At 41.5% G+C, this 288,358-nt stretch overlaps 2 protein-coding genes and 1 long non-coding RNA gene across 4 annotated transcripts; 1 reads left to right on the top strand and 2 right to left on the bottom strand.

Annotated features, from left to right (window-relative positions):
- Window positions 1-20,334: 20,334 nt before the first annotated feature.
- Window positions 20,335-23,926, bottom strand: LOC130146784 (uncharacterized). Its single transcript, XR_008821011.1, has 2 exons — window positions 22,084-23,926; window positions 20,335-21,321 (listed from the first exon to the last, which is right to left on the bottom strand). It is a non-coding gene; the product is annotated as an uncharacterized LOC130146784 (long non-coding RNA).
- A 51,634-nt stretch (window positions 23,927-75,560) lies between these two features.
- Window positions 75,561-201,749, top strand: LOC130145788 (cytochrome P450 7B1). 2 transcript variants are annotated; one of them, XM_056331140.1, is made up of 6 exons: window positions 75,561-75,811; window positions 179,398-179,534; window positions 185,864-186,460; window positions 186,920-187,126; window positions 193,232-193,410; window positions 197,412-201,749. In XM_056331140.1, exons 1-6 carry the CDS (start codon window positions 75,717-75,719, stop codon window positions 197,706-197,708), a joined length of 1,512 nt encoding a protein of 503 aa, XP_056187115.1. In that variant the 5' UTR covers window positions 75,561-75,716; the 3' UTR covers window positions 197,709-201,749. The 2 variants fall into 2 exon arrangements, with proteins under 2 accessions (XP_056187115.1, XP_056187116.1); XM_056331141.1 differs by lacking the exon at window positions 75,561-75,811 and adding an exon at window positions 176,088-176,113.
- Window positions 201,750-209,173: 7,424 nt separating this feature from the next.
- BHLHE22 (basic helix-loop-helix family member e22) lies at window positions 209,174-211,144 on the bottom strand. The gene is given in 2 exon segments (XM_056333648.1): window positions 209,174-209,829; window positions 209,831-211,144. Coding segments are annotated over 2 exon segments (906 nt in total). The 5' UTR covers window positions 210,220-211,144; the 3' UTR covers window positions 209,174-209,312.
- Window positions 211,145-288,358: the final 77,214 nt, after the last annotated feature.

Here is a 288,358-nt window from a genome sequence, read left to right on the forward strand (position 1 = left end):
AACTTTCAAGGTGGGCTTAACAGCTGTAGAAAAGCAATTCTTCCAGAAATGAAGACTGGAGACCTTATGCAGAACTGCCATTGTTTTCCAGATCCACACTCTCCCAGTTTTCTATTGGTTCTTTATACAGGTCATCCTTTAGCTACATAAATAGGGTTATGAAATCTGGGGAAGCAAATTTCATTATGAATTTTTTGTACCTCTGCCTCCACTTTCAAACAAGTAGGAATTCTAGAAGAAATAAAAAAATTAAGCAGGAGTTTGTGCAATCTTTGCGGTCTGAAGTTTGACTATTCATGTGCATTGATAGCAATAGTGTTGCTACCATTTGGTAAAGAATGAAAAAAACATTGAGTTAAACAGACTTTCAGAAGATTTTATCCATCAAATTTCATTTTTCTAGGTTAGTACTTTTTTTTTTTTTTTGGGGGGGGGGTGGTGGGGGAGGGCAGTGGGGTGGTGGTTGCAGTCCTATATGTGTGAAATAAGGCATGTAGCCTATACCTAAAATTGCTTTTTAAAGGCAAGTATAAGCATTACATTTCTTAATTTCATCGAGTGTTTAAATGGCAGTGGAAAAGCTGAAAGTTTGAATGAAGGTATATCACTTACAAGAAAACATTTCTGAATATTCATTTTGCCTTTCCTTCTGATTTGATAAAGCCACTGAAAATCACAACAGGGGTGATTTGCTTTTGGAGCTGTAGGAATGCGCAGCTGAAGAAATCTGGGCTGTACAGATTTCTTTGCACTCTATATTCTTCTACTGCTTTCTTAATCTTAACATCTGACCAGCATACAACAGCACATGATGAAGCATGTCTGGTGTGCTGTGTTTGTTCTCTCCCCCTCTTCCTAGAGGGTGAAGCTATAGAATATTTTTTATTTTTAGAAGTAGCAAGAATGGTGATATATAATATGCATTACACATCCTACCTTTGTACTTCCACATGGTACCTTGTTTAGTTCTAAGCATGCTTGCATGTGTGTGTATTCAAGAGAGAAATAAATTCAGATGCAATGCCATTCAGACCTCACCTGAGTACACCTATTGCTGCTCTGAATGCAAGGAGTTGCATTTGATGCTCCCTGGTCTCAGACAGGCTCCAGAGAAGGTTCTCCCCTGCAAAGACGATCTTTATCCTTTCTGTAGAAATTGTTATTGTGCTAGAACACTGTGCCACACACTACCATAGAATCTACCTAATTTATATAATTTGTATAATATTGTTGTTCAGATGCCAAGGCAAAGTAAGCTGAACAGTTGCACCTTTTATGATTTGTACAAGAACCCATGTTTGAACACAAATATCTGCACTGGTGTGGCGGTGATCCTCACCTTTAACAAGGACTGCATCACAACGGTGACAGTTTATTTAAAGAAATTCAGAAGACACAGACAAAGTCTGCATGCAGCTAAATCTTCTGGAATTAATTTTAGGGGTTTTGCTTTCTAACACAAATTCAGGCTGCCGTCTAACTTCTTATTACATACTTCCTACCCAATCTATTTTAGACATCTAAGATGTAATTCAGAGCAACTAATATCTTAAATTCTTTTTACTATCAATGGAAGAGGATATTACCTCTTTCCAGCAATATTACAATATGCTGGAAAGAGGTAGATTTGATGCTAAAGTTAGGACAGATTCCCATAGCTCTGAAACAGTGGAAAATAGATATGCTGCAGAAAAATGTGAAGTATCCTAACATGCTGGCAAAATATCCTAGGGATCTTGGCACAGACTTTTAAACAGCATAATACTGGTAAAATAACACTAGTCTTTGTTTGCTGTTTTCCAGTAAGCCTTCTATATTTTTTTTCTAGTATCTTAAACTGTCCTGCTAATCAAAGTGATAGAAAAGATGCTTTTTATGCAGTGGAGCCACTGCAGCCAGACGATACTTTAAATCTTTGCATTTCTGATAAAATAAATTGAATATTTAAAGGACAATAAATAACATAAAGTTATGTTTCAGTCTGTCACAGTGATATAGAAAACCATTTTGAATTATAAACTGATTTTTAAAAAAAAAGAATTAGGCATTTTTCTATTATAGCACACATTTTCAGCTGGTAATAAACAACTAAAAGCTATTTGTCGTGGGTTTAACACAAACATGTTTGAGGCTCATCTGACAACAGGACGCTGTCTTTATTTTATTCTAGGGGAATTATGTTATTAATTGTTTTGAGGGCAAGAAAAAATCTAATTGGGTAGCTATGTTTGTTATATAATAAATCAAGATGTTACAGTAAACTTACAGTATATCTAGAGATGTATGCTCGGAAGCAGATCTGGCAGTCATAATCCAGGTTGCACACACCCTTTGTTTGTGAAAATCACAGGCCATCAAAAAATTGCCTATTATCAAAGCCACTTATCAGCTGATTATTTTCCATACTACTATTTCTTACACTGTTCCAGCCACCAATATTACAGAAATATTGTCAAATATTTCTTAAAAAAAAAGCTCACGCTGTCTCTGCAGGTTGATCAGATGAGCTCTCTCTCATACATCGGAAAGCTGACTACTTTCCAACAACTTGATTTCACAAATGGAAAAACAGCATCTGTTTTCCTGCAGCTCCACATATGGCTCTCACTGTTGCCGCGTGGAGCTGAAGCAGGTAGCCCCCGTGAGCACGGTCCTCCGGAGCCCCACAGCCCCCCGGGACCGGCCAGCACCGCTCAGCTGCGAGGGACACCGGCTCCCCAGGCAGTTGGAAGCCCATACTTCATCAGCACATGCAAAGCATCCCTCCCAATGTCAACTTGTAAACATTCAAACGTGTATTTAGAGCTCCCGCTTTGCCTTTTTGGTGTGGAGATTTCAGTGTATCTACTCCAAGGCATGATTCCTTTAGAAAATGTCTTCTAAAGTGCATGAGGGGACCTCAAATAATTTTCAGGCAGAATGGTGTGCACATATGAAGAAAGGAAACAGACCATCTATGCTAGAATTAAGATTAAATGCATTTATTTTTTTCTCCATGGCACATGATTATTTTTGGCTCTCTAATGTATGCTATCCAGCAGCTCTTGCTGGTCCATTTGGAGGAGTTTGAAGCTGAAGTCAGATAAAAATATCCGGGGGGGGGGCATTTGGTTTTTTTGTTTTCTTTTCATATGTTTTGGTAAGCATGTGTGCTTGTGAAGGTCACGGGACTGGCAGCATCAGAAATTGAATTTCTGAATACATCTGCAGTCCAGGTATATTTCAGACAGATGCTCTCATTCTCAGGCTGCCCTGCCAATGACCTTAACCCTGATTTGGAAGGACAACTCAATCTACTATAAAGAGGAAAGGTGATTTAGTCTCCAGCCACACTGACAGAGTCTTGGACCTCTCTGAACACAGTTTGTCATTCATGCTGAAACATCAAATCATTTGATAATGTGAACTATCTCCTGCTAGTGATTAAACTGAGACTAATCACTAGTCTTTCCCTCTAAAATCTGGCTCTGAAAAATCCCAGTGATAAAATACTCTGTGTTTTCCCTCTCCATAACAAAGTGTAATGCATAACATCTATGTAATCATCTATCTATACTGCTGTTTCAGACTTCTTGAAGGCCAGACTCAGGAAAAGATGGTTTTCTGTGGCCATTGCTGGAGACACATTATAGCAGGTTATAGCTTGATAAAAATCTGATTTGTTCAAAACTATCATTCCTTTCTTCAAAGCATTTATCCACATCTTCAAACCCACCAGCTGGGCCCCAAAATCCTGAAAGCAATTTAGATCAAACCTAACAACGCTAAATAACTGTACACCCTCTGGTGAGGCAGCATCTCGGCTCACAGCATCAAAAAAGCACCACAATCCAGGAGAAACGCTGACACATGGCTTCAGCAAGGCATCTTTAAAAGGGAATAGCACAACCCTGAAAACTGGATGCAGTCTACCTTTGGGGCAGGAGGAAGTAAACAAAGCCCGTGGCTGTAGTCACCATAGGAGAGGGACAGCCAGCAGCACCTTAGAAATTACTTCAGAGATACAGGACCAGCAGGTAGGTCTGGAGAAGCTGAAGGTAATCAGGTAAGGGATAAAGAAGGAGTGAACATGAAGAGAAAGTGGGAAGAAAAGGGAAGGGAGAAGGAAAGAGAGGAAAAGAGAGGAATTAACATCAGTGAGAAGATGGGTAAGGGGGAAAGATAGTGCCAAGCATGGTATTTCGAAAATTAAACATCTCCTCTGATCTCTTACATATCAGCTGAAGGGAAAAAAAAAGCTTAACATAATTTCATTTCATGCAGGGAAAAGAAACATCCTGCTACTGAAAACTGTGACAGGGTACAGCATTATTCCACTTTCCTATGTCAGGAAAGAGCTGCTATTGCTTAATCAGCCAGGGCAGACATCAGCCTGTGAGGGAGAGGGAGAAAGAGAAAAGAGACATGGCAGCTCAGCTGCTGGTTTGCAGGATGGTAAAACTCTTTGTTTTGCAGTAAAATAGGGAGCTGAGATAAAGCAGGTCTTGCCATGGCTGGCAAAAAGCCAGCCGGACTGCTTTGCTTGGCCTCTTGTGGCTTTGGTCTTGCTCTGACTTAGTGAATCCTGTGTTGTGAAGCAAATATTCTCCGCATGCGCTGCAGAACTGGGGAAGATGAAAAGTCCACAGATGCCTGAGTCCAGAGGGAGAGAGAGTCTGAGTTTTAGGGAGTTTCAGCCTCCCATATCTAGGAGGTGGCAGAGTTTTCCTATCAGTGTGTAGATATCTGGGTTCCTCGTTTGGAAAAATACTGGGACTTACACAGAAACTGAAAGGCCAGGAGGGGAGCAGAATCAGCATGTTCTGTGCCTGCCGCGGACAGGCACTGTGGCAAACAAGCCTCAGGTGTTTGCTTTGCATGGCTGCTGAAAATCTTCTCATGTGCTGAAAGACTGATAGATGGAAAATTCTGTTGGAGTCATTTAATAAACTTCAGCACTTAGAGAGTCAATGCACTGTAAGGCAATTACGGAAATCCAATGCTTTCCAGAAAATTTGCAGAATAGCACAAACAATCATTGTACAACTTCCCTTTAAGTGCCAAAGTTTCTGTTTGTTTGATAACCTCAGTGGTGAACGTATTAGTAAATACAAGTTTTTATTTGCCCTGTGGTAGAGGTGGCAAAGGGAGATCATTCTTTCTGTCAGGCTAGTTTATCTACACATAAACCTCTTTGAAAAGAAAATATCCAAGTCCTGTCAAATATAAAAACTGCTTATAGGAAAAATAGTGAAATATAAGTGATGCAAAAACAAGCATTAAAAAAATCCAATCCCCCTTTAACACCAAGGTCTGTTTTTTATGTTGAATCAGGCTTCCATGCAGCACTCCATTTCACCCAGTGAAATGCCACGGTTGTATTCAAAATGAAGAGCAAAATTCCTCCCTCACAGAGTAGTAAATTTTCCAAGTGTTTGCAGTTTGTTCTTTTCAGATGGATGAAAAAAGGAGGGAATCCACCTCAGAAATTATTAGAATACTGTCATAGTATCATTCCTCTTGGCAAAAGTTGACTGAGCAGATGATGAAGATCCACTTAACTTGGACTCAATCAAAGGTTTTGCTATTTTCATTTCACAGGCCAGATGTAGCTCATCACCAGTTGGAGCTGATTTCAGAAGAGGTGTTAGAATTTGCTGGTCCAAGAGAGGATCTGATCCAGGCATCAAAGGGAGCCATGAGAGAAGTGTGTGCTCTCCCCCCTGCTCGCAATTGTCTGCAGCACTGGCTGCTCACTTCTCACAACCCTGTGCCACTGTCCTGGAGCAAGGGCTCCCGTACTCCACTTCTCAACCCTTCCCTGCCCATCACAACCTACCATCCTGCCAGCAGCCGGCTAAACAGTGTGGAATTTGTGCCTGCACAGAAGTGAGGAGGAATTGCTAATAAACACAAGCCTGTGCACTGGGAAAATTAGGAGCCAGCTTCCTGCTGTATGTTCATTTGACTCATCCACGCCCATACACTGAGCAAGGAGGTAGCTATCTCCATGCCACTTCTCTTGGTGGCTCTTAAACTTTTCTCTGTTTTGCAGGGAACTCATTCTGTGTTATCTGTGCAGCATCTGTTGACTGGTCTTTCTGACCACTGCAAGAAGCTTTGTTATTCTAAAATGACTGAAATGGTTTATTGGTGATGTCCACAGCACTGAAGATGCAAAAGGTTCAACAACACTCCAGCAGGATGCAAAATCTGTGAAAATTTTTCTTATTCTGTCTTATGCCCTTAAAAAAAAAAAAAAAAAAAGTGTGCCTGAAACATTATTGACACCTCTTCTCCCCTATTTCTACCACTAATTCTAATCAGAGTTCAGTACATCTCTTGGAAACAAAAGCCCTTGCAAGCAGTAATGAATATATAGTGTCAGTTATTGCGGTATTCATGCAGTACAGCTTTGTTTCGTTAGGTTACAATTCAGCCTCATACACAGGGTCCACCTGAGACCCAGGCATGACATTGTGAACTTCAGAACCTAACTGGCATTTCTCTGGGTTTTACATTTTTTCCTGACTCTTCACAGAGTGACTTTTCTCTCTCTCGTAGGTTTTCTGTGAGTGGGTCATGGGATTACCCAACACATTTATAAAACTTTGTCAGCTTTATCAACTTAAAGCTTTCTATCTATTAATGTTTCTTCTACTTCAGATAGTAATTGTAGTAGTAACTACAGAGTTACTACTCTGACTGGGTAACCGCAAAGTGACTAACCATCAGAGCAGGAAAACTTTGTAAGGATGTTGCAATCAAACAAACTAGTGAAATAGTTGTTTGGGTTTTCCAGCGCATTTCCAGCGCAGATCTATACTGGGGTCAAAAACTATAGTCCAGTCACAGCCGTCACAAGGTCAAATCTCTTGTCTGTTCATGAAAACAGACTGCATGTTGGTTGCTTGCAATGTGCTGTTCCAACAAAGACTATGCAAATTCACCTTCTCCAAGAGTGTAAAAGGATGAACCAATTGAAATTCCCATTGTAACAATATATTATAGGATATTAGAACAGTAAACATATTTATCAATGTTAGAAAAGATGGGCTGTCAGTTTTGTGCTTCTCCTTTTACATTTCTTCATTTTCTTCCTTACCATCATGCCAATGACAGCAACCAATAAAACATCTAAAAAATGGAGGAAAAAAAAACCACCATTGCCCCAGCAATCACCATTTGGAACACTTTCATAAATGTTCTTTTCAAGACATGCCCTACTCAATGAAATAGATGCCTGAAATCATGCATACTTCAACGTATTTCCTTTTCACATTCCTTCTGGACGTGTATTTATATGCCAACTCGTCTTCATAAATTTCATACTGGCCTTATAATAGCACAAATTAATGATGCCACTAGAAAAGAACTCAGCTGCTTTCAAAGGAGCAATAATCATGTCAGAGGTGCAGTTGGCATGAAGATGATTGAGTTGCACCTCTTCTCTGAGATATTCTCGGGGATGAATCATCCCTTACATAACATATAGCAATGGACAAATTTTCCATGTTACTCTGATACCTCATGTCATCACATTTAATTGTGTAACAGTCAATCACTATCGCATAAATTTGCTTCCTCAATGATTTGTTGTAAGACTGGTAGATGTGGTTTTGGTTAAGCTAGCTCAAGATTTCAGAAGACATGTGTCTGACACTACGCTGAATTACAGGAACTGCAGGATAGTGATACACCTTTCTGGAGACAAACTCTCCTGACTTTTTGATGTGAGCTAATTGGAACTCCTGTCTCGAACATTAACTCCTCCATTGTGAACAATTAAAGGGGAAAATTATAGACAATAAAAAGTCACTTTACTGTAAATAAAAGGACCTTATTACATACTTTGCCTAACAGACTTTTTCATATCCTCATATATCAAAGATCTGCTTTACTGCTTGTGATATTTTTCAGGTTATGCCTTGCATCTCTCCTTTTAAAGAAGTTTAGATTAATTCATCTAATTTTGCAAGATAAATATGCTCACCAAAAGCCCCATGATTTTCCTGTGCCACAGTACAGATACAGCATTGCTGATGTGATGCAGACTATTATCAGACTTCCAAGCCAGTCTTACAGAGCATTCTTTGGATTATTAAATATTTTAATAAACTAGAGTTTATTTTAACAAAATTAATACCTTACTGAAGTTTTTCGTTTTGGACTTCGTTGAAGAATGCAATTACACAGGAGTCATTTAAAGCCAGTAGATTTATATTAAAGAGTTGTTATTCAAGTGGGTTCCAATCCTGGAAAGGCCAGGAACGTTGGCCTTCCTCAGAAAAATGTTTTCAGTAGAAAGGTGTAGATCTGGCACAGTGCACCAGGCTGCTGTTTCACACAGTGCTCCACAGAGTATAGAATATCTATAAATCACTCACTCTTCAGGGCTGATAACATCTCACATCAGCTTAGTACATGACACTCGAGTATGCCAGGGAGTGGTGAAGTGGGTTTATATCTACATTTTTAGCCTGTCTGAGGGTGATTCATCCCATTTAACCTTAGACATGTAACTGAAGTGACTGTTAGCAATCTAGGTGACCTACAACTTAGGCTGATTGGGTTTTGTGCTGGTACATTAAGACTCACATCCCTGAGCTGCCTCTCTCTCCTTCCACTGAGCCTAGCTTACCCCAGTGAGGTGCCAAAAGCTACATGGGATAAATTGAAATTAAAATAGAATGATATTCTGAAAAAAAAAAAAAATAAGACCTGCAACTATTAAAGGGGAATCTCTGTTAACAACAGAAATATTAGATCTTAGCTCCTGTGATGAAGAGGACTGTTGATTAGGCTGTTACTAACACTGATAGTTCAAAATCTTCAATAGATACCAGGTTCTTTTCACCAGAGGAGAGGGATGCATACACACATGTTATCTCACATACTCCACCCCACTGACACCTCCATGAAAGACCACAAATGTCATCTAGTCCTGGTAGACATTCATTCTGTGATAGTGATTTTAACATAAATCTTTACTGAATGAGTTCTCCATAGGTTCAAAAGAGGGTTTATCTAAGCCAGAGCAATCCCAAAGAAGGAAAAATCAACCTATGTAACATAACATGCAGATAAGGAAAGGACCATAAATTTGGAAACAAGTCATACGTAGGATCTTTTCCCTTTTACAGAAAAACTAATTTCAAGCCAGAAAAGTCTTTAAAATTCACTGAAAACATAACATTTTAAATTATATTTAGGAACTGAATTCTGCTAGAGCATAGTTCTCCTTCCACTGCAACGTTTCAAACTCTGCAATACATTTCCCTCCTCTCCAGTTACTCTTTCTACATATTCAACATGCAGTTTAGCTGCAGCCTATGTGATCTAAGCCTCCATACAGAAAGTCATACTGTTTTTAACTGGAACTATATGAAATGCTACTGTATATTGAACTTTTCCCTTGATACACTCTCTTTTCCTGCCAGAGATTTTGTCCAGATAGAGTTTAAGGATCTTGAAAATCTGCCTAGAAATTCCAGATATTTGGCAGCCTGTCTGGGGTAACAGCTCTGCCTGGGACACACTGAACATTCAGAAAACCTGATTGTGTCTGGTTTAGACATGCACATCAACCCTGAAAGATATGTATGATATGGCCAAGGTTCTGGAAACACATCCATCAGCTTGTGCTCAGGAGACAAGATAGCCAAACTGCATCCCACCTCAGTCTCCAGAGCTTCCTCTTGTACTTCACACTTAAAATGACCTGTGCAATAAACCTTGTTTTACCAGCCTTCCCTACGGCTCGTTTGTTACAGCACTGTCAAGGGGATGTAGTCTGATTCCCATCAGTTTGGGGAACTCAGGTTACCCATTGCGCAGAACCTGTTCAAGGCTGCTGACTTTTCAGTTTGGCCAGTCTGCCATGCCCTTTTGGGTTGGCATGTCCAAATTGCTCTGAACACAGCTACTGGACCTGACCCTCCAGGGGCTTCTTCTCCAGTCTGCCCAGCTGGGCTTCAGAGGACACTAGCTGGTAAGGCAGTTCTTAGCACCCTCAGAAACAGAAAATGTATAAAACGAGGTTATTTCTGAATGAAAAGGGAAGTGTCTAGCCAACACAGACCTCTCCAGTTTAGACCCTTTGCACAGCAGACTAATATCATCTTTATATCTGCATTTCTCAAGACTCTTTAGACCTAGATGTTCCAGCAAGTACTTCTAGAGTCTGACAGAAGTAAGAGAAAAGTCTGCTATGAATGACACTGTTAGTGAGAAAAGGTATTTTGTGTTCATATTTTCTGCAGGATCCCTTCCGTGTCAATGAATTGTACCTTCGGGTGAAGCGGCTGAAGAAGGCTCTGGCACCGCTTTACACCTACTGTCTGAATTCACCCCTTATTTGGTATTGTGGCAGACCCATGAAAGTCAAAGTAATTGCTCATGTGTGAGCCAGAGTGTAATCCAGGATGTGGATGTCCATTTTGAGGCACTGTATAAAATTTTTGACTGATTCAGTCCACAAGATTTTGGACTCGTATAAAACATTCATTCCACTTTCATAAAGATCTAAGCATACAGATTTACCCACCTTTTCCAGTACCACTTTGCAGAGCAGAACATCAGACTTAATCTTACATTTTTACAAAAGATCTTAGTAAACCCAAGTTGTTCAATGTACGTGGGACCATATGTCAAATCTTTTATATACGACTCTGGATAAACAGAGAGAATCAAGGTGAAAACTGGTTAGAAAAGACATCTGACTCATGTTCTGGGAAGTTAAATAAATCAAAAAGCAAGCCAGGAAAGAGTTTCTTCACTTTGAAGATGTTTCAAAATTAATAGACAATAGCCTTGGCTGACCAGAGATGGATTTCTTTGGTAGCTTGGCCACAAAAACACTCCAAGAACAATTAGTGCAAGTAATGGACAATATTTTTCTAAAAATTATTACTTGAGTGAACAATCATGCTTCTTTCTACAAATGATCAACATGAGTTTAAGTTCCCTGTTTAAATAATCTGGTATTAATTTCCCTGTTTTTCATTCTTTCAGAGTGTTCTTCAGTGGCAGTCCTCTCCCTGCTGATGGGAAGCTCACATATTTCTGTAACTCTGTGAATAAAAATAACCTTTTTTAATATAATAAATTAGAACAGGATTCTTTATTTTCACTGTAGTGCTTTGGCTCTGTAGTGATGTAGTGAAACTCAGTAACTTTTATTTTTATGTCTTAGTGGATGTTACTGCATGCAGAAAACTTCCTAACTTCTAAATATTATGGGGTTTGCTGTCCTTTAGTGCATTTCTTGACAATGCAATCAATCTTTCATCCAGTTTTCTTTTTAGCAAGAAATGGAACCTTTTTAAAGGAAAAAAAAAAAAAAAACCCCACACCCAAACCCAACCTGATTTGAGGTCTGGATTCGCACAATTTTCTTTGGGGTAAGGGTGAAGAAAGACATACAGCCTGAGTGACATCTACATTATCAGTTGTGTGAAATGGGCTGCCCTTGCCAGACTCTTCCAATCCAACTGTTAACCTCCCATAGCACAGAAATTGAACATTTGTATGTAAACAAAGGGGGGGTTATTTGTTTCATGTATCCTCTCTTCCTGGACACTCTATTTCTTTGATTTTTTTTTTTTATTTCCTTTTGTTCTTTATAGTTTGTCAGTTTAACCAACAAAGGAATTTGTAATAGCTTCTTTGCATATATTTACCAAAAATTCAGGTGTTTTTTTTTTCCTTTATTAAAAAACTATATCTCATTAAAAAGAAAAAACATAATGCCCTTTGGCATTCCAGCCTCCTCATGCGGCCTGAAAGATGTCAAGTATTTCTGTCCCTGGCTTGTGTAACTGCACAAACTGGGAAGATGGCACTCAGGATCTGATGTGAGGCACCTAGTCTTTATAGTTTTAACCACGTTTTAAACATTCCAAACTGATTTTAGGGTCTTAAACCAGAAAGGATTGCTTTGGTGACCTATCAGCTACACTTATTCAAGCAAAAGTACAAAATTTTTATTCAAGGATTGGAAAGAATTGCTTCTTTTTCTCTTTCCAGAGAAAATTTGCATTGACTCTCCAATGCGAATCTTATTCAAAAGAGCTGATTTTATTTCCTTGGAGAAGTAAAATTTCCTATGAATATTTGTCACATAGTAGATATTTTCCCCTCTATGGTTGGTTGACCTTGGCTGGATGCCAGATGCCTACCAAACCCACTCTATCACTCCCCTTCTCAGCTGGACAGTGGCAGGAGAAAAGAAGGTGAAAGGCTCATGTGTTGGTATAAGCACAGGGAGATCATTCAACAGCTACCATCATGGGCAAAATAGGCTGGACTTGGGGAAAATTAATTTAATTTATTACCAATCAAATCAGAGTAGGATAATGAGAAATAAAGCCTAAATCTTTATCTTTAAACACATTCCCACCACCCCTCCATTCTTCCTGGGCTTAACTTAACTCGTAATTTCTCTACCTCCTCCCTCAAGCAATGCATCGAGCTCCCTTAATTCATCACACATTGTGCCTGACACTCCTTCCTCCTTGGAGTAGGACTCCTCACACTCTTCCCCTTCTCCAGCTTGGGGTGCCTCCCACAGGAGACAGTCCTCCACAAACTTCTCCAACATGAGTCCTTCCCATGGGCTGCAGCTCTTCACAAACCACTCAAGCATGGGTCCCTTCCACCAGGGTGCAGTCCTTCAGGAACAGTCACAAGTCCTGCCAGCAAACCTGCTCCAGCCTGGGCTCCTTTCTCCCCACAGGGCCACAGGTCTTGCGAGGAGCCTGCTCCAGCAGTGCCCATGGGGTCACAGCCTCCTCCAGCTGCATCCACCTGCTCCACCATGGGGTCCTCCACCATGGACCTCCATGGGCTGCAGGGGACAGCTTGCCTCACTGTGGTCTTCACCATGGGCTGCAGAGGAATCTCTGCTCTAGTGCCTGTGGCACCTCCTGTTTTTCCTTCTGCACTGACCTGGGTGTCTGCAGAGTGGTTGCTCTCACATATAGAATAATAGATAATAGAAAGGTTTGGGTTGGAAGGGACCTTAAAGGTCATCTAGTTCCAACCCCCCTTCCATGGGCAGGGACACCTTCCACTAGACCAAGTTGCTCAAAGCCCCATCCAGCCTGGCCTTGAACACTTCCAGGGATGGTGCATCCACAGCTGCTCTGGGCAACCTGTTCCAGTGTCTCACCACCCCTACAGTAAAGAATTTCTTCCTAACAGCTAATATAAATCTATCCTTTCTCAGCTTAAAGCCATCCCCCCTTGTCCTATCACTACGTGTCCTTGTAAAAAGTCCCTCTCCAGCTTTCTTGCAGGCCCCTTTAGGCACTGGAAGGCTGCTATAAGGTCTTCCCAGAGCCTTTCCTTCTCTGGGCTGGACAACCCCAACTCTCTCAGACTGTCTTCATAGGAGAGGTGCTCCAGCCCTCTGATCATCTTCAGGGCCCTCCACTGGACTCACTCCAACAGGTCCATGTCCTGGTGGCTTCAGATGAGCTCTCAGGGGAGTGGAGTAGAGGGACAGAATCACCTCCCTCAACCTGCTGGTCATGCTTATTTTGATGCAGCCCAGGATGAGATTGGCTTTCTGGGCTACAAGTATACATTGCTGGGCCATGCTGGGCTTCTCATGCATCAACACCCCCAAGTCCTTACCCTCAGGGCTGTTCTCAACCCATTCTCTTACCAGCTTGTATTTGTGCTTGGGATTGTCTTGACCCATGTGCAAGACCTTGCATTTGGCCTTGTTGAACTTTATGAGGTTCACACGGGTTCACCTCTCAAGCCTGTCAAGGTCCCTCTGGATGGCATCCCTTCCCTCCAGCATGCCAACTGCACCACACAGCTTGGTGTCATCGGTACTCAGCAGGGCACACTCAGTCCCACTGTGTATTACCAACAAAGATGTTAAACAGAGCTGGTCCCAATACCAGCCCCTGAAGAGTCCTTGGCCAGTGGTGGGTTATCTTGGAGCCGGCTGGCATGGGCTCCATCTGACATAGGCTAGGAAGCTTCTTTTGCAGCTTCTCACAGAAGCTACCCCTGTAGCCCACCACTACCAAAACCTTGCTGTGTGAACCCAATATACCCTCAAAATTCTGAAATAAACCTGCTGTTATTAAAGGCTTACCAAAGTAAAAAAAGTGTTCAGTTATTTTCTTTTTTTAATTGAAGGCTAGAACTTGGCATGGAGTGGATAGTACAGTGTGGAGTTTTTTGAATTAGGTTTTTGTCAGAGATTTGATTCAGACAGCTAAGGGCTGGGCAGTTAACTGCTTTTGATCATATTATTCTCACAACTTGTGTCAGCATTGCCTAGAGCTACAGAAAGCTGCTCAGTATTGTAGAGATTGAGATTCTAATAAATAAAAATCAGTGTAAAATGTAAACAAAACCACACCAGTGTAGATTTAGCCAAAGGGAGGTGGGCAAGGGTAAACTCTCACTTACCTTCTACCCCTAATCTGCAAATAAGAGGGGGAAATGGATGTAACATGGGCATCATTAATGAGCAGAAGTGTGTATGATTTACAGAAGCAAAGGTGAATGGAGGTAGGGGGGACATGGTAGCAGGGAAGACAGGGAAGCCAGAGCCCAGCTGCTGTGTAACCATGGGCAACTACAAGGACTCACAGGGAATTTCAAAGGTGCCAGCACAACTGTCTTTGGGGTCTGCCAAAGAGCCAGATGCTGGTGCGGAGTGAATATTTTAGACCATTTGCCATACTGTTTTCAGAATTCTACCTAATCATCTTCCCATCTCCTTTGCAAAACCCAGCAGTGTGCTAATTACCAACTTCATAAAAGAAAAAAAAAAAATCCATAGTAAGCTTAGTGAGTTTACAGAACTTTTGCTGAAATGCAAGGGGGAAAAAAAAGCACATTTTTACAATCAGTATGTTAAAATTCATGGGCAATGTATAACATTCATGTCCTCTTTGATTAAAAATTAAATTCCTTCTTTCTGTAGCAACTTGGGATTTTTATTAAGCAAAATGGAGATCTTAACTGTGGTTACTAAAAGCAGCAGCTGACTTTTCTATTGGTAGAACTGTACAGTCTGTGACTTGTTCTTTCCCTACTTCTCACTTCCAGTGAGGCAAAACATACCTGCTCCATCTTCCCTTCTTCTGAAAACCCTCTGACCACTGGAGAAATATGAGAGTCCTGTAATAATTCGTGATTAAGTTGTTCTGATGAGAATGGTAAGCTGAAGGTACAGATTTGCAATCGGTAGATGCCTCTCTGTTGATAAGATATAACTGTGTTTTTATTTCCTTCTCTTCCAGATTAAAGGATATAAAAGCAGTCACCTGTCAACTCAATCCAGCAATGAAATTCAGCAGCCTATTGTCCCAATCACTGCTTTCAATCACTCTAAACGGTCTCCAGAGACAATCATTATTATAGGACATGTTCCTAAGAGTAGATAAATGGAGCTCAACCTGCCAGCCTGCATAGGGAAAGATGGACAGTCTTGGCCAAAAATATGAAAGGGCCTGGAGCTTTATTGACATTTACATCAAAAATAGTTAGCAATGAAAGCAGCTGTTGTGGAGCGCTTTCACCACAACGTGTTTGGAATATGCTGTGAATTGAAATACAGACCTCCTGACAAGCAATTTACCTTCTGTCATTCTCCATGTGCTTGCAGCATTACTGGCTACTTGCTGTGATAGCCCACTTAAAGCTGCACATGTGTACAGTTTGGATGAAAGATTAACTGCAATTTGAGGCAGGAAGTAACGAATTGTGGAGTGTCATTCATAATGGCCGACATTGTCATCTGCAGGGTGACACCACAGCAAGAAGGTGCCTCTGTTGTGACGAGCTTATAGATTCAGATGTCATTCATCCTAATGAAGATCTGCCTACAGTTCTAATAAGCAGAGTGTGAGACAGCTCAGGATTATAAGCATTAATCTGCCTTGTTTGTTGACATTAACATGATGACTAAAATGCCATTATGCAAGAAATTCATTCTAAAGCTATTAAAAAGGGGCAATATTAATATGAATATTACAGCCCAGAACAAAAGATGTGCCAGGAGTTAATATCCCTGTTTACTCTTGTCATTTTCTACATCGTATTGATTTTTTTTCTCCTCAAAATAACTTATGCTGCACAAAAGTTTTTGCTATTTCATGAATATAGTACCACTTATTGTAGCTGAAATACAACCCACATGCTGGTTTCCCCTAATGCAAAAGGTAAGTCTGTTAACCCCCAGTGCCGATTGCAGGTTATGTTAAATACAAACAACAATGAGATAAATATTTAGCTGATATTTTGTGAAAAATAACAGAGCCAGATCATTCCAAGCATACTTAAAAGGAAGACTTATTATAATATTTATTTAAATAATTGACCTAATATGTACATAGATTGAATTCTCTTTTCAGCCACACAAATTAGCCATTTTCAAGCTGATATGGTGCTCTTGACTATGGGGGTCAGTGGAGAACTGACAACGCTGATTTTTCCAAAGACATTGAGATTCTTACAAGTCATTATCAACTGAAATTGAAATAAATCTGTGTGTAAATCTCTGTTTAAAGAGGGCTAGTATTAGGATATTAAGGATTTTGATCATTATCCATGCAGAAGTGGATGACAATATAAAAATGTATTTGTGTGCCTGCCTTCACAACTAAGCTTAAATACCATTTGTATCTTAAAACTGTACTCACTAGCAAAGTCCAGACAGCAATATAGCATACTCAGACATGGGATAAAACACTTTCTAGATGCACCTAAGAGATTCAGGGGTCAGGTTTCAAAGGACAGTGATGCAGGTGGGGGATCTCTTTGCACTTTCAGATGCCTCAGCATCTTTCTTTTTTTTTTTTTTTCTTTTTTTACGTCTAGTTCTTAAAACCAACATGAAAATTCTTAGTTCTTAATTTATGTAGGGCACATTTCACCAGAACATAGATTTTTTTGCTGTCTGGATGTGGAACAAATTACACTCAGCAGTAAGAGATTTGGGTTGGGGGCAGGTTAGCAAAAGATCTTCTAAAAAGGTTAATCAAAATCTAGTGGCAGCTGTTATCTTTGTAATGTGTCAGTGGAGGACAAGGTGAAAGATTTATCTTGACATATGTTTGCCTATATATCAATGGATGTGGGTGAAGCAATTTAAAAACAAGGAGGACCTGGGAGACACATTGAGGAACAAGGAGAATATGCACTGTGTCTTCTTAGTCTTTTATATCTCTGCAAAATGGACAACACTAAATAGTCATACTTACTAGAGTCCAGCAAGAAAAAGGTGGGAAGTAAGTCCATGCTATGTGTGGGACCAGGCAGTCTGCTTCTACTGAGAACCAGGATGTGGGAGCCTTACTGTAATTCTGCAAGTTAGTGACTGAAAACTACATGCTACAGCAAAGCTAGGCATGGATTTTCATTTTTCTTCTCACAAGGACTCTTTCTACTGCTAAGCCATGACACCTTTAGAAAGATCCTTTTGTTACAGTAGCCTAAGCCCATCTAAAAGGGAAACTAAACTTGCCCAAGGGTGCATTTATTCCATGGGAGATCCAGCTTCCTTCAGGAAGGAGGTAAAAGAAGTTCCCATTTAAGGAAGGGGAAGGATAAACTGCCAGTTTATGTCAGGTTTATACTTCTGGCCTACAGGCCGAGCGTAGTATTGCAGCTAAAAATGATAGAGGCCTTCAGACTGGGAAGCCACTGGGTTCCAAATGCAGTAAGCGGGATGAGTTAAATGTCTTGGAGTGGAGCTCAAAAGGGATACTACTAGAAGTAAGGAGCTGCCAGAAGCCAGCAGGGGCATGGCACAACATTTGAAGCCCAGACAAGTAAGGGAATATCACTGACAGGAATAATCCTAAGTATCAGGTCACAGCAATCTCTCATGAAAACAAGGATGTGGTCTCCTTTCAAGCAGTCAGGTAGGGCACAAGTTTATTAAATGACAGGACCTGGAGAAGGTGGCAATTCCCTTCTCCCCTGCTTCTGGGGTGGAGTCAAAGCTGGCACGTGGGGGCTCAGGTTCATCACATATCCTCCATTTAGTGGGTCCCTAAATTCCCCCTAGGCCTCTTGGTAGGTCAGGACCTCTGGTGTGGACTCCAAGTCTCCCTGTGGATGCATGGGCTTTTTCTTAGCAAGTGAGACCACCATTTTAAAGGAGAGGGTTGTGCTGAACGGTCTGAGCTGCCAGGCACGAAGCTCCCTTGTGCCAAGGACTAGCAGCAGGGCAATGAGGAATGCCTGGGGGGCAGGTGGGGGCTGGCCCCTGTTGTCTACATGGGCTATGCTCTGAGGGTCTGCAATGCAAGGCTGCACTCACACAGAGGCATCCTGCACTGCTTGTTGTCTTCTCCGTCCCTCTGTGGTGTGACTCCCCTGGCAGTCCCTGCTGGCTGTTTCAGCTGGGTGGAACTTCTGGTTGAGCTAGCACTAACTCCCTGACATATTTCTGACTAGAGATATGCTCAGTCCCGAGGGGAACGTACCTCAGAGAGCAGCTGTTTGCTGCTCATCCTACCCCCTGCACCAGCTGCACATCTCTGGAGCACCAGATGCACACAGGAGCTTTCACGGTGTCTACGCAGTGGGCTGAAACAGCACAGTACTGAATCATTTTCCTGCTCTGTTTGAACAAGTCTACTATTCATTTCTTAAGCCTGTGTCAGGTAGATGAGGACAGCACAGATTTATAATTTCAAGTCCTTCTGAGCCTATCTCCTTCTTGTAAAACACTGTGCTGCTTCGTGGTGGTGCTTGGCTGTTCCATGGGAAGCGTCGTGGAGGTAAGAGTGAAATGACAGTTGTAAGGGTGCTTCTAGACCTTCTCAAAAACTGTCTCAATTACTCACCATGAGAGTTATTGCAGCCCTTCGAAACCCTGCTTAGGCTGCATGTAAAATGAGACGTAGGTGTATGCCCACACCAGGGTTCTAGTCCTCTGAGCAGGGAGGAGCTTGGAAGCACACGGCCTCTGCACACAGGTAGCCTTTCTGTGGAAGGAAACAGGCTCTGGGATGGTGAGGCAGAGAAGATAAACCCCCTGAATTTCACCCAGACAGAGCCAGCTTGCTCCTGGAAACCACCTGCATCCCACAGGCTAGGCAGGGGGCTAGGCAGGGCCTGGCTGAGCCCAAACCAGCTCTGCCTACATCGTTCCTCCAAACAGCAGGCCCAGTCCAAACCCAACAGATCCACAGGATCTCGATGCAGTGGGAATAGTACCTGTGAGATTCAAAATTCTGTGAATATTTTGGGGAAGCACATGGTAGAACCTTTTTTTTTTTTTTTTTTTTTCCAATTTATCACACGTTTGTAATCATTTGAAGTCAGTATGTACTTAAGTTTGTTTGTTTTTTTCCAGGGAGCAAAATGAAGCATTCCAACAATCCAAAACCAGCTGAGATTTGGGTCAAAATAGATCTTTGCTGGGAAGAGCTTTTGCTTGTGACATGTTTTTATCTTCTAGTGGAATCTAGCTGTAGAGAGATGTCCACAAGCTCTAAGTGTAGAAGGACAGAGTCTACAAGAACTGGGCTCTCGCCAGGCTATCAATTCTAGACTTGGACAGCAAAAACATAGCTGATTTTTTAGACATTTCTAGAAATGTGTGATAGTTATTTGCAGCTAACTACAGGTTTTAGTGGTGTAAATGCTCCACAGATCAGACTGATTGAAGAGATGTGAACAGGTGAATAGTGTCCGAGTTACTGATTACTTTCCATATTTAAAATAAGAGAGTGGAACTTTTCTATAAGGCAAATGAAAGTGATATCTGAAAGTGTGAGAAGAATTTGAAGGAGGAAAAAAACCCCCAAAACTGGGAGATATTTTTAAGATAAAAGTTGATAAAAAAACGAAGTATATGTTATTGAACAGACCCATAGTATTTTTAACTAAGAGTTTCAGCTGTTTTGAATTAATTCACTGAATAAAAACATTGCCTTTTCTAAGTAAATTCTGATGCATATTTTTCACAGAGCTTGGTAAAATTTCCATCAGATGACTTGTGGCTTTAATTAGACCTTGTGCTGGGAAGAAGCTGACTGTGACATTAGGGGTCAAGATGCAACTTCTTATTTTTAAGAGAGAATAATAGTGGGTTGCTGAACTGCTGGGTAAGTGTTCAGAAAACAGGAGTATTTGATTACCTATGAATCTTCTATTTGGATCTAGGAGTAGATCAGAAAAATTCCATGAGCCTGGATGGAAAATCATCAAAACTTGTTGCAATGTTAAGGGAAGCAACCAAGATAACTTCTCCTGGTGATCAGACTGACCTGACAGAAATTCTGCAAGGGCTTTTAGTCTGTACTTTTGGGTTTTTTCACATCAGAGAAAAGTACTGGCCTTAATAATGGAAGGAAAGAAAATCAAAACTAAGGTTTGAAAATTGTTTATTTTCCCACAAGTATTAGGAGAAGCAGCCAAATGAATACACTGGAGGATTATTTTTTTTCTTTTCAAACTGAATTAACTTTCAGCCACAGCTATACAGGCTTATTTCTAGCTCAGAAGCTGGACCTACTTTTGCTGCCTCTAACACTGTCATTAAACAGTAACACTATCTGGCAGCAACAAACAGCACAAAATAAGTCTAAGATTATCCACCAGCACACACAGCTGAGAACATTCAAAACCAGCTGGCAAATGTTTGGAGTTACTCCAGATTCTCATAGTTGTCTTCTTTAATGCAGACAAAGGTAACAAATGTGTAAGAGGGGCCAAAGATCCCTGGTTTGCTCCCACGCTGAGCTTTAGCCATCAAACTGATTATTGGATGATCTTTGTTAACAAGGACACGCTGTGATTTTCTTTCCTTAAATCCCCTGAATTTTGCAATTTCAGCAAGTGATTGTAGAACAAAGTTTAAGAAAACAACATCCATGAGCACAATGTGTGACAGAAAGGAAATACCCTTCCTACATATGCTATCAAAACCTTGCAAACTGGTTATGTTGAGTATGACTTTTCTTCATTCATCTCAAAAGACTATGCAAAATCAGTCCTCTAAAACCTGAAGTCTTGGCTTATTGCCATCAGAAAAATCCAGACTCAGAAAACAAGTCCTCAAGCAATGGACTTGTCTCTTTCATACAGCTCTTGCAGGAGAAAGAAAGACTTCAGTCAGGCATTGTCTGACATTAAAACCTGCTTGTCTGCCTAGTGGTAAATCTGTGCTTGACACACAGATACTGATGTCCCTGTGCTTGCCTTTCACTTGAGACTGTTCATTGCTTGCAGCTGAAATTCAAACCAGGAAATAGAAGAAAAGCTCAATTGTCCCAAATGCACCGAGCATGGGCTCCAGTCCCCACTCTGCAGTACACCTGTGCTGCTGGCAGCAGTAGACGGCTCCACATGACACTGGTAAAAGAAAAATTGTTAATGTTGTATTATTATGTATTTCTACTCTTTCTATTGTATTATTATTTCTACTATTTCTATTTGTCCTCAGGGGAAGGCACGCTTTTGAGCTCAAGCACAACTGCTTCTCAGTCTCCCCAGCCCTACCAAGTTCCTCCCACACACTTGGGAGCTGCAGGAATCACATCCCCTGTGAAACACCGAGGTTATCAGATATTATGAGCTCCTGCCATTCAGCCAGACAGTATATTTTCTCTGTGAGTAGTCATATATGAACATAATTTTCTAGCTAAGTTCAGCAGTGAGATGTTGTTAGAAAGTGTAGGTGAATTCTTGCACCTCCAAAGAGCAGAGGTGAAATGTTCCCTGGTCACAGAGGTCTTGCTGCTCTGGAAAGAGGTGTCCTATTCGGCCTGGCTGAAGGACCTTTGTGGAAACACCTGTGCCCCTTTCTGAAGGCAATCTGGTCAGAAGTCACTGATTCCTGGGAGGGTAACACTCCACTACAAATGGTGGGGGAAAAAAAGGGAGTGCTGCTTATTTTGATGTGTGCCTTCTCTGGACTCTAAGTGCGATCAGGGGCCCTGTCTTAGCATCTGCATGGGCAAAAACTCTGAGAGGAGCTGTTTATTTCAAGACAGAGGAAAAGCTAAGCTGTTGTTTAATATTCATAGTATGGCAGAACCCAGGAGCCTACGTCAGCCTCAGGACTCCCTTGTGCTAACCTTCATTCAAACACTTATTGTCCTTTATTCTATTTACCTGTTCATAGGGCTTCTCTCTGCTTTTTACCTTCTTACAACTTTGCTTTTTTCCCTTTCTTTCTCAGGGGCTTGTCACCCCTTTCTTGTTCTTGTTTCTAAAAATCAGTGGAGAAAGCAGAAAAAGTATTTAATTTAATGGGCTTACTAGATTTTATTTGGTGACTGTTACAAAGAAACTCCCCTGCTAGGGAAAATTTCCTTTGAGGTCTTCCTTTCTCGTAATAGGAACAGTTTGAACAAGCAGTATTCTTTGTTTCTTTTTAAAGGCATTTTCTGAATAAACAATTTTAGTTGGAATTGTTTTGTTTTACTCCCTTATGACTTTAGGAGTACTGATTGCAAAAGTTACCCTCTAAACCAATTAATAACTTATTACTCTGTTTCGCAAACACATCATTCTGTTGCTGTTTAGCCACAGTCAGCAACTCAGTACCACGAAGCTGGTCAGTCACTCCCCTCTCCTCTTCAATGGGATGGGAAGAGAATCAGAAAAAGGTAAAACTTACGTGCTGAGATATGAACAATTTAATAACTGAAATAGAGTAAAATAAAATAATAGCAAGAATAATAATAACAACAACAACAACTGGGGGGGGGGGGGGGTGGGCACGGAGGAATAAAACCCAAGAAAAACAAGTGATGCACAATACAGTTGCTCACCACCTGCAGACTGATGCCCAGCCAGTCCCTGAGCCATGACTAGAGGCTCCCAGCCAGCTCCCCCCAGTTTATATACTGAGCATGACGTTCTGTGGTATGGAATATCCCTTTGGCTAGTTCGGGTCAGTTGTCCTGGCTATACTTCCTCATGGCTTCTTATGGACCTCCTCGCTGGCAGAGCATGGGAAACTTAGAATCCTAGAATTATAGATTCATTTAGGTTGGAAAAGACCTTTGAGATCATCAAGTCCAGCCATCCTTGACTAAGCACTACTTAGCAACCACTAAAACATAAGTGTGTTATCAACATTATTCTTATACCAAATCCAAAATGCAGCACTGTACCAGCTACTAAGAAGAAAAATAACTATCCCAGCTGAAACCAGGACAACTGGTAGCTCAGCTGTCTCCACAGACAGGTGAGGGTTGCCTCACAGCAGGCACAAATTGCCCCAAAGATGAGTGAGAAGGGGACTAGGAAAGACAGCAAGAAATGGGCAAGAAAAGAGGACTAGTCATAAATTTGGCTGAGATATCCAAGAAAACATAATTTCCAGGCTTTTATTCTATGGTACAGATGCACAGACTGAGAAAAACTTGAGTGCTGTGGAACCAGTCAGCTCCACTGAGCTCTCATTTGATTATAGCTATAAATTGACAAGCCTTTAGGAACAAAACTTTTTAAGGTAAATACTGTCAAAGAAACAACTGACAGTCTGTGATGTCCGTTAGGCAATCACAGCTGGGAAGGTGCAGATCCCTGGTTTTGCTCTGGTGAGATGGAGGTGAAACCGAAGTGCCGCCTTCCAGACCCGGCCCCCTCCTGCCCCGAGGTCAGAGTTTGCTGCCATTTTATGTTGAGCAAACAGATTGAGCAGCAGCTCTGGATGGCAGGGGGCCAGCATGGACCCAGTCTCTGCAAGAAATGACCCAATGATGCAGAGGGCTGGGAAAGCCCTTGAGATGTGCTGAGGCCATACTGATTCACCCAGCAGTGGGCTTCCCAGCTGCATCCTCCTCCTCCTCCTCCACAATTTTGTCCTGTCCCCCTGCCCATCTGTACATAAACCCCAATACCTGTGTTCTTTTTGCTCCAGACCCACTGGTGTTTTAGGCCCAAGCTGTCTCTCTTCCACATTGTCAGACAGAGCCTTGTTCCAGGCATAAATGACTAATGATAGCAATTGTGGCGTGAGGCAGGATCTGGGTTTCAAAGTCTAGAGTAAAGCTCTGTGATAAGGGAAGTTGTGGTCATTTGAGCAAACAAAATATTGTACAAGTAAGGAAAGTTCTGGAGAGAACAAACACATGAATAAATAAACAGATAACGTGCCCATGTGAAGTCTTAACTAAAGAGTCAGTTGCTCCATAAAAACAGGAAGCCTTTAAAATATGATGAGAAAGAGGCATTTGTTTTCTGTGTGCAGAAAACCAAGGCCTTGCTGAGATGGGGAGAGCAGTGGTTTGAGTCTGGGTAATTTCATTTCCACTCTTGCTGGACATGGGCATAGGAGCAGGTTTCTGCTCTAACAAGGCTGAGAGAGAGAGTGTTTAAGCTTGTAAGCTGAGAAAGTCCCTACGGACAAAGGGTATAGCTGTGTGGGGGTTAAATGCAACCTGAATCAAGCTTCAGGACTACTGAGATCATTCCAGTTTCCCTTCATGCCACTAGCTTTTTATTTTTGCTTAATTATTTTTTCTTGAACTGAAATACTTTTTAGTAGCCGGACTGGTTATAAATGGCTCTGAGTGATCAGTCTGGAGGAGCATGAAAAAAGGAGAGGCATCTGCATTATCTGCTTTTGCATTTCACTAGTCTGTTTCTAGTTCAAGTTCAACATAATTCCCAGTTTCTCATTCATACAATAGAAGGAGTGTCCTCACACTAGGATAGTTCAAATATTGATATAGATTCAATATAGACATATTGATATGCCATTTCTGACATGAAATGACATATTTCTTCACTCATTTATTCACCAGAAGAACAAATAAAACTTAAATTGTGAAGTGTGTTGCATTAAGAGATCATCCCAAAGAATCTCTTTAACAACATTCACAAGTGTTCCCTGTGAACAAAAGTTTATGAAACATGTTTAAATATTTATGGAATGTTAAAAATTAGGCATTAATTGGCAAACAACTTAATTAAAATGCTTTCTCGAGTAATTAGGAGCAAATACTTTCCTCTCTGTTTTGCATGCCATTTGTCTTGTTCTCTGTTTGATAAAGCCTGCCTGTCAGTCAAACTTTGCTGCAGGTAATTTTTTAGCTCTGTGGGGAAAATCTTCAAAAATTACATCTGAATTTAAAATATTTTGATTATCATTTTTGTCTAACAAATTCTCCTTTTTTACTTCATCTTCTATATGTCCCAGTAAAGCAGCATCCTGGGAATTTAGGGCCTGAAGATGAAATTCTGCATCAAGGCATTACTGAGTTTCCAAAAACACTCTCCTGAGAAAAAACTGAATCAATCTAGAATCAACAAACAGTGCAGTTAATTAATGAGTACACCATAAGGGAGCTTTTTTAAACAATGTTGACTGCTGCTGCCTCAGGACCAATAGCACCAGAAGTTATTGCTGGTTTCAAAGAAGTGATTCTTAGGGTTCCCCCAAGGCACCTTTTGCTTACATTAGCTATTTACTACAACTTTTCCTCTTATTTGCACCCTAGGGAAAGTATACTTATTTGCTAAATTACTTTTTAAGTGATGCTTCTTCATGCCAGTAGCCTGAGGTATATGAGGGAAGATGCTACAGCATAAATAATAGCAGAAACTAAGCTGCTTTACAGCAAAGTGCAAAGAAAACCTTTGAGCTGGACACCACCCAAGCAGTGCTTCCAAGCCAAGCTGAACCTGGAGGGCCAGGGAGAGCCACAGGGACCGACTGCCCACCCAGCCAGCTGCATGCTACCAGTCGACACAGACCCACAGAAGTGCAGGGCTCCCCAGTGGGAGCAGCCCTGCAGATCACTTTGGAGAACCAACACAGGATAACTGAGAAAAAAACCCCACAGACTTCCAGCCACTACAAACCAGGGAGGCTGAATCAGTCTTAGGAGACTGATGCCAGTTTGTACCAGGTGAGATCCTGGCTACCAGATTGTCTCTAACAATAACCAAAATGTGCTGAATATTCTAACTATAGCCTTCCATGTAGAAAAATCCAAAGAAAAGAATTTTTTTAAATGTGACTGTGGTTTTTTTTAAGGTCACAGTGTTACACAATGGCAATGCAGTGATTGTTTTTCTTGTGTAAATTTTGGAATTTCCCTTTTGGGCCACTCTGTAAGAGGAGAAAAAAAAAATCTAAAATAGGATGCTGTGTTTACCAAACACCCTTCAGAAAATAAGCTGGGTAGATCATCATGTTCTTGCAAAATTATGTTTTCTTATTTCAGCTATGAGTTTAAGATTATTAAGTAGGGTCAAACCACCACTGGCCTGGCGTAAAGTTATATTTGTGTACAACAAATTCAAATGTTGGATAAACCGATGAAATTCCTTTTTAAAGACCCTGGACATCAATTTTCCCTACCCCAGCCATGCTTTGAGCTCTTTGAACTGTAACAGCACCTGTCCTTCACCCAATTTAAAATGTCCCATGAAATGAAAGTGTAGAAATACTAATCTAAATCTGAATGGCAGCATTATATATTATTAGGTCCAAGAGCCTGTACAAGCATTGGGGATAGCAATAACAGTTGGTATTACTGATTGGATCTTACTGGAAGGCATTTCCAGTCTTCACATGCTTTTAGTAACATTTACTTATAAATTAGCACTACCATAAATATTTCAGTGGGGATTCACTGGTGTAATATAATCCCTAAAAGTTAGGAATGATTAATGTTCAGGTTTGTTGCTGTTATAGCATTTTAGCCAGATTTTTGTAGGACCAAGGAAAGAGTGATCACCTGCAGGATGAGGATGAAGCTGGAGAAACCTTCATGTTTCTGGAGGGCTTTCTCTGCAAAGGGTTCAGGCAGATCTGAAAAGGATCCTGCTAAATGCAGCCTTTGCTCCCAGAGAAGACAGACAGTGAAATCTGCTGCCAAGAGGGCAGCTGCTATCTAAACCCAGGAAGTTAAACTCAGTCATTTAATTCTCTTATGTTTATGTCTAGTTGTGTTAATTTACTGCAAATTCAAAGGGACTTTGCAGCACAGGCACCATGACAGGGTTTGACCCAGGCAACAATCATCTGCTGGGAGGGAACCAGACCTCTCGCTATCAAGGCTCGAGCACATGGCGTGTGAGACTTGTGCAGCCATTAGCTGAGCATGAGGATGCCATTTTGTTGAAGCTCCTCCTGGCATTGCCACTATTTATTTATTTTTAGGATCCAGTTTCCCAAAGCAAGCGCTGCCATGTGCTGCATACCAGAGCAGCTTAGCTCAGGAACTGAGACCAGAGGTGGAGTGTGAGGTGGCCCCAGGCTCTAATCTCAGTGGGCAGGTGCTCCGGCGGGTTTGGCTGCAGTGAAATGTTCACAGAAGTTGCCATTTCCTCAATGCTATTTTGGGGTCAATTCTGCTTACTTCAGACTGCAGTCACTTTCATCTTGACATCAAGGAGCAACTTCTAATTGTGTTTTTGATGCTAAACAATTATACCTGTTCAAAAACATAAAGCAAAAGCCATTGCTTAAATATGAAAGAAAAATGGAATAAAAGTGCGTAGTAAGGTGGGAAGCTGAAGTATTTCTGTTAAAAACAAACAGGAAAACACCACCAGATTTGTACTGTTACTTCTGATGGTTCTGGTTTCACCCAGCTCTCAGAGCACCTTTATGAAGCAGCTTGTACACGCTGTTTTAAATTTCTCAGTAATGTATGTTGCTCCTCCCCCCAAACCTCAAGTAGAAGGTTTATTATATTTGAAGGATGTGACTTCAGATTAGAGGTGTTCATACCAAGTCTTTTTATAAACAGTATTTTTTGTATCAAATAGAAACAAAAGCAATTCTCAATTGGCATTGACACATTGAATACTGCCTCAGTAGAAAAAAAATGGATCATCTCTGTATCTGTTTCTTCCTTGATGTGTAGTCAAAATCTGCCTTAGACATGTGTATCAGAATGTGTCATGCAAAAGATGGAGATGTTTACCTGCTTATCTTATGTAATATTCCAGTAATGTAAGTCATCAAAATCCTGGGACAGAATTTCTGCTTTGCAAAAATTATTGTCAGTATCTGCTTTTATTTGTGTCGTTACTGCATAAGGTAAAGTACAGTATTGACTGAATATCCTGATTACCAAAACCCATGTCACGAACTAACAAATGATGGTTCTTATTTCAATAGATTAAATATTTTAACAGAAAAAAATAAGTCTTTTCAGCTCATGGCTATAGTTTCATAGAAGCGGGTCTAGGCAATGCAACCCTGACAAAGTGAACCAAGATGATGTGGTGAAGTAAATGTTCTACCATGATCTGTACTCACACTACACATGCAATTTTTCTTATGGACCAGCCAACCACAAGTACAAGGCACTGGGCTTGATCCTCCAATGTGGATGTGAAAGACTCCATATTCGATTATCAAATCACTCAAAATTTCTAGTATGTGAAGAAGACTGTTGACAACATGTTTTGTGGCATCCCTTGCTGTCCTGTCTGGTCTGTTTATAACAGCAATCCCACCTCAGCTCTCCAGGCTTCTACAATGAACATGATCTATTTGTGTTCCCAAGTCCTTGCCTTTCTCCCACTGGATATGGGACACTGTCACCTCCTTTGTAATGGCTCTAATAGGTTGACTTGTTCGCAGGGCTACGAGCACTTCTGTACTTCTGCCAGGCTGTGTTCCTTGGCCTATGCTGACTGTACAGCCTTGTAAAAGTATTTATAATATGTGCAATTTGGCTAGCTGATTCAAGTTGCTTTGTAATGGATCTGGTTCTCAAAATTATCTATTAGTTTACAGGGATGTTTTCCTCCCTAATGTTCTTACCAGCACACTATCTACTACCAGTAGACCTTGCTTGCACCATCCACTCCAGAAACACAGTATCTGCTCTTCCCTGTCCACAGTAACTCTATCTGGCATGCAAGATTCATCTAATACTTCCTGAAGGGTTTGGACTTAAGTACTGTTATTAACCTTGTTATTAATGTTATTAATACAAGGAGTATATCTAAGGTTTCTAGATAGACTTCAGTATAAATACTTGGTAGGGCCAAATGGTAGCTCTCTCTGGACTGCTCTGCTTCTGCAACACTTAGAAAAGTGTGAAGCTCTCCACATCCTCATAGAGGAGATTTCATGCAGAAGAGAAAAACCTGGATTTCTGACTCTGCAGGTCAGGTACCTAAAAGTTAGGTATGATGCTGGATCCAACACCAGATCCTATACGGATTGATAGTGCTTCGCCAATCTTTGAGTGCCTAAGGATTTGGTTCTTGACTGACCCCAAATCCTGAGTCCTCTACAACTTTAGAAATGCTGGCCTAATATGAATTCATTCAACTGGTTCAAACCCTTTAAAACTTTTTTGAAGAGTTGTCTTTGTACAGCAGGTTTTATGACAGATCAAGTACTGTCTATACATGCAGATGTAATTGCTTGCTAAATCAGGCATCACCTAGCCTCCCCCGGCTGACACAGAGCTACATAGAAATATATGGACAGAATGAAATCTGTATTCTGACTAATATGACAGTTACGAATCTACATTTCACCTTGAATCAATCTTGTATTGCCGTTGATTCTATCATGAAGATGGCTGGCATGAAGGACTATACAACACAGTCTCTGACCTGTTCATGGTGAAGTTTAGAAAAAACATTTACTTTTTCTAATGCCAGTTTGTCTGAATTAGTGGAAGATGATGTCTAGTTTAAGCTGTTTGCTGAACGAACAATTTTAAGTATCAATGTAAGTGAATATGAATACTGACACACAGCTAGGCTCTGACTAGACCCTAAGAATTCCTGAAAAACCTGATCTTCCAAGCACCATGACATTTCTGGAACATGTATCATCATTGCCTGGGTTCTGGAAGAGGTGTTACAAAGCTGGATCAGTTGTGGATAATGTAGCAACAAGGTTTGGGACTGCTAGATTCCATAAAGTCCTTTGCTATAATCACTTGGCAAAAAGACCCTGGGTGGTGCTGTTGCTGCTTAACCGTTTATTTTTTTTAACTCGTACAACATCAGAATGCTTAAGTATTAAGCATATGGCATGTGCAGGACAACCAGGTGATCAGGCCCAGCCCACATGGGTTTATGAAAGGCAGGTCCTGCTTGACTCACCTGATCTCCTTCCATGACAAGGTGACCTGCTTAGTGGATGAGGACAGGCTGTGGATGTTGTCTACCTGAACTTTAATAAAGTCTTTGACGTTTCCCACAGCATTCTCATGAAGAAACTGGCTGAGCTCATGGCTTGGACTGGTGTACTCTTTGCTGGGTTAAAAGCTGGCTGGGTGGCTGGGCCCAGAGACTGGTGATGAATGGAGTTAAATCCCGTTGGTGGCCACTCACAAGTGGTGTTCCCCAGGGCTCAGTACTGGGGTCAGTCCTGTTTATATTTATATCAATGATCTGGACGAGGGGATTGAGTGCACCCTCAGTAAGTTTGCAGATGACACCAAGCTGGGCAGGAATGTTGATCTGCTTGAGGACAGGAGGCTCTGCAGAGGATCTGGACAGGCTGGACCGATGGGCCAAGGCCAGTTGTGTGAGGTTCAACAAGGCTCAGTGCCGGGTCCTGCACTTGGGTCACACCAACCCCACGCAGCGCTACAGGCTGGGGCAGAGCGGCTGGGAAGCTGCCCAGAGGAAAAGGACCTGGGGGTGCTGGTCGACAGCCGGCTGAACGTGAGCCAGCAGTGTGCCCAGGTGGCCAGGAAGGCCAGCAGCCCCCTGGCTTGTGTCAGAAACAGTGTGGCCAGCAGGACCAGGGCAGTGACCGTCCCCCTGCACTGGGCACTGGTGAGGCCGCCCCTCGAATGCCGTGTTCAGGTTTGGGCCCCTCACTGCAGGAGGGACATTGAGGGGCTGGAGCGTGTCCAGAGACGGGCAGCGAAGCTGGTGAAGGGGCTGGAGCACAAGGCTTATGAGGAACAGCTGAGGGAACTGGGGCTGTTTAGCCTGGAGAAAAGGAGGTTCAGGGGACACCTCATTGGTCTCTACAGCTGCCTGGAAGGAGGTTGTAGGCAGGTGGGTGTCAATCTCTTCTCCCAGATAACAAGCAACAGGACAAGAGGAAATGGCCTCAAGTTGCACCAAGGGAGGCTTAGATAAGGTATGAGGAAAAATTTCTTCACTAAAAGGGTAGTCAAGCATTGGAACAGGCTGCCCAGGGAGGTGGTGGAATCACCATCCTTGGAGGTGTTTAAAAAACAGTGTTTAGGGACATGATTTAGTGGTGGACTTGGGACTCCTGGATTAACAGTTGGACTTAATGATTTTAGAGGTCTTTTCCAACCTAAATGATTCTATGATTCTAGCTGCAAGAGTTTGACATGCTGTTTGCAAGTCAAACTGTTTCAAAGTAACCCTGAGGGGAAGGAAAACAAATACTCCCTTAACCTTCATTCTAATTATATCAGTCATTAAAATACAAGTAACAAAGAACAGTGTTTATTAAAATCCCTTCTGTTGATAGCTCCTCTTTATAGTGTGGTTCATACCAGCAGATGTTTAGTGGAAACATTGTTGTGGAAAGGAGGAAGAGAACACTTATACATTGAGATCAGTTAACGAAATATTTCAAAATATTCAGATACTCTCTATAATCTTTTAGACTATCTATAGGCAGAAGAATTCTTTTAAGAACGCATTTCCATTACAGTTTTCTCTGTGATTGTTCAACTTAAATGTACAATCCTGATGAAATGACAGCATTTCATAGCTGCTGACTATGATCCAGAACTGGCATTGTATGCTCTTCAGATAAGCAAACAGGAAGAATAGAAATAGCTGTTTCTCGCTGAATACTTAATTTCCCTTTGCTATGAGAACTCTTGATTCCGCAATCATAAATTAATTAGGTTAATTTTGAGGTTATTAGTACAACTGCCACCTACTTCAAACCATAAAGCCATCTGCTTTTATAGTGGCTTTGGAGAGGTGCAGACTTCTGCTCTAGATCATTTACTCTCTTCCTAGGTCTGTCTTTTTTCCCATGCTGCAAGTTTCAGAGGGAGCTTCAAAGCAGGTGCAACTATCCTGAGTTTGTGACCAAGGTGACTACTGCATTGCATTCAAAATACACTATGCTTTGGAAAGATTGATTTCAGGCTGTCTGGTGATCCATAGGCTGTCTGGTGATCCATAGAAACTACTAGAAGAACAGGAACACTCTGCTATTTAGCCAAAATTTGCACCTGAGTGGATGCTTCTCTGTAAATTCAGTGGCTTTTCATGATGATGACTAGAACAGGCTGTTGATCTCAATTTTTTTATTATAGAAGTTAGATATGAAACCCTTTATTGGATTCAGTTTTTACTTTTACATCCTAGATGATATATTCCTTCTTAAATTGGTTATAATTAATGGTTTTAAAAATCCTAACAACTTCAGATTTTACTCTGCAGGTGATTTCTGTTTGCTTGCACTTTTGCTTTCATAATCCACAGAAATGAAAAGTCATAAAGCTTTAAAAAAAAATATTTAAATATTTTTAAACAGTATGTACGACTGGAAAAATGGAAGTTTGGTATGGTGTGCACTACTAGTCTGATGTAGATAGCAATAGTTCACTTTCCTTTCTTGGTATTCATACCACAGGGCCTCCAAGTGGCTTACAAGATGATTCTGGTATACTCAAAAGCAGTCAAAGCAATCAACATGGGACTAAGGGACTCTATCTCTCAGAAAGGTGTTGTGTTGCACATCTCTACTGCACAATACCTGTCTACCTTCATAGGGAAATACATGCTGCTTTTGATGAACATGATGGTGATGGTATATGCTATTGATGTGTTCCTCCTAAGTTGGGGAATTCTAACATGCAAACTAGGTTCCTGAGGCTTGTATGAAATTCAGGTCACACCTGACATGAGAACGACAAAGGAGATGACTTCTGGGAAATTGCATATCCCCGCAGTAAAAGAGAGGCTAGAACAAGCTCCTTAAGTTGAGTTCTTGAAGCTCCATGGCATAAAAGTGTCAGCTGGTATCTTGAACTCTGTCATGTTTTGTGGCTGTGAGTATGAAGACCATTCAGAGTGAAAAGAGCACAACAGCACCAAGCATAGGGCTGATGGTATGAAAACAAGCTGTTCAGGGAGCAGGTGGGAAGCAATGGGGGCCAAGCACCTTAACCCCACTTCAAGCATATCTACTGCCTCAGCAGCAGAAGGCAGCTGTAACCAGGGTGGATCCCGAGGCTGCTCGGAGCTACTACAGTGACTTGTAGATCCCTTATCACTGGAGTATAGGCTGAAACTGCCAAAGCATTTCTGTTACATTTTAAAATTCTTCTTCATCCAATAAACATATTAAATTATTTCCTCTATTGTGCCTATGATATCAAAATATGCAAGAAGTGAGCCTACAACAGCAGAATTTTTGCTTTGCTATCTGCTATAGAGGTATATTGAGACAGAAATGGCCAGAAACTAGTTTCAGTAGCCAACCTTCCAGAGTTCTTCAGTAAATTTATCTTATGTCATTTAAGAAAGCAGTGTTGATTCATTCTTTTTTTTTTTCTTAATCTGTACCTCATTTTCTTAGCTAAAAGAAAACCAATATCTGAATCTGTATTTCTGTTTTAAAAATAAAACTGGCAGATAGGTTAACACTAGTATTATTGGTATCTGTTTTGTATGCCCAGTGAACTTGCTTCTGAAGACTTTTATTGCCTAGAAAAAGGTAATTCTCAATCCTCTGTGAGGAAAATCTGATTTGCAGCAGCCTGTTCCATGTACTGCTGCACCACTGTGTCTTTTGCCTCTAAAATCTGTCCCTTGTCTTTTTCTGTAAAAGGAAAAGCAAAGGAAAGAAATTGGTTCTGACAGATTTTTATTTTACTGAAGTGCAAAATTATTATGTAAGATATGGAACCACACAAGTATTTTCCCATCCTAATCCATAAAAAGTGTTCCAAGTTTCCAAAAGTCAAAGTCTGACTGAATGGATGAAAGGAGAAGCCTCATGGAAGAATCCAAAACTAAGAGAAAAGTGTTACAAAGACAAAATGCTTGAGGTTATCAACATACACAACTTGCTTTCAGAAACAAGTTCCCACATCTTGTTGAATCATAGGTAAAGAATTTTTGTTTTAAACAGGTCTTAGCTTCTCTTAGCATTTACACAGATATTGGTACGCTCAGCTCTGGCTTTGCTTTGTGCATAGCAATACAGGCAATAGAGTGACTTGTTCTTCCCAGATGAGGGGCCTAATTCCTTAAAGGTAGATTTCCATAGCATTCTGGAAGATACTGCCTTACACATGCAAGTCTGATGGCATCCTAAAAAAATAAAAAGATATGGATATTTAGAAGCCCTACACAAGCTGTAACTTTTTTCCCCTGAGGCTGTCATGCAAATAAGGTTTTCAGTGGGGTACTATTTTATGTAAAACTAAATGCATAAGGATTGCAAATCAGTGGTTCAGATTCTGTTCTGTGATACTGTAAATGTATTTAAATTAAGGATAATGCTTTCTACTTACACACATACAAGAAAAAGCAACTGTGGGGTTTGCTTGTTGCTAGATCTTATGGGAACAACATGCAGTAAGTCATGTACACTCTGGTTTTATTTCTGAAATATCACAGACAGTATCTGCTTCATTCTGCTTGGAGACTTATGTAAAAAAACACTTCAGTTTTTAAAAATCAACAGCAAAATTCAAATAATCCAGTATTACAAGTATTTTGGAAAATAAATATGACCAAATTTAAAATGTGAATATAGAGGTAAAAGCACCAGTTGCATTCAGTAATTGCCAGCAGTCAATGTTATTGCATGCAGAAAATTGACTAGTACACCCAATATAAATTATTGATGCACTCATATTGACTTATTCTGACTTTGATGGATAGAAAATGTGACACTACTGTAATATGCATATTGTATTAATAACACAACTAATCAAAGATAATTTTTAACAAACTATGACATAACAGCTTAAATTATTGATGGAAAACAGTTTAGAGATGGTTAGTGCATTAGTTGAATGTGTTCATTTCACTGACCATTTGGTCTGGTCCCATCTGCCACAAGTTAGCTTCCTCGTCTCTCTAGTACCCATTCAGGTGCATTTGGAGCAGCTGGGATATTAGTTCTCTATGGAGAAATAAGATCTCACCATGACTCGCCAATGCTTCCTGCAGTTCCATGCTCCCCAGTAGCCTCTTCAACAATGGGACAAGGCCCCTCTCAGTTCCAGGTCTAATAATTTAATCTCATAAAACAATGTAACTTAGTCCCTTGGAGAGGCTTGCCTTATTAATAAAAAATGCAGGCATACAATTTACATTGTTACAGTGACGTTCCCCGTACTGCTTTTTTTTATTCTGTCAAAAGCTTCTGGAAAAACCTTATTGAGACTTATTCAAGGAAATAATGTGGCCATTTTAGCTAGTTGGCCTACGATTATAGCATGAAAATGAAGAAAATGTGGGGGCAGGGGTGGGAGGGATATGAGAGATGGAGGAGTTACTGCATTAAAGGAGATTGGTTTCTTTAATTCCTCAGTTTGGCAATGCCAAAAAAAAAAAAAAAAGAGTATGGATTACAAAACAAGAAATGCTCGCTTTTGATCCACCTTTGCAGTTAAATGCTGGAATAGCAGACAGACTATATTTGCTGAAGGACTCTTCTTAATACTAGTAGCATCATTTAGCAATGTTGGATAGTGAACCTGGACAATGCATAATGTGGATAAAAGCCCTAAAAAAGAGTGGCTTCCCTTGACTCTTAAGTTTTGTGGTACTAATTGGCCATCCTGTAGCATGCAGTGTTTGCAGTCTGTGTCCATTTCCACAGATGTTTTAAGTCTGAAGTTGTCCTTTGCTGTTAACCCTGAAATAGTATCTCAAGAGGAATGTCAAGAAAAAGCAAACGTTTGGAAGCTTAGAGAAAACATTACCTGATGGCAGGCATCTTTTGAAAGAAAATAGTCTTCATTGCCAACCTTCACTGGGGGTGGTGGGAAATAATGCTCATTAGCAGGCAGCTTAGTAGACCTTCCAAAACTCCCCGCCTCACCCATCCCCACACTCTGCTGATTTTCTGCTGTATGCTGACTTTGAAAAAGTCTACATTTTCTGAGATCAGTTTTTTGACAAGGCAAGTCCTCTTTATGCTAGACAACTTGCCATACTCCTACATGGTCTTCTAGATCAGATCAGCTTGCCCTCGTAAGCAGCACTCTGATGCTTACACTGGGTCTCTGCCTTAGTTAATCCAGAGTGTGCTAAATGGGCTTCAGTAATTACCAGCAGCAATCCAAGGCTTGAGTCAGAGGATGAAGTCAGCCTCTGAATGAACAAAAAGACAGGTCAAAGAACTCTTTGATTAATGTTGCCAAAAATGTTCTTACTTTTGTGTTCCATAATCAGAAATCGTATGATTTCACTTGTTCTTCCTTTATGTAAGCTGCAGTTACTGCCCCCATCAAAACAGAATACGGCAGATCTGAAAAAAACAGAGAAATTTCAGGAAGTATTCATATAGCAAGCCACTGTTTGCTGTAACAACATGGACACAGGCGCTAGCGCTGAAAAAGTATCTGGGTTATCCATGTGGCTCCAGAGAATCAAGACAGTGTTTCTGTCTCCATCCTCAGCTCACTTGCCTCCTCACTCTCTAGAAAGAAGCTATGAAGGACTTCTTCAGAGCTGGATTCTCTGTTCTAGTCACAGGTGAGAAGTTATTAAGGGCCACTGAGAAACATCACATCCCAGCTGCAGTATGATTTGTCTTATGTGACTAACATATAATGAAGGAAGCTGTGATGAAGATTCCAGCTTTCCAGCTCTGGTGGCACACGCTGAGGATGTCTGTGGCTCTCCAGCACAGTCATTCACCAGGGGAATGCTTGGGAACTTCCAAGAGCCCAAGCAGGACTATTTCCCTTTTACCCAAAAAACTACATTTGGCTTCCCCATCCTTGCCAGACATGACTAACTCTCAGGACTCATAAAAGCACTTCTGAAGAACTGTTTTCTCCAAAGTATATCAGTTGTATAAAATGAGATGAGCTTTCTATTTTTTTGTCTTTCTAAATGATACAAAGAGGCTGTGTCCCATGAGACAGCAGAACCATCAAATTTTAGCTCAATTTACTGCTCAAATCTCACAGGTTGAACACGGCTGTGATATCAGTATGTGATTTTAGGAAACATGGTACAAAGTACAGAAGGGACAAAAAAAGTGTTTTCCTACTGCTGCTGGCAAAAGGAGTACTTATTTTGGTATTCTAACTGCTAGAGAGCATATGATCTCCAACTGTTTCTTCCAGAAGAATTAAAAATTGTCAAGTGGCATTCTGCTTTCTTCCTGGGTTTCACAGAAACAGCTGGCTAAACTTCTGTGCTCACTCACCCTTCTGCTGGAGCCTGGTGTTTCATCACTGGCTCACTTTTTTGCCCTTCTATTTAAACATTGTTTATGCATTATTACTCTAGGCAAAGTAAGACATTCTGAAAGGTTTTGAAATGAAGGACAAAAATTGTGTGGTAGATTTGTCAAAATGCACTGGAACAAGGACTGAGGTCTGACACACCTGGTGTAAGTCAAAGGTCTCATCCATATTGACAGAAGTTATTAAATCCCCGTTTGATTTTACAATGCACATGAACAGCTTAATTCATGAAAAGAAGCAGTAAAAGAAACTGCATTTTTTCTGAACTATGTATTTTATGATTGTTTGTTCCCATGCCAGAGAAAGCTGTGGCCTCTTGACTGTCTATCTGCATGCTTAAATCCTCACTGTAATGCAGATTAGTCAGCAGTTGGGGCTTGATGTATGTTCCTGCTATTTGTTCACAGTGCCCTCCTCAAACTACAAAACCCAACGAATTTGTGTTCCTGTCATTGGTGCCTGAGTGCAGTATTCATAAAGTAGTTTTCTAATTGGAGCTAAAATGCTGTGCAGACAGGTTCTTGCAAAACAAAGTTGAGGTTAGTTTTAAAGGGGACTTTTTTAGATACTGAGATCTCTCCATGCAATTTTACTTATTCAGGCTTAGTGAATTGAACAGTACATTCCACACACATTCAAGCTGTCTCTCAGTATATGGACGCAGCTTTTCTGTTGCCCATTTTCTCTATAGATTATTACAGTTATGAAAAAGTGAATAAGAACCCAACTCCTATAAAGACATGATACTGTCTCTCTTTGGAGGTGGCTTGGAACGCTTTGCATAGACAACAGAAGGCAGAGGTTTAGGTTGTACCATGCAACATCTCAGAGACTGCGGTGTCACAGGCCGTGCAGCAACATGAAAACCTATATGGCTTAGGCAATGTCTAACCTATGTAGAGCATACAAATCAGAGTTAAAGATATCCCAGGGTGGGATTTATTTACCCATACAGACTGTCCAAATTAAAGCACCAGAACCTTATTAGAGACATTGGCTGAAGTGGTCTGCCCTGCCAGGACGAACAATATGAGCTGATCACATTTCAGTGGAGGTCTCAATTACCCTTCCCACCCACACAGCACTGACAAAACCATCCTGCCCATCAGCATCGCCTTGCTTCAGGATGGTACATTAAAAAGGCATGACTACAAATATGCTGTGGTTTTATATGCAGATTTCTGAGCCTTTCTAACATGTTTTCTAGAGGGACTTGGGTTTCATTGGCTATAGCTATGTTATAATGAGTCTGTGCTTAAGCCCAGAGCATATGGACACAAGCCCAGGCTGTGGCATGGACATTCAGTGAGTTGCAGTGCTTGTGGAGAGAAAGCCTGATCCCGCCTTCCCCCTTACAGAGAAGCCATGTCCTTCCTGCCCGCAATGTGAAGTGGCTTTGTGCAGTCGTCCCAGTCACCAGCCTGTAACATGCAATGCCTTATAGCGACTGCACCTGGATGAATTCAGGCAGCAAAGTCAGGACAGGGTCATTGCAAGAGCCAATACCACACGTAGTAAGGACTGAAGAGGTGCAACAGGCAGCCAGCGTGGCTATGGGCAGGTGGGAAGGGTGCTGTGCCGTGCCCTTGGTGGTGGGCTGGCCTGTGCTCTGCTGAGCAATGCAGTCCCTTCTGCTGGCTCCAGCAGGGCTGCAACCCTCACACTAAGGGTACAATCACTTGGTACCAGCTGGACATGCAAGCTAGATCTTTAATAGCAGAGAAAAATGTCCTGTTTCCTCTTTAAATTAATAAATATGGTGCTTTCTCCTGCTAAATAGTATGCAGTTATTTCATCTACTCCTTCAAAAGCATTTGAAAATTGCTACCTGTACTATTTGGTCAACAGAGGTGCAAACTTAGAAGAAAGCCATGATATTTTTTGTGTATTTTGCTCAATGTAGCAAGGTGATGCTCAGCTATGGAGCTAAGGAATTGCACTGTGTCATGAAATATATGGGAACAAGATTATATCTACACTTACTGCAATCTCAAATTACTAATTTGTTTTCATGAAATTCAACTCCTCTCAAGATTGCCCCAGAACTATATAATGATTTGAAGTGCTAATGCTTGCACTGGGATCTTTACATTAGCAAATAAATCTGGGAAAATAAATGTATCCATTTGTCTGCCTTACAGGGATATTCCTGAGGAGGCAGCTGCACGCTGTTTCGTTTCATTGTGTTGTTTTGGTTTTAACCAGCTTGGCTTTCTTTTCAGCCATGCTGCAGGACAGGAAGGCTCCACGTCAGTGGTAAAAATGTTTCTTTTTAGCCAAAAAAATAAATGTGTCAGCTCCACCACAGAAGCTGTATGGCCAACACAGTGCAGCTCTATTTACACTAAGACAGACTATAAAAGCACACCACCGAGAGTCAGTGTCCTTCACAACTTCATTTCTGAGTACAACCCCTGAAAACACCCTGTAAGACCAAGGTGTTTTTTATTGTGTCAGCCTTTCTGAAAGTGCTAAAAACCCATTGCAGAGTTGAAGTTTCCCAGAAATAATAAATACAAGTAACCAATGTGCATCACATGGATATCAGATCTTCAGAGACAGCTGAAATTAATTGCTCAGCTAAATCCCACACTGAAATATAACTGCGGAATTCAACACTCAAAATATACAAATAAAAACATTGGGAAGTCTTATGCAGATGATGAGATTCTTTCAGCAGATAAATGATGTACCCCATGTTAGGACCAAGCTTCAGACTTCAGTGGGGAAACCGGCAGAAAAATGTCAGAAATATCTTAGATAAAGTAGAAATGTGAATTAATTTTTAAACTGAGAACCCATCTTTGAAGTTCAGCAGATTTGGGGGTTAGCCTAAAGACTCCCTTCTTCAGGAAAAGTATCACTCACCCAATCACGTGAGACATATAGAAATCAAGATCTGTAAGCAGCTGAGAATGTTGTATCTGACTTTCTTTAGATATCAGCTAAAGTGTCCGAAACTATTTGGCTCAAAAAAAGGAGGTTAATAATAAATCCTGTTTGCAAGTAATTGTTTGACCAACTCCAGATGAGGACAGACCTTGGGAAAGAGATTCCACAGCCGCAAACACGTGTATAACTACTACGCATCTCATCTCTTGACTTTGCCAAGTAATATGTCTTTCTCTCCTGTATCAATCTTCAGAAATGGACTCTCCCTCTCTCCCTCTCTCCCTCTCATTTTTCACTTGGAAATTGGAGACTGCCCCCGTTCTTACTTCCATTGCTTCAGATGAAGACGCACCCACATAAGCTGTTACATTTTCTTTAAAGGATATCTACCCTAGCAGGTGCCTCACCTAGTTTTTATTTCAAAATTTATGCTGTTTTGAAGAGGGAGAGACATAGTCAACCCCTCCTAAAATCAATCTCACTTCTCCAGGCAGTGAAAAGTTCAATGCATCTCTAGGTAGCTAGTTTAGATTTAGGTATGTAACCTTTGGTCACTTAGATTAAATGAGATTAATCCCATCCTCAGTGAAGCTATGCTGCCAATTGCAGATAAATGAATGTTTTGTCTAAAATCTTCAGTGTGAAGATAAACTGGTGTTTGGAATGTATAGGCTTCTTTCCTGTTTTTTCTGCTCACCAAAATAATGGCTGTACCTGTCACCCTGCAAATAACTTGGGATATATAAATATATACATTTCCCATTTTGTGTCTAACTGCCATTACTGCTAGTAGGAGATATAGGTGAGTAGTGACAGCAGAATATACCCAGTTTCAAGTAACTGAATTATTTTTACTTTGCATGGAAATATGATTAGTTGTAATGAGAATTCAGGATTCAATGAAGGTAAGGTAGCTTAATGGTGAGAATTTAGTGCACTTTTACAATCTGATTATCTTAAAATGTCTCAACTTATAGCTTTTTCAAGCAGATATAATGGACCTTATTCAATAAGTTTGCTTAATCAGGTGTTACTTGTGAAGAAATATTACCATTCTTCTAAAAATAAAATATTATGCTTCCATGTGTTACTGCTGGGCTTTTTCCTTTTCTTCCTATAAAAGCAATTTCTGATAGCCCTGAAATTCTTGTATTAATGTCTTTATTTCATTGAAATCAAAACAGCCTGTAGAACTGACTCCCCTGTGTTTAGGTTTTCATATATATCTTATGATGGCAGTAACGCAGAAATATTTTACCATCTATAAGTATTTTTTGTCAAAACCAACATAATTAACAAACAGTGGCTTTGTAGGAACCAGGAGATCCATGGTCTTCAGGGCTGAGGCACTGAAGAATGGGCCTCCTAGATGTGGCTTTGCCACTAACTCATTGCATTATTTCAAGCAGCTCATCACACCTCTGCCTCATGGTCTTCATCTGTAAAATGGAGGCAGCAACACCTCCCATATTTTTTAACCAGTGTTTTACCTGCTGCTTGAACAAGCTGCATGAAAAAGCTTAGCTAGTGTGTTACAGGCATCGTCCGTGCCTTTCCCCACAGAGAGGGCACAGACTCTTTGTTTGTGCACAGAAATGAGGTGAAGTTTGTGAAAATGACTCAGTACGCCTGCTGAAGGGCACAGACTCTGTCCGCTTTCCTTTGCTCCTTTGGGAGTGATGCGCCTAGCATTACTAGGCCTAGACTGAGTTGGGAACACTCCATTTTGTGGTTGTAATAATTCAATGTTTTTCCTAGGTGCAGCTTGTGCTTATGCTGGCATTAAGCAGTCTCAAGTAAAAAATGTACTTAGGAAGGCCACAAGGTCACCTACCCAGGGCTGGTTTTTTTTTCATTTTAGATATATTGTGCATGTATATATATATATATATTTATAAGCATATGAAACACCTAACAAAGAAAACATCCTGCATCCTTTCCATGTTTAAATATCAAGACAAGCAAGAACCCAATACCTGCCATGTTACCAATGCAGGAGGGTATGAAGAACCAGAAAAGTGGCTTCCACATGTGTTGTCTTGTGGTATGCTGTGTCGAGCTGGATACTTATCTGTCTGTGTTAACTTAAGCTGCTTAAACATAAATTTTCTAGTCTAAGACAGCTGAACCTGAACACAGCACTTCCTCTGCTCTGAAAATCAGTGTTTAGGAAGGTATAGTATATTGTCCTTTGGAAGCACTTATCTTTCCACTGAGTATATAGGGGCCTAGATGACCATTTTATTCTAAAATTAAGGAATAAGTCACAGTAGTGTTGAGCAAAATGAAACCAGTCTTCAGGTTGCTTGAAAACATTAAAGATGTAAAAATGATGTAAGAACTGTAAATACACAGAACGGTTTTAAATATATTCATAATTAACTTTCAGTCCCATCAAGAGAAGGTTGTTAATGTTACGGAATATCTATGGATATTTTTGAATGCCTGGTTTTTAATAGAAAATAGAGATATTGCTGATGAAGGTATGAACCATATAGATCTCTGGCTGATGTCGTATCATGTGAGAAACCCACTATCATTGAACAGACTGGTATCCTATGAAGAAATACTAGGGCAAACAAATTACTAACATGTTAGGGATGAGAAAAATCTGTCATCTCACTCTATCAGCATCCCAGCATGGTTTTTCAGTGCTGCTATTTAGTATCAAACAGAAAGTCTATGGAATATAGAAGACTAAAACAGAAGAAAAATTTTAAATTTTTGAAAGAAGAAAATTATTCTGAAAATATCAGGACAGGGCAAACTTATAACAAAATTTCCCCTTATTTTTCAAGCTGTGAAAAGAGCTACTTTAAAAAAAAAACAAAAATAACGCATAACTTCAAACACGTGAACCCATTTTAAGTCTTCTGCATTAACTGTACAAAGGATTAAATCCTGTGTCCATACTCCAACATTAAAACTGATTGAAGTTCTAGGTAAGTAGGAAAGATCGCATCTTGACAGTACTTGCCAGGTGGAAGTTTTTACTGACGAATATAGGAGATTGGCTGTACCATTTCAGCCTGTCGATTCTCAGTCTATGTATCAGAAAGAAAAACTAGTCTGGGACTGAAATGATAAAACCATTGAAATACAACATAGATCCAAAAAATGTGGAAAAGACTGAGAAGCAAGAATTGTGGTGAGTGCTTTAACTGCAGCAAGAAAGTGCTAAATGGCAATGTGACAGAAGTAGTTTAAAGAATATGCCAGGACTCTTAGTGCTTGAACAAGTTTAGGGCTATTTTGGACCGCGATCCAGAAGGTCATTCCTTATTCATATCTAGAGAAGTCACTGGAGCAGTTCTGCCCTCACTAATGATGTCAGTGGGAGAAGAGTATCACCCCCATCTTTAATTTCCTTTACTTGACGTTCTGAGTTTTCCTTTGTCTCACGTACATATACTCACATTGTTGCAAACAGTTGCCACGAAAAAAGACAGTTGGTGGAACAGGCATTTTGGGTGATATCTGGGGTACTGTTATGATATTGTTGTCCATTTTGAAGTCTGCCATAGCCTGTGAACCTCCATGCACATTTAGAGAAAGTCACTTTCCTATTTCCCCTGTGCCATACACACATATAGACACGTATATGTTTTTGGAACTAGAGCTTTTAGTGATTGGCTCCGCTAGCACCATCCTTAACAAGCTTGTTTTAGTCTATTACTTCAAATTAATTTTTTAAGACTAGAGCATTAGAGAGTATGTCTGCTGAGGCTACAGTTGGAAAGACAAGTCTGAGGGCTAGACTATGAAATAAAAACAGCACATAAGGGAAGAAAACTGCCTAAATGAAACATGCTGCTGTTTGAATAGCAGGCAAGAGGTGGGAGGCAACCAGTTGAAATAACCCTTGTTAAAAAAAAAAACAAAACTGGGGAAAAGGTCCAGATCCTCTTTAATATCCCAAACTCAAACTGAGGCTTTGCCAGTTCTAGCTTATCCTACACATTTTTCTTACCATAGTGGTTGACTTTTGAGAAGTGTTGGTAAAAAATCTTGAAAATTGCAAGTGCTTTATGGATTGCACCCTGCGTGTTGGCACTGCAACAATGAGGGGTAAAGGATGCTGTAGTTGCCTTTTTAGCATTCCATTGTTTGATACATCTTGTAAGGCGTGTGGCAGGGAAATGTAATTTTGTGTATAGCTTTGTGCACCCATTAAACTGTGCAAGTCAAATGCTGAGTTCCCAGAACATTCCCGAAAGGGGAGAAGCTTTATTTGTAAGATAAAAAGATAAACAAAGCAGATATGACAACCAGGAGATTGGTGTAAGGACTCTGAGATCACAGAATCACAGAATGGATGGGGTTGGAAGGCACCTCTGGAGATCATCTAGCCCAACCCCCTGCTACAGCAGGTTCACCCAGAGCAGGTTGCACAGGATCACATCCAGGTGGGTTTGGAATATCTCCAGAGAAGGAGACTCCACAGCGTCTCTGGGCAGCCTGTGCCAGTGCTCCATCACCCTCAAAGTGAAGAAAAGATTGCATGTGAGGCTTCTTTTCCTTTTCCTTTTCCTTTTCCTTTTCCTTTTCCTTTTCCTTTTTTCCTTTTCCTTTCCTTCTGATTTCTGGACTTTGAAAGCTCACTTTTTAGTTTATTTTTATAAAGTAAATTATTTCTTAAAGAAAACTGAGATTCTTCTGAGGCTCCAAGATCTGGAGCTTAAAGAAAATACCTTCTAATAACCATGAGACTTGTGCTAGCAAGGAGAAACAACGAAGTTGGGTCTAAAAGTCTGTCCAGAACCTGTAGCTCTGACTACACTCAAAACCTGAGTCCCTTTGAGGAGCTCCCTAATATTAGTCAGGTGCAAGCAGAGCAGGTAGTACAGGACATTCCTGAACAAGGTCTTTCTAATAGAAATATTCATCTAGGACAGAGGAGACGATGCTGTTGCCTCAGCCTCAGATGTCATTTGATGCCCATTCCAATTCCTTGTGCTTGTACTGTGGATATTTAATACCCGCAGCTTCAACAGCCTTCCCTGGCTCCTGAGGCACCTAAGAAATCCAAGCCTGAATCCTAATGCAACTTCAGGGACAAATAGGAATGGCCACATTGATGTGATTATCACATTGATGAGATACATATCCTAAAAACTGTGTCTGACAGACTACCATCAGTTGAGATTTTTGGACTTATATGTAGCTAAATGGCTGTCAATACAACTTCAGCTTTCATCTGGAAAAGGGTACCTGTAATATTATGCTTTACACTCCAGATCCCATATTTTTTCCTCTGCTGAGCACTTTGCCTGTAGTTCTCCAGGATTTGTTTACATTGGAGATCTCCAACCTTTAAATTTATGCCCGCATCCTCATATTAAACTTGTTTTCTGTCTAATAAATTTCCCACTAAATTAGCTCATATACATCATGCATGTAATTCTTACCAGAACAAAAGCAATAATTAAGACTGAATAATAGTTAATATGCCACTCCTAACTAGCTCTCTTCCAGAGCAAAGAGAGGCAGTTTGAACTTATATAGCCAGAAATTAAATATGAAAACAGACACCATCAAAATGACCAGAAACTGGTAAGATTCCTATTTTAATTTGACAAAGAACTCCTTCTAGAATAACAAAGCCTGAAAAGCTGCATCCATCCTGCATCATGTAATCCTTTGTGGGAGAATCAAAGGAACTCCATACCACCTCAGAATTAGGTATGTGCCTACGTGCATATGTGTAGAGTTACTTTAAGTGTATGCTGCTCTCTCTCCCAAAGGAAAAATGGGAGTCAATTGAATAGTTTGCTGTTAATTGAGTGATATTCACATTTAACTCCTCTACAAACTAACTCTGTTTAAAGCAGGACAGAAATATTTTTCCTAATGTGATTTAAGAAAAAAAAATGCTGAAAATTGCCATTATATCCATTTTTCAATTATGTTTAACAACATAATTCCTGCTAAGCCTCCTTTTCCTCCACCTCCCACCCCCAAAAAGAAGTACATTTGAGGATACAATATGTCATTGAAACACTAGGAAAAAAATTTTATACTGTTCTGTTGCTAGCATAGTATGGCTATAGCAAAACACATACTAGTGAGTTGGAATCATATCATCCCGAGCATCTGCACTACTCCTCCTTGGAGAGTGCATACTAATCATCTCTCTTCATGGTCAGTAACCACATAAGGACAACACCAGACGATGCCAGTGGTTTTGGTCCTGTAGCATTTATATGCTTTCCTGCAAAGATAGTCATGCCAGATAATATTCGTCAACCTTGTCTTTGGTCTTCTCTCTTGATTGAGGCAGATGTTTATTTTCCATCTGCACTATATGTCAGTGCAACTGCAGTCTTCATCTGGCAAAGGGTGCCTGTAATATTATGAGGCCATCGCATAAGCTGCTGGAAAGATTACTCTTGTGAATAAAATCAGTTTATGGCTAAAAACATTTATTCTTCATTTTGATAAGCCTTTAACAAATGAAAATTTGCTTCCTTACACTTTTGCCAAGCATAGGACCATGTTTATTTCTAGCTATATGGGTCACGAAGGATTCCCAGCTGTTAGATAGAGTCAGTTGTGCATTGCTGCACTCGACAACATCTGTTTCACAAAAACAGTATCCAGCTTTTAGCGCTCAAATGGAGGTTATACCATATGCCAGCAGACCACTTAGTTTTTACCTTGGGAACCAACTTTACACTAGTCAAGGTAACAGAGGAAGTACTGAGTATTTAAATGCTACCAGGCTTCAGTCACATCTTCATGTGCTCTTGTCATTTCCAACTATATATAGTAAAATTAGTTCCAAGCATATACTGCAAGCTGTTCCTCTGTTTAATTATTAACTGGAAGAAAGTTTGTTTGCAAAACAGTTAAAATGGTTTTTGTGATAGACTCTGATGTTGCAAGCGGTGCCATAAGATGCTTCTGCAAATACAGAACCTTGTTAAAATGTCAAATAATATCAGCTATCAACAAAGGCAGATCGGGTTGAATACCCTTTAACTACTGAGCAGGATGTTAAAAAGCCATACTACCGTGGAACTCTTCAGAGCCTCACAAACCATTCAAAATGTCTGGCGGTGTTATACTACCAGGATGGTTTTGATTATGATTTATGTTGTTCTACCAACTGTCTTTTTTCCTCTTATTTGGTTTTAATCACTTAATGGTTTTCTAGAAATAAAGTTTTAAAAATACATATCTTTGACAGCAACAGATAAATTAGATTAAAGGAAATGCCTCTGATAGGTGAATCAATTTCTAGGGAGCTTGATTCTCTTTAATACCAAAGAATTTTATGCCATTACTAGTAGTAGGAGTACCAGTTGTCGCTGGTAACATTACATGGTATTACGTTGCACTTAGTGATGTAGTAAAGCAGATTTGTTTGCTGATGATTCATTTCTATCATAAATGTTTGGTTGCAAAATACGTTCCTTAATGCCCAGTTAGATGTTTTCAATAGCACATGGATTAAATTTGGTGTGTATTCCAGAATAGCTACAAGATTCACATTGTACTTGATTCTACCAAATTGCATCACTGAAAATGTGGATTATGCAGGTGAAGCGAATGAGTTAGAGTCTGTTAATACAGACAAATTTTACTTGTATGTAATTCAATTGACTGCAGTGGAATTATTATTCATTGAAATGATGCAGAAAGCCAGTCATGATATTACAGGCCAGTTACTACAAATCCCATCCTGAGTTTGTAAAACTGAAGAACAAGATGAGTCAAGCTGCACTACGTAATTGCTTATATCTATTTCCCTGCCATTGCACAACCAAGTAAGTAACAGGTTCATATCACCAAACAGATACTATCCTGCCAACTTCTGGGGAGCAGTAATAACTAAATTCACTTGGTCCATTGTAACTCTTCTGTGAGCATCACATCTACATAGTACAAGTTGTATCTTCCTTAGGCTGTCTCTTTACTTACCTTCTGAGTTGCACTATGGGCATGCTTCAGGCTCCCCTTGCTCTCTTCTGCTGGCATAGGGACTAGACCACCATGCCTCTTTCCTGGCTGTTCATGTTTTTCTTTCAGATTAAAATGATGCGGTGTTCACATGCGGGTATGGAGTTCATATCTTGATATGGAGCAAGCTATAGCCAGAAAAACATCCACCTCCAATAACAGATGCTCTCACTTCCATATTACAGACATTGCCAGAGCCTTACAAAACTGTGCTTTGGGGAAATTGTCAATAAATCTACAAAAGGCAAACCAAGATTTTTAGTATGCCAAGACATAAATTATATTAAGACTTCAGGGGATTTTTCCCCAAAAGGGATACTGAGAAGAACAAGGATTCCAGGGCAGATCAGAATATCAGCGGTGGCAGATTTCTGAACAGGATGATGTGACCTTATGGTTTAGTTTATGTACCCTTTTGCAGAAAACACATGTTGAAGCTTCAGATAGCTATGGAAGAGGAATAAATCTGCCTAGCTTTTAAATTCAAGTTAGGTACTTGATAGATAGAAAACCTTCCCAGATAGCTAAGTCCACACTGGCTTAGCAAAACAAGTCAGACAGTTACATCCGTTTGTACTGCATCAGGACTTGGCCTCTTAACTATGGCTTCTTTGTTGCTTTTTCATTTTGCTTACTGTAGTAAGTATGTAACTGAGCTACTCCTGCAAAAACATTTACTCAAATCATGGGTGAAAATCTGAGGTTTCAAACCTGTTTTCAAACCTTAAGGAAATCATCCAGCTAAGAATGATCTGCTCCAAGAGCAATGTAGAATACTTCACGCATTGTAAAAACCTGACAAATTTGGGTTTGAATTTATCAGTTCTGTCTACTTAGGATGGAAGAAAACCCTCTTTCCTTATACTTTGAATATTTTTTTCTATCTTCATCAACATTAAGTTCCTTGGGGTAATGATGCCTTTTTCTAAGTGTGTATCATGCCTTTGTTTGGCTAATTCTGTATTACAAATAGTAATAATTTAGTTTGGTTTTCCCTCAAGGGCTAAAACTACTGAAGTTTTGGGTCTCCCATTTTTGTCACTAGCAATTGTCTGAATAGTCATGCCCTGCACAAAATAAAGAAGGGATTTTATTTAAAAATAATCTTTGCAAAAACGAAAGGTATACTATCATTTTATAGATTTCATCTCAGAATGCACCTTATTTTCCAAAGAAGGTGGGAAGTGTTAGTGTTTCTATTTTTCAGTCTTCAGAACTTCATAGGTTGCTGGAAAATCTTCCCTTCTTTTCATTATCACTTGCCATCCAGCTCAGTTTTGAAGTGTTGGCCCTCACTCCGCTTGGAAAACACGAAGATTCATGGGAATTAAAATAGTATTGAGACAGCTAGAGTGCTGGGAATATTTGCTGTCCCAAATCAAACAACAGCAAAAAATGTTCCCTCCTCAACCCGTGACCTTATCACAGAATTTTTTGCAATATTTCCCACCAAGCATGCCAATCTTATAACAGTAATGCTGTACATACAGCATTCAGAGGTGCTCCTGCTCCCATTGATTTGATAGGAAAGCTGTTAAGCACATTAGACTCATTCCGGACTTTGAAACTTTGCTCTCCTAGTGAATCACTGCCAGGAACAAAGGACCCCTCGGTGACCCTTTTCAGCCCCTTCATTTCTACCACACATCTGTACAGTCTTGCTCCACATGAGAGGAACTGCATGGGTATTTTGAAAGCCAGTCTTTGGCCGGGAGTATTTATGCTGCTGCTGCCGCAAAGCCATCATGTCTCACAACTATCATCGAAAAAAAGCTGCTCTTCATTTGTCAGCAGAAGACAAAATGTCAATATTGAATCTGTGAACTTGACTGAATGCTTAGTCCCAGGCCGTCATTTTTCAGTCTGGCGTACTTCTGCATGGAGTCCCACAGGCTCAGCAGGGTAGCAGAAGTGTAGCGGGCAGGTGTCCTTTCCAGACAAGGCAGAGAGGTCAGACAAATTCCCGTGCAACCTTTTGGTGGTTCCACTGTCATGTTCTCCACTCTTTATACATTTCACCTAACAAATCAATGCTGACTGGCAGCATCCACTTCTGACTGCCCATGAACTGTCTGTCATCTGGTCTTTTTATTACAGTTTTGTGCTTAGTGCCCCTTTCCCCTCTCCCTCATTTAAAACTCTTCACTGGTTTTATTTAAGTTCTCCCTAAGCCTACAAGTTTGGTGAGCTTTTCTGAACAAAATATATTAAAAAACAAGCTGGTTTTCCAGGTGGGTTTTCCCAAGCTCTCACAGCTCTCATTAGAGTAAAGTTTTTACAGTTACATCTGTGCAAACAGTGAAAACAAATACAGTGTAATGGTACGGAGCTGAAGGAAGTTAAGTGCACCTCTCCACCTGCCAAGGCCCAGATGTGGGAAATAACATGGCACAAAGACCCCAAATATTGGGACACGGCAAAATTACTGCTCAGAAGGCTTTGGTACTATGTTAGTTTAATTTCTTGAAGCATAATGTTCTCTACAACCATTGTTTCCCCATTCCTGCTGCAAGCAGTTTTAGAGCACTAAGCATGAGGTAAGATTTATAATGTCGCTAAAACCAGAAATGTGCAAAATGTTTGTCTGCAATGAAGAATGCCCATCATTAAGAGAGACCATAAAGAGAGATGTTTGTGCCTATTACCAGACATAGGTAAGACATGAAACTTACAGCAGGATGTACTGCCTTACAGAGTTTGGTTGTGTATTAAGAGTGAAAGAAAAGTCTGTTTGATGAAATTTCTGAGATTTCCTCACCTCCCTCCAATCCCACAAATGAGGCCAGTGATGCTCACACTGAGTCTCTTTCTTTTCATAAATCCTCTTATTTATTCTTACCAAGTGATGCTATGTGGCACATAAAGGCAGTGTTGTTTCTTAAAGTTGTTTCACAAACAGAGAAATCCCCTGTTAGTGCTAGATGCTTATATCTATCAGACAGGCACAGACTCACATTAACTACTGATGGTGAAAGCCTGGAAAGCTTCTTAGATGTGCTGGACTCATCTTCTCATACTGGGCCAGGCCACAGTTCTATTGTATCCAGTAGCTGACCTTTAATAGCAAATATGACACTGCTAGAGCACGCACACCACAACACCCTCTCCCATTTTGTGCAGTCTTATGGACTTTATGGGCTGGACATGCCAGCCACATCTTTCCATTTAAACATTCCTCTTGTTACACCAATGCATACATTCTATGATATCCTCAATATCATATGAGCTCTATGATTTAATTACCATGCAAAAAAAACAACCTCTTGTTTTGCTGGCCATAATGCAATTGTTTTCCTCTTGATTTTCATATTAGAAAAACAATTACTAGTTGTTTCCAGTTCTTACCACGCCATTTGTGACTTTACAGACTTGCCCTTGACCTCTTCTTTTCCAAAGGGAGGGGAGCTGGGTCTATTTAATCCCTGTTCATGAAGGAAGCCTTTCTCTGTTCTTCTGATTGCCATTTTCACACTCTGCTGCTGCCATAGCCTTCCTGATATGGAGGGGACCGAAACCGCATGCAGTGCTCATGGAACACATGAGGGGCTCATGATGTTTCTGTTTTGTTTTCAATCCTTTTCCCAATAATTTCTAACAATCTCTTGGGGGGGGGGGGGGGGCGGGGTTGTTGGAGTTGCTGGGGGTGTTTGCCTCTGAGTTTTGAGCTGACATTTTTATACCCACAATGAGTCAAGATCTCTTTGCTGAGTGGTATTAGCTATTTTAGAGAGTGTCACTGTGTATCTATAGTTTATAATTGTTTTTCCCTATGTGCATTATTTGGCATTTACAGATATTGAATTTCCTGTATTATTCTTAGTCATTCAGTACTGCAAGAGCCTTTTGTAAGTCTTTGTAGACATTTACTACCATGAATGGTTTTGAATCATCTGCAACTCTACCACCCTTCTTTCCCGATTATTTATAATTTGGACAGCAGAGGTTCCAGCTCCCATCCCTGCAAGACTCAGGGTATTCTCCTCTCATTGTGACACCTGATCTCTTCTTGCTACAACTTGTTCCCTGTATAGAAAAATTCCTGTACAGGAACCTGTGTGTCTTCTTCTAGAGCAACTACCAATATAGAGAATCTATTCAGCTTTTCTGCTATGACTTTATGATCTTTGACGTCTCTTTTCACACTTGAGTGATTTGTTAGCCCTCAAAACTTACTTCACATAATTTCTTCTCTGCTATGAAAAACATTCTTGTTATTGGTTTTATGCTTTTATCAGATTATTTGTAAGTATTTTATTTTGCTTTCTTTATTAGCGTTTACATTTACAGTGCTGGAATTTATGCTTTCTTATTTTTTTCCTTCTTTGGACAGTTGACCAGAAGAGTGTTTCTCTGAAGAAGGTATTTTGTTCCTACTTGCCTTTCCTATTCAGTTGAGTCTTCTCCCCTGATTCTTTTCCAGTCCTTCAAGACAATCTACGTCTTGGTGCCCATAGGTTTGTTTCTAAGTTAACAATATAATTATATATTCAATAATTCAGAAAATCAAGAAATCTGTAGAGCGATAGGAAACTAATTGGCTTGAAAAATCACAAAATTACAGCTGTAAGTAATACAAGACAGAATATAGATTGTACTGTAATACACAGCTTCCTTTTAAATGTTACCAACATCTGGACTAATTGGGATGAATGGAAAAGGCCAAATGAAAATATAAAAATGCCTTGTATTTACCTTCAGACAACACAGATGGCCCACATCTGCCAAAACAGGATTGGGAATAAGGCCAGGTACCCTTGATTTCTGAAGGGAAAGCTTTGTTTGTTTTATTTTTTTTTTCCAAATAGTTACTATATTTCAAGTATTATCAATGGGAAATAATTTGTTGGTCTAGTAAGAGTGAAATCCCATGCTTATTCAAAAGCCTGGATTCATCCTTTTGTTAGCTTATGGTAGTTGGAAGAATTGGGACAAGAAGGCTGTTTAGATTTCAAGTGTAAAGATTTGCTTTCTGTCATGTTATATCAGTCTTGGGATCTTTTTAAGAAGAGGTATTTATCAAGTTGCCATGTAAGTTTCAATCATCTCTGTCAGTGGAGGACAGTGGAAATTGATGAAATGTGAACAGAAGTGTGGGAAAAATATAGAAAAGACCTTCACACAGATACTGATGTGTCCAAGTTACTTGACTCTTCAACTAGCCCCAAAAGCTGACTTACTGCAGTAATTTTGCATGTTTGTTCCTAACCTCACATGAAGCCTTTGTTCTTCGCATGTGATTAGTGTCTCATATATGATCAAGTAGTGTTGATATTTATCAGCAAGAGATTAATAGTCACATGGACTTGACTAATAAGGAGTATATTCCACAAATAATAAATTGATACAAGAAAGGTTATTTGGAGAATAGGGTGCCCCTAAATGTACATTAAAATGTGGCCTTATATCAATGGGTAATGTGCAACCAGCCAAGTGTTCTCCATTTGTATTTAGCTCAGAAGTTACCCTTGTCTGTTTGAAAAAGGAGATTTTTTTAGAGCTGGGAAAATGTTTGTATGCCTAAAAGCTTGTAGCTTTCTCAATGACTTCAGTTGTTCTGATGGCAGATACTATCTCTACCTGCAAGCCATGACTTGTGCATGTTCTTAAAATCCTTTGGGTAGTGATCAGCAGTAATTCTATCATTTGTTTTGATTACAGTTTCTGAGGTTGTTGATCCCCCCACTGCAGAAAGACTCAAGACTAATGAGACTCAAGACTAGTTTATTTGTCTACAACTTCTCTGGAAAGTCTGAGACTAAGTCTTCCTTTGAATCCTGATATTGCACACAGGAATAACTGTTGTCAGCTAAATGGATGTGTAAAGACTGTTTAGTTAGTTAAAACCTTCTGTTTGGGTTTTGTGACATGCTTTGAGTCTTCAGCTTTTGGGTTTGCAAAGTCCTAAAAATAACCTTCTTTTTGCCATCCACCTGCTCCAGTGCCACTGCCTGCATGCTTGGGGTATTTGCTCAGGCATGTTAAATATGCTTTTTTGTACCTCCTCAAAAACAAGCTCTTTAGGTCAAATGCAAGAACAAGGGGAAGAACATAGATCTACCTGATCTTGACAGCAAACTCTATTGTCCAGAGCTAGTATCAACCAGCAAAGTACCAGCCAGGAAATTAGGAGACAGGGACTTACTAAATACGGATTTGCACTCGTGTCTTCTACTACCTTGATACAGTTTTTCAATGCCAACTAAGACCTTTGTCCTAATTTTGCAAATAATCCATGGTTTAGCCCCCAGTTGTATCAAATTTGCATCTACGAATCCTGCTGCCAGCTGAGCTCTTCAGAGACTACGCTGACCACAAAGCTAAGAGTGAAGCTGGGGATGCAGCATTCTGCATTCAGGGTATCTGGCTAAGGAATAACAGTCCAGAGGAAAATAGCTTTAGGAAATGTTGCAAAAGCCATGTGAAAGCCTTTCAGCCCCAGAGATTGCAATACACCACTTGAACATCTTTCACTCTCTCCATCTCAAATTCTTCTCTGAGAAAGCCATACCCCAACACAGCTTTGGCCTTAAAGGTATTGGAGATTCCCTGAATCCCTCTGTGCAGTTTGCTGTTGAAAATGCCTTCATATAGTGCCAGGACTTCTGGCAGCAGTATAAAACCCTTAGATGTACAGAAAAAAATATTGTGCTTCCCAGGACTATAGCCATTGAGTGGGCACACGGTGCAATTGCACCAGGACCTGCAGGTTGAAGTCAAGGTGAGCAAAGGTGGAGGCAAGTACCACACAAGTTGGTCAGCTATTTCATTTTCCTCATGCCAAAGACCATGCCAGCCCCTGGTGCTTCAGGTTACTTAGGGAAGACAGTAGTCTCGTTGCCTGTTGAAGAGGTTTACATTATGCGCTGTTCAATTTCCAGGGGATGTTACTATGTGCCTGGCAAGACTAGAAGACAGTAAAAGGATTAAAAATGCAACTTTCCTTAAAACATTCATGCAAAATCTGTATCTACATAGTTGAATGCCTAAATTACCTTGACTTTCTGAAGATTATATAACTATACATTTTCCATACACAACACTATATCAAGGAGATTACCTGAAAAGGCTGGCTATCCAGAGCCCCCCACACAGAAGTGTTAATATATTAATAGCATCTCTTTGTATAACTGGGGAAAAAAAGCTGCACAGAGTTATTCAATCAAGTGATACTAGACAAGTTAGAAAATGCTTGTGGTTTCATTTTGAAATGCTCTGATTACAAAAGTGTTCATAATGTAATGACAGTGCCATTAAATCCTGGGTTCATACCACTGTCACACAGATGCCCTGGGGGGTTCCAAGAGCTGTTTTCTGCAGGCAGTGAGACCTCACAGGTACTCAGATCGGTTTTGTTGTCTTGAGACTGCCACTGATTACTAAGGAGAAGAAAAAAGTCTCTTAAAATGCCCATTATTGGTGGTGTCCTATTCATTAAAGGTTCCCAGCCACTTCGTTAGTGCGGAGATGCACAAGCAGTGGACATGAAGTCTGTAACAGCTGCAAGGGTAGATCTCACAGAGCAAAGGTAGGATGGAGGAGGTGGCTGGTGAAAGAAACTCTGGAAATCTATGTAATAAAAATGTTTCCAATCATAACCTTAAAATAATAACTACCTTGTTCATCAGGCATTTCGGCCAATAGCTCATGCTCTGTCCCATTGCATCATACATTTGCATCCCACTGGTAATGACTTGTTCTCTGAATTGCAATTAACCTATTTAAGACCAATTAAGAAACAGATCTTGAATAGACCCGCAGTATTACAGCTCAGTACTCACAGAAGATGACAATGATGTTTTAATTAAATATGGGAGCAAAAGGTCTCAAACTGAAGCTTACAGCTAACTAAGCAGCAGTCATTTGGTTACTGAACAGGCAAGAAGCTTTATGGTCTCCTTCCACATGGTTCAGCCTCCATAGCTCTCAAGTTTGCTTAAGGCTAAATAGCTTTCCTAATCTATTATTGCACAGAAGAAGTCCCTCCCGCCCCCATTTTCCAGATCACAGTTTGGTATGTTTTAACAAACTACGATAATCCCTTGGTTTTTGCAGGGCAAGAGTATTGCTGATAAAGTGATTTCATTTAGGCAAATTAACTCTGTTAGTTACATGAAAGATTGAACACTGTTATCTTATGCCGGTATGTGCAAAGTCTCATAAGTGCAAAATACACATCAAGGGCCAATTTCACATGAAAAACTCCTGATAGTATAAGAGCTGGTTAATATTTCTGAATTATTAAGTCTGACAGCATAATCATGCTTTTTTGTTGTTTAGGCTGTTGATACCAGATGTTTAATGCACAGTAAAATGTGATAGTGTAATAGGAAGCATTTTAAGGAAGTGCAATTTTGGAAAATGAAGAAACTACTTGGGGTAATTTAAAGCATAAAAACAGATGCTGGAACTTGGAGCTGCTTTAGTTTCAAATAAAGTGGAATCCTTCCCTTAGAAACCTACGGATATTCACCATCATTTGCTGTTCTCTCCTGGACGCAGACCTGGCTGATATTGCTGTGGCCATCTTAGGCCGGGAAGTCAGGTCGAAGTGTCCAGTCTCAACTATCATGCAGTGTTCAACACTGCGCCTTGGCTGTGGTCCCTATAAAAGTGAAGGAGGGATCGCTCCCGCTGGGTTAGGGCTGATTGTTCTGCCTCTGCTGGTCATTTAGCCTGACGAACACAGGACTGAACTAAAAGCTTGACAGTAACACCCTTCCCGATGTAGTACTGGATTCTAAGAAAGTCTTGCAGGTATTTCAGGGACACCAGATTTAAATGTGGATGTGTTACAAATCACAAAGGTGGATGAATTTAGACCACATGATGCTTTTGTTAACCATTATAAATTGAGATTATTAAAAAATGCTGCACAACAGGATAAAATGGTATCTATGGTTATATATTTATTTTAAATATCCATTTGATAAGATATATCTATGTATAGTCAGTGAGTTGTGCATTAAAGACTCGCTTCATATGGAAGCAGCAGACAATGATGAGTGCTGATCAGTATTTTGGGACTGCTGAGTGTAATAACATAATCACACTTCCCTTCTCCTTGCTGCTTCTTTTGGCACCAGATGTTTAAAGCACAGTAAAATAGAACCTTAATGTTCTCTGTAATTAATGGGTGAAAGCACAGAAGTATATACAAGCGGGTTGTGTTTCTATTAAGATGTTGTCATATAATTTATGAGAGAAAACAGCTGTTCCTTTAAACAATTTTCACTTGATGTGCCTGGAATTCCCCTTGAGAAATGAGAAGCTGTGGGAATTTTCCATAACAAAAAGGAGTGAATTTCATACTTAAAAAATAATTGTTATCGTAAAGAAATTCTACACAGCTGGAGACTTTGTCACAGCAAGAGCCATTCCAGCTTGATTATACAACTCTTTGCATGTTGCAGGAAGTCCAGACATCTTAGGCAAGGATCCCACAGAGCTCAGCTGAAGGAGAAAGCTTACCTACAGGAGAAGACAGGGTGTCTCCTGATCTCTATTTAACATGTTGATTTGGCATTTTTTTCTTTTTTCTTCTCTTTGGTAGTTTTGTTTGGTTGTTTGTTGGATTTTTTTGAAAGTCACTGCTTCTCATTGCCTCAAGTAAGCTCTGTCAGATCTGCTTTGATACCCATCTGAACACAACTGGTACTGCCAACGTCTTCAATGGCTCTGATTTTCGGAGATCAGCTGCTGAGATCTTTCTAATGACTGGGGCTTTTTTAAGCTGTCACAATTCAAACACCGAAAAGAAAGCACCCAGATAGGTCTTAGTTCAAATAGGGTTTGGGTCATGGCACAGTTAATTACATCCTCAAAGCACCTTGCAAGTATTAGCACAACATCCTTCACAAGTGAAGAAATTCTTTTCAACTCATGAAAAAGTGTGTCAGAAATGAAAAAACGCAGTGAGAAGCTACACAGGTAGAAGCCAGGCTCAAATCAGAACTCAGGGCTCAAACTCAGGACATCAAATTCTTGCAGCTTTCCTATTTGTCTCACATCAGCTGAAGGGCAATAACCATCTATGAATACATGCTTAGTCCATGGCAAATGAAAGCTTAATTTGCCTATCTCAGTCCCTGGTGAAAGAGGTGTAGTGGCTTAGATCGTGCACAGCAATGTTTCCCCTTGTCACCGGTCTTCAAATCTTGTGCTTAGGTTTCTCAATAACGACTTGAAAAAATCATGAATTTGCTGTTATAAATTGGGAGAAATGTTTCATTGACTTGTCTTCTGATCACTGGTTTCCCCAAGCTTCAAACAGGTGTGACCAAAGGCTGCTGCCATGTGGTCTAGCCTGATAGGCAGGAAGATAACGAGCATTACCTGCTCAGCACTGTTTTTCAGAGTAAAACAGAGACTCAGGATCAAACCCTGGGTTTAAGATTGTCCCATTATCTCATTTCATATTAAAATAAGCTTCCCTAATCTTTCATTGCACAATTTGCTAATATTTTTTGTGAACAGATGTGTAGTAGACAGCTGTTTTGTTTAACAACCAACTGAGAAAACCAGGCTCCTGCATGTAGTAAATAAACAGATGAAATGTTCAATTTAGAATTGCTTCTTTCAGAAATAGCAGCCTGAAAATACTGAGGAGGGCACAGCTACCCATGTCTCTTCTCCTTAGCAATTCACATTCCTTTTCTGGAAGGCAACGCCTCTGTTGCCAGCACATGCAAATGAAAAACATAAGCCACCGAGTTTTCCGGTCTGTACATTGTTAGTTTAGCTTATACAAATATGATTTAAAATAAAACAAATTCGGGGAGCTTTGATGCAAAATTGCACTAATGGGCTACTTGTAAACGTGGATTACAGCAGGAAGTACAAAAAATAGTATCCTCATCCGAACCAAGAACACCCACCCCTCAAAATCCTACTGACTCACCCCAAGATTGCAAGGGGTTTTCCTGCTTCCAGTCGCTTAGCACAGTCTTGTCAGGACTTCTGAGAATTATAGTTGATACCTTTGGGAAATCCTCTTTTTTACCTTCTCTAGGGGGAAAATCTTAGAAGAAAAAACAATTTTTGTATGGTTTTCTGGATTTGACATTTGCTTCCCTCATTTTTTGTATTCCTGGATTGCTAGAATGTCCAAAACATCATTCCACTATGCTTCCATATGGCCAAGATTAAAAATGAACAACTATCAAAAGTAACTTACTATTTGATGAGGAATCAGAACTCCAGGAGGAAAAAAAAAATCTTTGTTCCTTTCTTACAATACAAACTTATTTCTCCTGGCAGACTGGTCAACTGGGCATTGTTCTCATTAATTCGCATGACTCCCAAAGTGTCAATGAATTATTTGAGATGCCCAAAACAGAGGAAAGAAATATTTTCTGAGATTTTTACACATGCATATGCATATATTTATTTGCATAACATAGTAACTAGTAAGATAAAGAGTCCCACTTCAAAGTTCAGGACTGCTGGAAATAATTTATACAGGGGTACTGTACTAAGGAAAATTCTTGAAAAGCATGGGAAATCTTCAAGTATGTTTCACCCTTTTTAAAGAAAAATTTCAAAAAAACACCTACATCTCACCATAAGCTCCATGCAAATCAATAGGTTATGATAGAACCCCCCCTCAGGAGGAAAGGAGCACTAAAAATACCCTGAAACTGAAGTCATGCTGATTCCTTTGCTCGGAGAAGCACATCAGTGTAACAGGAGTGTTCTCTGCAGCTTCCCTAACCCCAGCTGTACTTTTCAAGGATACGGAAGACTTTGATGATAAGCCAGGCTGGCTCTACAGAGCACTTTGTTCATTCCCCGAAAGATCTGCTGCTCGAGGACTTGGTGTCAAGATAACTTACCTTGCTTTGCTTTGCTATGCCCCGGGAGACTGAAAGAACTCCTGCTCCCCAGAGGTTTCATGAAAGATGTATTTTTTAAAAGTCTGTTTAAAGTCAGGTGTTTTTTTCTGTTTCCTTGCGAGAGGACTATTCTTGACAGTATTTATTTATTTCCAGAAGGTTTAGGTCAATATGCCTACTGTATTGATTACATGAGCAGATCCTGATCTCAGTTAGGCTGGAGTAAAGTAAATCAAATCACTCCAGATCTAAACCAGGGCAATGAAGCTCAGAATATAGCCCACAGTTTTGTTCTGTGTAAGCTAGTCTTCTCCTACTTGTTCAGAGAGAGAAATTTGAGGAAATGTGAGGGTTCTCCAGTGTTGTTGTCATCCTTTGTGCATTGTGTACAAGCTCTACTCTTTGGTTGCTTTACTGTTGCCATGCTATTCATATAGACACAGTCACAAACCACCATAGAGAAAACCCATCACAGAAATCAGGAGACAGATTAAGCTTCCACAGCTCCCATTGATTTTAAAGGCTTGTAAACGTCAGCATGCCTGAAGACCAGGCATGTTAACAAGACTGTAGGCAGTGTTTGTTTAGAAATGGTTAGCTAAAACACTAACTAACCAGTCATGACAAATTCACTTTTCTTCAACAGAACCTAAATTTTATAATCTCCCTCTCTCAGAAAACCAACCAACCAAACATGTTTGTATGTTAAATATGAAACAGAGGTAAGAGGATAAATGATTTGTGTTAAACACTGTCAGGAGGAAGAAGTCGTGCTATCGGAGCAGCAGTTAAACCAGGTATGAACAAAGGTTGTCATTAAAGAGCAGATTTTTAATACATTGTTCCAGAACAAATGATGGCATGAGACAACAAAACAAGGAATTAAACAAGACATGTAGGAGCAGAAGAACAGAAATGGAAAGAGATAAAAAATGAATGGGATTTTTTTGGAGACAGTGCTGCTGGCAATCAGCCAGGGTGGGATTCAGCTCCATATTGAGACACCTTAAGCTTAAGCGGTTTTTTGTAGGGGTCTGCATCTGCTTTAGGTGTCCAACTCCCTTTGGTGCTCACTGGAGAGCTACACTACATGCAGCCCAGAGCTAAGGACAGTAATGTCTGTCCATTGGAGGGTAACTGTCTCCATTGACCGTAATGGGAGTTTAACTACCTACCTCATCTGTAGATACCTACATATTCATCTTTGCATATTAAAACACATCTAAGTGGCCTGATCTTGAACATAATAGGCTATGTTGAAATGGCAGGTAATGATGTGGCAGGAGGCAAGCTGAGAGTCTGGCAGTAGAAGCCAAGCAAACATGCCATTAACCAGAGGAAAGAGGTGGATGGAGAAGGCAGCTGTAAACTTGAAACTGGCTGAACACATGTAGAAACTGTTCCTCCTTTTCTTCCTCCCCACCCCTACAGTGAATAAATTGGAGAAAAAATCAGATGAAGTAGCCTACAGTAAGGAAAGTGAAAGTGATAGTAAAATGTTCATTTAGTGTGGTTTCAATTCACAAATGGATATATTTCAGTTTGTGTATATATGGACCAGTTAACTCTTAGAAGCATTTGTGCTGCTAGATATTAGGGAAAAAAAACCACCCCAAATCTAATGTTTTCAATATGGAACAAAAATATAAACATGGTGTGACTTTCAAATCTTAGTGCTATTCCGACTTGTTATTCCTCATTTGCAGTAGTGCCTGTGAGAATAAGGGAATGGTACACATTCAGAGGTTGATGATAAACAGAGAGGATAGTCCTCAAGGTTCTTCATTAGTGAAGAATACATCACATTTCCAGATAGCACTTTTGCTGAACATGCTAGGCCATCTGCTCATGAGGCTTTTGGTTTCATTTCAGACACAACTGGCTTCAGCCCATCTCTAGCAGTCAATAAAAAGAAAGTTTCTAAAAAATGAATTACTGTCCCAAAACACAAATCACTTTTTGCAAATGTTGTGATAAAGTTTCCAAGCAATGCAAAGTGGGCTACCATATGTGCAAACCTCTGTGGGCTGGTGCGGAGGGAGATACTCCCATTGTAGCTCTCTGAGGTCATATATTTTAATTTTAATATATCAATATTAGAATCTATATTCATTCCCCTTTTTTGTTAGTCATTGCTGAAAAAAACTTTTGTTCAGTTTAAATATCCAGGTTTAACAATTGCTTTTCTTTTCCAAAGCAGAATGTTAATGTCAGTAAAAAAGGGCAAATGTTTCATGTTGGTTGGAAGGGATTTATGGACATTTTTTAGTGCGGCCTCTCACTTGAAACAGAACTATCATCAACTCAAGATCAGGCTAAATGTGACTTCTTCCAGCCAGCTGCTGAAAGCCTCCAAGGGTGGGCTAAACCCTGATTACTCTGGGTAACCTTTGCCACTGCTGCATTACTCTCCTGGTGATGAATTGTTTCCTAATGACCAACCTGAGCATCCCAAGACACAGCTTGAGTTTACTGTGGTTTTTATATTATTATTACAATATTAATTACTATTTGCATAATACTATGTAACATATTACTATATTAATAATACTGTTATATTATTATATTACAGTATAACACAGAGATCCAGCAAAGGCTGTAAGAACAATTCAAGTATCAGATGAATTTGATCAACAAAAGTCAGGTAAACCTAAGGGGACACAGGTTCTGTCTGCACATTAGCACTAAAGGCTGAACCTTCTGCATGCAGCACTTTGTTAATATAATCCTGTGCCCCCAAGCATTTTCATCCTGCAAGCAGTATCAGAAGGGAACATCAGAGGAAATGAACTATCTGCTTTTGATCTAGTGTTAGTTACTACTTTTCAAAATGCCATACATCAAAAAGAGAGGCTGATTAAGACAGTGAAGATGTTAGGGATCAATACCTTGCTTGCCACAGGAAGGACTGCAAGGAACCACTGGGTCTGTTGCTGTGGAGTATTACCAGTAACTTGTTTTAAAAGGCAGGTTTCCTGCATGCCTTGGCAGACTAAGTACTCACTGTTTCATAAGTTTACACCAAAAATTTGACATAGCTGATTTCAATTTCCCATATAGTAATCTGTACATAATTAAAAATGGCATTTATGGTTCATCAGTGGTCTCCTGACACTGGAAGAGCAGGTGTTTTGTTGACATTTTAAGTTCGGGATGGTCTTTGAATTTGAATTTCTCTCTCAGTGCAATAACCTGCTGACTGCCAAGTTGCAGCACTGAGAACCTTTCAGCAAGAGAGGAGGACAGTGCACACTGAGCTTTGGAAAGATACAACTTGTTTTGATTGTTCTGGATAGTCTGGAATCTAGTGCCACGTTTTATTGAAACTCTATTACCTCTTAGTCAAAATAAGCACTATCTGGGCTAGGCAGCTGTTCATAGAGCTGTTAAATAAATTAGTGGACAGCTTGGTCTAAGCTGAAGAATTGAGGCTCTTGACTCGTTGGATCAAGCCGAATGACCCAATGGCTGAAGCACCTTCTCAGGGCTGACATAGCTCCTGCACAGCACTGTTCGCTAAGATGTGTGATAAACCTTGCATTGCTACTGTCCATGTTGTTGCTATTTTGTGAATATACAGAAGATTTCAGCCTTGAGGACCACTGATCTGGCACCTTTCAAAAGGACAACACTTAGAACATGTCAAATGGACCAGACCCAAAGATTTAAGGTGGAGCTGAGGCACCCAGTCCCCAGGCTGGAGCAGCTCTATGCCAAGATGCTGGAGCCAGAACATGGGTGCACTTTGGACTCACATGCTCAAAGCTAAATATGAACACAAAATTTTTCAAGATGAAGGCTAAGGGTCAAGTGATTAGCAGGATCAGACCTTTTCTAAAAACAATCATCAGGTATTTCACGTGAGCAAAATCTATAAAAGCGTATGGGGGGCATATTAATAGGGTAATAATAACAACTATGTCCATAGTTGCAATACTATATATTACGGTAAAATCAGGTGTTTGGGAAGGACTGCACTTTCTCATTGTTCCAAGCAGAAGCAAAATTTCCCTTGGGAAAAGAAGGAGGCTTAGCTCTCACACAAATTACTCTCCAGCTTCTGCAAGGATCTTGTTGCTTACACTACTGCCTTTGATGCCAACCACTGCCTAGACAAAAAGAGCAGGCCACCCATGACAGCCAGTATAATGATACCCGAGTTTCAGAGTTCTAGGTCATATCCTCAGCTGATGTAACCTGGCATAGCTGTAGTGGAGACCCCAGAGAGACACACCCATCGGTACCAGATCATGAAGGACCTGATCGTTGCCTCACTCCATCTGCTGTCATCTAGAGCAGGAATATTAATTTGGAAAGAAAAAAGTTACTTTTGCAAACAATTTCAATACAATTCCTTATTTTCATATCTGCAATAACTAACATGAATTGTTACACAGTTAATAAGTGAGAGGTACCACAGTTATTCACATCTGAGTGTACTTTCAGAGTGTCTTTTCTCCAGGCTGTTCTAGAAGACAAAGAGTTCACTTGAAACTCAACATGTTGCATTGCCAATAAATTACAATGCAAAATGCTTTGTTGTACTGTCAGTTAACATTTTTTTAAATAAAAGTGAATTGAGACATTTAAATTTTATTTAGTAGTTTGTCATTAATATCATTCCCTGAGCTTTTGCTTACAAAAACACTGTGTGAGAAGATGGATACCATTGCAGTGGAGAAAATATTTCCCTCATATTTGACTTTCTGTAAACTTTTAAGGACAAAATTTCAAGATTCAGAAAAGAAAAAAATACTTAACAATTCCTGCACATATTTTACTGCTTTCAAAGTTGTTGAGACAGAAACTTGTAAAGGTATCAATTTTATTTTAATAGGTGATAGAATAATATGCCATCTTCCAGCAGATGAATAATTACACTATTACACTTTTCTGCTTCATGAAGATTTCCCCTGACTTTGGTAGGAGTTCTAAATGTGAAAGACTTACAGGCTCAAGTCCTTGGTGCTGTTTTCAGAGCTTAAATAGTTATCTGTTACAAGTGCAAAATTTCCAGCAGATGCTCCTCACTATGTCATTGAACTTAAGTAGTCTCTCAGTTTGAGTTCAGTGACACTGTTCAGGCTTTTAAAGCTAAACATGTGCTTAAGTGATATATTGGAAGAAGACCAACTTTTTTCTAAAACATATATATACTGAAAAATACAAAGTTTTATAGAATGAAATGATTGATAGGGATACTTAAGCAAGTAACTGATATAAACAGATTCTTTAAGCAAATTAATTTTTATTCTCCTCTAAAGTCCTGGGGTTAGAAATCTAAATGCAAGTCGAAGTAAACTTTAATTTTGAGAGAAGCTCAAGAAAAACAGAATTTATCAGGAATTTGGTACCACTAATTAGGAATTTCTTTTACTTTTTTAAAGGTTAATTGTAATTTACCTAGAAAAAAATGCATGGAATTCTAGGGATAAGTCCAATGTAGTATTAGAGAAATGTAATTAGATGTAACATAAATTAATACAGAATTCAACAGAAAATAATCACACCATCATTATGCTATGTAATATAAAATTGTGTCTGAGGCGATAGAGAATTCTGTAAGTTATCACAAAAAGCAATAGGAAAGACCTGTTTTTCAATTAAATGGAACCTTTTCCAAAATAAGGAAGGAAATATGACAATTTACATTCTGAATAGATACAATTTTGAAATTTACAGGGGCCTGTTAAATATATTTATCACCACTTAGTGTTTGTGAATAGAATAGACAATGGATGCAGGGACGACAAGTCTTTGGTTGCTGACCTCCACAGGGCCTCCTCCTACAAGCATAGGAGCAGTGATGCTTCTTATCTGGAGTAAGGGGAAGGAAATGAAGCCACAGCCTAAAACACAGCTCACCCAAAAACTGGAACTGGGGAAACTGGGCAGGAAGATACCATTAGGTGTGTCTGGAAGCAACAGCCACCTCTGATCTACAGAAGAGAAACAGTCTGAAACATCAAGCAAAGAGCAAAAGCAGGAAGTGGTAGACCCGGCAGAAGAAAAAAATAATGGCTGGAGAAGGGCTTGGAAATGCAAATGAAGGAAACACCCTGTTTTAGTCTGAGCTGGAGATCAGGCCTTTGCTCTCTGTAAAGAGATAGGGCTGCATCAAGGAAATGTCTGATCCCACTCACTACAAATTTTTACTCCTGGAAGGAAAAAAAAAAAAATCACAGGATGATGAATGTCTTTTAAGGTAAACAATTATTTCCCTTTTTGAAATACTTCTTTTCCGGTTTAGGAGTTTGTTCAAGTGTTCTCACTTGCTTACTATTGGCAGCAGCCATTTGTTTAACTGGTGTTTGTGATCTCCATCTCGGCCTACTTTTGCAGTGTGTGATATGACCAGGAGAACCTGTTGCTTTGGTTAAACCTCTGACATCTGCATCTGATAATATATTATTGCAGCTCCTCCAGCCTTTGCAGAGTATAATTCAAACTATGAACTGATCATTTAAATTAAAGTATGGACAAGCCCACAAATTCAAATACCTTGCCCCACAGGCAGAACACTATACTTTTTTACAGGTTTTAACTAGGCCTTGACTATTAAGCCAGAAGCACGCTTCTAGAGAATATTTTTAAAACCAGAACACTTTTCGAAGACAAGGTTTTCTAAGTGCAGCCATTTTTAACTGGCCTTAGAAAGTCTGTGTTATCAGGGCAAAAGACACATAGCGATAACCAATGAGTTCCACACAGCTCCGGCTCACAGCTTTGATAGAAACTGAATGGATTCAAGCAGTTTTCGTTTTTCAAACTCCTTTTCCCTAGTAATCAAGCATTCCCTTGGCTGTGCTATAGACATAAAGCAGAATAACTTTCAAGTGTTCCTTCCATCACTTCAACATTATAATCAGCTCAAACTCCACCATTTAATTTTGGTTATAGCACAAGTGTCCACACACAAATGAACCACTGAAAAGGTGTCTCTGAGTGGCTCTAGATACCCAGAAGGGTATAAATGTCTCCACCTCCTGCTCCCTTCCCTTCATCAACTACTTAATGTGATGACCCACAGACTGCATTACATGCTGATGTGTGGAGATTTTTTAAGAGGTTACGTGGTCAGCAGGTGGGTGACCAAAATGCCACGTTGCTTTTACCATCACACTTGCAAGTGTGTATAGGCTAAAGAACAAATCCTAATCCAACTCAGTATTTCTGCTTGGGAATTACATGTTCTCTCCTATTTTGAAAGCCCAGTGCTTGAAGTCATAGGGCTGCATGTACTTTCTATTCCTCTTTTCTATTCCTACATCTTAGCAGCATCAGTTCTGTCTATGGAGATGACACCCAGGAAAGTATCATCTCCCTTTGGAGGCCAGTCTGAGTACATGTGTAGAGGGGAGTTCCAGTGCCTTCTAATATCATTATAAAGTGCACATACCTGGAAGGTAACTCCGGGCATATGCTGGCTGCAAATATATTTCCCGCTTCCCTTTTTAAAGGATCTGTGCTGGCTCCACTCTTTACTTGAGGGAGAAATTAAGATGAAGTAGCTTCTGAGGTCTGATTTTAGACCTGCCTGAGCTCAGTCTTTATCCAGCTACAGAAAATTTAATGGAGCAAAAGTATCTATTTAGCATAGAGGCCGAAGTACAGACTCCACCCCACCCCTTTCCTAATTCTTTTAATAAAAACACCTTCCATAGGTGTGCCCCATGCACAGCAACCCCAAGAGCTTCACCGGCCAACTTCAGGCTTTGACGGATTTGCAGCACAAGATGAAAATCAGCTGACTGACATAATTATGGGTCATTAGTGCCTGCCTCAGCTTTTCTATGATGTCTCTGGGGCAAGAATGTACATGTCCCCATGAACGAGCAGAGCATTGCTCATTAAAAGGCCTAACTCAGATTTGGTTTACTTTAATACAGACAACTGCAAACTGATGCATCAGAGGCTGATTCATGAGCAAATCAAATCTCTTTGCCTTAAGAGTGTAAGCACTGGTTAGAGAGGTCACAGACAGGTGGAAGAGAACAGCTCCAGATTTTAATCCTCGGGTACACTGCCATCAAAACCCTACACTTTGAGACTCAAAACACTTCTGTATTGGCTTCAAATCAAGAGAGTTCTCAGAATAAACAGTAAAGGTAATAAACCCAGAGACTAATGGAAAACAAAGAAGCAGCATACAAGTCATCTTGAAGTACATCTGTTTTGGGTTTTTTTAAAGTCAATCATAAGAAGTGCTGAGCAATTGTAAGGGCCCTTTCTGAGAAAAGGCTTTGTTCATTGTCTGGGTGCCAGGTTGCAGAGTGAGTATGTCTTAAAATGTAGTGCTCTGAGCTTACCTGCAAATCAGTTCTGTGCACACCTGTCTGCAGGGAGGGGCGTGCCCAAGTCTTCCCATATCTTAAGTATTGGGGAAGAAGAGACCTCCTCAGAGGAACACAGAGGGAGTAAACAGCTCTGTGGAGCGTGAACTGGCTCCAAAGGTGCTTTGCTCCACATAGGCACATGCCAGGGCAGAACTTGGGTGGATAAGCGATTGTCTATAACCAGCACTTATGTATGCAATGGGGAATCTCACTTGGGGTCCATGCCTTCGTATGCCACAAGCAATCTCGAGTACCTTTGACTTAACTGGTCACACATTAACTCTGAAAAACTGGCTTGCTAAGCCAATTTTTAGATTCTCCATACACTGTTCAAATTTGCTGTGCTATGATATTTGATCTTTGTTTTTCAGTTAGGTTTAATTCAAATTATTCAGTACAATAAAATATAAACCCAAATCCTTTAAATAATATCTTAATCATGACATGACTGATCAGCAAGACCACTAATGCAAAGTAATAATCAGTTGAACAAGCAACGCAGTAAGTTAACAAAACTCAAACACAAATTTATCACATTTAAAGGCATGGTTTTGGTTTAAAAGATCTGTAGCACTAATGTATTGATAAACTGTAGTCCAGAAGTGACTAATAAGAAAAAAAAAACTGATTGTGCAGGAGTATAGTTAGCACCTTGGAATCATTATCAACTCTAGATTTAGAAATCCTCTGAGTCAAGTTGTTCAAGTCACATTTCAAGCCTATATGAGTTTTTGTTTCTTGAAACTTTACTTGTTAACTGCATTTGTTTTCAGTGTGAACACGAACACACAAGCATGCATTCAGAATTTGTGTGTATCTCCATTTTTTGACATAAAATGTGATTTTAGTTGATAATTACCCTGTATTTTATTGCTAATTAACTTCTATGTATGCAGTAATTCTTACCACTGCTCTTCAAAAATTTTCTTTGCACTTTGAACTGTTCAGCACTGCTCCACCTTGCTTGCTCTTGCCAAGACAGCTCACAAGTTGTTGAGTGTACTACTGACTTTGTTTCGGTTTAGAAGGTCTAGTCTCCTTTTTAAACATTTTCTATTTTTTAAATGTACCTGCTATATGTATTTATTTGCCCTGTTTTGCAGCAGTTAGCATTCCTGACACAAAAGCTTGATTGTTTTAGAATGGCACCCCAGCCAGTGATTTTTCTTTTGTTTGTGTTGTATATTTCCTGCATTTCCCTGTGTGGGGTTTCAGAAATTGTGGGTGGATTCCCAGTTGCATTGAAGCCAGGAGTATTATCATCCTTGTTGACAAACCTGTCGGGATTTTACAATTTGGCTCACATAACATGCTTACATCACAGTCCATCAGTAATACACTTGCTAATCATTCATTCTTTTCTCTTGGGGTAACTGTGTACTCTTAAGACTTTCTCTTGAACTGTTCATGTTTGCAGATCAGGGTATTTCACCCTGTAGCTGATTCTTTCTTATAACGGACAGGACTATAAGAGCTGAAATTTTATGTTCCCTTCCCACCCAATCCTTTTTCTCTCTTCTCCCTCTCTTCCTATTTGTGCTGTAGCTATGTTCAGTACTCCAGAGAAATGAAAACTGTCCAGATGTTGTTTATATATGTACACCTGCCAGTTAATGAGTTTATACATGATACTTGTTTTTATAGTAGTACAAACATTCTTTATTTGCCCCAAATATTTGTTGCTAGCAAAGACTGTACTACTCCCAAGGCAAATATAGCTGAATTATAGCAATGAAAAGTAAAAAGCACATTTTGAAGGTTACAAAGTCAGCTATTAGAAAGTTAGGAAATCCCAGAATTTTAAGCCTTTAATGAAGGTAAGTATAACATAGTTTCATTTATTTTTCATCAGAACTTTGACAAATTCTGTCTACATAATCCTGTGCAGGGAATATGTCATTCTTCAAAATTTTGGGGGGGGGGGGGGGGGGGGGGCGGGGGGCACACCAGTTCTAATATTTTCATCCCTGCTCATCAGTAGGGAAGCTAAATGCTGGGTTTTTTCATGCTGAGAGGTCTTTATGGGTTCAAAGGGCAAGTCCCAAAGGCACCACTGCTGTTTACATCTAGATATGTACAGATACATGTCTCTTTTGATGTGCTTAGCACTTTGGCAAATCAAGACTCAGGCTCTCAGGCTGAGCCTGCAGAAGATGAGGGACTATCGGATAATTAGCCTATGAGTGGTATGGTGTTATATGATTTACACTAAAAGGGGTGGAATATAACTCTCAAGGACAGTCTTTAGTGAACTTAGCCAGGACAGCCACTGCTCTTGCAATCACTTCCTTGCCTCACCAAGTTTCCAGCTACAAGAAAAAAGCAGGAGCTCTCCACCCTCGTCTACATAATCTAGATTTATCTGTAAAGCTCATTCTTAAATTACTTCCTTATAAATATGCGTATATATTAAAATTTTCTCATTTAAAAGTCGGAGTGAAAATGTGAAAATTCTCCCACATGGGATCATATTAGCATCCCTCTGAGCATCACCAGGGCTGAGAACCTTGATGCTGCAGCACAGCTCCCTTTCATTTAACTCCCAGAACAGGATGTCTCATTTTCCCATAGTCCACACGTTGGAATGCCAGCCCATCTCCTTGCACAAGCTAGTGACTAATGGCTTCAGGATGAGTTGAATCAATGGCTTATCTGGTGGCATGCTACTCCTCCTTCGGTGAGTGACTTCTCTGCCATACTAGGAAGTAACCAGTCCTACATGACTGTTAGATACAAGGGAAGATTGCATGACTTGTGGCACAGGTTGCAGCAAGGAGAAATGTGACCATGTCTTTTGAGGCTCTTTGCAGTCGTACCATCTTAGACAAGATAAAACTGCAGCCAGGAAGATGTAGCCTCTTCTCTCGGTCCCTTCTTCTCTTGAGCCTCTTGCCCACTGCTTTTATCCTTTCCCAGTATCAGTTTTTGACCCAAATCCCTTTCTTCTTTCCCCCTGAGACCCAGCCTGCAAATTGTAGGAACCATCCCAGTGGTTTTGACCTCAGTCCTCTCGGCTTCAGCTCTCCTGTACTGTCACTCCCACACACTTCCAGTTCCATCTCTCTTCTTTGATTTTACCTCTGAGTCATATGGCAATTCCACATCTTAATTTCTACACTGGGGCGGTGTCAGTTCTGTCACACTCCTCCTCAAAATCTTTCCTATTCTTACTCTCCTCTCCTTTGGTTCCGATTTCATCTTGCTCATTCATCCCCAGTTTCCACTCATCTGTTCCTAATCCTCTTTTCTATTTCCCTCTGTGGCTCCCATTCATGATCTCTTTGCCTATTCAGTTCCCCAGCTCTACCAGGCAACTCCACCACCCCGTCCCCGTAGACCTCTCAGCTTCTTTTTTTCCCTGACATGATACAAGTCCATGTGTTGGTGCATGTAACAGGTATGTGTTTGGCATGTTGGTACACACAACAGTGGGAAGTAGGACTACAACTTTTGAAGTGCAGGGGCAGATGAGTGGGACTCCTTGCCCCTCTCAGCATGGGGACTTGCACAGAGCTCAGGCCGATTGGCTGTGATTGGCAAAGGAGGCTATGGGAGAGAGGCTGCAGCACTGTCTTACACAAGCATTAAATGCAGATTGATCTGTTCTCGGAGAGAACACAAAGTGAGAATCACATGTATCAGTCTTAAATCTAGTGAGTGAGATTTGAGAGGTCTGTAGCCTTTTCATCCTACACTTAAATCAGTGCACTTCTCTTTGCCTGTATTCTAGCAGGAAGGGAGACTGAGAGCAGTGAACAAAAAGGCTTTTAGTTTCGTTGCCCTGAATTCAGCCTGATCTCTATTAGCTCAGAGTTTCACTTTTAGAGAAAATAGCTGCTGAGCTAAGAGCTGGAAGCAGACCCAGTTCCAGTGGCATCTTCACGGAATTAAGCTCCAAAGGTCCAGCGGGTCACTAGAGTATACAAAACCTCTCTTCTTGTGGGGCTTATAACCTAAATAAATTTGGACAGATTATCTTTGACAGAGAGGTTAATTTGTTGACCCCCATTTCAAAGCCTGATGCCACTGTCGTTTCTCAAAATCACTAAAAATGTTACCACCGGGTATTTTTCCTTAGCATTGTTCACATAAGTACATAGACGGTTTTGGTTGAAATACTTCATGTGCATTTAAACTGAAGGCAAAAATGGACTTGCAGTATTGCAAGTGCAATGGTTACAGCAGAGCAAAGCTATAAGCTGTTGAAACTAGCCTTACAATGAGTAGCACTGGGTGAGTAGAAAAATAAGCCTTGTTTCTGCCGTCACTTATAACACATATGTCACTGGTGTTTCAGTGATGGAGAATCTGCTCTTGTCTAAGCCTGGTAGTTTAAATCCTTGTGCACATGAAAGCTACCCAGCAGAACAGGCATTTGTCCATGTGCTGCATATAGCAAAATCACACTGTGATGTGTAACATACAGTACAGATTGCAGTATATACTGTTCGAAGTTTATTTTGAGTCTTCTGCATTTTCATAAGACAAAAAAATATGATCTATATCATCTTACAACATTGGCAGTATGAAACATACACACAGTATGCATTTTGAACTGTAGCATATGTACAGAATGTTCACAATTTAAACAGGAGAAATGTAACTGAGCATCTATCTATCTATCTAGGCTTACGACCATGGTATTAGGAACCTCTCTGAAATCTTTGGTGTCTTCCAGCTGAAAAGCCCTCCGAGCTTATCTTACGAATTTTCCATCCCTCCCCCCAACCCAGTGTAGATATGCAAATGCCTTCACCTCTCTCCACCCTGCAGTTGTTTCTAGCAGCTTTCTAAGCATGTGAATTGCACTTCCAGAAATTTGCAAAGGAGCCAATACTACTGCCATGGAACAACAGCCATTACACCCCAGCACTATGGATAACAGGACACAGTAGTATTCAGCTGGAGAGTAATGTTATCCTTTTCCAAATGTAACAACATTTGCGTTCTTTCTGCTCACTTATGACCATGCTGCAGTGAGAATTCCATAAAGATCTCATGACAGCTTGAAACTGAAAATCCCCCCAGTTCTTAGGAGAGTCATTTTTCAACAGGAGACCGTATAAGACTAGGCTTGCACCTCCTGAAAATGAAATAAATACCTTCTTTTCTGCTACAGTTGTGTTAAAGGGGACTGCTCAGCCTCCCCTTCTTTCCCCAGTTAGCTGAGATGCCAATATGTACAGATACACCTATTACAATTTTAACTGTGTACACGATGTGCAAATATCTTCCAGCTAGATCTGCACTGAGGTAGTTCATACTACATATGACACCAAACTTCAACAGGTTTGGGATTCTGACTCTTGGAGGTTCCTTTACTAGTTTGAGGAGAAATTAATCCATGCTCTTGAGCTTTTTAAAGGCTTGACAGAGAAGAATACACAGCACTCCTAGGGTACTTAGGACTTTTCAGGTTGTGTTCCTTGTATTTTAAGATAACACAGTCTTGCTTGTGGTGTGGTGCTTTTTGGTGTGCGTGTGGGTTTTTATCTGCAATTGATCTGAGTAACTTTCAGCAAATATGAAAAGTGCAAACTGAAAAATGTAACCCTCTTCACACCCTCTGCCAGACCTACAGTGATTTTCTTGATGTTTTGAGTCTGGATGAGAGCTTACTCTAGCTGCCATAGCTATTTAATTGTATGTGAACAGTTATTTCTCAGTATACTGAAGTGAAACACTAAATTTTCACAGCAGAGGTCACTTGTAAAATGAGTCATATTCTACACTGTGTAATGTCTTACAGCACAATGCTTTTCAGTCCTGTATTACTCCTTTTCCAAGAATTACCAGTACTAGTAGCTAAGAAACTCCTTGGGATTCCCACGCTGGGGATTTCAAATACAGTTCCCTGTAAAAAGCCTGACAGAGCTAGAAGTAAAACATGAAGTTTTTCTTACGGTTTCCTTCCGTGCATCCTATTGTGCAATAGCAGTGTCTGATCTTTTGATCTCAGGAGGCACAGCTGATGGTTTTAAGCAGTAGTGACCTGATTCTGAGACACTTTAATATTAGACATGTTAATTAGATTTCCTAACTAATACAATGGCATTTCTGAGTATTTAATGGAAATCAACAGGAATGTTTAAGGAAAAAGACACACTGCACTGTCAGCTGCACACCCTCAGCTGTGAGTCAGGCCCCTAAAAATTATGAGACCTGCTGAAGTCAGGAAGGTTACTAGCAAACTAATTCTTTATGTTCTAAGAAATATTTGGGTCTCTACAATTCAGAGAAAACTTACAACAGGGCAACTCAGAAAACTGAGCGTTGTACAACTTGTTTCCAAGATGAAACCACCAAATATTGTGAAACACGTAACGTGTGATACTGCATGCAGCTGAGAATGAGTAAGGTATTGAACTTCTGTCTTCACTCAATCAAACCACACAATTCCAGAGACTGAAGCATCTTACTCCATCTTTCAGCGTGAATTTGCGCCGAACGGTACAGTACCTTACCTAGAGCAATACTTCTGAGCGTACCTTGTATGAAATGGCAGCAGAGCTGTAAGGTACCACTGCTGTCCCGGGATGCTGTTAGCCCTCCGCCCCACCATGAAGTGCCAAACTCCCCACAGCTCTGGCCCTCTCCACCCTGCCAGGCTTCCTCAAGCTGGGGATCTCTCCATTGCCTCAGTTTTGGGTTTCTCACCTCTTCCTCTCTTGCCCTTCTCTGTAACACGCCAGAGGGGCTGGCACGGTGGGAGGACTGGACCCAGCTTCTCACAGGGCACAACATCAGGAGCCAACCTCCACTATTCGTGCCTCATCTAGCCTACATCAGGTTAAGCTTTACGAAGCTGGGTTTGAGGGGTGGGTGAGGTGGCTTCTTGTTTTTTAAGCAGGGGATACACATCGGGTATCGGTACCAAAACCCAAGTGTAAGTCAAAGGGCTGCCGGAGCCACTGCCGGCCCCAGCCCAGCACCGTTCGCGCTGGGGACAGGCCATGGCCGCTCTGCCACCCGGGGCCGCGTCTGTGAGGGCACCGAGCCCCCGCCGCCGTGCGGGAGGGCCGCTTCCCGGCGCGGCGGCACGACCCCGAGGCCCCCCTCCCCGGGCTCCCTCCTGGGACCTTTCCGCCGCATCGCAGCCCTCCCGCTCAAGCCGAAGGCCGGGGCTTCTCCTCCGCCGCCGGGAGGCCGCGGGGGCGGGCAGGCGCCGCCGTCCCCGCGCCGGGCGCTCCCCGGGGAGGAGCCGGCCGGGTCGCACCGGGCCCGCTCGCCAAGTCCGGCTCCGAGCAGCCAAACCCAGCCCCCTGGACTCGGGGTGGGCGGGGAGGGCCGGCCGGCCGGGCGCCTCTTCTGTGGGGAGCGGGAGGACGGGCGAAACTTTCCTTCCCGGCGGCGACGAGGCACCAGCGGCCGCCGAGGCGAGCGCTGCTGGCATGGGCCCCGACGCGCTGCAGCTCGGCACCTACGGCGGGGCGGCCGCCGCCGCCCTGCTCCTCTGGGCCGTGTGCGTGCTCTGCAGGAGGAAAAGGTACCGGGGCGGCGGGGGTGGCGGGGGCGGCCACCGCATTCCTTCACGGCCGCGCCGGGAGAGCGGGGCTGCGAGGCGGGAGCCGCGCCGCCGAGCCGCGCATTGGGCCGCGCTTCCCTCCGCCCGCCCCTCCGCGCTGGGAAGCCCTATCAGCGCCCGCCGCCGCCGCCCCGCCGGGCTGGGGGCGGCGGGGCCCCGGGGGATGGCGGCCCCGGCGGCGGGGGCGAACGCGGCGCCGGGGGGCTGCCGCTCGGCGGGGCTCCGGCGCCGCGGCCGGAGGCGCGGTGGGCCGGGGCGGTGCGGGGCGGCCGCTGCTCTCCTCTCCTGGCCGGCGGCGGGGCCGCCGCTCGCACGTGTGTGCTCGGCGCGGCCGGGGCGCCGCGGGGGGCCGGTCTCGCCTTTCGTGGGTGCGTGGAGGAGCAAGGGGCGGACGAAGCCCACAGCCCGGCCCCTGGCACTCTGGCGTATGCGTATAAGCGACCCTTAGGCTGGCTGAAGAGCTGGATGTCGTGCGTGCCGTGTGTGGCACCAGGGAGCGTGTGCAGCCCCTGCCAGCCTGCCCCGGGGTGCTGGCGGTGCCGACCCACCTGCCCAGGCGAGGTGGGCACAAGCTGCGGCGGCTGGGCTGCAGCATGAACGGCGCTGTGCTGTGAGTCCCTGGCAGGGGTATAGCAGAGCCCCTAGAACTCCGGTCATGGACGTTTTGGTGACTTCTCCGTAGTGTCTCCCACGGTGTTGTTACCTTTAGTTTCTAAGGCTTCACAGGAGGTAGACACAGGCTTTGGGACAGTTGCAGGGTTGATGGGGGAAAGAAGCGCTCTCTGGAACCGTTCTTTCTGTTTCTGAACAATACCTGCTTCTTTATAGGCCAACCTTTTCCTGGGTATTTTTCACTTACGTTGCCAACACTTGGTGCTCTTCAGTGTCTGATGAATAAACGTGTGTAAAGGCTTGGTGGAGGAGGAGTGAAGAAGGGGAGGGATCAGTATTCACTGTATTGTTTGCTCTTTTTTTTTAATTTGCATAATGAAATGCATAGCAAATACTAAATTTAATTCTGAATCGTAAACAGTTACTTTTGCTAATCATTAAAAGTTATTTTTGGAAGGTGTAGACATACAAATTCAAAAAAGAAATTGCAGTACTAGTGTCTAAAATGAAGAGTCAGAAAGCCAGTCTGGCAGTTTTTAGACCAATAACCCTAACTTTGGGACCATGTATAGAATGAATCAAATAACAGAAAAACAGTGAAAGTTCTTGTTTTGATGCCAGAAGGCATGTGGTCACTGATTGTAAACAGAGATGGATTATTTCCATAATGTCTGTTTTGGAACTGTTATTAGTGTGGTTTGAGTTAGAAAGCCCAATCCGTCTCTTAAGCGAAGGCATCTATCCCAGCGTTCCGGCGGGATGTGGATTCGTGTTTCAGCTCAGCTTATGGAATGGATAGCTGCTGCTCCTCAACTCCTCCCTGTTGCTTGTCTGACCCCCTGTGAGCTGCTTCTGGGAGTTAAACCAGAAAAAAAGTACTTACTTTTTTTGATAGGTTTAGTTTCCTGCCAGTTTAGTTCCCTAAAAGAGGTCAGCACAGAAAACAACAGGGGAGCAGTGAGGCCAAGTGGGATTGAGTGTCATTTTAGGGCTGGAAGCTGTCATACTGGCCCAACCATATTCTAAAATTGTACCTGTCGTTAGTAGAAATTCCAGTAGAATTGTAAAAGGCTGGATTTCTGAAAATGGAAACAGGCAAAGCTGTTGCATTTAAAATTTTCAGCCAGATGTGAGTGGTAGGAAAAAAGGACTGAAGAACCCATTTTGAGTTATATTCATAACCCTTGTGGCTATAGAGTTTAAGTGCGCTTTTTAGAGTCCGCAGCAAAATTGTTTGGACATTTGTGCCACAACGGAATGATATTACACAGGAGGCCACAGCAAGAAGGCTGTTGTCTTGCCCAAAAACCCCAAACTGCTGTTTGATTAATAAACTACTTGTTTAAATCGTGTGCAAACTTGCAAAGCAACTGAAAATAAAATGGAAAAACCCATCAACCTATGTGTAGCACAGCCTTCAGCATAAGGTGCTGGTGTTGAAGTGCTATCCTGCTCCAGTAAAATGTGCAATTAATTTCTAATTTTTTTAGCATAAAGGAAGAAAAGAAAATGTACATGGTCTTGAGAGGTGCCTGGCAGCCTTCAGCAGCCAGTTCTGATCTGCAGGAAGAAAAGCCATAGTAAGGGTGCAGTGGATTAAAACATGGGGATAAGGCTTAGTTCATGCTCCTCAGATTTGCTGCAAGTTTGTGATCTCCTCTTGCTTATCTGACCCTTATCTGTTTATCCCATGTGTCCTCCACATGTCGGATTTCTTTCCCTTGCTTTTATTTGAACCTGACAAACCCAGCAGCAGGCGGTGCTACCCTCCCCAGGAATCCACAACCACCATGTGGGAACCTGGTGACACAGAGGCTGTTGGTAAATCGCTGCCCCAGTAAATGCCAAAGACAAAGTTACATTCCTGGTCCCGGAACATACCCATTTGAACAGAAACATGAACAATTCTGGTTTTGTAGAGCTTGTCTCTGCTAGAAAAAAAAGTTGCCACTTCACCTATGCACATTTTTTATAGAACTTAGTATGTCGCCCTAATGTTGGTATGCTTGCACCAGTGTGCAGACTCTGTATAAGTGGATTGTTGTGTTTATGGTACAAAGATAAGCCTTACCAGAATAATCAAATTTAATAACCACAGCCATGCATGGATTCCATCAGGATAGCAACAGTAGCCGTGTCTGTATATGTATAAATGAAGAGTTTAAGTAAGTAAATATACACCACAAAGTGCTAACTTGTACTTCAGAGTTCGTTAAGTTTTCTTTGCTGGATGATTCCTGCTCAACTGAGGTGAGGCATAAGCACCTACGTGGCTCTGAGAGCTATGCATCCAGCATGTAACAAGGGTTGTATGTCCCAGAGAAGAAAACTCCCCAAATCCACCCCTAATGTTCCTTAAACAGGTGTTACAGGTTTTTACCTTTCCTCACGTGAGATGCTTCTGCTTTGTTTCCTTTCAGGCTGAGTGCTCATTACTGGACAAAAGATTTTGTTAGGAGGGGTGTTGCATTGGCTTAATATGCTGTTGCATTTTTCTGTAGTACAATTGGTGTAATCTGGCATAACAAGATTTCAGGGTGAGTTCAGTGCAGGTTTTCTTATCAAAGTATTTAGATCTACTCTTTGGAGACTGCAAAGAAAGGAAGAGGAATTTCCTTTCGTATAAATGTTTATCATTTGAGTGCTGGTGGCAGCAATAACACAAAGGAAACTAACTGGAGACTTTGCCAGGTTTTGTATCACAGATGGTGAAGAAACAGAAGTAGAACAAAAGTTTCCTTAATCACAGAAAATTTTATTTTGAGTTAAACTTCAGTGTCAAATGAGGCTCAGTGCCTTCTGCATGCTACAGAAAGATCTCCCTTGTACTGTTTAATGAAGAAAAGCCTATATAGGCTAGAGCAAGCTTCCTTTGTGCCACCACGTAAAAGTATTTTTGCTATGGCAAAACCTGATGAGTTCCTAGTCCCGAGGTTGCACAGATTATTTGCTTTTGTCTTTGTAAAATGCCTAATTCGGCTCCAGCTTTATGGCTTTTTTTGTTTTCAAACCGTTTTTCCATTAGCTGTGCACAGTCTCACAGAGCAGGAGGTGAGACGGCAGGTGAAGCCAACTCCTGCTTGGCTTCTGCAAGTAATGCTGTCAGGGAAGAGCCCTCGAGGTCAGCAGGGGTTGGCTCCTAGTGACTTCTATAGGTGTGGTACTATTCCACTTTTTCTTGCTCAAATTTATGCTTATTTTTGTCTGCTAGTGTTTATTGCATGTCCATGGCTGAAACTGATCACAAACTGTAACCAACAGTTTGGAGACAAGTCTGGGACACTCTCTGCCTCCCTCTTTGCGGGGCAGATGCTGAAAATTAGCAGGAAGAGGAAGAGGTTCAGGCTGACCACAAATTAAAACCACCAGTTTTGGGGAAGGAAACAGCGGAGAGAAATGGAACAAAGATTGTTGTATCTATCCATTGAAATTGGATCCCGCTGTCCTGAGGTTTGCATCCCAAAGTTCTGTCAGATAAAGAAGATACAGACCCAACCTGGAAATACTCATCAGAGGTTTATGTCTGCTTGGAAAGTTAACACACGTCCTATGTGAGCTACACCAATGAAGGAGTTTGTAAAAATTATTCCCTCTGCAACTCTACAGGTTGGTAAGGTTGGTATTTTAATTATTATGTATGGGCTTCACAGTCATTGCTTGTGAGGAATGAATACACTATATGGCACATGTAACCTGTGTGGGTTTTACTGTACAGCAGTGTAGGAATTCCCACGCTGGGTTGGATGGGGCACATATGTTCTAATATATTATTTCTGACCAGTTTCTAATGTGTCAGAACAAGGTATAAAAAAGGCTTAAACAGTATAATCATAGATTAAAGTCAGCATAAGAAGAATTACTTGATAAATTTCTCAGGAAGGATTTTGCTATGGCCTGAGTTACAGATTTAAAGCCTTGTTGCAGCAAAGTATCTTTAATTTTTCTCTCTTATTCTATCCTCTAAAATAGCTCCAATCTATACAATCACATTAATCCAAGATACTTTTCCAAAAAGTTGCTCTTTTGAACCCAGACAGATACTCTTGAAAAGAATATAGATTTCGTCTTTGCCTTCAAGAACATCTTATCCTTCTCTGTGACAAGCTGTGAGCTTGCTAACAGCTCTCTTACCAAGCGAATTGTAGTTCACAAGATGTCATCAGCCTGTCTTTTTTACCACTTCTGCTAATTTAGGCAATATGTTAAGGTAGTTTTCAGTTGGAGGGAACATCAGGAAGGACAGAGAGAAGGATACCAGAAAAATCTAGCCTCTCCCTTCTTACCTTGGCTGTCTGCAGAGGCCTTTTTCTCCATCCTTTTGGTTGGAGTTCTAGGAAGCGCATGCGTTTTCATGACCTTCTTATGTTCAATGTCATTGTCCACTCTTACTCCACTGTGAAAAGATTAAGACTGGAGACTGAAACTGTTATAAGGGAGAAAAGTAATAGTTCTGTTTCTTAAGTTGCCTTAAAAAAACCTTTCTTGCCACCACACTTGGGTTTTCTGTCAGCTGTTGACTGCTGTGCCAAAATGTGGTGGAAGCTTCTCCTGGTAAGAGCATAGTGAAGGTCAAATAAAACAAAGTAAGCGAAACCATAGCTTTCTCAAGATGTACAAGACTCAGTTCAGTGGCTTTTGGGTTCTCTTATGGCACTAATAGATCTGGAGAGCCGTTACACCATGGGTCTTGTACAAAGAGCATGTCTCAAAACAAGTTTTTCTTATTTTTTTTCAGTGCTGCTTCTCATCCTTCTCATATGTATCCTGGGTATCATGTACATCTTGGGTTCTGCTTTCTACCAAGTCTTTCAAGATGACATTGAAGATGACACCTCTTTTAGCAGATAACAAACTTTTCCAATAATGTATGATTTACAGTATTCTTTACTTAAGGTACACTGCCACCTAGCAACAGTTTTCCTTTCTTCCCAGTTTTCTTGACCTACTTTGTCAGGGGTTGTTCAGTGTTAGTTTGTACCTGGTCTGGTCTTGATTAGCATCCAGAACCCATGGGTGGGTGCCATCTTGGTGAATGTATGTGTGTATGGGGTGGAGATATTTGTAGTGGCAATAAGAACTGCTAGCTTCAGGTTTCTCACTAAAATACAATGGTTTTTACTTTTACAGTGGTTTTTCCTTCCAGTGTTTTTGTGAAAAATGCCTGTAATTATTTTTTTTTTCCCCTTTAAGTGCTTGGTCTGTCTTTCTTCTGTTCATTACTCTTTGGAGGAAATAAAATTAAAGAGCGAGAATTAAAGAGAATTGCTTTCAGCTCCTTTTATTGTTCCAGTGCAACCTCAAGCATGGAGCATCCTCCGTCCACCTAGAGCATTGTACGCAAATGCATATAGCTTACAGAAAGTACTGAACGATTAACCCTTCTGCTCCTCCTCCAAAGGCACGTAAAGTAACGAATGAGGAAGACCCAAGCAAATACAGACTGCTTCAAAAATGAGATTCATGCTTACTACTGTATTTAGAGGAGGAAGGCATGATAGTTGGCAAATTTTAGCTGAAACATTCCATGTAAAGGCTCGTGTGAAGGAAGACACCAAGGGGCAAATCTTAATCCTGGTATCCTCTCACAGGCATTATTAACTACTTCACCTTTAAGCACGATGGCAAAGTTTGCCACCTGATGTGTTTTAATTGTTGGTGATATAACCAGAGAATTGCATCATCAGGCAACTGCAGGACAGACTGGAGCCCGACCCACAGAGCTACCTGGGCCTCTGGCATCCCCATTGAGGACTGACTTCTTTGGGATGCTGGGACTTGGATGTTTCCTGACCTTGCAGTCTTGCCTGTGGACTCTGCCTCAGTTCCCCTGCTGTAAATAGAAGGTAAATGTGCTCTCCTCTTGATTTATGGGTGACATGGCTGAATGCTTCACAGGGCCCTCAGACAACTGTCAGAGAATCTGAAAAAAGTTCTTCCATGGTATAACCACTCAGCATGCGCTGAGGAACTGTTGCCTGCCCATTCCCTTTCTCCTGTGTGCTGAAGTACAAGTTCTAGTTACTGTTTTAAGCCAGAAATGCCACACTTTTTTGCAATATTCAGCTAAGCTGTTGGATCATGTCAGCCGCTTTAGTGTTTTGCTCAGTTATGAGAATACAGCCCCATAAAGATTGTTTGGGGTTTTTTTCAGTCAAGTATTTTGATTAAGAAGTTGGGCAGGGCTTGGTTTGGTAAAGTAATATAAGTGTTCACAGTACTCCATTTACTCTCTTACTAAACTTAGTGCATCATAATGCCAGGGAGTGGGGGAAATATAGAAGCTAAAAGAAACAGCGTAAGTGCAATGTTAATACACTATATGAAGTTAAGGAAAATCTCAGTTAACTTGGCAGTCTTTTTCTCTTTTATCCAAATTTTATAGAGCTACTTGGTACTGGAGCCAGGGTTGGAACTCATTTTCCTGACTTCTAGTTTTGTACTTTTAACTTGCTGCCTTTCCTTTCCAACACACTTACCATATATGACATTATAGCTGTCTGGTAAACTAACTTTTTCAACCATGAGGCAGATTTTGAATTCTGATTTAAAACTTGAGTAGTGCTCCTTTTCTTTCCCCACCATTTACTGATCCTTCTACAAGATGCATGTAGGTTTTTAGGCTAATATCCATTTGCACGCCGTCTGGGAGAATTTTGGCTGACTGAGAGTCCCATAAAACAAAAGTTTCCTCTTTACAAACCACATGGAGCTTGGCTGTAGATATTCAGTTCCTTTCTCCACAAACTGTTTTTAATGGTGCCAGATTCTTCTGTTTCTTCTCCTTGTTTGGCACATGTCAGGAAAAAAAATCTTGGCTCTTGTATAGAACATATCTTGTTTCCTCTTAACTGCTCGTACTTTCTATTCGTAATTCAAATCAGCAGAAAAATGCTATGGTTGTGCTTCTCGTGATTTAATCTTGTAGTTTCCTAAGCAATATTCTGATGTTCTTAAAAAATAATGTGCTTTCATACTGTAGGCTGGGCAGTAGGAGGTTTTAGCTGAATGCAGTGGATCTGTCCCTGTTTACTTGGGAGAGTATTGCATGGTGTCCTGACAGGGCAGCCTGCGCAGGCCCTGTGGAGGCAGATGAAGGAGGGACAGACAAGTAAAATGAAGCTAAAATGGGATGTTAGAATGTCCTCTCTGTCCTAAGCTGTCCCTTTCTGATGCTGCAGCAAAAACCCAGATTGCAACACTGCATGTTGCAGGCTCATGTCCATAGCGGGAAGTTGAAGAAGAATCTCCTTCCTGGTCCATGGCATCCCAGGGACTTGCCGGAGAGCCTGTGAACGATTGTCACGAGCTACTCATGTTGCTTATTGACAGCCTCACTCTACACCCATGTTTGTGTGAATCAATCTGCTAGTGATGGCTAAGACAGTGCAGCACAGCGAGGTGTGGTTGTCTATCTGATTTCTTGTGCCTCTCCAGAAAAATCAGCAAACCGCTTCGTGGTCTGCTCTTTCCTTACCCCAATTCCTTGCTTTTCAGAAGCCCTTTTCCCAGTTTTTTTCTTGTGCGGTCATCACAAATTCTGATGTCACTAGCCTTGCAAAAAAAGATTGAACAAAATATGAAATTTTTTAATAATATGTTGAAAAACTGATCATAGAAAATTGCCACATTTTCATTACTTTTTAAGGTGAGGTAGTATTTAGGAAAAAAAAGTGATGGTATTAGTTCAACACTGTATGAGAATGCAGAAGTTTTGCAATTTATTAGCTGTGGCAGTAATTTAAAAAAACAAAAACAAAACCAATACGAACCTGTCTATTCCATAACAAGAGGAACTACTGCTGTTAGTGCAGTAGACAGTTGACAGAGAATTGGTCATTAAAATTAAGTTCCTGAGAAGTCAGTATTTTAGTCTTTTTGTACTCTTTCTTCCCCGTCATATGCATGCTGGCAGAAGGGGGGATTTGCCCCTTTAATCACAGTTTATTACAGTAGTTAGTCTCTGAAGGCTTCAGAGAGATGATTTCCAACTTTCTAATAGGGCTGCAAGGATGCTTACAGAAGGGAGGACAATTGCTGGTATCTGCTCCAAGAGCATTTAAGTGATTTCCATTGTTGCTCCACTCAACCGATGCTACAGTAGTGTTTGGTCATCACTTCCCTAGCTGGGAGGTACTGCTCCATGTTTTCCTCTTCAGTGCTGGCATGGTTTTTTAGGTTATAGTAGCTCCTTTTCAGAGCTTCTGGTGTGTGATAGATCATAGCTGTACTAATTCTCTCCAGCTGGTTTTTCAGCATGAGAAGCTTTGGGAGTTGCATTTGGGAAGCTTCTCTGAAAATAACTCAGTGGATTGATAATAAGGTATAATTTTTTCCTTCACTTGTTCAGGAATTGATCTGTGATATGTACTCTTCTCAGACTTATACTTCATTAAGACAGAAAGAGCCTCCCTTGAAGATTTACATTTGTTTCGGTAGGTACCAGTATTCGTAAAATGTTTCCAGTGGACTATGTGTTTTTTCCTTATTCTTTTTGAAAACTTCTGCTATTCTGTTGGATGGGATTTTTTCCAATTTTTTAAAGATTTTCAGATGTCTAGGTTAGTTTTCAACATGATGACTGTTTTGCTTAAATAGCAAATTTCCAAGCCCTACAGCTGAGGGTGAGGCATGTTGCCAGAGCCCGCACTGCAATGTTCATGTGTGATTCCCATTTTAAAAGGAGCAGCTGTGTAGCTGTATGAGAAGTGAAAATGTCTCTCAGTTCAGGAGTCATCCAAGAACCACTTGAAAAACACGATGAACCCACAGAATTGATACTTGAGCAAAACAGGGAGGAAAAATGAAAGTACTGGGGGAGCAGGCTTGTACATGGTGCTTTTCTTAACCCCAAATACATGCCTGAAAGCTTCTGATTCAGCAGCAGTAGGACTTAGATGTGTGTATGTGGTGATGAAAATTAAGCTTACAGTGCATGACAGTACACAAAAGATGTTTGGGCTTTTCAGTAACAGTTGCCATCAGGGCATACGTGACTGATGGAGATTCATTTTCAGACCCTGCAACAAGTGCAACGAGCCAGGTTCAGAGCCTGGGCTCCTTCTGAGGACTGAATGAGGGAAATTTGAAGTTTGTGTCCTAGCAGCTTGCACATAATATCCTTTAAAGCCAGGTTAAATTATCTGTCGCTGCTAAGGGGCAACACAGAATTGTTCACAGCAGGACTGGAGAGGTTCCCCATGTATTTCAGCGTTCAGTGGCTTGGGAAACAGCTGCTTGTGCAGTGTCTGGTTTGTGGTTGAACAGACAGCTGAATTTCTGGCATTGCTGCTTTAAGATACAAAAATGATAATTAAGCTTCAAAGAAATCTTGCATATGTGAATGAGTCAGAATTATTTTTTTTCTGTAAGCTGTTTAGTTTTCTGTGTCCTATGTAGTAAAAATGCTTCTAGATCTTTGTTTGACATTGCCACATTATGAGTGAAGGAGTTTTTTTCATAACCTGTAGACTTGCTCAGATAGAGCCATATCAGCTATAATAAATGTAGAGCCTTAAAAACTTGCTGTTATGAAGACTTTAAAATAGAACTGTGCATGCCACTCCTGTTGGCTCTGCAACGGTAAGAAGCTAAAATAGACAATGCTCAAAAGCATTAATGGTCCGTTGGGCTCAGAAGAAAGTTCAGGCTTCCTACATACCTTCATGTTTTGCCCTCAGGGACAGATGTCCAATAAAGCACGGTTGTTGTGACCCATCCAGTTTTATCTCCTGCATAGTCTAGGCCATAGCAGTGCCTTCCGCATCAGCTACAGTATATTGTGCTTGAACACAATTGTACTGGAAATTGTGCACAGAAAGATGTCCTACCTTTGGTTTGTTTTTTCTTTTGAGTGATGAGTAGTACAGTGCTTATCACATAGGCTGTTCTTACCATTCTGCTTTTGCCTTAAGAAGGGGAGGTAAATTCATTCTCATTAGTGGATGCATATGTCCTTTTAAACCTTGAAAAGGCTTAATTAAAAGTAATGAAAGACAGCCTAAGACTGCATCCAAAACTAACAAACAAACCTATCTCCTGTTCAAAGTGTTGAATACTGCTGTTGCAAATAAATACCTGCTTAAAGGTGCAGGCAAGCTCATCTGATGCGGCTTTATTTGTGCCTCAATGACAAGTTAGTATAGACAGAATTAACTTGCTGTCTACCCTTTCTCCCAGCCCCAAGAACATTTGGGTGGACCAATGTGTGTCTACTGCCTGTTGCTGCTTTGTAGTCTCTGCATTGCATGCTTGCTTGCTTGTTTTGGGAGAAAGGAGAAGAGCAGCCATTTTTTTTAACCAAGGCTATAAAAGACCAGATAATTCAGATGGGACCTCATGAACCAATGCTTCAATTTTTTGCTTAGAGGGTAAATAAATCTTTTGTTTTGTTTTGCACACTGTTTCAGTGTATTTTGTGATTAATAATACCTCTGAGGCTTGTTTAGGAGCCAGGCGTATGAGTGATCTCATGACTCCAAATTGTGTTTCAACAGTTCCAGAGACTCAAATGCACTGTATACAATGGTAATGTGAGCGATAAGCCAACTTAAACTGTAATGATAAGACTCATTTCATCAAAACAAAAGCCCACAAAGATTTTTCTTGTAATTGTTTTCAGCACAAATACAGTGTGTTGATTTGGAACATCAGATGGTTTCTGTCATCAGGTCATGTAAGAAAAAAACCCAACCCAACAGTATGCTTATAGCTGTAACTTTGTAGGTAATTGGTGGTGTTAGGAATGTCTAACAGAGATATGGGTTTGATCCTTCAGTCATTGAATTGAAGACTTCACACTGGGCTCAGTTTTCAATGAAAGACTGAAATGCTGGAGGTGGCAGGAACATGGAAGTTCCATGTGCATTGTGATGATGGTGACTTCCAAAGTGAAAGCTGCCCTAGGATTCCCACACATGCAGGACATCGCCATGTCCCATAGCTTTTCTCAGTGGGCAGAACCCAAGGCTTTGGGTGACAAAATCCCTGCTGTTACCACCCGTGACCATTTCTACCTCTGATATCCTATTTAGTCCCAGGCACACCAATCAGATACTGCTACAGATTCAGCTCTGCTGTATCAGATGCTTCTTTTTACTTTTGGTGGCAAATATAAAATAATCTCTTTAAAGGCAGCAAGGTACTGGAAAGTCCTCCCTGCTCATGGCAGTCAGTTAATTTCTCAAAATTGTGGAAGGGACAGATCACTTAGTTCTCTGCCAAAGTATGAATTTTACTGCAAGCCAGTACAGAATATGGACATCTCTCTCATTTTCCAAGGTTGGGCTGATCAAAGCAGCCTCAATAAACATGACTTTGTATGCTAAATTTCTGAAAACTGCTCTTTATATGGAAGGCAACCAGCACAGTTGGATTCTGTAATATAAATAAGGTCCTTGGGCCCTACCACAGTTCTGCTGATAGTCATTGCAACCTGGCTGCAGAGTCTGGCTGGTGGGTAATGCTAGATTTATGTCAGTAAAAGATAAAGTCTGTATTTATCACTCTGCTCTTTCCACATACTTCTGTATCATCCCTTTTTTTCAGTTAGGTGTTAGAGTACTTTTTTTTTCTGATTTCTCAGTTTGCTTTTTCACTGTTCACAAAATTCACTGCGCGGTATAGAAACTGTTCTATGAATTCCCATTGCTCTGCTCAGGGGGTAAGCTAGGGTAATGAGACCCTTCATTGTTTCATTTGAGTGGGTTTTGCTAATTGCTTTTATCACACTGGAACCTGTAAGGGGATTTTCTGTAGACAAAATGACAATAAAAAAATGAAGCGCTTTTGTTGGCAAGTCACCTGGCAATTCCGCCTGGACCCTCAGCATAGCTGTCAGCAGATGTGAGTGACTTCTTAACGTCCAGTGCCTCTAATTGTCCTTTATTTCCCCTCTGTTCTCCTTGTGTGGGATTTATTCCTCAACTGATGGGATGAAACCCAAAAGCAGGTCATGATGGAGTACATATCCAGTCAGGAGTAGGGAGAATGAAGGAGCAAATTAGGATGGTCAGCATGCAGCAGGAAGAGAAATTTCATCCTGCTTCCTCCCCTGTCCTGTGGTCGTGGCTGATTTCTCCCCATCCCACTTCATCCTTGTATCATCACTTCCTTAACAGCTCACATCATGCCGAGAGCCTGCTACTTCTGCAGACCTAAGGGGCAGGTACTTCAGCATTTTATCCTTCCCAAATAACATGCTCCTCCAGTTATCCATGTGTATCCATCTTCTTCCCCAAGTCTTGATCAGTATATGATCATCAACCTAAGCGCTAACGTACCACAGGATCATATCATTATTTTCAGCATGAAGATAGTATTAGGTTTTATGAACTTCCTAAAAACAGATGAGTGAATGAATTCCAAGCCCCAGGAATGAGATGGCAGGTGTTGGTCAAACATACATAGGAGTGGACAGCCTCTATGAATCCCAGGTAGACCTGTGCTCTGGCTTTTGAAGAAAATTTACATTGAATCCAAATAGAGTTGACTGAACCATTGAATTCGTAATTATTGATCTTTGTGAATTTCACTAGGTTTATGTTAAATGAAGGTGTATTGGGACTTTTTTTTTTGCTAGCTTGAAACTTTGCCCTTGACCTATGCTGTAGTGCCTTCTTATCTTTGACATGGTCAAGAGTAGCTTGAAAGCTTCTTGCTTTTCCTGCAGCACCTGCTTTCTGCAGGACTCCCTCCTTCACCCAGGGAAGGGGTTAGATCCATCATTATTCTCTTCATTTATATAATTCTGTCATTGCCCTGACACCAGCGTAATCTTCTTGACTGGCTGATCAAACTGATTTTCAACAGTTTTAGACAGAGTAAAAAATTAGTGCATTTAAGTCTTCCGTGATTTTTCTGGCAGTTTCTCTGTCATTTCAGTCTAGCATTTTATTTCTTTATCCGTAGTCCCTTTTGTTTTTCACTGTGCTTATCTTCCTCCCTATAAAATATCTACTACAGCTGGTGTTTTCTAACCTTTAGGCCTCTAATTCTCCTAATCTCATGTTAACAAGTGATAACAGACTCTTATCAGACTTTATATTATTGTAGTGTCCGATATGACCTTTTGGCTTTACTTTAGACATTTGATGTTTTCCACTAATTTCAGGAAGCCCAGGATTTTACGTTAGATATTGACTCACAGCACAGAGCTGCTATGGTGGCTGCAGCTTTATCATATAGCCAAATGAAATAACCTCTTCCGTAAGTGGTGTGTATAGATTTAGCATTTTTGTGGTTCATAACACATCAGTGACAACTGAAATACTTTTGCAGTAAGAAAAACTGTTCAAAATCACAGCAAATCCTGCTACTGTGGGCTTTTGAAAAGGGAAGAGAGCTCTGGTTTGTGGGTCCTGCTTCTACCAAGAAGTGGCTTTGGGTTTTGTTACAGAGGGAGATTTGTGTTTTTACTTTGCAGGATACAAATACATAGTAGTTCAGGGTGCTCCTGGGAGAGTCACAGTCACTGAGTTTCTCAGTGACACCTTAAACAAGGTTTTGCTGACCTGGCCTCATGAGACAGGGTTGCAATTTGTACCTCTTCCCACCATTGTAGCTGTGCCTGCAGAAGCAGTAGTACTTTGGGGACAGGAGGCATTGCTGCTATCACTTTTTCAGGTTGAGGAACCAGCTTAGGTGTGTCTGTTCCAGTTGTGTTTGCTCACATGGCATTTACTGATGAGTAGGGTGGACCAGGCCGTATGGGAGGGAGTGGAAATCTTGATGCTAAAGACACGCAGCCTGACCACGCACTAGTTCTTTGCTTCTGCTGGACCTCACCTTCACCAGCTCAATGTCTTTACATGGTGACTCACCTCGCCATGTAAGGGATACTTGCAGGTTTAGTTGGGGTTCATAAGAGTTCCTTTGTGTTCTGATTTAGTGAACTGCTGAAGCAGTGGCTTCCTTTTAAGCCTTTGAATATCTTCTGATTTTAGTGGGACTTGAGCTTCTAAGTAGAGCAGTAGCTCAAGTTTTTTGACAGGTCAGCACTTTCTTGCTAAGGCAAATGTGAATGTCTGGTTTGATGTTTGATACAGAATATACAGTAGGAATTCCTCACCTTAGTGCTACTGATTTTTTGGGGAAAACGTGGTACTAATTTTATGCTTTGAACAGATTTCAGAGCTCAGTTTTGATACAGTTAAAATGCCTTCGTTCATTGGTTCTTGAAGAGTTTGCAACTCAGTATTTGGAATGCGATTTTAATCGCCTAGAAGTTCATGGATGATGAGACCCCTTGTTGCTGGTAGCTGAGTTACTTAAAAATAGAACTTTCACTTCCATCTGCATACCCATGCTGGTTGACAGCTTAAAAAGCTGGGGCTGATTCTAGGTTTCCTTTCATATGCAGTATTACATATATTTGAATTGTGTGGATTGCATGGAATTATACTGGCTGCATGGCCCTGATGATGAGGCAACTGGTTTTTTCACATTCCTAACACTGCTTCCCAGTGACTTGTCTCTCAAACTCCTTTCTGAGTCTGTAATGCTAGCAGCTGTGGATGGCTGGCCAGAGTTGGCACACTCACTGTCCTCTGCTAAACCGACCCCTTAATTTTCTCTCCGTAAACTGGAGCTTAACCATATCTGCTGAGGAGTCCAATCTGGTGTTTCCCAGTGGGAGACTAACCTTTTAAAAGCAATCTGAAGCTTATTCTCCTTTCATAAAAAAGATGGGAAGATGTAATTCTACTGACTTATACAGAACAAAAGTACTCTGCTTCAGTGATTGAGAAGGCTGAAGCCTTTAGAGCCTTTTTTCATTTGTAAACAGTAAGATGCAGAACAGTCAAGGGCTTCTGTCTTCCAGCTGTGGATGACATCAGATGTGAATTTTCTGTAATCATGATAGCAAAACTGATCTTATAGTTGTGAAAGTGACTAAGTGGCTTTTAAGCCACAAAGATTTTGTGACATCATAGTATTTTTTGTTTGTTTTGAGCATCTGGAAACTGAGACAATACTTCAACAAAATCCATCCTGAGTTTGTGAGTGAGTTGTTCCATGAGAGCTCCTCTGGTAGCCTTCAGCTTCCCAGAGCTGGCTGCAGATTGTTATCACTGAATTTTTAAGAATTTCTTCTGGTGACTTTAGTAAAAGGTAGTTCCTTCCAGTACGAAAAAAAAATGTGTGTGGGTAGTAAAAATAATGGGTTTTTTCAGTTGTGAAATGTGCATGGGTTCTTTCCCACGGAAACCAGCTGTGAGAGGAGAAGGAAGGGAGGCTGGGGGAAATCCCAGCATGGGCTTAGGGTGTGTGACAGGACCTAGTATCTGGGAAGTGATCCTTGTCCTACCCTGTAAACAGAGCCACACTGAGCTTAATTAATGTTTTCCAAAAGAAAGGACATTTGCCTCATCAGCAATCATATTTATGCCATTGCAATCATGGAGAGTGTAAGTCCTCTGCTGTTTTTTCCTTACTGTCTGGAGTATCACTTCTCCTAATCCTCATGTTCAGTTCTGAACTGGCAACTTCTGCTTCAACTTCGGAGTTGTTCCTTTTTTAGCTAGGCAGTTTTTCCTAAATTAATGAGGACTATAAGCAAATGGGAAAATAACTCCTGGGTGTACGATGGAAAAGACATAGGGTAGGTAGTTTAATTGGGGTGTAATAGGTGGTAAAGCTTTTGGAAACAAAAAAAGCGCATCAAAAGAGAGTAGTAGACCGAAAACCCCAACCATCCTTTGATTACTATCAGATTCAAACATTCCTGCAATCTACCACGCTAATTAACCATAACTGATATATTATGAATGCTTGTAAATAAGTTAATTCTCCTTTAACTCTGGATTAACTCCTAAAGATACTATTTTAGGTGCTTATTTTGATGTAAGCTTTACATTCATTTGGCTAAACTGTTTGGTGTCAAAAATGAAACTTAGCTAAATTGAGAAATGTTTCATGACACATATCTTTTAAATAATATTAATATACAGGTCTTCTCAGCCTACAGCTTTATGACAATAACTTAAAAGAAAAGGATCTTTTTTTTTCCCTTAAAACTGATTTATATTGTTTACCATTCTCTTTAGTGTCATTTGCCATTTATCATCAATTCAGACACTTTGAGATCTTTGGGTGAAAATGGAAGCAAAGGCCAACTCCTTTAAAGTGAGTTTCTTATTAATGTGTTGAAATTAATGTGTTCTGTGAGTTCATGTATGATCTTCTGAGCTCCCATTTTTCTCTCTCTATTTTTTTTTTTTTTTTTTTTTTAACAAAAAGAGTGTTAAGGGAACCAAACTGTTAGTAGTCTTTGGCTTTCATTAGATTTGTGGTTTAACTGTGCTGCCACAGCTATGGCAGTGCTGGAAGCCTGTTGTGTGTGCCGTATTGATGATCTCTAAATCAAGTCATCTGTGGCTGAGTGTGCTGCTGCTTGGTACCAGCAGGTCATCTTCGCTCTGTGCCTGCAGTGATGGAACCACGTTGGGGCTCAAATCACTGCTATTTCAACAAGACCTCACTGAAATAAAAATGCTGAGTGTTCACTGCTAAAGTTCATGGGAAAATGCAGTTTATTATCATACAGTCACACAGCCTTATCAGAAACTTTTAACCTTTTTACAGGCTGATTAGTCAAGAGTTCAGCAAGGAGTTAGTCCACACTTGGAATTTCTGTTCTGGATCATCTACCATGTTTCTCTGCTTTGGCTGTGAGGGCACCTGGTGTGTACTTTTTCAGAGAAAACATAGCTAGTTCCTCACCCTCATGCTAGTGCCAGGAGTGCTGTGAGGATCCAGCCTGGTTTTTGTGCCCGTCGCACTGTTTTTGGACTGATGGACTTTGCTGACTTCACTCAAGTCACCCATTTACAGCAGAGATTCAGGTGATACCTAGTGTACCTGGCTCCTGCAGAGCAGGGAGTGCCTCCCTTGCTCAGCAGGCAGCACGCTGTTATGTAAGGAGGCACTGTCCATTCTTCCTGAGTAATTAGAAAGTTATCTGGGTGGAACTCATGTACAGTTTTGTAGGATCACTTGGATTTTCTCACGGATGAAAAGTAAAGGCTTTCTCATGAGCAGGAGCAACAAGAAGATGGTTGATGTGGCATTAAGAATACAGTCATCTTATCTTGGCTTATTGAAAGTGATGCCTCCATTAATTAACGCTTTTTTAAAGTAAGAAAGAATATGGAGCAAAGGCACTCAGGCAATTTGTTTGTAATTCCCCTCAATGTACTCTGTCTCACAAAAATTACTGTAAGAAGTTGTAAGTCTTTTTTGCTCCACAAAATCAAAACAAAATTGCTTTCCATTTTTCAACCTGGTGCTTCTGCCAGATTTGTTATGTTGGGAACATGATGTGGTGTAAACGGCATCTGTAACCTAAGGCTCTCAAGAGAAGGCCCATGTTTTATACATTATTCTCTTCTCTTCGATGGATACCTTCTAGGAAATGTCTTTGTTAGTTGTTCTTTTTTCCAGTACAGAAATACTGCTTCAACATGTTCCGTGCTGAAATGTCAGCGTTGTGCTGTTGTGTAGGTGGTAGTATGTATTATACACGGTTTTCAAAACCTGAATAATCAGTGATGTGCATGACTTTGCCAGGGAAAACAAATGGCTGTGTCATTTTGATTTCGGTATATCAAGAAAATGTAACCTATAAAAGTTAATTAGCATTCTTCCAGAAGGGAGTTGTTTAACTTACATCTTTGTTTCCATGTTTTCGGTTTTGTCAGAAGTTGGAGGGGAGTGTTTTATTCTGTTGCTAATATATACCCATAGATTTGCAGAGTATTTCATGGAGCTTTAGCTACCAGGCATCTGTCCTTCATTCCAGCGAACAGCTAGATTTTCCATTCACTTGAACAACCGCTTAGATCCACTGAGAATTTTTATTCTGGTTCTCATGTAAGATTTTACATAGGTTTTATAAATAAAATTCCTTGAGCCTGATGATGGTGGTGTTATCTATCAAAATGAGGTTTTACCAGTAATTTTACCAGGAGAAATCCTGCCATTGTCATTAAAATCCTGACCATCTGCGTCACTGGTCACTGTGGGGAGTTGATGGATCTCCACCTCTCATGGTTTTGGTTCTCTGATAGGCTCAGTTCTTCTTGTTTAACCTGGATACTACTGATATTTGGCTGTACTAGATGCACCAAAGTTTATGGTCTGAAACAAAACAAGTTTGAGCACACGTAATACTGAATTAAATAATCTTACTTTATTTTTCTATATGACTCTGCAATTCATTAGCCTTCCTCCACCACTTTAGAAACTAATTGATGGAAGACGTAGCTGTTTGCACACCAGCATTATTTACTGTGCTAAGGTAAGTTGTAAAAATTGGAGAACAGGCTTCTCACACGCTAACTGGTTTGATAAACTGTCTAGACTGAGGTCTTCCCAAGGTTTATAAATCATATAAATAAACAAAATTGTCCTTTCATAGTAAAATTATATTGGTAGTTTTACAAATATTCTGGAAGTGGAGATGAGATTTTATTCTGGATATTACTTTGAATGTTAATATTTACAGAAAGAGTTTAAGAAAAAGCAGTCAGTAGAAGAGTGTAATTTTTGTTTTAATGAGGCCCTTACAGAAACGATAATCCTTAGAGGCCAGTTTTTCAAGCCCACTAAGCCTGCTGAGATACACTTGCTGTGTACCAAATCCTTCCTTAAATGCTGCAGTTAAGATGGTCCTATGGATAACTTGGCTTCTTTTCCATTGCTCTGTAACTGCGCGCTTGAGACTTTGATTTGGGAGTCAGCTTTGATATTGTCTTACTAAGCTGTATATTGAAATGGTTGGTGTTCTTTAATGCAAACCCTGGATGGTAGCTAGAACCCATGCAGAGACTTCAGCATCATAACTGCCTGTGAAACTGCCTCTCCTCCTCACTTAACCAAACTGCAGGGAATTGGAGGTCCCTGGAGCTGGGTGAAAAAGTGATCAGGAGCAAATATTTGAGAGAGAAGGGGATGTATTAGTCCCAGTGTGGGAGAACTGAATAAATGGTGGGTTTTGTGGCAGGGAGCGGGACTCAGGGCAAAATAATTTGGGAATTAATAATAGACGGAGAGCTGTTGTTTCCAGGTTGCTGTTGTTGAGAAGATGATTCTTCTGCCTTGAGAAGTGCTGCCTTGCTATGCTTAAGGCCTGTTCTGAGCACAATCTGTTTGATTTTAGCATCCCTTTGATTACAGATCCAAGAGCCTGTGAGAGCATCTAGTGTGACCCTTTGCTTGAAGCAGGCTTTAGCATTTCACTTGGCGGTGCCATGCCAACGTGTTTTTGGAGAGTGTGCGTCTTGAAGACATCCCCCTGGCTTTCCTGAAAGCTGGTTCCTTTTTGTTCCTCATCCTTGTGTTTAAAATACCACATTTATAACTAGGGTTTGTCATTTCCTCATCACTGGTGGTTGCTATGTGTTTCTCCTGTAAGATGAAAGCCTGCTAAGGCTCAGGTTTTTAAATTAAGACTTAACTGAATCTTTGAAGGCTTCTTTATTTACCTGCATGGTGGTTGATTCGCTTCCCTCTTTAGAGATGGTGTCTTCATAAGAGATTTTGGGGGCTCAAACCCTATTTGTCTGACAGCTGAAATTCAAGCCCTGCCTGCTGATTACTAATATCCTTGCCCATAAGTCTAAGCTAATATGCTTTCTTACAAAGTTCAGTTTTCCTTCTTTTCATGGTTTCCACAGTTTCTAATGTCCTTATTCTTTCATCTCTAGTCCTACCAACCACATTACCATGTTTTGAACTTTACCCTGTGGTGGCTCCAATTGCCCATAGTTAGTTACAACAAACTAATTTACTCAGGGGTTGAGAAAGATTGTTACACAGGATTAAATACAAAAGAGAATAGCCATTAAAAATAAGGGATAGAAAGTATAGTCTTTAAGGTAAAATAGGGTATCCGTTTCTGTCCACAGTAAATGGGGGGTTTTTTCAGTTCTTTAGTGACCCAAGTTGTATAGTTTTCTAAACTTTGGCACTTTGGCTAATGGAAATCTAAGTCCTCTTGAAGGATTTTAAATCTCATTCACATTTTCTCATTCTAGTTTTGCCCTCCTGAGTTACTATTACTAAGCTTTCCCCTAGCATTTGGAAACTGTTCTTTAAAGCTGTTGACTTTGGAACTGTCCACATTGGACATAGTCCAGGACATGATTACTGATTACTGCAATAGCAGCCTCCAGCCCAAAGATTTATTTCATCTATGTATGTTTGCATAGTTACTTAGTCTTGAATAGAGTATCTCTAGTGATAAGAGGTGGAAACTTTAATGGTGTTTTCTGACTGTCTGCCTGGCACCCAAAGAGAAGCCCCTTAGAGCAAAATAATTTTATTTCACATACTGAATAGTTGCATGAGAATGAGTGCTTTCCTGAAGTGTGAGAAGAGCTTTAATAATGATGCATGGTTTCTTTATCAGCTCTTCATCCCCAAACCACTCGAGCACAGAACTGTAGCTATGAGACTACAATGAAACTGGGCAATAACGTCGCTTTATTGGGCCATGGGGTCTGCAAACCATACGTAGCCATGAACCTCCACCCCACCATGCCTCTGATGCAAGGTCCAGCACAAAGAGCTGAAGCTTGGGAACACAGCTGGGCAGCCACAGCATGAAGCAAGCACAGAGACAGCCTTCAGGAGCTCTCAGACCCATCAGCGTCTGCCCTGCTGATTGCCAGCGCCTGTTCTGAGCCCTGCAGTTCCTCTGCTTTGACCGCCCTGCAGCCTCATTGGTCTTAAATGGCTGAAGTTAGGGCAGCTGTTGTTCTTGCAAAGCAGACTGCTTTGCTGCTGATATTGTGTTAATGTATGTCATTTAACCATTTATTTCAAGCTCTTTTGAACTTTCAACTCTAAGGAGTAGGTGACATTTTGAAAACACTCAAAACAGACCACTAACAGGTTTGGGTTTTTCTCTGCTGTCTTTACACTGTACTATGCTAATGCCAGATATACTATAATAGGAACAATTATGAGACAAACTCAGTAATTTAATTTAAGATTTTAGATTATGTGGATATTTGGTGAGGAGGAGAAAGACTTTTTCCAGGGTCTGGAACCAGGAAAAGTTGTTCCTGACGAGATGAGAAGACTGGGTGGAAGGATGGGGAGCGTGCCGGTGCCAGCACAGGTGGGCAGGAGGACAGTGCAGTGCAGCTTGTGGGATTGGCTAGCACCATTTTTTTTGTGGGCATGGATGGGTTAATAAAAATCTGAACAGTAGCAAAGTTGAACAGTACTGTCTCATATGCACAGGCATCTCATGGAGGTGGAGTAGACTTTTTGTCTGGACGTGGGAGGAAAATGAACACTGTCATTGGGGTCAGGCTTCCTACAGGCTTGGGCCTTCTGGAAGTATCTTGGAAAAGCCCTAACACAGACAAATGTTTGTGTGGTGGAGGCACAGGGAATGGACAGGAAGATGTCCTTAAAAGTGTGAGAAGATTTGTGCTCAGTTTAGAATCCTCTTCCTAAAATGGTGGATTATGAAAGGAGAAATTGCAGCAGAAGATGATGACTAAGAGGAGGCCACGGACATTTGGTTGCCTTTGTTATAGTACAGAATATGTTTAAACTTCCTGTTTCTGTAGACAAATTTTTACATTCTGGGTTATCATTGTGTCAGAGAATAAGATGAGATCTTGCTGTATTTGAGCTCAAACCAAGAACTACCCGAAGATTTCACAAAGGAAGAGAAAAAGAGGATTTTCGATTTTCAATAAAATGGTGAAGGCTTTTCTGGGCTAAACGTTCCATCTTACCCAGTTAGTGACCTCACCTAAAAAAAAAGTTAACGTTTTCTTTGCCAAATACAAAAAATTATAATCTCTACCTACATAAATATTCAGCACAGTATTTCATACAATTCATGATGTCATTTTACCTCAATTATGATGAAAAATGAAGACGTAATATTTATGTATATTAATGCAAAATAGCATGAGCTTCCCTTTAAAAAGTTTTCTTGGATAAACAAGCAGACTTCAACCCATCCAGTACTAACACAACTGGAGCATTTGCTCTATATAAAAATTATAAGTGCCTATAAAATATGTCTATCTGAATTAACTGGAGGAAATTAATTCTAAGAGAAAGGGTTAATATGTCATTATTACAGTAATTACAAGTCTTGGAAAAAGAACCATTACTAAGTGAGAAAATAAGTGTTGCATTCAGTTCAAGCTCTCTTTGAAGGGTTGCATTTCTTTTTTTGAAACTATTCTGCACTTCACTTCCATAGTTCTTAATTCTGTATTTCAGTGTGAGGACAAAAAACATACCTTCCACAATGAGCCCCTACTGTAATAAGAAATACAGAAATGTGCAATAGTGTCTTTATACTTCTATAGAAGTGTAACATTTATTTTTATCTACCTATATATATATATAATATTTAAAACTAGTCCTTTCTCTCTTGTCAGTGTGCTGTGCCATATGGTGCCGAGCAACATGCCAGATGATAAAAATATTCCTAGAACATATGATATCATCAGTCAATTCAAGAGGGGTGAAACTTCTTGACCAAAGCATTTGTGGTTTTGATACATTTTCCTAGGTGTAAAGTGTATATTTTGAAATGATGAAGTGTGTCCAAGAGGTCTCCTTTTATGCAAATTCTAAAATACCAGTTTAGAACATTTTGCTTGTTAAAAATGTTTGAAACTAAAGAAATTTTGTTTTAACAAAGGATTCATGGCAACGTAGCAGTTCTTGTCATAGCGAGAAATGATTCACCTTCTTCCTTTCAATATATATTGCTGATAGCTGCTCTGGTGTTGGAACCTTGCCATGAACAATGGCATCTCCCCCTCTCTCTTCACCACTGGCAGAGAAGACAGAACATAGTGCTCAGTCAGAGGACGTTTATATTCAGAGTCTCCTTAGTGTCAGGTCTGGCATTCCTGGGTTAGTTTTAGACTCTCCATAAAAATCAAGTATGTATTGCAGCATTCTCTTTCTATATTCACTGTTTTCCAATTTCCAGTCCTTAAGTCATCCTCACATCTCCTCCCTATATCTGTTAGGGCTTCGACCTACTTATTTGTGGTCAAAAATTGCCTTACAAGAATTCTTGAATATCCCAGAATAGCAACCGCAGTTACACAATAATTGCTTTGAAAGATCGCATCTGATCTGATTGTTATGATCTAATTTATAGAATGAATGAATAAACTGGGCTTGAATGAAAAGTAACATTCAGAAGTGTGGTTAAAAATCTGTTTTTCACATTGCTCAGGCTCAGGCCTCTGATGTTACAGTCCCACTGATTCTTCAGTCATCCATTAAGTTCCCAAAGACCTAGTATGTGTATTTATAACTAAAACCATGAAAAAATGCATATGTGAGGAAAAAAAAAAAAAAGCAGGGCTTCTTTGGCACCGTGTGAAGAGGGAAAAAGGGGTTCAAAGTACAATTCATAAAACAGGGAACAAAGTGTAAATGCTGTCATAAATTAGTACCTGTACACCAGCATGAATGTAAAAAAATGTAATGGAAAAAATGCAGTCCTGATTTTCAGTTAATACTTTCATTCCTTTCCTTGTTGTCAGTACTCTGTCATATTCAATGGTTCTCCCAAAAATCTCTTTCAACCCATGAACCCATCAGCAATTTGTTTTTACAGGTTAATATACTTAAACATTATTTTGTAATAGAATATCCTCATTAGAGGGCAGATTTATTAACAATCCATTCCCCCTCAACTCCCCGATTTTTCCTTTGAAACTGAACAACTTAATTTAGTGCTTTTACGGTGACCAATTAGTTTGGCAAGGAGTGCTTTGCCTTGTGCTTGAACTCTTAGCCGCTTGAGTGTCTCCAGAGATACATCACACCACTGGCATTTTAATGACTCAGACACTGTGTGGTCAATGATTGTTTGGGTTTTGTGTGGTTTATGCAGAACTAAATGGGGTTAAGATCCAGAACTCGTTAGATTATGTCACCCTTTAGGATTTGGGGTTCTGTTCTGGAGACCTATATTTACCATGCCTGCGTTATCCCCTCACAGCTGCCACTCGCAGCTGGTCTCTTCCCAGAATCAGTTACTTGTGTACATCACTTATGAAACAGGACACATGACATTTTTGCATGTATATATTTGATAATACAATAACCTGCCGATTCAAATTCTGAAAATGTAGCCATCCCTCTTGTACCCCTTCTTCTCCAAAGCAAGATCAGATCTACAGATCCTGCCTAACCCCACGGTTCAAATATGAATATGAGCTTGTCCTTTGCCTGGAACTTCTGAGTGGCATTGAGGTCTTCTAAGCAGAGGTGATCAAAATGCTGAGGGACAAACCATGTTGCAAATGTGATCCACTCCTTTCAGGCAGGGAGAAGTAGCTGTCTGTATTTAAAAGCAAAAGACCTAAAATGATTTCTCAGTGTGTTCTGGTGACTAAAAATAGTCTTCATCAGTAACTTTAGACTGAACCGGGCCATTATGTCAGAGCAAAAGACACAGTTGTGATTAAAGGCTAAAATGACCTATGCTTCGTCTGCTTCAAAAAGAACAAAGCAGTGCTTAGTAATGTTACACAATCATCTTTCACCTCCTTTCTGAGGATCCTGTCATCACAGGTTTTCGGGGCCAGAGAGCACTGTTGTCCGCAACCTACTGATGAGGGGACGGAGGAACAGACAGAGACTTTAAAGATGCTGTTAAAGTGAGTTAATGGATTCTGGACTGGTGTGGGGCTGGGCTCTGCAGCCAAACTTAGATGCCACAGGAACCATGTCTGACCCCTTGGCAAGGGCATCTCCCATGCATTGGATCTGATAATGGACGCTGGTCACCACAACTGAACGTTTATTGATTTACTGTCTTAACCTGCAGACCATCTCAATTAATTTGCAATGAAGTAGAAACAACACAGTGGGAACAGAAACACTTCTCTAAACAAGCAGGAGCTGACGAGGCTGTGTGATGCTCGCTGTGTGATGCTCGGTGCAGCTCTCTCTGTGGCGGTGACCTGCCTGCGTGGTGTCAGCAGGCACGTTAGAGCACACGCTGCTCCCAGGCAGTGAGGCTGCTTCTGGGCTGCAGCTTGCTTGTTTGCTATATATGTAATGTACCTAAAGAAAGCAAATCTGATACAGTTTGCTGTGTTATTATTTTTTAATATTTATGAAGCAGTTCATAAACCTTACCAACCTTGGCTAACCACACTGTAAATATTTTCAGTGGGGCTCAACCTCTCCTAAGTGGTGAAGAGTAACTAGAGACAGCAAAGCTCAGAAGTTACAGGCAATGGTGAAAGGGATTTTTAGGCTCTTATGACCTTGAATATTCATTCTCATAAGAGATCACGTTTTCAGAAAGTAGAGGAACACCATTATGAGCACAGAAATATGCGTGCTGGTATGGATTAGTGCGGCTGGTTCACTACACAAGCAAATGCATATTTCAGCACCTAATTACCCCTTCTGAAGTGTAGTTATGCAATGTATCCACCCACTTGCTATAAACCTGAATGAAGATATAAGCTGCATATAGGTTGTTTACATTGCAAATCTCTGCCTCTTTTAGAAAATCCAGCTTTTACTCGCTTCATATGAGCAGCTCACAGGATTTTAAGAATTCATCTTAACAGAAAGCAGATGGTTTCAGAAAGCTGAAATGAAGAAGGAGAAGGAAGAAATTGAAGATCAGAACTAAAACCTGTAACATTAAGTGAAAGCTACCATGATAGATTTTTCTTTTTTAAAGACAGGAGATTACAGCAATTGGTCTTGTGTTCTGGCATGCAGGAAAAAAGAAAGAGCTAAAGATGTTTTTAAAGAGGCACCTTTATTTTTTTTATCTGGGAAGTGTTCGGCAATAAATTGCAGAGTGCAGGTTAGCATTTCTTCTTTAATCATCTATCTGGCTAAGGAGGTGGTGTCTGGTGGCAATACCTGACTCTTCCCTAGGTCCTCCGCTTCTGAAACCCCATGTTTCCTCACTGTACAAGACCCTAAGGACTCCTGTCTCCGTGTTAAGGTGAAAGAGGACATCATCTACTGGACAAGGGAATGCAGAGTTCTCCAGTGCCAGGAAGAGAGCTGTGTCCTTTTGCTATGCTCACCCTCTGTCTCCAAAGACAGGTCCTGCCTCTCCAAGGCTGTGTGGATTAGGGGAACCTCAAAAGGGCACTCAGCAGTCCTACTGCAAAAATCAACAGCCTGTTCTAAATTAGCAGGAAGAGTAATTTCCTCTCGCAGCACCAACATTTCCTTATTAAAATGAGAGGACAAGATTTAAATATAGCATAGAACTTCCAATACTGTGTAGTATTTCTTGGAGGACTGTGTTTGCTATGTTTATTTGCCTCAGGGGTAACACTTTTTTATGTACATTGTGAGGCTCAATAGTCTGGCAGCGGCAGCGCTCAGAACTGCTTTTCTTGATACTGTGCATCTGTCTCTGTTATGGTATCTATAGCAAAGTTGATAGGAAAGAAATAGATAGTGAAGATGTCTCTGGACTCAGTTTTTCAGTGTTGCTGTAGTTAGGTTTTCTAAAAGGTCATGATTAATTTTAATGTAAGGTAACACTAACCTTTTTTTGCCTGTGGCTGTTCTTAAAGAAAGAGTGATGAAAAATTCCCAAAGGAAATTTTGCTGTAAATACTGTGAGGATTAATTGCTGCTTGTTGTCTCCACATGGATAAGTAATCCTTTTGGGCTTGTGTGAGATGCATCATGTGTGCTTTATTAATTATCAGTATCTGATCAACATGACTTTTTTTATTATTTGAAACTTATGTTCAGTCATGAATTATTGGTCTTATCATAAGAACCAGAGGTAATCCATATGACTATAATCCATATATTGTTCATATTTACTAATTCTGCTATGTCACTTCTGTCATGGGGTTTTATACTGAAGGTTCATCTTTAAATAGGTGATAGAAGTATGGCTAGTGTGTCATCTCCTTTTCACCTTCATATCTACAAGGACTGATTTCCAGTGACTACATGGCACTGGTGTTGCTGCCTGTGATGTGTGGACTTCCAGAGCAGAGCCTCAGCTTCCCAGCAGAGAAATTTTTCAAAACGGGGTTCTATAAATTGGAGTGATGGGAGAGTATTCAAATGCCCAGGTAGGGGGAGAGTTGGTTATAAAAGCTTTTGTTCTTCACTCATGAGCAGGTGATTCCATTTTAAAAATACTCTATTCCAGAGATTTTTCTTTTTATTCAGCCTCAGAAAGTTGCTGTTTGCAAACCATTTTTGGTTCTCAGTAGCCGGCAAGCATTAGGCAGCTGTCTAGCAGCAGTAGCAGAAGCACCATTATTGTATGTCTCCCAAAAGATGTAGGTATATATTATTCTTATTGGGGGAAAATATATATCTCTACATATTCTCTGTATCTTTGTATACCATAAAGAGAGAGATACAATCAGAAAAGGGCACACTATCCGCATGGCTTATTAAAACATACAACTTCAGTTGCTTTTCTTCTTCTCAGGTTATTTACCCAAATATTACCCCGATAGCACAATTTGGGATATACATAGGAAAAGAAAATTGCTTCCTCAATAGATTATTTTTTTTCAAATTCTCCACTGATCTGCCCCAATGCTGTTCATACACCTGTTCAGAATTTTGTGCTTATAAAGGTTCTACAGTTTTTGAAGATACCAACTCCCTTGCAAAGCCTGATGAAAACATGCACTGGAATGGATCCACTTGCTGGTGAATGTAGGAAGTCATAGCATTAATATAGAAAGTAAGGCATGGTATAGTAGTCCTGCATTAGTACAGGACTACAGCAAGTGAATATGGGTTTTCAATGGCAAGAGCAATGGATTAATTATATGTTATTTCTTTGGCTTTTAATAGCACTTATGAGTTGGTCTGGGTCCTGTTTGTATGATCAGGTGGTTAACTTTTGTTCTGGATGCTTTCTTAATCCTTGAATGCATACATGGAGAACTGGTCAGGAATAATTGGTCTGTTTGGAGTTCTTATCCTAACTTGTTCATATTGGCTGTGCACAGGCAAGTTCTGAGAGCTTTTGAAAACGGCAGCAGTTAGTACTGGCTTCTGCTGGAGGCAGTACTGGTCCTGCCTAGCCCAAAAGAAATGGTGGTAAGGTCATTACCTGGAATGCCATTCATCCCCAGAGTCCAAGGGTAAAGTCCTCACTGGACTGAACTCCTCCTTCTTGTGCTTTGAAGCAGCTTGTGTCCTTGGATCTGCTAGGAGTATTTCCTTTGTTCCTTTTATTCCTCAATGTGGGTTATGTTTGCTTGTGGTTCGCCTAAGTAATAATGCAAAGTACCTTCCTGGTGGTTCATCTGACATGCATGCATGTTTGGGGGAAGGGAACACTTCTAAAGCTTGCTTCATCTCATTTTAACCAAGTCTAAAACAGATTAGACAAATTGCAACTCAAAAGGAGGTGGCTAATCCAGATGTGTCCTTGTGTGTCTCTGCCAGAACCAGCCAGATACATGTTAGCCAGGATTTTGTTTTTCTTGTGACTTTTAAAAACTGGCCATTCTGATAGCACATGTGCACAGCGTTTCAAACAGGATTAAAAATATCCTGGAAATTTGGTATCCGATGAATTTTGCAAACACTTTTCTGTTTTTCTAGGCTCTCCTGAGGATAAATTCATTCTGTGTGAATGTCCAAAGTACAATTGCTTCTTGATTTGTAACAGCTGCTGCAAAAAAAGGAGTCTTTTACATTAACAATTCTGGGCAGACAGTCAGATTTTAAACTCTGGGCTACTCCATTCTCTCCCCCTGGTTTTCTCAGGAGACCAGTGAATCAAACACACACACACACAAAAAAAAGATTTGGATGCCTATAACATGTTGTGCAAACTGACAGGCTTTGAGCTTTCTGAAGGGATGCAACAAGTACATGAAGACTGGAAATCTAATTTGGAGACATGACATTATGAGACAGTTGGAATGAGGAAAGTAAATTAAATTTAAAATTTGATTAAAAATTTTACTGGTGCAAATACTGTTGGTTTTTTTTAAAAGAGTTTCTTAGATGGTCAGTAGAGGGCAGGCATATTTTATTTCTGAAGAACCTTTGCTGTTACTGTGTGCAAAGTATATTTGTTCTATCTTCAGATTTGAGGAGTGTAAGTCTACTTTGTCATATTACAGTGATATAAATCAGCAGTCATAATTTAAAAAGACGTTGTCAACCTCTTTGAGGAGCTAAATGTCCATTTTAAAGCAATTGGAGGGTATGAGTTATGACTACAGGCATTTAATTTCTGTGTTTAGATTGTAAAAACCATGGCATAAAAAACCTGAAATACTGCCACTACTGAGTACTAGAGAAGAATCATTTCTCTGCTGAATTCTGTAAAGTGCAGTAGTTCTTTCTGATGTGAACTACTATATCACTAATGGGGTGGAAACACACTCTTGAAAGTCACGATTGTTTAAATCTTCAGCTCGGTAACAGAGATTCTTCTTGAAGATCTGACTAGCCAAGCGACTTTAAACCTAAAGGAGCAATGCCTCTTTTAATTTCTACCTGCCTTCCTCTGTAATTGAAACAGTGTTTGTACTTCAGCTGGACAGAATACCTAACAGGTTCTGAATACAGGATAAAATCAGTGTCATACCTGATTAACTCAACAGAAAAAATTAAAGCAGATTTAAAGAAGCATTTATTCTGAATGAGCCCATTCTTCCCCAAATACATTTTACCCTGGAGCAAAATGCAGAGTCTTTTCAGGAAAAACATGAATATAAACACCTTTCTAATCTTGTTATGGTATACAACTTTTCAAGTCTTGTAATGAGATTTATTTTTAAAGAGGATGAATGGTAAAAACATATATGTTGATGCTGTAAAAGACTAGAAATTTTTGTGAACCTGTGTGTAAGTGTGCATATACATACATGAACTCTTGTGTGTGTATGATCAAACTTGGTACAGTGAAGCTATGCATGTAAGTAGCAGTAACATGAGACAAGGGATATGTCACCTACCATTTCTTTCTGTGGCTTGACAGTTCCATTTTTTTTCTGGCAAGGTTGATGTTCACATAGACACCTTTAATTAGGATCAAAAATTGTTTGAAGATTTGTCCCAAAATATGCAGTTCACATTCACTTTGTCCTCTCTATATCCATCAAGAGAAAGTCTTCATTACATTTCAGAACTATTGCAGCTAGAAGACGTGAATGCTCTGAAAGATATTGGCCATCAGCTCCCAACTTCCTAGGCTTTTGACTTCTTAGTTTGATTGCTGCATTGCCTTCATTACAACCACGGCCTAGACATGTGTGAGGTACAGAGGTCCTTGAATCGCACTTGTAACCGAAAATGAAACCAAGTTTGTGTGATTACTTTTGTTCTTTTTAATAAAGTGATGTGGCCTTACAGGCAAGGAGATGAATTTTTATGCTACTCGTGCCTTCCAGATGGTCTCTGGGATTAGTTTCAATTTTTTGTTCTAGAAATTAATGGAGGTCCATATTTTTGTGCAATCCAGCTAGATACTAAGATGATGAATCTTTGCGAGAAATGAAAGCTGATTGAAGAGATGCAAATGTTAGAACCTTCAAATGATTTCAATCAAAATTGGACTTGCTATTATGTGGGTACATGTTACTAAATTAACTGCAATTTTTATCTGCTTGTTTCTTTGTTGTAGTCATCTAGGCAGATGGAAGAACTGTCCATATGCAGCCTATATCATATACCAAATATATAGGATATACTTTATTATAATCTTGCGCTTAACCCTGAATGATCTAGTGTTATGTTTCCTATGAAACACTAAGTATAAAAACTGAACTTACTGCTTAATGCTTTTAGGTGAACGGATTTCACAGCACTTAGACTGGATAGAAAATCTAAAACTTTATCATGTATTGTTCTGTTATGATGATGACTGCAGCAAAATATTTGTAGCCATATGGGTACAAACAGTCTTAATGGTCTTAATAAAAATACTAGGATTTCTGTGGATAACACAATGACCTTCATCAAACCAACAAATAAGTTTCAAAGTTTTAATGCATAAGCTTTGAAAAAAGGACTTTTTCTTTTACAGTCTCTGCCTTTGACTTGAGATAGTGAAACTGCTGTAGTGTAAATTTCAAGATTACTTCCACTGACAACATCAACTTGAAACCTAGTCATTTCATAAAAAAAAAAGAGCTAGTGGTTTCAGGAAATGTTTCTATTTCTATGTTATCTTGCCAGTTTCTGTAATTCTACTGGTATATTTTCCTGCAAGGCTGTCACAAAAGCAGGGGGAAATCCATTTATGCAGAATAACAATAGAACAGACTTAAAACAAAATACTTTTTAACACAAATTCTTATGTGAATTTTTTACACAAAATCTATTTTCACAAATAAATAGAGATTAGAGAATCTAATTATGTTATTAGTGTCACTGCACACTAGTGCAGACCTATTTATTATTATATTAGTGCTTAGGATGGTAAAAGCTGGAAATAATTTCTTCTTCAAGAAACTGCATCTTGAAAACAAGACAAACAGATGGCCATAGAGGAAACAGAGATGAACTGGAATGGCCTGCTCAGTAGTAGGTCAAAAATTTTCATCGAGGAGTACTGGAACAAGGTCCTACTGAATGTCTTCAGTACCACCTTCAAAAAAATCAGAACTGCTGTTTTAGCTTATCTGGGTTTTTTAAGACTTAGGACCATGGTGCATGTAGGCTGCCACGTAGCATGCATTAGCTGTCTACCATAGCCTCCTTAGAAACAGTATGTGGACCACCTGGGGTCTCCAGCAGTTGCAAAACCACCCATCTAAATAAAGCTGAGGAACAGCCGTTACCACAGTCAAGTGCGAACTGTCCTTCAGGTCTGTTTCTCTCTGGTGAAGTTACGTTCTGTGCTGCAAGTTCTTGTGCTCTTCCCCATCTACACTCGCTTGTCTTCAGAGGTGCTGAAATGGCTGTTTCCATGGCCCTTCTTGTGCTATTTCTCTTTGATGTTCTGTAACCTCCCTGATGTGAAGGGTGAGACGTGTTGTAGGAGACATGAATGGAAACAACAGTAAGGGAAGCTGAATTGAGGTAAGCCAGGTGTGACTGCAAGGTGATGTTCAACACTTAGTTCAATACCTGCATAAAAGTCTGTATGGTTAAGAAGATTTGGAAGGGAACTAAGAAGTAGTTCCTGTGCAGTAGGAGAGAAAAAGGCATGGCAGAGGATGAGATACGAGTCTGTGGGGGAGGATGAGTGTGTTGGAGACCGAAAGGGGTAAAAAGGAATAAAGGGGAAGCCTGAGAAGAAGTGATAGAAGGAAGGAAGAAAAGAATCTCTTGTTTGTCTTTTGCGTAAAAACTTGTGCCTGAGGAATAGCTCACTTGAACATTAGCAAAAGAAAGAGAGCCAGGAAAGCTGACTAGGGAAACATTAAACTGGAAGCAAAACAGAGAGGGAAAGGGCTTGCTTTTTTGCTTTTTTTTTTTTGTTTGTTTGTTTAATTGGCAACAGAATGCTCCCAGATTGCTGTTTTTTTCTTTTCCTCCCCCCCCCCCCCCCCCCCCCCTTTTTTTTTTTCTGGCTAAAAATCTCCTAATTTCCCAACTTCTTCTCATTCTGTACACAGAGGTGGGATTTACAACTTCCCCATCGGTTTTGCAGTACCACCCAAAGTCTCAAACAAGGTCAGGACCTTTCTGGGAGAGAGGCTATGAAAACAAAGAAAGATGATATATTTTGTGTCCTGAAGCCTGGTTCAAAGGCTGTTACAAGCAGTGTGAAGACTCCCGTAAATGTGTTAGAAAACCAGTGACTTCATACTGCAATAACCTGTCAGTAAGAGATGTAAAGCCAGCTCTGAACATCTGAGCAGCAGAAGTCTGAGGTAATTCATCCCTGGATGCAAGACCAAAGTCCTGGTCTCATTGGGGAAAGTGGGAGCAGGATTCTAGCCCTGCAGCTTCTGGGATGGGAATCATCTGGAGTGTTTCTAAATGGTTCTTGCACAGTAGCGATCTGGTGCAGCTACAGCAGTTAACTGCAAGATGGTCCTACTGTAGAAGGTAGCCAGGTTTTGTTGGTTTGATCTTAAAGCATAAGCTATGTTTGCCGTAAACAGAAGCAGCCTGGCAGGGCTGAAGAAAGTCAGGCTTATGACTTGTCATTAATTCCCTGGGTACTCCTTTTTCCAGTTGCCAGGTCCAGTTTGGCCCTGGTTTGATCCCCCAGAGAGATGTTAAAACAATTCATAAGCACCTAGACAATAATCAGGTGATGAAAAACAGCCAGCATGAATTTGTCAAGAATAAATTGTGTCAAACCAATCTCATTTCCTTCTTTGACAGGGTAACTGGTCTGGTGGTTAACAGAGAAGTAGGAGATGTGATGTATCTTGACTTAAGTGAGGCTTTTGACACTGTCCAACATGACATTCTTATAAGCAAGCTTGAAAAATATGGCCTAGATGAAATCGCCATGTAAGTGGCTGCAAAGCAGTTGAAAAAAGTGTTCTCAAAGAGAAGTTATTGGTGGTGCTCTTCCCAGCTGCAGCAGGGGCAGCTCACCTAGCGCAACTCACTGGTCTCATCCATGGCAAGTTCTGCTCTCTAATCCGTCATTCAAAATGCTAATGAGAAAATACACTTTCTTTTTTTGCGGGGACACTGAGTCGGGGAGGAGGTTTGCAACACTTCGGAGGAATGAATTGGTTCAGAAGGATCTATATAAAAAGCAGCCAGGTGAAATTCAGTAAAGAAGTGCAAAATACTGCCCTTGGAAAAGATAGGGTAAATGCACAAAGACAAAAGGTGGAAGTAATTGGAAGGCAGAAAGTGTCTGGGGTTTTAGGAGATCACAAGTGAAATATAACTCACAAAGGACATGCTATTGCAAATAAAGCACGTCTTTTTTTCGGGATTCTTTAACAGGAGTGTCATGTGTAAGACATGGGAAGTAATTATTTTGCACCATATGGTGCTGGTGAGGCCTCAGCTGGAGTATTGAATCCAGTTTTGGGGACTGCATATAAAGAAAGATGTAGATAAATTGGAGAGTTTCCAAAAGAAATCATGAGGAAAGGAAGAATTTTAAAAGCATGATTGCAAAGGAAAGGTTGAAGGAGTTAGGTTTGCCTAGAATACTTATTCCCCTTACCCCTTTTATGCAGCGGGAGGATCTAGACAGTCTCCTGAGGTCTGTGAGAGTCCTATGTTTTTGTAGTCCTAACTGTAGTATTGGCTATCTGAATAACATGCTCATCTCAGTCACAATTAGTTGATGTCATAACAGAGGCATCTTTAGAGATGTCGTAGCAGAGGCATCAGAAAAGATCTGAACGAGGAAGCAGATACTTGGAGTGGCTTCAGTACAAGTACAGCAAGTACAGCAGTAAGGAAGATGAGTTCATTGGGGAAATAGAGAAGGCAGCGTTCAAAACTGACATCGTTAGTAGTGTGGAGAAAACCCAATTTATACATGATGATTATTTTTGTGTATGGCCACATGGAATTAAGTATCATCATTTTGACAAGTTGGTACCATCCTTCAACACTCAGAGGTTTCCTTCTGTAAAGTTTTCTTTGCTGGAGATTTCTGCTTGGATCCAGAGGTTTTTTTTTTCCTGAATTGAAATGCAATAGAGTGAGAGCAATGTTTTTAGACAGTACAAATTTTAAAGAAAGAAATAAGTCCATATTTACATATATGGTCAAATTTTTCTTTCTTTCCTTTTTTATGCTTATTTTTCAATTCCAAGACACATCTGGTGAATTTTATGATTTAGAGATTGAGGTATCAGCAAAAATGATTGCTGGCCCTTGCTTCCTGTTTCTCTGCTTTTCTTTAGAGCTGTATGACACCTACTAAAAAGTTCCCAGTATTTGTTCCTGTGTGCTCTGCTGAAAGGTAGAGTTAGAGTAAGCACGTCCAGATTAACTGCGAAGCAAGCTCAGCTCATCTCAGTGGCTGCTGGATGCAGTGCCAGGTATGGCGCATTTGTCTTTGCTGCAGAGTTCGTATGATCACCGACAAAATAGTAATAATCAGTAGATAATAAATCTTTGTAAGCTGTTAAGTGAAGAGTAATAAATATAACTCCTTTTTTTCCCGGAAGCCAAATCCTCCTATCCTGCCTCAACAAGAGTTAGACTTTCCATCGTGGTTTGAGGGAGTTTAAGTTTCCCCAAAGTTGTAGGGATTTGTGGAGCAAGTGGAAGTAGTCTTGCATCCTTGTGAAGGATAATACTGCCCAGACATCCCGGAAGGATAGTACAGATAGTACAGATAGTACTGCCCATTCATCAGCCCTAGATCAGGCTTTGTGGCTGGTGGAGCTGAGGAGCCACGGTCATAGATGCGCGTCAGCCTGTCTTTCACGTTCTTCCAGTGCAAGGTGTGGCACAGCTGTGTTCAAGGGAGAAGAGACCCTTGGCTTTGTAGTACCACTGCTTCTCTGCCTTGGAGGCTGCTAATACCTGTGCCTTGGGTGGAAATTATGCGATTAACTGTAGGCATGAGCAGAATCTGTACCACAACTCATCCTGCGCCTTTCCAATACAATGCCTCGAAAGCATTCATGCTGGCCTGAAAAAAAAAAAAAAAAAAAAAAACACCAAGCAAAAAATATCTGTCTCTTAGATGTACACATAGACACAAACAAAACCCCAAAAAAACAACAAAAAAAGCGAGAGAATAAAAAAAAAAGCAGAACCTGGTTTAATCCACAGCAAACCCCCAGCAGCTCAAAGTTAAAACTTCCCATTCAATTACTAATTCATTGCTTTTGTTTGTGGATATTGCAGTGTATGTGGTCTGTGAGATTACCCGCTGATTGTCATTTTTCATAGTGATGCGGCTGTCCCACAGAAGGGATTAAGAGTGAAGCTTCCTTTAGCACTTGCACTTTGCAGTGTTATAGGGCACAGGGAAGTTGTTTTGCGTGTGTGCAAGGGGAGCTGCACGTGGGTGTGAATTAATAGAGTTTTTAAATGTATTTTTAATTTTTATCTCCAAGCAGTGCTCTATTATCAGCTAGATGATAAAATGTCTTGAATAGTTGACTCCAGGGCTTTCACTAAACTGCCCATGAATGCTGAAACCATCTGTTTTTCTGGACGTTTGTCAGGGTGAGTGTGGCAGAGGCAGCTGTTTGAAAAGGGACGCTTTGGATGATGAACCAGCCCATTGTTTCTGAACGATTCGCTTGCATTCAGAGGCTCTACCCAAGCGTACTATAGAGCAATCAAAATCAAACTATTGTTTGTCCCAATCATATTGATCTCAAAAGAAGGTGGTGGGATGACCGCATTGTAGATGCAAATAGTTGTTTAGAGCAGCTGTATGCTGGCCAATATGTACCACAGTAGGAAACCCGCATGGAAGCTAGAGGGCTCCCTGCACCCTACTGGGGAAAGAGAAAAGATGATGCCAGATTGAACTCCAGTCTATAGCAAAAAGGAAGGCTCTGGACTGTTGGTATTGCTAGTAATTTGCTTTTTACAGCAATGGTTGACATTAACCCTGTAGTGCTTTAGTAATTAAAGTCAATTGTTTGGAGTTTTTTTTTCCGCAAGCACGTTGCAGAGAGAGTTTATCAAGAAGATAATTATCTAAAGCTACTGCAATGAAATATAAGAGCGATTGGATTGCTTGGATGTCAACTATCAATTTTCTTTTCTATAAAAATTAATTGCATTTTTGTTGTTGTTTTCTATGTGGAATCATTCATGCACTGTTTAAAGTTTTCATAATTTATTTATGATGATGAAAATATAGCAGCTGAATCGAAACATATTGTGGTGTTCGTTTCTGTGTTAAATATAGCTGTCTTATCTCTGCAGAAAGCAGGGGAAAAGATGATCTTTAGTGCATGTAATGAAGATTATAGCTTTTAGTTTAGAGTAACTGAGAAAGCTCCACTTCATCCATTAACATTTTAAGCTTTTTAGTTGTCCTTGTCACTTCATTGCATGCATGCTAATATCTCCTCATATAAAATTTAATCTGTCGAACTAAATGAAGGAATTAGTATCTGAAAGACATCTTTCATTAAGCAATTAACGAATCTTTCTAACAAATCTACAAAAGCATATGTGTTTATATTTAATAAGTATTTGTATGATCAGCCAATTACAATACATAGATACATCTTTTTTGTTTATTTGTGATATTACAAAATCTAAACTTACAATTAAGTTGTAATTATGCTTTAGAAAATGTATTGTAATTGTCAACAACTGTGGTTAGGGGACTGCTGTCTTTCAAAGTCATCACAGTCGCATAAAGCTTAATATGTATTTCTTTGTCTAAGAGTCTTTTTTCCTGTCTCTTCATGATTCATGGATGGAAATGATGAGGTAGTAAAGAATCTGCAGAGGGAATACATTCAAAGATATGTCTTTTTAAAATTAGCAATGACGTATATGTGCATGTAGGAGGGAAGCAAACAAGAAGAGGATGGCAGCCTGGATGAAAGGATGATCACCTGCACCAGCTGCAACGCATTTCCTTTCACAGTTTTAGAGTGTCTTTTCACATGTATTCTCTTTTCAAGCTGCTTGCATAATTTTCTGAAGGGACACTCCACACTAACTTAAACTGTTACTAAACCAGTGCCAGCCTCTGTGTAAAAAGTGAAAAACATCAGTAAAAATAATTATATTGTCCCTTTGCCCTTGTGCCATCATTAACTTCTTCAGAAGTCATTTTTTTAGCAGTATATATGAATGTTTTCTTCCTGGTCTTCCTTCTTATCTGAATTACTTTAGTCTTCAGAACTCTCCATCTGATGTATAAATGTCCAGTCACTGCAGCAGAATGAATTGTCAATTGATTAATAACTCTTTGATATAAAAAAAAAAAAAAGCTACTTGATTTCCTTGAATGAGGTGGTGCTCCTGTACTGGTTGCTCTCTGATTTGGCCTGCTTTTATAGGTTGTTTTGTGGGTTTTTTTAATGAAGTCTTCACTTAGATCATGTAGTTGTTAGGAAACAAAAGACTATGGTAAAGCAGATAAGCAATATATCATACAAGTGTCAAGTAGTGGCCACTTCCCTGAGGGCCAAATTCTGCCTTAGATGGTTCATTTTTAAGCACATACAGTGTATACAACTATTCTAAGCATTTCCTTCTACTAAATAATAAAGAATAATATTCTTCAGAACCTTCTACCCCTCTGAGTGCAGGTAGGTCCATGGTGGTTGGCAGGAAAACTCCACAGAGAAGAATTGGAGGTGGGTAGGAGGAATAAAACCCCAAGTACTTACAAAATACTGCACCTGCAGTTTTCTCCCTGGAGATGAGAGTGAGCCCCAGGGGAGACATGTGAGTCAGGTCAGTTAATGAATTACAGGAAGGCACTTGCATGTTATAAAAACTAATTTGGTCACTGGAAAGGCTTCTTTTTCTTTCCAGACATACCAAGCAACATTAACACAGACAGTGTAGCATGTTTGATTTGACTCATTTGCTTATCTTTTTCATTAGCAGTTTGCTACCTGACTGTTTCAGAGCCAGTTCTCCAAGTGTTAAAATAACTCACCAGCTTGACAGCTATCATATATGTCTGGCAGTATTAACAAAGTGCAATCCTTGCCATAAAGTTTGAAAAAAATGTATCAGACACCTACTCACTGGTTGCCAGAGGACCAAACCTCTGAGCAGGAGAGAGACAGAGGGAGATGCTGTGCCACCAGTGAAGTTCAGGGATGATGAGGATCCAAGGCACCTGCCGTATTCACCTCCTCGAAAGGGTGGGCTGGAGGAATCCTGGAAATCTTTGTTCACTCTCGGGTACTTCTATGTGGCATCTGTGAAAGTCTGCTCAAAGTTTCACCCTTCGCGTCAGACTCAGGTTCATGTTTGTCTCATCTCGTGTTGTGGTGGAGACCAAAGTCATCTGCTCAAGGATGCTTTCAGCTGTGTTCTGTGCACTGTACAAAATACTGGTAAGACCTGTTCCCATCCTGAAAGAGACCCAGCTGCTTTAAACCATTAGCAGCTTCCTTCTTCTTTTAATCTTTTGTTTGCTCTCACACAGCTTTCTGGATGTAGGTGTTTATTACGCTCCTTTTTTTATATGCCATCAGTGGTTGATTCCAGTGCCCACTTCCAGTGCTACTCAATTGCACCAAATATTGGCAGTGTGAAATTATCTTCAGTTAATTTCGGAGATTTTACCAAGTGCAATTCCTGCATCTGCTTTACTTCAAATGGAATTACATGAACAGGAACTACAGAATATCAGTGTTCGGTTATAGTCCTTCAGATGGAGAGCAATGTGAGTATGTAGATAGACAGAAGTCAGTGCCTTGGAAAAATAATATATCAGTAGTGTATTACACTTTAACCTCTTCCCATGACCAGTTTTCATCAGAAAAATGGTGGAGATGCACATGGGTATTTTAAAGCTTGTGGGTTTATGCTACGGTTATCTGAGTGATCGTTCACCTATGGTCACAGACTGAATTAGTCTTCACATTGGTCAACCCAGGGGTCCCCATGTCTGCCATGCATTTCCCCATACAAACATGGATTGTAAAAGTGATAGATGCAAAAAATAACGTGGAACCATTAGTGTTGTGTGTCTGTGTATGAACATTATTTAGCTGGGGGTTTTTATTAGGGAAAAATAGTGGGAGTTTCTTTTTGAGAGCAATGGAAGATTCAGGTCTTTAAATCCTAATGGAGATGGGGAAATTATAATCTTATATAAATAATATTTCTTTGGGGTGGGCACACAGAGATAAAGCCTGATTTGCTTTGTTTTCTTTAGTGTTTTAGTCATCTTAGTATAAAAATGCATACATCTGAAGCCATCTTATTTCTTTCCTTATTTTTTTGTTTTAACATGTGTTGTTATAATCCCCTAAAAAAGATTTTTAAGCAGTCTCTTTTTCCTGGTGAAAATTTTCTTCCCAAAGAAGCATTTTGACAACGATACTGATTAACATCCTTTCACAAGGTGAATAATATGTTAGGCGAAAATGTAGTAGAGTTAGAGAATTTGGCACAAAATTGGAATAAGGACAAAATGTTGTCAGAAATGGGTGCTGGAAGCCATATGTTTCTTTTTTGAAGGTGGGTCACGTTTTTAGCTGTCAGATTACTAAGAATCCTCATGTCACCCATGGACTTCAGGCAGAGACAGGTTTTCACCATGGTGGGAAGGCAGGCCTGCCTGCTACCCACAGTTTGGCACGTGAATTCGAAATTTGTATGACAAGGCATCTGATTTTTCAAGACTAATTTGTGACGTGGAAGGACTTCTCTTACAGAGTTTGATTTACACTCTTTCTGCAGCAAACTGTCATTTACTACAAGTTTTGTAAAATTTGGAAGATTGGATTTGTTAGGTTTTGTCTTTCTCCAAAGGATTCAACTTGCCAAGTTAAGTGCTTGCCTAGGAGTTTCATCTTTGTAAGGTCACAAACAAATTTCCTGACTTGTGGCCCCAAGCATCATTCTTCTGTTTGAGAGAACAGAAACAGAAAGAGGGGAAAAGTTTTTTTAAAAAATTAGGCTTCTTATCTCAATGCCAAATGAGATCACAGGTAATTTGCACTCAGACTTTTATGCCCACACTTTAGTACTAGCTTGAATAAATCTGCTCGTTTCACCTTCCACTTCTTCCTGGTGTATTTTTAGAAAGCTGTAATTTTACTATGTTAAATCAGTATATCTTCACATCCAAAGATCTGGTCTCACTCCTCTACCATACAAATTCATCTTTCCTTTTTTTATTTTTTATTTTTTATTTTTTATTTTGTTATCGTCCACTAAATTTTCTTTGAAATTCCAGGTGAGGTTTCATCAGAGATTTTTAGGGGGTGATACAAATACTTCTGTTGACAATATGTGGATTGATAATACTGTTGTTTCTGTGTCTCATTACTAGGAGAAATGAATAGCTGTTGGTCCTTGGCCTCCTGTGTGTTTTCAGTTGTGGAAGCCCAGCACCCAGCAGAAATTCTTTCTGTCCTGAAGCACCTGGTGTCCCACGTTTTTCGTTGTGGTTTCTGGTCCTTTTTGTTGCCAGTGAGTCCCAACTTCATGCTCTCATTAACATCCTCACATTTAATATATTGTGTGTGAAAGCATTAAACCTGACTAATCCTGAAGCCAGTCCCTGAAGTACTTCACTAGTAACCTCCTTCCCATATGAATCATCCTTTTTTCTGTGTAAACCACTGGCTTCTGCAGCCAGTTCCAGTTCTCCATTTAAACTGGTTGTGACTATTGGAGATGCTCTGCAGAGTTCCAGATAGATTAAGAATTACTGGGTTTGTTGGTTTAGTTTTTAACCTAAAATAGCGGTTCTCCTGGAAAAGAAAGATTTTATGTCTAGCTTGCTTCTTTCAAAAATCGTTTCCAAACCTCAGTATCTGTAAAGGTGTGTAGTACCCCCTAGTATTGCTTTTCTACAGTATTGCCATTAGGAAGAAATGAGAATTTTCATAGAATCATAGAATTGTTTAGGTTGGAAAAGATCTTTAAGATCATCAAGTCCAACTGTCAATCTAGCACTGCCAAGTCCACCACTAAACCATGTCTCACATCCCAAGTGCCACATCTACACATCTTTTAAATACCTCCAAGGATGGTGCCTCAGCTGCTTCCCTGGGCAGCCTGTTCCAGTGCTTGACAGCCCTTTCGGTGAAGAAAATTTTCCTAGTATCCAATCTAAACCTCCCATGGCACAACTTGAGGCCATTTCCTTGTGTCTTATCTCTTGTTAGTTGGGAGAAGAGACTGACACACACCTCACTACAACCTCCTTTCAGGTAGTTGTACTGTGCAGCTCCTGATTTCTATGAAGAGTGTGTTTATTAAAAAAAAAAAAATCAGCACAGTAATCTTTTCAAAGCAGACTATTCCTGAGTTTAAATCTTTTTTCAGTATTTGGAAATGAAGTTCAGTTGCAGTTTATGGATGCTGTATGTCACAAGAAGGAGTTTTATGCAGCAATTCAGCATGCAGAATTTCCGTTTCTGAATTGATCTTAATCAGAAACTTGTTAGTCCTCGAAGTTACCTTTCCAGTTTTCCAAGTATAAGCCAACAGATATGGACCCATTCATGCTGAGAAAAAAATTATCCTACTTTCTTGTAAATGAGTTTTTAAAAAGGAGACTGCTTATGGTTATGAAGACATCCTGTCGCAATCTTTGTCCCGCATGCTCATCCAGTTCTGCTTTAGATGCTTACCAAGTCATGTATCCCACTCATCTCAGAAAATACCTTCCCCTTACTAATATTTGCTTTATGTTTAATTTGACAATGCATTCTCTGTTTTATATCTTCATCTGTCCATGGTTTCATTCCAAGCCGGTGAAAGCAGCTTCTGAGTGGCTGCACTGCCATAGCATCTCATGTAACTGAGTGGGGTGGGCCCTTAAAACAGAGCTGGTCGCCAGCAAAACGGGAGTTATTTCTGTTTTCCTCAGGCGAGTTGGCTCTCAGGTAGCTTTGTCATGTTTTGTTCCGAGGAATTGCTGACCTCTCTGTTCCTGTATGAATTCTATATTTGGGAAGGTGGGTGATGTGGCATTTCTAAAGACATAGAAACTTTTGTGTATAGATTTATTTAACAAAATTGATATTCAGTATTCACTGCAGACAAATACGGCACATTCAGTCCTCGATATGCAAGCGTAATAGTAATAAATATCAAATGAGGAATGTGTACTCAGCCTTCAACTTGAAGTAAAGGCATTCCTCTCAAATGACACATGAACCCTCTCATACCAGCAATGAGTGAATCAATGTTTAATGATAGTAATGAGGCTAAATTAAGAGTTTACACATTAAAAAAAAATGAAAGGTTATAAATATCAGTATAGTTCCAGAATCTCAAAGATTTTAGGTCAAAAACCTGCTCCCATCACTTTGGTTTTAGCTGATGGGTATTTACCTCCACTTCTATTTTAAAGCTAGTTTCTATCCTGCACTGAACACACAAGAAATGTGATATAAAATATCGATGGAAAATGCTGTGTAGTTACATAACATAGCGATAATTCAAATACAGTGATAACCCATAGATGGTGGTTATAGTAAAATGGGTATTTGGCATAATTTTAAAAAAGAAACAGAGTTTTGTTTAGCTTCTTTCAAAATGGCTTAGCAGTAAAATTTAACTTTTTCTTAATTTTATGAGAAATTTCACTAAGGGTTAAATGGGTTGACTTGTATTGCCACTATAGGAAAGAGATTAAAAGAGTTTAACTTCAGATTCCTCATGTCCTGCAGAACTGAGATGTACTGGATGATTTACCTTTAGGAGAAATCACCATGTTATGGCATGTATTACAGGAGAGTTAAAAACGGTTGCCACAGTTGCAGTAACTTTTGCTAAAATGGGTGTTGACACTGTTTAGATACTGTGAGGAAACATGTCAAAGTGTTTGCTTTATTAAAGGGTAAAATCAATGCTGCCACGTGAGAAGTGGGAGTGCTTTTCTGCTCCAGATAGTCTATATGTGATGTCCAGTTTTCAGCATGAGCCCTACCTGAGGCTTGGTGGGATGCATGCACAAACCCCTTGTTTGAGTGGTGGTGTTTGTACCTCAGTGTGCTGAGCCCTTTGAGTCTGCTGTGCATCCAAATGGGTATTCAGAGCAGTTCCAGTGTAAGTTTGTACTCTGGTTTTGTTCTCTCCGTGGTCACCTCTCCTGAGATGCTGTTAATGGTTTTGTGGAAATCATTTACAATGCAGACACATGCTGTAATGAAGACATAAAGGGCACCATTCATTCTCCTAAACAGAGATGTCTGTCCTGCATGGCCTCCAGCTGTGGGTCCAGAAGGATGTAATTCTCCCTCTATGGCAGTGTTAGACTTGCCAACTCTGTGTGAATGTGGAATAAATGCCGTGGAGCATGTCACAGTACTAGATAGACCCCTGTCTTGAGGCAGCTGAATTGAGTCCTGCTTGTTTACTTCAGGTGAAATAAATCTGTTCAGGCTCCATTGACTGCGCTGGTCACTGTTGGGGGTGGGAGGAGAGCATAGGTAGCACATCTTTAGATGTCTACATTCAGATACCTAAATTTACAGGATACTTACTGTCATCTTTGGTACTACATGGGATGCAGGCTGGCAACTGTTGGCATGCTGCTCTTTACCAACCTTAAGCCATCGTGGTGTGTACTCATCTATAAGTAAAACGTGAAATTCTGGTAAATGAAGTGTAAGATACATCCACCCTTACTAAGTTAGTGTACCTGACCAGTTTAAGTGAAGACTGTAGCTGTCCCTCTGCAGTCAAGGGGCGTAAGACAGGTACCTCTATAGAGGAATTCAGAGCTTGAGCATCTGAATTGGCACTAGGCGCTAGGAGGGATACTTTCTATCAGCTGTATAGGATATGCAGCATGATTAGGATCCTTACTGATTGCTTAATTTAAGGGAAATGAATCTCAGCCTAAATTGTTTCATGTTAGAGCTTCAGAGAGAGCCCCCAAAACGTAAAACAAGTATAATAGTCTGTGTAGAGCAATACCCCAGCAGTGTTAGGAAGACAGGCAAACAGATCTGGTGGATGGCTGACTCAGGTGTTGGGGCTGAGTCTTGAATTTGAGTTAGGAATTATTTTCTTGCTCATCTTCTTTAAAAACATGGTCTGATGATTTTGTGTCAGGGATGGGATTAGCAATGGTTTATTCCAACTATCACCATGACCTCCAGTCTGTGTCTTCTCCATGGTGAATTCGTAAAAGAACAATAGCCGACTGTTGGAATTATTCCTGTGGGAAGGAAGGGGAAACGTCTGCTTAATTCCTGGGAATACTGAAATGTCCCTAGAATACACTAATGTTCTTTAGGAGCAATTCCTGATAATTCTTTTTGTCCTCCAACAATGGTTTCTGTTTGCAGGACAAAGCTCTATTCTTCATTTAGTTTTCTTCTCTCTGGAAAGCAGAAAGAAGAGCTCTTCTGGGAAACAAAACCAGGTGGCCAATTAAGAGTCCCATTCCACCTGGAGAGCATCTCTTCTGTGCAGAGGTGCCTGGTGTGGGGACCCCTGCCCCAAAGTTTTGTCCAGCTGCTAGGACTGTGTGTTTTGCTCTTACTTGGATCTGCACAAGGAGTAACTCTTGCAGGCATGTGGCTCTGCTCATAGGCACTTCAGGCTGTAGGTACTTTCTTCCACTGTATTTTCAACCCTGTTGCAGTGAGTTGCCCACTTGACTGCAACAGTGCTGAGTGTTTTTCAAGATTAAGAGTCAAAGCGGAAGGGTAGAGGGGGATGTGGATTGTCCAGATGTGAAGTACTGGTGCCTGTGCTGCCCTGAGTCTCTCCACGAGGCTGAGGCATTACTGGTGGTGGCAGAGAGGCTGCAGCCTGTCTGCCAGCAGCAACCTCCTAGCTCAGCAGCTCGGGTTAATCCCGGTGATGATCCTGAGGGAAAGTCAGTGTAAAAATACTAGGTTGACTTCTACCCATGTTTCGAGGCAGAAACACCCTTGTTTAGGTTTCTGAACAGGACGGTCTGGGATAAATACCTGCAGGCTGCTCCATGTCTTAGGGGGTTTCTTCCAGGCCTGTCTTCTCTCATTGTTGTTTGAGTTGCTGTAACCTTAATTAAGGTTGTCTTCTTACAGTATTTTTTTAAAATATGTTCTTGGAAGTGTTGGACTGCTTGTGAGTTTAAAGCAAATTAACAATACTTCTTTTTTTTCCCTCTGTAAAAGCTGTTTTACAATATGTCTCTTGTAAACTTGCAGCTTTCTAAGTTTCTGTATCAGAATGTGAATTGATTATGGGATTTGACGGATCGTATCCCATTAGCTCTGCGGCTTGTAGGAAACAGCCCTTGACCTATTTTTTTAAGCTTTATTTCATAAATGTTTTCAAAACTGTCTGAAGATCAAAAAAGCAGGGTCATTCATTTAAATTTACTTTAAAGACCAGCAGTTCATGGCTAATGAATGTATGGTTTATTAATCAAATGTATGTAGCTGAAAGAAGCCAACTACAATTCACTTACAATTGCGATTTTACCCTATTTTAACGTTATTTTAATGAGCTACAGATTTGAATGTGGGCTTTGTTCATCTGTTGCTTCCACTCAATTGCAGTTTCACCCTAAGAAGACACAAGACAGATTGATCAGGCTTCCAGTCATTGTGAGACTTAAATGAAGTGAACAGGGCCTTATGTTTCAAAACCAAATGAGAGGATTAAAGCAACAAAAAAAAAAAAATTCTCCTATGTTATCTGTCTGCTGTTCTTAAATTTGATTAAGCTACTTGCCACTAAGCACTTTTGGTTTTACTGTAAATACAGCCTAGAAATAAATTTTCATGGCCGCAGGCACCAATCAGCAAGTGATACCATGAATAATTAGCACTTAGAAACACTTGTTCATGTTAGAATATTTCTTTGATTGCCATTTCCAAAAACACACTCAGATAATAGGACAGTACATTTCTTTAAGGTCTAATTGGGATAAAGCTCCGTGCCAGCAGTTACGATAGTAGTACAAGCAAAGTTTTCTGAATATTTTTTTGTCTGCGTGCATGATACAAGTTTGTATTTGGTGAGAACAGGAAAAAAGAATAGTCTTAAGTTAAACTATAGTAATTTGATGTATTCGTATTTTATTTTTTAAATTACAGCATTCAGTTTTGGGCTATAAAAGGCATTTTTGAACCTGAGTATGACCATATCAAATATCTTCGTAAAATGTAAGCAGATTGCAACCACCTGTAAAATAATGAAATGGCCTGTGAAGACAGTGTAAGCAAGAATTCTGTATCCTATTTTATTCTTATTCTGCTTTATTCTTAAAGGCTTTCCAGTTGGCTTGAGAATGTCTGATAGGGAGTAGCAATCCCTGTGAATTATACTGCACATAAACTCTAGGAACAGCAATGAAGAAGCATAGCTCAGTTCTATAGACTTTGCTTTGGTTTGTGTTTAACTTTTGACATAAGTGTGTTTGAGCTGCAAAGTCCATCAAGAAATACTGTGAAAATACTTATCATGACAAGTAATCATGCTGTATTTTTCACATACATTTAATCTACCTATTTTATAATTTATTTTTATGCCATTTACACATTTCTATATTTTATGCTTTTTTTTGTTCTAAATTGCCTTTTGAATTTTACATGAAAAAATGTCAAGTGGCAAAGCAATCTAACATATCTGTACTTGATCCCTCATTTCTTGTGTACCCAAACTTCCACCCTACTCTCGGATGACTTTCTGTGCAGAAAAACCCTGTCTGCAGATTCTGGTGGCCTGAGTAATGTGGGGCTGTTCTCTCAAATGACCTTTTACATTGAGATTTTAAATAAAAAATACAGGACATAGATTTTTCTAATGCTGAGACATTTTGCATTTTAAATTGTTTAAACGTTTAAAAATGTTTTTAGAGTGGAAAACATCTATAGAATCCCTTAAAAGAAATGTTTTTGGAAACTGATCTTTATATAACTCTTTGACTACATTAAGTACAAGTGCAAACCAATTAGTGCAGTATCTCCATGGAGCAGGCTAAATTTACAGCAGGTGAAACTGAGGCAGAGAAGGAGAAAGTGGGCTTTCTGGTGCACTTAAGCATATCTTAAGTGATTGGCATCTCTGTGCAGCAAATGAAGCGCAGGGTGCCGTAACCATGCCACTTTTAATTTAGCTAGAGTGAGAGCAAGGGAGGGTAGGGAAGCTGTGGCAGCATAGTGGTCAGCACATGGGCTTGGGGGCAGCCTAGGTATATTTTCACTGATGTTGTCTGTAGTACCAAAATGAAAGCTAATCGGGGTTTGCCTAGCTGGAGTGTGAACTGTACCTTCATTCACTGTCCTAAGGACAAATGCAATACAGAAATTGTAAGTTAATGATCAGATTTTGGAGTCCCAGACTCCCAGATTTGCATGGTTTTCTCTTGAGCATTCAGACTCTCCTTGTCTTGTCTAAGTGTTAGACTAATGTCTATCAGCCTCAGGAATTAAATGTGTGAGAATGAACACATTGATAAGAAAAACTAATTTATAATCAACACTGAGTCTTTATGCAAAAATTTAGAATAATGCAGGTCTTAAATCTGTCTGATTCCCACACATTGTTTGTTTTTAAATAATGTGCTGTATGAAGTACATTTTTTGTGTTCTAGGGAGATGTTCATTAATAGACCTTTGTGTTTTCTCTGCCTTTGTGTGGCCATATGTAAACCTGAGGAACCGAGTTCTGTTGTGTGCATCTGTGTCTGGCTTAAATCAAAGGTGATTTGATTTTTTTTCACCCCAAAACCAGAATTTAGGCCAAAAAAATACTGGTGGTGAATCTGAAGCACAAACATATTTTCATCTTCTGTATGTTAATTTTTATGCAAGTTCTGTGCTATTATTTAAAAAGAAAGCTTTAAGAAATACTTGAATGTATTTTTAATAGAGTTCGATTACTTTACATTTCATAGAAGTATATATGAGGACAAAAGCACATAGTGGGATGAAATTTTGTAAAGCATTTGCAGGCTCGTTTTCTGCAGTGCGGGGTGTTTGGTGGTACAGTCAGTGAATATTTCTGTATAGCTCTGCAGCGTTAAACAAATTTCTTTTGACATTCAGTATATGTAAGTAACTGAGAATACAGTTCATTTCATTTAGTGTTCAGTCATCTAAAATCAAAGCATTTTGGATATTATTACTTAGCTTTGATATAAATTAGTAATCTACCATGTATTAAGCTTGCTGTTTAAACTGAAGTTTCCGGATAGCACAGGTTACCATCTGTATTTTTTCATATTATTATTGCCCTCATAATAAGTTCAAGGTGAGATTTTCAGGCAGTAAGCTGCAAGTCAGTTCTCATAGAAACACTTTAGAAAAGCTAGCTTGACATCAGCAGCTTATGAAGTCTTCCATCTATAATGTAAATGACTACACCTGCGTTATTTTTATTTCTTCATTATTTTATGGCTGCTCATTTAAAAATGTTTAAAGCATAAAAAACGTCTCTGCAAATACGTGTGAAAGGAGACAATTGTTCTTGTAGGAAAGGCCAGGAAAACCCACAAAAGAGGCCACAGTGAGACGATAAACATAAAGGTCCAGGAGGTATTATGATGAGGTTCACAGATACTGTGTTCCAATCAAGCTCAATAAGCTCTGAATTCCTATTATGTTTCTCAAGCCTCCAAAAAGACATGGGAAGAAACCAAAAGTTTAAGTCAAATAAAAAGCACTTAAGCCAAGAGCACATGAATGTATAGCTGGGTAATGGAGCTTTCATCTCCGAAATAAAAACAGTTCAATTCAATTGGAACTGAAGTTTCTTCCCCCTTTGAAAAAGTTTATTTTAATGAGTTTCCATTTTATGCGTGGGCTGTTCTTTAATCGATGCTGCTCCATTGAAGTTTTACCCAATGAAGACACAAGACAGATTGTCCAAGCTTGCGGCTATTGTTGCGAGTTGATGAAGTGTATGGGCCCTTATGGTTGATAACAGAAGTAGATGGTCAGAGCCAATAAATAAAACTTTAACTCTGATTGTTGGATGCTTTATGCTGAAAAGCTTTCTATTACCATGAATCTTCGGGTTTGAAGGACTTGTGAACCCAAAGGCAGCTTGTAGCTCTGTCACACAGACTAAGTCGGTCAGACAAGCAGCAATCTGTCCTACCCGATAAACCCAGTTTTGTCTTTTAAATTCTAGACTTCTCTTCAGGAATCAACATTGTTAATATCTTGACAGACCATTAACTTCATAATACATGTATCTGCTGCCCTGCTGATTTATTATAAAAATTTGATGTTTGTGGAAGTTAAATTGTGCTGTCCTTGGTCATGTTTTTACAAAGCAAATATCAGAAGGAACAATTTTAACAACTGGAAGCCTCTGCTAATGTTTGAGGAAATTAGTAAAATATTTTTGTGAGAGAGGTGAGAGTCACAAGTGCAAAAGAACCATAGAAAGATTCATATCCAGTATAGTAAGAAATCAGAATATTAACCTAGGGTTTTGAGGGTTTTTTTCAATGAGAAATTAGGTTTATTTTGCAGATAGGGCAGTCCTAGAGCCAGATTCGTTTGTTGCTTGGTCCAAAGAGATCTCAGTGAACAGAAGAGCAAATAAAAATTCAATTAAAATATTCTGCATATTTACTGAAGAAATGCCATTCATTTCAATTTTAAGGAGAAAAAATGGTTAAATATTTGTGTTAGAACTGGTTTTGTATGAGCAGCAATACTTGGAGTGTGGCAGCTAGTGGCCTCACTTTGGAGGTGTCACGCAGATACAGTGGAAGGTATTTGGTCTTAGGGATGCATTGTGTATCCTGGAGTTTTACAATTCTTGAGGCAAGAGGGGAAGAGAGAGGGTGAGGAACCCTGACCAGCTGGGAAAATGCAGGGGAGTGCAGGTGTGGGTACTCTCAGGATGGATGGCGGAAGGGAGAGGGTAAGGTTGTGGGAAAACGGGAGAGGTTTCTCTGGGAATGTCCGTTGTCCACTTGCATGAAGGTCACTTAAGATCTGTCCCTTCTAATCTTCCGAGGTTCTTACTCTTCTTCAACACCAAGGCATCAGAACATCTTACAGTGGTGCGTGAAGTAGCATGGCTAGTATTTGTCATGTGTGGTGTGTTCTCTGTTAGTCCTTACATGTGGACACAAGGAAACATTTTTTTACCATGAAGGTGGTCAAACATTGGAACACGTTGCCCAGACATCTTAGAGACAGTCTCTCATCTACCAATATATGGTCCTGGACAACCAGCTGTAAATGACCCTGCTTGAGCAGGTGGGTTGGACTGTACGATCTCAAAAGGTCCCTCCCAACTTAAACAGCAGCATGTTTTTGTATGCTGTGCAGTATTTTGCTCTGGTAGGCAAGTTGCTTGGATTCTTATACTCCATGTTGTTGGCGTGTGTTTCAGGAAAGAGAGCAGAGAAAGGTGCAGTGTGCATATGGAATAGGAGGTCATTCTCAGATTGAATGCCAAAAAAACTCCTCTCCTGTAATGATGAGCTTTTAATCTGCAATAGTAATCAAAGCAAATTCAGCTCATATACAGTACATGGGGAGGGTGGGCAGATCTTTTTGATGCATGCTTATTATGCCTGAAAAAATTCTCTGTTTAGGCTTAATATTTGATACAGTTGCTTTACTAACTGGCACTGCACTGAACACTGTTGATCATTCTTCACTTCTGCATTTGGTGGGGATGAAAATACTTCTTATTTTCTTCATTCAAAGACCTGCATTTTGTCCATCTTCTAGAACAAGTTGGGCTGGTGAGAAGGGGTGGCACAGAAAGGCGAAATACTGTACAAGGTGTGGGAGGTCAAATGGGTGCATTTACTGTATACTAAAGAATCCTGTACTGTAGCTATGTGCCTCTAAACTGTGCACCAGTATGTATTTAAGGTCTGACTTTGCATGAGGTATAGAAGCCGTTTATGTACATGCAATGCAATATGCCAACCCTAGTCTTCATAGCCATAAAGATCTCGTCTTGTTCATGTGCTAAATATGCTGATATTACCATACTCTTGCAAACCATGCTTTAACTCAAAGTGTGTTAGATGTCATAGTGGAATAAAATGTGTGTATCACTCTGTTGGGATGTGGGTAGCTGGAAGGGCTGAACTTAGAGTAAGAAGCTGTGAAATACTTTGAGGAAAGTCAGCTACTATAATCCCTGTGAAGAGTGGATGCAGATGAAGCCAGTTCCACGGCAAATTAACAGTCAGGCTAATTTAGTGTTGACCAAAGTTGTTTAGCGTCCGAGTTGCTCAGGTGCTTGTGAGAGTGAGTGCACTAATTGCAGCCTCAATCTAAATCACAAAAAAATTAATAACCATCACTTGTACTGTGCAGGATCTCTTATCTCTCTCAGCAGATAAGCCACTAACTGAAAGAATTCAAAGGCTTGATTCCATCTGACTGCAACTGATATTTCCATCCTTATTACATTAATCTGTCCATTGCTGTTGAAGAATACTGTGTTCTGGTGGTAGCATAGCCTGTTATTAAAGCAGGGATCATATATTCCCATGAACGAGATCTTCTTACTGGTTCCTGCTTCTCTTTTTGTAACACGCTTAGAGATTTGAACAGGAATAGTGATACAAAACTCCAGATATTATTGTATTATGCTATGCCACATGGCTTTGTGCAAGCAAATCTCCTTGCTGGGGGATATAATATGAGCTCTTGCAGATGAGATTCATTCCCTTGCCAGTGCCTATCCTTACACAGAAGCTTCACTGCCAGCTCTTTCCCAGAGAGGGCTTGTGGCTGTATAGACAACCTAAATAGCAGCAGGCTGTACACCTCAAAAAGCCCAGTGACAGGAAGAGGCACAACTAACAAAGTAATTCAGAGACTCACTTTGCCGTTCCCTGTTAGCACAAAGGGAATTCTCTAGGAAGATTCAGATTCCAGAGTGTGCTCTGAGCAGGGAGAGCAGCACTTCTTCCTAAGGCATCTAATTATGAGTCTGTTCCTAGGTATTACCTGGCACAGGGAGGGGTGCTTGCATTTCCCTCATGAGATAAAATTATTCCTCTCACTCTAATTACATGTGGTAGGAATTTATTCTTTTTACATTTAAATCGGTTTTGTATCAGGCCTCTTTTAGTTGCTAATACACCTCAGGTTATAGAGTTGCCTTAATTCCTCTACTAATGGAATTAGACAATCTGCCTGTTGTTCCCACAAGGATGTCCCAAAGCATGGTTATCTGTATTTTGCCTTGGATGGACTAGTTCACCTGGGGATTTCACCAGTTTCAGCAATTACACGTTGGGCGAAAGACTCCTGAGCAGTTAGAGTCAGCTGGCACCCTAACTCTTACTACCTTCCCCCAGAAAATTCTCTCTTCTCTTACATAGCATCAGTAGAGCTTTGGTGATGGTGTCAAAGAGGAGAGATGTAGCTAGAGAAGACTAGTTTGGTTTTGTATGCCCTGGTTTAGTGAAAGGGAAGTTTGTTGGAAGAGTGCTGTTCATCATTTAATATAATGAAATAAAATGTGCAGTTAAAATACTGGCTGTATTTCAGATAGATTGGCAGCCGTAGGTCCTTCTCCATGCATCACCTGCAGTTGTGGCACCTGAGGACCATGGAATGTATTAGGAGCAAGCATTTTGTCTGTAGGAAAGGACTGATATGTATGAAACCCCTTGGTGAGACTGCATCGCGGGTCACTTGTCGTGCTTAACGCTCAGGCTCTATCCAGGAGCTGCACAACTGCTCAGTAACAGGCTTTGGCGTTCCTGGTCAAGCTGTAGCAGTTAATGACTCAAGCTCTGGAAACCCCTGTTACATTAAGCAAGATGGTGGGTCGTCTCTGTTCAGCAGAGCACTGACAGTCTGACTTCCAAGTCTTTGGAACATAAAGCAGCATCCAGTAGGAAAACTGTACTTGATAAAGTAAACTTATTTTGCTGGAAGATAAGGAGCGTTAGAATTCGATGTATATGATAGAAGTACTGGCTAGAGGCTGTATAGCTTGCTGTCCTTTATTATAATCCCTCAATTGCCAGATACGGGTCAAAAAGGTAAGATGTACTCTTTTGTACCAAAGCAGTGGAGTAATGAGGACATCTGTTTTCATATGGTACTTGACACACACTACCAGAAATTTGATGTCATGCTGTCCAAACTTGTACATCATTGCAGAATTGCATTAGCTTTTCTGATTGATTCTGACAAGTCACTGACAGTTTTTGAGGTGAAACACAGACATGACAAAGGGCAAGCAGAGGCTGCATATGTCAGCTGGAACACTCCCTTGTTGACTCAAAGGGGTGGAAATCTTTCAGTCTCATCTCTATCTGCCCCTTGCTGCTGTTTAACCTCCCCACCCTTGCCCCAGTGTGCACCGCTTTAGATGTTATTTGGTTACAGGGGCGGGCCCTTTTGAGTTTTCTCTTCCAAGTATAGTGCCAAGGAATCATTTTCTTTACATGGGTTAATACGTGTGCTCATAAGGTAAAAAAATGTAATTCAGTAAATTTATTCATCATGAATCATGAAAGGTTGATTTCATTTATCATATCACACCATAAACATAGTATTTTGTGGGTTTTATTTACACATGCATAAACTTAATTTACCCTCACGGTGTCAAGCGAGTCCTTATTTCCTTTCCAGAAAGTGTCAATGTATATGTACTAACACATAGCGTTTTAAAATACCAGTGCTATGAAAAAAAGGACTTGTTTTTATGTCGTACGGGGTTTGGGGAGGTTTGGGGTGGTTGTTTTTTAAGAAAAATAAGGACAAATTGCACTGCAGTTATGATATATACAGGTTTACCAGCTCTGAAACAACACAGGATTCCCTCCGGTGCTACTGTCAGTAAGGTCAAATGCACCATTTGTTCTCAATATATGTTTTTAGGTATGCTAGCAAAAGAGCAAGTGGTATGCTGTAGCATAGCAAGTCAGAGTCGCATATTGTTATGCCATTTTACATGCTATGTTTCTGCTTCAGCCCTTCCCCATGAGATGGATGGTCATTTTTTGGTCATGACTTGTTTTGTCCATTTCTTGGGAAAAAGCTGATTAGCAAATGCAAACTGGTGGTATTGCAAGTCTTTGCTGCTGAAACACTCAGTGTTCAGTGAACGTAATAAAAGAAGGTTGTAACATAAATGGAAGAATACTGTATTGCACCTGGTTTATCTTGCTAGACATGCACACTGATCTCAGAAAGTCTCAGGTTATGTATGCCTTGGTTTTGCCGATAGGCATATGTTACACTCTTTCGGCTATTTTATACTTTTTCACAATGAAACATAGAAATGCAGTGATCCATTTTAGGGGAAATACTGCAGTTGGCCTTTATGATTTTAATGAAAAGATAGCTTCAAACTATATGCTCTTATTAGTAAAAGATGCTCCCTTTTCACAAGGTTTTTTCAATTAAGAATAGGTCTTTTTACAAAACAATATTGTAATACTATTGAAGAAGCATGTAAAGGAAAACATGAATAAAGAAAAATATAATTAATTGTAGTGTCTTAAAGTAGTATCCAAGTGTTAAACCACAGATTATATGAATGTTCTTTAGATCTGGCTTTTTCATGAGTTTAGAAATTCCATTTTGAAAAAGTTGTGATCTCTCAGCTAAGTTAGTGGAAAGCACTTGTAGATGAACCATAGACAGCGTTATCAACTCTTCCCAGAGAGGAATGGGTGAAAGAAATGCTACTGGAAGCAGAGCAGCAAACTTCCCTGACTTATTGTCATGTAGATTCCAAGAGACCACTTTTTCTTAGTGCCTTCACCCCGCTGAAATGGAGCAAGTTAGATGCTTTCAAAGTATTTGATCTGTGGTCATTTATTGTCTTTTTCCTGTGGAGGTGCAGACCTCTCCTGGTTGCAAGAGACTTGCTTTTCTCAGTTAACCTTTGCAGACATCTGAGATGCAACCCATTGATTCTCAAAGATTCAGGGATTACACTTTGAAAACTCCTGGCATTTGGAGGACTGTGTCATCTCATTTTATGTGCTGTCTAGGCTGCTAAAATTATGCACTGATGATGCAGTCGTCATGGTGGCTATTACAGGTGTGGTAGATATTTCTGTGGCTGTAGAGAGCTATGGTGGTGTAGGCAGACCCACCAGAAGCTGCCTTGCTGCTCAAGCTCTATTGCTGGACTGTCAGACCTCATACAGGTAAAGCTTGCCTGAGCAAGTGTGTAAACACAACTTCCTCCATCTCGCACTTGGAAGGAGAAGCACAGTGTGATCATCTTCATCTCTGATTGTTTCAGATTCCAGACTGAATCAGTCATATTCAGAAATTATTTTGTTCTGTTTTGGACACTGGAGAGACTTGCACAAGTCATGCTCCCGTTTGGGAAGCCTTGCTGTCATCAGTTTGAGCTGCATACCCACAGAGGAGAGCAGCGCAAACCGCAATACAACAAGCTGAGGTATAAAAAAAAGTTGACTTGTTGCTACATTTTACATCCTTAGTGCATCCTTTTGCATTCTTTTTGTATTTACAGTGCAAGTTTATATGCAAAACTACACATCATTATCAAACTCTTCCAGTGTTTAGGAGAAATACATGGAACCAGGTGGTTTTCAGCATATTCCTTATAGCACAGTTTGTTGTGTTTAAATGCTATTGCTTGAATTTACATTATATTTTTTGTGGTGAAACTTACAGATATATAAAAAAGTATTCTCTGTTGGTTGTGCATACATAATTTGAGCTCACCAGCTGGAATCACATGTATATGTAAATGATGGCAGATTTGGGCTCATAATTGTTCAAATTGGCTATGGCATTTGTTATGTCAACCCTGTGTTCTCAGTGCTGCCACTTTGATTTCAATCAAAATTTTGGTAGGCAGGAGTCATGGAAAACTCCATTCTTTTAAGTGTGTAATTCTGCTGGTGCAGTCTGGAGTTAGTGTACACTTAAAGAATTCCTTTAGCAGAAGTCAGTCATTAATACTTTAGTCTATGGCATAGTCTTAACGGGTTATATTCTTCACAGACTTCCAAACTGCACATCAAGTTAGCTTCCAGTACTAATGATGTATATTTTACTTTAATCTATGAACATAAAGTAGAATGTCTTTTTTTTTTTTTTTTTTTTCAAATCTGTGTTAATATTTTAGCCTCCTCATCTGTGAGGGCATGCTGTAGATATTAATTATTACGGAGAATTGCTAGCTGCAATGACATTTCTCAAATTAAGACCTACATTATATTACTCTTCTTACAGACTCCTGACAGTGTCAGCAGACCCAGTGCTATGGGACCATCCAGACATTTCCTTTGGAAGCAGCTGATTGAAGTTACTCAAAACTACTATTTCAGAGCAAAAAATATTTATTTCCAAAACTAACAAGCACACTGGACCAAAGGTTCACAATAGCAAAAAAACAGTATATATAAAAATACATATGTTCATTTACCTAAATGTGATCTCTATGGTGTAATTCAGATGGGTCCAGTTTAATTCTCATGTCTGAGTTGGAAGGAGGAGCCTGTTCAGCCCACAACATACTCCTGCTTTCTGGTTCTCAGTTTTTCCAAGTTGTTGGCTGTTTCACTGACATACCCTCTGATTTTTCTGGCATGTCTAGAAAAAGCCCTGTCCCTTCTCAAGTCTTTGAAGACGTCAAGTTTCTGTCCCATCGCAGGCTTGATCTTGGGAGGATTGTAGCTTGAAAATCAACTATGGATACTTTTGTCTTCTCTGAAGCTGTGTACCTGTAAGCTGTCATTACTTTTTTAACTTTTCCTTTACATATTTGCTTTTATAGTTGCTTTGATTCTGAGCAAACTCATGCAGATAAGCAGGTGTCTGAGCAAACCTGGGCAGTCAAACAGCTGCTCTCATAATATTTATAGAAGATAACGCCAACAGTTTTTCATTTCATCACAGTTCTGACTCTTCATTAAAAAGAACTGGAAATGCAATGCCATCAGCCTTAAAATCAGGGAGTGACCAGCACAGAAATATTAACTGATCTGGACTGTCACAAAATACATTTTGGTGTCGTAGGTAGGTAGGGCTCAAGCAGAGCAGAAGTGCCTTAAGGCACAGACCAGTTCTGAGCTTTATGCTCAGAAAGCATTTTACAGCCATGATAATGTGTCTCTGAAATTAAGCAGACTAAGCATGGGTGATTGTCTTTTAGTTAATTTATCGCTATGCAGTATCTGTACAGTCACTTACAATGACAGGCTGTGGTATGAACAGTAAACCCTTCCTGTGGCAGGCTGCGTCTGCAGGCTTTGTTTGAAGCCGTGATATAAATGTTCCCAACGGGCCTTGTTTCCCTGCCGGATGAGGCTGGTCATTGTCCCTGTTCGTGCATGCATGTACGAGGGAAATGGAGAACCACTGAGTAACGCTGGAGCTGCTCCAGGTCCTGCTCACCCACCCCAACTCCTCCTGTCCCCTGCTTCCCTCGGCAGAGGCCACTTTGCAGGTGTGCCCAGTGCCTTTGGTGCGTCCCACCTGAGATACTCCTCCGTTCGGAGACCCACAGATTTTTAACACAGATGTTTTCAGGAAAACTGCATTTTTGGAGTTCTTCAGTGTGAAGATGTAGGTGCGTTTCTAACTAGATAGGTGCTCAGTTTTGTCATCAGTGAAGTGGGAATTCCATCCAGTGTTTGCAGGTCTTAGGCTTTAGCTGCGTTTATAAGCCTGGTTTCTGAGCATCTTGTTACTGTGTAACTGGAAGTCAAGGGTGTATATTTGAAATTGCCCTTTATGGTGGTAATTTCTGGTTTGTATGATCATGTTTGGATTTGTATAGTGCCTGTTTAGGAGACCAATGTGTGTTTATGTCCTGAACTCCACATTTGTGTATTCCATTCAAACTGTTGATACTGGCTGGGTGGATAGCCTGTTAGGATGGAGCTTAGCTCCAGTGCCTGCCTGTTACTGGTTTTAGTACACTGCTGACAAGGGAAGAAGTACATTCTGCTCTATCCCTTCCCACCCACCTGTAAGGTGTGTTTTGTAAAAATAACAGTTTCTACTGGGGTCTGGATTTCATTGCAAGATATTTCGGAAACAAATACTAATACATCATAACATTTAGAAAATGTTTTTACCATTAAAAAATGGCAGCGCCATTCCAGCGTTAAGTTAATTGTAAGGGAAGTACTCCTGGGCATGGCAGCTTGGTTTCTCTACTGATATCCAGATTGCAAAAAACTTGCTGATTTATACTCTATTGGACCCAAATGTTTTTATGCTACTAAAAGATTTGTCAGTACACCTCTTATTTAGAATGCTTGTTAAGGTGTAATTTGCAGTTAGTTCTATTAATATACTGGGGGGAAGTAGAAACATATTGCCCTGGAAAGAATAGCTTGGTGAATTTTTACCTCAAAGCAACTCTTTGGCAGACTGACAGGTCTAAGGGAGGAAAGGGTAGAGCATGTTATAAGGAGACCAAAGACAGAAAAAGGGTATAAGATTAGGATAAGCAGACACATCCAGTGATCCAGTGATGAAAATGAGTTATTCCTCAAATTTCAGGGCAAATCCCACCTCTCCCACGTTTTCTTCTTTGGAGGAGTGCTTCCACTAAAAGAAGGTCTTAGTTCCTCTGTAAAAATCATGATTATAGGCAGCACAACCTGCCTGTCAAGTTTTCTGTCTGAAAAGTGAAGCTGCTTTGATGAGGAATAATGAAACAATATTAGAAGGAGTTACACTGTTTTTCTTCCAGAAACAAACAAGGCTGTTAACATCCTTTTAAGCCCTAATTTCATCTAAGCAGTGGCTCATTTCAGAGACTGACAGGTGAAGTGATTGGTATCAGGAGGGCAGTTTTCTCTTGGCTCCTGCCACCCTTCCAGTTCTGCGACTCATGCCCCAACACTGTGCAGCACTGTTACAGTTGCTCTGTTTGTTTTCTTCTTACAGCAGAATTGCAGCGCACATACAGAGGTCTGGGTAGCAGAGCTTTAAGTAGAAGTGTAAGTGGATTTGTATGTAGAATCATAACCATTCCTTATCAATTCAGATGCAACAGTTGTATGGCTGATATGTAAGAGGACAAAGCCCAAAGGCATAGAGAAGTTTGAGGCTTAGAAAACTCCAGGGTGTCCAAAATGTGATAGTCACACTATCATTTAAGATATATCAGCTTTTTCTCTTGGAGCCTGTGCTTTCAAGGTACTACAGCTTTGGTTTTAAAAGTTTCCAAAATTGAGTGTACAGGATCTGACTGAGTTGAAATTGATTATATGGGTTTGCTTTTTTTTATTTCAATAGCAGCAAAACCACACACATAAAAATAGGGGAGGGGGGATCGGTAGGTCTTTGCTCATTATTGGGCAGATGTTTCCTGAGATGTTGAAGTAAATCCATTTGGCAGTAGGTAAGATAATACTTAAGATGCAAGCAATTGGTGCAGCCAAACATCCATGGAGCCATTCTTTCAGCTGTTACAACTTCTTCAGATCATGGAAGGTGACAGGAATACTTCTGCTTAGGTTCTGAGAACTGTAGGAGCTTTTTCTTCAACCTTTGGTATTCCTGCCATTTCACAACACTGACTTCCCCATGCTTTTCAGTGCACATTTGGGAGTACTGAAGTGGGCTTATGTACCAAATAGCTCTTTAGTTACTGGGGCTTGGTACAAAACCAAACAAGTCGGTGACAAGATTTCACTCCAGCAGACCTTGTATCATGAACTTTCAGTATGTACTGAAAAGAAGGTACCAAATCAAAGCAAGTTTTCCTTCAAACAAGCCAAGATATCTTCCCACTGAGATAAATTTTCTTGCCAAATGCTGGCTCTCCAACTGTGGCCATCTTGACTAGGGAGCTATTTAAAGCAGGGATGCAATGATTTTTTTTCATTATGGCAAGACTTTATTTCACTTCTCATGGATGACTGAGCTGTTGATGCTCAAGCTTTCCTTAAAAAGTATGTTCAAACAGAAATCAAGATCAGGAAATTTCAGAATGAACGTGATAATCATAGAATGGTTTGGTTTGGAAGGGACCTTAAAGATCATCTAGTTCCAACACGCCTGCCATGGGCAGGGACACCCTCTACTAGACCAGGTTGCTCAAAGCCCCAGTAACTGGGAGGAACTAAAGCAGAATTGAAATGGACACTGTTAGTATAAATATCGGGGTTGTTTCTACTCCTGTAATCATAATAATTTCTCTTTATCTGATATATTGTGTTCTAACTTAAGTCAGAGCATACCCCACATGGTCATTGCATCCACTTGGCTGTATATTGTCTCTTCTACTCTGACACGGATTATAGCTGGTAAAGACAGGACATCATCTAGGTGGTTCAGAAACTGGGCCCAGATTAGAAACTGTCCCTTGTCTGATCCCTTGGATGCAAAACATGGGTGTGGTATTATGTACATTAGGAAGCATCTTGCAAAAACTTGTATTTTCATGCAGAATATGTCAACAGCTGTTTAATGTTTGTTGATAAAAGCTTGGGAAAAAAAATCAAGTCTACTAAGACCTAGAAGCAAACAAATTACCTGGCAGTTGTTCATAAACTGTAAAGCTAGGTCAATTTAGTAGAGATTAGGAAGGAATCGTGAGTAGTGGAACAGCCACTGAAGGGGTTAATTAGTGACCATGGGGCTCATTTCTCAGGGTGGACTGACTTGTACAGGTTTTCCATGAAATTAATGAAGTCAAGACATGCAATGTGCTTAGTCTATCTGGATACAGAATTTTGACCCTTGAGCAATGTAGTCTCTGTTTCTCCTTTTTTAATTTTTGCAATTTGGAGGTCTCCTTTGGTCAGAGCATTAACAACTCAGGTATTAGTTGATGTTCAATTACAGCTTGAGCAGCTATCTAAGAAGGTTGAAAGAAACATTTCTTTGGTTTATGTTTATAATAATTTGTCCTCAGAACTTGAGGAAACTATGGCTAATTCCTGAACCCAAGTCACTCACCTTTGCAGGTCCAGAATGAACATTTCAAATAGCACTTTCATAATTTCCCAGGTAATACTGGCTTCTGGAGAGTATTGTTCCATCTCTGACTGATAGTTGTTATCCTTGATGAGGAAAGTTTGGATTTGGTTTTCTTAAGTTCACTACAAGGTTGCATGCCATACAGTAAGTACTTAGTGCTTCAACATTTATTACTGGTCATATGATGAACAGCCAATCTTTTTGACACTAAAGAGTTATCTTTTCCAAAAATTTGCACTAGATAATCATCTAGGTTATGCAGGCAAATACAGCTCCTAACTCCCTAAACACCAGTAGTAGAGTTGAACTGGTTTATTTAAAGGCATAAATATGCACACACTTGATTTTAATAGGTGTGCCTCGTTCTCTGATTTCTCCCCTCATTATAAGAAGCAGCTTTACATTCTTCCAACCTTCCTTCCAGCACCCACTGTTCTTGGCCTTTTCCCTATTGCTGTAGTCCCTGCCACCAGTCTTCCTGTGAATTGGGCATGTGGTACAGACATCATTATCATCTACTCGCGTCTTCTAGCCAGACTATGCCAAATCTTACAGATTATTTTGCGTAACGTCTTTAAGAGACCACCTTTCTTGTCCGTCTGTATATCTCACATGCTTGTTCAGTTCCCTGCTTTCTTATGACTCCGTTATTGCACCTCAGCATGTGACCACTAGTGATGAATCCATCAAATGCAACATGCTTGGTCTCATTCTTGCAGTCTCTCATGGTCTCTCATCTTACTGATTGAACTAACCTTTCGTACAGTATCCAAGTGTTTACATAGCCTTCCTTATCAGCCCAGAATGCCAGTTCATCTTCAAGGATATTGAGGATATTGCCCTTGAGAAACAACTGTCAGAGTGTGCATTTCCTTCTGACGACACAAGAAATGGTTTGTCTGCTTATGTGCCAAGATGACTGCTAACTGATGTTAACTGAATGCTTTTGCCGTTTCCTTCTGCCTTTAAACAGCTGTTGCCTATTGTCTAAAGTAAGATCTTTGAGGAAGAAAGTGCCTTCTTCATTTGCTTTGGCTTTGTGCATTGCCTAATGCAATGGGTTAATGATTTAGGTTATAGACATAGCTCCAAAAACGTACAACGAGTTTGTTCTACTGATTACCTCTAATAGTATTGTTTATTTCTTGTCTTTTTTATAGTTTTACTTGCAAGCAGTAACTTTTAAATTCCTCTAAATGTCAAAGTCAGAATAATTCATTCTGAGAATATAAAGTAAGAGCATCCCTAGCTAAAACCTTCCATAAACATTCAGGACTATTAAACACAAAAATAAAGGACACAAGCAGTTTAAGCTGCATTTTTGTTATAATTCCAAGGCAGTTTACTGTCTTGAAAAAAAAAGGAAAATATTTTTTTCTCCATTTACTTATGTTTTGTAGTACTTTGTTTACAAACTGTTACACTGTTTCCCTGAAGGAAATGGTGAGAAGGGATCCAAAGCCTGTTGAAGCCAGTGCAACATTATTCAGATTTGACATTTGTTTGTTTGTGCCTTTGACAGAGAAGGAAGGTTGGTTTGGTTTTGTTTTTTTTTCAACAAAAATGCACAAATCTGATTGCAAAGCCACAAAGTTGGTAAATTGGCTTGGGGGTAGGTCTGGCCCCTGAAGCTGCTTTTAAATCATGTTCTTAATTGACTGAATTTAAAGTTGACTTCTTAAACAACCTCATATGGATAGCAAAGAGAAAGCCCTAATTCATTAATTGATGGCTGGATATTTTTTTATAATTTTATTTCTAATTGATACTTCAGACTTTGTTTGACAAAATAGGCATCATCAGAATAGTTACCTAGAAAATGAGTTCTTAGTTTCTTATACACAGATTTTAGTTTTGACTCAAAAAATAGTGGCCTCTGCCAGAGGCAAATTGTAATCTGGCAGGCACACAAGGCCCTAAAGACTTCAGAGGAGCTGAGCAGAATGGCCCATATATCTAATTTTAAAGCTTCCTGCAATAGCTTTGAGTCCAATGAGGATCTGTATTTTGGAAAGATCTGCCTCTTGACACAGTAACAGAAGAAGAAAGATTAGACAGGCACTGTATTCCCTGTGTGGAGGCCTAATTTCTTTTTTTATCAGAAGGACCTCAGCAGTGTGCTGTTGGATATGATAAACATGGTTTTTACCTAAATCAGGATGATGATGATGATGATGGTCTTCACTGTGTCATCATAATTTTGTGCTGCAAGTGATGAAGTCTGGGGAGGAGGGGATTTTCAAGATACGGTAAGAAAAAAGAGGAGCTGCATATTACCTGCAAAGCTTTTATATTTCCTAAATCTAATGAATGTGCTATATTTTTTTAACCATTAATGGCTTGATTACTTTTTGGGGAGACTTAATAAGAGGAGGAGCTTTAACATGTCTGTCACCTCTCTGCTGCTGTGTGCATTTTGTATAAGGCATACGCATTGAATAAATGTACATGTAAAGAGATTGCCTTAGGCCCATTTACACAGTCAGGTGGAAGTGCAGTTGAGATAAATGTGCACAAAATTCAGATGCCGAAAGCTTTTCGATAAATAGGACAGGACCTCTGCTGCTGAAAGTTAGTGGAGCTCCTTCGATAATAGGCAGCGTAAATCGGCAGAGCATCACTGGTGACCCAGCCCATCCTGCCTTAACTCACAAATACCACTCTTTTCATTTCTGCTAACTGGGTGACCCAGTGAATAAGAAATCTCTTACCTTCTGCCGTTGCAGAGGGAGGTTAGTCCCAAGCAGTGTGGAATTCCCAGTTTCTCTCCAGGTCCAGATGTTTAGCCACAGCCCCCTGGACTCAAATTGCCCTTCTCCAGTGCTGCGGGGGTTTGCTTGCTTAGAGGAGTGACTGCAGATTAAACTGAAGATCCAAGGAGACTGTCATCTCAGGTGCCTCTGGCCTTTGTGCAATAACATCTCGTTTCCACTGCCGTTTGTCCTCAAGATGGCCTGGAAGCTAAGAGCTTGCATGCTGTTTGGAGGCGTTCCTTTTGACTTCAGCGTGGCCAGGATATCCCCAACTGAATTCAGTCATCTTCCCATGCAACAATAAAATAAAATCTGATACCAAAATGGACCACAGTTGGAAAAAGGTATATTGAAGGCAGACCATATGAAATGTTTGTTGTAAATCCATGGCAGTCTTCAGGCTGTTTCTTCTGGTGGTTGTAATGACAAAGTTAGGAACTTCTTGGACTGATATAATGATTTATTGGAACTTAGCACAAGGTAGGTTGTCATCAGAAATCATCATAAAGCTCAAGGAGAAACAGAAATCACAAGTATTCCTCCATATTTCCATACAGTGCCCAAGACTACAGTATTAAAACTCATTGTTTATACATATATACTATATACATAGATATTGAGAAAGAGAGATTATATATACATATTTATTTATAGAGAGATATGTACTTTTGTAAAGAAAAGGAAAACATAAAAAGGTTTGCATTTTAAGGAAAAATTACCCTGATAGTTCTTCCTAAAGGGGTAGGATCCAGTTTGTTTTTTCCCCTTAGTGTGAATGCTAACAGGTTGTGTATTAGGCTTATTGTGGAGGAAGCCAGGTACTGAAGGAGGCTTCTTCTGAAAGCACAAAAGTCATCCTTCAGGATTCAGAGTTCCTGAGGAGCAGAGCTGTCGGGAATGGATGACATTTAAAGGAGAGGAGGCTGCCTTCTATGAATGCTGTGCAAGTCTCTCAAAGGTTTTGAAAACAGGGAGTAAGTGCAAACTGCTCCTGGTAACCTGCATGACTGTAGATGTGAACTACTGCGCTGCATTAGATTCAGATACAGAGGATGAAATGTGTTGCTGTCTCGGGAACATGAGTGATGTTGATATCCATTCAGATTCTTTTTACTTACAGAGAAAAAAAGAAAGAGCAGAAATCTTCAGTGTTAGTAAAAGTTGTTGTTGAATATGTTAGGATGTAAAAGAAAAAAATTACAAAACCAGATTTAAATTAATTTGGAGTCACAGAAGGGATTAGAATGCATTTCAGTGGTGCAGTAAATTAGTACAGAGATCTTTCACCTCCAGCCACTGGGTTCAAACCCATGCCAAGCTGCAGGCTGATAAAAAATGAGTGATTTAAACAATATCTTTACTAGGGCACGGCCATGGTTTCTTGTGTATGCCTCTCTTCAGTTGGAAAGCATTTCCATTATATTCAATTTAAGAGTGTGGGATTTTTGCTTTGTAAATTTACAAAACCGGTACATTTTCAACATTCATTTTTATAAGAAGAGCTTTGTCCTGACTGAATTAAAATATTTCAAAACACAGCTATTGAAATGAATGCAACTGTTTTAGTATGGGCATTCTTACAGGAATATGGAAGCTCTTTAGTCTCTTATTTATATAAGACTTCATGTCTGTATGTGTGTACACATAGTCTTTTTTAATAATAAAAATACTAAAGAAGGGAAATGTCTGTTTTTAAAAACCTTAAACCCTTAATCTTTCCCTTTCACATAATAGCTAGATTTGGATGTAGCTAATGTCATTTGGATGTTCAGTACAACATATGCTCTGAAAGCACAGCCAGCTATATTGATAAGATAACCCTACTTCTCCGCATACTATGGGTGCAGATTTGAATTTAACACTGTTAAAATGTGGATGTGAAATGAGACGTTGTGTGAGGCCTTTTTCAAAAATCCAACCATAAAACATACATTCAAATGCTACCATGTCATAAATTAATAAAAATGAAACAGTTCCATGTTTATGTTTTTCTCATGCTTCATAACTCAGACATTTTGTGTATATGTTTGGTTGTGGCATACAGTCTTCTTCTATCAGAAAGTTACAAAGATCTGAATAATGTTACATAAAAGTTGGGAGAAAAGCTCTGGTATTTTTCATTGTTGCAATTACGATCTGGTACATGGTATAGGTGACAGAACACCTATATCCTGGACAAGATGAGATATGACTTTCAGTAGGTATCTCTAACTGTGTGAAATAAATATTATTTTATGTATTTATTTTATTTTAGAAATGTATTATCATCTCACATTGCTGAGGCAATATTTTATTAATCGTTTTCTCCTGGAAGAAAAATAACATCTCACTAGTCAGTCAGGAATTCTTACCGTTGTTGAAGCTGCATAAACCAGCCTTTATGGACAAGAAAAGGACCTTTTAGAGAATTAGAGAAGCATAGATATTTGTTAATAAAAGCCCAAATTTTGCCACTCTTGCTCATTGGAGTAATTCAGTTTACTTGAGTAGAAGGAACTATTCAAGTATCTGTATGAAGCACCTAGTGAAAAAAATACCGATTTGTAATTTCTTAAATAATTAATCTCTGGGGAAGGATAATGCATATTAGAGCATTTTAATTGTAGTGTATTGTATTTTATTTTCAGACTAACAGCTAGGGTTTTCAGGGTTGTTGTGTAATGGGTAATGTCTCTGATTACAGATAATTTACATGTTGGATTTTTATTATTATTTTTATTTACTCCACAGACATACTTCACAAGATATCATAGGCTGGCATCTCTACAGTAGCTCGGAGCTGCTCTTTAAAATGTCCTTGACTTTAAATAAGTATATAGCCAGAATAGGCATATTCTTGGCTTCAATGTAATTTGCCTTAGTCCACTCTCTGACAAGGCTGTTTAGGAAGGAGGATGCCAGTGGTTTCCAAGAGAAAAATTTATACTGGGGGAAATTCAGTGTTTGACGGTAACACAAAAGGACATGAGAGGCAGGTATGAAGGCACCTACTATAAGGGATTTCAAATTTTAATTGAACTTTTGTTTGCTTCTGCAATACTAATAGTTGAAGAATGTATTAATTATTAAATAAAAACAGTAGTATCCTGGCATCATTAGGCTTGGGGGAAGCTACTAATGTACTGCATTACTTTAACAAAGAGTCATATTTTCCGCTTGGGCCATGTATTGGGAAAAGGAACATCAAAGGCTAACAGACTCCTCCATTGCATTTCCTTGTTTTTTCACATGTTAGGGTTGGGGAACAGGCCAGCTAGGAACATTTATTTTTACCAGGGTTAAAACCCCCACAGTTTGACTATTCTATCTTAAATATAAAGCACCAGAATAACCTAACTCCTGGCATTCTTTTCCAACAAGGATAGAGGGCAGAGTACCTTTACAGTTTTAGCTTTCTGGGCTTTCAAGTTGTAGTCTCTAAAGTACACCATCCGCTCACGTGTGGTGCCTCCCCTTTCACGCCATGTTGAGAACTTGCAGGGCTCAGCAGAGCTAACAGGTCTAAGGGCACTGTGAGCCTCCCAAGGCCTCCTGGCTCTTTTCAAGACAGGTAGTCCTGAAGGTTAGATCCAATGCTATAAGCAATAATGAGTTTTTTATTGCCACATAATAGCCACTGATATCTTGTTCTTCAGGTGATTGGTTGGTTCGTGATTGAGGAGGTGAGGATGGTTTAAGAACTTCTTGGAAACGTGCCTCACTGCATTAGCAACTGAAACCAACCCAGACTTAGCTGGGGTTTTTCGTACTTTTCAGTAAAGGATTTTAGAGACCATTAAATGTGAATTTAATTAATCCTTATGATTCCTTTGGGAGATATAAGATTGTTATTAGTTCTGTTTTACAGATGGGGAAACTGAGATAGTTTCAGGCAACTCACTTCTGTGTGGTGAACTGCTGATGGAGCAAAGATGACAGCATAACATCTTCTAACTAATTCCTAGCCCTCCACCTCGTCTGCAAGCCGTGTTGTTTTACCGCTAGACGTACTGCATCTCCAAACCCTTTTAGACCTACGCCAGCTGTAAGTGCCTCAAGCCTGCTTAAGTTCAGGCTCCAGGTACCACAAATTTTGCATCCAAAGAATGAGACACGTGTTAAAGACATCTGTCAAAATGTTAATTTCAAGGCCTTGCTACATGTGACATTAGAAGTCTGGGAGAGCGGGGGGCGCAGGACAGGTTTTGGTTTGCTGTTCCTTTTCCTTGACCACACCAGTGCTTCTCTCCAGTTCCCTAAAACCATTTAATTTCCCTCTCTCTTGCTGGAAAGATCTCTGACCCTGAGAGCCGTTTAGAGGCAGGAGCCTTTCTGAAAACAGCCTCATTTACTACATAGTCTTCATTTGCTTCCTGAAAACTATCCTTATGATACACCAAGGCTGTGGAAGAAGAGAACATACACAAGCCTGCAGCAGATGACTGGCTGGTAACGTATAAAATGGTATACAGCAACTGAGGGTAGCTTTAATTCTGATGCTTCCTAACTTTATGCTTGGTAAAGCAACATACCTCTAATTTGAGATTTAAAGTGTCGTTCCTGGAGTTTGTTTCCTTTGTATTCTCAGAAAGTCAAAAGGAACCGTGCTGCTTGCCGTTGTAGCAACAACTTCCTACATAGGTGATGATTGCCTGTCCAACCCTCGGCCTCTGAGACTACAGCACATTCTGTTTCAGCTTGTTAGGGGATTAACAACTTTAGCTGAAAGCGTAATAAGCTTTTTATCCTTTAGGCACCGGCTATTACAGGGGTATGCACATCACGTTCGAACAGTGCCCTATCTAGCAGGATTGAAAAAGAAACAAAGGAGGACTGGAGAACAGTTGGGGGGAGAGTCCCCAGCAGCCTGGGACAGGATGTATTGAGCCCTGGATGTTTTTGCTTTCTGAATGATTTGGCTGTTCATGGGGTTGATGCACAATCTGCAAAGAGGAGGCTTCTGCTGGGGTGGTGGCTCCTGGGGACCCTGCCTCTTGCTGCCTTTAAGCATGCTGTATTTCCTTTTTATCACACCTGCAAGTGGTACTCGGGAGCAAGGCACTAAATTTTGTGTACCGTCTGGATGTCGGCGAGCATCACAAAGCAGGGGGTTGTATTCCAGTTAGGATGCCGGTTCAGCTTAGCAAACTGATGCAAGTGGGATGGAATAGCTCCGGGTTTGTTTTGCTCGCTCCAGCATGCTGAGCTGGACTAAAAATCATTTTCATTGTCATCTCATTTCTCAGAGAAAAAAGCCTCCCATTATTACTCCCTCCCCCTCTTCAAGAGGCTGTTTCATTTTTTGAAAACAGACAGAAAAAGCCCTTTGTTTCTAAATTCCTGTTCCTCTAAAACTCATCCTGGCTGTAAATCCAGGAGTAGTAGCTTAATAGGTTTCTGGGCTACGCTTTTAATCCTGTGAGGTAGACACAGAAACCTGCCTTGGGTATCTTTGTTCTGTTTTTAACATCACAAAAAATGTGTAATGTTTTGGTATTGGAAACATTAAATTTATAATGCAGGTCACCAGCATCCTGCTTATGGGCTGAGTTCGTCACATATTTTTGCTATGTCCATCCTTGGATCCAACTCTGACCTGAGCAGAAAGTTTCACCCTACTGACTTCCAGCCATTGGCATATAGTAAAAATAGAACTTTCAGCAGCCAAAATGCTGCCCTGTGTCTGCCCATTTCCTGGGTCTTGGATAATTGTTGGAAATATGATCATCTAAGGCCTCACGTCAGAAAGCAGAGAGCGGGAGGGTGCTGGGACAGGGCAAGGGGCGGCTGCAGCCATACGGGTGTCAGTGAAGTGCAGAGCAGTGCCACGTGCCAGAAAATACTGCAACTACCTCTTGCATTTTGTATAAGCAATTTTCCAGTCTGTTGTCTTCTGTCAAATGCAATGTTCTGAGACATTTAAATAAAATAAATATTGCTGTTGAGTTATATTTAGAGCCATGTGAAATTTCTCTAGTGAAACTCCCAGCCAGGCAAAACATGCCGGCTTTCAGGTTTCCGTACCACTTGAAGCTTCGTCTGGGTTTGTTGGAGGGGTTGCTCGTGAAATCTGTCGTCGAACGCGGGCTGCTTTCCAAAGGAGGCCGGCGGAGGCTCTGCCTGCTGCTACGGACACTGCTGGGGAAATTTGGGCAAACCAGGGCTGGGTCCAGGTGAGCCTTGGAAGAGAGTTGAGTTTCTCACAGATGGAAGGTCAAAAAAGCAAATGATGAGACAGGCTGCTGATGGAAATTGAAATGAAGGTTTGCACAAACCTCCCACCCCTGCTCATGTAATCACTGAGCTTTCACATTTGCCTATCTTCCCAGACGTGCGTGGCTTATCTAATGAGGAAGGGTGTCAGTGTAATGAGTCCTGGCACGCGTGGGGGCTGGCCGAGGCGAGCGTAGGTGCGTGGAAATCCCTCTGGAGGTGGGGTGGGAGCCGGTGAGGACGGGGGCCACAGCAGGCTGCCCTTGGCTTGGGCTGGCCACCCCCTCCCTCCCTCCCCTCCCCCCCACACAGGGTGGCTCCCAGCACACCGTCGTGCCCCAGGATGTCGCCTGCACCCCAGAATGTTCCCAGGGGCACCATTTCCCCCTGGGGTGCAGGCGGAGCATGCCCATTCGGCTGAAGCCCCATGTTGAAGCTCGCTGAGCACGGATGTGTTAGGCCTGCACACCCTGCCTGCATGGTGGCCAGAGGCCAGCGGCGCAACAGTTGGTCAGGCGGGGGCTGCCACTGCCACGCAAGCTCCGGCACACGTTCCACTGCGCTTTTCCCCCCCGATACCGAAATCCAGTCAAATGAATTCGATAAAGCAGCAAGTGCTATTCTCTCCCCCTTTTCCTGGCGAGGTGGAGAGGGGAGGCTGCGCATGCCTTTAAATCGCTGTCCTCTCCATAAAGATTCCCCAAATAATTTCAAAATATACAAAGGCTTTGCTGTAAAGTAGATACTAATGAGGAAGCAGGCGGATTTGTTCACCACAGTGGTGGTCTAGCTGTAAAGGTTATGTAATAAAATAGCACTTTAAACAGCATTTAACATAATAACATACATTGCCTGAAAGTTTTTTATTATTATTTTTAACTCAGTAGGACCTTTCTTTTGTTCATGTAAAAATTAACCTTGTTTGATAATGTGCTAGGAGGGGGCACAGAAACCTTTATTCTTCCAGAGGGTTGAATTCTTTTGTGAGATATGATAGACAAAGCTGGCATCCCTTGTACAAGATATGTAAAGCCTGTCTCCAGACATTGTGACATTGCTACAGACAGAGTTTGTCATCCATAAATTTACAGCTTATTTCAGTCTATTCATAAATTGACTAAATTTTTTTTTGAAAGAAAAAAATATATATAGGTGTATAAAATACCCAGTTACAGGTTGTGTTCTATTTAGCCCTTGATTGAAACGTATTGCTCCTCAGTATCTTTTAGCTATGAAAATTATAATATGGAACAGAGATTAGAATGAAATTATCATGGCTAGAAGGCATTTACTCAGTGGTGGCAGCCACATAAACCTGAGCCCTGAGAATGATGATAATGCATTAGGTTCTGCATGCCCGATATTATTGCTGTACATTATGTATGTTTCATTTATACTATTTCGCACACACCAGCAACGCTGACAGATAGGTAATTACTCTCTGCGCCAATGAACACTTATCAGCCCCGCCGCTGTTTATTGCTGGGATGAAGTGCGCTTGTCAGTCAAGGTCACTTGTTTGTGTGTCCTTTTTAATAGTTCTTTCACAGTTGTTGAACTTTGCGGGCGGTTCTTATGGCAGGCTTTTGGCAGGTTGCTTTACTACATCGCCTGCCTTTTTAAAGTCATTTGTATTTATCACTTTAATTGATAAACAACCGAGTTGCAGGAAGCAGAACTGGAGAGAGGAAAGAGCATATTTTGCTGGTCAGCTGATCCACAGGGGTGTTCGGTCATGGATGACCTCAAAAGCAGTGTTTAGCAGAGACCCACAGACCCTGCTGTGCCACCAGCATAGGCTAGTGAAATCTCTTGTGATAAAGATAAACATGAATTTAATGGCGATGGGTACCGACGCAATCTGCAGACTGCTGCAGGGCGACTGCTTGTGTTTTTTCGCAGAATATTTGCCATTTCTGAACAGGGCTCTTATTGTTTGCACCCTCAGGACATGCATGTGATAGACCAAGCCACTTTGTCTTCAAATCAGGGTTTCCTTTTCTGGAAGAAGCCTCACAGAAACTCTGTATTATTGCATAAAACATGTTTTCCAGGCTATGTGCATGGCTCTAAAATTAAAATATTTTCTATTCTTCAAAGTAATAGTGTCAAAGGCATTATGGCAAGCCCGTAATTTCTTTGGTTGCAAAGAAAAAAAATCAGAAGCTTTTTTTTCTTGATTTCTCTTTCTCTCCTTTCCTTTTCTTCCTTCCTTCCTTCCTTCATTCCTTCTTTCTTTCTGTTCTGTTTGCTGCTGAAGCTTTACCAGAAAAAACAGAATAACCTCTAGGATATAATAATTTATCCAGTCAAGATAACTGTAGCTATTTCCTTAAGCCTGTAATCAGCCTGAGTTTGTGTGTTGCAAGATTTATACCGCAGTTCCTTATTACCAAAGAAACAGTTAAAAAGGATTTATGTCGTGTGTTCAGTGTGTGTGTCTGGCATTTCTCTGTGTGTTCTCAACTTCTGCACTCTGGTACCTCCTTGGTCCGTTTTGTAGAGGGCACTATTTTGAAGTGGAGACTGAACATTCAATTAAATGCAAATTTTATTCAGGCATTAAAGCAGAATCACATTCATTCATTAAACTCAAATGATGCTTTTATTTAGAAAAATATATCAGCACATGGTAGCACCACATGCTGCTTATAAATAACTATGGTGATCCGGTTGTGCAAAAGTATATAATTTCATTATTAAAGGATTCAAACTCTTTACAAGGTGCGTGGTGTCCATGAATGTTTCACTTAATTTGATTACATCCATAGAAAAAGCATTTCACTTACATTGAAGGCAGTGGGTCTCCTGTCTTACGGCACTGTTCTAATGCGTTATGATCCCAATCTCACACTTGAAGGTGCTGACTTGGCTGGATGTGTTTAATATTTCAGGTGCATAAATGCATATTTGAGCAATTCGGTTCATTTCTGAATCTATCCTGCCAAGCTTTCACATTTTCAAACCACTTCCTTTTCTTAGTTCTTAGTTACCAGAGTGTTACAAAGGAAGGGTTTTGATCTCATGTAGATAGCATAGCATTAATTACCCTGACACTAATTAAACTGCATCAAACAAATACCACCGTGTTCCTCAGGGGGACAACAGAAGGCAGTTTAAAATAATTACTGGAGCTTCATGCATGTGTGAAGTTTTCATTACTCATAGGACACAAGCAAAAGAGATTTGATATCATTAAAATTCCCCCCTTTAGTGTTTGCAAAAAATGACTAAAATTTCCTCGGAGCATATTGATGTCTAAATAGTAGTGATTTCAGTTCTTGCAAATAGTAACTTTTCTTTAAGAATTGTAAGCCTGTGAAGCAGGAACAGGTGTTCCAGTCCACATTCTAGTATGATTATGTATTAGCTTATGTTTGTCAGACCATTTCATTAACCACCCACTGCTATCACATATACATATACTTTGTTCTTTCTGAACCATGAAATGAAATGCATATATCTTCACTAATGCTTGCTATCAATGTAAATGAGAAAAGGAGGCTTATTACCAATCACTGCTGCTGTGAAGCACACACCTCTGTACAGTTACAGGTAATAAACATCTTTTTGTAAGTAGGAAGCAAGATATATTGAGTTCTGCGTACAATAAGAAGCAGACGTGCCTTCCGCTGTACTCCAGTATTAATAGACTGCAATTCCCAGCTGTGTGTACACATTCAACAGGACATCCTAAAGCACCTTTCTGAACCAGAAGGCACTAGTTCTTTTCCTGCTCATTTGTATCTTGCAAACGTTTTGAAGCCAACAAAACTTTGCTGGCCAACAGTTAGCGGGCAGCTTCTCTGAGGAAAATTGGAGCATGTTTGCACCATTGAGCAAGTGCCGGTTTCTGGATCAGTGGTTGCTGCTGTCAGAGCCTGCAGCAGTGGCAGCAGCAGCTTTATAGGGCCTTTGAGTGGGTGGAAGAGCGACGTCCCTGCCTGGGGCAAGGGGTTGGGCCGAACAGTCTTTGAAAGGTTCCTTCCAATCCAACTCATTCTATATGGTTCCACAAACTGCAGACCAGCAAGCAAAGATGACACCAGAGACAGTAAATGTGGAAAATCTGAAGTTCCAAACTTGATGTAAATGCCATACTTTGCTAATGCTTACTTGACTATGCATGAAGTGCCGCTTTCCCTTTTCCAAGTTTGTGCGTGTGTGCACGCTTCATATTTCCCAATGTTCTAAAAGCCACCAAAACCATTGTACCGGGTCATTTAGCCTCATCATTTCAAGAGATGGATACAGTGTTAGTAAACTTCTTTGAATGTAGTACCGGTGGTGAGTGCCTACAGTGAAAGGTATGCGATACAGAAAGTGCTTTAGATCTGCAGTAGTATTGTTCCGCGTATGTGATTCTTTCTCAAAATTTGATTATGTATAATTTGAATATATATAGTCATGTGTCATAACCCACTTATTTTCTGTCTGCTTTGAGGAACTATTTAAAAGATTTATCTGTAATGGAAGGTCCAGCGATGCTGGTGGTGCTTCTTTTTCTTTTTTTAAATTAAAGTAATGCCTTGATATTACTAAATCTCCTGCCTGGAATATAACATTGCATTAGGGTTGTACAATCGGCAGGCTAAGTAGAGATGATCAAAACTGATTGGAGAGGAAATACAAAATTAATCCAGTTGTAGGATTCTGTGAACCCAACAAACACGCACAGCAGAGTACTTTTATTTCTTTGGAGCCAGATGGTTTGTCCTATTTTAAGCTGATAGATTCTTCATGCGTTTCTTTTGGATGTCATTGGTTTTAACTGCCAGACAGTATCTACTGTTAGAACTTTCCTTATTCCTGGATTATTTAAAGAGTATTTTTGGCACATTCAAATGATCATACTGTACACCAAGTTAATTTTTCCTTACACTTAGCTCATACGTGAAAAAAGTGTTTATATAATGAAAAAAACCCTCTAAAATGAACAGTTCTTTTTTTCCTTCTTTTGACATGATGTTGACAGAAGTCGCTTTGATGTAGTTTAGAGTCATGAATTTTCTATCTGTTCTGTTTTTCCTGGGGCTCCATCTATTCAGACATCCTGATCTGTCATTTTGCAACACTTTGTGAAGTGCTTGACAGATAGCGGTTTTGACAAGTGCTGGACATCAGCAGCAATTCAGAATAAGCAGTGTATATTTCTCCAGGTAAAGTGACAAAACGTCTAAAAGCGTAAGAAGAACTGTACAGTCTTCAATCACATTTAATGTTACAAAGCAAGACTTTTTCTGCTTTCTCCATTTGTTCTAGTAGCATGGAGTAGCTCAGACTTGAGTATCTGCTGGAATTTTGGATTGTGAACTTTGTTTTCTTTTTGCATTTTGTAATACGCAATTTCTCTGATCTGATTAAACAATGAAAGGGCTTGCTGAGACTGAGAATTGGAAGAGTGCAGCACAACTAATATTTCATGTAATAAAAATTTCCAGGGTCTTCTAGTATTTGTCATAAACAATATGTATGTGATCAATTATCTCTGGTTGTTTGGGGTATTTTTGTAATACCATTTTAATTCTACAAATCAGGTGTATAAAGAACATAATTTAGGAAAGTCACCATTATTGATTAGTCAATCTGTTTCCTATTTCACTTCCCAAGTCCTTTCCTGATGGTGGTTTATGCTGTATTACCCATAGGTATTCATAGATTCCATATTTACATTATGTAGTATATTGAAAACAGAAAACATTTCATATAATTATTTTGCATCTGTATTCACTCAAGAAACAGCTGTTGAAAGTTGAGGGGGATGCAAAATGGCACAGCCTGAAGATGTTCTTGTTCATTCAGCTAACTCCTTTTTGATGTGATACCTACTGGCAGGGTTGTGTGGTGAATTCAACTTCTTTGACAGCCATCAGCCCCACTGACCAGTAGTTTCAGTTTTTGTAGTTAGGGGAAAGATGAGAAAAAATATTTCCATAATTTAGATATTTTTTTTCAGCTGCTGGATCGAAAGCCCCTGCCAACAGCTATCTAAATCAACACCATGCCAACATGTTCTGTAGTCCAAAGGTCACTCAAACATCTGGCCCCACAGTCTTGTTCTTTAAGGTTTGTCACTGGGCAGCATCTGTTTATAGATTCTTTCTCAACCTCTCTTTGATCACTTTGACAGCAAAAAGAAGCTTCTATCACCCTTGATGTGTTAAGATAAAAATATCAGGAACGTCGGACTGTTGTAAAATTTGGTGCAATTTCATATAATACTATATCTGCACTTTTAGTTTCTCAAGGTTGATTTTTTTTTTCTTGGCTGAGTTAGAAGGAATTATGTAGTAGTCTCTGCTGTTGAAATTTAAAAAAAATATTGTCAGAGCTGATATGTTCAGTGGGAATGTGAAAATGACTACACTAAGCAGGTCTTGCCCAGCTGAGCTTGGTCAGCATTTAAAAAAAAAAAAAGTTTGGAAAGTGAGCAGAGACTGCATATTTAGCTCTGGTCTATTTTGAGTAGCGTGTTATCTAACTCTCTCTAGTATGTCTGTCCTATGTACTCCTCCAAAGAGTTACCTGTTTCATAAAGGTTTATATATGCTGCTATGTCTTTAGATATTTCTCTTCTAAATAATCATGGGGGAAAATGGAAATGTCATTGCTTCCCTGTTTCTGTTTACTTACTTTCGATTTAAGTTTTAGATCTACCATTTCAAAACAATGTGGAACTTCTTGCTTTATCCTGGACAAGAATTAATAGTCTCTCTTCACCCTGGTCTTTTGCTTTAAAATAACACTTGGTAGTCTTTGACAGTGTTAGTTGTCATATTTATGAATGTTACTGAAGTCTAGTTTGTACTGTTACGGAAAAGATCTCAGGTGGCACGTTTTCTTATGGAGTCTTATGGTCCTATCCTCAGCAAAGACACTGTTGAAGATGCATAACCCAGGGACAGACACAGTCTGTAATATGAATGCAGAAAATTATGTGTATGTGGAACTAATTTTTGTTTATGCACTTCCAGAGTTTGTAGCAAATGCTGCAGACAGTCCTGGAGTCCTTTGTAACTCCATGGAATTGGTGCGGCGTGGTGTCGGTTATTCAGGCCTACCCATTTTCAGCACAGAGAGGTCTCTGCACGAGAACTTATTTAAGTGTACACGTAAAGGTGAAGGCGTGTACGTCTGCCATGGACAGTGACCTTTGTTCTGCAATGGTGGTTTTATTGATATATATCCGTTAGATACAAATGAGCCATGAACTCATTTCACCCAGGCTATGATAGCTAAAACTTTTGACCATCATCACCCAGTGTGAGAAAGGAACCATTTGTGAAAACTGGGAGCAGACACATCTTAGTTTGGCACTGTTTAGCTTTATAAAGTGGTACGGGAATGCGTATATCAAATGGCCCCAGTGAGGGGGCTACATCCCTGCTGTTCTCTCAAGTGCCATTGTCCTGGGCATTGGGTGCATGGAGCAGTCTCTTCCCAACCACGGGTAGTGTAACAAGAAAGGGACGCCTGAGTACTGTTGACAGATTGGAGCTTTAGTTTAAAACTCTGTTCCCCAAGAACACAGCTAAGCCATGAAGAGTTTTCGCAGTAGAGAAGGTAAATTTATACCCAGCACAGGGAGAGAAGAAAGTCAAAGGGTAGGTGCAGCCTCCTTCCCCACCAAACACCCCATCTCTGAAGGGCTCATAATGAAGAACTGAATCCTTACGGAACCATGTCCAGTAGCTTTGAGGGGCAATATGACATAGACATTTGATGAGATTTCTTCTTGTGTGAAAGAAGGGAAAGGTCAATATTCAGAGATATTTTCAGGAGGGAGTGGCAACGTTTTATTATAATCTAATATGCAAAGAAGGCCAAGTCTAAGACTGTAGATCTGAAATATACAGAGGGTAGGCGCTTCCATAGTAACTGTGAAAGAGATGTAGGCTTTGAATTTAAATTCCAGCTAGCACATTTAATAGTGTACAAACTGTTTAGGATAGATTACTTCAGAGTAATTCTGCCCAGAATCTTGCTTTTCATTAGAGCAGTGTTGTGAAATGGGTTGATTACATGATCCCGCATCTTCTCTGTACTCCTCCTATCTCTTACTTCGTGCCATGTTTTCCTTGCAGTTTCTTTTCTTGCGTAATCTTTCAAGTACACTTGGAAATATGATCCGTACTCCTTTTCCTGTACCTTACTGCTTTTAACTGTATAATGTTTAATCCCTGTCTTCTTGTCTTTCCTCCTTTCACTCTTCCTCCCTTTGTAGCAACGTTTTATCTATTCTCTTTGTCTACTCTCATAAAATGTCATTGCTGAAGGGCTGAATTAGTGGCAAGAAGTCATAGTCCTCTCCATTCATTTATAGACAGTATTTGACTCAGGAGATGTCTCAGATGAAGGAGACAATATAAGAAAGCAAAGACTATTGGGTGGGAATATTGCCCTATAATATTTTTGTAGACAGCTGCAGTCACTATCACCTGCAAGAATCAGAAGGCTTCGTCCCTAGTATTAGTGCTAGCATCAGAAAGACATAGGTGCATTCTGAGAAAAATAAAGCAGATTTGGACATCAGAATCCTCACTGTATCCTCTGAGGTGGGTTGTGGATAGTCCTTGGAGGTGGTACAGGTGTGAGCAGCAGAAAGGCTGCATGTTAGCACTGATTGCACTGAAAGGTCATATTGGCTGGAACTAATAGTCTGTCATTATATAACCCACAAGTTGCTTATTTTTAAGATGAACAAGTAAGTATTCACACACAAACTCTCCAGGAATACAAAGACCTGAAAGAAAGGAAAGAATCAGATAAATCTTGCATATGGCTTGAATAAGGTTAAAACTTCAGTCAGAACTTCAACTGATGAAGTAAAAAGCTACATAAGAATGAGTTTATAAAAAAAATAACATTGTGAGCAGTGCAGTGAGGACACATGTGAAGCAGTACAGTTTTAATACTGTGTCTGTGAGATGAGACCTCTTCTTCGCTAGCTGCAAAAAACCATACATTGGCTTGCATGTTTTTATCTAGTATTTTTCTTTTGCAAGTAAATTTTAATGATCTATTAATACAGAACGGGCAAGCATTTGGTCTAGGGGTATATCTGAATGAAGACTATATATTCTTTTATGTCTGTTTCTGGCTTCCTTCCTTTCCTCCACAAGTCAGAAGCCTGATTTATTAACATTTTGTGTTTTTCATTTTATGTTTAGAAGTCAGAATGGTCAAGATGAGACTAACAGCTTCCCTAGCTGGGTTCTGTGTCGACTCCAGGGGCAGCAGCGGGTGCGTGCCAGGGAGTGCACGGCAGGAGAAGTATGCACAGACACATGCCTTTTGCCTCTTCCAGATTATTCAAATCTGTGACTCAGGTGTTTTCTGGATTATGAGCAGTATTTTATTTTTTTTTTTAGACTTTCCATCCATGGATTTTGCTAATTGTTTGGTTAACATTTCAAACTTCTAGTTCCTACAGTATGGTTTCCACAGACACCCTGCCAGGCTTTAGTTAAAGGACAGCCCTTTAAAGCCTATGAGATCTGGACCAAGTTGATTACAACGATATTGCCTTCTTGTACCCTGAAGTTCAGCATTTTTATTTCTCTTGTTTTCTGGCCCTTGCTAGATCTTTGAGTGACTCCAAAATCTATTCCTTTCTTTTTTAGCATGATGAATGCTAAAACCACTGTTTCATTCTTCATCCTGTTCTCCTTTCTCTTTCTCCCCTTCCCAGGAAATTATCTCAGGCATCTCTGCCCAGCTGGCTGGTTGGGAAGGTGTCTGCTGTGCTTTCACTCAGAGAAGGGACCCAATAGCTGACCACTGGGTGTTGCAGGCGCATCATGGATGGAGCCAGTGCAACCACCAAGCATGCCTCCACTCAGCCACAATGTCAAGCTGGGCAGGGGAGATGAGCTTCCTACCAACCCAGGACTGAGGATGTTCTGATGGTTAGAAAACTGGCATTTTACTGGGATTATCGGCTCCATTCTTGAGTCAAAAATAGCTTCTAATTAAGAACACGGGCCTTTAATATGTCAGTGATGTCTTTAAAATGAGATGCAGGCATTGCTCTGTGTTTTCTGGGAGCAGGGAGCACAACTTGTTTAAAGCCCCTAGGAGGACATCCCTGACTCACTAGCTAGCTGTAAGGCAGAGTTGAACTGATGGCTGATGTTTGTTTTCTGTGATGAAACTTCCCATAGATGATATTGAAGGCTGAAGAGCCTTTCCAAGGCAGACTGGAAACATAAAATATTTTATGTAAACAAATAAGTGGACTGAATGCTGTACAAAACAGCATATTACAGAGGCTGTAAGTATTTTGCCACATTTCCTACACAAACAACTAGACTCATAACCATTTATGCCACCTGTAATTAAAAATTAGATAATCCCAGCAATTTGAGAAAGTCTTATATGATTAATATCCATTTCCTAGTTGCTTGCTGCAGTGAAAGATAATTAATTGTAAAGACATTTTTAGAAGCAATGCAATAATCTTCTCTAACCAAAAGCAAATGTTTAAAAAGTAAGAAAATTGATAATGCAATTAATTATGTGGATATTACAATAATCTAACCTCCTTGGTAGAAAGTTGGTGCCTAGGGACAGTATTATCCACACATTAAATTGAAATGAACAATAACATTCTCTTTATCATTACAGCCTAGGAAATGGCAGATGTAACGTAGCTGCAGCCCTACAGACTTGCTTAGGTTGAGATTTCCAAGCAGTTCTTGAGGATGTGGGTCTGTGTTCATGGGTAGATACAGAAGGTCTGTCTCTATATATCCTGAAAGGATGCTTCAGCTAGAGATTTTAAGACTTGCCCTAAATGTATTCATAGGCTTTACTTTGTAACAATGCTCCCAGATTTCACTTGTAGATTTGTATCTAGGTGATGGGTTAATGATGCTGTGTCCACCTCCTTTGGAGCTTTAACCTGTGTTTTAAATACATTAACTCCGCAAGTAAGCATTCTTTGAATTAATTTTTGTTAATTGTAAACATTATATTTCAAACTTGGCCATACTATTTCCAAAACAAACCTTAATGGAAACCTAAGGAAACAATAAACATAAACACTTAATTTTTAAAAAGCTCATTTACAAGAAAATAGATAAAATATATTGTTGATAGTAGATATGGAAAATAACACAGAGTTACTGCAAGCTGTTGTGCTGAACATTTTCTTGAAGGACTGTAAACTCTTAACCAATCGGGTATATGGTTATAATTTACCTACAGTATTTTGCTAATATTACAGATGGCAGTAGAAGCTCAAGATTCAATTACTTATCTGATATTCAATTAGACTTCAACAGGTTGCTTATAATATAACAAGAAAACGAGCATAAGTCATATCAGTGGTAACAGTAAAATGATAATGCACAAGTAGGTAAAATACAAAACTGATAGTAACAAAAATGGCAGGAACTTAGTTAGCTCTGTATAGGTGTGTGTAATAATGTTATGTTTTTATATATAATGTGAATGTATGCTTGGAGAGAGGTCAATATGAGCTTTATTAGTAAAAATGAAGAAAACAGATCTGTTGCATGTAGTAGGAAAAAGTTTGCCTGAAATATAGAAAGGTAAAAGGAAGTTTTTGTGGTTGATATGTTGGGTTTTGATTTATTCGTGTGTGTACAGACATATATTTCTCTGATCATAAGTAGTCTTTGCAGCAAACCATGAAGTGTCTGCTGTGTGATTCTCTTTCATATGGAGAATCAATGTGCCGTTCAGAGGAAGAGTATCATGTGCCAGCTTGTGCCCTGTTACTGGGATGTGGAGCAGCAGAGGCTCAAAAGCTGAAGTCAACGTGAAGGAGTGGAGATTTACTAAATAGTTGCTCTGTAAGAGCTTTGCTGTGTAAGTTTTGAACTTGGTATCTGATTTCTGTTGCCTTCCAGCTGACTTCATGTTGTGGCACACACAGTATCTCCTGGGCTATGCCTTTACCAAGGGGAAATCTGGATTGGGAGGAGCTCCTGTGGGTTTCAGCAGGTATTTGTCAAGAGAACCCATGATTCTCCTTGTTATAGTTGAAATGGGGCTCAAACAAAAAAGGGTCATTTTTTAACACTTATTTGGAAACTGTCCCAGATTCCTGGATTAAGTGAATTACATCAAGCTTGTTCTTACTTTCTTTTAAGGTCACTGTGTGGCCTGGCTCTTGGCTTGAGTCAAGATGACTTGAGCGAGCAGAGCTGTAGCAAGACTTGGCACTGTGGGCGGAGTCCATGTTTCACACAGTGCTGTCCATCAGTTCAATAAGGAGGTCATCACCTGCAGCAGGTGGTTCAGAGGTAGCTACGTGTCATCTTTTCCTTATAAACACACTTATAGCAAGAAGTCTTCGAGCTACCCAAGCATCAAATCACATGGAAATAAAACTGAACCCAACAAAAAACCTCAACAACAACAGAAAAACTCACCTTTGGACGTTTAGATCCGTAATCTGTAAATAGTTGTGCACTTAATTCTACAGTGTGGTTGAATTAAGCATTTGCTTGTGTTCTGCAGGGTTTGGAGCCATATATTGCATAGTGCCTAAATTTGTTGCTGGCATGTTAAGACCACGATATTGTAATGTACGTGTCCTGAATTATGTAATACTACTGAGCACCCTTTCTAATTTTCTTAATGCTGTGAGTCATTCGGCTTCTGGGCATTAGTTAAGTTGTTACATAGATGATTTCCCTCATAATTGTAGACAGTTTTGCTGCCTTGTTTTTCTCTTTTTCTTTGGCAAACAGGATTGTTTCACTAGTGGTAATAGAGTTGCCTGTTGCTATTGTGAGTTTAGCCAGCTGTGAAGCTGCACTTACATTTGTTATTACCCTGCACTTGGTTATGAAATGTAGCCTATTAATTATTTCACTAAAATGTAACCACTGGGCCCGATCCTGGGGGATACTCCACTTTCTCCTGCTGCTTTACATTTCCGTTCATTTTAATGGCAGTTCAGGCTGTTCCTTTATGTTTATGTGTAATTTCCCATGGCTGTCACTGCTTGTTCCTTCTAGATACTTCAGTCAATATTTTCCAGTGTTGATTAAATTCAGGTTTGTGCTTAGGACCTGTCATTGTAACTTCTAATCTCTTATTTCCCCCTGTTGATTAAACTGCGGTTTGTGCTTAGGACCTGTCATTGTAACTTCTAATCTCTTATTTCCCCCTGGATGCTATAGTTGAATATTGAGGTGTACAGCGATGGAGATCAGGGGTACAGTGCTTCTGATTCACTGTGGAGCAGCTTTCCAAAATAATACCCATCTTTAAGCATTAAAACATTTGACTTGCAACCCACCTTCACTGCTGCATTTGACATAATAGCTCCATTTTGATTTTTTTTCCTTTGGCTCTGATTGGTATTGCGATGGACTTGTTGGGAAGTTAATAGCTATCATGACAATTTTTATTTTCTAAATGAAACAATGCCCCCTGGTGCTCTAGGATTTGAGAGGTCTGATTTTACAGTTAAAATAAAAATAAAAATAAAACCAAATAAAATCTTTTCAGACAGATACTTCTTGTCCCTAAATCTGCCAGCTACCACTCAAATGCTGTCACTGTCACTCACAGGGGATGGGGAAGAAGACTGTCAGCACTGAGCAACAAAGAGAACTCACAAGGAGAGTAACAGGGAATAAAACCACACTTGAAAAGAGACGCACATTGATTAGGCAGGGTAAAGGCAAATTGCAGAAGAGAAAAATAAAATTAAAGGGTCAAGACAAGAAACAGTCTAATGAAAGGAACAGTCAGAGAAAAGTAAAATTAAAACTGTCTGCTTAATGAAATGTAAAATCTAGATGGTGATAGAGAAGAAGCAATAATATTAAAAAATGGAAGTACTTTTTTATAAAAAGATTGAATTTGTTAAAGGTATTACAGAAGAAGAGGACAAAGAGGGTAAGTGTGAAAAATATGCAATCAAGAGCATTAAATTAAAATGGCAAATCTACAAAGGAAGAGAACACAGAAGCTATAAATTAAGTGCATGAATACTACAGAAATTAGTAGAATAAATGTAGTGTGATATTTTCTGTACACTAACAAAATAGATTATCAATGCAGGAATTTAAACTGAAGTCCCTCCAGAGTAAAAATATACGCAAAGCTGATAAGCAATGAAATGAAACAGTTGATCTCTCTTCTGTCTAGACTATCACTCTCATTTGATTCTGTAAAAATTAGGACACCAAATTACAAAATTATTCCTGATGGGCACAGCACGCATGTGAACCACAAGAACATCGCTTGTCCTGTTTGCAGACAGCGTACTCCAGCGCAGCATGTCTTCTTGCAGCCTTGCAGCTGACGGGAGCCTCAGCTTTTGAAGACCAATCAACAGAGCAGAGACTGCTATGAATCACTATCTCAGATGGACTGTGGGGCTATGAACACTATCAGAGCTATCTGTAAAGCCAAAACAGACAGAAAAAATGAAGGCACAAGAAAGGCAAAGGAAACCACCCCATTGCTGCAGCTGCAGGATGTGTAAACAACCTGTGCTTTCAGGGTTTTTTTCAGTCACAGGCAAGGGTAAAATAGTACAGCTCAGAAGCAGGGATGTCTGAAAATGGCTTTAAGGTAGCTTTATATTCCCACAGTCCTGGAGCAGCAATGAGTCAGTCAAGTCCCTCAATGCAAGTTAGAATGGCCTGGAGGCTGCTCTAAATAATTCTGGCTGCCAGTGACCCTGCAACAGCAGAGAGGGATTGCTGGGGCATAGCAAAGTCTTGGCTGTACTTCTCTTCCTTTGGCCATGTCCTCTAGCCCAGCCACAGGAGCTGTTGGGAGGGGAGTGAGGGGGAATGGGGGGAAAAGAGAAGGGAAAGCATAGAAACGGCTGTGGTGCCTGTTCTGCTGGAAGACCTCTGCTTCTGCTATGGCTGGCAGAGGTCCAGTGGCTGACTGGTGGGAACTGATCCCAGCACAGGCAAGAGAAGTTCTGTGGCTGGGCAATGGCTGGGTGCAGTGGTAGGGTTTATTTTCAATAATCTGCTTTTCAAAGGCATTTTTTGAGAGTTCTTCAGATTATGTAGAGTCCTCTTTCTCCAGGAATCTCATCATGATGGTGACTGGTATGTAGGTCCTACACGTTGGCAGGTGTTCATATTCTGTGACCGCCACAGTCAGTTTTGTTAGTGTACCAGTGTTAATCAGGTATTATCCTTTACACGGCATCATTTGGCCTAGCAATAGCAATATTTAAATTAATGCTGCTTTGGATTTATACCATTGAGTCTAGCTCTTGATTTCAATTGTTTTTTATCTACCTGCTCTTATAAACTAAGTGCATATCCCAGACTGGGAGAAAAACATGAGACTGTGATTGGATTTTTTCCTTTCTTTTTTTCTTTTAAGAAGAAAATTACAAAGAATATAAATGTCAAATATCAGCAATAATTTCTTGTTCAGTAATCCTAACTCCAGATAATTACATTTTAGATTTGGATGTTTTGATGCTGTTGTCAGTCACCTCTGAGGTGATCCTATATGTGATGGAAGCTGCAGTTAAGAGTGATGTGTTGCCAAATTCTTCATTAATGTCCCAATCTTGCTACTTCAGTGTGAGCAAAATGTTTGTGGCTTAGCAGATCATGGTGCTTTCCAAGCCAAGGGGCATACATTCTGGAACCTTATAAGTAGTAGACATCTCCTATCTTGCATATCTCTGCAGGCATGCAGAAACATATGTATAACCCGCACATCCAATGCAAAGGATACAGTTTATACATCCAGATCTATTTTAGTAAAAGTGTAAGGAGGTACCATCCCCACTGACTAAACCTCCATGAAGACAGAGACAGAAGGTCACAGACACAGCCACTCACTGCCTCTAGTTATTTGAGGCAAAGGGACGTGATCCCTTGACCAGCAAATTGTGTGAGAATGGTAGTTTGTAACTACAGGTGTGGTGTGCATGTGAGGAAGCAGAAATGCTAAAATCCATAATGAAATTTAATGCCATTGATACTGTAGCTTATAATGGCTTGGCTTCTTCTGATTATTTACAACAGAAGTTTTTAAAGGTAAAAGAAAGATGTATGTGTTGGTTGGATGTGTGTCAGCACTGGTTGACACATTCAGCAGCTGAGGACTGGATCTTCAGAGTGTAAATTCATTTAGCTCAGTTGATGCCAGGAGAGCTGTGTCAGGCTGCAGTACTTTAAGCTCTGTCCTGAGGACACCCAGTACCATCAGCAGGAACCTCTTACACAGGATCAGTGGAGTTCCTTGGAGAAGATTTGGTGCTTTCTTGCCAGGAGCTTCAGCACCGGCAGTGGTCCTGAAGATCTAGTGCTGCCAGAAGAGACACATAACCTCTGTCTGTTGCCTTTAATCACAAGTGAGGGGAAAACTGTTTCATGTTATTTTAGAGTCTGAAAACTGCTAACATTATAAATTGTTGAAGATCATCTGATATTGTGTCTTCTCCCTGGCCTTTTTAGGTAGTACAGATTGCAGCAATTAATGCTGGCATGTGGGAGATTGTTCCAGTCTCTTATCTGTGTCTATCCAAACACAAAGACCTTCCTACAATGGTGAGCATTTCATCCCATCCACACTATTGTCTTAAAAACACCTACCAGTTCACTAGGTTGAGCAGTCTTTGCAGCTAGTTCTGGTTCACAAAACAGAGGAATATTTATGGTAGCCTGGGGGAAGTGGTGAAAACTGGATTTTCTCTGCACTCCCAATTAATGCATAGGACAGTACCAGGGAATATTTCCAAATGTATTCCTTTCCATGGGAGAGCCCACTGAGCAGGTATCTTTGATTTAGCAGCAGGATGGAGCTGAAATCATGTCCTGACATGCAACCATTTTGGTTTATTTAATAGCTTAATTTTTCCTTGAGGATTGATGGCTTAGTCTGTCATTTATTTGTTTGAGATATTTTATGATCTGATGATTTCTCCTCACATATTTTAGTCAGGCATATTATGTATCATTGTTGCTTTATGTTTTCTATTACTGTGAATTAATTTTTCACACAGTATCTTCATTTAATTATATAATACAATCACGTGCATTTTGCATGAATAGGAAGAATCTGCTTTAATTTAGCCTTTATATATTTTCCTATCTTGGGTTTTCCAGTTAAAATTCCCAAGTTTTTTGTTTTAGCATAACAATAGTCATATTCATGGCTTCTTACATTATAACAAAAGCACTCAGATGTTATTTCATAGATTGACATAATCAGCTTTGTCTCTTAATTAGAAAAGAGAATAAAGCTGTTTAAGGGTGTCAATAAAATGACAGATGTATCATTAACAGAAGGCTACACTGGATCAGAATGGTGCAAGTGCTAGAAATCGAAATGTTAAATTTTTTTACTGATAACCTTTCATTTCTAATCTTCATTTTCTTAGGGTTTTTTCTAATTGAAAAATAATAAAGCCAAAGGTACATAATACAACATATAAATGGAACCATTTTTGTGATGGAGAACTTAAATTCCTTCTGTAAAAACTCAAGTTTATAACCAAAGTAGAGCTATAGATAGGAAAACCTGTTACTCAGGATTCCTGCCTACCCTCAGAACAAAATTCAGCATGGCCAATGCACAACCTTTGGCCATGCCTTTGATGCACTCCTCTCCATCCCTATGATGTCACCAATTGTTCATTAACAACAGGACAACATGTAGATTTTAATATGAAATTCAGGACATACCCCATACCTTTCTTCTCGGTTCAGCACACAACATGAAATCTTTTCATCATTAGCCTGAATAGTCAGGCTAGTGTTGACTTCAGTGAGTCCTTATTTTGCACATTTCTCCATCTGTTTATGATGCTGTTGATATCTACCCTTTGGTATAATGGAAGTCCATTGTACTTATAAGACACAGTGGCCTTCAGTTGGAACAAATAAAAGTTGCAGAATCTGACTGAATTCCAAATATTCAAATACTGGGACAATGGGAATTACATACTTTGGAATTCAGGCATACAGATGGAAATAAGATTGCAAGCTGCATCAATGATCTCTCTGAGGTGGCTTATGCCAACAGGGTCTGACGTCCAGGGCATGCACAAGACCCAACATCTCATATGAACTTTACTAGCAACCTGAGCTAGAGGATTTTCAGACTTCCTACAGATCCAACTATCTACTGGCAAGCAACATTGAGGTCCTTCTAGGAAGAAATCTGGGCTGTTGTGTCTGTCTGTTCAGCATCAGTTATATGACAAAATTTGAGGTGCAAATGGGCTAGCTGCCAGGTCAGTTTGCTAACCACACAAGAGAGCACCCCTGAGTGCACTCTAAAATACCTACACCTACAGCTTTCTGTACCAGATGAGTGGGTGTATAGCCAGCCTCAGAGGCATTTCAGCAAGGGGAATGATGAATGGATGAGGCACTTGGCCATGATCCCAAGTTTGCATCCATTTTTGCACAGTAATATTAACATGGATGAGGTGTCCTAACTCTCTCTTTCTCTGGCTGCATCCACTTTCTTTTCATTAGAACCTGTAAAGCTCATTATCTCCCCAATAGAAATGTTTAAAACTTTTAAGATTTCGTGAAGCTTTGACACTTCAATGAATTTTGTGTCCTGTGTATAGACAACTGCTTCAATTGTTGTTTGGGAATCAGCATTTAATTACGTGGGGCTTTAAAACAGGTGTAATAGTACTCCACTGGAACAGCTAGTTGGAAAATATTGAACATTGCTTTAACAAAATTATTAACTTTCGAATTCAAGCCTCTTACATAATTTACATTATTTACTTACATTAAGTAAAATGGAAATTATGGTTAACTGCACCAGGGAGTTTAGATCTACCCTTGAACTTAAGTAGGGAATTACTCGGTCGCTGATGCAAGTGGCCCCGGTCCCTGTACATCAACAGGGGAGCACTGTAGCATGGTGCCCAGCGGGTTCCCGAACAGGAGAACCTCAGAGGGAGCTGAGAGACCCACCAGGACCCCCCAGCTTGCACAGCAGCAGCTGATGGGACCCAGGCAGGGCCAGGGGCAATGGTGGCCAAGCCCCCCACACCTATAAGAGAAGCCCTTGGGGAGCACAAGCAACAAGGGCATGGCAATGCAGGTTGCACAGAAGGGCATGCAGGAGGGGCGCTGAAGCCCTGCCAGCTCAACCAGGGCGCAGCGGTACCCACCCAGCAGGGAGCCACGGCCTCTCTCAGCTCTGCACCCACCACAACTGACACAACTGCCCCGGCAGAGCACTGATGGCAACACGCTGCCAGCCAGGAGCCGGGCTGCCGGCTGTGCCCTGCTTTTATACCAGCACCAGCCGCAGCAGCGGGCACAGCTGTGGGAGTGTGCCTGGGGACAGGAGCCCCCACTTAGTGACAGAGCCCCGTGGGGGGTGGGGAGCACGAGGAGATCAGGGAGCGTGAGAGAGAGACGCACCACTGGGATCACCCCCTGCCCTCCCTCGGACAGGCAGGCAGGATGAATGATATGGAGAAATCTCTATCCTCTCTCCACCTGGCTGAGCACAGTGACTGAAGGAATAGGAGACAGTGGGACAAGTTCCTGCCCGGCACAGCGGGCCATCTTCTCTGTGCCTGCCCCACCAGCCCAGGTGCCTGTGCACAACGGGTATGAGGCTCTGCAAGTGGAACCCAACAATAGAGTACGATAGTTCATCTGACTTGGAGGTGTTGCTGAGGTTAAGCTGGCTTATGCCCTGCATCAAAACTACTTCCATAAAGAAAAAAAGGTGGGCTGTTGTCAGAGGAGATTCCCTTCTGAAGGGAACAGACAGCCCAGTGTGCAGACCAAACCCACTCAGGTGGGTCTGCTGCCTCCCTGGGGGCCAGGGTAAAGGTGTGAAGGGAAAGCCGCCTGCCTGGGTACAGCCCTCAGACCATTATCCAGTATTGATTTTTCACGTAGGCAGCAATGAAGTTGCAACAAGAAGTCCAAGGACAATCAAGAGAGACTTCAGGGCCTTGGGATGACTGGTTAAGGGATCGGGAGCACAAGTAGTGTTCTCCTCTAGCCTTCCAGTTGCAAGAAATGATGGGGAAGGAAAGAGAATGAGCCAGAAGCTCAATACCTGGCTCCGAGCCTGGTGTCCACAGCAGGATTGTGGGGTTTTTGATCATGGGTCAGTTTATATGACAGCAGGCCTGCTGGCAACAGATGGGGTACACCTGTCTCAAAGGGGAAAAGGGTCTTTGCACGGGATTCAGCAGGGCTTACTGAAAGCTTTAAACTAGGTTTGAAGGCGGAAAGGGATAAACCCAGGCTCACTAGAGGTAAGCCCCAGGTGCAGCACACCAATGTTTCAGGGATGGTGTGCTAGCTAGGTCCTTCAGTCTGCAGTCTCAGTGGAGGTAGGGGATGGAGATCCATGTGGCAGCAAGGACACAAGGCTTACTGATGTGTTAGAAACCATGGAAACACCCAAGAATGGTCACATAGGAATTAGGGCTTCTCCCCTCAAAAACATGGTGGGATCAATAGCCCAGCTGAATTGCATCTGCACCAATGCACACAGCATGGGCAACAAACAGGAGGAGCTGGAAGCCATCGTGCAGCAGGAAAACTGTGATATAGTTGCCATCACAGAAACATAGTGGGATGACTCGCACAACTGGAGTGCTGCAGTAGATGGCTAAAAACTCTTCGTAAGGGACAGGCAAAGGAAAGGCAGTGTGGTCACCCTGTATGTTAGGGACTGTTTTGATAGCGTAGGGCTTAATGGTGGTGATGATAAGGTTGAATGTCTATGGGTAAGAATCAGGGGAAAGGCCAACAAGGCAGATATCAGGGTGGGAGTCTGTTGTAGACCTCCCAACCAGGGTGAAGAGGCAGGTGAAATACACTATAAGCAGCTGGGGGAAGTCTCGTGATTGTAAGCTATTGTTCTCATGGGAGACTTCAACTTACCAGCTGTCTGCTGGAAATACAATACAGCAGAGAGGAAACAGCCTAGGAGGTTCCTGGAGCGTGCGGAAGATAACTTCCTGACACCGCTGGTGAGGAAGCCAACTAGGGAAGGCACCCTGGTGGGCCTGCTGTTTGCAACCAGGGAAGGACTTGTGGGCGATGTGGTGGTTGGAGGCTGTCACGGGCACAGCAATCACGCAATGATAGAGGTTTTGATTCTTGGGGAAGTAAGGAGGGGAGTCAGCAGAATGGCTGCCTTGGACTTCTGGAGGGCAGGCTTTGGCCTGGTCAGGAGCCTGGCCGACAGGGTCCCATGGGAGGCAGTCCTGGAGGGCAGAGGAGTCCAGTGAGGCTGGGCATTCTTCAAGAAGGACATCTTAAAGGTGCAGGAGCAGGCCGTCCCCATGTGCCAAAAGCCTGGATTAAAGGAGGTTCAGGGGAGACCTTACCGCTCTCTATAACTACCTGGAAGGAGGTTGTAGCAAGGGGTGTGTCAGCCTCTTCTCCCAAGTAACAAGGCAAAGGACCAGAGGAAATGGCCTCAAGTTGTGCCAGGGGAGGTTTAGACTGGATATTAGGAAAAAACTCTTCACTGAAAGGGTTGTCAGGCACTGGAACAGGCTGCCCAGGGAAGTGGTTGAGTCACCATCCCTGGAGCTATTTAAAATATGTGTAGACATGGCACTTAGATACACGTTTTGGTGGTGGACTTGGCAGTGCTGGGTTAACAGCTGCGCTTGGTGATCTTAGAGGTCTTTTCCAACCTAAACAATTCTATAATAATATGAAATTTTGGAATTGGACAATATCTGTTTTTAAAAGAAAAATAAAGGATAATGTATTTCAGCAAATCTAGGACAGGCAAGTCTTGGACTTTTTAGAAAGATGATCTTTTATAAGCCAGGTTTTATTTTGTGTGGGAAACAACTTAGGAAAACAATTAAACAAGTATTCATTTTCAATTGTAATGTCTCTGATTACAGTCCCCAAGTTGACATTTACTCAATTTAATTAAAAAAAATTGAGAATTGTATTTGTATTTTCTACTTCATCTTTCACAGCAGAGGGATTTAGAACATGTTCAGATCTACAATGTCCCAGTTACTGTTCCATCTTATGATCTTCAGTTAATAGTATTTTACTTTCCATGACTGCAGAATGAAAATGTATTCTTGATTTACCTAAAACTGAAATTAGTTAGGTTACCTAAAACCAACACGGATGTTGTACATTCCAGAGGACTCACTACAAATACAAGGCTGGGAGCTACACTTAGAGTTAACCTTTATGCCCTTAAACACAATACAGTTTACATAAATATTTAAGGACAGCCACAGAGCAATTGAAGGAATATATTTTCCAAGCATCAGACTATTGTTTTTAGGCAATACACTGAAGCTCTTAGATTAATAGATACTATATCTGTTGCGGGCTCAGCAGATTTTTGGGCTCAGGAGAGGGAAAAGCAGATGGGAGTACCCCAAGGGGGAGGTTGGACAGAGATTGCCTGTGAGACGCACAACCCACAGCCCAGCTCGCAGGGTGCCTGCATGGGTTGTGGGTGGCTGTGGGCTGCTCCACAAATCCACCCAGGGAGGAGAGGGCACAACCATCCCTCTTGTTAGTCCTTTCAGCATCCTAGGAAAAGCTGTGGGCATACAGAAAGGCTGCAACTGTCTTCATTCTGATATTTGCTAAATAAAATTGAGGAGCAGCTGTTTTGTGGGAAATATATTTTAAATATTTTTTTTTTTAATCCTTAAAAATAAAAATGTTTTAAGATACTTCAGAATTTCCCTTATAATGAGAGGTCTGCTTTCAGGCTAGTCCTACCCAGGAATGCTCAGTAAAATACTGCACTTCATATTTGCTCACTTCAGACTAGATGCTCCATCCTGTTGGTGTTACATAGCATGTAACATGAATTATAGAAGGGTGCTGCTCATGTGCATGGTAATGTGAAAAGTATCACCACTCAGCCCTAGTAAAATAAATTTGCAAGTAATCAGGTTTGTTGCTCCCTAATTGTGGCAGCTTGTTAAGGCAGGGACAGTACTTATCCAGCTATGAACTATGAGAAAGTCTGGCTTGAAAAAGACCCGTGTGTGCTATTGCAGGCAGGGGCAGAGCCAGAGCAGAGCTCAGGGAAAAAGGAGAAGAAAGGGCACAAATGAAATGGAAAACAGAGGGGGGGAGTTTTGGAAGATGAGGGATGTGAGGAAAGAGCACAGAAGCACATCTAGGAAGAGGGAAGAAAAAGAGAAAGTTGTTGCAACTAGTGAGGAGCAAAAGACTGAGAGCACAGATTGCAACATGCATTTTTCTAAAATAAATCACCTGTAGTTTCTGCTGAGAGAACAAAATCAGTTCAGACGGAGAAACTGATATGTTAATATAGGCCGGTGGCCCAAGGAGATGAAGCAAGAGAGAATGAATGTGTAATGGAAAGTCTGGTTACAAAACTCTCTTAATATGTGCAATAGACTTCCAGTAGCACTGGAAGGAAAAGAGGGAAAACAAGGATCTGGGAAGCAAATATGTGTAATAATTTGAAAGGGAGGAAGACCTACTAATTGTATATTCATCTCACAAACATTAAGGCTTTTGAAACGTTCACCTCTACTATATTCAGTTGCTATTTTCCTGTGATATATGCATTAGTGCCAGGATTAGCCACCTTCTCTCAGTATACAATTCCAACTTCAAGCTGTATTTACAAATAAGTGAACTAAGTAAGGTACTTGGGGTAGTTCCATATTTATTCAGCTATTCAGACTATACTTTGGACTTTTTCAATACATTTTTGAGCAAAACATGTATGTCCTGACTGTTCATTCTGTGATACGATTCATGAAATGTCTGACATACGAAGCTCTTGGGGGAGAGGAGGGAAATTCCTTGCAGATCGCCATGTTCTTCTGTGCTTCCACTTGGGGAATGCATGGCCATAACTGTGGGAGTCACAAAATCATTAATTAAAAACTTCATAGCTGTGTTGCATCCTTTTTTAAAGATAAAATGCAGAATATTTTATCCATCTAAAGCTATGTGCATGCAGATTTTAAGACAGAGTGAGTGGCCCCGTTTTTCTCATTAAACTAATTACCTCCATAAATCAGGAGTGGGCTGCTGGTATTTGAAAATCCTGTGCATGGTAGACAGAGCAAGGGAGAGAACAGGTTTCTGCGGTGTTCTGTTATTGCCCTATAACAGTATATAATGCACTCGGGTCAAAAGGGTGGTGCTGATACAATACCACCATGGCTGTAACATCAGAATTTTACAGCAATAAAATGAAATACTGCAATAAAACTAAAAGTTTGTGTTACCATTAAAAAAAATTTGCCACACTACTCAATTTTTCCCATGGTGAAATTACTCTGTTTGCATATATGCATATATAGAAATAAGTATGCTTATAATCACATAATCTGTGTTCATAAATGCATGTACACACACAGAGCTATGCATTCCATGTGAATTGTGCCCACTTCTTGAAAATGGCTAATACTCCCTGGAAGGGGAAATGGAGAGAGGGAGTGATTTGATCAATACTAGTCAATCTCACAAACAGATCAATTTTGCAATGAACAGTGTAGACATACACTGTAGAGAAGCTGTTCTTATCTTCAAGACAGGTGACAACAGATGAGTATAGACAGACAGGAGAGCATGGTGGGGAAACTGGGCAAGACCCACCAGCAGCCTTGTGCATCCTCTGTGCCAGTGCAGTATGTATGTGGTCCACAGTGGTGACAGCGGTGGTGAGGATTCAAGAAGGGATTTGACGGAGAATGAACTGGAAGTGAAACCTAGTGGACAATATTTGGACTAAGACTATGTTGCAGAAGATTAAAGCAGAGGCTCCCCAGATCTGAACAGGAGCTTGGTTTGAGAAGAAAGTTAACAGTGAGTGAGCGAAGGGGCTCAATGGTGGTGGCAGGTCCATGGACACATCCCAAGAGGGATGGGCAGCCAGGCTGGAAGTACACAGAGGGATCATGAGAAGGAGAAAAAAGTTTGCAGATGAGTGGGCTGGGAAAACTGACATAAAAAAAACAAATGTGGGAAGAGACATGACAACTAGGGAAATGCAAGGGAGTCATCCTCGCTGTCTATCTGAGTGAGCAACTCTTAACTTATCTGTATCATTAATAAAGACCAGTCCTTCCAAAAAGCCCTTTCACTCCTTTTCTCTCTAGTGGTTATAGAGAACTTAAAAGATGTCCACCTTAACCAAGATACCAAACTTTTGGACAGCTCAGTTACATGAAATGAAAAGTCTATTTTCTTTACCCTTTTTGTTCTGATGGACATCTGCATTTTTTTAGCATTCATACAGTTTTATAGGAAATAATATTTTTATAATTTTTTTTTACTTCTGAAATTATATACTACATACAAAATACAGTTACTGCACACCTGCACACAGAAGTGGCAATATCTTTCCATCTAACATTCTCCTCTCTTTCCTTGTTACCAGGGTTTTTTAAACATGATAATGTCCCATCACTGTTTCTGAGATTTCCTGAATTTATTTGTTTGCTCTTTATTACGTAAGGAACGATTTCTGCCTGTTTGAATACATTTCTGTGGGGAGTGCTGACATTCTTATCCACACTTCACTTGTCATTTCTAGGCCAGGCGGTTAATATGATTTCCTACTATGAGCTACTTACTGCGTACAGTTTTAACATGTGTTGCAGCAAGGCAGTATATTGAAGTGCAGAAATGGCTTATGAAAGAGATGAATATTAGGCGAGAGTCATTGGGTTCTCTTAGGTAAAGTCAGTTAATATGCAGCATAAATATGTTCCTGATAGTGGTAAAAGGGAATACTGGTGGACTTCCATTTTCTGATCCCATCCTTCTATTATGAATACAGGAGAAAAAAATGTTTATTTTTGTGGATAATACCAAAAAAGGAGCGGCTGCAAGTCTGCAGAAGAGGGATTAGTGTTCCAAATGGCGAACTGGAAAACACAGAGGACTAATCAACAGCATCTGGACAGGAGCACGATCTTTTCTCTGGGAATAGGCTGAGGGCTGTAATGGTTCCCAAGATGGATTTTTATCAACACGGTGGTGACTTTGCACAGAAAGCCGAGGTTGTGCTGGGAGGCAAAGCCAGGAGTGTCGCCCTCAAGATGGAAGAGGTAATTGCTCTGGTGCGCTCAGTGCAGGACACTGCCATAGAGGAAAGTGTGGGCTAACATTAGAAAATCAAGAAAGGAGTGACATTAAGTATGTAGAGGTCTCAAAAATAGGTATGAGGAAATACTGGAAGAAGTTGAGGCTGTTTAACCTAAAGAAGAGTAAGGGAAAACATGATCAGTACCTTTAAATACATTAAGTGCTCCTGCAGAAGTGAAGGAAATAATTGATTCTTTTATCCTTTGCAGGCAGAATGAGAAGCAGTGGGCTTGAGGTACGACATGAAGATAGATGTTAGATGTAAGGAGAAACTTTCTGATAATAAGGACAGATTGCTGGGGGAGACTGTAGAGACTCTGTTACTGGGTATCTTCAAGAACAGCATAGACAAATATGAGGGAAGATACAGGTGCACAGCACCCTACCTGGGATACAAGGCATGGTATAAGTAACATCTTGTCATCCCTTCCTAGCCTATTTTTCTTTGATTAAAGCTGAATTAAGAAAGGAAAAGCCCTGGGCTGGACAAGTGATCTCAAATGTGAAATGAGATAGAATAACCTTGGGCTTAGTCAGGAGCAGTCTTGAGTAGTCATGGCTGCTCTCACTGTTCTCACCCAGAGCAGAAACAAAGTAGGATTTCAAGGGTGCAGCCGTAAGCACTGAATTTATATTGATTCTTAGTATTGCTGAATTATTGCCACATTGGTCAGGTCTTGTTTCTGCTGTAACTCCTGCCCCAGCTGTTATGAAACTTTACATTACATTTTGTGTAGGACCTCTCTGGGAATTTTCAGCCTCTAATAAAACCTGAGTCAAAAGGGCTTTTTCAGTGGGTTTATATTTTAAAACTGTTCAGATTACTTTTCCACAATGGTACTTACTTGCCTTTTGGCTTTTTAGGCAATATCCCAACCAGTCACTAAAGGTAGTGGTTGAATTTATGCATGTGTCCTTCAACACACAAGTCTGAAGTGTAAAAAGTTGGTACATACAATGTCAACCTACAATTGTTGAGATAATTTAGCCTGAAAAACTGCAAAGGAGTAAGATCTCCTAGAGAGCAATATTTCAGGGCTATTGAATGAGTTGTTGAGCATCAGTGTTTTTTGGATATTTGGGGATGACCCAAATGAAATTACTGGAAGAGAGAAAAAGAAGGTGCTGCTGTGTTGAACGGATCACAACACAGGTTAGAGATCCTACCAAAAAAAACTTGTATGCTTTTACAGAAAAAAAAAAAATCTTTTTATTAAAATCCCAGAAGTTCTTGACATGAAAAACTTTCAACAAAAGGATTGCATTTTTCTGTAAAAAATCACTGTAAAAATTCACTGGCTGGTTGGGGTTTTTTCATCACCATTTCTTCCAGTTTGTTTCACAATACCACTAGACTCTGTCTTTGCTGTACTGCTCTTTTTGGGAGCATAGAGAAACTCTTCTCTCCTTGGTATGCTCAAAAGTGCATCTGCTACTTTTTCCTGAGGTTTGTTTTATGAGTGATCCAGTTTATTAGGCAAATGTATAGGTGGCAGGCAGCAGTGTGAGGTTTTTCCATTCTGAGGCTCTTGTTTCTTCTTCACCGAGTCAATCCATGTCTGCATCTGTCTGTCAAGACTTGGCCTGATGCATCCATTTACGCCCTGTAAGCCTCCAAATAGTGATCAGATAGGAGTGGCATCTGGTCCGTACCTCCGTAGGAGGTATGTAAGCTGAGAATTCAAAGGTAGAAGGCTGTATATTGCTAAAACTGTCCTCTGGCTTCTTCTGCAGGGAACACTTTTTCATACTGCATGTATTGAGCCTGGAAACTGGAGCTCTAGGAGATCACTGAGGCAGATAATCTGGATGGGGTATTTAAGGCATGCAAAATTTGACAATTATCAAAAAAAATGTGTTGTGAGAAAATGTGGGAAGATAGTATTTTCTTCTGTCCTCATAGATACAAAATACCTAATGTTCTGAGCAGGTCTGAGGGGGAAACTTACTGCTAAATTAAAAATACAGGAAGGTAGACTTACTGGCTTTCTCCTGTCCTAAGTTTCTTTTGTTCTCTCTCTCATAATACAAGACGACACTCCAGACACCACGTTTCTGGGGATTACCTTTCTTGGGATTGAAGCCTTTGGCCTCATTCTTTTCCTCACAGTTAAGAGTGTTCATAAGCTCCTGGAAAGACACTGTCTGTCATGTCTTGTTGCTTAAATATTGTGATCGAGCCTGTGAATAATCTCAAACTGCTTTGACATGTCCATAATAGCTTTTGTTCTCCTTCTGTACCTATCCATTTCCATTCCTTAAAGTCCTCCAGCACGGAGTGTTCCAGCTTGGATGTGGTATGTGGTGTTTGACCACAGATGCTATAGGAAAATCAGACCGATACCTTTAATGTTTGTGGATGGTGACAATGGCTTGGAAAGTGAAAATGACCCCTCTGTGGCAAATGATACTGTTAGACCCTTTTCTCCCCGGCTTGTGAGTTTTATTCACCCTTTGGTGAAAGTTGTTGAGAAGCGGTCAGCTGAACCAGCGGTACCCTGCAGAGTGACATGTTCACATAGGGCTTTTTCAGCTGTGCTGTGTGCAGTGAAGGCTGTGTTAACACCAGATGCCAATCATACACCACCAGTGGATTTGCAAGATTATAGGACAGGAAAAAAGATGAAGGTTAAGCACAGGGCACAATAGAGATTACTTATGGTAATGAATTGTATAATTTTTCTAGACAGATCTGGATTAATGTTTATCCCAGGCAAGAGATTACTGTATGTCTGATTCTAGTTGTAAACAGACATTATTAAACAGAAGGTTTATGTTCATGAAATGCGACTATGGGTGTTAAAGCACTTATGATTTATTATGTGCAAAGAGAAAAATTAACCTGTTCATCTGCTATAGTACGAGATGCGCTGTGGATTTTTGCATAATTTGGAAGGCATCTGCTCCTTTGGAATACAAATAACCAGTGAAATGAGAAGGATTCTCGTCTCATTTACACTGATCCAATGCCCTACACTGCAGTGATGTTGAAATGGTGTAACCAGCAAAAGAATAGTCTTGTGTGCTTTTGTAAAGCAATAACACTTCTATAAGATGTAATGCTGCCAAAGTCTGTTTTCTTGTGAATCTTAAGGGTGTTTTCTCTGTAATTGAATAAAAAAAATATTAATGTTCAGAGAGCTTAACAAATGATCTTATTTGGGTTTTTGAAATAATTCCCTTTCACTAATTGAAAACATAGTGTTTAGAGACCTTGAATTTCTTAAAAAAATATTTTTAATCTATTTTTCACATGATTTATGTTGCAGCCCATTTTTCTCCTGCTTTATTGTATCACTGCTGCCTAGCATAAATGAGGCATAGGTAAGATATCCACATTTTTTAATACTGCCTTACCTTAGTAGCTAAATAATCACACCTGAGTCAGTGACCTCTGTGTTTTGGGTGAGCTGAAAAATATCACCTTAAGAAAACTAAACAAACTCTAAAACTTTGCTTCTTTGATGGAGTAGACATTGCAACTTTATTACTTGCTAACATGAAAGTATCTTTTCACTGTGAAAGCAAAGAAAAAATACAGTTATCAGAGTCTGTTCTTTCTATTTATGGACTGTATTTGTAGCCAGCTGATTTTTGTATAATGCCATTTGAAATTATCCATTTAACAATGATGGATGATACAACTATGTTGCTTTCCCTCCACTTTGTAACTGATCCGTCTACTTATAGATTGCATTGGACATGTTGCTGATGCTTTATTTGTAAAATTCACTCACATGTGTGAGAAATTTGTCTGTTAAGTCTTACTGACTTCACAGAAGCTTCTCAGATAAGTAAAGATATCCCTGTATATAAGCAAAATTAGCCCAATCTGTAAAAAACATAGGCATGTGGAGCAAAAAGGCCTGGGAATATTACAAGGTATGTTATGTGAATTAGAATTTAAGCAATTACACTAGGTCTGAATAAAATGTAATCTGGTAAGATGTTCTGAATGCTTCAGTTAAAAAAAGTTGCAATCTTAAATTGCCATCAAAACTCTTCATATTGCTCTTCTATATTTCTTAGCTAATTTTTAGATTTTAGATTTAGTACAACAATATATAGTTTCATGAAAAAAAGAAACATTTGTAATATTTGCCTAATTATCAAATTTTACAATGGCTGTGAAGTGTGTGTCTGGTGTCCAAGTTCATAAACAAATCAATTAACCAGTAAAAGTCTCTGTGGGCTTTTTTAATCATTCAGTGTAGCATCTGAAGCTGATGAGAACTTCTGGAGGCACCCAGGATGTGGGTGAGAATCCTTCAGGAAGCCAGGGTGAGCTGCACTGCACTGCTTAAAAGTTAGTGCAGTGAAGCATTGTGTTTTGAGAGGCACTAAAATACACCCAGCACTCTTTTCTTTGCTGTGTGTTAGCAGACATCAATAAGTCATAGAGATGACCTCCATCTTCCAAAGAGAAGGAAAGCTAGAAATGAAGACACATTTCTGTTATCAGTCTGCTGTGGGTCGTAAGTTGAACTGGTGTTATATTTTCCTCTGAAAGCCGCGTAGCCTTGACACGGTGTTTAACAGTGTTAAGCTTATTGCTGCTGAGCTAAACATGTCTGAAGCGAACGATGACCCTCACGTCTTTGCGATAGCAAAATGTCTCCCTGATGTGATCCCACAGACTTGGAGCATTAAGTTAATTTTCCCCTGGATTTCTGAGCTGCCTTCTTTTTACCCAGTGGAGAGCTTGTGAAGAATACAGCTTCTGACCGAATGACAGAACATGGAGGATGAAATTAGATGCATTCAATTAGAAGATGACAAAAAGCCTATCTAAATATTTGTCAGGATGCTACTTACGAGGCATAGTGTCCAGCCCGGGAAGTGAAAGGCAGCCGCTCTCAGGACTTTATAGTCTGGAGGGCTGGGAAATGGGTAAATCATCCAGATTCTTTATGGGTTTGGAGGGGATAATTGAGGGTATCGAGTTGGCTGTTACAATTCCAGGGTTGGTGATCCCTCTTGTGTAATCTCAGATTAGTTCTTTTCTTGTATTCATTTAATACAGAATTAACCATTACAGAGTTTTCTGGACCACTTGAGTAAATATGTTGTTATTTGACCACTAGGATGGGTAATTTGATGGTTTATGGGAGGTACTGAAAAAAGAGGAGCTTTATCTTCTCCACAAAATAAAAAAAAAAACCACCTCAAAACAAACAAACAAACAAAATCCCAAAGCCACAAAACCAAAGAAACAAAAAAGCCAGAGCAAATGTGTCGGCTATGAGATTGTCGGGTTTGGACCAGAAGGTTTACTGCTTTTCCAGAGGGCAAAAGAATGTTCTTGAAAACTAATGTTCAGAATTAGTAGTCAGTTAAACAGAAAGAGATTGAGATCTGCAGCTTGGTTTGGCCACATCTGTTTATCTGTAAATTAAATCCATAGCAACTTTTAAAAGAAAGAGGATAAATCTCTGGCTCGTAATTTCTTGCTCGGAAAGTTTTAATTAGGAATATAAAAAATGTAAATACAGCATATCATGTTTACCTTTTTTTTTTTTTTTTTCATTTCTGTTACCGCAGTTCAAGGGAGAATGTGACTATGATAGGGTTAATCCAGCTACATAAAAATCCATGCTGTGTATGATAGTAGTAAAGCTTGTGATCCCTTGATCTTTGATTAGATCCAAGCTAGTAAATATCTTGTGTTTAATCAGAATGAGTTGTTCTGCATGTAGTATAAGTCACCTTCACAGATGGGATGTAGCAGCAGAGTTGTTCACGAATATTTGTTTTAATCCTTTCCAGAGCAACCACGCTTTATGTTTCTTTGTTGTAAATCAGATTCAAGCAACTAAAGACCCACATGAAGGAGAGACATTTACTTGCAGTCAGGAATAGGACAGTGTGGAAATCTTTTTTCCTTTTTAATGAAAAATGTAACTTATTCGATTCTTAAAAGGTATTTTATACTATTCCATAAACATAACTAATACACCATAGCTGCTTTTTTAGACTAGGATGTAAATATCATTATCTAGAATTTCATGTTAAACTGTTCATACACGTTTCTAGCTCAGGAGACTATAAATACTCAGAGGCTAAGATTTATTGTGGTAAATGTTCAGCCTCTATTATTATTCTGTATTTTAAAGATATTTAGTTAGAATAGTAGCTGTTCTGTGTGCTGGTAAACTGAAATTCTTAAAACCTTATCTGTAAGGGTAGTTGTTTTGTGTGGTATGTCAGCGTCCTATTTACCTAAATCTGTCATAATTGCCTTCCGATACATCTTCCTCTGACACGCCAAATATTGAAAATGAGACAACTCTTTGCTGGGAGATTTTCTACCGAATGTCATTTTTCTGTGTTCATAACTTGATGGTAATAACTGGACGACCTGTAGTTAAATGCATCTCAATTTCTCTCACTTATTTTTCCTAATCACCACACAGAGCCTTCTGTGCTCAGAGGTGTGATTAGATTTAACCTGCCATCATATCTGAAGAACTTTCTGTACAACATATTATACACTGCAAGAATTATATATGTAAATGGTGGGACTAAGTGTAATATATACATAGATATAAAGATGAGTTGCCCTCATGGCAAAGTTAATTCCTGATTATTATTTTTTCTGTCTTTAACAGGAAGACTGGAGAGCCCCCGCTAATAAATGGCTGGATTCCTTACCTTGGGATGGCTTTGCTTTTTAGAAAAGATGCTTTCAAATTCTTACTGGATCAGCAAAAGAAACTTGGAGATATTTTCACTGTACATATTGCTGGTGAGAAATATTTTAGCATTTCTCTTAATTGTTTCCATCAGTGAAGTTAAATACTAATTCAGATGTTTAGTTGAGAATCTTCCATAACCAAAAACTTTTGCTTAGCATAGGCCGATAAAAATTACTTAAATTCACATGTATTGAATGCATAATAATTATCCATAGGATGTAATTATGAGCAAGGGGGTTTTATATACAGCTATAGGTCTGTATGCTTATTGACAGAATTTGTAGGCATGTAATGTATGAACATGGATTTTGCCAGCACGTTTAATTGTGTATTGGTTTTTTTTCCTAAAGAAGGGCAAACTAACATCATCTTGACACCGCACAGAAAAATATCAGATTAAATTTAGAAAACACTTCAGAAAAAAAGTGCAGAATATGTTCTCACACATTTTACAACTGGTTGACAGGAACACAAGGGAATGAATGACATATTGACTCAGTGATACAATCAGGACTGGAACACAGAAACTTCCTGTTGCCAGCCTCTTACTCTGATCATGCCTGCTGAAAATAACAATATAATAAAGTATGATATAACCTTGCTGTTTTCTGTATTTATAGCTGTACTACTACACTAGCTTGAATAGAAACATTTGAGTGATTTCACATAGACGCTTAACTGTAGAAGAAAAACATAGAATGAAACTGGAATTTTAAATGAAACTTAAATATATAATTTTACATAAATATACACACATATATACAGATGTACTTTTTACCAAAATCAATTTAAAATCCAGTGTTTTCCTCTGTTGACAAAAAGGCAAATTCTTATTTGTGTAGGTGGATGTAATGGATCTTTTGCCTCTTTATATGCCGATATCCTTGTACTGATGATCAAATTTAGAGTTAAGTCTATCTCATTTTTAGCTATACCTATATTTTTAGGGAGTTTCAAATAAAAATGTAAAGTGTATAGTTTGCTTTTTAATTTCATGGCAGTAGCATTATCTTTATATTTCCAAATAAGTACTATTTTTCAATAAAAATAATTTTTTTCATTACAACTAAATTAATTAAATTGCAAGCCGTATGTTTAATTAATAAAATTTGTCTTCCTCTTACCAAATCTGTTCTTTTTTTTCCTTTGGAAAATCCTTTGAAAGAGCACTTTTACTGTTATTAAATGTGTGATTATTTTTTTATTCATTCAGGGTTTTTTCTTTGGAAACTGGTATGCTCAGATTTTTTCCATCTTGAAAGTGAGTTTGACACATTACAAGACCAACTTTCGTTGAAATACAGTCTTTTTTATTGTTAATGTACATTCACACTCTATACAGTTGTGCCTTCTTACGAATACAGATTAATAATTACCATTCAGAGCCTACCTTAATACATTCATAAAACCAGATACAGCCATGCTTCAGAATCCTTAATGTGTTTAATCAAATATTTATTTCTCTTTCACTTCTTCATTATTTTATCCAAGGCTATGTTTAGACATTTGTATATTTAAGCAATCTATGAATATAATTCAGTTTCACAAATTTCCATTTGCATGCTAAACAAAACTCCATTTCAGCTAATCTCCCTGTGTTCAGGTATTCTAAGAAGCCTTCCTTGATAAAGACTGAGGTAAATGCAGTGAGTTCTCAGTATCATTTTAGCCTTATGCAGGGAAATCTTTGATTTTGAGAAATTGTCATAACAGAGATGCCACTTTAAGTTCTCTTTTTTTGGTATAAAATTACTGACCATCAAGAGAAGCAGTTTGTCATCCACAAGTCAAGGAAGAAGCTGAAGCTAGTTAGTACCTCCTATCATGTCCCGAAGACATACAGGATTTCTATATGTCTTACTGATTTGACAAAGATGATGTTTATATGTTTGGCAAACATAACGTAGTCTGTTGTGTATGGACTATCATTGCTTTATGCCCCTGGTCAGTGTCTAAAGGTCCTGTCAAAAAATTCTATCAATATATATTGTTCTAATTATTGGTTCTCAAACTAGTTCATTTGGAAAATGCGGAACGATGCTCCGAGTTTCTGGCGTTGCCCCGTACTGGTAATGCGATTTCGCTGATCGTACTTTCCCATGTGATGAGCAAATGATTGTCATCCCTAAAAGTTGCAAGGGACATGGATGTCATCTTAATAAAGAAATTAAAAAGCACATCTTTCTATGAGAAACAATGTAAATTCCTGACCTGTCGCAGAAAATAGTTCTCTAATTGGTTTTGTGTGGTGGTGCAGCAGAATCGTTTTCCCCAAACGTCACGGCAGCGAAGCACCACTGTACATCATTGTCAGCAGTTCAGCAGAATCTCCCTAATAAGAGGACGATTACGTAAATGCGATTGCCTTTAAAAAAGAGAGAGAGAGAGGGGAAAAAAAAGAATAAGGAGGGGAAAGAGAGGGAGAGAGAGTCTGTGGTGTTGAGATGATCTTACTTCCCAAGCCAGCCCCTCTGCTTGTTAAGGCTCAGCAGCATAGGCAGACGGCTAGGTAAGACCTTAAAGAACTTGAAACAGTTTTGTCATTGTTTCTCGGGATTAAACCTTGTCTCCTTTTCCTGACAAGTTATTAGGAATGATACTGAACTTTTCAACACTCTCTCTGAGACTAACTCAACTTTCAATAAAATAATCTGAGGGTTTTTTACTAAGCACACTTGCCTTTTCGAATACTGCTGCGAAGTCATTCTTTTCTTTTAAATCATGGTACACCTACAGTAACATACCACATTTTTCTCTCTTAGGCAAAAGGTAATTTACATTAACTCCTTATGAAGCTGAAGCCTGCTGCAAGCATTACCGAAATAACATCCATCATTAGATGCCATCTGAAATACTTGTCTTTCATCATTAGCATTAAAAAGCTCCAGAATGCATTATTAGAGTAATTTCTTAACTATCATACAAATACTGGCTTCTGTGCTCAGATTTACCAAAGTTGACAATTTTCATATTTTCCACATCAATCTTTTATTTCTAGGAGACTGTAGAAACTAAATGGAGATAACCAGGCTATTTGCAGCAGGAGTGTAATGCAGACTGAAGGATTGGATGGGGATGTAAGAATTCTCTGTAGCCATATCTTTTAAAAATTCAGAGGACTTTTTACAGAAACAAGGATACATCTCTTACTTTGTCATGTTTCTATGGTACTAAGTAAAATAGCTCAGGGATTTAAACTATTGGGATGTGGAGTGTGGCATTTCTGTATGGACATTTCTACTTAGTTTTTAGTGTTGAAGGATTTTTTTAACAATTCAACAAGGAAAGGGTTGGTCCCCAGTGGTTTCTACATAAATATCTTCAATATTTAAGGCTTCCTGATTTGTGGAGCGTGTGGTATGCCTCCACTTTTGGCTCATCTGGCATTTACCGATACCCTGATGGAAATTTATGAGCATCAAAATTTGTTTCGGTTTCGGAAAAGACTACTTTTAAGAGATAGTTCTTGGCATTAGTTGCAATGGAAGGACATGGGAGGGGAGGGGGGAAGCTGCATTTTAAAATGCCAAATAAAAGCTGGAGACTTTAGGAAAGATTGGCATTTGTTGGTCTCTGACACCATCAGGGACAGTCAGAGGGAAGAGACCTCATTGGGGACAAAGACAGAATTTAAAAAGCAAGATTAAGGACCATATTGACACTTCCAAAATTTAAAATCATAACTTGAGATGAGGACGGTTGTTCCTGTTTGGATGTTTGCTGCTCAGGGTAGAGGAGGTGTTGGGGCACGGTTTTGTAATTAGCAATCTGTTCCTGGGTGGAAGAGGCTGGGGTAACCAGTGTAGCCGTGTAGTGCATCTGTGTGTGAGTAGGACTGTAACTGCTAAAAGCTCCCAAACCCACACTCACAACAACTTTCTAACTACTATTAATTAGCCCTAGATTTTAGTCTTTTTCTCATTAAGAGATCTAAAATTAGATTCTCAGTGAGGTATATAAACAAGCTGCCTTTGTTATAGAGGGGTTCCACTTATTTCACTATATAGACCTTTACTACATGCAGTAACAAAAGTATTTTGGTTTATGTGTTTATATATATTGGTGACTTCCAGTGATGTGGTCTGGAGCCTGAACTGGTTCTACAAAATGAATTATTTTTTGGTACATACTTACTTTTTGCTACCAGGAACCTGATGAGAATAATAAAAATCAGGATCTGTAATACTCTGCTTCTCTCAGAGATTTTTTTTTTCCAAAGTATGTGCTAGTGTTGAGTGAGCTTTGGTTTAAAATTATTGCTAAAATAGTTTGTTTGTCTGAAAACTCATTTGCTGAAAATCATTTTCTTACTTAAAAATTATAAGAATTGATGTGCGTTTGCTAAGTGTCTGATTAAAGATCACAAAGAAACTCATATTTTGCATCAGAAATAAGCAGATGGTGGACAGATGGTTTAAATTAATATTAATTAAAAATCTTAACTTAAATTGTTTACCCTGTAAATGCAAAGTTAGGAAGCCAGCTTTCATCTTTAGGGTTAATAACACTCCAGATCTATTTATTAATAATTGCTCCAATGGGCATTCTTTCCAAGCTTTTATAGCAAAGATGGTGGCCTCAATAAAGAGCATGAAGGTGGGTGAAAGGTGGAAAGGGAGAGCAATCCTAGGACTCTTAACAAAGATCCTGGAGAGGCTGAGACTAAAAATTCCTGTCATATTCTGTGGTCTGGGAAGGAAGAAATGATCAGAAAAGAGGACTGTGATTTCAGGATCTCTTTTTCATGCCAGTTTCTTGATATATTTATTCTTTAAAAATTAATTATGTCTCTGGTTGTTTATGTTACAGTAAAGCAAACTGTACTTTCTACTTCATACACTGTTGACAAAAAAAGGAGGTCAAATTCTGTCACTATTTATCCCATACGTTTCCTTACTGGGTCACTGGGATTGCAGTGGATGTAATTGGGAGGAAAATTATGGCAGCTGGTAATTTCAGAGGAAGTCCAGAGCACATCCAGATTTACCATAGAGCACTGTGTGTATATATAAGTCAGAATATGGAGTAACTATGATAATTCAAATATAACTATATGGTAACCATGGATACTTGTTGACATTTTTAGTGGTAGTGACTACATTATCTCAGGACATCTGTCACAGAGCCAAATTTGGTCCTCAGTTAAGTGTGTAGTGTTCCCATTAAAACCAAAGGAGATTTGTCCCTTTAGTGAGACAGAATTAGTCTGTTAAGTGCTGGAGTCTTTACTGTTTTCCTGAGTTTATAACTGGGATATTTCACAGAGGATGTGTACATTTTAATGGGTACGCTTTTTCCCTAATGCCCCTCTCCATTCAAGTTAAGGATCGGGAAATCTAAATTTAGACTTAACATGGGAACCATCTATAAAGAGTTAAGTTTTAATCAAACTTCGGGGCCATTACCATTTTGTTTCATAATAGTTCACCAAAACGCTTTTCTTTAGTAGTGGACTTAAAGATCGGGGAGAAATCGCAGGACTTTTCTGGCAGGGGCAGCTTGAAAAAGCATCAGATGATGCTGTCCTGTCCCTCTGTACAAGCAGCTGAAGGTTCAGCTGTTTGACCTCGCTAAGTTCCTTGGGAAAGGTAGGAAGTTGTCGGTACACTGACACAGTGGATGATAGCACTAAGACAGTGTGCATCCCAAAATGGCACCCATGTTAAAAATGGTAGCCTGCTCCATTGTAAGCTGTGGCTTCAAAATCAGATCCTAAGGTAGTCGTTTTACGGATACTAAGCACATTCTTAACGAGAAGTTAGCAAAACTTCAGGGGGGAGAAAAACAGTTGTAAGAGAGACTTTAAATGTTGGGGGGTTGCAGTGTGCAGTTAAAGCCATAACTGGCAGGTTTTGGGGTTTCTGTGTCATCTGCTTGAAGAAAAGCTGCCTAGGTGGTGTATTTTCCATTTCAGCCATCATCATTCACTTCCTTCCATGCAGGTGAAATGTGCGTGTTTCTCCCTTTCTGCTGGTAAAACCCCACAATTTTCAAATGCTGCTATGACTTTAGATTGTATTTTCATATTATACCAGAGTAATAAATGATTTATTTCAGAGTGCCACAACTACAGAGATCACACCCTACTGTTGGCAAAACCAGTTGATCAGTCTACATGGAAATGGCTTCATGCTGATTTTAGAAGAGCTATAAAAGTATACACAGGTGGAATCTGCATCCTGACAAAGGGAATCTAAATAAAACTTGTTACCTCTTCATTTTTTCTTTTTTCTTTATTTTTTTATTTCTTTGCAAATTTCTTTGGGGATTTTCTGGATGCTTTTTTTCCAGGCAATGGCTTATTTTCAGTCATTACTTCTGAAAGTGTCACCAGATTATTAAAGTTCATGTCTATATTTTTTTCTTTTCTTCTATTCAGGTAGATATATTACCTTTATCATGGACCCATTTCAGTATGTCTATGTCATCCGAAATAGCAAGCAACTTGAATTTCATGAATTCGCTGATAAAATGGCTTCCAAAACTTTTGACTACCCAGCTTTGTCAAAAGGAAAATTCCCTGATCTCAAGGAAAACCTGCACAGAATCTACCAGTATCTACAAGGCAAGCCTTTGGATATCATTTCTGACCACATGATGAAAAATCTCCAGGATATATTTGAATGGAAATGCTCACAAGCAACAGATTGGGAAACAGAAAAAATGTACAAATTCTGCTGCTCTGTAATGTTTGAAGCCAGTTTTATAACACTATATGGAAGAGTTCCTGCTGCAGATGGCCACAAAGTTATTAGTGAAATCAGAGACAAATTTATCAAGTTTGATGCCAGCTTTCCCTATTTAGCTGCAAACATACCAATTGAGTTGCTAGGAGCTACCAAGAAGGTTCGGAAGGAGCTTATACATCATTTTTTACTTCAGAACATGACAAAATGGCTGGGAGGGTCAAAAGTGGTCCAAGCCAGACAAGATATATTTGAGAAATATGAGCTGCTTGGAGATTATGACAAAGCAGGTAGGAAACTTATGAATGATTGCTTGTCTAAAATAAAATAATTTACTATAGACCTTTGAAATAAAAAGGCAAAATGGCGACCTTGAAATTTTTTTATGTTCTTTCTAATTGGCTAATGATAAAATGTTTTACTCTGAAACAACCCTCTATGATAATTGATTTTTTTTTTTGTGCTGAGGTGGTAAAACAAGATACTTAATGGTGATAATGAGAAAGATTATAACTGAGCTGCATTTCCTCCCCTTATTCCCCCCACCCCACACGCACACACCCCCCCGACATTACATTTCAAACTATTCTCATTAAGCAGAAAATTAGACTTCAGAAGCCTATTGGTCCTCATTAGCATTCACTGATCCTTGGCTGGGTCTGTGTCCTAACATCTTTTAATTAGCACACTGCAAATCTAATCAGTGTAATAAACGCTATTAATCTTCCTTTTCACTTATTTTCTCCCAGCACATCATTTTGCCTTCCTGTGGGCCTCTGTGGGAAACACGATTCCAGCTACATTCTGGGCCATGTATTATCTTCTGCGGCACCCAAAAGCTCTTGCAGCAGTGCGTGACGAGATTGACCATTTGCTGCACTCAACAGGTCAAAAGAGAGGGCCCACGTATAACATCCACCTCACCAGAGAACAATTGGACAACCTGGTCTACCTAGGTAATTTATTTTTATCTGTTAGGAAGAAAAGAAGGGCTCTCCCAGCAAACTCACTTTATCACTCATTTCTGTTTACTGAGAAGGTGGAGGACACAGCTGCCTAATTGACATAATAACACCCATTTACATCAATTATAAATTATGTAGTTTATAGCTGTAGATACTCTCATTGCATGTAAACACTAAAGCCTAGGTAATTAACTATGCAAGGTATGCAAAAGGCTAAATCAAAGCTTTGCAATTATTTGAAAAAAAGTTGATGCCTATTAAGTTGTTTGATTCTGAGCATCTGCCGAAGTGTTAATGCATTTCAAATACTTCTATATGGTACTGCCAAGAAAGACCCTTTTCTGAAATTAAAGCAGGATAATGTATTTAAACTGCAAATGTAATTTTTTTCACAAGCAGTTTCTTTCTTTCTGTCTCCTTAACAAAACAAAAAGACTTCTAAAGCGGGCTTCAGTTGAGCGAATGCCTCCAATCAAAATATGAGAAGGTAAAGCTTTGCAGAGCAGAAATGGTGTTTTCAGTATTGAAGAAAAGTACCTTGATTCAAAATAGAGAGCTTTGAGGGAGATACAGATATTCCAGTTCTGGATCAGGGGTTCAGAGGAAGACCCTTGCCTGTACTGGAATTTGTTTGATCCAGGAGCTGGATAGGCTTTCAGAGCATCAGCTGATGGTTTCATTTCATTTGCTAGTGTACAGGCGCTGGCAAGATAAATGCTAAAGTTAGCCCAAGGGAGGAGAGGGGGTGTAGCAGGTAGGAACCTAACCTTGAAGCATCTGAAAGGCTCCATACATAGTGTTAGTAGGGTAGGCAACAGCTGAATAAAAGCTGAGAGGTTCAATATTCCTCTCTTTTTAAACATCAGAAACAGTCCCTTGTTAAAGCTGAGCTCATAATCTATAGATTTTGGTAGCTCATGTCTGTGTGTCTTGGTAGCTCATGGCCTGAACTGATGTCCCACTCTTAAATGAAGCTGTGTCAAGAGAGGGTGGTAGAGCAGTGCAGTATCTGTGCACGGTTTGGATCTAAGCAATAGCTGCCATTCTCCAGGACCATCCAATGTCGCATGTCTCAGGAATCTGTCTTCAAATTTGATTTGTTTCTTATAGTACAAATATAAAATTGAGTTTGATCCAGTTACTTTTTGTTAGAGCATTAATGTTAATCTTATATAGTGTGAGTCTAGTCAGTGGGTTTCATCTGGAGTCATGGCTGTTTTGGTGCAGATTTCTCTCTTAACTGATGGAGAGGGCTTTTGAAATAAGGGAGGTATTGAGTGACAGGGACACTTCTGAAGAATAACACAGCATTCTAAGTAAGTAATGTACTTTTAAGGAACACAGTAAAACTACATCACATCAGAGTTAGCATCCACCAAAAAATAAGAGAAGAGGAAAGCTACAAAGCGTCAAGAAGATCAAGAGAGCGTTTATTTTGTATTTGGAGACTGAGATGATAATGGCAAAGAAAAATAAGGACACACAAAAAAAGGTACCCCAGAAGTGTAGGAATAGGAAAATAAAAATACATACTTCACTAAAACCATCTGGTGCAAAATGGTATGAACAGTTTAGAAAATTAATTGTGTCATTCTTTTGCTGCTCCTTAAAATCTTGAAGAACCTTGGTTCAATTTATGTGTTGAATGTGCCACATCTTGTTTCATAATATTCTTGTAAAGCTTTTGTTAAATTTTATAATCAAGTTAAACGTAATGTGATATGAACAGAACCTAGATTTCAGTTCTTCCTGGCCCTTAAGTCATAAAGGGCCGGATACTGTCCTATAAAATAATAATACAGAAAAAAAATCTGTACCATAAGAGAATTAAAGTCACGCTTGATTGAAAGGGGAAAGGGATGTTTTGATAATAAATGTGTAGGAGGGACAAAGGTCCCAGTTTGCATTGCTTGTGCACCAAAAATCCGCATGTTGCGGGAAGGCTGGGAGCCAGTACTGCCTTCGCCCTTGCAGCTCGCTGACCCCAACCTCTGAGACAGAGCTTTTCCTCTTCCCACTCCCCTGTGCCAACCCAGAGCATAGGAAATCAAGATTTGTGTCCCTGCTCTTGAGTAAGGCAGACAAGGTGGGATTCTTGTATGTTCATCACCTTGTCATCTCATTCTCCTGTTTTAAGCGCTCTGATTCTCCGTCCTCTTTTTGGCCTACTATAACAAGAGCCTTTTTTTGGACTCCTCATGCTATGGAGAACAAGCAAGAATTGCTAAAAAGCCTTTCTCTGCAAGCAATGTTGTTGTCATGGTCAGATACATGGTCTAGAGCACAACATGGCCTGATTGACTTCTAAATTCAAAGCACAGGTATGTTATTTTTTTAATTAAAAAAATGAAAAAAACCCACCCAAAATTTCAACCTACAGCAAAACTAGCAAATTTTGGCCCTGATTATTTTTTCTCATGACATTTCTGGGGCAGCACACTTGGTTTTGTCTATGTAAGACTTTTCCCAAAACACAAATGTACGGATTTGTGTGCACAGAGTAACATATATTAATAGTCCTTACGGCTCACAACAGAGTTCTAATATGGTAAACGACATATGAGAATGGTCTGTTGGTTTTTATGGTTATAATGGAAATGCGAAGGGTAAAGCAGAGATATACTTAGTGCATGTTTAATGCTAGGCATGTTTAGTCAGTTCGTTTGTTTAATATTAGTCCATTCATTTATATGGTGAAGTATTCTTGCCCCAGGTCATAGCTGAATCCCAGATATTTCCTGCGAAAAGAGCACAGCTTGAAAAATTGTTTCATACACAAGAAAGGGTAGGAACCCAAAAACAGCTAAGACAGAGTGCATAGTCATAACACAAACGCTAAGCTATGAAATCATTGGTTGGATTGAGAGAAATGAATATATTTTCCTGGAATGGGCTGGGCAGAACCATTTAGTTCTTAGTAAGATGCAAATGTACTTGTTTCGGATTATCGTTTTTGTTGGCACACCGTGATGCCTGTGGGTAAATGACCCCCCCCCCCAAATATTTGCATACTCGATAGCTATTTTCCTACAATACACTCTAATAATTATAGTACCCTATTACCTGCTATGTGTTAGTGTAAAATTAACAATCCATTATGCACAATAAGTTTTATAAAACATTTACAGATAGATATCATGTTTAATTAAAATTAACTTGCCTACGAAAGCCAAATGCACTTATGATTCGCAATGACCTTTTATTACCTGCAGTCCCTTGTTTTGGCTGGATGATTGACAGCTTGCTGTTTGGCTACCATGTTGTATTTCAGCTGACAAGACTTTTCATTTTAACTCAATTTGCCTGCCTATCACAAGCTGGTGGCAGGCCAGTCTCAAGTCACCCAGCTTTGCCTCAGCAGCTTGCTCTATTTCTCATTAGTACGCATTTATTCAGTGGAAATTGGAAGACAAATGCTTGAAGGCATGTGAACTAAGTATAGCAAATTAGGGTTTAAAGACTGAATATTTATAAGTATATTGAAACAGTTTTTAAAAAAATATCTAGAATGAATTGGAAGCTGAGTGCTAGCTTTAGTATAAGAGAAACGAAGAGAGAAGTGGGAGGATTCTAAGAATAACAATACTATGAGATATATCTCTCTCCCCCCCACCCCCAACCCCCTCTAGAAAATATGTAAAATCTCTCTGACAACACCTTATCAAACAACAGCCTGGCTTCTTTATGTAGCGCTTGCACAGTGAAGTTTAGCATCTCATGTGTGTAAGAAGGGGGGAAAAAAATGAGGGTCATGTTCATTTGCTGCTTGGTTATCCCTTGGTATGCTTTAAATTGCCTTGTTTGTTCGGCACAAGCACAGAAACAGATGTTGCTCTACCGTGCTGGATAATTTACTGTACCTCACGGTGCAGAATGGAAGGCCTCCCAAGCTACCCAGCTGGTCTGTCAGCGGCGATGGCTGGTGTCTGCTGAACTATGACAACTGCAAGTAAAGGCTGCAGTTTTATTGTGCAGTTGTCATTCCTCTCAATGTATAGCTCCAGCATTTGTGGAAAGCTGACTGTCTATTTTTTTAATGTGAGCCTGCAAAGCCACATAAGCTCCATTCTCCTTTGTTGATCATAATGTGACTCATTACTTTTGTCATCTAATGATTATCGGCATGATCGCTCAGAGCAAGAGCCAAGCTCGCCTTCCACACATAACTGGTACTGGAAGGTAAAACAGATTTGTCATTTACGATCTGACCGCTAAGCCACACTTTGTGCTCCATTATTGTGATTAACTTCTGTATAAGATATGCTGCCCAATTGTCATTTGGGATCCGGCAGCGGGCAGGGACTGCCACGCTTTCTGGGAGGATGTCCACCGATAGGATGTGACTGCATCGCTTGGGCGGTAAAACGTAAACCTGCTATTTTGCAGCAGTGCTTTAATAATTTTCCCCCCCCCTCCTTCCCTCTTCCTCATTTGATTTCTGCTGTCGCTACATATGTCACCACTGTTTCCAAATGGTGGACCGGTGTGGAGTTACCAGCTTCATTTTCTGCGGGTTGAGGACAGTCTGGGAGCAGAGGCTGGACCCTTTCTTTGTACTGCGTAAAGTTTTGTTGCCAGAGCGCTGCCAGCTGAAATCTATCGTGTCAGGTGCCTTGTGGCTATCTGCAGTAGAGGCCATCTTCTGGAACCAGGGTTCTTTTCTGGCTTCGTCACCAACAAGCCGATTTGACTCTGCCTGATTATAGTAACGAAGGCAGTCCAAAAGAATATGCACAGACTCACTGTACGTCACATTGAATCACAGTGCTGACCACACAAAGCTGACCGCAGCCTCATTTCTTTAGACAAATGCATGCTTAAGGAAAAACCTCCTGCAAGAAAGCATCCAGGGCCACTTTATTTCCTATGCATGCTGCACCAGATTTAATTTTTAGTGAAAGAGCGTTTGTTATTATTTTTTTTCAGAGGCATCCACACTGGGTAGCTACTGTCTCTAATAAACTAACCTTTTGGGTGCAGCAGTTACAGTGCCTTGGTGAACACTTACAGAAGGCTTATTTGATATCACAGAACATAGATGCAGACACAAATGGATTATTATGTGCAAATGAAACCCTATTTTAGGCTATTTTTCACACTGATGATTAGAAGGAAGCAAGTCACATATAACAGTGCCCATACATGCTGGTGGAAAAATAGTCAGTTTTGATTACAAAGTGAGAGATGCAGCCCTAGACAGGAGCTACATGCTGATATACATGCTATCAGAATGATTTATGCAAATTATGCATATTATTCCCAAAGGAATTCCTCCTCAAACTGCCAGGATAAATTGCCGGAAATTAGCCATAAAATCTGTCGTGCTAGGAGCAAAAGGTGAAGGCCACTGGGAAAGCAAGGACATTCAGCTTCTGGAGCCTTCCAGGATGTGGTGGTGGAGACAGAAATCTTGCTTTTCCTAAGCCTGAAAGGACTATGGTTTGTTTTCTCTTGGCCAATTAAAAGTGTCTTTCTCTCTTAAAATTACCAGGAAAATAATGCATTGCTTTCATTCACTCTGACCATAACAGACACTATCATTTGGCAGCGTGGGTCACTGAAAAGAAAATAAATAAATTTTTAAATCCTCAGGATGATTATGGAATTAACAAGAAAAATTATTTTTCCAACGTATAGCCAGTCCTGCCATTACATCCAACAGCTTTCAAAAGGCAAGCTAAACAGCTCCATGGATGCTTTTGCTGGTATTTGCTTGCGACCTCCAAAATACATGTAAATGTGTAATGTATTCATGTCTTTTGATAGCATTGTTTTCAACATGATGCCTGAATAATGTCTTTCCACCCAAAACTCAGTGCTGCCTACAAGCCAGCGAAATTTCTCAGCAACATCAGTGAGAATCACATCGGGAGGTTCAGCATCATGGCTGCCCCCCCCCGCCCTGCGGTATTGTTTATTGCCTCCTCCTGGTCTCTGCTTTATGTTTGCTTTGGTTTGTGATTTTTTTTCCTTTTTTTTTCCTTTAGCCTGCCCTACTAAACCTGTCGAGATTCAGCAGCTGTAGCCATGTATAACTTCCAGTCATCTCCCATATTTCTGACACTTCCCCCCCCCTCCACTTTTGTTTAATCGCAGAGAGTGCCTTAAACGAGAGTTTACGAATGTGCTCATCCTCCATGAACATTCGCATCAGCCAGGAGGATTTTGTTCTCAAGCTTGAAGGGAATCAAGAAGTCGGTTTGAGGAAAGGAGACTGGATAGCCCTTTACCCGCAGATTTTGCACATGGACCCTGAGGTCTATGAAGATCCTAAGGTAAACATTCAGCTGGTGCTACTCATCCTACTCCAGGCACATCAGAGCAGCCAAGCCTTTTGTGATCTGTGGGTTGTTTTTTTGTTTTTTTGGTTTTTTTACTGCTGTTCCTTCTTGTGGAACAAATCTCCCTACTTTCAGATGTATTTTCTAGGGCCCTACAGGTCAAAGGATTCATGGCCTGAAGAGAGAAATATGGTGATGAGACTGACTGCACTGCTTTCAAAGGAATTGACAATTGCACATTGACTACCATAAACTTTAGGCTAAATGTGGGTTTTGTTTGGCAGTGGATCATTTGATACCCAAGGAGGGCTGAATAATAGAAGGTGGTTTAAATAGCAAATAATGTGGGCCATTTAGCTAAGTGCCCGCAAAGCATCATTGACTCTCTGAAGTCCTATAATAGCAGTGTCTTACTTGAGCCTTATGCTTTTTCACCTCCCTTCGTAGGGATTCACCCCTTCTTGATCAATTAGTAGAGTGTTGTGAACCCGAGACTGTAAAGCTGTTGCTCTGCAGTGAAGCTCGGAGGGTAATTGTGTCATCTCCTTGTATTTTTCTCTGACGCTTGAGTTAATGAATATCAAAGACTCGAAATTAATCCACCCTGCCTCAGCCTTAATACAGCTTCAGAAGTTCACCACCTGCATGCAAATTGAATAGTCCTCATCTTGGCTAGGTTGCTCCCCTGGATTACTGTCCCCAGCCCAGGATGCCACAGAGGAAGAGTGAGAGTGCATGCTGAGGCTGTTAAATGGCTCTTCTGCCTGAGAGGCAAGCGCTCGATCCATTCCTCATCCCCATTTTCCTAAGCAAATGTCTGTCTCTCAGCCGTGCTGATTTCCATCCTTGGCATTTGAGCCAAAGAAGAAGGGAACTGGATTTTTGTACATGTTTATAGAAAACCCACATTAGAGGCATTGCTCCCTGAGGCTCTCTCAGGAGTGTAAGAATATGAGACTGCAGTGGAAAGATTAGATTCAAGTGCCTTGTTGGTGTGGGACAGCATCTCAATGTGCGGGAACTCCACCAGCCTCAGTGAGAGGAGGTGTGGAGCGTGTCATAGTTAGCAGAAGTAAGATATAGTTACTGGGATGAACACTGGACCCGTGCAAATGGAAGTGACATCCAGGAGGGCTCTGCTGGCTGTCCTCACACAAAACTGGAGACAAAGCCCACTGAGAAAATTAGGGTTTTAAAAAATAATCCATATATTGGCAAATAGTTGATTAGTATTTCTATCCTTAAAAAGTAACAACTAACAAATAAGCTTTTTCTCATTTTATTCTTAACACTTTATTTTGGAGAACGTTTATTGATTTGTCAAAAGTCCATCTGTTGTTTAGGTCCTAGACCAAAAGCATCAGCGTCGAAACTGATCCCCTCCCTTATCCAATAATTGCCGGAATATATTACCATATTTCCATTGCTTGAATATATCTGCTTAGTATCAGCTCTGCTCAGCTTTCACAGTACAGCTTTAGTTCATATATTTTATCCTTTTGATAGTGAATGAGCAATCCACACATTGCAGTACATTGATTTCAGCACATGGGCCCTCTCGAAAAGTGGGGAAATCACTGTTCTGTTTGGTTCTTAAAATATGCAGTGTGCTTTCAACAATAACTACTGAGGATCAGATAGAGATGGAAAATGAATTTTTTTGAAAGGTGCAGTCTTGAGCTTGTCAAGTATTTAGGGAAAACTTTCCTAGGAAAACAGGCAGCTTGACGAGATAATTTTGTAGCAATGCTTTTCTCCTGGATACATAAATTTAAGTTCAAACTATCTTCTGCTTTGGCACCGTATTGTATAAGTGTAGTGTATGTATTGTTGACCTCTTCCACCACTCATCAATCTCTAAGTAAATGAGTCCATTTTCTATAAAGTGGGTAAGTGAACCCCTAAAACCTAATTCAGCTAGTTATAGAGCTCAGTAAATAAACTCTGTAAATCCCATAGAGTGAAACATCAGGAAACCCTACATAGTGGCTTCCCAAACAAAGCTAAATACAAGACATAACAGGGAGAGACTTATATCAATCACAGGAGATTGCTCAGTTTTCATAATACTCTTAGCAGGCTGTCCATGCAGAACTTCATCACCTGTTGTTGCTCAGTGTCTTCACTTTTCCTGGCCATCAGCCACCCCGTTTCTTCCAAGGAGGCCTTGTGCATGGCTGAAAGTTCCTTGATTGTCAAAAATTAGTGTTTATTTAGCCACTGAACTAGCTTTTAAGGAAACACTATCCAACCCAAGGGGCTTTTGCAGCACAAGCCTGCCTTTGATGTCACTGTCACTGGCGCCATTCCTGTCTCACACTTGTTTTCTGCTTTCCCAATTTCTTAGACACCAATTTATTTTTTGTTAAAAGCAATTACAAGTCTCAGATGGCTCTTAAAATGACAAAGAAAGCATAAGGTTTAACCCAGTATGTCTTATGTTCAATACCACAGTTCTTAATTGCTCCAGACGCCAGGAGTCCACCTTGTGGAAATGTTCCAACAAAGTGAAGAGCTCTGGGTTGGGTTGGGTTGGTTTTTTAAGCTATTACAGTTCATACTTAGCAGTGCTTTTTTGGAGCAGCAGGATATAAAAGTGAATCTTTTTTAAGGAAGAAGTGGTATTCTGGGCTTTCATTTGTTACTGTGCTTCAAATGAAGCAATAACTTAGCACGGTAAAAAGAAAAAAAAAAAAAAAAAAGGTATGCTTCTTTTTTGCTGGGATGTTCAAAGAGACTGAAAAGAATTACTTGTCCATTGAAACACACATATAATCACTTTTATCTTTGTGGAAAATCCAGGCCTCTGCCATTTAGAGAAACAAGCTTCCATTCTTCAGCAACCGAAGTTACATCCCCTCCAGAGCACCTTTTACTTGTTCCCTTTCTCATAGACCACCTCCCCTGACACTTGTTTTTTTCTTGACAGCAAGACCTGCAGTACATGGTTTTCAGAGCCTTTAATCTAATGGGCAGATCGGTATCAGTGTATTTTTCATTGTGATGTGGGGTTTTTTTAATCAGTTGAGGTTGGTTTCTGTCTGACTGACTTGTTCCCAGCCAGCTCCAAATGGCTGCTGCTATAGCAGATGTATGCAAAGCAGGACAAATGCTAATGAGTGACCATAAGCAAGAAGTGTCTGTCATTTTTATTCAAAGCATGCAGGAGGATTTTGTAAGTGGTTAATTTGCCGTTGACTGAGTAAGGATGCCAGATCTCCTCCATTCAAAAACATGAATTATCTCTAAACAGGGATCCTGCTACTGGAAAATAGTCAGAAAGATGTTCAATTTACAGAATGTAGGTTACAAGTGCAACCTCAAGCCTTACTTGAAAGCATCCTCTTTCTAATGGTCAGTGACTGGTGGTTGTCCTGCTTTGCACACAGCTTCCAAAGCAAAACATTCAAAGGTAAGATGTAGCAAATTGAGCAGCAACCATCTCTAACTGAAGGGAAAAGGAACTGCAAAGCATCAGGTCTGGTTTTTGAATAATATGCACCACTGGGTGCAAAAGAAGGATGGATTTTGCTCTAGCTTGCAAGAGCAAGATTGGTGCAGTGCATTAATTTATTCATAGGCATTTGCAGAATTTGGCAGATTATCCTTATTCATGATGTATATACCACACTGAATGCGTATGATGCTCTACAAGAAAATTGTCCTTCCACTAAGGTTCATTGTCCCTGCTACAAAGCGGTCAAAATCTAATTACAATCAATATAGGCCAGACACTCAGTGGATGAGATGTGGAAGTTGAAGGAGCTTCATATAAAAGGGCTAAGCTAAGTAAGTGGATTTAAGGAGCGTTCTTTGCAGAGAAGATAATGTGAGTTAATGAAACTCGAGGGAACCAACTAAAAAGGAGAAGCTGTCAGCTCCTTGTCTTCCTCTTTATCTTATTTACTGGGTTTCAGAAGTGTTACTGTTGTGCAAACAAAGCAACTCATGTAACTGCCTTCTTAGATATCACGCTTGCTCTCTTTTATTTTCAGGAGTACAAGTTCGATCGATACATAGAGAATGGCAAGAAGAAAACCACGTTCTACAAGGCAGGAAGGAAACTGAAGTATTTCCTAATGCCCTTTGGCTCTGGGATCAGCATGTGTCCAGGGAGGTTCCTCGCAATGAATGAGATGAAAATGTTTATTTTCTTGCTATTGGCTCGTTTTGATGTAGAACTAGTGGAAAACAAAGCTGTCAGACTTGATAACAGTCGTATGGGCCTTGGTATCCTCCTGCCAGACGTTGATATTGCCTTTCGTTACAAGCTAAGGTCCTTAAGAAAGTGAGCGGCTGCCTATATGCCTTCTACTAATCTCCATGTTTTCTCTTGTTTCATCACTCAGCTTTGTATTTTTGGAAACATTTACTTTTCCCTCTCTGCTTTTACCTCCCTCCTTTTTGTTTCGAAGGAGAAAAGCCCTTGGGTTGGAGGTAGATATCAGATGCAGCGATATGCCACCTCAATTTGTCCTGCCTGAGTTGTGAGTAGTGAGGTGAGATGACAAGAGTTTGGCCACGTAAGTAGCCCAACGTCCCTACAAGGTGGACCCCCATACTCTTGGCCAGGAGTTGAGTAGGATTTACAGTGAGGGTGACATCAAGCTGAATCCAAGCCATTTATGTGGGAAATGGGCTCAGCACCTCTCTGTCACAAGGGTTCCCCCTTGTTAGATTGGGAGGTCCCGTACACCCACCATCTGAAGGCATCTCTGCATCTGCTCATACAAACATAACGGCAGGAAAGGGGGAACTTTATTCTAGGGGGGTGAAAGAATTTTTAGTAATTATTATTCTAACTTTTTAGTCACTGTGTTCCCTTCATGGTCTTGAGTGTCTTAGCCCTTATTTGGGAGATGTGATGGAAGCCGTGCAGGGTGATGGGAGATGATTTGCAAGAATGTCTTGCTGCCAACACATTTCTGACTTCTGTTTTATGTACTGAGGGTGAATGCTTTGCTTTTCTTCTTTTTTTTCTTTTTCTTTTTTTCAATGCAGTGCAAAGAAATTAAGATCTGTGATATTTTCCTGCAGTCATTTAAAGTCAGAAGGGAGGTTCTGTTGATTATAGGCTCTGGATCAAGCCTAAATTATCTGTTTTGGCTTTTGAGCCAAAAAAGTATATTCTTCAGGGAGAAAATATATGAGCCTGTTTGAAATGATTCTATCGTCTCAAAAATTACCTTCTGTTGTCTCACTGCTTTCCTGGTAACACGTCTGTGTGGGTTTTTTGACCATTTCCTGTGCTTATTCATTTCTCCAAAAAGGCAAAAGAAGAGGGCTTCTTTAATAGTGTTTTTCTGTGCCGAAGTTATGCCTAGGCAGGGTAGTGTGACCTGTGCTTGGAAACAGACTTGTCCGTTTACAAATTGGAAAATGAGTTTTTCCCTGGGGCCAAAATCTGAGCAAGTGAAAAGCCTAGCCAGCCACAGAAGTTTATCTGTATACTGGCTGCCCAGCCTGCTTCACTGAGTGATCAGCTCCTGTTTCAGAAATTAATTTCCTAGTGCGTAGAATTTGAGATTTTTAGACCCTGTCTCTCTTCCCAGCCGTCGCTTCAGAAACTGATGAGGATTTTCATGGCTGTCCAGTCTGAAGTTGCCAAGAGGATAATTGTGATGGGAGAGTAGCCATGTCTGTGGGCCTTGCCTTGTGTTCCCAGAAAACATCTCTCTGGGATATCCCAGCATGTGTCTTTTAATATCAGGAATTTTGCTCATCTCTAAAGCACTTGATGGTCTATGAATGGAACCTGCTACATACATACTAAGGATTAGAATTATTTATTGATATTCATGTAGAACCCTGTTTAGTTATTCATGTAAAGCACATACCCTAAATAAGCCTCAGTAGAAAGGCTTTCAGAGATTGGCACAGCCACATTCCAAATCCTCCAAGGAGAAAATTGTGGGTTTGTGAGATGTATTAAACATTTTCTCTTAATATATAATATCAATAATGTCTACAGCGTTAGAGTACACCTACATTAAATGGGCTGTGCAGTTGATTAAATGCTTTAACTTTGCTTCAACATTTAATCAACAGCAAAAGCTGATTATTGCTTTGTGACTCAGAATAAAATTTGTTTTTATGGAGAGATTCTTGTACTGAAGTTACTCACTCCTGTAGTTACTCTGTAGGAGCTGTTCTAAACTCAGCCATAGCTCACAATCCAGTTTGGACATTAGAGCCTGGTTTATTGAGAGAGGAAATGTTGCTATCATTACACTGTTGACTGTATTCCATTATTGCTTAAATGTAAGCTGTAAAATTTCTTATGCCACAGTTATGATAGATCTTTCTTTGGCATCCAACTTTGAAACAAACCTGAAGCAACTGCAAAAATAACAGTAGGTATTTGTTTTAAACAGAGGAGGGTTTTTTTATGATTATATTTATTTTTAGAATTTTGAATTATAATATTACAGGCTGCTGCATAAATTGGTAGGACATAATAGGACTGTGCCAAAAGTACATGCAAATCATTAGTAATTTCAGATTAATTGCTGATCAGTTTGTGTAGTATCTATTCTGAAATTAAAAGAAGAGCTAGATTGTCTCCAAAATAGTGAATTAAATCTGGAGGGCATGCTTCTATTTAAAAAAAAAAAAAGACACGGGTCAGAATCTCTTCTAGGAGTTGCAGGAAACCTCTGTGAAGGCACCTGGAGGCCTTGCATCGGGGTTGGAGAGGACCCCTTGCACCATGCAAGAGGCCAGCATTTTGCTGGGGTAAAAGTTAGTTGCTCTTTTTGCTCAGGGACCAAAATAATCAAATGTCAAGCAGGGCCTGCCCAGTTTTTCCTGGAACTGTGTCCCTGGTAACCCATGCTCATTGTAGATTAGTTTTGCTGGTAAGCAATGCATCACTACCCTAGCATACCCCAGCTGCAGAGGAGGTAAGCCTCACCCCCACGTAAAGTCACGAGAGCTAGAGCAGGGCGGAGGAAATGTTAAGCCCTTCTAGTCCACATACTCTGCAGCTGAGGAAGGTGACTTATTAAAAGTCAGCATCCGATCTGACCGGGAGTGACTCGGTCTCTGTCAAGCAGGGAGTGGAAGGCCCACAGTGTAGGTGCTCCAGGTCAATAAGCCATAGCAGCACAACGGGATGAGGGTGCACCATCCCTGGAGGCCCCAGCTGGAGCCAAGCTGGCCACAACGTGCTGTGCTGAGGAAAGCATGTTTCATGACGTAGGGCACAATAAGGTTTTTGCTGACCTCCTGTGCCACAGAACCCAGGAGCGACCAGCTCTTGGTGTCTGTCACCAGGGCACGAAGATGCCAAAATCATCTGAGCAGAAACATTTGCAGTGCTGTTTGCAAGCATTCAGGTCTGGTGGTGCTTCAGGAGTGAGTGGTGAGAGGCAGTCGGACCTTGTGCTTCTTCATTCCTCCTCTCCACCTCAGCAGGGAGGTCTGCCAGGCCTGCTTGTCTCACTCACAGACCCGGCAGGCACAGGGTCAGCCAGGAGGAGCACACATGTGCCCCTTGAATTTGTCTGCTGTTCCTCTAGTGAAATGGTGTGGTCACTGATCAGAGTGAGATGTGACTCAGCCGGTCAGTACCAGCCTCCGACTGTGAGTTGTCGCTGTCTGTGACCATTTTGGTAATCTCTTCTGCTATTTAAAAAAAAGGAAAAAATCTCCTTTTTTTCTCATATAAATAGGTTTATTGAGTCAGTATGGCCCTTTATAGCACCTGAGAAGAAAAGTGAATTCATCATGAACCCATGTGAACGCTAAAATGTGATTTTTCTGTTATTCTTATTTTAATTTACAGATTGTATGTTCTCCATTTTCTTGCTGGCACTCAGTACAGCTATAAGCTGCTGTTAACTTTTTAAACTCTTACATTATTTAAAAGTCTGTGTGTACCTGTTTGCAAATTAGACTTTCACATCTCTGCCAATGTGTCCTAATGTGCTAATGTAAAACCGTGTAAGAGTTGTTCTTTAGTTTATGCTTTTAAGCCAGTTGCATGTCACTATTTTTGGCATTGCTATTTTTATGAATAACTACTGGTCTGTGAATTTCTCTTATAGAATTATAAATGATCTTCTATTTCATTGTTACTGAACTTTCTGACATTCAAAAGATTGTGAATTGCTCTTAATTGTGCAAACTGACTTTTCGTATACAGCTGAGCAATGGTTAGGTTCTCCTTTAACAGTTAATATCCATCATTAGGACTTTTAGATCGAATAAGGTATATTGTGATTTTCTGAGCAAGAAAATTGAAACTTCATTATTTTAGTAATCTAACATCTTAAGTGAATTTTGTATTTCAAGGACACAATAAAAATGAATATATCTATTTTAATATTGAATGACTGTCTATGGTATTTTTTCCAGCTTACATTTACACTTCTCTCGCAGATTCACAGCTATTGCTTTAATTTTTACAATTAATCTTCAGCATACCGCATTTTTCTGTTCCTTGATCTTGAAAGGTATTTCTGTAAGGAAGAAAAAGCCTCTAATTCAGCACTGGCGTGGAGCGACTCCTTTGTATTTAGGAAATTATCAAGTCTGGTTTACCCCCCATCAAACTTAAGCCAGTTCTTATCAGATGAGGGGAAAAAAAGGGTACTTCTGACATTGTTAGGACATCATTCAAAATTAATGTAAAGATCTGCAGTTCACCAGTGATTCCCAAATACAGCTCCTAGGCTTTTCCTTTTGCAAACCTCTGTGTAGTACAAGATGTACTACCTAGTGTAAAATATTCTGTCCTCTCAGATCATTCATTTTAAAAGGGGAAATGAAGGAAAATTGTTACAATATACAGCACTGTGCCAGCAAAGCACAACTTGACTTTTCTAGGTATCACTGTAGCTACCGAGTTCTTCAAGTAGATATTTAATATGAAGATTGTACCCTAAAGACATCAGTGTTTCTTCATTCTTTCATGCAGAAATGCTTGTCAGGTATGTCTGCGAGGGCTGTGGAAGATATGTCCTAGAGAAGGTAGACCTGCAGCATTTTTCTGGTTTTGATAAATGTGTTTGTAACTGTGCAATTGCTTTAACTCCAGATTATATTAGAAGTTACTGAAGTTTATAAAGGCGCATTTCTGAGTGAGCTTTCCGTGATGGTCTGAAAGATAATTGGGAGCAGGGGGTGAGGGGGGCCGGATTATTAAGACCTAACAATGTATTTTATCTAATACTTGGTTTGACATTAAGTGCTTTCTTGGTGTTACTTATATTATATTGTGTTTTAAAATTATTCAAGACATTAATTTATGCATAATATATGCTTAATCCATATGAATAGAGCTATTTTAACTGGCAGACCATAGAAAGTGTTTTCCTGCCTATTACTTAAACGAGCCTATGTACCCGGGCTAGTCGTGCCCCGATACCCACAACATAGCAGAAAAATGATCTCATTACAAAAGCACCCCTTAAAACTACCCTGAAGAAAGTATTGTGATCCTTAAGTTAATATCTATGTTTATAAATAATAATAAGTATGAAGGAATGGTTACTGCATATATAGAAGCACATACAAAATAGAAAATGTTCCACTTGCACTTGAAAGCAAATAATTAAACTGTAGTGGCATCTTTATCCTCGTATAAGCCAGTACGGTGTCTGCACAGCCTATCCTATGTGTCAGGCTTGCCTGGGATCGTGGGTACTGAGGCTGTGTGAATACATCATTTGTAATAGCAGAAATGTGCTTGTCTTCAAAACTATTTACACCAAAATAAATAATCAAAAGAAGCCTAAGCTTCAGCTGTTCCTGCTCAGAGCCTTGCAGGATTCTATCTTGCAAGATTTTGTTAAACAGATTTTGACACTGATGTGTTGGTTTGGGTGTGTGTGTTTCCCCCCAGCCAGCAGCTATTAAGTACGGCAAAGTTGAATAAAGTCTGGGTTCTGGCTACAGGGAGGGTAAAAAACAGTAAGTAAACACTCCGTGATGACTTTTGACAGTGACTTCTTTCCTATCAGTTCATCTTTCCAACTACCTCTTTCTTCCAAATAGTTTAGTCGCTAACCTCCTACAGGCAGCAAGTCTTTCCCCGTCTGATTTCCATCTCGTGAGCCAGCGAATCGGCTATCTTCTCCGCGTATTTTTCAGTTGCCTTCTAAAAATGAAATCTTTGCAGCAGCCTCTCGCGAAATCGGCATGGCAGGTAGCTGCAGCTGAGAGAAGTGCCGCGTCGCTAAAGCGCTGAGCCTGGAAAGCGGACGGGCGCGAGTTGTGCTCGGGACGGATGCTGGGACGGGTGCAGGGATGGATGCAGGGATGGATGGAGGCACGGGGTCTGCCGCCGCTGCGGGATGGCCGCGAGCCGGGATGCCGCCCCACCGTGTCCCGTCCCGCGGCGGGGGGGGGCCGCCCGCCTCCCTGCGCGCTTCCCGCAGCCCGCCGGGCTCCCGGCGCCGGTTTGCGCTCCCAGCTCCCCCGACCCCCCTACAAAAATCAAGTGGGAAGGGGTGGGGAGGGGAGGGGTGAGGAGAGACTCCTGCCGCCCCATCCCACAAGCAACCCGTGCTTCCAGGGATGCTGGAGGGGGAAGAGGGGACAGGACTCCCGAGGAGGTTCTTAGGGGACCGGGCTGGGTGTTAGGTGAGTTTGGAGGACTTCGGCTGGTGGAGAGGAGGTTTACTCCGGAAAGGCGATTGTTCGCCCCTAATCCTAAATTATGAGGATTTAAAAATAGTATTAGACGGGCAATCTGTTCTGCAACTTCTCGGAAGAAATAATTGTTGATTTAGATAAGCACTGATCCCTTCAGTGTTTGATGAAGATGTTAATTTATGGCTGTCTAGCAGTTTATGGCTGTCATTAGATTTTCAGCTTTGTCTCTGTTTGAAATGTATCTTTCTTTTTATTTTAATCCGAGACAATTATGTAAGAAAACGGTTATGTTTGATCTAAAATGCATCATTTTCCTATAGCATTTCAAATTATTCACAGATCATAGTTCTTGTATGTGCATATATGAATTTAAAAATACAGCAATAAAGTGCTTGAAACAGACCATAAATTTGCTTCGTATTTTATTACACGTCTCGGAATCAGCTCGAGAGGACAAGGGCAACTAGGGGCTTGGGGAAGGATTTAACCCTTCCCGAGGCTGCAGAACCAGCCACACCAGAGCAAAGGCCCCTCGGGCGCACGCCGAGGAAGGGGGGCGCCGGCTGACACCGAGCTGATGAGTGACCACGGGGACCTGAGGCTGGCCGCAGCTCCCTGCTCACTTAGCAGGTCCCCTTTCCGCGGCGTGGCCGTCTGCTGCGGTCCCCGAGCCAGGCCCGGGGCGGCCACGCCGTGTCCCGGTGCCGGCAGCGGCTCCCGCCTCCGCTGCTGCCCGGGCCGGGCTGGCAGCGGGGCGGCGGGCAGGAGCGGCTTAACCCCTGCGGCGCCTGCCTGAGCCAAGCGCCTACTGCGCAAGGGGGCCGGCACGAAGCCTCCGGTGGGCTCCGGGGATCGGGCCGCTCGCCGGGGCCGGGGCCGGGGCCGGGGCCGAGACCTGCGCGACTTCCCCCGAAGTTTTGTCCCGCTCCGGCCAGAAGCTGTCCCGCCCCCCGAGCAAAGCCCGAGGACCCCTCCGGCCTGTTGGCAGCGGGTGCGGTCAGTTACGACCGATGGCGGGGAGAAGCGCGGAGTCCTGGCTCGTTTATTTTACCCCCCCCAGCAACCCCCCTTCGCCGCCACCCCCGCCACCACCGCAGCAAAAAAAGCCAAACAAAAAACCAGTGTTAATTGCTGTAAAGTTTCCGAGCACGTGGATAATTTACTTTGCCGTGTTTTAATTAAAAACAAACTTATTTATGTTTCTGATGTTTATATTACGCGATTTAATTACGTTTAGAGGCAGCGTCGCACTTTTTTTCCCCCTTCCACCCTAAATCACATTTTCATTAAAGGTTTTAATAAGAAAACTCACTTGACCACTATTCATTATCTAGTCCCCTCCATGCACACAAGTTCACTTACCCATTCATTTATTCACTTACTCATTCCAGCAGATCCGCTGCAACTGCTGCTAGCAGGGATGTGAACACTCATAATTATTTGTCAAAGTCTGGAAAGTGTATTATCCCTTCTTCTAGTGGTAATTAGTTACCATAGCATCTAATACGTAAATGTGCCCAGAGCACACCATTAACAGTTAAGCGGAGGATTCAATTTAACACATGATTATATCTTTCATAAGTCATTACATTAGGAAAGCCAATGTCACTCATGCTGGGACAATTTCAGGCTCCGAGCCGGGGTAAGGGGCCAGGGGCCGGGGTAAGGGAGCCGGGCTGAGCGGCGGGGGCAGCGGGAGCCTGCGGAGGAGGCAGGGGGAGATCCCGGTGCGATGGGGTGGCTGGAAACGGGGAAGAGGCGCTTTGGAAGGGGGACACGTTCATTTCTGGTTAAGCGATCTATCAAGCGTTAAGAGGGGCGGGGGAGCCTCTCTCCTCCCCCCACCCCCGGCACAACACGGCGCTCGCGTTGGCGAGACCTGCCCAGGGACCGGCCCAGCGGCTTCGCGCCGCTTCCCGGCGGGGCTGCGAGGGGCAGAGGGACAGGAGCGAGGGGCCGCGAGTGACAGCACCTCTGCCCGGCGGAGACCCCGCTGCTCCCTCCAGAGCAAGCCAGGAGGAAGCAAGAGAGCCCAAAGTCGGGCGGCAGCCAGGAGTGAAAGCGTTTTCATGCCGCTTTCCCGGCGCTCCGAAGCAGAGGCAGACGAGAGGTGAACGGAGAAACCGCTCCGTCTGACACCGACGGCAGCGGCCGCCCTGGCTTCTCCGAAGGGGCAGGGAGCCATCCCGGCCGGGCCCGCACCCGCCTCCCGCGCCTCGGGCCCCTTCCCACGGGAGCCGGGAGGCTGAGCGCGGGCCTCCCACAGCTCTGCCCCCCAGCCCAGGTCCCAGCAGCTCCAGGAGGTTGCTGGGACCCTCGCTTGCCTTCCCCCGTCCCACGCCCAGGCACAGCCGAGCAGCGCCCGCGCCTTCCAGGGGAACCTCTGCGGGAAGCCTGCTCGGTAGCCGGAGACACTAAGCGGTAAATATTGCAGCAACCGTGTCCTGCGGTGTTACATGCACGAACACACATTCACACACACACACACACACACGCACGCACGCACCACGCCAAGCTGGTGGCGGTGGTTAATTCCTAATCAGAATGATGGACAGCAGAGACAGAACAATACAAACTAATGGCTGTGTTGCTGATCACTTTACCCCTTGATTAAAGACACCCAATTATGGCGCAGAACAGTGTCGTAATTATGTTCCTTAATCACATCCAGGAGGTTTAATTGCCTTAACGATGTGTTTCATTAAATGAATTTAGGTATTATAGTCGACAGTTTTCATACACAGTTGTTTTCAAATTAACATAATATTAGACATCGTCATGGAAATTGTTTTAATAATCATAATTAGACGCACCCAGCCTTTGTCTAGTAAATGCTGAGAGACGCTTCTCCTTGCGCCTGGGGGCTGATCTGCCCACCCTCTCTGGGCTGCCTTCCCACAGCTCCGTGGCACTTTACAGTTATGTTTCCTGAAAAGTTACAGGTTCTGATTAATCTTTTTTGATGGGAAGTGGAGCAGAAAATATTTATCCCCTTCCCCCGCCTGCGGTGCTGCCGTTGGGAGAGGCGGCTCCGCGGACACCCGGCGCCGGCCCGGGCCGCCCAAGGGGAGGGGGGAGCCGGCGAGGCCGAGCCCCCCAGGTCCGGGCCCGGCGCAGGGCGAGCAGCCCTGGGGGGCCGCCGCACCACCACCACCCCCCCAGCCGTCGGGTTTGGGGCAGGGCGGGGGGCCCACGGAGCGAGGGGCGGCTCCAAGCCTTGGGGGGTCGGGAGGAGGCGGGGGGGCGCAGCCAGCCCCACGGGCCCGGCAGCGAGCGGCGTGCGTGGGGCCGCTCCGCACGGGCGCGGGGAATGGCACCGCGGGGAAGGGCGCCGCGCCTCCTCCCTGGGGCACCCCGAGCCGGCAGTGGGGTGCCGGGGCGCCTTCTGAGCAAGGCAAAGGGAGGAAATCTACCCGTCCCCGCCATCCATCTCCTTACATCTGGAGACAGATAGTTAACAAAGCACGGCGGAATGCGAGCGTTTGTTCAAAATATTTTAATAAAGATTCTTTCCGACATAGATACACATACAAACGATCGTACATTGCTGTCATAATCTGATTGACCGATTTAATATATATCACTCTTTACACATCCGTGACCTGCCAACAGATCCATCATGGCTCCTATTTTGCCATCCAACCTGACAGTCCGAATTTGTATTATCTGCAAGTAGTGGAAAATAGCAGGACTCGTTTTTGAAAAGAAAAAAAAAAAAAAAGGAAAAAAAAATCTTAATTTACAAATGGCAGAGAGACAGCCACCCAGCCATGCAAACTCAAACTGAAGGCTCACTTTGGGTAAATAGCTACTTCTTGCTTTTCATCTCTCATTTTTCTTCCAAAATAACCCACCCCCCGCCCCCCCACCCCTGAAAAAAAGAAAAGAATTCCACGCGTTCTGTAAATCAGCCTAAAGTATTTTAAAGTATTTCAACTTAAATAATCATCCACAGTCAGAATAATTTACATACACATTAAAAGCTGTTTAAATTATACCTTTGAAAACACAGCGCCTGGGAAAAACATTGGCTTGGCAAGTGTTCTTGTAGCAGCTATTGCTCTGATGCCTTGTAAAAGTAAATAGCTATTACCTGTTATAATGCAAAGAATACCCTCTCAAAAATCAGTTGGTTGAGCAATTAAGAATACACCTTTCCTGTAATTTTTGGACTGAAGCAATTTATTAAAGCTCAATTTAAATACAGGGATGATGCAACTTAAAATCCAGATGACCTTTCATAAACCTAAGCAGCTCAGATACATCAACATTTCTGGTTATACGTTGTTGGCAAATAAACGTTTGAAACACTTGGCACACAGTTTAAGTTAATCCATAAACAGAATTGTAGAAGCATTTAAAGTAACTGCACATAAGACCCATGACCTTAACACATGATAAATATTGTTGGCGTGGAAGGGTCATTTAAAGAATAACAAATAAATAGCATGTCTTGTTTATACATCATTGCAAAGTGGAAAGAAACAAGGTGCACATAAATATTTCTTTTAAAAATGCGATACTTTCAGCCACACGGAGTAGGGGTTTTGATCGGTTATTTTTTGTCTTTTTTTTTTAACTCTCTCGATTTTTTTAAATCACTCTCACCAAACTTTGCGCATTTTCACAGGATCAAAGTTTAGAGACGATAAAAAATACAAAGTCTTCCATAGCAATGGTCCAGTCTCTTTGTTTCTGCGAGTCGCTTAAATAGTAAGTTTACATTTCAAGTTTGTTTGTTTCCTGGCTCAGAATAATAATAATACTGCTAATAATAATAATTTAAAAAAAAAAACCAAAACCCAAACCAAAACAACCTATGTTCAAGTGCCCTCTCTGATTTGTCCCATCCACCTCCGCGTCCGGGTGACTGCGTCCCCTTCCCCTGGCCGGGGCCGGGAGCCGGGGGCGGAGGGCGCTCTCCGCCCCTCTCCCCGGCGCTACCCCCCCGCGCCCGGCCCGGCCCGGCGCCCCCCGGCCGCTCCTTTGTCCGGACCCGCGGCGGGAGCCCGGCGAGAGCGACCCCCCCCCCCCCCCGGGCCGGGGCTTCCCCCCCGCCGCGCCTCCGGCCCCGCGCCCCCTCCCCGTCGCCGCCCGCGCGGCGGCTCCCGACGCCGTCCCGTCCCGGCGCGACCCGAGGAGAAGAGCGAGGCGAGGCGAGGCCGGCCGGCGGGCGGCGGGGGCCGGGCAGCGGTCAGTCCCTCCGGCGCCCCCGCGCCCCCAGGCCCGGGGCCGGGCCGCCGCCTGTCGCCGCTCCCCGGTGCCGCGGCGGCGGGGGGGGGCGGCAACGGCGGCGCTTAAGGCTTCTCCGTGCACTGTTTGCAGAGGCTGGAGGAGACGCTGTTGAAAATGGCACATTTCTCCGGGCAGGAGGTGGCAGGGGGCAGCCCGGCGCTGAAGGGGTAGCCGGCCGCCTGCTCGTAGGCGCCGAGGGCGGGGTGCAGCGCCGCCGCCGCCGCCGCCGCCGCCGCCGCGGCGGAGCTGGGCAGGGAGGCGGCCGAGATGGCCTGGCCCTGGTTGAGATAAGCCACCAGGCGCCGCATCTCCTCCAGGGCCTGCGCCTGCATCAGGATGTAGTTCTTGGCCAGGAGGAGCGTGGCGATCTTGGAGAGCTTCCGCACCGAGGGGCTGTGCGCGTAGGGGATGACCGCCCGCAGCTCGTCCAGCGCGTCGTTCAGGTCGTGCATCCGCCGCCGCTCCCGCGCGTTGATGTTGAGGCGCAGCGCCTTCTGCTCCTTGGACTTCTTGCTGCCGCCGTGCCCGTGGCTGTTGGAGCAGCCGCCCTCGGTCGCCTTCAGCCCCCCGCCCCCCCCCGCCACCGCCGCCGCCCGCCGCCGGCGAGGCGACGCGCGGGTCCCCCCCGGCGCCGCGCAGCACTAGCTCGCAGCGGCCGTCGCTGTCGTCGTCGGGGCTCTGCTCGCCGCCGCTGCTCTCGGCCACCGAGCTGCGGCTGGCGCTCTCGCCGTACTTGACGCAGACGGAGCCCGGCGGCAGCGCCAGCGGGTCGCCGCCGACGCCGGGCTGCAGCAGCGCCTCGGGCTCCGCCGCCTCGTAGCAGGCGAGCGGCGAGGGCTGGCGGTCGCGGGGGTGGGAGAGGTCGAGCCCCGGGGGCGAGCGGAAGGCGGACTCCATGCGCTTGGCCGAGGCGGCGAGGCTCTTGTGGAAGAGGTCCTCTTCTGCGGGCAGCCCCAGCGCCCGCTCCATCGGCGCCCCGCTCGCCTCCGCCTCCGCCTCCTCCGCCCCCCTCAGCTCCCGGCCCGCTCCTCCAAGGCTCCGCGCCGCGGCAGGCGGCTCCCCGGCGTCCCGCTGGCAGAAATCGCCTCCCGGCTCCCGCCGGGGCTGCGCGGTGCCCGGCGCCGCGGCTGCCCCTGCTCCGGCTCCGGCGGCGGCGGCTCGGGCTGCGGCTCCGGCGGCGGCGGCTCGGGCTCCGGCTCCGGCTCGGGCTGCGGCTCCGGCTGCGGCTCCGGCTGCGGCTGCGGCTGCGGCTCCGGCTCGCCCTCAGCAGGCGCCGCGCTGGGGCATTGTGCGCTGCCAGCGGAGCCGCTTCCACCGTTTATCTTGCTTGGATTCACCTTCAAGAGATTTCCGGACCCATCAACCAGCAGCCGCCGCAGACGGGGGAGTCTTTTACATCATTATCTCTGAGAGTAGGTTATTATGAAGAAGACTCGCCTGTTGGGACAGAGCTTTCTACCCAATCAGGTTAACGTTTTAATTAATAGGATTAAAACGGTAACAAACAATCCCAGGCGCTATCTGGCCCTGAGTCTGAATAGTTTCATTTCCCAGGTCTGAAGACAGGCAGCAGCTAGAGCTTTATAAGAGGCGCCTGCTCCATTATTCTCCCTGCCATCTGTATACACAGCTTAACGCATATGTTTGCAAGACGTTGTGTCCTGTTAGTAACCCAACAACTGCCTTTAGCTTGACATGTGTGGCGACTTTCACTCATCAATGAGCACACTAAAAGCCCTACTTAGATCGAAGGATGTTCTTTGCCTCCTTCAGCAAATTACAGCCCTGCACTGCAGAAAAGCCCGCTTCAACACTTCCCCTTCCGAGCGCTGCCAGCAGACTTCTGCTAACTTAGCCATGGAGTCAGGAGTGACACCCTCTCCCCCCACCCCAGCCCACCCACCCCCTGCATTTACATTAACTTATAGCCCGCTCCCACCCCCACTCGTCTTCCCGAAAAGCATCGCCTGGGAAAGAAAAATAAAATAATAAAAAAAACCCACAACGGACCAACACCAACCGCCGTGCCCACCTCTGCCCACCGCCAAAGTCCACCTTGCGTCCCTGGGAGCCGGATGGTCCCCAGCCCTCTCGCCCCCCCCCCCCCCCCCCCCCCCGAGACCAAACTACGGGGAGGTTCCCCTCCTCCCCACCTTAGCCCTTTTCAAGTAGCAGATTGCCGCTTTCGAGTCATTACCCCCCTGTGTCCCTATAAAAAATATAAAGCCCCATCAGTTACCTTCAGAATGAACAGATCTGGGGAGGAGGGAGGCGGGGTGAGAAAGGGCAAAACCCACCAAACTTTTTTTTTTATTATTGCGATTGAGCAGCTCCTTGCAGCTCGGCCCCTCTCGCCTGCCCCCGAAGCTCCCCGCTCGGCGGGAGCGCCCCGCTCCGCTCCCCAGCGCCGGGATGCCACCGCCGGTGCCAGGGCGAGAGCGGCCCCGGCCCCCCGGTTCCTCCGGGCGCGGCGGCCCCTTGCTCCCCTCCCGGGGCTGCCCCTCGGAGCCGGGCACACGCTCGCCTGCGCTCTCCAGCAGCCGAAGTGGCAGCCCGAGGGTCGGGCTGAATTTTGTCCCGCTGCTCCTCCAAGGCTCGAGGCGAGCAGCTCGCTCTCCCTTTACTGTTAGCGCTCGGAGTATTTAGTGGCAGGTTTTCATTCTTATGACATCAGTAAAAACAATATTTCCCAACACTTCCAGTAAATCATTCTTATGTGGCAGAATTACTGAAGGCTATGAAATTTTTTGGTTTCTCTGGTTTCATTAAAAACCTTTTAATTGTGTCTTTCAGAGTTGGCCCCAGGTGTTGGACTCTTTTCATTACATTTTGCTCTAATGTGATGAAATTCTAATTCTCTCCTTACCATATGGTTAAATTTCCCCACTGAGAATTAGTTGAAAAAGGAGAAATAATCTATTAATCTCTGTAATAGATTCACAAATGAGGTTTGCCACAGAACCTGTTTTTGAATGGTAATATCAGAACAGTTGGGTGCCTTGTTTCAGGAAAGAAAGGACCAGGCGACAACAGAAAACGTTTGAATTTTCACCTGGAAAGAATGAAAAGAAGCCAAGCTGCAGATTTCAGAGTAATTGACTGAGATTTCATCTAGCGAGGACATGACTACAATACAGACCTTCCTCACCTCGTGTCTCCAGATCAGAGGCGAACACACAAGCCGAGCCCTCCGAAGGAGGGGGGGGATGGTGTCTTACCCCCGCCCCCCCAGCCCCGTTTGGCTGCTGCGCTTGTCCCTGGTCGCCGTCCAAGCGCAGTCACCGAGCGCCTCGCTCCCCTCCCCCTTTCCCAGGGATGCCACTGTTAACCTCCATCATTATTAATCCAAAGGCATTTTAGGTTTATTGTTTTCCAATTAGCAACTTCATTTTCTCTGGGATCATAAGCAAAGGGCTTTATAATCGCAATAGGGGGGGCTGATTATTTTTTAAAATTATTTTTATTATTATTTAATCTGTTTAATATCCAACTTGTAAAACTCATGTGGTCACTTAAGGATGACGGATACTGTTGGTGTAATTTGATGGTTAGGGGAAACATTTATTTCCGAGCAGCTTATTTCTTCGAAGGCAAAGGTGTCCGGCTCGATCCCTCCTGCTGATCCCTGGGCTCACTAGTGCTACCTCCCCTCTTGCCTGCAGCTCTGGGCACGCCGTACGCTCCCGCTCCTCAGGCGGCGGGGCCGGTTGCCCCGAGGCTGCGGCCGCCGCGCTTGCCCCGAGGGGCGGGGAGGCTGCCGGGCCGCGCCGGCGGGGCGGGGGGACGGGGGCATCGCGGAGACCTCCAGGAGGTCCTGGCCGCCTCCTCGTGTCCTCGCCTGCGTTCGCTCAGGTTTGCGCTCTGCGACTGGAATTTCTCTCTCCTCGTCTAAAGATTTCTGCTCAGCCCTGTCCAGCCGTCAGCCTACCTGCTGCTGATCTGCCTGTGGGTCTGTTTATGTGCTTGTCCCCCCTTCTGCCCAGCTTTTCATGCGCCTCGCTTTTTCTTTTATTACTCTTCATCCTTCCCTTCCCCGTTCCTTCTGGGTCTGCCCCCTGTTTTTGAGACATTGATGTATCCCAGTCATCTTGCCGATGCGTTCACCTGTGACTTGCCGTGCTTTAATGATGCAAACTTTCTTCCAAACTTTAGCTTGAGGGGTGTGTGTGTGTAGGGACAGGAAAGCGGAGGAGACAAAAAGAGAGCCCCCTCGCCTCTCCCAGACCCGCCTGTTGTGATCTGCCTCTCCCCCCGCTCCCGAAGAAGTGCCTGTTTAATAGTCTACAGGAACTTTAGTTTGGAAGCAGGCAGAAGAATTTATAGAAGCTTTAAATGCGGGGCTTATAAAAATACCGAGGAATGGTCTTTGAGGTTTATGCACTCGTAAACTTTTGCTGATTGCTTCTGGGAAGTTGTCAGGCATTTAACACTGCGTTTATCTTACAGCGCAATGAAAACACATCTGCCCAGCGTCTCGTTACCTGGTTTAATTGTGCCGCAGCCCTCTGCCACCGGCTTCACTCCACTCGGGTCGTTATTTCGGGAAACGAGCAGCCCGGAGCCGAGCCGCAGCAGGGGCTGCGCCGGCCGCGCTGGAGCACCACCCAGCCTCCGCTGTCAGCGGCCGGGACCGGGCCACGGGGCGTCCCGGGCGGGGCGGGAGGCAGGGGGCAGGGAGTGCGAGGAGGCTGGAGGGTCCCAGAGGACAGATGAGAGCGGACAACCCCAGCGATTGCTAATTTTCCATGGCGTCTTTCGCAAGATCTACTCGAGTGTCATTTTGTTCTGCCCCCCACTTGGGAGAGAAGTTAAACACCTCTTCCCTCTCCCCAGGGCTGCGCTTCCCGTTTGCTGAAAAGCCTCCAGGAGGAGGGACGCTCTCCAAATTTTCCCTAAAGGCGCCCAGGAACTGAATGTTGGCGAGGCAGATTTTAGACAGATGAAGGCAGCCTCTCCCTGCCTGCTCCGGGCAGAGACACGGCGTGCCCGCTGCGGCAAGGACTGCCCCCGCAGCAAGCTGAGGGCTTGGGATCACCCGTGAGTTCCCCGTCCTTCTGCCAGCAGCTCAGCCCCGAGCCCCCCTGGCCCGGCACGGCGAGCCGGGCACTGAGCGGGGCCGGGCACCGAGCCCCCGGTGCAGCGGGGGCAGCCCGGCGCCGCTCGGCTTTCCCAGCGCCCGGTGTCGGGGAGCGCTCTCCTTTGCCGCAGCTGCTTCTGTGTCGTCTTCACTCTTAGACAAAGTTTATTGAAGTTCAGGGTGAAGAAAAGACAGCAAAAAGAAATTAAATGGCACTCCCATTACGTTCGCTTCCAGTGCAAACCTCCTCAGAGGTGTCTGTCCAGAGGCAGCCCCAGGAGGCCGGTGAATTCCCAGCCTGGGAGGTGTTTCCAGCAGCCCGCACGGGCCCAGAAGCTCACCGGGCTCTCGGGGCCGCGTGTAGGGGAGGAGAAGGGGCCGATGCTCTCAGCCCCGGGACGCCCGGCGCAGCATCCCGACCCCGGGGCCAGGGGGATCGGGCAGGGCGGTGGGACGCGGCGGGTGCGTGTATGCAGCCGGGCTTGTGGGGTATGTGTGTGCCGAGGGGCTGCGAAACGGAGGAAAGCATTCCCCTCCCCATCCCCGGTCCTTTTGCAGGAGGAGAAAAACGACATTGATGGACTTGACCCCACCAGTGCGGCAGAGCTGAGGCATCTGGGGGTGAGAGATGCCACCCCGATACCCTGGCCCTGTGCCTCGGGAGGGGACCGCTGTAATGGAAAAGAAAGTCTGGAGGGCTGCAAAGGGATCAACGGCACCTGAGGGTCCCCTGAGACCCGCCGGGTGGCCGTTAGGTCCCCTCGGGCCTCTGCGGGGACCTACCGGCCACCCGGCCCCGGTCGCTGCGCTCCCGATCCAAAATCCACAGCACCATCTCCTGGGCAGCGGGAGAATTGCACGGCTGGCTCGGCGGCGCGGCCGGTGGCCGCGGTGGGAGGAACGACCGACGTGGGGCTGGAGAAATATTAGATTGCATGGAAAAGTAAAAAACCAAAACCCAAAAAACCTCAAAACCCAAACAAACATGGAAATGTAAAATAACCCTGCAGCCTGTTCATAGGGAAGGAAATAAGTATTCCTCTGGTCTCCCTTTTGAAGGTGAAGCCTTATGAGCTGAAGGCTCTGCTTGGACAGGAGTCAAGAGGCTCTCGGGACGCTTTATGCATTCATTTACATATATATACACCCGGGCATAAACGTACCTGCGGAAGATTACGGCTGGAAGAGCCTGATGATATCCCGGTTTCAGGGACACCACTGGCAAACCCACCAAGGCATCACACTGAGGTTTGTGGAGAAAGACCAGAGGGTCCTACCACAGTTCAGTGTGCTCTGGTTTGGTTCTGGGAAGTTTGAGGTATTTGTTTCTCCCTCCCTGCTCCTTCCCTCCCTTCCTTCTTGCTGTCCTCCCTTTTCTCCCTCTCCTCTTTCCTTCCTTTCTTTCCCTTCCCCAGAGGAGCCCCTTTAGGCCCTTCAAGCCATCCCCCTCCTCATGCACATGGCTCCCCATACTTGTGCATTTCTGCTGTGGCCAAACCAGTGTTACTGGTGTAGCTTACAATTCCCCGGATCAACAGAGATGCCTGTTATGCTTATTTATCTACTTCAGCCTGAATTCTGTCTCAGACAGCTCCGTTTGACTAAATGCTTTCCTCTTGTTTCCAGCTCTCAGAGTCATTCTCTGTGCTCCTTTCAAACACCTCCCAACAAACATCTGGGTGGGTCTCGGCAGGAGCAGAGGTCAGAGCTCTGGCCGTGTACAGTTAACATTTACTCCCTGTCCAGCTTTCACGCTTACACCTGACCCTATTTTGTTTCTGTTTGAAACTTTCCACTGTAAGGAATGTGGCACTGAGCTTACTCTTCCCATCCTTGTTTGGTCAGACTATAGATGTTTGTTTTCAGTTACTACTTGGTCAGCAAACAGTTTCTATAGGCCTTTCCTTTTCCTTCCACACTTCTTGAACTCCTTCCAGTTCACCTTTATTGGTACTGAAAGTGCTTAAATCTGAAAGCAGTAGTTGAGGTGCTATCTCATCAGTATTGTATACTGAGAGAGACATCTATCACTTCCTGGGTACATGACACGATGCCTCTGTGTTAGAAGCCCAAAAATTACATTGGATTTTTTTCTTTTTTGGTCACACTGCTAGATCCTATTTAATTTACTGAAGCCCATACATCCAAATCTATATGTTAGTAGGCACATATATTACACCTACTGTATTCCCTTCAGTCACCACTTTGCAATTATAGGAAGAAAAAAATGCTAGCATGTGCCTTTCTTCCATTCCTTATAAATCCATGCTGTTTGTTGGTTGTGGATCTGTTGTCCCCTAAGTGCTTAGGATTTTTACCTTTTAATATTTTTTCCACTATATTACTGAAGACTGAAGTTAGGCTTACCAGATGGTAGGTGACAGGTTCACTCTTTCTCTTCTTCTTCCCCTGCCATTTTTAAAGACCAGTAACAAACTCGCCTTTCTTTCCAGACCTCTTAGAGCTCGCTAATTCTCCAGGAATGCTTTAAAATAATTGTTAGTAGTTTGGGTAAATTCATTAGTTAATTCCCTTTTCTTCCCATGCTGCACATCACAAGGATATGCTCAGTTTCACATCCTTAGTTTTCTCCCCCTCAACCTTCCTTATGACCTTCTCTCAACAATCCTAGCTACAAGGTAGGTTTTCCTAATTATAATTTATTTTTCCTAAAAAATGCAATTCAATATTTTTGCTAATTTAGAATCATCATTGTTTTTATCCCCTTCTTTGTAGAATAACAACCCTCTTTTATTCTTAGCAATTCCCTTCTTCCCCTTGCAATTAAAAGATCATCTAGAATCTATACACATCTAAGTAGATGCTACACTGAAAAACGGAGGCACCATCACTAGCAATGCTGTTATACTCTATAAATAAGGCAATTTTATATGTTTAATAACTTATCATGGGCATAAAATACAAAAATGTGTTGAAATACAGTTCAGTGAGAGTTAAAATCCATATATTTAGCAGTGAAAAAATAATTTTGTTTCCAAACTCTTCCTATATTTCAACTGTTTTTGAATTAAAGTCTAAGGTCATTTCCCATTACATCCCTTCAGTCGCCATGATAAGTAACAAGAAAGAACAAAGAATTTCCTTCCTGGATTACTTTGCTAAATTCATACTTTAATCTTTTGGTAGATGATGTTTTTCAAACACACTCAGATGTCTGATTGTCAGCTTTATGTCTCAGGAAGTATTCCCAGCAATTCAGATACAGTAAAGTATCTCCCTCCAGCAAGTCTCTGTGTACTATATAACTTTTATAGTCATTATAAAAAGTAATTTATTGAAAAAACTTAAACCTTTTCCAACTCAACTGACTTTTGATTTAAAGGTGTGGGCTCCTGGTTATGGTAATCAGGTGTGGTAGGTGCTTTTTTCAGAATTAGGTTTGCTGTTTATGTCACAAAGTTTAGAAGCCCTGAGAGTAACATCCTCTAAAACATAGTGTGTTCACAGAAACAGAGATACCAGCTCATGTTTCACTGTTACAGTGCCTGGAATCACACAAAATACAAGGTAGGAGAACTTTTCTCTTTTTTAAATCACACTTTTTCTCATAGGTATTATTTCTATTTGCCTTCACTAGAGTACAATACAATGATTCTGGCTACCAGCTGGGTCTGGGGAAATGGCACGTAACAAAAAAAGAGGAAGTAACATAGCTTGCTCCTTCCTTCCTTCCTTCCTTCCTTCCTTCCTTCCTTCCTTCCTGTCTTTGTCTTCCTGTCTTTCTCCCTTTCTGTCTTTCTCTCTCTTTTTTAAAACCTCTTTCTCTTTCTTTCTCTTGCTTGCTTGCTTCCTATACCATATGGCTTCACTTCATTTTTAAAGTGACAGGACCCTTCAATAACAGCAGAGATCATGACCAAGAGGAAAGCTCCTTGTAACAGTGCCTAACTCTGATTAGCGCTGTGACACTCGCTTACAATATTTTTGAGCCAAACCATAGCAATGGGATTTGAACTTGCTTTTTGATCCAGAGAGGAGGATGCTGCCAGCTATATTCCAGTCCTATCGTTGATTCTGCGTGGGCAGAGACCTGCTGGTGCAAACGAAAGGACTCCACTGCAGCCACCAGGGCAAGGGAAGGAAAAGCAGGGAGGCATGAGCAGATGAGGCAGGGACCTTGCTGTCTCCTGAGAGGTCCAGCCACTGTGTTCTGACATACAGAGGTGCCTACAGCAGCCTTGGTGTGGCTCTGCATTGTGCTGGTACCTTAGTTAATACTTTGTTCAAACTCGGGATTAGCACACCCCCTGCCAGAGCTTAGCCAGAAACCAAACTGGGTGGGATAAGTATCAGGGCCAAATGCCATCCATGGAGAAAAAAACCCCATACATTTCCATTTTGTGAGGAACTTCTGCTTTCAGAGTATTTTGCAGCACAGTCACAGTTACCAAGGTCAATCCACAAAGTCCACAAAGCTTTCACACAACTTCCTTTCTGAGGGTAAGATCAAGTGACCAAAGAATGCTTGAGGGCTGACAAAAGCTTTTAGTGTCCTTAGTCCAGTCTTAGGCTGTCACAGAGACTTACTGATGTTTCCTTCGCAGAGTTATTTGATAATTCCAGGAGAGGACTGCTGGAGGCAAAGGGCTTCAAGCACCTGCAGGCTGAATCCACCAAGGTGACAGTCATCTTTGAAGAGACAGTGTTTGCACAGAGATCTGAACATATTTCAGGTTGATTTACTTCATTATTGTCCCATTTCCCTCACTGGCCATCCACTTGGACATTTGTTTGAGTTTAAATGGGCATGAGAACAAACAGTGTGACTTGAGGCAAGGCTAGGCGCATCTGATGGACAAAACATGTAAGATTGCATCTGGGGACTTGTGAGCCGAGGCACTGTCAGAGAAAGGGCATAGGCAGCCTTTTCACATCCCTGGCCCTTTACACATCAACATATAGCATCAGACCATGTTAACACAGGAAAGAAGACCTGTTTAACATAGTGTCTGGTTACCTACTTCTTGTCAATAACCCTGAATTAAGAGCTTAGTGAAGAATGACATGCAGTTTTTCTGAGATGTGAGTTCACTGAGGTCAACTTTACAAGAGTCTGAGCAGCCACTGAACTTGGGGGGATGTTTGCTTGGATTGCCAAAGGATCCATGAGACACATTTTTTAGACTTCCCAAACAGGGCATGGGATTTTCCCTGCCTCCTCCTTTTAATTGTGGCCATAGGAGATTATGCAGGATTTTCCCAGTGTAATGGCAGAAGGATGGGAGATGGAGGCTCCGGCACTGACACTGGCATGTCCCGTGTCCCATGATCCACATCAGATTTGACATTTGGGCATCTGGGCATCTAGCCACTCAGTCCATGTTTTGCTGTTCTAAATTTGGCCTCCCTTCTTTGTACTATACCATACAATTTCCTTCAGGATTCCCCTGCTTCTTAGGGTAGGTTCTCTGTAGTTCTCACCTGAAGTAAAAAAAAACAACACAAACAAAACAACTCCACCCAAAGATAAAACAAAGACTCAAATGCTTTCAGCAGTGATAACTACTTCTGCATGTCAAATGAAGCTCAGGGTGCTGAGGAGTGTAGTTTCAGTGTGCTCGCAAATCTTCTACTCATGCATGGGATGAATCTGGACTCAAGTGCTCATACATCACAAGATTTCGGCACCATTTGTAGCGATAACTTCAGAATTATGCTGGCAGTGTGAGACCAGGCACAGTGAGAAGCATGGAGCCTGCAACACATTGTTATCGTATTCACGCTGTTGATTCTGATTCTCTGATAAAGTTAATTGACTGAGTCAGGGCAAATTTGCTCCACACCTGCTCTGGACAGAGCAAGCTCAACCAGCTCTAATCAATCACTCCCACCAGGAAACTGGCAGAAACGGTGCTTGTTCAGCTGGTGCCAGCGGCTGATCTCAGTGGCACTGGTGCAATCCCAAGGTAAGACTGTGGGATGTGCAAATCACCCTGGGGGAACCACAACAGAATCTGTCCCTAAGCCACTTTATTTTTTACCCTTAAAATCATACGTCCCTTTCTAAAAAGCTTTGCTGGTCTCAATGCCATTCAGTTAATGCTCTGACAGCATTTCCTTCAGGAAAAAGTGTACTTTATTGCATTTGCAACTTATCCATTATCAAATTGGTTCTAGGATGAACCAAGGGAGGATCTTTTCCTCTGGTGCCCACACTCAAACTACTCATCTGCGGGCCTTCAGCAAGGAGGGATAGCTGCACTTTGCTCAGTGAGTAGGGCACATGGGCCAAGAGTCTGAGAAAATGTGCCCTGCATTTCCTGGATTTATCGATCAAGGGATTCACCCCACTTAGGGCATGTTTAGATATGGCTATCAGACACACCCAGAACCTGCCTCATCCTTTGTTTCTGAATATTTCTGAGCCCTTTTGCCTGCTCTTCCCTGCTCTGCTGCCTGCACACAAAGCACTCCATCAAAAATCTGTGCCTCTTCCCATAGGCAACATGTATCTAAAGGCTCTGGCGTGAGCCCATGGGAGCCTGTGGCTGTCCTGCACAGCGGTTCCTGTGTGGTGGTACATGGAGCAGTTGGACCTAAGCCCTAAGAGGAACAGAGCTCTGCCAGTCCCCTGCAAAGTGGTTACAACATGGGATACAGCAGCTATAACAAACCCAGGACCTTGAGTCAGACAGAAGACTGGTTAAAATGCCCAGCAGAGATGAAACTCTTCCCAAGGCAGCTGCAGAAGGCTAAACTCTGTGTTTTCAGACAGTGGATGGCAGGAGAAAGGCAGGCAGACAGCAGCAAGCCTTATAAATCACAGCGTTTGCTTTTAAATGTGTTTGCGCTTAAATGTTACTGGGTTTTAGTTAGCAGAGACAGGAGCCTGACTAGGACCCTTCCCTCAGGGTTAAGTCAGACCACACCACAAATGGGGCAGAAGAGGGATGGGCATTGTGCTCAAAGATATTTTGACAAGGAGAATGGCAGCAGCAATAACAAGCTGCAGAAATCCTATGGGGTAATGGGCAGCTCCTTAGCAGAAGACAAATAGGAGACTGCAAAGGTAACAAGAGTAAATCTTAGGGAAAGACTGTCTACACATTTGGATCCTGTCAGCTCTGTGTTTACATGCTGTGGCTACAGACCTTCATCCTATGGTAAATGTGGATTTGGGTAAATTACTCCTTATACATTGTGGGATCAGGAGCTTCAGCCAGGGGGAGTGGGCACTCAAGGAGTTATTGTGCTTTATGCCCTGCCTTATGTAAGTTGGTTGTGTGTCCAGAAGCTCAATCAGAAAGCAAGGGGAACATTTAAGATTTTAGACTGGATGCTAACAAACAAACAAACCAGGGCATGGGTAGAAACAATGCTGTCTGCCCTCGTGTCCTCACCATAGCTTTGCTGGGCACATAGTGGTGTGCTTCTCTCTGTGCTGGGCTGTGAAGGCATGAGAAGGAGTTCAGCTGTCCCAGTGAATTTAATTCCTTGAACATTTGTCTGCTACAGGAAAGATGGCAGGCCAGATGGGAACATCCTAGTGGCTGCAGTCAGCCTGGGGAGCACCTATTACATCGTGCTCAAAGGTATTTTGAAAACAACAGATCACAAGACTTGAAGAGCTTTCACATAAAAGACCTAATGTTAAAGTTAAATAAAGTGCAGATTTATTTATTTATTTATTTTTACTTTTGTAAGGGAAAGTTAATACAGTAAGAGGTAAAAGTAAGAGATATAGTCACTAGAGATTCAGCTGGTAGACCACACTTAGGAAAAGGAAAACAAAAGGCAGAGAGTGAGCCTGAGCACGGGCTGTGCACACTGTTTAGTTGCTAGTACACACCCTGCCAGCCTGCTGAAGAGGAGTCTGGCCTTAGCAATGCGGGTATCCATCAGTTTGTGCCACTTTGCCTTGCGGACTAGGGACTGTTCCCCACCCCCTTTATTTGGGAGTGCAGATATAGCAAAAAACTTAAACCTTCATCACTGGGACCATTTCAGCTGACAAGTGAAGGCTGCACAATTTCCCTGGGATGTCAAATGGTGAAGGAAAGTTTGTCCCACTGAACTGGCCAAACCAGTTAGTACAGGGGGTTAGCAAATTTTAAGGACAAACACAGACTCAAAGTCATTGGTTTCAGCCCTTGGATTTAAATTTTTTTACCTTGCCAATCAATGGTAAAGACCTTTATGGTCAGAGACTGACCATATATTATTTACTCCCATCACTAAGGAGGGCCTGGCAGCTTCTACCTTGGGATTACAGAAATTTTTCTTTCAGCTCCAAATCAGTGAAGCTGCAGATTGAATACAAACCTCAGTGAGGTTTGGTAGTTAATAGAAATGCAATGTAACGAAGTCTAGTGCTAGATCATGTTTATGCTATGCTGTGAGAAAAACAGAAATCCATCCAATTTCAAATAAAAGGTGGACAACAGCTGCCAGAACTGCTGCTGGAATGAAACCCTGGAAAAAAAAAAGAAGGATATTAGCATAGGGTAGACAGAACAGCATATTTCCAAAAAATATTGTCAGTTGAAGGAAGGGACCAGAACAGGCAGGATTTTATTTCACAATATTCACAATACTTATTTCACAGGATTTTATTTCAGCCTGTGTCATGATTCTTAAGCAGTTGCAGGAAAAGGTTTATAAAAAAAATAAGAAGAAATAGTCTGGGAACTGGAAATCCAAGAGAAACGTGAAAGGGATGTTATAAAGGCTGCAAAGAAATGGTGAGTGTTCAAACACTGTTAAGGATTATCATTTATACAAAACATACAGATCAATTAAAGCAAAAGGACAGAAAGACTAACTATCCCCATAGGTGACACAGCTGGTGCAGGGAAGATTTATCCCTTTAGACCAAACTTGACATAGGCTATTCACTGAAATGTTTGAGAAACCTCCCTGTCCTCCCTGTTCTCATATCCCTGAGACAGCCTTGCTACAATTAAACAGGAGATATTGGTATTTCAGGTAATTTTTGCTGGTCTGTCTGAAACAGCAGGCACAGTTCAGAGTCACACAGTCCCAACTGCGTGGACATGGGTTTAGCACTTTGCAGTAAAGTGCAGGTGTAGCTAAGCAACTTTTAGTTTCCTTTTTTTTCAGTCCATTTGTTGGAAACGATGACAAATAATAACATACCCATTGAATAAAAAAAGGGTGACAGAGTTAACTTCTGCCTATGTATAGTGCTTCTGTTACGGAATGGTGCCAATGAAACAGGGTTGACATGACCTTAGAATTTTGCTTGTGGGGACAACCCAGAGATATTGATAACTGCAAAAATAAAAGAGGGAGATAAGGCAAAACCAGAACACCCTTGGAGCTGCCATCACCTGATAAAAACAGTCTGCATATCTGTGAGGATATCGGTTGTGTCATGAGAGGTAGCCTGGTGGTCATAGGAGGTTGTAACTCCAGATGGACACATGCTCTGCCAAGAGGAGAGCAGACAAGAGGCATTAAGTCAATTGTTTTGCACAAGACATTTTCAGGCAACAACCAGCAGGTAGAGTTGACTGAGTCCCAAAATATGGTGCAGTCAGGAAAAGGCTGTGTCAGAGTAGACCCAGAGGTCCAAATGACAAATATGTGTCTTTAATTCAGCACCAATTCTGTTAATAGTTAATTTACAAGTATTTTCAGGTCTTTGCTGTGTTAACCATAGGAAAGCAATGACGATGGTGATGGTCCTGCTGAGGGAAGGTGTGGGGAAGTGAGTCGTGAGATGGTACTGGCACATGCCTTTTGGAAACGATTGTTGGGTTGTGCTCCCGTAGTGCTGTACCGATCCGCTCACACACAGGCAATGCGTGGAACAGACCTCTGCTGGGCTCCTTGGCTCTTAATGAGTCTAAACAACAGCTGTTCTCTCTTTCTTTGGGCCAAAGTCAAATGCTGAAGCATAAAACATGTGGGTTACAGTGCCATGGAGGGAGTGTGCAATTCATCTTACTGTAACTGTTGCAGGCATGTGAACTGGTGTGAGCAGCATTTACATGTACACAACAGTCTAGAAGAGGGCAGGGGAGTCATAAAGTACAGATTACAATTAAATGGCCCAAAGGAACCACTGCAAGCATGTAATAGGGCCTCCTGTGTAATGCATAAGACTGCACTGAATTAATTTGTTTAAACTAGGTCATGTCTATGGGAAAGAAAATTTTAATGTTCCAGTTTCCTATGTTAATGCACAATGACCTTAGAGAAATTGTTGCAACGATAGCTGTTCTCACTGTTAAAAACATGCAACTGCCTCCTGGTTTGAATCTGGCTGGTTTCAGCTCCTTGGCATAGCATTGTTATAGCTTCCTAAGTTAGGCTGAAGCTTGCTTTTACTAATGTAACCAAGCTGCCAACTTCACGCTTGTTAAAGTCAGTTCCTTAAGTTTATCATGATAAAACACCTCTCAGTGACTCTCTCGGATTCATTTCTGAACCCCTTCCGTACTGTTAGCTGCCTTCCTGAGCAGTGAGCAGCATGGACACCATGCTCCAGCTGCACTCGTTCAGGGGGTCAGTTCCTGACTGGCCACTTGAATGCTGAGCCTGAACATCAGTCTCTTTTCTTCTACTTGACATTTCCCTGTTTATGTATCCAAAGGTTTCAGCAGCCCCAGAATTGTGTTTGGAACAGCGTTCAGCTCATTGGTAATTTTTTCCCTTAATAAACCCAGCCTTCTTTCTTTGTCAAGCTGACAGATTTACAATCAACTCAGTAATTTTGTTTAAGATGTAGGCATGATATTACCTTTTAGTCATCGTGAACTTTTCCAGTATTTCACAGATTATAGAAAGCAGTGAGTTTCTTTATCAACTCTTCTGAAATTCTTGTACACAGGATTTCTTACAACATAACCCTCATCTACATTTTGACAGGGAATTCACATCCATTTAAATGCACCTGCTATATCTACAGGAATTTGCATGTGCACTTCAAATATGCTAAAACTTATATTTAAATATGCATTGCAGACCAGAGAACTGGTGTTCAACTACTCACAGATTTTAAAATCAGGAAACACCATTACAATAATTTAATCTAGGTCTGTCTGTGAGGATGCTGGAGCAGGTTCAGTGCAAGAAGCAAAGACTAGCAGCCTGACATTGATTAGAGGTTGCCCATTTTGATCTAACTTTTTGCCTGACTTAGACTGCAGAATTTTTTTTCTGTTCTTGTTATAAATAATGTCTAATACCTGCATGAGCTGGAGCAGCTTTTTCAAGCAGACATTTTCTCTTGATTCAGAAGCTTCAGCTGATGAGAAGCTATCTGAAAGTCTGAAAAATTTCATCAAAGTCTAATTACCCTCACCATTAACACTTTACACAAGTTCTAAATGCAATGTATTCAGTGCCAGTTGCCAGCTATTGGAACTTCACAGAAGCACAGAATGGTTGAGGTTGGAAAGGACCTCTGGAGGTCATCAGGTCCAAACCCCCTGCTCAAGCAGCGTCTGTTATAGCAGGTTGCCCAGGACCATTTCCAGTTGTCTTTTGAATAGCTCCACAGATGGAGACTCCACAACCTCTCTGGACAAGCTACTCCAGTGTTTGACCAGCCTCATAGTAAAAAGTGGTTTTTCATGTTCGGATGGAATTTTCTGGTTTTAGTTTATGCTCACTGCCTCCTTGTCCTGTCTGCGGGCACTACTGAGAAGAGTCTGGCAACCTTTTCTTTCCATCAGATACTTATAAATGTTGGTAAGAACCCCTCTGAGCTTTCTCTTCTCCATGCTGAGCAGTCCTAGCTCTTTCAGCCTCTCCTCACACAAGAGATGCTCTAGTCCCTTAACCTCTTTGTGGCCCTGCACTAGACTCACTCCAGTAAGTCCATCTCTCTCCTATATTGTGGAACCCAGAACCAGACATTGCCACACATGTGCCTCACCAGTGCTGAGTGGAGGAAAGTCATCTTCCTCAACCCACTGGTAACACTCTTCCTAATGCAGCCCAGGGTACTGTTAGCTTTTGTTGCTGCACTGGTGCACAAGCTCACAGTCAGCTTGCTGTCCACCAGGACCCCAAGGTCCTTCTCTGCAGAGCTGCTTTCCTGCTGGTTGCCCCCCAGCATGTACTGGTGCCTGGGGTTATTCCTCCCTTGGTACAAGATGTGGCATTTCCCCCTGTTGAGCTTCACAAAGTTCCCCTTTGCCCAGTTCTTGAGCCTGTCCAGGTCCCTCTGAAGGGTAGCACTCTGATGCGTCAGACATTCCTCCCAGTTTTGCATCTGTGAACTTGCTGAGGTGCACTCTGTCCTGGTGTTCAGGTCATTAACGAAGAGGCTAAACAGTACTGGCACCAGTGTTGAACCCTGTGGTATACCACTAATTATACCAATATGAACTCTGTGCTGCTGATCACAACTCTCTGGGCCCAGTTGTTTACTCAGTTTTCAATCCATCTCACCGTGCATTTATCTAACTTGTACTTTGTCAGCTTGCCTGTGATGATGTTATGGGAGACTGTATCAAAAGCCTTACTAAAGTCAGGGTAAACGACATCACCTGCTCTCCCCTTATCCACCAAGCCAGACATCTCATTATAGAAGGCCACCAGGCTTGTTAAACATTTCCCCTTCATAAATCTATGCTAACTACTCCCAATTACTTTCTTATTTGGAAATGGTGTCCAGGTGGATTTTCATCATCATCTTTGCAGTGACTGAGGTGAGGCTGACTGGCCCGTAGTTCCTCAGCTCTTTCCTTCTTGCCCTTCTTGAAGATAGGAATGATATTTTCTTGCTTCCATTCTTCAGGAAATTCCCTCCAGTCACCAAGACCTTACAAAGATAATAAGAGTGATCTTGTGATGAAATCAGCCGGTTCTCCCAGGACTCATTGTGTATATTCTATTTGTTTAAGTGCTCCCTAACTGGGTCCTCCTGCACCGAGACTAACTAAGCCTTCCTTACTCCAGATTTTTACTCTTGTAGAAGGGACCTGGGATTCCTGAAGACTGGTTTTACTGATAAAGACTGAGCTAAAGGCAACATTGAGCACCCTGGCCTTTTTTGTGCCCTCTGTCACCAGGTGCCCTGTAGTGGATACCGATGGCACCCATGTCGGTCTGCCTGCTAATCGTGACCTAAGCTCTCAACTAGCTCTGACCTGTCCCAAGGCTGAGCTCCATGTAGTCCAGCTTCTCTGTCACATAAGGGGCAACCCCTCTCCCTATCTTCCTGGTCTGCCCTATCTGAAGAGCCTGTATCATTCCTTTGCAGCACTCTGGCCATGTGCACCATCCCACCATGCCTGCGTGATCCCAGAGATCAGAGCCCTGTAACTGCACACAGACTTCTAACTCCTCCTGTTTGTTATGCCTTTGCCTACTTGACAGAACAGATTTCTTACTGACAGAAATCTTTCCCTGGCTCTTGGAGCTCTACTATCTTCTTAGAGAAACCATACTGAGTCGTGTTATTTTCTCACTGTGAGGCAGGTTTTCCAGACCATGGATTGTAACCGTTTTCTGAATCTTTTTCAGTCTGTATCCTAATCAGCATCCTTTTTTCAAGTATAGGTCTCAGTGCTGGGTGCAGCCATCCAGATGTTTCCCTAATCCTGTGCACTGGGTGAATAGTAACATGTCCTTACTATTCCTACCATACCTCTTTGTTGGTTATTCCAAGGACTTAAACTCTATGGGTGAGGAAGGTGAGAATCAATTCACAGCAGAGAGAAACACATGCTTTGTGTGTTCAGTGATCCTCTTCCACCCTAAACCTCCAAAGTTTTAAAAAATTGAGAATGCGCCCTTTGTGTGCTGACAAAATCCCCCATTTGCTCAGTGCAATCTGGAGGGACATCAGCCAACCTGGAATGACAGTGCAGAAAAAACACACCTGTGTATAAACTTCTGAAGCCTAGCCTATGAAGGCTGCTGTGAAAAAGGGATAGAGAAACTGTAAAATACTTCTAGCCAAGAAGTGAGAAGGAAGCTCACTGTATTTTGGGAGGGTATGTCTTTCTGTGGAAAGAAATTATGAGATACATATTCAAAGGATTGCCAAGTTTTCTGTCCACCCTGCAGGGATAATCTTGCCCTACACATACATACATTAATATTAAATAATAATGGATAGATCTTAAATCAATACTGATGGCAAAATAGAATCATAGAATCACAGAATAATTCAGACTTGCAGTCCAAACTCCTGCTCAAGCTCTAAAGTCACACACACATGTAAAGGACTGGATCCCTCTTCTCGAGGACCTCCTTGTAGGTCTTGGAAGGCTGCTGTGAAATGCTCTCTTCTCCAGACTGAACAAGCGCAGGTCCCTTGGCTTCTTTTCACAGGAGAACTGATCATGCTTCTGGCCTTGCTGCTGAACTCGCTCCATTTAATAAATGTCTTCCTTGAACCAGGAGGGGCAAAACTGGAGACAGTACTCGACATGTCATCTAAGGAGTGCTGAGCAAAGGGGGATAATCACTCCCCTTGATGTATTAGCCTTGCTGCTGTTGATACAGTCCTGGAAGCTGTTGGCCTTTTTGTCTGCCAGGGCACGCTGCAGGTTTGTGTTCATCTTGCCATCTACCAAAACCTCGGCGTCCTTTCCAGCAGAGCTGCTCCACATCCAGTGCATCTCCAACCTGTATCACTGCAATGGGTTCTTCCTTCCCAGGTGCAGGACTTGACCTTTGTCCTTATTAAATGCCATGAAGTTCTTGTTGGCCTATTCCTCCAGTCTATCTAGGTCAGTTTGGATGCTGGCCTTGCTCTTGGGCATATGGACAATCACCAGTTTAGTATCATCTGCAAACAAGATGAGAGTGCATTATGTTGCCTCCTCCAGGCCATTGATAAAATTCTTAAACAGAACAGTACAGATCCTGCAGTATTCAGCTTGTAACTAGCCTCCAGGTGGAGTTCAAGTCATTAACCAGCCCAACCATTTTCATGCATCTACTTGTCTGCTTTCCAGACCAAAACATCCTAACCTGGATGTAAGAATATTGCAGGAGACAGTTTCAAAAGCCTTGCTAAAATTGAGGTACATGACATCCACTGCTCTCACATTGATCACCACACCAGTCATTTAATTGTGAAATATGATCAGATGTGTTGGGCATAAGGACTTTAGTAAATCCATGCTGACTGTTCCCAGTCATCATCTTCTTCTTCATGTGTCCAGAAACGTCCTCCAAGATTTTCCCAGGGACCGAAGTGAGCTGACTGGCCTGTAGTTTCGTGGATGTCTGTTTTGGCATTTTCTGAGGATGGACGTAACACTTGCCTTTCTCTAGAAGTCACGGATCTCTTCCAGCTTCCACAACAGATACAAAAAATTATAGAGAGTTGCCTTGCAAGGACATTGACCAGGTCTCTCAGCACCCTTGGACGCAGCTTAATCAGTCCCATAGACTTCTATGAGTCATGTAGTTTTTAAATAATCCCTGACTGGATCCTCAACCACCGCTGGTAGTTCTCCTCTTCAAACTTTCTAAGCAAGGAGGCTTGGAAGACTTCATTTGTTGGGGGAGGCTGAAAGAGAAAAGGCATTGAGTACCTCTGTCTTCTCTGTGTCCACTGTCACTAGATCACTGGCTCCACTCAGAACTGACTCACATTTTCCTTATTCAACCACTTGCTACTGCTAACACAGTGGTAGAAGCTCTTCTTGTTGCCCTTGACAACCCTTGTAAAGGTCAACTTTAGATGAGCTTTGTTTTTTCTAACATCATCCCTACATGCTCAGGCAACATTTATACATTTCTCCTTTGTAGCTTGTCCCAGATTCCAGCTCTCATATACTGCCTTTTCGCATTGGAGCTCTGTTGTGTGTTCCCTGTTTAGCCAAGCCTGTATCCTAGTACATCTACTTGTTTTCTTCCTGAGTATTGGCATGAACTGTTCTTGTTCTTGGAGGATGCTGTCCCCAAAGACCTGCTAGCTTTCATGAACTCCTTTACCCTTCAGAGCTGCTTCCCATGGGATCCTACCTGTAAGATGCCTGAATAAGCTGAAGTCTGCCCTCCTGAAGGGCAGTCTTTACTCTGCTACTCATCTTCTTCAGTGAGTGTGAATTCCTGTGGAGTTTTACAAAATGAATGTACAGTTCTTAGAATATTTGAGAGGAAAGAAAGGCCAAGATTCAACAATTTTCAGTTTCTGGGTTATAAATGCATATTTTATTTGTGTTTGTGCCGAAGCAGAATTTCCTTAAAATCAACTTAAAATTCTTTACTTTCCAGATCATAACATGGTTTTTGCAAATGAGGGACATTTTGTCATCTAGGCTGTTTTAGACATAAAAGGAATCATTTTAGAATGATCTTCAAAGCAGGACAGGGGTGTTTGATACCTGAAGTGTAGCTGAACACCTTGTTATTCCAGCTTAAATTAGTCCCATACCTTTGTTACTTTATTGAATATCCACTGTCAGTCGTGGTGGAAAAGATGCTCACTTCCTTGAATATCATGGGACAATGGAGGGATTATATTGCTTCAGACATCCTTCTCACCTTGAGGTCACTACATGGGACATGTGATTCCTTGCACAGAATGTCTAGCTTCTCTTGCCAGGTGGAAAGGACTCTCAATAGGCAGTGTGGGTGGGCCACCTCATTTTGGATGGAGAAGAGTTTGGGCACATAGATGCAAACGGTGCTATTCCATTTGCTCCGAGGGTCATCAAATGGCCATGATTTATTTTATTTACTGGCACAGATGTAGCACATCTGACACTAATGAAATTTATTATTGCATAGCTCTGTATTATTATAATTATTGTCAAGCTCTGTATAGGTCTCTAAAGGAGGTCATCCAATGTCTTTTAGATTAAACAGAGGCCTTTCCACATATTTCTGTTACTATCTGTATCATTACTTTCAGTAGTGGTGACCCTGGTATTGGCTCTGTGTAGGGCTAACTTCCATTGGTACTTACAGGGAAGGTAAAAGGGAAAGAGACTGGAGAAAAGGAAAGTTCGGGGTTTATTCATATCTTTTTTTGAAATCAAAGTGAATTGCATCAGTTCTTCCTAGGTTATTCTGAGCTAGCTTTTCAGATAATGGATTGCAGTTTTCTGTACTGTTAATTCAGATCAAATGAACATGAAGTAAATTTTGCAAGTCTCCAACCGAAGGTCCTGTGTTTCGCTTATTTATTAGGGCAGCGTCAGGATACTTGCACTGCAAAGGCCTGTACTGTATATGTTGTATGAATAACCAACATTTCTCTCTTAAAAATCTAGCAATCTCACAATTTTTAAAAGCACTAAAATTATTTCAGATATAAATTACTTGTATTAAAATATCAGAAGCTGGAAAAAATCCAAGGAATATATATTCACTAAGCAGGGGTCATTCCTATGCCTTAGAGAGAGATGAATTTATAACCACACATAAACAATTGTAAACTGCACTGTGTTTTAGAGAAATACACCAAATGAGTGAAAGGTTCTGTTAAACTGGCAAAAACCTGTAAAATTTAAGACAGATATAAACCTTATTCTGACCATTGTTCTTGTTTTGAAAACTTGAAGCTCCTAGGATTTGTAGGTTGAATTTTTGTATCTTTTATTTCCTTTTTTGGAAGTGAACAGTTGACAGTCTGCTTTATATGCAGCATGCATAGCACATAAATAGCATTCAAATTAAATTCTACACCAGCTGTACATACCCCATACATGTGGTTCACGAATGTTGCTGACTGCAAATGGTGCATATTTTGATTTTCAGTTGATATCTAAAACTGTGAATTATCTTCTGAATATGTAGTGTTTTGCTTTCAATCCCTAGATTACATTTATATCAAGCAAAATAAATACAACTGTCTGATAACCACAACCTGGCTTTCTTCAACTTAGGTAAAGATTAGTTTCTGGCAAAGTGACCCCAAATCTCATCTTCTTCAAGGCAACAGTCCCATTTCAGATCTGAAAGGGAAGTTTGAAATGAAAAGTAGCCGCAGAGGAGAAAACCCAGTGTGCTTCTACATGCTGCACCCTGTAAACCTGAAGTGTCTAAACATGGGGCTGCTTTTACTGCTGTAAAGCCCCAGTGTGACTTTAACACAGTAAGATTGGTTCTCAGCTATTAGTTGTTTCAGGCATGTTCGCACTGCGTGACATTTATATAACATTGACTCCCAGAAACCTGTTCCAGCATCCACTGGGCCCAGTATAAAACCTGTGAGGATTTTTTTGGATGTGGCCTATATCTGGTTCTTCCAATATCCTGGTCAGGAATATGGCAGGGAGCCATCGGAGGGAGAAAAGTAGCCAGATGGCACCAGTAGACTGTTGCTTTGGCATTTTTTTCTGGCCAGCTGACTGGCATGATCTCGAAGGAGGATTTTTGTTTGTTTGTTCATTTGTTTTGTATCTTTTCTTTGAGGTAGCCTGTGGACCTGAGTTAAGCTCACTGGTAGCTTGATTGCCTTATGGATTTTCCACGTTTTCTTTTCTCTTTTTATTTGTTGTACATAGCGTTGGAGGAAATTTGCTTTGGTATACTAAAATCTTGCCCAGATTTCATATTCATTTTTCATACAAAAGCCTTGCTGGCTCTAAGGAGAGCCATATGCTTGAAAGACATGCAACACTGATATTTTTTTTTTTCTATCAGCATATCTACGAACATTGTAAAAATTCAAGACAAACCTCTAAGGGAGATAAGACCTTTATAGATATTTATGCCCCAAAACCTCAGAGATAAGACCCATATAGATATTTATTCCCACACCACAGACTTTATTTTAAATTCTGTCTGAGCTGGAAAATGCCCCTTTCACTGGCTGTATCACAGGTGCTGGCATCTTAACGACTCGGTGGAGTTCAGGGAAATCTATGGGTGCACCATTCTGAGGGTGGCTGTAGCTGTGGGATTTGTCTTCTCATCCTCTAAGCTGGCCAGACATGAGCCATTTCTGGTCTGTATAACTGTGTTAGCATTGCACTGTGCTCAAGTCAATAAGGCCTGGTGACAGGCTGTGTATATTACCGGTTTGTGTCTAAACAGCTTCGAGACTAGAGCTGGCTTGTGTCCAGCCATCTGAAAGCACCGACCAAGCAGCCTGCATGCATCTGCACCTGTCCACGTGGATGTATTATAAATGTGTATGATGCAATATAATTCACTGTTTATAAATGACATATTGTGACACCTCCTCCTTGAAACACATTTTTTTTCCACCAAAGCCTTTCAGCAATAATCCAGCACAGAAACAACATGGCTAAGAGAGTAAGTGCATCACTGGGAGCTACCACTTTTCCTTTGTGTTTGAACTCTATGATCTGCCTAATTGAGAGATTGATCTTGATTAGTTGTGAGCACCCACAGTTACTTCTGATGGGAGCATATGGTATTGCACTGTATGTGCTTTGAGCCAGGGAACAGATCTCTCACTACCCTCTTTACACATAGGGCTGACATTACTACAAAGACAGGCGGCAGTAATATAATGCCTTCCAGCAACTGTGAAAACTGTGTGCGTGATTCAGATGCTTTTCTACTTACTGATAATTTAGTTCTCATAGTGCCTTAAAAAGTGGTTCATCAACCTCCCAAAAGCACAACACTCTTGGGTCATCTGTCTGCTTGCACCTTTACAGGTGATGACATTCCTTCTGGTTTAGTGTATCGACAATGAATGAATGACTTAGATATAAAATGTAATTGTCAAAATATTCAATTTAGAAGCTGCTTTTGGCCAATATATTTTCAACACACAGGTTACTGATTCTTAAAAACTCTGTTCAGACCAAGGTGGTTGATGCTACACCCATTTTGATGACTGATCTTTGCATAAAGCAGCAGCAGCAGCTTGGTGGTTCTAAGGGAGGCAGAAGATGGGAAGCAGCTGCATTTGTGGTCTGCAGATGTTCAAGACAACACCAGTCAGGAAACTGCTAACTACCTTTAATTGATCAGCACACCAAAGTGAGGGAGTGAGCTTTCACATCTGTGGCCCATTCTTATAACATGTTTCCTCCTCACTAATTCTTGCTACTGTCTGGAAGCTTTCCAGGCTGCTGCTAGTGATCAGTTCTTCCATAAAGAAGCAGGCATTCCCAGCTCTCAAAGGGCTTTAAACAACTAAGCAAAGTTGTTTTCTGTTATAATAATTAGTTAAATTAAATAAACAGTACTTAGAGAGGGTTTTAGCTTGGTTTTAAGGTTTGCTACTCCTATAGGATTGCTAGCCCATGGTGCTTTGTTGGCTATGCTGAAAATTGAGTGGGGTTAAAAGGCTTGCAAAAACTGAAATAAAATGATGCAACTGACCATTATAAAGTCACAGGTGAAAAGAAGCGAAACAAGTCATGTTTAGTCTGCAGGGTCAGATATAAAAGATCTTTCCCCATCTTTTTATTCAGCACTGAAGCTGTGGGTGCTTTCCTGAACCCATGTAGTACTGTGCACACCTCTGCCTCCAGGTACCAGTGGGACAAAAGCCCTGACTTGGGAAGTAAGCATGGTTTCTGATGCTCCCCCTTGCTTAGGGCTTCCATGGGTCCCATTCAGATTCAAATCTTCTCTGTCTCTTTTCCCCTAGGGCTTCCTATAGCTTAGATCTACCAGGGAGGAGTGCTGAGCTTCCTCCTAGGAGACCAGACCTGCAGCTGCCTGGGAAATGCTAATGCCCCCATGGGCATAGCTGGCAGTGATTAGGACTAGCCCAGCCACCAAACTGGAAATCTGGCTAATCCCTAAGCAGCTTGTTAGGCTGTGGTTCAGGCTGAGCAAAGTTCCAGTCACAGACTCATCCCATATTCTGCATCTCTAAACATTCTTTAAACCCTCATAGTTTGGGAGGGTGCACAGAAAACATGACTGTCTTTGGGGTGATGATCTGACTGCTCCCAACCTTAATACTGACAGTTTCCATGATAAATATGGTGACAGCCAGTTTAGAAAGGCAAGGATAGATTTAGAAATTGGGGTCTGTTCTGTGAATCTGATAAGTGAAAGGTTCAATAATAATAAAAGGTAACAGAAGGTAGAATTCCTCATAATGGGATGTTGTTGAGACTAGGAATTTAACTAGGACTGAATGCTTATAGAAGCAATGATATCCAGACATAAATAGTTAAAGATACAAAATCTGGGGGGGGGGAGACAATTGTTTTTCTTTAGACTTTTTGTCATTTGGTGAAGTTAAACATAGTCTGTTTCTTTGTATTGCTCACGCATCTGGAAAAAAAAAAATTATCCATATCTGAAATTTAGCAGCCTTGCAAGATCTCTGACCAGTGTAACTGCATCAAAGAGCATTGACTGGGACAAGTATGGAAGAAGTTTACTGTTGTGTTATTCCAATATGTTTGTTTCCTTTATCAAGATAATCAATCAAGTGTAGAACACAGAAAAGGATTACTTGAGTTAGGTAAAAAAATGAAATCATGTAATCTATGATGTGAAGTGAAAGTCTTATATATTTATATCAAAATTTTTCAGTTTGGAGCACAAGTTTCTATATAATTTTGAATGACCAGGAAAAGAGGAAATACTGCATTCCTTGTTTTCTACCTGAAGTATAGAAGGTATGAAACTAGCACCTGAACAAGAAAAAGAAGAGGAGGAATTTCTTGCTTCAAAAACGTGAAACTGCTGAACATGAAATACGGGTCTAAAGCCTCACCTATCTGAGAGGAGCTAATGAGAAACTGCTGGAACTATCTGTTGAAACCTGAGGATAAAGATTCTGCTGGGGGTCCAGATTATGTATGGAGAGGTCTCTGAGTGATACAGCTGACTTGTCACTGCACATACAGCCGCTGCAGAGTGTGGGAGTTCAAGCCAATTTAACATGCAAGAGCAAACAGAAGGATGTGGAACCCACCCGCATCTTTTGGCAAAAGCTTGACTACGCCATGCTTTTGCTGCTACTGAAAAAAAGTCCAGGACAGGCTTCTGGCATTGAGGCCAAGCAACGTGATACATTCACTTCCACATGCCTAAACTCTTGTCCCCCTTGAAACGGGGTGGCTCCATGCAACCCACCCGCCCGGGCGTGCGCCCTGGCACCTGCTGTGCGCTGAGCCGTGCCTGGGCAGCGCAGGCAGCTGCTGTGTGGCACAGGCCAGACTGCGCCAGGGAGCGTGCCAATACAGCGAGTGATCCTGGGCTTCAGCCTTGGCCCTGAAACTTGCTTTATTTGTTAGTATAGACCCTAGAGAGCCTGATGGAGAAGCACTGTGTCTCTTAAGCACGTTCTTCTTAGGTGTTAGTACTCTGCCCGCCAGCCTCACCTCTCATGCTTCTTTATGTTTCTCCTCAACTTTCAGTTAATCTTTGAACTGAAATAAACGGTGCTGGGGACATTTCTGGGGGCAATTATAGTCCACATTGCAGAAGTGGGACATTGGACAGTGAATACCAGCAGCTACTGCTCTGTTTCTTGGCCAATCTCCAAGGATTTCATTGAGCTTTCTGCCTGGGAGCTTCCAATTTTGCAGTTCAAGGTCTAAGGCTGCTCCTGTCTATATATATATAAATAGGTTGTATATGTGATTGACGGGCTGGCTGGCTGTTTGGCTGACCAACTGTGTCTGTTCATGGCAAGAAGAGATTTTGGTGTCCAGGGTGCTGCTTGAATCCTCTCTGTTACTTATGCCACTTCAATAAAAACACGGGGTAAATTCTGTAGAATTTGCCCAGCTAATCAACTAAGAGTGTCATGTGCTGAGAAACATCTTAGAATTCAGATATTCTGAATGTTTGGCATGTTTCTGTATTCTGAATGATTCTGTGTTGAGGCAATTACTAATTCTTTGTGTTAATGCTGATGTGTACTGCAAATATTTCCCAAGCATATGCCAAGTGACGTTCATGAGAAAATGGCTTTTCCTTGAATGCAATGTGTACAACAGAGATGCCTAAATGCACTGTCTGGGTGAATTGCATACATTGAAGAGTCAATGACAACTCAAAAAATTTCTTGCAGCATCCTTGTGATGTAGGTTTTTTTCTCCTCCTGAAAGCACATGACTTCAAATGTGTGGTTTCTCTTCTGAACAGTCCTGCCCTCATTATTTCTTGGTTTCAGTTTGGACACATCCAGATTGACTGCCTGCGACTTCATACTCCATAATTCCATGGGATCTTCTGGTTTTAGAGCTCTAAGTTGAAGGGTTGATATATAGATCTGACCAAGAAGTCCCCAGAAGTCCAGTATGGAATAAATAGCAACAATTTAACGTTGTCCCTTTGTTTCATTATTCGTAGATGGCCTGATTCTGAACTTTCAGTGAGACTAATTTGGCACTGTACATAATTCAGCAGTGGTTCAGTTTTTATGGACTGATGATAAAGTTGGACTGATACCAATGTCAGACTGACATCACAGGTTTAAAGATGGACATAAGAGGCATAAACCAAGAGTTATACACTAGTTTGTGATTTCGCCCATAAGGTCTATCTATATATGACCCCACACTGCCCTTGCTCTGAGTCAACTATAATCTACCTGAGCTAGCCAGAACCTATATATTATCTCACATCTCTGGCTTGGTAGCTGGGGCTCAGTGTTGCGTGATCTACAGTCACAAGGTTTGGCATCACCTTGGTGAGCAGACGGCAAGAGACGTGCTTCTTTTTGCACCTGCAAGGCACCACCCCCGTGGCACTGGGCTACTTTAGCAGAGAGTGGTTCTGTGCTGCTAGAAACTGCAGTCACTAAAAGTAGTCAGGAAGGTTAAAAAAAGCCAGAGTGGGGAAAAGCATTTAATGTGTGATAAAGTAAGTGATTTTATAACTGATTTTATTACTTAAAGTTCAAACATTATTTTCACTAGTCTTTGTCTGGTGTAAATGAAGATGAAAGAAGTTGGACAAGGGGAGACTTGAGTACTGCAGGATGCTTCAGGGATCACGTCTTTAAGGGTTATTAAACACAATTTGGTTTTGGCAGATTCCAATTTGTCTGTGTTTTAGCAAATCCTAGAAACTTGAGTTCTGACATTTTGTATATCCCTATTAATTATTCATTCCTGAGAATCTGTACTTGTGTCCTGGTTTATTTGACCTTAAGAATTATTGCCTGTTTACATTGAAGAAGACCCAGTAAGACTTGTCATATATTGTCCTTCACAAAAAATAAAAAAATATCAGAGTCTTTCTCCCTGGGTAAATGAGGAAATAAAACAACCTGGGCTGGGTCAATGGTTTTAATACTGGTGGGAAACTCTTAACATGCTGCAGAGGCAGCATCTAAGGAATCTGCTGAGATAGCTGGATCTGCAGTTCTAGGTTAAACTTAGGGATACAGGGCCACACTTTATCAATGTTATGTGGGATGAACTGACCCTTGTGCAGAATGCCACCAGAGGACTCATGCATCACTTACATCTGACAAAATGTCCTAGGTGGGACTTTGGTGGTGCATGAGGCTAATGTGGATACTCTTTGCAGGAGCTAAGTTTTAACCGCTACGAGTAAGGTTAGTACAATCTCTTTGGATACACTTTGTTTTTATTGAGACAAACTTCCACTGAACTCAATGTGTTATTGAGCATGTTGCACAAATCCCACTGACTTCAACAGTTCCAGGGCAGAGTTGGTAGCAGATTTCTAACTAGAACAAGATTTTGCTGGAAAATCCCACCTCCATGAAGCATTTCATGGAAACAATTTGCTTTTGGTGACATCAGCAGTTTTTGCTCCAACTGCATGGAAGCCTGGGCTGAATTTTTGTGGCAGTCTTACTGCTTAGATTACCATGGAGTTGAAAAGCCCAGGGCTTCCAGGGTTTGCAACATTAGGGCAGCCCAATCACCAAACCTTACCATAGCTGGTGAGGGAGCACGCATAGGACTGAGAGGTCCTGGGGTCTGCACCTCTTGCTGTGGCTGACATCTTGTCCCTGCAGCAGGATTCTGGGACATAATTTTCACATAAGACATGACTTCAGGGTTTCTGGTGTTTCTGTCACTGGACTTAGAGCAAATCATCTTCTTCACAGCCTCAGTCTTCATGTGATGCAGTGGTGAAGAAAGCCTGCAAGCACATTAGTTCTTAATGCTCTCTGGTTTGGGGTTGGGTAGGACTTGGACACTGAACTCATTGGGATGTTTGACTTTCCGGGAAATAGCCAAGAGTTCAGCTGATGAAAGAGTACTATTCCTTTATCTCAAAGAAAATATTTGACTGAAATATGTATTTTTTAATGAAATATATTTTTACAATTTTCTTTCACAGTATGTACATTTACAGTTTTAATTTCAGATCAGGAAAAAAACCCTCTATTTGACCATAGAGATTTTTCTCACAGAAAAGCTTGTGGTGATATTTAGGACTACAGCACTAAGGTTCATCAAGACTTGTCTTCCTCTCCTTGAATGACCAATGATCCATTCAAGCTCAGCACTGCACTACGAATATGAATGATCTCAACTTCCCAAAGGGGAATGGGAGACAAGGGCTAATCAGTGAGCTCAAGAGGTGTAAAGTCCCCACTATGGGGCCTGATCATGTATTTCTTCCTCTGTAAATCTGTGACTCCATTGTTTGTGACAATAATTTTAGTATGAATTAATTCAAAACCCATACAGGTGAATAACTTATAATTTTTCTTTGGGTCAAAGACCACAGTTGTTGATATTCCATTACTTGCTGATGAGTATCTACATCATAGCTAGCTTCCTGAGGTTTTGGCCTGCCTTAGAAATAAGAGCTGGACTAGAACATGGACTTGACTATTGTCTTTCCTAAAACTGGGTTAAGAAATGAGAGAAAAGCTGTGTTGGTGCTGTTGAGAGGAAAGCTGTGTTGGTGTTGTCAGACTGTACTTGTTCCCTGGCTTTGTTTAATATTTCCCGATCTGTGAAAGTGTATGTGTTTGGAAAGACACTATGAACTTCCCAAAGTGAGCGGAAAGCAGTACCACTGCAGAGATTGTAGTTCAGGAAAAGCACCAAGACAGGACGTGGGCTAAAAGGACTGAGAGGCAGAAAGCAGCAGATTTTGTTACCTCATTGCCTGTCAGCAGGGAATCTTGCACAGTTCTAAATTAAATATGAACATCTTGACTTCTGTAAGGCCTTTGACATAGTCCCATACAACATACTTGTCACTAAATTCGAGAGAAATGGGTTTGGTGGATGGACTATTCAGTGGATAAGGAATTGGCTGGATGGCTACATACAAAGAGTATACAGTCAATGGCTCAATGTCCAAATGGAGATCAGTTACAAGTGGTGTCCTTCAGGGGTGCATGCTGGGATGAGTATTTTTCAATAACTTTATTAGTGACATAGTGGGACTGAGTGCGCCCTCCACAAGTTTGCTGATGGTACCAAGTTGAGTAGTGAAGGTGATATGCTTGAGGGAAGGGATGCCATTCAGAAGTACCTTGACTGGCTGGAGGAGCAGGCCCTTGTAAGCCTCATGAAGTTCAAGAAGGCCAAGTGCAAAACCTTGCCCCTGAGTCAGGGCAATCCCCAATGTCAATTTAGGCTGAAGGATGAATAGATTGAGAACAGCCCTGTGAGGAAGGACTTGGGTACATTGGTAGATGAAAAATTAGATATGAGCAGGCACTGTGCACTTGCAGCCCAGAAAGCCAGTTGTGTCCTGGGCTGCATAAATAGAAGCATGCCAGCAGGTCATAGGAGGTGACTGTCCCACTCTACTGCACAGTGGTGAGACCCCACCTGGAGTACTGTGTTCAGCTTTGGGGTCCCCAGCACAAGGAAGACATGGCCTTGTTGGAGCAGGTCCAGAGAAGGGTCACAAAAATTATCAGAGGGGTGGAGCACCTCTTCTATGAAGACAGGCTGAGAGAGTTGGGGTTGTTTGGCCTGGAGAAAAGAAGGCTCTGGGGACACCTTATTGCAGTCTTTCAGTAGTTAATGGGGGTTTATAAGAAAGACGGAGAAAGACTTTTACCAAGATCTGTAGTGCTAGGACGAGAAGTAACAGTAGAGAGAGAGAGCTCTGTGACACTCAGTGAAACCTATCAGTGGATACAATGAGCTGCTTTTCCTGGTGAAATGGAAGACAGGCAGACACTTTTCCTCTGCCACAGTTCACTTCTTGGCCCAACATTACTATGTAACATTTTTCATCTTTTTAGTATTAAGTGATGATGGGAATAGTAAAGTCTTTTCTCTTTGATGACATTAAAACCTACCTATTTAGATACTAAAAGCTGCACAAACAGGCACAAGACCAAAAATTTCCTTAAATGTGTTAGTGTCCCTGTGAATATGTAATGGGCAATTAAATATTTTCAGTCCATGACAGGAGGCAGTGCTCTGTGCCACAAATATGCACCTTGTGCTCTACAGCACCGGTGCATCCACTAAAGGGTGGACCAGATCGTGGGGATGCAGGACACATGCTGCCCTTAGATAGACCATGTTCCAGTGAATGCCACCTTGCATCCCGAAGGGTGTTCTGCTGAATGCAGCTGAGGCTTCAGGTGTTAAGGCTGATCCTGATTCTTATTGTGCTAAAGTGAACTGGGAGATATTTTGAGACAAAAGGCAGAGGTATGATAAAAAGCTACAGATTGTATATTGACAGCCAACAGACTCAGCTCCTATAGATACCTCTATACTCGTAAATTAAGAAGAGCCTCATTTAGAGAATAAAGGGCCATAAGGGAGGAAACATGGATTTCTGTGGGGTAATTTGGGACAGTGTCCTCAGCTGCCTTGCAACGGGCTTTTGAACTGAGTGGGAAGAGGGCATGACTTCTGTTTCAGGAAAGATCCCCGTTACTGAAGATTGCTACAAGTTGAGGATGGATTTTTGGTGACTGCAGGTGGTAAGCAGGGAAGAGAGTGATAGAAAATGCTTTGAGCCTGGAGGCAGGGCTGTGATCTGCAGAGAGCATTGGAAGCAAACCCAGGGTTTCCTGGCAGAAAAGAGGGGTCTGTGGGTTTGAACCTGAGCTTGGGGCTGTGCCTATCAAAAGGGTCAGAATAAAACAAGCTAGACTGATTAGATTACAAAACTGGGAGGCAGCAGGTCTAATTTTTATTTCTAACCTGCTGTACGATTAATGTCAACTCATTGAATTCCTCAGGGCACCGGTTTTTCTATCTGTGAAATGTGGATGATGTGACCACCATCAATAAATTGCCCGATGTAAGTGCAATGTGATACCTACCACCAGTGTCTCATGGACAGATTTTTATTTAGATACTCCACCACCTCTGAAATCACATTGAATAGGTGATTTGAAAGCTTTGTCATAAATCTGAATATTGCTGACACATTAAGAAGAATGAGGTGATCAGTGGATGAACTGCATTAGCACAAGAAATATGTTTAAATCTGGTTTAACTGCAGTGGTATGAAGGTATTTTTATTTAGGCATTCTGCCAAAATAGGAAGCATTCAAATTTTTATCCTTTTCATGGATTTTCTCACAACATAAACAACATATATATTATTGTAACAACTTTGCAGAAGTAAGTGGCTCAAATATAATTTGACTAATGTTGATAAACTGTATAGGTTTGTCATAGAGGAAGTAATTTCGTGAACATAAAATGGAAAAAAGAAGGAGAGCTGTAAGAGGCATCCATCGTAGGCTGCAGTTTTTGCTTTATCATAACAGATTGAAGGGGAAGCATTTATTCTGCAGTAGACTGTGCACTGGTGTGGGCATAGTCTTTGCACCAGCAATAGATGTCACCCTTCTGAACTTCCCAAACTCTTCTATGGACTTTATAATTTCAGGAGTTGAGTATGTCTTTGTAACACGGGGTAAAAGAAGATTCGGTGAAGTGCAGCTTAGCCTTTTCTGAATAAGCCATTTGGAAGTTTTGTGGAAAAAAGGGACTGGGCCTAAAAGAGCTGAACTGCAACTTCAGTTTTAGTGCTGTAATATAAACTGTGCATTTTAATGTGTACATCGTGCTTGCAGCAGTACAATAATACAGAAGCATAACAATTACATCAGTAGAATGAACACATTTCTAATGGTATTTGTGTTATATGGATATATGGCTGTTGGCCTGTATGCTGATACTTTCATTGCTGCCATATACATGCAATCTACTTATGGTTAAGGTTGCCAGGCAAGTAATTACCAGAATGGAGTGCTAAGCAAGCAGTCCCGGTGTCAAAGAATCTGACCTTGTGAAGATAATGAGACAAGGAGAATTCAGAACAGATGAAAGCCAAGAGCATCTACTTTATCTACTGACAGCCAGAGAACACCTTCATGCTCAATCAGTTCCTGCTAATGAGACAAGATGGGGCAAGATGGTAAAACAGCAGTAACGGGCAAACTTTTTTTCAGCTTAATGATCTATAACTTAGTCAGATGAAATTGTCTTTTAAACTAGGCAGTGACATAAGTATGAACAGAGAAATACAAAGAATGTATTTAATATCTTTTGGGTTTGTTTACATTATAATGTGGAATGATTAATGGGTGGGGAAATATACCCTGTAGTGTGGCTGGGTGAAGCTTAATCCATTTAACTTATCAAGGGGGAAGGCAAAAGGGCAACGTGATCACTCTCTGAGAGCCCACATCAGGACAGGAGCACAGTAATGGAGGTCTTTTCAGCCTAGCTGGCAAACAGACACAGTGTACGCTATCTGGAAGCTGAAACCAGAGAAATTCAGATGACAAATGGTGAGCTTTTATACATTAGGGTAATTTATTACTTAGCACTGGGGGGGGAGTGGGGTGGGCTCCTTCTTCCTCAATTAAGAACTCTGATTTACTTAAAATTAAGAGTGGATGCTTTTTGAAAAGTATATGTGCTTTTTTATGTTTGTGAGCACCTGTGGTCCAGGGGTTACTCTGAAATGATATAAGAAAGGCAACTATGAAGTGCAAGCTGATTGTCAGCGGGCCTGAAATCCTCATACACCATCTTCAAACCTCTTGGAAAGTTTAAGAGTATGCAAATTGTAAAAGGTGGAAAACTAATGGACTAGCTAAATTGACTCTTGGACTTGAATCAAGAATTAATGTAGGAGAATGTTAAAGTCTCTTTTACACAGAATATCAGACTAAACAATCACTCTGGTCTATTCTCATTTTGCAGCCTATAAATAGGACTAATACTGTGGAGCCAGAGTGAGATTAGGAAATTCTGGCATATGCTGTATATTACCTCTTCCAGTGCTTGTTAGCTATGCAGCCTTATGAGGTGTTTGCAGGATAGCTAGCTGATTTTCTAAATTACCTTCTTGCACTCCTTTTTTCCTGCTATTTTAAAGCTACACAGGAATTACAAAGTATTCCTGATGCTTACACAGTTGTAGCCTCATTCTTTCCATTCTCTGTTGAAAACCTCTGCATTTATTCTCTAAAGGCCACGGCTTGGTGAGAAGGTGGCATGGGGAGGGGATGAACTCTGGAAAAGAGTTGCCTGTAGTCTCGACCTTACTTGAAACTCCAGACAAAATTATAATTAACAAAGGTCCTTGGCAGGTTGAAGGCAGAGAAGAAAAATAAGCTTGGTACCTGAGTTGCTGTTTGAAATCCTCTTCCAAAGAATTTAAGCAACCCATCATGAAGCAGACCACCTGAAAAGCACAGGTCAGAGTGTCTGAGAGGCATTTTCCTGCCCAGTTCTCTGGGAGCAAACAGAAGGGCACTGTCCTCTTCTGTGACTTTGGTGGGGAGGGGAATGAGAGGTTGCGGAGCTGCATTTCTCCCCACCCCATTTCCCACTCCATACACAAAGGCTTTTCAGTGCCTGGTGCCGAAGTCCAGACCCATCTCATCAGTTGGAGAAAAGGACGTGTCCTTGCCTTTGGAAGCTGCTGGACAGAAGTCCTGCTCCTTCTGTACTGGGAGAGGACTGGAATGTAACTCCAGAGGCCAAGGTCGGAAAGGAGAGGACATGGGGCACCAGGAGATCTTCAGGATCAGTTTCTCTGGCCAGCCCAGAATTTCACCCAGCATCTGGTTGGCCCCTTTAAAAACAAACAAACAAACAAACACCTAGTCTTGATTTAGTGTCTCAGAGCAACCAGACCACTCTGGGGACTCTGCTCACACTTAGCTGAGGCAAAAAACTAATGGTAACTCCCAAATGCAAGTCACTTCTGGAACTAACATGAACTGTCACTCCTACTGAATGCTCCCCTCCTTTTCTGACCTCTTCTAATAAGCAATGAAATACTTAGCAAAGTTCAGACCTCACCCAGATGGTGAGTTACAATGATTAATTTACAGACCTGTCCGATCTTGCCATGGAGACACATGTTTCTAGATCCTGTTTTGTTTTCCTCAGGCTTGCCCTACACCTTGGTGGTTCGCAATATTGCATGGTAGCCCTGCTCCAGCTGTGGCTCGGGGTGCCTGGTGCCCCGGCTTCCTGGGGCTGTGGGTCAGTGGCCCTATGGGTCTTGGTGGTCAGGCTCACCAAGTGGGAGGGCAGCTGCAGAGCCCCAGGGAAGTGCTGCTGTTGCAGGTTCACCCTCAGAAGACCTTTGTTAGAAGTCACATCTTTTGGCCACAGCTTCGTGCTCCACTTTGCATGAAGCCACTCAGTCTGGAGAAAGATCTGGAGGTAGTACTTCTCTTTCTAACATGTCAAGACTGAGGACTGCAGCTCTTGGTACTATGATTTTAGCCTGGAGTTGTTCAGTAAACTGTAAGTTAAACTTTTTTTATTGGGCAGCTTAAGAGTAAGGTAATGCAAGTTTATATGAAGGTTTTTTCAGAAAAATACATCCTTTGCTCTCTTCAGATTGTTCTGTCCTTTTTTTTCTGTTCTGCCCAGTTCTGCTCTGGATCCGTCTGACACAGCTGCTATGGGCACTGCTGCCTCAAAGCTTCAAAGATTATTTTTTTTGTTGTTTTAAACTGGTAAGAGTGGAAAAGTGAGCTTCAAGAGCCCAGGTTAACATAGCTAGAAACACCAGACCAGCATTTTGGTCTCACAAGCCTGTCTGCACATGGCCACACTAGACTTAATTCATGTAAGGAATAACATGTGTTAGGAACTATTAGTCAGTCCTATAACTTTTCTCCAAACCCCCTGCTTTTTTTTTTTTTTTTTTTTTTTTTTCCAATTTCTACCACCATGTCTATTATTCTGGTGCAGAGGGGCTATGGGGTCAGCTACCTTTCTACAGACACCCTGACTGGGCACCAGGGAAGCTACCAGTGGAAGCAACAGGATGCTCTGGCTTTTGGTCCTTTAGATTCACACAGCAGTATCTCAGTAGTAGCATGACCCAGCAGACTAGGCAAAGTGTTGTACCTGTGTGGTGGTGTTTCTTTCTTCCCACTGTGAACATTGGGTTGGCCAGAGATATCTTGTGCCTCTGCTTCTCGGGAGCCCTCCCTCCAGGCCTGCACACAGCATTGTTGTGCCTCTTCGTTATTCCCACCTGTACACCCAAGTGATTCTTTTCTCTAACATCGAACTGAACCCCCTGCAACGTGTTATCTTCAGACATCTTTCTTCAGGGTCTGTTTTCTGTAATCCACACTGCTGAGCTTAGCATATGTTTTGGGTCTTACAAGCATCGCTGGCTGTGCTCAGACACCCCGATCACTGTGTTTTGCCTCTGCACGTATTCACAGATTAGTTGGAGAATAAACCCCTAACAATTATTTAAACCTTTTTTTTCACCTAGCTCACTGACAAACATATTTAGCCTCTTACATTATATACACTATATGTAATGCATTATATGTGATGCCAGCCTTGTATATAATTATATCTGTTGTGTACATATTATGTAATATGCATTTTACATATGCATGGATATTTATCTACATTTCCTAAAATATTACTTCTCTTTAAATTTAATTGGGAATCTGCCTCATCTGGGACAGTACACTTCTGGCTCATGCTTTTCATTGCTTTTCAGAACTGTGAGCAGTGGGTTCAGCAAATCCCAATCCTTCCCTTCAAAATGATGCGTAAGATCAAATTCCTTTTAAGGAAGTGTGAAGCTGTAGATAATGAGCTGGATTTGGAGTCTGTAACTTCTTGTCTGTTCCCATCTTAACCACAGCTGCACAGTGAGCGTGGTGAAGGCCCATTGCTGATCTATGCCCACGCTTTGGTTTCCCCACCTCCAGCAATGGGATAACAGCTTACCTCCTGTGCAGAGCACTGTCAAAGCCAGATATTAAGATGAACAAGAGCTGGAAAAGTGGCATGGACTGACAATCACTTCCACCTCACTGTCAGCAGTAGCTCAGCTGCCCAGACAAGCACCAGTTCTCGCCAAAAGTGTTTTATTCACCAAAGGTCTGCTGCAGATTGGTTGTATGTTAGGTGGTTTGGTTTCTTTTCAAAAACTCCAGGGGCATTCCTGGAGGGCTCAGAGCATTTTCCATTGCAGGCATTTTCTTTTAAGGTGAAAATAATCAAACAGCCCTTCACTTGTAGATCAAGTATGGATCTCTCAGCAGCTTTAGGTTCTTCTCCTGCTACCCCACCAGGGCATTGTTGTGCCTTTTCTGCTTGTCACCCTCTTGTACCAGAGCCAGAGTATTGACCGCAGCTGGCAAGTCTGGGCCTTTTTTCTAATTCTGAAGCGGCATGATGGTACTGTCCCCATGAAGTGGCGTGACCCAGGGTGGCAAAGCCATTCGGATCTGATCATGCCTGCCCAGCCATGGCTTGTCTCATCCTTGTCCCATGTCTGAACTGTCTCCATCCCTACTGCATTGTAGATTTTGTGAAGTCAAATATGAATCTTGTTTAACTTTAAAAAAAATGTAATTTGATATCTCCCCTTCCATCAGTTGTTTTAATGTTTTCCCCATTGCATTTAGAGGAGAGAAGAAAAATGTAGTTTAAGGAAGAGTGAGAAGTAATTTGCACACCCACTCACATACACCAGGAAAAGAAATGAAGAAAAAACATCTTGCTTTCTTCAATGTTTTTCCCAACTTTAGCCTTGCTTCTCTCAGTTGAAAGGGATAAAAAGATCCAAACAATGAAAGCATTTAATACCAATATGATTTTTATTGCTGCTGTCATTCTTTTCTTAGGAAAGTCATGAGCAAATGTAACTAAATGTTGAAAATGGGCCCTCTCCTGCTATTTCAAGCAACTACGGAAATAATTGCATCAAAATTACATCTGGAAATACAGTATTATGACTTTTTTCATAACAGCTGAGCTGCTTTTGGGAAACAATTCTAAGGTTAATGTTGGATAAGGCAAAGAGGTTGAGGGGCTTGGAGAAGGACCTGTCCATATCATTTAATTCAGCTGTGCTGTGGAAGATAAATTTATTCTTTTATATTTTTTTCTTTTTAAGTACTTAATGATCAGCTTGTAGAAATAATCTGATATTTTACAGTCTTTAAATAAAGTGTGTGTATCTGTGTATGTGTATGTATATACTTTTATATACAAAGAAAAGGAGAAAAAACCTTTTCACATCTTGGCTTCAGATTATAGTAGATATAAACAAAGGAGAAGCTGGCAGCATTGTTATGTCATTTTATTTGGCTAATTTTTTTTAATATCTCACTTTGTGGCTGGTTAGCAGCCAAATGAAACCTGCTTGTGAAAAATAGAGAGAAACACGCGTTTCTTGTGATCGTCAGGAGTCACTTCAGTCGCACAGGTAGTATGGCTTGGCAGGGTCATTTTGGGTCTGTCATCTGCACAAGAAGTCAATAATGTGTGGAGGGTTTTTTTGATACATGTAGCTGGACTTGACACTGAAGATTTTATGTGCAAAGAAGTACTTGGAGTCCACATACATTTTCTGCAGAGTTGCAAAAGAAGATTGTTTCATCTCAAAGACCAAACTAGTCAGTGTTTTTCAAAGAGCTGGACTATACCACAAGTAGTTACTGGAAAATACTTAACTATTAACAACATAAATTTATTAAGAGTATCCTGTTTGTTGTGGTGTCATTGCACATTTAATACTGGATCTCTTTAAAAGCTGAAATTATTTCTAAAAAATATATTTGTTGTGTCACTGTGATATACATCTTCAAGATAATGCAGAGAGGAAGGCACGGCCGGGGCTTTGTCCACGCAGCATCAGGCTGCCAGTGTGTGCAAGGGACAAAGGTGAGCTCTGTGCACCTCTGGTTGGATGTGTGGCATCCCTTACATGTGCTGGATGCGGTCCCTTGGGTGCAAGAGCTCCTCAGGCAGGAAAGCAGCGGCACTGTGTGGGTGAGGCTTCCTTCCCCCCTTCCCTGAGGAACATCCTGTGTGCTGATACGGCCCATGGGATGGTGCTGTGTGTGTCTGTCACCCACAGGCTCGGGGGGAGCACGTGTCCCGTTAATTCCCTTCTGCAGCTTGGGCTGTAGGTCTGAAGCACCCAGGCAGTGCTGTGCAGCAGCGCGTGCCTCAGGTGACAGAGCAAAAGGGGAAAAAAAGGGTGAGAGTGAGCCAGTGCCGAGCTGCAAAAAGGTACAGGGATTCAGAGCAGGAAGGGCCTAGCTTGAAAAGAAGCAAGTAATGAAAAGAATGGCTGTTTCTGCTCTGAAGTTTTGGGCTCTGTGAGCTTCAGATGGCTGGGGCTTCCCTTGCTGCAGTGACGTTATTTCAGTTCGTCGACCCGTGCTGCAGAAGCAGCCAAGTCCCTCTGCTCCGTGTGCCCCAGAGGCAGGGCTGCTTTCGGGACAAGCATTGCCAGCGAGAGAAGCTGCTGGTTAGCACAGCTGAGGTAGCAAGTGGGTTTAATCCTGGGAAGGAGTGCCATGGGGTGGAATGGGGGAGACAGTACTGAGAGGTCTAGGGGTGGAAGAAGATTCTCTGTCAGCAGCTTGTGCTGCTCCATCCTTCTCCATGCAGCTGACCCCCACTGCATCCTGCATTTTCCCATTACTGGGCAGTCCTGGGAGGGAGCACGGCTTAAACCCTACAGAGTGTGAGCCTGGTCCACAGGGAAGTGGGCTGGCGGTGTGCTGGGGCAGTCAGATGGGCACATGGCAGGACATCTGTCAGTCAGGGCTGTGGGGATGAGGCACAGACAGAGTGAAATTCAGCCTCCTGACAGCTAATGTGGGGCTGACAGCTCTGCAACAGACACCAAAAGTAATTGTTAGGTGCAGCTTAGTGAGAGAAAATGATGTAAGGCTGAGCGAGGCAGAAACCGTCGCATGGAGAGTAACAACGGTAGCATCAGCTGTCCTGCCATACAGCTCCCTTCCAAAAACTTTACCTCAAATTCTTTTTTTTTTGTTGTTGTTGTTTGGTTTTTTTTAAACACAACAGACAGTATAAATTGGGAGGTAGGTTACAGACAAATCTGAATTCATCTGCTGGAGGCTGAATCATAGGTGAAAGACTGTCAGCTGAAGAAACTGGTGGAAGAAAACTTGACAGTCCAAGTTCTGTACCTGTTCAGAGAGGCAGAACAATTTGCTTGTGTGGAGATGGTCCTGGGCAGTGGTGGGGAGGGAAAAGCAACCCTTCCTGCCCTGGTCCGAGACAGATGTGAAAACCAGAGGAAGCTCTTATTTGCTGCTATTTTACTGACAAAATGGGATGTGTGAATGTTCAGGAACAACAGAGATGGTCATATGATTGTAGACAGGTGTAGTTTAAATGTAGTTTTCATAGGAGAACATGGATTAGTGTCTTGTTCAGTTCTGTTTCTCTTTCTTTTTGCTTACTGACCTTCTTTTGTGTCACTTTGTGGCACAGTTCACCGTGGTAAAACCAATCTCAAACAACTTGAATAAAATACTCCATATACATGAACTGAGCAAATAGCATAAGTCCAGTTCTTCCATAGTCTCTAAAGGCATGTGCAACTCACTCAAGGCTCAATATTTGATGCTGAAGATCCTTCACAGTCAAAATCTTCACATTTTTCTGAGTCCACATTTTCTAGGTGCAAATCTCTGATGTTACACGAAGAGGAACTGAACTGTGGTATTGGATGTAAATTCTGTACTTTCCTTACTAACAGTTTAGATTTGGAATTGCTGTTTGACTACCTTAGAATAGGAAGACAGAGAAGAAGACAAGATCTGGGTAGTAAATATAGTGTGGTGATCTAACTTTAGAATAACATTCAGGTCTGCGATTCTGGTTTGGGAAACTTGGCCAATGTGCATCTTTTCTGGATGTACTCAGATTGGGAATTTTGGATAAAAATACACGACGTGTAAATTCTTGTTAGGAATCTGTTAAACCTTATGGCTATTGAGCCATTGCAGTTTTGTTTAAAATAGAAGTGTACATAAAGGCAACAGTTATGTGCAAACAAAATTAAGATTTTTCAAAACAATGAATCTGAATTGAATTTAAAAATACCCATGAAAAAGTTGACATGATTTTCAGAGAAGTCTCCCGCGTTCTCTGAATGTTTATTTTTTTCTCTAATCCCTGGAGAAGTGGCTGCAGACAGTATACATTTTATTTTCAACATGTGATGAGACCAAGAAGTTTAGAAGCAGAATAGCTATTTAGAATAGCTTTCAAATTCAACACATTTGTGTGTTTCATACAAAACAAAGAGTCCTTGGATCAATAATAGGGAGCTAAAACAGGAGGAAGAGATAGCTTATGTTTTTGGTGAAGAACTGAAGCTGAGCAATACTGTTCACTCTGTAATTTTTGAGCTTATCACATCTTCCTGTGTGTTGTCTGCCTTGATAGACAGCAGGATGACAGATGACATCTGCCTGCATCTGAACACAATGTTAAAACATGCAGATGCACTCAGAAAGGATCCATTGTCCCAGTGATGTGCCAGCTCTAGAAAACCTAAAAAAACCCAACCCACACCCTGGGGCTAAACCCAAAGCTGTCAAAAACTTTTTACTGAAATAAATTATAGAAATCATATACCTGTATAAGACTATTTATGAATTTTTATCTGATGATTAGACATACTGGAATGACTGGATGCCTTGCCAAAGGTTTAGCACGGTCTTTTTCACATCTATTGGTTTAAATGTTTCACAACCCTATTTTATCTGAGACTCATTATTCATCACTTGTTTTCCCTTAACACTTTTCTCCCCTGAACCATTGCAACTGTCGTCTTCTCCATTTCCTGCACTTCAGCCTTATGTATTCTTGCTCTCTTGCCTCATTGCTTATCATGACATGTATTTTCTGTCCTCTGTTTTGAATATATTTTCCAAGCAAAAACAACTCAACAAACCAAACCCACTCAAAACCAGCAGCTTTTCAGTCATCAGAAATCACTATCTACTCAATGAAAGTAGCTGTAGCGTTATTGCTCTTGAATGATGATAGGACAGTTCCTAGGGAATAATCTTTAGTGAATAAATGAAACTTGTATCATCCTGAGCTTTTCATAATCAAGATATATACTGTCAAATGTATGAAATTAAATAGATATATTTTCTACATGGAATAAACTTTCTTTTTAATTGACCATTTGGAGTCCTATGGCACTAACAGAACTTGCATTATTGAATTATTATAGATGCCAGCCTTATAATGAAATGATTATCATGGACTAGATGGAGGGACACAGACTACACGCACCTTCTTCTTTTAGCCCTATTTTCTATGATTATACAACCTGTGCAAATCAGGTAGAACATCATTAAACCTAGGGAAGAACACATAAGGTTTCTATGCAAATGTTGATCCAGGTGCATGATTTACGCTATTACATACCTCATGATTTCTCTGGAAAGAGAATCAGAGTATCATGCGGGTTGGAAAGGACACCTGGAGGCCATCTAGTCCAACCTGCTGCTCAAAGCATTTTACAAGAAGTAAATAAAATTACTTGTTGCTGTTTTCCTGGTGATCCAGGAAAATATCAAAAAATACTAGATGACGACTTCATTATTCTGATTAATATCTTATAGCTATGAGGAAAATCTTAATTATAGCATCACTCCATTACACCTGGGTATACCTCAGGCACATTGAGAAAACATTTTCAGATTTTATAGGCATTCAAAGGTTCAAATGCATACCAAAGTTAAAATTGAATAAATGTTACCTGATAGCATTTGCCAAAATGTTAGCCCCTTTCTTTGCCCAGAATGGTTCATGCCCTGATTTTCCTCTGCACAACCGTATTTGTTATTCAGGAATATTCATCAAAGTTCATACAAACAATTTTCTTAAATTACCTTTTGCTGTGTCATTGATTTAGATCACCTGGTGTTGAAAATACTCTTGATTGCATGACTGAAAACCAAAGGTAGAAAAACACCAAGTGGCAAAGAAAACATAATGCCACATGGCACAGTCAATTAATGAAGTCAGGGATTCTGAGACAAGACTACAACACACAATGTTTGTTCAAATATCTGAGACTTCCAAAGAACTCTTGAGCTAATATTTGTAGAACATCTTTGCCATGTCTGAGGACAGAAATATTGGTCAGTTACCTAACCCAAATCTCAGATTTGCTGCTCTCTAGGTTCGTGTTAGAGAGTTTCAAAAGATATTTTTAAATTCTCTTATAGGACTCATTAAAATCGAGAAGAGAAGGCAAAACTGACTCCTGATTTTCAAAGAGATGTTCCAAATAATTTTAGAGTAATTCTCCCAAAGGCTTTGGCTCAGTGCTAAGTGAAGACTCTTATGGATGTAGACAGAGTTGCTCATCTTTCTACAAAATAATCCAGCGATTTAAACCCCATATATTCTCATGAAAGCAGAAGCATGTCATTAATGGATCTAAACTGACCTAAAGCAATTCTAAAAGTTTCAAGTTACCTAACCATTCTTTTGTCTTTTTATCATGAAAAAAAAATCCATGTACCATGGCTGTTTAAAAATGAAAGGCTCCTGATTGAGCTATTAGAAGTCAGCAACAATTCATAGTGAACTTGAAAAAAATCTGTAGAGCTTTTGTTTTACAAATTCTTCAGAACATGAATTTCACATCCTGTTCTTTAAGATGTGTTCCCTTTTGTGGTGATAATTATTGAGGATGTGAGTGAATCAGAGTCTGAATCATTTAGGACCTCGACATCCATGAATAATGTTCACTAGTGACTATTTCTCAGCTCCTTATTTATGCAGTAATTCCAACAATGAAGTCTTGTTGTGTTTCAAGAAAATAAACATTAAAGTAAACAGCTTGTTCTGTATTGAGATGATTAGAGAAGGTATTCAACAAAGACTAGACTTCTGTCAGTCCAGTTAGGAGTTTATTATCCAAAGCTGTTGCAATAACAGTGCTATTTCAGTGGATACAGGCTGTTCAAGTTTCCTGGGATTTGAAGGTAAATTCAGGTCATTTGTTGCTTTTATTGGCACTGTAAATCTGTAGCATTAGGAAGGAGTGGAAAGAGAGAAGTATGCTACAAATAAAGATGGAAGAGATCACTTTCACCTCTTAATTCTTCCTGTATGAAAATCTTGCTCCTCTCATGCTGGAGTCACAAAAATAAGACAGAAAGAAACCCCTGAATTTCCTTTTCCAGCCATACTGCGTATATCTTCTTATGCATGCAGGCCATCCTCTGAAGGCCTCAAGCTTGTGTGCTCTGTGGCTTTTTGTTGGGTTCTTTGAATGGTGGAGTTCAACACCACCAGTGCTAACACCAGAGAAACTGGGGAACATGCACAATAAACTAGTTCTTGAAGAGTGTGCTGTGATTTTTAACAGCCGCAATATATACTGCGAAGACTCCCCAGTTTGTATAAGACTTGTGGAAGATGCTGTGTTGAAATTTGTATTTCAGTTGCAGTTTGAGATCTACTTCTCAGCAGCCTTGGATTGAGTATAGCTGAACCTGTTCCTTCATCTTGACTAAATTCCTCTTCTTTTTATTCCTGAAGGAGGTGAAGGAGCAAAAATGACACATTTGCCCCCAAGTTTTCCAAACTGATAGTAGGATCTTCCACTTTCCTATTTGTTTCTGTCAGATAATTTTTTACCTTGAAAAAATGTGGAAAATTAATTTCCTGTTACATGGTGACTAGATGGATAGTTTCTAAGCAAAATAATCTTGCATGTTCATCACATTAATTGCTCCCTTTTCCTAATTTCTTCGGAGTTAGTCTGCTTCTAATTATAGGATGAAAACCGTTTATTTCCCTTTCTCTGATTAACCATGGTAGAGGTCTTATATACTTTATTCTTCTCTGTATCAGGGAAAGGTCTAGTTGTTATCTAACTGATCCAGATGTTTGTGGTAAGTGGAATGCTACAGGACTGAACTGACTGGAAGTTTCATGCATGGAGATAAAAGCAAAGTTTCTGTCTGGAGCAGTGTTAGAAGTATATCTCATGTTTGGGATCTTGTTTAAGCATCCTCGGATACACAAATGGTCAAATGTGCCTCTTCTGAGTGATGGAACTGAGTTTTGTTATAAAGAATTCAGGTTGGAGTTAGCTGTTGCTTTTCATTACCTGGAGATCAACTTGAACTTTGTAGGTAGTTTTTCAGGGGTTTGAAGTTTAGTGTTATCAGTACTAAAGTTTCAGTTTGAAATCTTGGAATGGTCATCACCCCAATTATGCCCACTTAAGGGTACAAGCTCAAAATGCCTTGCCCTTTTGGGACCTATATAGTGTTTTCATTATCAGATTGTGGTGTACAATGATATACTTCCAAAAGATACTTACAAAAAAGCGAAGCATCTGTCACTATCCAAGTAGAGATGAGATATGTGGATACTTACAAAAAACATTAGAACTTAGAAATGCCCTGAAATCCTTTCTATCATGAGCTGTTTTAAATGAGTATTGCTTTTAGGGTGTAAAACAAGGATGCTTTTTTATTTGTAGGACCCAATCTGAAAAATGTTTGGGATCTTAATTTTACCTTTGTGTTTCCTGTCTTCAGAATCTATCTTCCAGAGGACTGAATTCAAAACAAGGTCAAGATGAGATGAGATAAGGTGAGATGAGATAAGGTGAGATGAGGTGAGATGAAGCGAGGTGATGCAACCAGTCAATCCCCCCATAATCATCAGGGAACACACTTTGAAAACAGCTTGAATGCTCAGCTTCCCTCTCTTCTGCTCAATGTGTACAGAGTCTGGCATATGACACATTCACTCAACCCTGTGCTTACTATTAAACACCTTACAACAAACTCAAGCAAAAACACTCTATCATAGTAACACTAACTCCTACTTCCAGCGAAAAGCCATCGCAGTAACAGGGAGGGAAAGCATCAGCTGTGTGGGGAAAAGTGTGCCCTCCTCTGAGCATAGCTGCTGTCAGGATGGTTAGGTGTCTAGCACGAGTGTTTGTGCAGACTGCATTTCAGCGCAGCTGGGAGTCCTGCTGCCCACCGAGCCCGTCTAACTGCGCAGAGCATAGGCTGGCTGACACCCTTTAAGGCAAATGTAGAAACTTTGCTGTAAAACCTGATAGAATTTTTGACATTGATGGGTATGAATAGTGAGAAATGTCAGTTCAAGCTGAAAAGCTACTGGTGAAACAGCATCCTCCAAACATATTCCCATGATACCACGGCAGAGCTTAGCAGCCTTGATTTTCTTGACACAGAAGCTGGTAACTAGGGGTCTAGCTGTAGCTTCAGTCACATTATTTTCAGTTGCTGGAAGGCTGATTTGCAAAGCGCATTTTAACTCCTAATGCAGAGGAAGATTGTTTTTGTGCTGTTGGATACATGGAATATAATACGTATACGTGTGTGTTAAGGCATGTATGTATGTCTGATTTTAACATATAAGTACGCGGGAACAGGACATGCTGCAAAGTGGTGTTCTTTTTCATCATCTTACCTTTCCCTAGCCAATGATCCAACTGCTTTGATAAGAATACAGGAAGATCCCTATTGAAATAGTTACAGATTCTTTTTCTTTCCTCAAAATATTAAATCTTCTTTTCAAAATTATACTCCCCAGGACTGAGAGTTAGAGGTCCATATTAGTCCCTAGGCCTGAGACCCAACGCTATATCTGAGACTACATGATGCTATATCATGAGCAAAAAGATATTAGTGTTACCACAGGATGCCTGATGTCAGGTTTTTGTGCTTAGAGAGATCTGAGATGAAAACTGGGGGGGAAAAAAACCCATCTTTTCTGTCCTGTTTTGGCAGATATATTAATTTTGTTTGCATTTTCTTTGATTGTTTTTCTCTTGTTCAAAGTACCTAGGCATTGGCTTCTGATTTTTCATGAACACCTCTGATTTATCAAAAAAGTTTACAAAGAAAAGAAAAGCTTTACCTGATCCTACCTAATGACATTTGAAGTTATGATTTTTTTATCACTTGCTATTTTTAAGGTATAGACTTTAAGCCTTTTTTAAAAAAAAAATATTACTGTACTTGAATAGATTTCTAAAGGTAAGAATCTGACTTCACATACAAAAAATACAAAAAACCACATCATTTTTCATCACTTGTTATTTTTAAAGGAGCAGACTTTAAGCCCTTTTAAAAAAATGTTATTACTCTACTTGAATAGATAGATTTCTAAAGGTAAGAACCTGAATTCATATACAAAAAATTACAACAAATAGTTCTCAGAAGACATTGAAAATTCTCTAAAATATTTGTAAAGCTTTCCTTGTAAATGCTTTTCTTACATCTGTTCCTTACATACAGCACGTTGTAGAATAGTACGACAGTCAGAGCTTGAGGATACGCAGCACTTACAACAATTGCAGGTCATTCATCAAAAGAAAAACTTTTACCATAAACCTCCCCCTTTTTATGCTGTAGGTATACTGAAAAGCTAAAAACAACAGAGATACGTTGTTTGAACATTAATGAGGATTTTCTTCTTGCTGCTCATGGTCTCATCATGCCTAATGAGGGGTTAACGTTAAACATTGTTTTCTGTCAAGAAATTGTCTCACTCATCCTTTCAGTGGTACTGAGTTATTATTCATAACAGTGACATTTTCAGAAAAATATTTGGCTTATCATTATTTGTGCATTGCCTGATTCACCTGGGGTGACTGACTTCGGGACTACTTAAGCTTTTTGCATAGACACTTCATAAGATAAAGTGAAGATAAAGATACTTTATAGCATGTTTCAAGGAAAGCCTAACTTTTGTGCACTGAATCTCCTCTTCAGGATGCTGCAAATACCTAAAGCTTCTCAAGAAACTGTTGGGGTTTTTTTTCTTTTTTTCCCCGGTGGTATCTATCCTTTAGGGTTCCTGGGCTAAGAAGATCAATTCTTTTTCCAGCATCTCTTGTAACTTTTGTTTGTGCTGGCCTTGACTAAGTGCCTTTCAAGGATTGTAGAAGCAACAGGATTGTGTGGAAGTCCATTGCCAGAGTGAAGTCAAAGCCACACATTTCACAGAATCACAGAGTGGTTGAGGTTGAAGGTCTTGGAGCCGGCTGGCATTGGCTTTATCAGACATAGGGGAAGCTTCTAGCAGCTTCTCACAGAAGCTAACCTTGTAGCCCCCTTTCTACAGCCTTGTTATACAAATCTAATACGTGGCCCTTCCCCAGACTCTTGCAGAGGGGAGTCCAAACCCAGTCCCAGCACTTGAGATGTGTCTCACCAGGGCAGACTAAAGAGGAAGGATTACTTCCCTCAACCTGCTGGCAATGCTTTTCCTAATGCAGAGCCATTCCTCCCAGTTTTACATCATCTGCAAATTTGCTGAAGGTGCACTCTGTCTCAATGTCCAAGTCATTAATGAAGATGTTACAGGACTGGACCCGGTATTAACCCCTGGGGTACACCACTTGTGACTGGTCCCCAGCTGGACTTTGTGCTGCAGATCCCTCTTTGAGCCTGGCAGTCCAGCCAGTTTTCAGTCCATCTCACTGTCTGCTTACCTAGCTTGTACTTCGTCAGTTTGACAACAAGGTTGTCATGGGAGATGTTGTGTCAAAAGCCTTATTAAAGTCAAGACAAACACCATGCACTGCTCTTCCCTCATCCACTGAGCCAGTCATCTCGTAGAATTCCATCAGGTTAGTTAAGTAGGATTCTCCCTTTGTAAATCCATGCTGACAACTCCCAATCACTTTCTTGTCCTTCTAGTGTTTGGAAATGACTTCAGGATTAGTTGTGCCATCACCTTCCTAGGATTGAGGTGAGGCTGACTGGCTGTAGTTCCTCAGATCCTCCTTCTTGCCCTTCTTGAAGACAGGAGCAACATCCAGTCCTCAGGAATCTCCCTGACCACCTTGACCTTCAAAAGATAATTGAGAATGGCCTTGTAATGACATCAGCCAGCTCCCTCAGCACTGGGCATCCTGCCAGGTCCCACGCAACCATTATGTAAGTTCCAGTTTGTTTAAATATTCCCTAACCTGATCCTTCTCTACAGAGGGTAAGTCTACCTTGCTACATTCAGTCATGGGCCTGGGATTCCTGAAGGCCAGTCTTACTGGTAAAGACTGAGGCAAAGAAAGCATTCAGTACCTTGGCCTTTTCCACGTCCTTTGTCACTAGGTTCCTTGCCCCTTTCAGCAGCAGGCCTACATTTTTCCTAGTTTGTAGAAACATTTACTGTTGCTCTTCACGCCACTCCTCAGATTCAGCTCCAGTTGATCTTCAGCTTTCTCAGCCCATCACATGGGGTATCTCTATATTCCTCCTGCTTAACCAGACTGTGCTTTCACCTCTTTATGTTTCCTTTTTAAATCTGAGTTTAATCACAAACTCCTTGTTCCTCCATACAGGCCTTCTGCCACCTTTGCTTGACCTCCTGACAATGGGAATAGAACATTCCTGATCTTGTAGGTGGTGGTCCCCAAAAATCAACAAGCTCTCCTGCACCTGTATTTTCCTCAGAGCTTTATCCCATGGGATTCTTCCAAGCAGTTCCCTGAAAAGGTCTAAGCTTGCTCTCCTGAGGTCCAGGACTGGGAAACTTGCTAATTTGCTTTGCTCCCTCCTCTCAGGATCCTGAACTCCACCATCCCATGATCACTACATCTAAGGCTGCTCCCAACCTTCACATCCCCTGTAAGCTCTTTCTTGTTTGTAAGTATGAGGTGCCGCAGAGCACGTCCCCTTGTTGGCTCTTAGATCACCTGTTCTAGGAAGTTATCATCAATGCCTTCCAGAAACCTCTTGGATTGCTTGTGCCCTGCTGTGTTGCCCTTCCAACAGATAATGGTGCAATTAAAGTCTCCCAGGAGGACCAGGGCCTGTGAGTGTGAGGCTTCTTGTCTGAAGAAAGGAACATCCTATGATCTCTAACAGCCAGGTTGCACAGTCCCTTTTATTTAGAACAAGACATGTTTGCAAAATGTTTTGGTCTAAAGATAGTGTATTTGTTTTTGCTGAAGATGCCATGCATGACCAGCTTGATTTCAGAGACAGAAAAGTTCCTGTTGTGCAAAGAAACATGACTTTTGAAAAGATACACAGATTTATTTCTGGCATACATGGCTGGGATTCAAAACCAAGCCATCAGTGCTCTGAAGGTAATCCAGAATATTCCAGTTCATAAATTCAAGGAGTGAATGACCAATTTATCTCTGACTTTGAGTTCCTGTTTGACATCTCCTATGGCTTTATTAGAATATCTCTCCTGGACAACATTACACACCTCTGGCCAAACCCTGTTTCTTGCTATGCAAACAGATTTTACAGGAATTTACCTAAAACTCCTGTTTTCAGTTACAATATATTTTTCATCTTTTTTTTCTTGGATAACTTATATCCCCTACAGGAAATGTAACACTAGAGGGTATGGACTATCTCATGATCTGTGCTGCTATTTTGTTGGAGTAGTTCTTAAGAGTCCTTGAATCTGCAGGATTAAACCTGTATTTCTGATACCTGCCCCATCAGCCAAGGTTACTCACTAGGCTAGGTGGTTTGGTCACACCACTTTTTGTAGCTAGTGCAGCAATGTAGCTGATACCCTCAGAAAACGATGTTTTCAACCCTGCCACCTCTAGCTGGGCTTCAGCACCAGTCTGGCTTGAACGTAGGTCTGTGGATGCAAAGCAAAGTCTAAACTTCTCTGATGCCATGCAGTGAGAGGCCTTTTGGGGACATCTTTGTATTCTGTCTTAGAATATTCTTTTTCATTGTGTTATGCTACAAAAGATTTCACTGCCTATCTTGCAGTACTATACTACAGCATTCTGATTTCTCTTGCAGCAAGTTAAATATCTTTGTGAACTTTATAAGTAATTCTTAGTTGTATCTATTTATTTTTATGTAATGGCTTATTTTGCATTAAGATTACTTCAGACATTGCATGTAGATATTTTTTGGAGGGAATAAATTCACATTTTAGTACTCTTTTCTAAAATTTCCCCAAATAGTAGGCTTAAATCACCACTGAGTTTTGTTAAAACATGCCAGTAATGTGACTGGTGTTTTTCAAGACACAAAAACGTGCAAAAAAAAATCTGTTCTCAATAATTTATTCAGACAGAAATTATTTCATTAATTCAGAAATAATTAAATTACGGTGTTTGAGTTTTGTGCCTTCTATTCAGGTTCAGTTGCCTTTAATTGAAACCCTGGTTTTAATTCTTGCTGTGTTGATCCCATAGCTTTAAACCGTATGCTAATAAAATATTAAAATGGCAGATGACGTGTTCTCTAATATTTCTATTGGTGTGTTGACTGGGCTCACTTTTGAACTGGGTTACTTCTGAGGCGGCACGGATTTCTGTAGCCCGGTTGTAACTGCAGTACTGGATTTTGACCACTGAGTGTCAGACACTGAATAATCTTTGACATAGTTCAGCCTTTTCATCTCATCCCTTTCCCTCTGTAGCACAGTGTTAACAAAATTACAGCAGATCTTCCTGGCCCTGCTTTAACCAGGAAAAGATCCCCATTATTTAATAGGTGAAATTCCATCACTGAGGCCAAAAGACAAGAAATTCGAGCTTGCTAAAAAGAGAGCTTTACAACACATGCTACAGGGAAGTGCCTTGCGATGTGGTTTATATGTGGCACGGCACAGAAGAGAGTTGTATTGTACTGGTAAGAAGTTATGCGGGCAGTTCAGATCCTGTTCTTGGTGCAGCTGTTATGTGTTGTTTGCTCTTCCTCAAAAGCAGAGGATAGACACGAACACAAGCTACTTCTCAGGATTATCTGGGGTTTGTTACCCAGGACTGTGAGATGAGGAAACCCTGCACTGCTTGCTGTCTCTGTAGTGTGGTAAGGGTATGCCTCTGTGCCAGAAAGGCTTGGTGGGAGCTTTGTGGGCTTTCTTGGTGGAGGCACATTTTAAACAAGCAATAACTTCTTTGCTAGCATATTTTGTTTCCTTTTTCTCTGAACTTTTAATCATTGCTAGTATTACAAATGAAACATTGAAGCACAGACCAGACCTTATGGTGCTATTGCTGCTACCATGGGGAACCCATTGTCCTAAGGTATAACTGAGGCAAATGCTTAGTAACAATGAAATGATAATTGTCATCTTTGTGTTAAAATGAAAAGTCACAGTTGTGTCAGCCACCACTGCACCCATTAAAGAGAGAGCTGTTAACAATATTGGCTGCTTCAGATTCTCTGATGCTTTTCATTGTGAGTCTCTGGCTTTCAGGCGGTCATAGCTGCTGAACTTACACACTTGGTCTTGCTCTCGGTGCTTCCCCTCAGTGTGTCTGCGTGATAAACACAGGGATCTGTCACACTGGGTTGCAAAAGAAATGGTAGAAAGGCAGAGGCTGGAAAAAACTCTTTGGAAGAGCTGGTAGGGCCTGAAAATCTTAGCTAGCCTGCAGCAAAGAGATGATGACTATGGCTAGGAGCAGAGGGAGACACAGGGAGGTGACACAGGGCAGGTATGAGGGGTGCAGGGGTGGGGGACATGGTTGTTAGCTGTGGCTACAGTGGATGTGAAACCCTCAGCTTTGCTTCAACTCATGCAGAAGGAAAAATACAGTTCTGTGCGATGAAGCTTACTGTGGGGAAATACCTGAATCAGCATTGTCCGTGCAATCTTAAGTCACTAGTGGGTGTGAATTCTGTAGTAATGGCCACTAAATGGTTTGTCTGTAAGATCATTTCAGGAATGTCTCAGACAGCTAGGTGCGATCTCCATCTCTGCTCCAGAGCTCAGACATTATGCTGCAGGACTTACGTATACAAAAATTGTTCTAGGTTTCTATGCCACATGAAGTTGTAATATGTTAAAAACTTTGGAAAAACACCTGAAGGGCAATCAACTAAACTGGACCCAAATATCCCTGTGGCTCAGCTTCCCTGCTGTGAAGCATCCTTGCTCTCATCTCTGGGGCATACTGGATAGACATATTCCTAATGGCTGTGGATCAGTTGTAAAATGACATCATCGCAAAAACTTCCAGGAGGTAAGGAATAACTTTATACTTGATAAAACATCAGGCTGTGGCACTGCAGATAATGCCTGAACCATCCCTCAAAAGAAGGTACACAGAAAGGTTGAATAAGAGCTTGCACGTTAGCTATTTTGCACAGTGGATGAGCCTGGGATATGATGCTGTGGCCACGTCACAGTATGTACTCTGTGTCATACAACAGAATATTTAATCTCACAATGCTTATAGACAGAGGAAATTTGGACAGGCAGCTCTTTTCCTATTGTAAAGTACTGAGTGGTTGGATTTTCTAATTTTAGTTTTCTTTTAACACAGTTTTTAAACTCACAGCCTAAGTGAGAAGACAACTTATGCTTTCCTAAGAACAGGGTGTTTGGTCAACTTACTGTCCAGTGATAACAAATGTTTCTGACAATGCTCTCTTCGGTAGGGATGTCTCTTCCTTTCTTATTCTCCCCATCTATCAAATGCTAGATAAGTCACTTTTAGAAATGCAGGCTTTCAATTTTAACCTGGTTTATGCAGCATTTCCATCACATTTCTGTCCCTTGTAGTCCAATCACTTATAAAATTGCCCACCAAGGCACATTGCTTCCAAGAAGTTTCAGGAAGATGCCATGATGAGGATCTAATAACAAAACCTAGAGTTTTCACTCAAGAAGGAATAGTCTGACCTGGCCTGGGAACACTGGTTTACTATTTTTAAATATGACTATAGGTACTATTAAGTAGTAAAACTTTAAATTGATCTGCTGGGTTTATGGGTTGCAGGGCTTCAAGCTAGTAGGAGAGGACAGAGAAAAATGATGCTGGAGTACAGGTTTGTCTCCCTGGTGAGAAGGGTTTTCCATGTAGTCTGCAGCCCATCTGGAGGCTCCATGTGCTTGCTTCATTCGGGTGTTTTTGTGGCTTCCTGCTCTGTAAGACAGTTTGCATTTTGCCTTGGTACTCTTTGTAAAAGACTTGCTGCTTAGTGCAAGGTATAGAGTCCAAAATACTCTGTGCCGTCCCCCACAAAGAGATTGACCCTCTGTTGCACAGCACTATCTAGCTTCTTTCTCTTTGAGACAAAGCAGGGATCTGAGGCAAAATGTAAACCTTAAAATGGACAAAATAATGAATTGAAAAATAAAAAAATTAATTAGAAAGGAACAAGGCCTTAACAGCAAAAGTCTTGCCTGTTAGCACATCTTCTGATTTCGGTGGTGCTGCAGTTCACGTCTCTGGTTGCAACAGGTACAACGGAAAGAAAAGCAGTAGTCCAAGGGTGGAAACAGATTACATAGACTTTTAATATCTGAAAACAAATTGCAATGCTTGATTCACAGGATCACATCTGTTTTCAGCAATGGGCTATAGAGCTAATAACAGAAAACTTGCATTTTGCTCTGGGTTGGGCTAAACAGGACTCAGTATTACACAGATGCAGTGGGCTTTTGTTTCAGGTCTGCAACCTACTGGGCCCCACTGAACTTTATCTCAAGATTTTGGTGGTCTGGAAGAGACGATTCAGACCGCTGTCCAGAGGGTGGCACACTTAAACCGGTGGTGGGGAAAATCTTCCCCTGCTCCCCCAATCCCTTAACCATCACATCTGGCTAGAAGTTCTGCTGCTCTCTGCAGGTTTGTCTGTGTCTGTGTGAGCAGAGATAGCTCTTTGGAGACAGGTATGCAAGTAGTTGAAGCAGTGAACACAATAAGCTCTAATCAATTTAATCAGGAGGCTGTTGGTCTCTGTGGACTCTTTCTAAGAGATCTCAAAGGAAAGCTTAAAAAGGCAGCTTTGTTGCCTGGAGGCCTGACAGAAGTTAACACCTCTCCTTAAAAAGCGCAAGTCAAAAAGGATGAAAATTGCTACATCTAAACCATGGATGAGTGAGTTTGGTGAAGGAATCGCTATGAAAAAACTTTACAAACTGTTATTCAAGAGGACAAGCCTAGAGAGCTCCCTGCTGGCCTTTAAACACCTATGAAGATGTTTTTTCAGTCTTACAGTAACTGTGAAAACCATGATGGGGTTGAGATGATTATACTTTTTGCCCTGTAACATGGGAAAAGCCATGTAGATCTCTGATATTTTGGTATTATGGACTACAAAAGGCTCCTTATAATAGCTACAAAAAGCATCCTTGTAATATTATGCCTAATGATGTTCAGACTGTAGTGAATCCTCTAGGTATGGTTATCCCTTGATTTGCAGGTAGGTAGCTGAGTAGAGGAACTAAGTGGCTGCTTCTGATGTTACACAGAAGGTCAGCGAATGGTGTAGGAAAAGCATGCATGAAATCTGCCTTGCAGTCCCCTCTGCCTTGTCTTACAGCTCTGAAATGTCTGCATTTGAAAAGGCAGGACGAAAAAGATAGTGCTTATTCTGTCTAACCTACTTGGGTGACTGTCTCACATAGGCATGCATAGTGGCATCACTGATGGGTGATGTAAGAAGGTAGGTGATAATGGTGCGAATGACTGAGTCCCAAGGAGGGAGGAGTGACCCAGCATAAGGGGCAGGAGGATGAGCCCTGCAGTCACAATCCTGCAATTTTTTCCTCCCAGGGCCTCTCTGGCAAAGACAGGAGGCCAAGTTCCACGAATGTGCAGAAAACTTCTTAGGGAAGAGAAAAAGTGGCCAGGACTAGAAGTGAACTACCCTGGACATGAGGGCTTGCAAGGAGCCTCGTGCAGGGGAGCTGTGAAGGTACAAGGGGATAGGAAGGGTGATTGCACCGTCTTTGAAATAAGCTTGGTGTCTGGAGTGCCAATGGTGGTTGGCCATCTTGGGGGATCCCCAGAGGGGATTTTATATCTCCTCCCTGTCATTTTTGATAGCCCTCCTGAATACCATGCATGCCCTCCAGGCTTTTCTGGCATGTCCTGTGGGCAGCGGAGCACACTCAGAGGTGCCCAAGCACCAAGTCAGCAGGCAATGAGGTGACCTGGGTCACTGATGGGCTGGCAGCCTCCAGCAAATTCTGTTAGGTTGGGCACTGAGAGGGGTACTGTACTGTGGGGTAAGCTGCATGCCTTCTAACACCCAGCCACTGCTAGCAGAGGATATTTAGTACCTTACAGTGGATGCTGGATGTAGGAGCGGAGCAACTGGCCTCTTACAGTCCAGGCAGCTGTCTGCTGGAAGAAGGACTGATTTATCCTGAGCGTGTTCTCTTACGTGTTTTATTTGACTTCCTGTATTTTTAATTGGAAATTTTGGGGCACGTAGTAATTAACAGGGTCTAGAGCTATGGTGGCAATTTTAAAAGTCCTGAGAGATCTTCTTGTATATTTAAGTTACAGAGTTGGGCAAGGACTATATAGAATCCTGTCATTACTCCTCTCAAACACTGTCAGGTTTGCATGTCTTTTCAATTTTCACTTACCAGCAGTTTGAAGTGTTACAATTTCTGCTTCCTGGACAAGCTTTTTATCTTTGGGAGTATTTTCTTTGCTGTGTAACTAGCTAACATCCAGGAAACAGCAAAATCATTTCTTCTGTCAAATGGCATAACGTTTTGGGTCAGTGGACCCTGGACATGGGACATTGTGTCTCAGTCACATCATCAGAGTCCCAGGAAAGGGGGTTGATGCACGAAATCTAGAAGTGTCCAGCCTAAGCCCTCCTCCCTCCACACCTGGTACCCTGAATAGCTCTGAGTTCCAGCTGAGCTTCCCTCTAGTAGAGGAGTTTTAGAAATTGTGGATCAGAGCTACATTTTCCTCCAAGACCATTTCCTCTAGAGAAAAAACTCTGCATCTCTTCACAATGCCCTTATTGAGATCAGTCTAGCAAAATGTTTTCTCATCTTATGATTTTTTTCACAGTTTGAAATGGAGTGAAAAGTTGTACATTTTAAAATTCAGTTGGTCAACAAACCAACCCATAAAAACAAACAAAGGCAGTTAAAATCAGGTCAACTAAAATATGCTTGATTTGATTTTTTAAAACCTTTAATTTTTTTGAGGTGTAAATAAAATCAAATTCCCAAACAAAAAAGTTGTCTTCAACTTGGGAATAAAATTATTTGACACTAAAACGCACAAAATTAAGATAATTGTTTTTCAAGATCAGAAATCTTTCTGAGATCAGAAAATTTATAAAAAACTAGCTCAGGTTCAGTTTTGACTATTCAATATTTTATAGATAAAAATAAATCCGGTTACAGGCTCTCAACTACCTCTGCTCACATTTAGCAGACGGGATTCGTTTTTTTCTACTAGTAAGCCTTGCTCCTGAAGATGAGATGCCATGTGGCAAGAAGCTGCAGGCAGCTGTGCATTGTGGCTCAGAAGAGTTTTTATTAATATGAAGTTCCTACTTACTGAGATTACCAAAATATAATTCTCATTTACAACATACCCTGCCAGTTTCCATAATAGAGCCCATGCCTGAGCAAAGGTAATGTGCAAAAATACCAGAAAGTCGTTATGAGCCACAATCAGCCAGACAGGCTAAGATATAAATGGCTTATTTTGCAGTCGGTTAATTTGAACAGAAAAATATCTATTTTGGATTGAAATCTAATCAAGTGTTTGAGACAGTTCTGTTTGGAAAGGGCAGATGATTTTCACTTTGAATTGCTTCATTTCAAAATCTCTGCCAAATTATCTCGCTGGCAAGATGGAGCCACCTGGCATTTTTGAATGGCTGCTGGGGGTGGCTGCATGCCAAACATTTGCCAGACTGCGGTGATTAGCTTTAAAGAACTTGGCCTGTGCTGTTTCTTCTCTGTACAATGCCCTCGGGTCTCTCAAACCAGGCAGATTCCTGCACGCTTATCAGGAGGGACACAAGCCTTTCAAGTTAGGCAGGGTGCTCTTGCATCAGCAGGTTTGGTCACCAGAAGGTAACATGGCAAATGGCACAGGTGTTCCCAGAAATTTCCTTGCTTTTTGCCTTCAGTCTTCCACTTCAAAAGTATTTGTTGAGAAGCAGAAGTTGTGTATAGCTGCCTTTCAGCTGTGTGGAGTAGTTGCACTTCTGCTTGTGCAGATATGATGATAACAGAGGGATACATGTCCCTGGAAAGAAATGCTCAGCCTATACATTATGTGTACTATTCACTAACAGGTCTTTTATTGTTCCCTCACTTTGCAGTCCAGGTCCATTTGTGACGTCTCATCAGAAAAAAATCATTGTTCATATTTAGAATAATTGCCTGTCTTATAAGTTATCTGTTATTTGCGTGTAAGGGCTACAGAGATGCCTCATCTAGTTTTAAATGCAGCTGAAGCAGGGTTTGGTCTGACTCCGCAGCATAGATGTAGTTTTGACGTGTAAAACAGAGACTCCAACGAGACGGGGATATAGAAACTTGAATGAGCTTTTTGCTTCAGAAGTGATTGCTTTGAACTGGGATCAAAACATATTGCCAGGGTAGATGGAACGGGAAAACCTGTGGTTACATGTTGTATATTTATGGTCAAATAGAAGACTTCAGTCTCTGGATATAAGTTTATAAACACTTCAGAAAGAAGTTCTTGTCTGTGTTACACATTTTAGTATGAAATGACCATGCTGTGTTCTCTGTTGTTTAGGGGAAGAGAGCAATAGCAGGGATAAACATGAATAGCAATTTATTCCAGAAATAGTCCAGCGGTACCAGTGGGAGTATTTTTTGGCATAAATTACTGCTCAACCTAATTTAATGATGTCTTGACTTGGTCAACTAAAACTGAAGAGGTAGTTTAGGCAGTGAAATGATATACAGTGTAAGTGAGAGTGGCAGATCCTGGTCATTAGTAAGAGTCTCTGCATTCTCTCTTTTCAACCAGCAAATCAGCCTTAGGAGCCACCCAGTCAGTTAATTATGGAGATAACTTCAATGATTTAGGTGGTGCACAGCTACCAGAAAACTTTCACTATCACTGTTCTGTTAGGTAAGCTTTTCTACTGTTTGCTGTCAATACCCAGAAGCATCTGAATTTATGTGTAAAACTTTTACTGAGAAAAACACACATCCAAGTTTGACATAGGAAGGGTGCAAGCTTGCAGGATAATACAGAATATGTAGCCCTCCCTTTATTTCCTGGGCAGAGGGTTAAATACCCCACCTGTAAACAAGGCTTAGAGCCAAAGTGGGACACCTAAACGGCCCCTGAGGCACATGAGCCCCAAATGGAGTCTGGAAAAAAACCACCTGCCAACCTGCTACCTAGTGGGTCCTGGAGCTGCCTCTCTCTGTGTGGCGAGGGCTGCCACAGGCTCTCTGTCACCTTACAGTGTTTAGTAAATAGATTTTCCTCCTCTAACTTGGCTGAAGGACTCCTTAAGCAGGTGTTTTCAGATGCCACCTGATATGCTCTGATGGTATCGGGCTTCTCCCAAAATGCAGCTGACAAGAATTGCTTGCTTTCAAGACAGCAGTAGTGCTGCCTCACCTTTTCTATGATAGGCTAGTGGTGGGAGCACATACGCAACAAGAGGAGAGCTAGGCTGGTATCTCATTTTCTGATGGGATGCACACTTACTATTCCTTCAGCAATACCCTCACCAAGGACTTCTTACTCCTGCTTGCTCATGTGGAGCAATGAAAAGATATGGCTGCAGCTTCCCTTGTAAGTCTGATTAATGTGGACGCTTACAAAACACACACATTTGTATAAGATGAGAGAAGCTCGTGAATGGTTGCAGAGGCTAAGGAGGTTACTGGCATGATAACTGTATTGTTTATTAATACTTGTTTCTTGTGAAGTATGGGGTTGCTATTTCAGACTGTGTTGCTTAGAGACAGAACAGGTTATGCTCTTGGTCATATTTTTGCAGCCTTGCTTGTATTGCTCTTGCTTACCTTTCATTCTTTTTTGAGGGCTTTGTTCACGGGTTCCTCAAAGATTTCTTCACACTGACATTGCCCATCATCAGCTCATTCGTAAGTTACTGCCATGTAGTGGTCCACATCTCCACGTCCAATCCTTCTAAACACTGCACAGATCCTGCTGCATAGGAGGTGGATACCTGTAGCCATAGTTGGCACATTTGAGCAGAAGACCACATGGAGCGGAGATAAAAGAGAAATGAGAAGGCTGATATGCTGTAAGGCCATGATGGGAGGCAAAGACATTCTTGGCTGTATATCCACTGTGAATGCTCCCAATGAAGAGGCTCATGTGCTGCTGTAGGAGCGCCCTTTGTTACAGGACATTTTTTCCTTAGCAAATATGTAGGTTTGGTAAAGCTCCCACATGCTGAATAACGAGGTGGCACCAAACACTGATTAATAGTCTAGTTTATAAATGGAGATGGAAACAGAATCTGCCTTTTAGCCTTTGAATAGCAATCCTGCTTTAAATGGCCCGACTAAAATCTCTTTGAATTCACCTAGAAGATTTGGGGGCTTTAGCTCATTCCCTGTGCAGATCCTTTGTATACTCACAGGCAGGTTTTCAAGGACCTTGGTGTAAAAGAGGCTTAGGTCTGCTATTTGTGTATTACTGAAAGTTCTTTCAAAACTGCTGTGACAAGTAGAACAGCACCATTATAAAGCAAGAATTTTGGGAAATGTGCCTTTGGAACTTTTTAGAAAGGAGGAGGAGAGACCATCTGTTTTGCTTGTCACAATTCTTGTTTGTTTAAGATGTGAATTGCCAGAAATGTGGAAAGATTGGGTACAACGACAAGTGATAGAGTAATTTTCACACTGGACTTATGGGAAGCATGTGTTGTCCATCTGTGTGATTCTCATTTTATGCAAATTTAGGAAATATAGTCTTATGTCTAATTGTCCAAAGGTAATTCTGAACATTCAAATGGAGGAAAGATATCATGCCATATCGTCAGTGGGCCTTCCTTTGGCTCCACAACACGCCAATGCAGAATGCTGCTTGCTTGAAACTACAAATCATAATAAACATTTATATTTAGAATCCAATAAAATAATGTTTCAGGGTCTGCAAAACACTTTAGACCCATGCTTGGGTTTTCCTGGAAGTGGAAGAGGGTGCCACAATTTTCCTGACCCTCCTAAGCAGGTGTTACCAACCTGCCCAGAGCTGCATACTGATGCCTGCTGGTTCACGATGCTGGGGGAATACTAAAGGAGGCTGGTGTGAGTCTTTCGGCTAAAAAATACACAGCTGTGTGTGATTAGAGCTTAAACAAGAAATATCTGAGCTTCTGGGAGGAAGCTTTGATTTAAGGTTTGTTTTGGGGGAGGAGAGTGTTTATTTGCCTTCTTAAAAAAAAAAAATCACACTCCACAGAGGGTGATAGAAGTTTTACCTGGAGCATATTGCATTTTTCAGAGCTGGTGGAAATGATACTTTCCCTTACCCACCCTAAGCACTGTCAGTGAATAGCTCCCAAAAGACACAATTCTTTTTCTTCCTTTCCTTTTATTTTTTTCAGTTAATGATTTGTCTATGACCTGCGAATGATTCTGTGTTTTTTGACTCAATACGGCAACCGGAAATTTGACTGGAAATAATTCTTAATTCCACTGTCACTGAAGTGCAAGTATTTCCAAATTCGAAGACAACAAACTTTTTCAATAAACAGAAATATAGTGATGGTAATTCATAAAAACTCAGGAAGAACTATAATTAATGACACTGATTCTGACTCCTTGCAATCTGGCTGGCTCTTGAGGCGAGCTCTGTTGCGTTTGTGAGCAGAGGGGGAACCTTGTTCATGAGGCCTGTGGCTCAGCTTGGTCATGGCTGGTGTTGGAAGGATAGTACAGGACAACCCCAGGTTTTGGCTCAGTCAAGAGTACTGCTATGACAAATCTCAGATGCTTTTAGGTGTATAAAGCTAGAAGGAGGTAGAAGAAGTGGTCTGAAGGGAAGAGAGGCAGCATCACAACCTAAACAAATGAGAAATAAAGCAACCTCCTAGCTTGCTGCAGGTCTCACGTGGTGAAGAGATGGAAGGAAGAGATGTTGGGTCTTGTGTACCCAGCAGGACAGGGAGAGAAGCAAGGAAGAAGTAGAAATCCAAATTTCACTGAGATAGAAATCTGTATTTCATAGAGCAGCCCATTATTTGGAGAGGACTCAGGCAGGGGGAGTAGGTTAGCTGGCTTTCAGCTGGGAGAGGCTGGGGAAATGTTTCATGTCTTTTTCGGTGGCAGTATCAAGGTGTGCTTTTTGGTGGTGGTGGTAATCCAAGATGGAGAAGGAAGAAAGGAGGAGCTGAGGTGGCAGAAGTAGAGAGATGTTCCTGCTCAGCTCGAAATGGGTGGACTCAAAGGTGAGGAACTGCAGCCTTGTGGGACAAAATCTTTTTTTTATGTGTGTTAGAAGCTGAGCTCTGTGGTTGCCTCCTACTGAAATGTGTCTTTTACCTGGAGGAAAGATTGGTCCAGACTTAATCCACTCAGGAAACAAAGCTCTTTTTGTGTTTCTTTTTCTGTCCTAGAGTACTTGTTAAATACATCTCCGTGGTGGTATGTAGATAAGTACAGTAAAGATTATAAGATTCTTGGATACGCGTAATTGGAGCTATAAATAGTAAGTTGAACATGGTGCAACTGACTGTTTAAAAATTTTAAATGGAACAATCAGATATATTTTATATGTAGCAAATAGATACCAGCCCAGCAGAAACAGCACCATAATTCAGAGGGTTTTTTTCTATTATCAAATTATGCAAAATACATTTAAAAAAATACTTAACTGTCATTCTATAGGTTTCAAGTTTAAAGAGAAATTAATATATTTAAGCTACATACAGCAGCCACTTTGCAATAAGCAATGACTTATGAATGGCTTTGCTTACTGAAAACTTGGCATCTGAAGGAGTGAACTGCAGCACTAGTTCCGTTTCCTCCTTCGTTGAAAAACGTAAGGATGTGTTTAAACTCTAGCTGATTCACTGAAAACCACAGATTTTCTTTTAATGCTTTCATCATGCATTACCTTTTTTATGCAAAACAAACAAGGAATTCAGGAGATTTGAATAAACAACTTGTAGCTGTCCATGTTTTCTGCTTGCATGTTTTAATCAACCAATCTTGAGCAAAATGTTGCTATGTTACTGCTTTGTCTTTGTCTGCTTGCCTTCAACAGGACTAATTATTCCTAAAGCTGCACCATGTTCATGCCACACTGCAGTGTGCTGTATAGATCTGTCCTAAGCGAGTTAGCTGAAGTATCTCTGTGTTGTAAACTGATTTAGGAAAGCAGGAAAGAAGAAGTACACCTCCTCTGTTCCACACCCAAAATATTGTGGAATCTGCAACAACTTCAGAAATTCTTGCATGTTGCTGGAGGTGGTTTTAGTTTTCACACCAGAAGTAATTTAATTTCAGCACTTAAAACCCAAAAAGCTCCAACATATTGCTAGCATGCAAAAATTCCATGTGTGCTAAAAAACAACAGCATATGGCTGGGTGGGGTGTGACCAAAATGAACATAGTTATCACATTGTGAACTTTCTTTTTACAGGCTTGATTAAATAAGGTGGTGGGGGGGAGGGCATCTAGGACAAGAAGCTGGAATCCTCCTAGAGTCTGCCTGTTCAAATGTTGTGTAGTTAACTGAAAGGTTCATCTCACATAAAATGTGTCTTAAAATAGGAGACTGACATTTCATCTGAACATGAAGAACACACACAAAAGAAAGGTAGAAAGAAGGCAAGATGTCTCTGGGGTGAACCATTAGAGGAGAATGGTACAGAGCACAAGCTGGAGGGGAACTTCAGCCCTCCCTGGCTGCTGGTAGTTTGGGATTATTTGCTTTTTATTTATCATCTATCACCTGGGCTTGAATTCTGTAGAACAAGTTTTTAAGTAGGCTCATTTGCTGGGACTCTGTGTTTCAGGATGTTTAAACATTACCACTGATTCTTCCTAGCAGAGTCTAATGCTGAGGTAATTGTGGGCACAAATAACTTCAGTCATCTGTGATGGTGGCTGTATATATATATATGTGTGTGTGTGTGTGTGTGTATGTATATCTCCACAGTAATTTTTTTTACTCCAGTCTTTTTTCTGTTGAGTCCAATGGTGCTGAAGACCTTATCAGGTCCTCGTACAGGAACCCCTAAAAACTGAGCAAATAAAATCAGAAATATTTCTGGAAACTTGAGCCTAGATACTTGACTTATCCTTCTGAACCCCTGGTGGCAAGGTTGAAACCCTCTAAAATAGTAATTAAAAAAGCTCAGGGAACTAACATTAACATACAGGGGTTTTGTGTAGCTATGTAGTTGCACTTAAAGCCATTCACCTGAGCGTACCTCTCTTGGATGATCGTGTAGGCTGTCTGCTTAGTTTGCTTTGCTCTTTTCTGATTTTTCTGTGCTCTTCTAGGTGTAAGTACCTCTGGAGAAGCAGAATCCTTATTTTCTGGCACATCACTTGCTATTCTATCTGCTGTTCAGCTGTGAACACAACAGTAGCCCAACTTTGCCAGGTAGTGGCTCTTTGCAGTTGTTTTACTGTCAGGTTCTTGGCTATCTGCATGACCAGCACTGTCATCCTGTGGGCAGCCAGGGAAGATGTCTTGTGCTCCTACTGCATGTCAAACTATGTCATTTCTGCTGCAGAGGCCAAATGCCGTCACTGGGCCAAGTGAACTATACCATGCAAAATACGCCTTTATTTTCTGCAATGCAAGCCTGTCAGATAGTTAAAAGTGAAAAAACAGTCCTAGTTTGACTTCTTTTTTTGAATAATTGGTGATTTCCATGAACTCTGTAATCTTCTCTGGTTCCTAGTGATGAGTGTTTTCACACTTTGTGTTGTTCCCTCATCTTCTCAAGTTAATGGTCATCCTTGAGTAGCTGTAATGATTAGAGCTCGGTCTACATTTCTTTATGTTCTTGCAAAGTGGGTTTTCAAGCAACAAAATAAAATTTCACATAAATAGATATTCTTCCAGTTTCAAAGCTAAGAACTGAAAATTACTTTTGATGCCTTTGCAACTTCAGAAAAACTTGAAATGTTAGAGTTTCACCCAGAAAGGCCATTGCTCACGTTAATTATATTGGCCAAGACAAAGCATCTTTTTCAGAATAAAATCCAGGTTACTCTGTGGAACAATAGGGTCTGTCAACATGTGACAAGGCTTTCATATCTCGAGGGGAGGATCCAGTTGATGCAACAAAGTGTCAATCAGGATGTAGAGCTGCAGGAAGCTAACTCATGCGTACTCCAGGGTTGTCCAGATCAGATGAAGAAAGTGCCAAAAGAGGTTACCCTTCATCACCAGCTGAGAGATGAGCTATATATGAAAGACAGAACAGCTTGAAGGGCCCTGAATGGTGATCTCAGGAGATGTGTCCCTCAAGAGACAGAGACATGCTTCATGTCCTTGTACAGTCACTTGAGCAACTTGACGTGAAAATACTAAATAAAACATACAGAAACCCCAAGAGGGCATTTCACCAAGAGGCCCGAATGGGAATTATCAGCCTTTTAGCAGGTGTAGGGCCCTGCCTGAAAGTGGCATCATAGAAGTCTCCTGAGCCTTCCCAGTAAGCCAGTAATGGATCTGCAGCTTGCCAGATAGTCTGTCATAGGTTGTCAGCCACGGCTGGGAGGAGGGACGGCAGCCTCTTTTGTTCCCATGTCAAGCATGCAGAGAAGGGACTCCTAAGTAGATAATTCAAGGGGAAACAGCTGCCGAGTTCTCAGTTCTCCACGACTCTCTAATTTTGCCTTCTTTTAATGTATTTGCCTGCTGATGGGTGAATACTGCCTGCTGACAGTCAGACAAATAGAGAAATGCTGTAAACTTCATTGAAAACTGCTGTGAAGTGTGACTATTTTGATACTTATGCAAGAACGAGTTGAAAGGCTTCCCTGAATGTGTGGGGCCATGGATGGATAATTTTAAACTCCTATAAAAGGGCATGCTGACTTGATTGCCCTAGTCCTGATCTTTTAAGTCAAACTAAGTATTACAAACTCTTCTGATTTTGTGATTGTGAAGGGATTTTTTATCCCCTTTTACAAAGCCCCGGTGCCCGACATCACTTGAATATATAAGAATCAAACACTTCACTTAAGAGTCAGTAAACATTTGAATTGTGGGCTTGAAAATGTAAATCCTATAGGCATAAAAAGCCAGACAGTTGATAAACAACACCCACCCCCCCAGTTAATGTCACATTACTGCTAGGCTAACATCAGATGCTTTACTCATAGGTTTTGGATATTTTGATTGATTGTACTTTGGCTACCGTGTCACTCAGCATACCACGAAAGTGTTCATGAACTCCAGTAAGAAAAACTTGTCTTGGACAGGTTGTCTCTATGAGACCCTAACTGGCATAGCCAGAGCTGTATAAACAGGAACCCGCTGCTGCCCTTGCCTGCACCCGCACCACTGTGTGAAGTATCCCGTGCTTCAATCCTGGGCCATGTTGATTTGTAATTTGTAAAATTTTTGATTTGCTATTGTTCTTGAGTCTGATCAGCCTTGGTGCTGGGGCGTTTCTGGGGCTGCTAACTAATCACGTTATCTAGCAGCTGAACGTGGTACCGGGCTGCTGTGCTCTCCACCCCGCCACCTAGCTCCTGGGGCACGTTCGCATCTGCGTTTGCAGGGAGATGAAGGTAGATTTGGGGCCTTTCTTTTAATTTTTGTGTTTTTACCTACGTGTCTGCTTCGCCGCCTCATTGTGGCGTGCCGTTGTACCGGTTTCCCTCCCGCAGTAGCCGCGGGGACGTGCGGGGCCGGGCCGCGGGGGGAGCGGCGGGGGCCGCGCCGGTCCCTGCACCGGTCACTAGATGGCACCAGGCGACCGGGCTGGGAGCGGGGCTGGCGGCGCGGGGCGGGGGGGCAGCGCCGGGGCGGGCGAGCGGGCTGGAGCCGGCGGGCAGCGGCCGTTCCCCTCCCGCCGCCCCGCTCGGCCGCGCCGGGGTCGCACCGTCGCGCTGGGGGACAGGGACCGCGGCCGGGCCGGGGGCTGCCGGCTGCACGTGGCGCCTGCCCCCCCGCCTGCCTCCCGCCTGCCTCCTCCCAGAACGGCGCTGGGAGACCGAGCCGGGAGCCCACCGAGCCGGGAGCCCACCGAGCCTGGAGCGAGCCCACCTCGCAGGGCAGGCCAGAGCTGGAATTGTGTGAGAGCAAAGTTTTCAGTCTCGGCCAACACTGAATATATTCGCAGAAAGGTCTCTCACCCGCTTTCTCAGGTAGAAAATATTGCATCGTAAGTGAGTCCTTTGAGCCCCATCTTGCACCCAGTCGGAGCAGGCAGCTACACCCACTGCCAACCTGGCTTGTGGCATCAATACCTTACAACGGCGCCATCTGAAAACTGGTGTGCTGCTTCCGAGTGCACGTCTGTGGTGGACTGTAGGGTAGTGTATCAAAAACCTGCGGAAGAATGAAATGGGCCTTCATTCCCCTATGTATCCACCAGAAGGGTGAGGATGACGGCTGATTTAGGCTGCGTTAGCCAGTTTATTTACGTATGATTCAGAGGATGTAAGGTTGAAAGTCAAAGAGTATGTTCATATTGGCAAAATGTTTCCATGTTCGCTCCTGGACTTCTGACAGTCTGTGACAGCAGCCCCTGTGCCAGCATTACAGTTTGGATCGGGAGCGATGGTGTGACCTTAGCATGTTTTGGTACATGCCACAGGGTGATCTCAGAGCACATGAACCGGTTTTCTTTGGGATGAGATAAAGAAATCCATGTGCAAGAAGCACAGAAGACACACTCAAACACCAAACACACATTACCTACTACAACTGTTAAGGCATGCAGACCCCCGGCGAAGATTAAGGACTAGCCTGAAGAACCCCCACCCAGACTTTCAGTGTGGATGCTCTTGGCTCCAATTGTTTCACTGTATGGAGCAATTCCTACCAGGCTGTGATATTTGTTGATTTCAACATAGCCTAAATTCACTGTAGTGTCAGCTGAGAAAGATAGTGACCCAGATGGGAAACAATGTCTCCGATTTAGATAACCTGCATTTGCCTCAAGTAAGTGGTATGGATAAACCTAGTAGTGATGAAAGGCTCCTGGTTTCCATATCACAGAGGCAATGTGGGCATCTTGTTGACTGTACCGCTTGTATTTTGCACTACTGGCTGTTTGGAGAAGAGGTTCAGGAAGTAAATACTTTTTTTTTTCTTGGTTGGTTCACTTTTATGGCATGGTCTCAGGCTTTCTGCAGACCCAGGCAGGTGTTTCTGCATGAGTTATGCTGAGCTGTGCCAGTTTTGAAGGCTTTTATCACTGCAGTCTCAACCTTGTCACCATTTATCTTTTAAAAACAGAGCAAAGACTGTGTAAAGCCGTTGAGAAATTAGTTCTCTTCCCTCTTCCTCTGAAAAACAACCTCAAAGTACAGCGATCTTGGCAATGGCGGTGCTTTCATTCTGCAAGCTGACATTGCTTACTAACTCTGATTTTTTTTTTTGTTATAGTAAGGCCTCAAATATGATATTTCTGGAGATGAAATTTTTAGTTGCTAGGTAGAAGAGAGTTAATAATCCTTCATTTATTTAAAGGTTATGTTTTCTCTATTCATGGAAAGTTGTACTCAGTAGTGTGTAGAGATGGATGGTAAATGCTGTGAAGCATCCAATAACTTGGTGAGTGGGCATCCAGTGCTTCCTTTCTAGAACATATCCCAGAAACATTGCTAAACACATTGAGGTAATTTGCAAAATCCAAAATCCTGGAAGTAAGGACCACCAAATCTGGGTTTGCTGAATTACTTTCACTCCTGCTGTCTGAGCTGTCTGCTGCAGTCACGGCTGGGGAAAGGATTTCATGTAATATTTCTGTGACTGTGCTGCCAATGCCACAAGGAGGGTGCAATGAGACTTCCCAGACAACTGTGACTCTGGTATAGTCAAACTTCTTCAAGTGTCTGATTTTTTACTCTTGATCTTTCAGCTAAGGGGCTTTGAGTGAAATGTCATTCTGTTTTTATGGAAAAAATTATAATAAGCAGTTAAAAAAAAGTTTCAACAACATTTCTGCGGGACTACTGATGTGCTGAAAAATAAGCATGTTCATAAAACATTGTTGAATTTAACCTTGTTTTTTATGCTGTGAATGATTTTATTTGAAATTGTATTGAATGAAATTTTATTGAATGATAGTTTTATTTAAATATTACTCAACTTTCCTGTCTAGCTATTTTGAAGGACCTCAGAAAACCCAGAAGAGAGCCCTGTGTTCAAAATTATGCTTAAATAGTTAACTTGTTCTCAGTGCTCCTTTATTTGACTGGGTATCTTATCGGGGTAGCTCTGAATTGCTAGAAAATGAGTAAAAAATACTGTCATTTTTCTAAATGCTTTGTTTCTAGTGAATATAAATTGCAAATGAAATCTTAGTCTTTGAGCCTAATTTGTAATAGCTAACGTTATGTGACAAGGATTGTTTTAAAAAAAGTTTCTTGTGTTTTATTTTTAAAGATGGATTGAAGGAAAGAAGTTGAAGGCAAGTGCCAGCACTGCTTAACCTGCTACTATCTTGGAGATTATTTCTGCTGGCTTTGTGGGCCTTTTCAGTGTGATCCTTAAAGATGCTAATTAATTTCAGGATTGCTGTGTGTGTGATACGCTTTGACATACACAGCAAATTAATAATAATATAATAATCTTTCTAAAAGAATTTTGAGAGCAATTTATAGTTCATACCAGATGTCAGTTGACTGAGTTTGACTGAGTAATTTAACACACTTGTGTAACTGAAACGTAATAGCTTTTGCAAGCTTGCCATGCTGTTTATGGTTATGAATGACAAAATTTATGGGGTTTTAGCTATGTGCATAATCCAAAAAATTCACTCCCTGTTGCAGGGAATAAGCAGTACCACAAGTGAATGTGTTTTAATCATCTGAAGCATATAGCCCAAATACTATTTTATTTGTTTAAACCAGGAAAAGACATAATACCTCTAAAGGAAGTGCTGTGAATGCAAGACCAAGAAAATTGTTTTTGTCCTATCAGTAGCTGCAGAGACTGCATCTCCATAAAAGTCATTAAAGCCGCAAAGACAGCACTGTCAGCTTAGAAATTGGGCTGGAAGATCTGTTAAGCCTCTGGCCCTGGAATCAAAAGTGTTTCTTTCTATGTTTGTGCCCAGCATAATGGTGCTGAATCTTGCATTTTTTACACCTGGATGTGGCCCTGGGAATGGGGTTAGGGAAACCAGGGGTCCACCTTTCCAGACCTGAGCTGCCTAGAAACCATTCAGCCATAGCGGGACCTCCTCTAGAGTGGATAAAGAGAGACAGGCACCTCTGGGAGGAGGTTCATCCCCAACAGGTAGGTAGGTGGAGAAATTGTTCCTTGTAGGGAACCAAGTCTAAGGAAGATTGATATGTCTGTCCTGTCATGCCAATGATGGTAAACTACAGAACTGAGTGGAGGGTGTTCCCTTTACCTCTCAGGAATGATGGTTTCACAATCATCCTGCAAGTTATGACACTAAGCATTTTTAATTTGTTCTAATTTTACAGTAAGTGCATTAGTTGTTTTTCTTTCACCCTTTAAAGTAAAGCACCTCCCTCTGCTCTAGGTTCCTTATAAAGTGTCTTAGAAGCTCATGTCCATAGTGCTCTCTGCAATGTGATGGTTTGTCCTAGGGTATTGGCCCGTGAAAGACTTCCTGGCTGTCCATTCTGCTGCCAACTCCATCTCCATCACCCCTCTTTTTTCTCTCCGAGAAAGGATAAGCCATGCAAGGAGTCATTAAAGTTAACAAATGTGGGGCTTGTCAAGCTAAATTACATGGGGTAACCACTTTGGAGTTGTAAGGAAAGGAGTTGCAAGTTCAGTTTCTGCCTGATTGTCACTGGTTTCCTACAGCTAAGATTCTGTAATCCCAGCCCTATAGAAACTTGGGTGTGCTGGATTGAATCCTGGGTTTTGTTTTATTTTTCTGTTTGGTTTTGGTTGTTCGTTTGGGTTTTTTTGTTTGTTTGTTTGTTTTAAAGGGTGGGTTTGCTTCACTTTTAGTCTTAAAAATAGCAACTAGCATATCCTGAGGATATTACATCCAGGAGTTTCCCACACATACAGTTAGATGCCCAAGTACTTCTTTGAATCACAAGTCAACAGGTGGAAGCCAGAGGAAGTGAGGAAAGGAGGACTGGAAGTGGATTGGTTTAATCAAGAAGGAATGAGAAGTCACTGAGCTACAAGACCACATTATCTGCTCCACTTAGCCTCCTGCACCAAAATCCCACTGATCTAGAAGACTTGTTCCTCAGATGCACAAGCAAGATGGCTCCAAGATGTCTCCAAGAAACCTTACAAGGATTACGAGTGTTCTGGGCTGTGATTGCTACTTACCATAATTTCCTTCAGCTCCTCACAACTTCAGTATGTGTCAGTTTTTTCATCTCAGGTTAGCAGTCAAGAGGTCCATGAGTGTAGCCCATGTACGCAGTGCTTAGCAGGGAGTGACTGTGACCTTGAGGACCTTCCACGACCGAGATAAAAAAGAGCAGTTACAATGTGTGCTTAGGCTGTGCTATGGATGATTTTCCATTTTTTTATAGCAAACATTGGCATTGTTATCCTATTGACACACGCTATGGTAAACTGCGGGACCCTCAGGGGGTGGGCTGGAAAGCAGTGTTTCTCATCAGTAGCCAGTGTGGAGCTGATGCTCTATAAGGCATCACAGTCTATATGTGTTCTATGAGCTAATTGCAAACAAGAACCTAGGCATGCATTCGTATGCACAAAAGCAAGGTGTCAATATGGGGAACATAAGGGTAATGTAAGTGTGTAAGTGCTGCTGAAATTTTATTGGCCTGTAAATGATACCGATAACAGCACCATGGCAGAAGGCAGGCTGTCTCACTTTTTCTTCTCAAAAAACTATGCTCCAAAGAATGCAAGCAGGCCCAGTGCATAACCACTGTAAATTTGTAGTGCCTGTGAACCTGTGTGTTCTCACCATATCTGATAGAGAGATTTTAGTGGTTTTGTATGAGATTATCTAGACATCGTTGATATGAGGGATAGCTAAATCTCTGGCTCTGATGTCCTCATCTGGGGAGGTTTGCCAGTATCACTATAAAGCTGAATAACATCTCTGAGGCAAGAGTATTCTTTGATTTTGATTGAGGACCTTAAATCCAGCTCAGAGGCTCCTCTCATGAAGATAAGAGAGGAATATTGCATTTTCCTGTCTGTCTGAGACCAGAAAAAAAAAAAGAAAAGAAGTAGGGAGTAGACCCATGGTCTATAAGCAGGGCTTTGGTTAGCTCCTGTTGTTCCAGATGGCCTTTATCTTGCTTACATCTTGCTGCAGATTTGACTGAAGCCAGTAGAGATGTGTGCAAGTACATCAGTACAAACTTTCTTCTGGGTAACAAAGACAATTTAAAACCAATCTGCATTCCTTGTAACAATATCTATGTTTGCCTAAATTATAATGTTGCAGGATTCTTGTTAGACATGACATGATTTATAGTTTTGATACCAGGCTGGAAAATCTGCCCAATGTAAGTCACACCTGCATTATTCTAACTGGAACTGTGTGCTGTGGTTCTAAGAAGAAATTTGCTTATTTATTGTGACAGCCCATTTAATGGAACTGTAATGAAGAGCAGTCTTTACGGCAATTTTACGTTTTGCGTGTGTAGAAGGAATTTTGGATCGACATCATCTTTAACATTTTTAGCTTGGGATTTTCATTGGTGTGTTAGTAGAAGGGCTGTGTTTCCAGTCTACTTTTGTGGCAGTGCTACAAACTGAATGTGATTTCTCAAGAGACAAGGACTTGCCAAATGCTGTCCTCATAGTGGGGGAGACTACGTGAGTAGCTGCAACATCAAACTAACCATGGCTTGCAATGGCATGTTTCTTTTTTAACTTCAGAAAGTCTGTGTTGGGTTTAAGACTGTAGCAGCAAGCCTTGGCAGAAGTAAGGTGCTCTCCTGGGTGTGTGTATATATGGTGGCTCACTCCCTGCTCCCCACAATAATGTATGAGAAGTGTCATTTTTTTCCTCTGTTATGAAACAAACATGAATTTGGAAATCTTAGTGCTTTTTTTTAAAAAAACACCTTGTTTTCTGGCCAGTCCCATTTTATTAAGCTAGCATATTTATACCAAACGGGGAATTTTGAAGTTGACTAGGGATGTCCCTAAGATCACCACTGCCATTATACAGCTAAAAATCTAAAGAAAGGATAAATCCCTTTTGTGGGGCAAGTAGACGTGGTTAGATTGACATATCAAATGCATTTAGAGATTTGTTTTTGTCTGAGCACTTCTGAACTAAGCTGTTCTTCAGGGCATTTGTTAAATTGTGCTACTTCAAAACTTCCAGACAGTTCCTGGGCCATTGTAAAGTGTGACCAGTTATCAAGCATTAATATAAAGTCATAGAATTGTTTAGGCTGGAAAAGACCTTGAAGATCATCAAGTCCAGCTGTCAACCTAGCACTACCAAGTTCACCACTAAGCCATGTCCCTAAGTGCCACATCCACACATTTTTTGAACACCTCCAGGGGTGGTGGCTTGACCACTTCCCTGGGCAGCCTGTACCAATGCTTGACAACCCTTTTGGTGAAGAAATTTTTCCTAATATCCAATCTAAGCCTTCCCTGGCACAACTTGAGGCCATTTCCTCTTGTCTGATCGCTTGTTACTTGGGAAAAGAGACCAACACCCACCCTGCTACAACCTCATTTCAGGTAGCTGTAGAGAGGGATAAGGTCCCCTGCCAAGTCTCCTTTTCTTCAGGCTAAACACCCCCAGTTCCCTCAGCCGCTCCTCATAACACTTGTGCTCCAGGCCCTTCACCAGCTTTGTGGCCCATCTCTGGACACACTCCAGCACCTCAATGTCCCTCTTTAGGTGAGGGACCGAAAACTGAACACAGCATTCAAGGTGCAGCCTCACGAGTGCAGGGGGACGGTCACTGCCCTGGTCCTGCTGGCCACACGGTTTCTGACACAAGCCAGGGGGCTGTTGGCCTTCCTGGCCACCTGGGCACACTGCTGGCTCACGTTCAGCTGGCTGTCGACCAGCACCCCCAGGTCCTTTTCCTCTGGGCAGCTTCCCAGCCGCTCTGCCCCAGCCTGTAGCGCTGCGTGGGGTTGGTGTGACCCAAGTGCAGGACCCGGCACTGAGCCTTGTTGAACCTCACACACTCGGCCTCGGCCCATTGGTCCAGCCTGTCCAGATCCCTCTGCAGGGTCTCCTGCCCTCAAGCAGATCAACACTCCCACCCAGCTTGGTGTTGTCTGCAAATTTACTGAGGGTGCACTCAATACCTTCATCCAGATCGTTGATAACAATGTTAAACAGGACTGGCCCCAGTACTGAGCCCTGGGGAACACCACTTATGACTGGCCACCAACGGGATTTAACTCTACCACTCTCTGGGCCCAGCCACCCAGCCAGCTTTTAACCCAGCAAAGAGTACACCAGTCCAAGCCATGAGCTCAGCCAGTTTCTTCATGAGAATGCTGTGGGAAACGTCAAAGACTTTATTAAAGTTCAGGTAGACAACATCCACAGCCTGTCCTCATCCACTAAGCAGGTCACCTTGTCATGGAAGGAGATCAGGTGAGTCAAGCAGGACCTGCCTTTCATAAACCCGTGTGGGCTGGGCCTGATCACCTGGTTGTCCTGCACTTGCCACGTGATTGTGCTCAGGATGATCTGCTCCATAACATTCCCTGGCACAGAGAGCTCACAGGCTTGTAGATCCCCAAATCCTCCTTCTAGCCCTTCCTGCAGATGGGTGTCACATTTTCCAGCCTCCAGCCAGGTGGGACCTCCCTGGTTAGCCAGAACTGCTGATAGATGATGGACAGTGGCTTGGTGAGCACTTCTGCCAGCTCCCTCAGTATGCTTGGGTGGATTCCATCTGGCCCCATAGAATTGTGTGTGCCTAAGTGGTGTAGCAGGTCACTAACCATTTCTCCTTGGATTATGAGGGGCTTCGTTCTGCTCCTCATCCCTGTCTTCCGGCTCAGGGGTCTGGGTACCTAGAGAACAACTGGTATTACTATTAAAGACAAAGAAGATATTAAGTACCTCAGCCTTTTCCTGATTCATTGTTACTATGTTTTTCCCCCTGCATCCAATAAAGGATAGAGATTTTCCTTAGTCCTCTTCCTTGTGTTGCTAATGTATTTATAGAAACACTGTTTATTGTCTTTTACGGCAGCAGCCAGACTAAGTTCTAGTTGGGCTTCTGCCCTTTGAATTTTCTCCCAGCATAACCTCACAACACCCTTGCAGTCCTCCTGAGTTGCCTGCCCCTTCCTCCAAAGGTTGTAATCTCTCCTTTTTTCCTTGAGTTCCAGCCAAAGCTCTCTGTTCAGCCAGGCCAGTCTTTTTCCCTGCTGGCTTGACTTTTGGCACGTGGGGACGGCCCGCTCCTGCACCTTTAAGATGTCCTTCTTGAAGAATGCCCAGCCTCACTGGACTCCTCTGCCCTCCAGGACTGCCTCCCAAGGGACCCTGTCGGCCAGGCTCCTGACCAGGCCAAAGCCTGCCCTCCAGAAGTCCAAGGCAGCCATTCTGCTGACTCCCCTCCTTACTTCCCCAAGAATCAAAACCTCTATCATTTCGTGATTGCTGTGCCCGTGACAGCCTCCAACCACCACATCGCCCACAAGTCCTTCCCTGGTTGCAAACAGCAGGCCCACCAGGGTGCCTTCCCTAGTTGGCTTCCTCACCAGCGGTGTCAGGAAGTTATCTTCCGCACGCTCCAGGAACCTCCTAGACTGTTTCCTCTCTGCTGTATTGTATTTCCAGCAGACAGCTGGTAAGTTGAAGTCTCCCATGAGAACAATAGCTTACAATCACGAGACTTCCCCCAGCTGCTTATAGTGTATTTCACCTGCCTCTTCACCCTGGTTGGGAGGTCTATAACAGACTCCCACCCTGATATCTGCCTTGTTGGCCTTTCCCCTGATTCTTACCCATAGACATTCAACCTTATCATCACCACCATTAAGCCCTACGCTATCAAAACAGTCCCTAACATACAGGGTGACCACACTGCCTTTCCTTTGCCTGTCCCTTACAAAGAGTTTTTAGCCATCTACTGCAGCACTCCAGTTGTGTGAGTCATCCCACTATGTTTCTGTGATGGCAACTATATCACAGTTTTCCTGCTGCATGATGGCTTCCAGCTCCTCCTGTTTGTTGCCCATGCTGTGTGCATTGGTGCAGATGCAATTCAGCTGGGCTATTGACCCTGTCACCTTTTTGAGAGGAGAAGCCTTAATTCCTATGTGACCATTCTCAGTCCTATGTGCCTTTTCTCAGTGACAGTGTTGCTTTCCCCCCATCCCCTTACACTGTTCCCTGTTGTTTGTTCCTTCCTTGTGCTTTTGTCCTTGTGCAAGTACAACTTGTTGCAGTAGTATTTGCTGGGCTGTAGAAGGAAATGCCTGGGTTTCATAAGAGCCCTGCAAATTATGTGTGGGCCCTCAAACAGAACTTCTCACTGCAGCTCCAGAGCTGAGAGAGCAGTGGGACAGAGGGCACGCATGGCTGGGACTGTTGGTGGAGAAAGCGGAAATGCTTTCACCCTGCCACTGTCAGAAAGAGAGTATCTAGCACTGTTCTGGAACACACCTGGTATCACTGGGGTAGGAATCAGCCTGTGAGGCTGGTGGACAGTCCTCCTCCCTTGCTGCACTGGCCATGGACCGGACTGTTTCTGCAGCCCCTCCGCTGTACCACTGCTGAAGCACTTGGTCACAGAATTTATTCCATTCTTGAATTTAACACACATGCTTTTTGCAGAAAAGGAAAATAAGTGGTGGAGCGTGTGTTAGGAAAATCTTTGCTTATACACTCATGGAGCCTTGTCTGACTGAGCCTTGAGGGAAGGGAGGACACTTTGCATGGGAAACACTGGTTTGTACCCGGTACCCTGTACATGCACACACATGCAGATGTGCGCATGCTCGTATGCACATACTGGTTGTGATCAATTCCAATAACTACTCACCATGCAATCAATTGTTACAAAACTGCAGCGGCAAACTGGAAGTTGGGTTGTATGCTGCTATGGATATAATGATTTGCCTAGAAGAGATGTCAAGCTTTCAGAAAAGATTACTGATGTAGGGTGCTCAGATTGTGAACCCAATTTTCTGAAGTGGTGTGCTTCTGAAAATGAGGCTCTTAAAAGCCATCTTAAGCCTTTACTTTCAAAACCACGAAGCCGTCTTTCTATATCCTACCATTTGTCATCTTAGAGGTAAAAACAGAGAAATGTGAAAGAATATGAGAGCAGCACTGCATTGTGCACGTGTATGTATCAAATGGAATTGTTTATTAAGGAATATTTATTAATACTACTTTAAATTATCGCCTGATTCAAAAAGTTGCTTACCTTTAAGAATGTACTTAAGTGTACGTTTAAATACTTTCCTGAACAGAGATGTTTTTCTGAACTGATTCAGTAACAAAGGAACTGCATTAGAACTAAAGGTAAATATCAAGAATGTCTTCAGGTTTTAGTAAGTTACAGGAAGCACTTTTACTTAGATGAAGGACCAACAGAAAAAAACCCAAACCATAAATGAAGTATTCTGGAATTTTTTTCTCTTCTTCTTTTGTAAACCCAGTATTTTAAAGCTTCTTTAACCTCCTTTGTTTTAGTAGATGTGTTATAAATGCATGTGTGTGTATATATACACACACGTGTACATATATATATACACACTATATACGTGTATGATGTCCAAATGTAACACATGGGAATAGATAAGCATGTAGCCTGCAGACATGATGCTGTAGCCTGAAGAGGTGGGAGCCGACAGGTAAATTTGGCTATAGGATAGTACCTCCCAACAGCAAGCTTGAACAAATTTTCCGTCTCACCTTTCTGAACCACTTTCAGCCACACTAATAAGAAAAAAGGGAAAAATCACAGGCTACCCAATTTATCCTAGTGCTAAAGTAGATTGGGAGACTTCTTCACACTGAATATCCATATTTTCTCATTATGCACATCCCAGTCCCCAGAGCTCTCCTTAGAAGTTCGTTAGCAGCTCTGATCCCTACAGAGCTCTTAAGCTCCATCTCTGCCCACACGGAATTTAGAAAACATGTGGCTTTGGATAATTGCCCATACATGAGATTGTCCTGATTAAGCAGTCCCTACTGTCCCTACTTTTCTATGAACAGAGTTGCATCATATA

The sequence above is a fragment of the Falco biarmicus genome, chromosome 3 (genome assembly GCF_023638135.1).
Source record: "Falco biarmicus isolate bFalBia1 chromosome 3, bFalBia1.pri, whole genome shotgun sequence".
Taxonomy (NCBI): domain Eukaryota; kingdom Metazoa; phylum Chordata; class Aves; order Falconiformes; family Falconidae; genus Falco; species Falco biarmicus.

What these genes read in the sequence shown, in the direction of transcription:
- LOC130145788 (XM_056331140.1), top strand. Translation starts at nt 75,717, where the DNA reads ATGGGCCCCGACGCGCTGCAGCTCGGCACCTACGGCGGGGCGGCCGCC. An exon ending in TGGAGATTATGACAAAGCAG is followed by an intron (nt 186,461 to 186,919) that starts GTAGGAAACTTA and finishes ATTTTCTCCCAG; the next exon opens with CACATCATTTTGCCTTCCTG. An exon ending in GGACAACCTGGTCTACCTAG is followed by an intron (nt 187,127 to 193,231) that starts GTAATTTATTTT and finishes GTTTAATCGCAG; the next exon opens with AGAGTGCCTTAAACGAGAGT.